Source organism: Prinia subflava, chromosome 10, assembly GCF_021018805.1.
Source record: "Prinia subflava isolate CZ2003 ecotype Zambia chromosome 10, Cam_Psub_1.2, whole genome shotgun sequence".
NCBI lineage: Eukaryota > Metazoa > Chordata > Aves > Passeriformes > Cisticolidae > Prinia > Prinia subflava.
In genome coordinates this window covers 455,035-736,951 of record NC_086256.1, presented here as the reverse complement: position 1 = coordinate 736,951, position 281,917 = coordinate 455,035, and the positions used below count along the sequence as shown (strand labels likewise).

The following is a 281,917-nucleotide window of genomic DNA, read 5'->3' as shown; positions in this document are numbered from 1 at the left end:
TTCTGCTGTCATCCTTGGGTTTCTGTGTTTGTTTCTCCACTCTTCTCTCCTGTGTGAGCTCACAGCCCTTGGGAATGGCTGGGAATGAGCCTGAGTGCACCCAAACTTGAATTCTGATGTCATTTTCCTTTTGTTTCAGCGCCCTTTGTCCCTGGGGGCTGATATTTGTATGTCTTCTGCAGCCAAATACATCAATGGTGAGTAGGGGAGTTGAGCACATACTTAGGGATGTGGGATGGGAGATTGGGAAGGAATTCCTGGCTGGGAGGGTGGGGAGGCCCCTGAATCCCTGGCAGTGTCCAGTGGTGGAGGTGTCCCAGGGATTTTATTGACACTTGGGGGTTTGTGGCAGGACCTGGAGCAGCTGGAGTGGCTGATCCCATTCTTGTCCCTGTCATTTTTAGGGCACGGTGATGTTCTCATGGGCCTGGTCTCTGTAAACAACAAAGAACTCTACGAGAGGCTCAAATCCCTGCAGTCCCGTAAGTCCAGACAGGGAATTCCTGACAGGGAATTCCTGACAGGAATCCTGTTCCCATCCACGGCCCCTGCTGGGGAAGGTGGGCACGCACACAAGTGGGAAATCTGCCTGGGAATGTGACTTCAATGGGCAGAACTGAGAAAAGTTCAATTAAAAAATCTTCCAGTAAAAACTCCAGTACAAGGAGGGACATTGGTCTCCACTCCCAAGTGTTTCAGGACAGGGCTGGGCACACCCTGAAACCACTGAGGTGCCCACCTGCAATTTGAAACTCTCCCATCAGGACGTGCCCAATGCGGAATTTTCCTGTCTCTGATGATTCCAGCAATTTTCCAGCCTCTTCACTGTCAGCAGTAAATTCCTGTCCAGGGCTGTGCCCTCTGCCTACAGCAGGGAAGGTGCACTGTGCCCAATAAATGTAACCTCGAGGCCTGAGCCTGTTAATTGGGCTCATTAATTGGCTCCCCAGTGTGGGAGATGAGGAGCAGAGATTGCCTCGGGTGTGTTCCCACTTGTTCTAACCTCAGAAATGCTGGAGGTGAGGACGTGTTTGGCTGTGCTGGATGCACAACACCAAGGTTGCTGTGGGATTCTGTGGAAATCTGTGGGATTCTGTGGAAATCTGTGGGATTCTGTGGAAATCTGTGGAATTCTGTGGAAATCTGTGGAATTGTGTCCCCACAGCCCTGGGAGCTGTGCCCTCCCCCTTTGACTGCTTCCTCGTCAACCGCGGGCTCAAGACCCTGCACATCCGCATGAAGCTGCACTTCCAGAACGGCCTGGCCGTGGCCGAGTTCCTGGAGAAACACCCGCGGGTGGAGAAGGTGCTGTACCCAGGTGGGTGGGCAGGGACGGGAGGAACCCGGGGAGGGACTGGGGAGAATCCCGGGGAGGGGATTGGGGAGGATCCCGGGGAGGGACTGGGAGAATCCCGGGGAGGGACTGGGGAGAATCCCGGGGAGGGACTGGGGAGAATCCCGGGGAGGGACTGGGGAGAATCCCGGGGAGGGACTGGGGAGAATCCCGGGGAGGGGATTGGGGAGAATCCCGGGGAGGGGATTGGGAGAATCCCGGGGAGGGGATTGGGAAGAATCCCGGGGAGGGATTGGGGACAATCCCGGGGAGGGGATTGGGAGCGTCCCGGGGAGGGGATTGGGAGCGTCCCGGGGAGGGGATTGGGAGCGTCCCGGGGAGGGGATTGGGAGCGTCCCGGGGAGGGTTTGGGAGCTGCGGCGCTCTGTGGCTGGGGCTGGGTCACTCAGGCGAGGCTGGGCTGCCCCAGCTCTGCACTGGAACTCACTGGGGATTCTCCCAACTCTCCCATCCCAGGGCTGCCTTCCCACCCCCAGTATGAGCTGACCAAGCAGCAGTGTGTGGGCGTCTCAGGGGTCATGAGCTTCTACATCAAAGGGAAAAAAGAAAATGCCTTTGCCTTCCTCAGGAACCTGAAGGTAAAGGGCAATAAAATCACCCTCCTAGGGAGCTGAAAGTGCCCTGGGGAGGGGAGGGTGGAAGTGGCTTTTCTTGCCGAGCCCTCTGGGTGTGCCCCACTCCAAATTGGATCGTTTGTCCCTGGGGTTGATGAGAGGGAGCAAAGGGACTCCTCAGCCCTTGGCAGTGTTTGTTTGCTGCCAGGGTGAGGCGTGCCCAGCTCAGCCCAGGAGCTGCTGCCAGCAAAGGCTTTGTGCAGGGCTGGGCAGCCGGGGCTGCTGCAGCTCTGCTGAGCATTGCACAGTGCCCTCGGGAGGGAAAGCCACTGAGGAAGGCCCTTCTAGAGAGAAAAGCTTGGCGAAAATATCCCTAAACTTTCCTTTTTCCTCAGTGTCCTTGGAGAGGTCCCAGCCCCGAGGCTGCCAGAGCTGCAGGAGGGTTTGGCCAGCACTGCCAGGGGTGCTCAGGGTGGGACTGTTGGGGTGTCTGTGCAGGAGCTGGGTCAGTGATCCCTGTGGGCACTGCCAGCTCAGGCTGTTCCTGATTCTGTGAGCTCTCTTTCCATGCATCCATAACCTCCTTCCCTTTCTCCCATAGGTGTTTGCTGTGGGTTTTAGTCTGGGTGGCTACGAGAGCCTGGCAGAGCACCCGTAAGTTCATCCTCCCATCTTCAGAGCCTCAAAAAGGAACTCTGGTGTCAGTGACTGAGCACATGGGGAAATCCTTTCTTGCCTTTACCCTCTGTAGCTGGAGAGAATGAACCCTCCAGAGTCACCTGGGACACTTTGAGGAGGGATCTGAGAAACCAGAAATGAAACCAGGAGCTTTGATACTGGGGGCTGCACCTTGCCCATGTGCAGAGCTTGCAGTGCTTCTGTACAATAAAAAAACAGCTGAGGAAGGAAGAGGAACAAGATTTTCTCCTCTTTCAGGTCCATATTTTTATGTATCCACTTCTTATTAATCATTTGTGTCTCGGAAATACAACGTGGAGATGCAACTCCCTGGCTTGTCAGCATTCCCTTCATTGCCAGGAGCTGCTGCCAGGAGCTCTTTGCATCTGTGGGGTCACACAGGTGGCACAGAGGAGGTGTCAGATCCTGCTGCCATTCCAGGGGTGCTGGCAGGGAACCAGCTGGGATGTGTTTACCAGGAAAAGTCCCCAATTCTTGAGGTAAAGGACATTTTTTATCCCTGCAGGGCCACTATGACCCACGCATCAGTGCCTGAGGACGACAGAATTGCTCAGGGAATCAGCGACACCTTGATCCGCCTCTCGGTGGGGCTGGAGGATGAGGAGGATTTGCTGGCAGACCTGGACCAGGCCCTGGAGGCTGCGGTGAGTGGGGAGTTCCCTTCCAGAATAATCCCAGCCCTTCCCACGGGCTGAGCCTGCAGCTGCTCCCACAGGGAGCCTGGGCTGTGCATGGAAAGCTCTCCCTGCCAGGATTCCCTGCTTGCTGCCCTAGAGGGGCAGAGCACAACGATCCCTCCCTTTCCTTCCTGCAGTTCGCATAAACCTTGGGGGTCAAAAAGGAACTCGGAACTGGACATGGCTGTGGACGAGGACGTGGAAAAGCAAACCCCTCTTGCTTTGCCTTTGGGAATTCCAGCCTGGGCTCCTGGGACTGTCCCGTGCTGCTGCTGGGCTGCTCTCCCTGGCAGTGCAGGGTGTGCTGGGCACAGCCTGGGCTCTCCCTGGCAGTGCCTGGAGCCAGGAGCTGTGTGGGAGCAGCTCTGGGCACCCCGGGAATGTGATCCCAGCATCCCAGCAGAGCTCAGTGTTTCTCCTGCTGCTGCAGAGTTTGGGGCACAAGGGCTGGTTCCTGTTTCTGCTCTCAGATCTTTCTCTTCTCACCCATCAGCTCAGCTCAAAATCTGGATTGACTCAGCTTTCTTTTAATTAGGTTGGAGATTTGCTTAAGAGCTTTTTCTTCTCTGTATTCTTTATGCAACATTTAAGAATGAAGTGAAATCCAACACCTGGCAAAGAATAACTTTCTAAAGAGGAATCTTTGTCATTGGAAAAAATCATGTGCTGTTGGAATTACTGGAATCTTTAGAAGTAAAACACACTTTTCCTTTCCTGCTTATATTCCCATGTGCACATGCTCCTTGTGTTCAAAATGAGGGGATGGAGTGACCCTGGAGCTGTTGGAATTTTCCTGTGGGAAGGCAGGAGAGCTGGAGCTGAGGGGAGAGAGGGGAACGGAGCTGAGGAGGGGAACGGAGCTGAGGAGGGGAACGGAGCTGAGGCAGGACAATTCTGTATTGGCCACACTCAGAATAACCTTCATTGCACAGAGGGATTAAATCCTGACAGAACCAAAGTGAAGGTTTCACCCAAACCTCCTCATTCCACAGCGTCCCGGACTGGTTTGGCCAGGGAGGGACCTCAGAGCCCCCCAAGTGCCACCCCTGCCATGGCAGGGACACCTCCCACTGTCCCAGGCTGCTCCAGCCCCAGTGTCCAGCCTGGCCTTGGGCACTGCCAGGGATCCAGGGACAGCCACAGCTGCTCTGGGAATTCCATCCCAGTCCCTGCCCACCCTGCCAGGGAACAATTCCTGCCCCATATCCCACCCATCCCTGCCCTGTGGCAGTGGGAGCCATTCCCTGTGTCCTGTCCCTCCAGAGGGGGTTCCTGTTTACACCAGGGCAGCTCCTAAAGCCCCTCCATGGGAAGTCCCTCACATCCAGAGGATTTTCCAGCCCGTGCTGCCTGTGGGGAGCAGCAGGGTCTGCTCCGTGTCACAGGAACATTTCCCATGGAATGAAAGGTGCTGTGCTTCCTCAGCCTCCTGCTGCCCTGGATTTCCCTTCTCCCGTTTATTTGGGGAAGGGACAGAGAACTCTGCCAGCAGGGAAATTCTCAGTGAATTGTTCTATGATTTTCTTGACACGTGGAATATCAGCCTGAGGCTGGCTCCGAGCTTGACCTGCCAGGTGCTGCTCTCTTTTCAGGGAGGCTGTGGGAGAATGCAGTGAGAGCTCCTCAAGCTCTGATTCTGCAGAGTTTATCTCATTCCCAGGGCTCAGGGCCTGCCTAGGCAGTGCTCGGGCACAGGGTGGCACCATTGGGGTGTCTGTGCAGGGCCAGGGCTCGGACTGGAGGATCCGTGTGGGATCCAGGGTATTCCAGGACTCCTCCCTCTGAGCAGGAGAGACTCCTTTGGGATCTTTCACTATCCCCTGGTTCCTGACTGCCAGAGCCACCCTCTGCCTGCTCTGAGCTGATCCAGCTCTGGGTTGTGTTTCCCACATTCCGTGGTTCCGAAGCCCAGAGGGTGCAGTTTTCCTTGGATTTGATGGTGCAGATTGGATTCAGATTCACTGCACTTCCAGGGGAGTTCCTTTTCCATGCTGAGGGCCTGATCCCTCGTGTTGTCCCTGGGAAACAAAGAGCCAGCACTAAGCCTTGAGTCCAGCCCAGCTAAGCCCGAGGCGGGGCCTGGCTCCGGGCCCCAGCGTTCTGCGTGCTGGGGTCAGCCCGCTCCCTCCCAGCCTCACATTCCCTGGATTTGAGCTTTCTCTGGCATTTCTCACTGCGTTTGATGAAGGGTTTGTGTCCTCCAGCCAAGGCTGAGCCACATTAGTCACAAGAGTTCTTAGAAACTGCGGCTTTCATTTACAGGAAAGTTCTGTCACCTCCGTGTCACCGGGGGGGAGCACCCAGGGGTGCCAGGCTCACCCTTCCCAACCAGGGCCACCCTGGGAGCCTGGGCACTGCCCCTCGCTGTCCCTCTGCCCGTGGACACCCCCTGGGAATGTGGGGGTGCCTCTGCTGCAGGGCCCAGCGGGGCTGGCAGTGCCATCCCACATATTTATGGACTGAGTGGGCTCCAAGGCACAAACTCCAGATGCCCTCCAGTCCCAGCACAGCTTCCCAACATCCCCATGAATCACTGGAATGAGCCTGAGCCCCAGAAGTGCTCCATCATTATTTTATCTGCTGCTGCTGTGTGCGGTAGCTGACTGACAAATGCAATTTTTATTCCTCCCTTCTATCATCTGACCATTAGGAAAATATTGATTCTCCCCTGCCTTGCTGAAGGATGGGGGGAAATGGAGTTGGAGCCGTGGCTCCCACCCGGGCAGCCTGAGAGGATCCTGGGGTGGCCGGAGCTGGAGGGACCCTCAGGGCTCACCCAGTGCCCTGCACAGACACCCCAGCAGTGCCACCCCGTGTCCCACAGTGTCCCACAGTGTCCCACAGTGTCCCACAGCTGGGCCTGCAGTGCTGGAGCAGGGCAGGAATTGGGAGTTGTTTCTTCCCACGTTTTCAGCCATCATTTCTAACCATCTAAACTGAAAATTCATTTTCCTTCTCTTGCAAACCCCATATTTCACACCCCCCACCCTGATGGATCTTTATCCAGAGCACTGCAGGGCTTGGGAAGGAAAGTTTAACCCTTGGGGTGGTTTTTTTCCCAGTGTTTCCCTGTTTTTTTTGTTTTGCCTGCATTTCCAAGCTGTCTGTGGGGTTCTCCCCAGGACACTGAGATCGTTCCTGCTGCTTTTAATGCCTCGTGTGTTTGACAAGAGCAACGGGAGATCTGTGAGGAACGGAGCAGAATTCCATTTCAGTTGGGAATATTTCCCAAGGGAGTGTGTCACAAAGGCTCTGAGAATGAAGGAATTCTATTTAGATGATGTTCATCATTTATAATCATTTATCTCTTCTTCTCTTCCAGGCTTCCACGAGGACAGATGAACGTAAAAGGAATTCTCTCTCTTGGACACACAGGGAGGAGCAGAGGCAGAGCCACTGCAGCCACAAGCCGTGTGCCCAGTTCCCAGGCCCCGTGTCAGAGCCATGGGCTGATTTTGGGGAGGGATTCCATCCCAGCCAGCTCCCAGCTGATTTTGGGGAGGGATTCCATCCCAGCCAGCTCCCAGCTGATTTTGGGGAGGGATTCCATCCCAGCCAGCTCCCAGCTGATTTTGGGGAGGGATTCCATCCCAGCCAGCTCCCAGCTGATTTTGGGGAGGGATTCCATCCCAGCCAGCTCCCAGCTGATTTTGGGGAGGGATTCCATCCCAGCCAGCTCCCAGCTGATTTTGGGGAGGGATTCCATCCCAGCCAGCTCCCAGCTGCTCTCTGCAGCATCTTGGATCAGGGAAGGGGAAGTTTGGATTCCAAAGCTGGGGACGCCACCACTGGAGACTGCCCAGCAAACACTTGTGTGGAGAGGGAGGTGCCCCAGGGTGTCCCAGGGAGCTGCTCCTGCTCCTTTCCAGACGTTTGGCTCGTTCACCTCGGGCTCCTGTGGTTGTTTTTGGGGTGTGCTGGGCTGTCCTTGGGTCCAGGCTGTGCTTCCCTCGGGGCCCTGTCCTGCCCAGCAGCTCTGCACTGCCCGTGGAGGGGGAGAGCTCCCCTCGTCCTTCCCCCCTTCCCTGAGGAAACAGGAATTACAAGGGACCCTGAATCCCCCCCAGTGCCACCCCTGCCACGGCAGGGACACCTCCCACTGTCCCAGGCTGCTCCCAGTGTCCAGCCTGGCCTGGGGCACTGCCAGGGATCCAGGGGCAGCCACAGCTCCCCCGGCCTCGGCTCCCTGCCCTTCTCCCAGGAGTGTCTGAACTTGGAGGACTGTGCCGCTCTCCTGCTTTTCCAGGTTTTTGTCCGTGCTGCTGCCTTTTCCAAGGGTTGACTTCAGACTCACTTTGGTTCCTAACACCAAATCTCACGTGAGGCACAGGCAGCAATTCCCAGGGGCTGCAGCTGGAGCCTGTGCCAGCAGCCCCAGCTCTGCATTCCCAGAGCTGCTGCCTGCATCCAGCACGGATCCTCTGGGAGCTCTTCCCAGGAGCTCCAGGCACTCTCTGGCAGCAGTCCAGTGCCACCAGAGCCCTCCTCCCCCCTCCAGCCCCTGGTGGAGCACAGCAGAAGGTGCAGGACCACGGGGCACTGGTGGGGCGCAGTTCCAGCTCAGCATTGCTCAGGAGAGAGGAGGAATGTGGAGAAGCAGTTTTGGTGCCCCAGCTCTGGCTGGGCTGCAGGGGAGCTCTGGGACACCTGGCAGGAGGAGCCCCGGTGGGTTTGGGGGTGAGGGGATGATGATGAGGAGGGGATTGAGCCCAGGCCGGGCACTGCCATCCTGCAGGAGCAGCCTGGCCCTGGCCCAGGGGCCTGAAATGCTCAGAGCCCCTTTCCAGTGGCAGAACTCTGATCGCTTCTGATCCTAAATCCTGAATTAAGTTCCTTTCTCCTGCTGTATCTGAAACCCACCCTGCGCCTGTCTGTGACTTGCTCCTTTTCCCTCGGATACAAATTCCTTCCCAGCTGGGCCATGGGGCCCAGGATCATTAATGGAAACTCCCCTGAGACAAGAAACAAATGCCTGCATTTACAGCAAAGGTTCAACTCGATTTACTCCATATTAAATCCATTCCTCAATTCCAAACAAAAGCCCTGGGCTCCGGGGGGATGTGGGGAGGGCCAGGAGCTGATCCCACCATTCCCTGATTTTCTGTGGGAGGGAGGGAGTTTCATTCCCTGGTGAGGAATGGGAATGGGCTCTGATTTTGGGATGGAGGCCCTGGGGATTGTGTTCATGGCAGATAAGGAGGCACCAGCTCTGCCCTCTCAGGGATTCAGGCACCCTGAGTCCTGTTTTGTCCCCGTGTTCCTCTCTGACACCAAATGTCCCTCTCAGAGAAGGCATTGACTCCATCTCCTGCAAGCCCCGCTCCTGCCATTCCCTGAGCTCCCTTCGTGGCTGCTGCAGAGCCTTTCTGCCTTTGAGGCTCCAACCAGAGCCCTTAATTTGACAAGTGCAGAGGGAGGTGATGAAGCTGGAGCCGCATTTACCCTTCCAGGGCTGCTGCCAGAGGTCCCTTTGCAGCTGTGCCTGGAGCTGCTGGGAGCTCGGCATGGGCAGCCAGGCAGGGTTCCTGTCCCTGTTTCCCTCCGAGGTGACAATCCCTGGGTGCAGCCTGTGCCTCTTCCCGTTTTCCTGCTGGTTTTTCCCTCCAGCAGCAGCAGCTCCTGAAGAGATCCCAGGTCCAGGGCCACCTTCTGCTGCCAGGGGGGCACAGGGGTGACCCAGGGGTGGCCCTGGCCCAGGCAGGGACCCCTCCCCTGCTGGCATTGCCCTCATGGGGGCTCTGCAGGGGCAGGTGGCTCTGCCTGCCGAGGGATGATGGACAGTGATGGACAGTGATGGATAATGATGGATAATGATGGATGATGGATAATGATGATGTGTTGCGTTTTACCTTCTTTTGCCAGGGTTGGCAGGGTGGGCAGGCCCTGGCACAGGGTGCCCAGAGCAGCTGTGGCTGCCCCTGGATCCCTGGCAGTGCCCAAGGCCAGGTTGGGCACCCTGGGACAGTGGGAGGTGTCCCTGCCAGGGCAGGGGTGGCACTGGGTGGGATTTGAGGTCACTCCCAACCCGTTCCATGACTCCTCTCAGGTGCCCTGATGCTCCTCTGAACTCCCAAGGAGCTTCCCTGCTCACAAAGCAGCAGGACAATTCCCTTTCCATCCATTCCCGGGGACCCAGCCGTTCCCAGTGCCTGCAGTATCCCTCCCCGGGGTGGGGGCAAATCCTCATCCCGGCAGTTTTACTGCCACGTTTCAGCGGAGCGAGGCCAGGCTCCCACAAACCCCATTTCTCCCAGTCCCTCCCTGCCACTCCCAGCCCTCTCATTCCCTGTTGTGACTCCCAGTTGTTTTCTCCCCGAGGTTGTGCTCACACCAGTCCAAGCCCTCCCAAGTCAGTTTGCAAATATCCCTGCCAGCCCTTAATGACCTGCTAAAAATACCAGGAGTGATTCATCTCCTGATCTATGGAAATGGGAATTATTTGCTCTTGGCAGCTCCTGGCCCTGGGCTGAGCTGCTGGAGGACACAATGAGCAGATCAGGGAATACTGAAGGGATTTTTCTTCTGTTTCAGGGGAATAAAAACATTTTCTACAAACCCAGGTGGGTTTTCCCTGGGGAAGTCTCAGGACTTCTCAAAGCCGCTGTCCCAAATTTGGACAGGGATGTCCAATTTTATTAATGTAATTTTTAGGCAGAAGTATTTAAACAGCAATAATTTTAACCGGGGATATTCCAAACTGTGTTTTTGAGAGCCCTACAAAGGCTCAATATCTTCTAATCTTTTAATAGGGGCTGCTTAAGTGCCCTAATAGGAAAATAAGGGCTGTTGTAATCACTTCTTTTTAATTGAAATAATCCCACTGGGTTTATTAAAGTGGTTTGGGGTTTCATTCCAAACCTCCCCAGCCCTGCAGGATGTTTATTGGGAAGGTTTCCCGGCCCCTGCCACACAATGAGGAGCAAAATTCCCCAAACCCTGCACTTTCCCGGCTCTCCTGGGGCAGATCAGGGTCCCACGGGATCCCAAAGGGAGCTGTGAAACTTCCCTGGGGCTGGGATTTATTTGGGAATGATTTGGCAGCTGCTGGCTGGAAATAAATCGATTTTCAGAAATCTGCAGCAGTTTGTGAGTGTTCCCTTCATGAAAGTCCAATTATTATCCTCAGATATCTCATTTACTCCTGGACTTTCATTGTCCCTGCCAGGGATCCATCCCAGGATTTGGGTCTAGGGACTGCTGGGATTGGAGCAACGTGGATCAAAAAACCCACGGAGCAAGGAATTACAGACTCCTCCTTTTTTACCAGTGGGTGTTTCTGTAGCTGACATCAGGGAGGGTTTGGGAGTCTCCAGAGGGAGCTGGGGGGTCTCTCCCGCAGTTCCTCAGCCAGGAGCTGTTCCAGTGAATGAAAAAGGCTGGAAGAGGAGCCAAACGCAAAACATCCCTTTGAAGCCCTGTTTGTTGAAATGTGCTTTTATCGCCGTGCTGAGGAAGGAGAAAGTGGCTGTGTTTAACCGGGAAGAAAAATATTTATGTAACTGCAGAACTTCCCTGGGTCTGGCTCCAGCGCTTGGCAGGAGGCTCTGGCACCTTCCCTGATCCCAGAGCGGCCGCGGGGATCTCTGAGGGCTGCACGGGGCAGCAGCAGTGCCACTGTCACCTCAGGCCCGTGTCCCCCTGGGCCACCGGGACACGGGCACGGAGGAGAGGCACAAATCCAGCGGGGAAATGGGTTCTGGGACTCGTTCCAACGGGACAGAGGGGCTGGGACACGGCCACAGAGCACAAATCCAGCGGGGAAATGGGCTCTGGGTCTCATTCCCAGCGGGATGGAGGGGCTGGGACACGGGCATGAAATAAAGGCACAAATCCAGCGGGGAAATAATTGTGGGTCTCATTCCCAGTGGGATGGAGGGGCTGGGACACGGGCATGAAATAAAGGCACAAATCCAGTGGGGAAATGGGTTCTGGATGTCATTCCAATGGGATGGAGGGGCTGGGACACGGGCATGAAATAAAGGCACAAATCCAGCGGGGAAATGGGTTCTGGATGTCATTCCAATGGGATGGAGGGGTTGTTCTCAGCTGTTGAGCAGAGCCGGAGGGGCGGGTGTGGAGCCCTGGAAGGAGGTGCTGGATCAGGGGCTGGGTTAGCCCAGGCTGCCGAGGGAAGGGCAGCAGAGCAGGAATCCCGCACTGGGAGGGCTCGGAGCGCTCCATCCTCCCGGGCAGCCCCGGGGATCCGCACCGGGGGGGCCCAGGCGCCGAGTCCGGGTCGGATCCCGCGCTCCGATCCCAGCCCCAGGGTCAGCAGCATCAGGGTAGTGTGGCCGAGCGGTCTAAGGCGCTGGATTAAGGCTCCAGTCCCTGCGGGGGCGTGGGTTCGAATCCCACCGCTGCCAGTTCTGTTTTAGCGCCTCAGGGAACTGGGCAAAGCTCAGGCTGTGATCCGGATCGGGATTGGGATCTGGGGCAGGAATTGTTCCCTGGCAGGGTGGGCAGCCCTGGCACAGGGTGCCCAGAGCAGCTGTGGCTGCCCCTGGATCCCTGGCAGTGCCCAAGGCCAGGCTGGAGCAGCCTGGGACAGTGGGAGGTGTCCCTGCCGTGGCACTGGGTGAGCTCTGAGGTCCCTCCCAGCCATTTTACAGAAAGCCTCAAACCAACCCCTGTTTATTCCCCCTGGTCTGAGGTGGGGTTGTCCCACCCGTGCCCCACGGGTGACTGTTCTGGGGGCTGAGACACAAAATTAATGACCTAAAAATGCGCTTGCAGAGATGGGCAGGAGCCGCCGCCGATCCTGCCGGCACTGATGGAGCCGAACCTGCCAAACCGGGGCAGCAGGCGGGGCGTGGTGGGAGGGCAGAGGTGAAGGAAAGCCCGGCCTAAAACCAGGAGGTCACGGCAGGGAAGGATTCGTTCTGTGGTTTGGGAGGAGGAGGAGGAGGATGGACACGTCTCACACTGAGCCCTGGGCTGGAACCGGGCAGTTTTCATTGCATCACCTCTGCACATGAAAGGAGATTATTTGTGAATTATGGAATGGTTTGGATAGGAAGGGACCTTAAAGTTCATCTTGTTCTCTGAGGCCCTTCCCAACCCACACCATCCTGTGATTTTATGGCATTCTATGTCCCAATTATTTGCTGCTGGATCCAAAACGAAGAAGAAGTTTAGTTCTGAAATCAGGGATCCTCTTTCCCTTGCTGCCATTGCTACAACCAAAACCTGGGGTGATTCTGCTCCAGCCCTGCCCTGGCCTGGGCAGCTGCTCCCTCTCCCTGCCCGAGGGGGATCCCCTCTGCCCGGGGTTTGCCCCTGGGTGCAGCCACTGTCCCGAGCTCCTCCAGCTCCTCCTTTATCCTCCCTTTTTCCAGCCCCTGCGCTGCCCAGGGATCAGCTCTGAGCTCACACTCACGGTCACTGCACAGCAGGGACACACAACAAATCCTTCTCCTGCTGCACACCAAGGACAACTTTCAGCCCCAAAGCACAAACAAGGGTGGCTGGAGGGAGAACAAGAAGGATGGGACCTCACAGCCTGGAGCTGGAATGGGACAATTCAACCCCAAAATGCAAATGGACCAAAACTTATAAAAGTGTGAGACCTCGTGACTGTTTGTCCATTTTGTGTCAATTTTGTGCCCATTTTGGGTACACCTTGGGTGTAGCCCTGGCCAGGCTCTTGTCCTGCCCAAGGTATGGATATTCTTGCCTTTGAAGAAATCTCTATTTTATTCTCCAGCCCTGCCCAGTCTCTGTTCCAGCCCTCCCAAGGCAGCAGCCTCAGCCTTCCCTGCCCCAGTGCCTCATTCCCACCCCGTGCCCACCCCTGAACTGCAGGAAACGCTGTTCCCTCTCTCCGGCCTGGCTGAGAAGCAAGAAGCTCATTTTCAGCACAACTCGCAGAAAAGAGATTAAATGTGGGCACTAATGAGATCAGCCTGGCTCAGAGCAATATTAATATTAATTGGATTAGGTCGAGTTTAAGAGGAAACCATGTTTAACTTAATGCCTGTAATAAATGAGGAGGAAGGGAGGGAAGTTTTCCTCCTCTATTAAAAAAAGCCAGAGCAGGACATAAATAACATTTGAGAAATGCCATCACAGGAGAGTGACTCAGGGAGGCCTTTGAGGGGTCCCTTCCCCCCAAACCACCCCCCGAGGCACATGAGGAAAGTGTCACCTTGTCCCAGCCATGCCCACAGTGCCCCAGGAACCCCGAGATCCCAGCAGGAACCCTGAGATCCTGACAGGAACCCCGAGATCCCAGCAGGAACCCTGAGATCCCAGCAGGAATCCTGAGATCCTGACAGGAACCCCGAGATCCCAGCAGGAACCCTGAGATCCTGACAGGAACCCCGAGATCCCGGCAGGAACCCCGAGATCCCAGCAGGAACCCTGAGATCCCAGCAGGAATCCTGAGATCCCAGCAGGAACCCTGAGATCCCGGCAGGAACCCCGAGATCCTGGCAGGAACCCCGAGATCCTGACAGGAACCCCGAGATCCTGACAGGAACCCCAAGATCCTGACAGGAACCCTGAGATCCCGGCAGGAATCCTGAGATCCCTGCAGGAATTGTGCCTGTTGTGAATTTTATTAACGCTCAGACATGGCTGAAAGGGAAAACCTCTTCATTCCAGTGGGGTTTTTGGGCCAGGCCGGGTCTGTGGTCTGAAGAGATTTAATCCCCCAAACAAACGTGTAGGGCCATAGATAACGAGGCCATAATGATGTCCTGTTTAATGCCATTATTATCTCATAGCAGTGCAAACAGGATGTTCCTGCTCCCCTGGGCACATTTGCCACAGGAGAATGATTTAACTCAGCTTTTCTGCATCTTTTCTCTGTCAAAAGCCTCCAGGGTAATTAATACAAATGTAATTGGAGCACGCTGGGCTGTGGGAGGTGGCCCTGCCACCTGGGTGCCCAAACCTGCCCCATTTGTGTGCCCAAACCCGCCCCACGTGGTCCCCGCTCTGCTGAGGGTCCCCAGAGGTGCCGTGAGGGGCTTTGGGGTCTCAGGGTTGCAGCCGTGGCCCCTCCGTGTGTGGGTCAGTGGGATCACTCCCCTGCCAGCACCGCTGGGCATTCCCAGAGTGTCCCACTCTGCCCTGGGCTGGCACACGGAGTTCCCACACCCTGGAACTCCTGAGCTGGAGAGCCCCAAGGTGAGGAGATTCCAGGATCTGCTTTCGCCAGGCCTTGTTTGGAATCAGAGCAGACCTTGGGATGATGCCCTGATAAGCAAAATCCATGGAATCCCTCTGCCCTGTGCCTCATCCCCCCAGAGCAGCCTGTGCCCCTGCACCTCTCCTTGTGCTGTGCTGGAAACTCCTCTGCTTTCCAACACAAACTCTTGTTTTTGAACGATCCTAAAGATCCTAAAGACCAGGGGAAGGATAAAAGAGATGGAACGAGGGGAGAGACATTCCTGCCGTGCCCCAAATAATTCCCGTGCTCCTCAGGGGGTGGGGGCTCCTCCTGCTGAGGGCCACTGTGTATTCCTGCAGGCATTCCTGTTTTCCACGGAGCAATAATGGATATTTATGGGCTGCCCACTGGTGCTCACGTCTTCCTGCTGGGATGGCGCCGTTTCTTTGGGACGGCGTGTGCCCCAAACCTGGGGAGAGCTCAGGAATTCCGGGGCTGGGGCAGCAAAGGAATGAGCTCCACCCCACCTTGGCCAGGCCTGGCTCACTGGGGGGATCGGGGAGGGGGTTTGGGGGTGTCACCCTGTGCTGGTGAGTGTGGTGGCTCAGGGATCAGGGAATGTCTGGGAGGGACCCCAGGGGTCCCTGCTCCCCTCCTGCCTGCACAGACCCCCCGAATCCCCCGGGCCTGGAGGGGTTCGTGCTGTGCCTTTCCCTGTTTCTCATCCCCCACTGCACCTCCCCTCCACAGGAAAGAATTTCCTCTACCCTGAATTCCTGCTGTTCCACTGCTCCAGGAGCTGTTATTCATCAAATTCCCTGCTTAAAGAGCTGCTCCACGTCTCTAATTTATATCATTTCCATTCCCTTGAAAATCACTCCCTAAACTCATCCCATTCCACTGTGCCATGGCAGGGACACCTCCCACTGTCCCAGGCTGCTCCAAACCCTGTCCAGCCTGGCCTTGGGCACTGCCAGGGATCCAGGGGCAGCCACAGCTGCTCTGGGCACCCTGTGCCAGGGCTGCCCACCCTCACAGGGAACAATTCCTGCCCAATCTCCCATCCAGCCCTGCCCTCTGGCAGTGGGAGCCATTCCCTGTGTCCTGTCCCTCCATCCCTTGTCCCCAGCCCCTCTCCAGCTCTCCTGGAGCCCCTTCAGGCCCTGCCGGGGGCTCTGAGCTCTCCCTGGAGCCTTCTCCTCTCCAGGGGAGCCCCCCCAGCTCTCCCAGCCCGGCTCCAGAGCCTCCTCTGGACTGATTTGGGTTTGGTTTTTTATTTTTTTTTTTAATTAAAACATATCCATCAAGCACTGGCAGTAATGCACTTTCCACTTCAGGGTGTTTCTTTCATCAATATTGAGCAAATCTTGGCACCTCCTCGGCCGAATTTGTTTGACAAATGGGATGAGCCACGGTGGGTGTGGCTCAGGAGCCTCCTTAAGGGTGATCCTCATTAAAGTGATCCTCATTAAGGATGATTCTCAGTAAGGTGATTCTTATTAAGGGTGGATCTTCATCCCGGGTGATTCTCATCACAGGGGATTCTCATTAAGGGTGATTCTCATTAGGGTGATTCTCATTAAGGGTGATTCTCATTAGGGTAATCCTCATCACAGGTGATCCTCATTAAGGGTGATCCTCATCAAGCCGATTCCGGTGTCTGTTAATGAGCAGCACGCGCTGATGAGGGGTTTGGGGGTGGCTCTGAGCCCCCAGCACAGGGACGGGCCCTGGGTGATGCCCCGAGGGTGGCGGGGGTCAGGGCACCCCTGGTGTCCCCTGGCAGGGCTGTCCCTGCCCCTCGGTGCCCCCTGCAGTGCCCGGAGCCTCCTGGGCCCACGCTCGGACCCCTGTCCCGGTGAGTCCCCGCGGTTCGGGGCCGTTCCCCGGTGAGTCCCCGCGGTTCGGGGCCGTTCCCCGGTGAGTCCCCGCGGTTCGGGGCCGTTCCCCGGTGAGTCCCCGCGGTTCGGGGCCGTTCCCCGGTGAGTCCCCGCGGTTCGGGGCCGTTCCCCGGTGAGTCCCCGCGGTTCGGGGCCGTTCCCCGGTGAGTCCCCGCGGTTCGGGGCCGTTCCCCGGTGAGTCCCCGCGGTTCGGGGCCGTTCCCCGGTGAGTCCCCGCGGTTCGGGGCCGTTCCCCGGTGAGTCCCCGCGGTTCGGGGCCGTTCCCCGGTGAGTCCCCGCGGTTCGGGGCCGTTCCCCGGTGAGTCCCCGCGGTTCGGGGCCGTTCCCCGGTGAGTCCCCGCGGTTCGGGGCCGTTCCCCGGTGAGTCCCCGCGGTTCGGGGCCGTTCCCCGGTGAGTCCCCGCGGTTCGGGGCCGTTCCCCGGTGAGTCCCCGCGGTTCGGGGCCGTTCCCCGGTGAGTCCCCGCGGTTCGGGGCCGTTCCCCGGTGAGTCCCCGCGGTTCGGGGCCGTTCCCCGGTCCGTCCCCGCGGTTCGGGGCCGTTCCCCGGTCCGTCCCCGCGGTTCGGGGCCGTTCCCCGGTCCGTCCCCGCGGTTCGGGGCCGTTCCCCGGTCCGTCCCCGCGGTTCGGGGCCGTTCCCCGGTCCGTCCCCGCGGTTTGGGGTCCCTTTGTGTCCCCGCTGTTTTCCCACGGCTCGGAGCCCTCCATCCCCCCGAGCTGGCGCGGGCAGCGCTGCCCGGGGCGCAGCGGGGACAGCCCGGCCTTGGTGGGCCCGGGTTTGGGAAAAGCGGGGCCGGGAAAATCCGCTCGGATCCCGCTCCCGGTCCCTCCCCGCGGGGCAGCCCCGGCGGCGCTGGCGCATCCCGAGCTCCCGGCCGGGCCCTTTGGGGAGCCGGGAAAGGGCACGGAGAGCCCGCGGGCACTGACGGTGGCAGGGGGACAGAGGGGACAGAGCGGCTGTGCGGCTCCTGAATCCTGGCTCCAGAACCCCCGTCCCCATCCCGGATCCAGAATTCCAATTCCAGAACCCCCGTCCCCATCCCGCTGCTTCCCGCTCCCCATCCCGCCGCATCCCAGCGCTCCCGCGGGAGTTTCCGCGGCCGCAGCCGGGTCGGCTCCTCCCGGTGGATGTGAAATGATCCCGAGGCGGTGCCGGCTCCCTGCCACCCTCTCCCAGCTCCGCTCCCCGCCGGGCTGGCAGCTCCCTCCCCGCCTCTTTGCCGCTGAACATCGCTTTTTTCCTTCCAGCTTTTTTTGTGGAACGGTTTTCCCCCAGCCCCGGCAGGGATCTGACGTGCCCGGGATTCATTTTGCACAGGCGGCAGCGCCAACGCTCCTCATCAGCAGAAATGGGTTTGCGGCTGCTAATCAAATCAGATTTGGGGGAAAATCAAATTTGGGATTTCCAGAAGATCTCCAGTTCGTAGGATCGCCAGGAATTCACTCACCGCTGGTGGTCTGGGGGCAGCCAGGGAAGTGAAACTGATGCTAGAAATAGATCCGTGCATACAACAACAATATTTATATATAAAAATGATAAAATAATAAATAATAAGATAAAAAGACAACAAAGAGTTTCTTTTTATTTACGAATGAGAGAAGAACCGAAACATCTTCCCATCATCTTCATCTTGAATTCCTGTAGATCTGGCACTCAGTCACATCCAGGGAAACCCTCCTGGGCAGGGGCAGCACAAACACCGGGGGCAGCCAGGGCTGAGCATCGCCGGTGCCTCCGAAGGGCGGGACTGAAATAATTCACTGAAATAAAAACGGAGGGTGGGAGGTGCCCGGCGGGAGCTCTGTGCCCTCTCTGGGGTGAAAAGGAGGAGGAATAGCGGGCTGTGGGTGCTGGAGCGCCTCTGCAGAGCGCGGGGAGCGCTCGGTGGCCCCGGGCTGGCAGGGAGGGTTTGCCCGGGCTCCGGGGATGGGCTCGGGGTCACCTCGGCACAGAGCCCACCCCGAAGCCCTTTGTGACACAGCCCCGGGCCCGCAGGGTGCGGGGACAGCAAAACCCCCGGGGCACAATTCTGCGGTGCCCACCAGGGGAGGTGACAGCGGAGACAGCGTGGGGACATTCCCCGAGCCTCCCGCAGCCCAGGGAAGGATTTACCCCGGATCAGCTCCAGGGGCTGCCGGGGTTTGACACTTCCCGGGCCGGGCTCGGCCCCTCGGAGCCCCGGGCTGGACACGAGGGAGGCTCCGCTCCGCAGCCCCGCCCTGGCATCGCTGAGCTCCCTGCTCACAGGGGTGGGGGTCTCCTGAGGGCCTTTCCAGCATGGAATACCCTGAACTTCCAGGATTTCAATTTTCCCTGAGGGTATAAAGCAACTGTTTCCATTCAATCCCCAGTTCTTGGTTCCCAAAGGGTTCCTCTGCAGAATTTATGCTTCACAGGATCTGCGCTCAGAGGGGAGATGGAACAGCTGATTCATTTAAAAAAAAAATCAAAAAAAGTTCTTTACGTGTGTCCTCTAATAAAAGTCAAAGTTGTTTTGAAAGCTTTCCCCTGTGAAATACAGCCCCAGAGAGAAGTGACACATGTTAACAAAGCCCTGTCCTTTTTATCTGGAAAACTTGTGCACATGGAAATTCCTTCTCCAGATCCAGGAGCTGTTTTTTCCTTGCTGCTGCGTTCTGAAGGGAATTAATCTCCGTGGCTGCCCAGGGTTTGGGGGCTGAGCTCCCCCCGGCTGGTGCTGTCACCTCAGCTGGGGACACTGAGGGGACCCTGGGAATGTCCATGGCCACTGCCAGGGATGGGGCAGCCCCTCCTGCCAGGGCTGTCCCCTGGCCCTGCTGTGTGCGGGCTCCGTGTGCATCACCCTGGCGGCCCCAGCCCTTCCCTGGCCGGCTCTGCTGGCTTCGCTCCCTCCCCTGCTCCTGGAGCCCCCGGAGCCTCCCAGCCACGGCTTCCAGCTGAACCTGAGCTGGAAAAGCAGAGATTTCACAGCCTGGCAATGAGCTTACATGGATGGGGGTGTGAAACAGAGCTGGGTTTTAGCTCTGAAACACGGGGAAGTTCCTGAGCTGCAGAAAGCACAGAACAAGCAGGGGTTGTGTGCTGTAAGGGGCATGTGCAGAGTTTATTGACTGGCCTGGGCAGACACCTGGAAGCTTTGAGCACCAGCCCATTGGCTAAGAAGCCTTTAAAAGGCCTTGGAACAAAGAGAGCCTTGGCTTCTGCTGTTCTGGCGTGAGTTTTACCATCTTTTGTGTCTCTGCCTTCACTGAGACTGCCAATGGAATAAAAACTCGTGGGACCCCCTAAGGGGTGTCACTATTGGTGACCAGATCAACGTCCCCAGGCTCAGCAGAACACATCCCCTTCCACTCCGAGGCTGGACTCGATGACCCTGGAGATCTTTTCCAACCTTTCCCAGCCTCATTCCACGATCCTGTGGTCCTGCAGAGCCTCCTGTTCAAAGCAGCTTTGTGGGAGAACGCTGCATTTTCTACCAACACCTTCAGCTTTAGCCCCTTGGGCCTCGTGTGCTGAACCCCCAGGAAGGAGCTGGGAATGGAAAATCTGCTGGAAAATCCTGCCCTGCCGGGGAAAGTTGGCACACAGGCTCCAGAGCAGGAACTACCAAACAAACAGAACAATATAAATAAACTGAGGGGAGCCAGGAGGGCTGGTGTGGCTCTGCGCTGTGCCCTGCCCTGGGGACAGTCCCCCTGTGCCCTCCCTGCTGCAGCCAGGGGGGTCTGCAGGCAGAGGGGCTCAGGGCAGGGGGCACCCCCAGGAGCTGGGCTGGTTCCCCCTCTGGCTCCTCGGGCTGGGTCGGGTTGGAGCTGCCCAGAGGGCACAGACAGGCCTGGGGACCTCGGCTCTCCGGGGTCCCACTGGGGCCACCGGGACCTCAGAGACCCCCAGACCCAAGGGCTGCTCCTGCAGCAGCAGGGGCAGGGGCAGGAGCAGGGCAGGAGCTGGGACAGGATCAGGAGCAGGATCAGGAGCAGCAGGATCAGGAAGATCAGAAGCAGGAGCACAGACAGGATCAGCAGGATCAGGATCAGGATCAGGATCAGGATCAGGATCAGGATCAGGGACAGCAGCAGCAGCAGCAGCAGGAGCTGGGCAGTCCCCTCTGCACAGGGACACGGCCCTGGCACCCCCTGGCACCCCGGGGCTTCCCCTGGGCTGGCTCTGGGCACCCGAGCCCAGGATGTGCCACCTGAGCCCCAAACGTGGCAGGGACAGCTCCCAGCTGGGGGGTGTGACACCCCCAAGGCACCCCCAGCAGCTCAGGGGTGTCCCCTGCTCGGGGACACTGAGGCCACCCCGAGCTCAGGGTGCTGCTGCTCCGGGGCTCCTGGGACTGTCACATTTTGTGGATCTTGGCAGGATGTCCGGGAGAACAAAGTCTGGCTCCCTAGCAGGGGGAAAAACTCCTGTTTTCTTTGTATTTATTTATTTTAAACAGCTTCCTCTGCTGCTTTCCATCCCCAGAGCTGCACACAGACCCTGCTGAACCAAACACGCCGTTGTTGATTTGCAGGGACCAGAACAATCCCCAGGTGCTGCAGCCCCAGTGGGATCTGCCCAGAGCCTGGCTCTGGAACAGCTTCTAAAACACTCCCGTGCCCTCTGTCACCTCCACCGTGCTGCAAAATCAGCAGCAAACACCTTTCAGGCTGGCCAGAGGGAATAAACCCCTCGGGACAGCTCAGATTTCTGGGTTTAAATCATTTCCCAGAGGCTGGAGGTGGAAAGGTGCCGGGGGAGTTCTTGGGACGTTGTTGATGGAGACCAAGAGCACTGTGACTCCTGGCTGCTGTTCCGGGCTCACAGGCCATGGACACGGCCCCCTCAGCACATCCCTGTCCTGGGGACCTTGGGACATCCCCTCACACTGAAATTGTCCTTTGGCAGCCCAGGGGACAGGGCCAGGGTCACAACTGTGACAGCCCCAGTGCCAGGGAGTAAAGGAGGCCCTGGCACAGGAATTCCCAGGGAAGCTGTGGCTGTCCCTGGATCCCTGGAGGTGTCCCAGGCCAGGCTGGATGGGTTTGGAGCAGCCTGAGACAGTGGGAGGTGTCCCTGCCGTGGGATGAGATGATTTTAGCGCCTCTCCCAACCCAAACCAGTCTGGGATTCCCTGTTTCTGTTCTGAGACACCCTCTTTGGAAATTGCCAGACTTCCACCCCCGTTCCCTCCCCACACTCCCAGCTTCCCTCCCCAGAAGCCTGAAGGCAGCTCCTGGCTCTGGATCCTGCCGGACACTGACCGTGGCAGGGCCTCACCCCTGCCCAGGGACCGAGAGAAATGGGAATAAAGGAGCTTAAAAAGGCAAATCCTGGTTAGACTGCAAAGAATGCCCATGGAGAGAAGAGGGGGGAGAAAGGGGATGGGATTACCCAGGTGGAGAACCCTGAGCTGCCCTGCCATAGTCGGTATTTCACTGGCACCATGCTCAGTGCCATGGCAACTGCTGGTGCCAAAGGATCAATGAATACACAGACGGAAATAAATAAATGGCAATAAAGGCAGGATGTGAGGAGCAGTGTCTGCTCCTGCTGTCCCAGGTTCAAGCGCTGCTGTGCAGGACAGAAATGAGCTGCAGAAACCCAAGGTGCAGCCGTGGCAGGCAGCTGGCACTGCCTCACACTGCTCATTCATTTTCCATACCTGCGGGAGCTGCAAGGGTGGAGCTCAGGCTGACACACACACAGCACCTCCAGCAGCTGCCTTGGGGCCTTCAGCGTTCCAATTCTGAGTCTGCAGCCAGGAGCAGGAACAGGGGCAGGAACTGAGGAAGGGGCAGGAGCAGGAGCAGGAGCAGCAGCAGGAGCTGGAAGAGGATCAGGAGCAGGAGCAGGAAGAGGAGCAGGAGCAGGAGCAGGAGCAGCATCAGGAGCTGGAAGAGGATCAGGATCAGGATCAGGATCAGGAGCTGGAAGAGGATCAGGAGCAGGATCAGGAGCTGGATCAGGATCAGGATCAGGATCAGGAGCTGGAAGAGGATCAGGATCAGGATCAGGATCAGGATCAGGATCAGGAGCAGGAGCAGCATCAGGATCAGGATCAGGATCAGGATCAGGATCAGGAGCTGGAAGAGGATCAGGATCAGGATCAGGAGCTGGATCAGGATCAGGATCAGGATCAGGATCAGGATCAGGATCAGGATCAGGATCAGGAGCTGGATCAGGATCAGGATCAGGATCAGGATCAGGAGCTGGATCAGGATCAGGATCAGGATCAGGAGCTGGAAGAGGATCAGGATCAGGATCAGGATCAGGAGCTGGATCAGGATCAGGATCAGGATCAGGATCAGGATCAGGAGCTGGAAGAGGATCAGGATTAGGATCAGGATCAGGATCAGGATCAGGATCAGGATCAGGATCAGGATCAGGAGCACTCCCCAGGCACCACAAGAGCTGCCTGGCACGGCTGTTCCGGGAACTTTCACTTCAGAGGGAAGGAAGTGGTTTGAGGGTTGGTTTTACTCAAAGAGCTGTGGTTCCTCTGAAGAAGGGAAGTCATCCTGTTCAAGGGCACTCTGAGTCAGGGCTTCTTGCAAGGAAAGCAGTTTAAAGAGAAGTCAATGACAGGCAAGCCACGAGCATCTCTGCTGGGAAAGGAAAACCAGCCTCCACCCTGCTTTGATCTATTCTGGGGTTGGATTAGAGGAACCCCAAAGGTCCCTTCCAACCCAAACTGTTCTGTGATTCTACAGCCCTGTGGAAGGTTGGAAAAGAAGCCTGACAGATGGAACAACACTCTTTTATTGGTGCTTTTTTTAATGCTGCTGTTCATGCTTTGGTTTAACAATCCAGCCTGGAACAAGAAAACAGCACAACTGGAGCCAAGGGGAATCACAGAATCACAGAATATCCTGAGCTGGAAAGGATCCAGAGGGATCATCTCGCCCAGCCTTCAGCATCCACTGGCAAGTGTGGAAGTGGAGAGATGTGGTTACAAATAAAACCTGTGAGAACAGGAACGGGGCACTCAGTGCTCAGGGCTGTGACAAGGTGGGGGTGGCTCAGAGGCTGGATTTGATGCTCCTGAGAGCTTTTCCCATCTTATTAACTCTGAGAATTAGCAGGTTCTCCTTTTCTTGTGGCTGGTTCTGAGAAGGATGAAGATTTCTCTCCTGTCCCCACCCGCTCCCCCACTGGAGGCTGTGCTGTCCTTTGGGAAGAGAATTTGCCCCTCCAGAATTCAGAATTCCTGCTGAGGGGGCACAGAGCACCCAGAGGGGCACAGGGGGTGAGGCTGGAGGATTCCCCTCTCTCTTCCTGCCCAGCCCAGCCCCAAGGGCAGGAGCAGGGGGGGTTTGGGCTCCGGGAAACGCCAGCCCGGCAGGGCAGGGCTCGGCCAGCCCAGCCCCGAGGGCAGGAGCAGGGGGGGTTTGGGCTCAGCCAGCCCAGCCCCAGCCCCGCGGGCTCGGGGGTTTGTGGGGTCCTGTCCCCCAGGAGCTGCTCCTGTCCCCCTGTGCCCAGAGGGACACTCCAAGCCCAGGTGCAGCAGCTCAGCCCTGAGGAGAGGCACGGGGCACGGAGGAATGAGGCTCTGAGGAGGCAGGAGAGCGGCTCCGGGGAAATCCGGGTGCTGGGGGCTGCTCCCACCCGGGGCCGCTGCTCAGGGTGTGCTCTGGTTAATGCAGGGTCTCACCGAGGCCAACAGAGCTCCTGTGGAGGCTGCTTGGTTCTGCCCCCACAGGAAATGAATTGATGTGCTTGGTAAAATACGCTGCAGTTAATATTTAATGCCATGGTTGAAAGGGAAAATGGAAACAAAAATAAATTACCTTTCTTCGGTGCTTACAGCAGTTTAATTTCACTCTGCAAACACTTAGAATAAAAGAAACACCTTTCAGACTCCAGCCTGTGGAATTATTAATGTCTTTGTAGGGGTAAATGTGCTGTTTGTGTTCTCCAGGCTGCAGAGACCTGCCAGCAGAATAATTCAGAGCAGGGGCTGAATTTCCCTGAACTTCCCTTCCTGCTGGGGAACAGGAACCATTCCAACCCCTGTCCCCTGCAGGGCCACCTGCCCTGTCCCCAGAGCCTGGGGCGGGGCAGCAGGGCAGGGTCCCATGCACAGCCCAGTGCCCACCCCAGCACCGCTGCAGGCCGGAGCTCCAGCGCTGCCTGGAGAGGCTCCAGCCCTCGGCTTTCCCTAAACCCCCGTCCAGAAATCCCCCGAGAAAAATCTGCGTGAAAGATCAGGAAAAGAAGGGACAGACAGAAAATGTCATCGATTGGGTCATGCCCCACAAAATCCGGGGGATGCTCGGATACAGCACGGAAAGGAAACCCAAAGGGAAACCAAACCAAACATGGACCAAACCCAAACGGAAACCAGACTCAAACGGAAACCAAACCCCACATAGAAACCAAACCCAACTAGAGACTAAACCCAAGTGGAGACCAAACCCAAACCAAACCCAACATGGAACCCAAACCCCACAGGGTGTTGGGAAGAGGTGCTGGAGGGGGCACCTGCATTCCACATGGGCAGGTGCTGAAGGAAAAGGCTGTGGTGGCCTTTGCCATGACTCACAGTGACATCACAGTGACAGCACAGTGACATCACAGTGACATCACAGTGACATCACCATGATTCACCCTCTGCCGTGGAATGGCTGCGTCATCCCTTGGCTTCCCTGGAAAACACCCAGGGGCATTTCCCTTTTCCCATGAATGGGTGGATGGATGGAAACCAAAACTTGGAACTGGAAGTAGGGTTGGAAGCTGGACAACACTGTGACAGAAGTTGATTTTCTGCTTTTTTATATTTTATGTTTGTTTTAAAAGTTTTCCCCCTCCTTTTCCAGGCTGTGCTCACCCTTCCCCTCCTCAGCTGAGCCCTGCAGCCTCCTGAGGTGCTGGCACGGGGAGCCAGCCCTGCTTTGGTGCCTCTGAGCCTCAGCCAGGCCCTTGCCAGGTGCTTGAGCTGCCCTCACATGGAGCCTCTGGAGCTGTTTTCCTTCCTGGCTGCCTCTGGGTCATGGGGAGCTGTGGAAGGGATGGAATCCTGCTGCTGCTCCCAGGGAATGCCTGCAGCCCCCAGCAGAGGAGGGGGAACGAGCTCACCCAGCTCTCAGCAGACACTTGAGACTGAGGGGGGAAAAGGAAAAAACAGGTGAGGTTGGGACAAACCCATCCTTTTTCAGAGGTTTTTTCAGCGTGGCCACAGAATATGGCAGAGAAGGGCGTCCTGTGGCTGTTGATCCAGCTGGGAACCTCTGGGCTGCTCTGCCTTGGAAATTAAACGTACTTGGGTATTAAGTAACATTAGGAAACTTAATTAAAAAACCCCATAAATAGTGAGCCAAGCACAAATAAAATCTCTGCAGCCTCGGGCCCAGCCCTCGTGGGCTGGGTTCCCCTCTGCCTTCGGAGGGGGAGGATTTGCAGCGGGGATGTTTTGGAGGAGACAAAAAAGCTTCCCAAAAAAGGAATAAATTGTGGCTCTTGTGCTTAATTTACAGTGCTCCCTGGTCCCGCTGGGAAAGGCAAGGTGCAGCCCTGAGGCTCTGCTGTCCCCTGTCCCTGCCAGGAGCAGCCTCCAGGGCAACGTGTGGGGAATGGCCCTGGAGCTCACAGCGAAAATGGGAATTGCTGCTGAAGTCATGCCTTAAAACGGGACAGGGGCAGGCAGGGACTGGATCCTGTCACCCTCCCAGCCCATTCCCACTGCACTTTCTGGGGTGTCCCCAAGCTCTGCAGGGTCAGGAGCAGGGGAGGCCACGCAAGGGGGGCCCAGCCCTGACCCCTCCCCTGCCCTGGGCATGGACCTGCTCCAGCCCCGGTGGTCCCAGAGATCCTGGTGATCCCAGAGAGAGATCCTGGTGATCCCAGAGATCCTGGTGATCCCAGAGAGAGATCCTGATGATCCCAGAGATCCTGGTGATCCCAGAGATCCTGGTGATCCCAGAGAGAGATCCTGGTGATCCCACCCTCAAAATCCATCTCAAACCCCAACTCCAGAGCCAGCAGGGCCCTCCAGGCAGCCCGAGCCCCTCACAGGGCTCCAGCCATGGAGGGGGATGTGGAAACCCTGGGAATGAGCAGAGAAATCAAAAGGTGGAAGATCCTGGAGTCCTGGAATCCCAGACTGGTCTGGGTTGGGAGGGAGCTTAGATCTCCTCCAGTGTCACCCCTGCCATGGCAGGGACACCTCCCACTGTCCCTGCTCCAGCCCCAGTGTCCAGCCTGGCCTTGGGCACTGCCAGGGGTCCAGGGGCAGCCACAGCTGCTCCCCTGTGGCTCTGGTGAGAGTGAGGGGCTCTCCAGGGGCCGGGGCTGAGGGACGGGATGGGCACAGAGGGGCCAAGCCCTGTCTGCCCCATTCCTGCTGTTCCCAGGGCTGTTCTGGATGCTCCTGAGCGAGGCTCCCTCCCCTGGGCTCAGCCTCCTCCCCTGGGAGGGCCTGGCAGCAGCTCCTGCTCGGGCTGTGGCCATCGTCATTCCTCGGCATTCCCTGCCGGAGGGGAACTCTCCGCTGGGGTTTTTGCCTCTCTGGTTTGTTCTGCTGCTCCCGGAGTGCTCCATCCCCCTCACCCCTGGGTGCTGCCCCTGCCCGGGGCTCTGCCCCTGCCCAAAGTTCTGCCCCTGCTGAAAGCTCTGCCCCTGCCCAGAGCTCCCTCTCCTCCTCCCGGGGCTCTGCCCCTGCCCAGAGCTCTGCCCCTGCCCAAAGCTCTGCCCCTGCCCAAAGCTCTGCTCCTGCCCGGGCTCTGCTCCTGCCCGTGTAAACCCACGGCCAGGAGGGAAAATGCCTCAGATCTGCAGCACGGTGCGGCTCCCGCAGCTGGAGGGAGGCAGGGCTGGAAGGGGGATTCTCCCCGCGGGCTCGGGGTGCTGCTGCAGGGCACGGGGGGCTCAGCTCAGCCCCACCCGCGCCCTCGGCACCTTCACCTGCCCCAGGTGTGACCGCAGGGGCTGCCCGGAGATGGAGAAACCATTGAGACCTTCAGGGATTTGTAATCCCAGAGTCCCAGGGGCAGGACTGCAGAGCCCCCCTGGCCCCGTGTGCCAGGACACCTCACAGACCCCCTGTGCCAGGACACCTCGCAGAGCCCCCCTGTCCCCGTGTGCCAGGACACCTCACAGAGCCCGGGGGTGGCAGGGGCAGCCAGCTGTGCCCTCCCTGTGACACAGACACAGGAGTGATGTCCACATTGCACAACCCGGCCCTGCCGGAGCCTGCCAGCAGCTTGGGAAACCTCCCCAGGGCTTCAGCACGGCTCCCTCTGCCAGAGGCACGGCGTGTCCTGAGGGGAGAGCACCAGCCACCAAGAGCTGCAATTGCACAGCAGCTCTGCCCTGCAAACACCACAGGAAGCTCCACGGGGCCGCTCCTGCAGCTGTGCTGTGCCCTGTGCAAAATCCAGGCACAGAAAATTCACAAAATGTTGTGCGTGTAGGCCCAAACACAGAAATGAACACAGGGTTCCACCTGAGACCCTGGGACAGGTGTCCTGCTTCAGAGACTACAGGCAAGAACGTGGGTTTGTAGTTTGGATAGAAACACATCAAGGTAGGTAGTGGGAAGTTTAAATGTTTTAAAGTGTGGATATAGAAGTTGTTTCAGAAATAGTAAAGGGTTTTAAGGTGTAGTAAGTAGTGTTGTGTGTCATTATATGATTGGTTGAGAAAGTCCACACTACAGGAAAAAGGTGCAAGACAAATTAATGAGCTGCTGGTGTGAAAGTAGAAACGCTCTGTGTGGCAGGAGTTTATTGGCAGATAAACCTTTAATTCACCTTGTAACCGGTGCTCCTGTGAGCACTGACAGGGACACCTGACCTGACTCCTGCAGTGAGGAGGTTCTCACTCCTCTGTGAGGCTGAGGCAATAAATCTCACCTTAAACATCTCCCAGTGGTCACATCCCTCTGGTGTGAGCCCGACAGTGCCCAGCAGGGCTGACGTGCCCAGAGCCCCTGGAGGCGTCACCTGCAGCAGGAAAATCCCTGCTGGGACCAGCCCTGAGCAGAGCAAACACGGAGCTGGCCCCAGAGCAGGGATGGGGCACCCGAGGGACATCCTGGACGGCTCCAGGATGGATCTGACAGCTCCAGGACGGATCTGACGGCTCCAGGACGGATCTGACGGCTCCAGGATGGATCTGACAGCTCCAGCTCTGTGGTGCTGGACACAAAAAGGGAGGAAACCGGGGGGAAGGCCACACGTGGCACTGGTGTCCCCAGAGGGCTGGGTTTGGGAACACATGGTGACAGCCAGCTCCAGCCTTGGCACGGATAAACCCAAGGGCTTTGGGAATGAAGCTGGGCTGTGCTACAGCAGGGCAGTGACAGTGACAGTGACAGTGACAGTGACAGCCCCCAGGGCCAGCCCAGGGACACCTCAGTGCTGGCCGTGGCACACCAGCCCCTGAACAGCAGCCCTTGGGATGCCAGCCCTGGAACATCAGCCCCTGGAACAGCAGCCCTGGAACAGCAGCTGTTGGAGCAGCAGCCCTTGCACTCTCACCGCCCTTTCCCAACAGTGGAGCTCCCATTCTGGGAAGGGTCATGCCTGCTGTGAATCCAGGCTGGGTCTCCAGGGAGGCGGTGCTGGGAGCAGACTGGGAATGTCCCGTGGGCACCCCGTGTCTGCTGCCACCACGAAATCCGGGGTCACGCTTGCACAAACCCCTCTGATGTGGGATGGCAGCTTTCACTCTGGGGGTGTTGCTGGCCCCGGTTATTTTGGGAAGGAAAAGGCCACCAGGGTGCCAGGCGTTGCTAAATGCTTGTTTGGTCAGGAGGGAGTGGTTGGGTTTCCAGAGGCCGTGTGGCTCCCGCCGTGTTTTTCCTTCAGACCTGACAGAGCTGTGGATTTCCAGCACTAAGGAGCAGCAGTGGCTGTGGCAGGACGGAGGTGTGGGTGCAGGCAGGGAGCTCTCCAGGAATGCAGTCCTGGCTGGACACCCCTGGGACACTCCCTGGGGATCCCAGGCTGAGAGCCTGGGGATGGCAAAATGGCACTGTAAACCCAGCTTTAGGTGACAGGGTGATGGTGAGATATTTATTTTAAGATGCTGATTAAAATTATTTTTGAAATTAAAAATATATTGGTCCCTGGTGTTTCTAAATAGGGCCGGAGAAGATGACAGGATCACAGCACGAGATCAGCCAGCAGCACTGAGGGATTTAATTCCAGATTTACTCTCCAGGGTGGCATAGGTGGCACCTGCTCTGAAGTCACCCCTGGGAAACAGCTGGCTGCCAGCCCAGGGGGACACTGGGGACGGTGGGGACACTGGGGACACCAGGGACAGCGGGAACATCAAGGATACTGGGGGCACTGGGGAAACTGAGGACACCGGGAACATCAGGGACACCGGGGGCACCGAGGACACTGAGGACACTGAGGACACCGGGACACCAAGGACATTGGGGACGCCGGGGGCACCGGGGACAGCGGGGACACCGGGACACCAAGGACATTGGGGACGCCGGGGACACGGGCCAGCGGTGTCCTTTGCGGGCGGTGCGCGGTGCGAATGTCCCCGCGGCTCCGCTCAATCATTAACCGGGCCATTGTCGGGAAATGGCTCCGTTGTTGACGGAGCGCTCGGATCGCTCCTTCCCCACCGGGGGCCGTTCTGTGTCAACACGGCCGGCCCGGGCACGGGGCCGTGCCCGCCGGGGGACGGGGCTGTGCCCGCCGGGGGACGGGGCTCTGCCGGGGACGGGGCCGTGCCCGCCGGGGGACGGGGCTCTGCCGGGGACGGGGCTGTGCCGGGGACGGGGCTCTGCCGGGGACGGGGCTCTGCCGGGGACGGGGCTGTCCCCACGCCCCGGGGGCTGCCTTCATTCAGAGCTCCAGGGGGGTTCCCGAGCAGCCCCCTGAACAGGAGAGCTCAGCTTTGCCCGTGGTTCAGTCCTGTCCTGTCCCCTCGCAGCCCCCTGAACAGGAGAGCTCAGCTTTGCCCGCGGCTCAGTCCTGTCCTGTCCCCTCGCAGCCTGGCACAGCTTTGGTGGCTCCCGGCTGCGGGAATCCCGAGTGGGCTGCAGGGCACTTCCATCAGCCGGGACGGGCTTCCCTGGATCCTGGGCTGTGCCTGAGCCTCGGCACTGATTCATCCACTGTGAAGGATGGGAGCTGGGCTGACCTGAAAAAATTCAGGTTTGGCTGGATCTTTATCCTATGGGTTTTTTTCCATTATATATTTAGAGAAAATCCCAGTTTTAACCGTGATTTTAACTGGGTTTGACTCTTGGTTGTTTCTGGAGGTTGCTGTCAGGCTGTCCTGGGGATGCCTTTGTACCCTGACCATGTGCCATGGTCACACTGGGGGTGACATCCCCCCAGAGGGGTGGGACAGAGCCACCTCCAGCAGGAGCCCTGTGAAGGTGGCCCCTGGGTGTCCCTGGAGGGAAGCTGTCCCTTCATCCTCGGGCTGGGCAGCCCTGGCAGCTGGCACTGCCACCACCACGTCCTGCTGCAGGCACCGAGCGTGTCCCCGCCTGTCACCAGCGGCAGGGGACACACAAGGACAGGGCGTTCTTGGCCGTGACAGTGTAAACACCCCTGGAGGTGGAAGCGGGCAGCAGGGGCTGGTTCTGCCCCGAGGAGCCCGGCTGGATTCACTGCTCCACGGGGGATGCCCTGCAGAGATCCTGCCCTGCCCTGGGCACTGCCCTGTGCCACAGCAGAGCGAAGGTTTCAGAGAGCCACAGAACCACAGAGTTACTGAGGCTGGAAAAGACCTCCAGGGTCACCGAGCCCAAGCTTTGGCCGGTCCCCACCGTGTCCCCAAGCTTTGGCCGGTCCCCACCGTGTCCCAGAGCATTCCCTGGGATTTGAATGCCTGAAGCTGTGGCACTGCAGATCCCTCTCGGTGCCTGGGCAGGGAGGGGGGCTGGGATCCAGGGCCTTTGGGGCATTCCCGTGCCGGGGTGATGCCCTGGGCTGGCTGGGCTCTGTGCCAGGGCACTGCCAGCCCAGACCCTGCAGCTGCAGCCCCCTGGCCCGGGGCTGGCCCCGTGAACCCCTCTGGGCTTGGGCTGGCCCCAGGGCTCAGCGCTGGCCCTGGTGCGATGTGCAGCTCCCTCAGGCGGGCCGGGCACAGCTCTCGGTGGCACTGCCAGGCTCTGACCTCCCCGAGGCCAGGACGGGACACAGCCGTGCCCAAATGTGGGCAGAGGGTTTCCAGGCCTGTTTTTGTCTCTGTTCCTTGAGGCCTGTTCACGTTCAGAGCCAGGGAACTGCAAACACGTCAGGCAAAATCCGCCCGACTCCGACCTGTCACATAAACCTGCGGCTGCTGGGAGTGACACCCTGCCCTGAGAACCCCTCCAAGGGAATGAACACTTCCTTCCATCTGCCAGCCCCAGAGCCCTCAGACGTGCTGGATTTATTTGTCCTGATGGATGCATGGCAGAACTGTGGCTCCTCGGAGCAAACAGCCTGCGTGGGGAAGGGGGGCAAGGTCTGTCCAAGCACTGTGTTTACAGAAAGTCAAAATAACTGGGGCTTCTATCCATGGCCACGATGGATTCTTCAAACAAAGCAGCCCCAAACATAAATACATTGTCTTTTACAAAATGCATTTGGGCATATTTGACATATTTCATATTCAGAGCAGCTCTTTCATGTTGTGCCCTGCAGTGCAGGGGGGGCTCAGCTGCTGCACCCCCGTCCCTGCTGGGGCTGCTCTGTCTTGCTGACAAGCCTGGCTGAGCTCAGGATTAATTCTTTTGACTTCATCCCTGAAAAATCCCAACTGCTCCGAGGGAAGGCAGAGCTGGAGGGAGCCAGGGACTGTCCCGGGTGCTGCTGAGGGGTGCAGGGGCATTCCTGCTGCTCCCTGTTCTCACAGGGAGCGCTGGGGAAGGCAGGAGCACCACAGGCAGGGCGCTGCCGTGGGGGGCAGAGCCCTGGGGCGTCCCCAGTGCTGGGGCTGGTTCCCTTCACTGCCCCGGGGTACCCCCAGGTCCCCTCCCACAGCCCCATGGAAACTCCTCCCGAGCTTCCCGGGAATTCCAGACACACGGGGCAAAGGCGCTGCCTAAGGACACCCAGAGTGGGCAGAGACTGGTGCATCTTGAAGGAGCTGTTTGTCCGCAGAACACAATTTTGGGGAGTTTTCTGTCTCTGGGCAACCAAACCTATCAGCTCAGGCTCTTCCTGCTGCTGCTGAAGATCACAGAGATTTGCCTTTTGTGGTCCCAGCTTTGTTTCTCTGCCTTCACAGCTCTCCTGTTTCTGCTCATTTTCAAATCCGGCTTCTGTGCTGCCCTTTGTTCTTTTTTTTTAAATCAAGATCAAACTGATAAAGGGAAACTCAAACCCTGCTCCTCAGTGGGGGCTGGGGCTGGCTCCAAGGTGTTCCTGCCATCACCTGGGAAATTTAATTTGGGATTTCGTGGAGTCCCCACCCCTGGAGGTGTCCAAGGAGAGCCTGAATGTGGCACTCTGCTCTGGGCTGGTGACAAGATGGGGATCAGCCACAGCTCGGTGGTCTGGGGGGCCTTTTCCAACCTCAGGGATTCTGGATTTGCCTGCCTGGAACTCCTGTGTCAGTTCAGACCCGGCAGCAGTCAGGGATTTCCCAGTTCTGCTGGGCTGGGTTGGGGTTGCCCATCCCAGGGCTGCTCCCCTGTGCCAATCTGCAGAGGAGCTCAAACGGCTCCTGTTAAAACTCCAAAATGAAAAAAACAGTGAAATGATGGCAATAATGGGATAAAAACATTGCAACAGCACTGGCAGGGGGCTGCAGAGGATTCACCTCTGCCGGGACACCCCAGAGCCTGAAGTGAACCCCATTGGTTTGGGGTTGGGGTATAGGTCCCAGTCCCAGGGGATACCGGGGCTGGAATTCCCAGCAGAGCAGCTCCCACAGGCAGTCCCTGGATCACCGGGCAGATAAAATCTGCTGTGGCCCCACCCCCAGCAGCTCCTGAAAACGCCAGGAACGCCGGGGCCACCCCGAATTTTCATTCTCACTGCCCCAGCACACACAGGGTTGGGACACACACAGGGTTGGGACACACACAGGCAAATCACGACCCCCAGGTGGGTTTTCCGTACCCTACAGCTCCCAAAACGCCTCCAGCAGAGGGACAACACTGAAAGAACAGGCTGGAAAGGCATCGTGAAAGAAACACGACACAAACACAGCTTCCCATCCCAGGAAAATGGGAATGAAAGCTCCCAGGTGCACTGCAGCTCCTTGGATCAGGTGTGGAAAGTGCAGCCCCTCACACAGCCCTGGCTGGAGGCAGAGCTCCTCCTCCCCTGGAAACACACGGGAAGCTCCCATCCCTTCTCCTTTGGACTGAGCTCCCATCCCTTCTTCCCCTTTGGATTAAGCTCCCATCCCTTCCCCTTTGGACAAAGCTCCCATCCCTTCTCCTTTGGACAAAGCTCCCATCCCTTCTCCTTTGGATTGAGCTCCCATCCCTTCTCCTTTGGATTGAGCTCCCATCCCTTCCCCTTTGGATTGAGCTCCCATCCCTTCCCCTTTGGATTGAGCTCCCATCCCTTCCCCTTTGGATAAAGCTCCAATTCCTCCCCATTTGGATAAAACTCCCATCCCTTTCCCTTTGGATAAAGCTCCCATCCCTTCCCCTTTGGACAAAACTCCCATCCCTTCTTCCCCTTTGGATAAAGCTCCCGTCCCTTTCCCTTTGGATTGAGCTCCCATCCCTTCTCCTTTGGACTGAGCTCCCATCCCTTTCCCTTTGGATAAAGCTCCCGTCCCTTTCCCTTTGGATAAAGCTCCCGTCCCTTTCCCTTTGGATTGAGCTCCCATTCTTTCCCCTTTTGATGAAGTAGCTTCTCCATTTTACCCCAGCACAGAGGGACAGACCTGCCCATCCCAAACACTGAATATCCATGACAAAACCATCATTTTACATGAGCTGGGGTGAAACCACCCCGCATGAAGCATCAGCTGCCCCCTGTGTCCCGCAGGACCCCTCCCAGGGCCGCATTCCCAGTTTTCCAGGCGGGCTCGGTGGTGCTCAGGAGACAGCACCCCGCTCTTCCCGTGAGGGAGCAGACAAGGGTGGGTTCCCTCCTCCTTCCCTCCATCCCAGCCGCGATCCCAGACGAGCCGGGAGCCAGGAATGCGCCGGCCAGGGCTGCTCCGGGCAGCTGAGGTCATCCCGACATATTTCACAAGTGAGCGGCTCTGTGAGCCCTGTCCCAAAGGAAAAGTACACAGAGGGAACAAAGGGGATCCTCTGCACACAGCGGGCTTTTTCCAGCCCCGGATAATCCCAGCAAAGCACAGCCTGACTCCTGCAAGGCACTTTTTAAAGCAGGAGCCCCTTTCCCCTCAAAGCACCTCCCAGTAACTGGAGCACCGATGAACCTGTAGTTGTTACACCCAGGAGTAGCTCAGCACAGAGCAGGGTCCAGCAACTCAAACTGGAAAATTTAATCCACTAAATTTGGGCTGGGTCTGCACTTAAAGCCAAACCTTGGCTTTTAGGCTGGACTCAGACATCACCTGGATAAAATCAGATTTGTGTGGACAAGAATCAGACAATGCAGGACAAAAGTGAAGGCACAGATTCTTTGCTGAGGAGTTACTTTTATAATCAAATTAAAAAGAGTAAAAGTAAAGGGTTTGTGCAAGAAATTCCTCACAGATGCAGGACTTCATTTGTCTGTAAGACCCCTGAATTCCACAGTACCTAGCACATGGAATATCAGCTGTATTTTATTATATTTGCATTTAATTTCACCCCGAAGGCCACAAAACAGGAGACATGAGAGCTGTCAGCCCCAAAAGGGTGAAGAAAATGCATTAAGACACAGCTTTTAAAAAAATAAGCCTCAGATGTGGCACAAATGGATTTGGGCTGAGTTTATAACTTAACCATGGAAAAGACCAGACAAATTCACACACTTCCACCCACTGCTTCCAGTCTGCTGCAGTTTAAAAAGTCCCGTTTGTGTTTTGGAGGAAGAGCTGAACTCTCTGGGATGCTGCTCTGGCCCCTCTGTAGGACACTGGGAACGAGGAGGTCCCGAGTGCCACCCCCATTCCTCACACAGGTGTCACAGAGGTGTCACAGCACCCCTGGGCACGGGCACCTCCCAGGAAAACTGCTCCTTTGCCAGAGTCCCTTCTCCAGCTCACTTCTCCCCTTCTCCATCTGCCCTCAGCAGAAATTCCAGCCTGCCTGGGCACTCCATGCTGCCAGGGAAGCACCAGGGATTCCTCCCCTGCCCCAGTGCCACAGCCCCCACAGGGTCCCAGGGAAACACCAGGGACTCCTGCCCTGCCCCAGTGCCACAGCCTCTGTAGGCTCCCAGGAAAGCACCAGGGATTCCTGCCCTGCCCCAGTGCTCCAGCCCCCGCAGGCCCCTCCAGCTGCCGTGCAGATCAGGGTTTATCAGGACACTTCTGTGCGTCAGGAGCCTCGTGCTGCCCTCAGTTCTCGGAAGAGATGCGTGGTCCATCCCTGCCACAACGCCAGCTCAGCTTTGAGACACTGAAATCCAGTCAGATTTAATGGGTTTTCCTCATTCCTGTGTTTTTCTCCCTTTTTCCTCTTGCCCCTCCAGAAAAACGGAGGAAGGACTCTCTGAAGGAGACAATGTTAGTACTGAACACTCTCAGGAGTGAGTCCCTTCAGCAATTCCATCTGTAGAATCTGCTGGCTGCCAGGAAAACAACTTTTTTCCACCTTAAAGCACGAGAAGCCCCCTCAGACATTTTAGGCCCAGAAGACCTGTGCACCTCAGCCACGAGTGACCATGGAATGTCCCCATCCTGTTGTGTATCTCAGCCACGAGTGACAGTGACCATGGAACGTCCTCATCCTGCCCTGCAGTGACCATGGAATGTCCCCATCCTGCCCTGCAGTGACCACGGAACGTCCCCACCCCGCTGTGCAGCTCAGCCCACAGTGACCATGGCGAGTCCCCTCCTGCTGTATCCCAGCACTCCTGGCACACTGCAGGAGGAATTTGTCACTCTGGGTCCAGCGGTGACACCGGGAGGGGACACGGAGCAGACTCCCAGGAGGGTTTCCAGCTCCCAGAACTGTGGGATGTCCCCTCAGGATGCCGAGGGAATGTTCCCTCAGGCAATGTCCCCGCAGGCCACTGTAGGAATGTCCCTTGGGCCACTGTGGATGTCCCATCAGGTCACCGTGGATGTCCCCCAGGCAATGATGATGTCCCCCAGGTCACCATGGCTGTCCCTCAGGTCACCGTGGCTGTCCCCCAGGTCACCGTGGATGTCCCCTCAGGTCACCGTGGATGTCCCTCAGGCAATGATGTCCCCCAGGTCACCGTGGCTGTCCCCCCGGTCCCCGCGGGTGCCCCTGGGGCGCGGTGCGGCGGATCTCCTCGGACAGGGTGATGGACCTGTCCCTGCACTCGGCGTTGGAGCAGCTGGAGACGGCGCCGGCGGCCTGGCGGCAGCGGCGCAGCAGGATCCTGCGCAGCAGCAGGTACACCCAGGGGTCCAGGATCTGGTTGAGCGAGGCCAGGCGCACGGCGCTCAGCGGCAGCGTGCACTCGCGCCGCGGCTCCGCGCCCCGGCACGGCCCGGCGCGCTCCGACACCCTCCGCAGCATGGTCACCTGTGTGGGGAAGGACACGGGGCACGGGCTGTGTCACTGCAGCTGTGCCACTGCCACCAATGCCCAGGGACCCCTGCCAGTGTCACCACAGCTGTGCCCAGGGACCCCCGCCAGTGCCACCACAGCTGTGCCCAGAGACCCCAGCCCGTGTCACCACAGCTGTGCCCAGGGACCCCTGCCCGTGTCACCACAGCTGTGCCCAGGGACCCCTGCCAGTGTCACCACAGCTGTGCCCAGGGACCCCTGCCCGTGTCACCACAGCTGTGCCCAGAGACCCCTGGAAGTGCCCCAGGCGGGGCTTGGAGCAGCCCGGGATGGGGAATGCTGTCCCTGCCCATGGAACTGGACGGGCTTTGAGGTCCCTCCCAACCCCAGCCAGTCTGGGATTCTGCGGGAGGGCTCCTGAACCCCTCATTTTCCTGAGCAGATCCTTTTCTTTTGCTCGCAAATCTTCCCTGGGCACGACTGGGAGTTCCCACCTGTCCGAGTGTGCTGCCTGGAATCCCTGAGGAACTGGGGCTGCTCCCAGTGCCAGGAGATGGACACACACCCAGCACTGCCCATGGAACTGGGGCTCTCCCAGTGCCAGGACTGGATGCACACCCAGCACTGCCCATGGAACTGGGGCTCTCCCAGTGCCAGGAGATGGACACACACCCAGCACTGCCCATGGAACTGGGGCTGCTCCCAGTGCCAGGAGATGGACACACACCCAGCACTGCCCATGGAACTGGGGCTCTCCCAGTGCCAGGACTGGACGCACACCCAGCACTGCCCATGGAACTGGGGCTCTCCCAGTGCCAGGACTGGACGCACACCCAGCACTGCCCATGGAACTGGGGCTCTCCCAGTGCCAGGAGATGGACACACACCCAGCACTGCCCTGAGGAACTGGGGCTCTCCCAGTGCCAGGACTGGACACACACCCAGCACTGCCCATGGAACTGGGGCTCTCCCAGTGCCAGGACTGGACACACACCCAGCACTGCCCATGGAACTGGGGCTCTCCCAGTGCCAGGACTGGACGCACACCCAGCACACCCAGCACTGCCCTGAGGCCCCTCCAGCTCTGTCCCAGCACAGCTCAGCACTTCCAGCACTTCCAGCACTTCCAGCCCGGGATAAACCAGCAGCCAGTCCCAAAACTGCCGGGAAGGGCCCGAGGGAGCAGAGCCGCAGGGAATCACTGCCAGTGCTGGCCCAGCCCTGGCTCCAGCCTTTGGGAAGAGCCAGGCCAACCTGCAATCCCACGGGAAGCTCCTCAGAGCTGTGTCACCACAGAGGTCACAGCGGGGCCGCCGCTGTCCCCACGGGCTGGGACAGTCGGAGCCACGCTGACCTGGAGCAGGCTCCAGGGAGGATTTTTCCGTTCAGAGGGATATTCTGGGGGCCAGATCAATAACCATGTGCTGACCTTGGACAGCCTGGGCTGGCTCTGGAGGGCAGGGCAGCGTGGACAGCACGGCAGAACTGTTTTTGTTTCTTTAAACAGAAGCAGCTGAGGATTCTACCCACGACATTGCATTGACATCAGTGGCCACGGACAGAGCCTTGTGAAAACACGGATATAGAGCTCTGTGAAAACATGGATACACACCCAGGGCACACCAGGAGCCACTGGGACACCAGACCCACACTGCCACACCACAGCCCTGGCTCTTCACTCCCTGTCCCTGTCCCATCCCTGTCACTGTCCCGACTCTGCCATCTCTTTTTTAGATGGGGCTCCAAAACCACCAGGCTAATAAAATACATTCCCCAAGCACACAATTGCTGCTCTTTTCTGGTTTTATTACGTAATATCCCATTATTGGAGCAGTTGTTGGGCCAACAGCTGCTCTACTGGAAATTTTGTTTGTTTGATATCATTAGAGGTTGTTTATCATGGTCTGTATTGGTCTTGTAAATGGATTAAAAGGCTGCACAAGGCAGAGGAACAACATCAGGTGGAATAAAGTCAACATAATTTATGCCATTAAAAATCTGGCTCAAAATGCATGTAGAAATATGGCTGATGATTGGATTTATTCAACAAGGGCAGCTAAAACTTTACTGTTACCACGAATGTGGTTTTATACGTCTTTAACTTCTGTCTGCCAGGAGGGATAAAGAGCAGAAGTATTTTAACAGGAAAAGCAGCAGAATTCCTGAGCATTTTGACTTTAAATAACTTTGAAACAAGTCTGGGAAGGAATAATTTTGTAGCCCGGAACTCCCAGATTATTAAGGTGAGAACTGCAGTCCGTGCTGCGGCGGGGTTTGGTGTTTCTGTGCAAGCAAGGACAGCTGCCTCCATTTCACCTCAGGGTCATTCATCATCTGCCACCCAGCCCAGGGGTTACCCCACAGTCCAGACTGGTTTGGGAGGGACCTCAAATCCCCTCCAGTGCCACCCCTGCCATGGCAGGGACACCTCCCACTGTCCCAGGCTGCTCCAGCCCCAGTGTCCAGCCTGGCCTTGGGCACTGCCAGGGATCCAGGGGCAGCCACAGCTGCTCTGGGCACCCTGTGCCAGGGCTGCCCACCCTGCCAGGGAACAATTCCTGCTCCAGATCCCATCCCTCCCTGCCCTCTGGGAAGCCATTCCCTGTGTCCTGTCGGTACATGCTCCAAAATAAACCGAAATAAATCACAGGTCAGTGTGAGCTGGAAAGCAGCAATGCCCCACTGCAGCGGGGCTCTCCCAGGTGCTCCCTGCTGGGTCCAACAAGCTCCCGTGTGCTCGGGAAAGGAAACAATTCCTGCACTGCCTGCTCTCCTCCTGCTTCCCAAGCCAGCACAGAGCCAGACGTGCAGGACTCTCCAAGGAGCCCTCCAGAGCACAGCCACGATTGCAGAGCTTTCCCTCCGCTGCTAAATCACATTTGATTTTGTCGTTTGCATCAACAGATCAGCTCTAAAAATACCGTGTGTGGCGAGGGTGTTGTTTACCTCACAGCAGCAGCTGCCAGGATCCATTAGTTCTCAGTTACAAAACTCAGATGTCTTTGAAAAAAACACAGAAACAAAAAAACCTCCCCTGTAAAGCCCTGGATTTCTATTTCAGCTCTGATTCTTACAACTGCTGAGTGCTGCAGCTACAGGTTAAAGGACTGCTACGAGCTGGCTTTCACTGAAAAGGCATTTGCGTTCTCCGTGGTCACTTCTCCAAAAACACGGTCTCGAATTCCTGACCTGCTCTTCAGAGCTGTACAGAACCAGTTGGGTGTATGTATGAAAATTGAGGTTTATGTATAAAAATGGAGGGGTCATTATTTATAAAAACACGCCTGCAGCCTCGAGTCTGGATTTTGAGAACCCCACAGAGGAAGCTCCACACTTCCAAGTGCTGCTGCTGCCCAGGGAAGGGAAGCGCTGATGAATTCCCTTGTGCCTGTGGGTTGACTTCTGCCTCTGAAACCACAGAAATGCCCAGGGCACCAAACCACAGCAGGAATCACTGCCTCCTCAGTGATTTATGTGAGGACCTGGGAATGAGGGAGGAGGGAATGCTTTCTTCATCTCAGGGATCTCCTCACGCTGCAAGGCTGGTGAAACCTCGGACAAGAAGAAAAATCCTCCTCCAGCCAGAAAAACCTTTCACATAACCTCAACATTTCCTCAACCAGCTTCAGCACATCCTGCCCAGAGACCCCAAGTACAAATTTTCCAAGAATCCTACTACTCCTGGACAGAACAACCCAGCCTTTTGGGACAGGATTCCAGAGCCCTGGGTGTGCCCTGATCCCACAGGGTAAAGACGTGGATTCTGTCTCCCCTACTCCCACATCACGAGGAGGGGTTCTTAAGGAAGGAATATAAAAGAGTGGAAAGCAATGCAAAGATCCTTGAGAACCGGCCTGGACAAGCCTGGAAGGCTGCTGTAAATCAAGCACAGCGGCTGCCAGCCACAAGGCACTCACAGTCACGGGTTCTGCGTTTTCTCACAAAACATTAAAGGAGTTTTGCTGCAAGGTGGGAGCAAATAAAAACCCTGAAATCCCATCCGGCTGCAGCGTCGTGCTCCCAGAGCCGCTCCTCACATCCCACTTTTCTCCTCGGCACAAGAACCTTCTCCTCCTCCTTTTAACTCGGTTCCAGCAGCTGATTTCCCTGCACTCGGCTCTCCTCTGGGACCTCTCCCAGCTCCTCTCCTACAACCTCTCCACCCTTGGCACCCCTGTCCCTGCTGTCCTCCCTAGGGGCATCCATGGATGTCCAAACCCCAATGTCCAGCCTGTCCTTGGGCACTGCCAGGGATCCAGAGACACCCACAGCTGCTCTGGGCACCCTGTGCCAGGGCTCCCCACCCTCCCAGGGAACAATTCCTGCCCCAGATCCCATCTTCTCCTCCGGGAAGCCATTCCCTGTGTCCTACCCGTTCGTGCTCCAAAATAAACCCAAATAACCGCACACACAGCAGCTGGGTGTGGAGCAGGTCCCCGGCGCGGGTCCCCCCTCCCAGGGGCGGCGAGCGGAGGCTCCCGGGGCGCACGTACCAGCAGCGGCGCCCAGCAGGCGGACAGCACGCACATGATGCCCAGCAGCTGCAGCAGCGTCTCGGTGGCGATGCGGCCCCAGCGCGGCCCGGGCCGCGCCCCGCCGGCCTTGGCGCGGCAGCGCGACACCAGCGCCTCGATGGTGGCCAGGTTGCAGGCGCCGGTGACCACGAGCGACAGCAGCCCCAGCGCGGCGAAGGCGGCGGCGAAGGCGCTGCCGCCGGCCGTGCTGATGAAGCACCAGGTGCCGGGCCACTGCAGCGCGTAGCGGCCCAGCCCGGCCAGCGGCAGCAGCGCCACGGCCACGCCGGCGGCCCAGATGGCGGCCAGGCCGCGCTCGGTGGCCCGCGGGCTCATGTGGCTCGCGTACCAGTGCGGGGCGCGGATGGCCAGCGCCCGCTCCACCGCCATGGCGCTGGCGATCAGCAGCGGGCACAGCCCGAACACCGTCATGCTGAAGCCGAAGAAGTCGCAGAGGCGGCCCGAGGGGTCCATGGCGGCCCAGGGCCGGCCGGACAGGTAGACGGAGATGACGATGGGGCTGGTGAGCAGCTGGCCCAGCATGTCGGTGAGCGCCAGGGAGCCGATGCACAGCAGGAACGAGCGCTTCCTGCGGCTGCCCTTGGCGCGGTAGCTGCGGGACACGAGCAGCATGGCCAGGGCATTGCCCACGATGCCCGTCAGCATCATGGTCAGCGGGATGGCCACGGACACGGCGCTGCCGCGCTCGGCCGCCCGGCCCGTGCCGTTCCCCGGCGGGCCCGGCCCGCCGGCCGCGCTGGCGTTGGGCGGGCGCTGCTGCCAGGGGCTCATGGCGGAGCCGGGAGAGCCCGCATGGAGCGGGCACCGAGCGGGCACCGAGCGGCACTGACGGCACAGCGAGCGCACAGCGAGCGCACCCAGAGCCGGCTCGGGGCCGGCAGCGCCCCGGCAGCGCCGCGCGGCCGCTTTATGTGAGGGACGGGCAGGACCCGCCCCGGGGCGGGAGCGAGAGCAGAGCCCGAGGGGACGGAGCGGCCCCGCGAACCGGGCCGGGAGCGGCACCGGGAACCGGGCTGAGAGCGGCACCGGGAACCGGGCCGGGAGCGGCACCGCGAACCGGGCCGGGCACGGAACGGGGCCCGTCAGCGGCTGAGGGAGCTGGGGAGGGTCTGGAGACCCAGGAGGGGCTGAGGGAGCTGGGAAGGGGCTCAGCCTGGAGAAAAGGAGGCTCAGGGGGACCTTGTGGCTCTGCACAGCTCCTGACAGGAGGGGACAGCCGGGGGGATTTGGGATCTTATCCCAGGAACAGGAGGAGAGAGAGCGGCTGGGGCTGTGCCAGGAGAGGTTTGGGTTGGATTTTGGGAAAGGTTCGTCCCCCAGAGGTGCTGGCACTGCCCAGGCTCCCCAGGGAACGGGCACGCCCCCGAGGCTGCCAGAGCAGCTCCAGGATGGTTTGGACAGCGCTGCCAGGGATGCACAGGGTGGGAATGTTGGGGTGTCTGGATCAATGATCCTTGTGGGTCCCGTCCAGCCCAAGGTATTCCATGATTCTATGAAAACTGCTTGTTTTGCAAAAGCTCATTTGCTGCTGAAATTAAAAATCACTTTTAAGACTTAGAGGGCTGCAACGATGTGAATACGTGGGCTCCATAGGCCAGGTGAGCTGAGACGCAGGATCAGGGTCAGTGCAGGGGAATAGGGGTCAGTGCAGGGGACAAAGAACCAGGGTCAGTGCAGGGGACAGGAATCGGGGTCAGTGCAGGGGAACCGGGGTCAGTGCAGGGGACAGGAACCGGGGACAGTGCAGGGGACAGGGAAGTCTGAGTGTCCCCAAGACAAAGCACTCGAGCACAGTTGACTCACAGGTTTTATTTACACTTGTCTACAGCATAATTTTGCCCCACACGTTCTCTAAGCCAAATGAACCATCCTCCTCCTTTGCCTGTGGCCTATCAGTTGCTAAATTTAAAACCTCTCATCTGTTAAGTACAGCAACAATTGGAATACAAAGCACAAGAAAACCCAAGGCTAACAACAGAGCGTCTACTTGATCTGGTTTTACAGTTTAGTTGGACGTTGAAGTCAGAGGCACAGTTACAGACTAACCTGCTCTTGTGCAACCTACACACATTTAGCATGGAAATTAGAGAGAAAAGAAAGCATTAAAGAAGAAACTGCATTTTTTCTGCAAAGAGATTTATCAAAATACCTCTACACCAAAAACATTTTGCTTCTAGACCAGTCTGTAAGACATGGCTCAAAAAACAGAAAAAAAAAAAAAAGAGAAAAAAAAGCAGAATGGAGTTTTCCGATTTTGCTCCGTTTGTTTCTGTGCAGTTTATCAAAACTAGCAGCAAATCTGGCAGTTTTATTACTGAAATAAATGAAGGTATATTGCTCTTTGCTTGCTTAAAAAGAAGATTTTTCCTTACCATACTTACCTTGTGATGGCACTGAAGAAACTTAAAACCTTTCTTAACCAAACGGAGCTCAAGAGAGACCAAGTTTTATACTCAAATGGATTCCATAAAGCATTTTAAGCCATAAATTATGTTGAAGGGAAAAAGAATGATCAATGAAGAAGATGTTGAAGATGCCAGAACTCTCTACACAGTTTATTCATTCTCATTTTTAAAGAAAAATAAAGTTAGGATACCTTGAAAATTTTAGTCAGCCCCAAAGGAAATTTTACAGGCGGCCTGCAGAAGCTTCCCTTGATTCCAAGGAGCCAGTCCCACGCTCCTCCAGCCCCAGAGCAGATCCCAACTGATCCGTCTGTACGGAGGGATCCTGGAGTCCGGGCTCTGGGAACCATCACAGCCACAGCACTGCTGGCTGCCAACGTCCTCCCTCGCCAGGAACGAAGCTAATTCCCTCTGGAATCATGATGGACTGGGGCTTGAGCTGCTAGAGAGGGGTGTCCATCTGCACTGGCACTGCTACGTGGCAAATAAAAACTGCTCAGCCCGAGGCCCCACTGCTGGCCCCAGCCCTGGCCCTGCCGTGGTCCCACGGGAGCTCCGTCCTGCTCTGGGAACTCCCGGCTGCCTCCTCACACCAAGAGCTGTGCCAGGACATTCCCACCTGCTCCTCCCCCTGAGGGACCAGGAACGGAGGAACTGATCTGGAAAAATAATGAACCCTCCCCACACCACAGAACGTCCCCCTGCGCCGGGGAGTTTATGGCTTAAAATGCTGCTGCGGGTTTGGGTGACGGATGAACAAAGCTGCAGTTTGCCAGAAAGCCAGGACAGACATGCACCTCTACTAGCAGATTGAGCACTTCTGACCAAGTAAGACACCAACTTCTTAAAAATGTCTCATGCACTGACTGGAATTTTGGTGGGTTTTTGTAAGTGTGAGCTTTTAGACATTATTTCTTTTTAGAACTCGTACGGGAACCAGAATGGGAGGATCCGGAGGAAGATCTGCGGCGTCTGCAAGATACAAATGGAGAAAGCATGCACAGCAATGAGCTCAGGTTCATCCTGGCACCCGCTTTGAGCAGCACCCTACCATAGCTGGAAGCCACGTATATCTCATGGGGGCCTCCTCACAAGAATATACAATAACTTTAAGCCACTAATTTAATACTAAAAGTCTAAGTATAATACTGAGAGTAGAATACAGTTTCTATTTCAATGCAGTATTTACTTAAGAAAGTAATTCAGTAATGAACACATTAAGACTGTCACACACTGAAAGAAGGGTGAGCCAGGTCTTTCTATGGAACATGCTCCTACCAGGAGGAATTCCATTGGAGGGGGGACAATTATTAAACAACAGCAATTACAGAGGGGTTAACAAAAGTAACGAGTAGGGCAAGTGAGGAAACTACTTTTACTATGAGAGTAACTGCTCAGATTGAGTCGTTTCCCAGAGAATCTCAGTCCTTGGATAGCTACAGTAAACCATCACACATGTCAATACAGCCATTCTTATTCTACATAAACCCAAACCTTTCGGGTGACCGTGATCTCGAGCGCCTTTTTTTGCGATCACCAGAGGAAGAGGATCTAGAGCGGCTCCGCTTCTTGCCTCTCTCGGGGGAAGACGAGGAGCGGGAGCTGGAGTAAGATCTTTTCCTTGGGGTGGAAGACCCCCTGTAGGACCTGGAGCTGGATCTTTATTGATTGAGAAATAAATCACATTTAATTCTGGGATCGTGGAGGAGGCACACAGACAGAACAAGCAGAGACACTTTTCATGAACATTCACTACTCCCTTTACTCCAGGGGGTGGGAAGTGAACACGAGGGGCTTCCATACTTACTCTGCCAAGAGCACTGCTCCTGCCAGGGCAGCTTTCCTAAGAAATTCTGCTAAGTAGTGATTTATCTTCCTGATAAATGGACCACCAGCCGTTTGGAAGGCTCTTCCCAGCATTCACAAAATGAGTCATTTTGGCAAAAAAAAGCACGGGGAGACTGCTGGGAAGTTGCCTCTGCAAGGACCTTCCTAAATTCACACATCAGAACAACCTGGGAACCAGAGCTCTAGAGCTGATTTATCATGGTTCACTTTATCCCCATGGACATTTCACACTGACCAAACAGTAACAAATCCAGCTGCTGTATTTACTGATCTCAAACTAAATTTGTGAAGAGACTGAAACCTTCCTCAACCAAAACACTGCAAAAAGCCCCTCAGAATAGAGTCAGAACATTTAAAAGCATCTCCTGGGATACAGTGCCCCTCTGGTGGGGCCCAGGGACACCTTTCCTCTTCCCAAAAGCACGGGCTCCATCCTGTGCTGGCCCCCACGGGATAACCCACAGCAGGACCCTGCCCCCAGGGGTGGTGGCACCATTTGTGATCGTTCCTCCCAACCCAAGGTTCCTTATTTAGAATTTTGGGGTTCTCTGCATGCATGGAGAAGGGACAGCCCTCCATTCCACCACAGAGGGAATGTTCTGCCAATGGAATGCCTGAGCAAGGACACCTCTTTGTCCCTGTGCCCTGCCCGGCTCAGTGATGCTCTACACAAATCACTGGGACTGCTCTCAGCCTCTCCCACCGTTTGCTACCCTGTGACCCCCCAGGTTTACACAGGAACGCTGCCCTGGCTCGTGGAAGATGCAGAACTCTCACTGGACACAAACCCAGAAGTACAGTGGCATTCCTAACGTTCCTCCAGCTCAAGCAGCCCCAGTGGAAACAGGAAAAGCACCCAAATGCCTGCAGCAGGGAACCATGCACTCAAATCCTTCTTCCTCCACTGCAGCTCGGTGGCGTCCACGCCAGACTTAACCTCTTGCACCACCACCTCTGCTCCTCAGTGACACATCTGTGGTGGCAACACGTGGTGCAGAGAGCCAGCAGCTCTGACTTCCAAGATAAAAAGCAGTTAATGTTTGTCTGAGCAGCACAGCTTTGCGGTGGCCTGTGCCCTGTGTCTGTGCAGGGACAGGCTGGTACCTCATTCACCTGGATTTGGACCCACGGGACCGGGACTGCTCCCTGGAGCTGGAGCGGGACCTCGATCTGGAACTGGAGGAACTCCTGGAATGGGACCTGCAACAACATGGGAGATCTTTTTCCAGTGCCTGACTTGCATTTGGCAGAGTTTCTGCTCCTGAGAGCAGCAGACATGAGGCAGCAACACAGGCTGAGTGCTAAATGCCAGTGCCCTCCTGCCCCCCACAGCCTGCTTTAAACCAGACACTTCTACACAGCAAAAATCAAAAACATTACAAAGTCAGCTTTAGATCATGGTTCCTAAAACAAAGCACAACAATTAAACAGGATTGCTGTTACCTGGCAACAAGAAATAACTTCCTATCTATTCATTATATCATGAAATCAATGCTTTAATTTGTGCCTTAACTGGAAACCCATCAGTTTCCTTGAAAGGCAGAGCAGATGAGAGCACTAGGATTGGTCAGCTCAATTTCTCCCCAGCCAGTTCTCACAGGCACTTTGGAATCAGCTTCAAATTTTCATAAAGATTTTCCCTTGCATTATAAATTAAGTGGTTAATTTGGGGCTAAAATGCAGCCCTATCCAACACAACTTGTGACTGACCAAAATTATTTCCCAATTTTTCACTGATGGATTTCCTCTAAAGCACAAACCACAAGAGAAATTTAACAACGGCAGCAGGCTCCAGTAGCCACTGGAAAAAAAAGCATTAAAAACAAATTCTAATAATATTTTCAGGTAAAATATGTTCTACCTGCTGTCAGCCCCTCAGTTTATACTGTTACCACGACTTTCTCATTTTACTGGGCAGGACACAGTAGAGTGAACATTTCCCAGCTAGGAAATACATTTAAATCTTTTAAAAACCCACCAAAAAAGCATCCACAATGGCAACATTTCCAATTATCTGTAGCTAGAAGCAGAAAGTTCGAGGGGAAGTTGGAATCTCAGTTAGGACAAGTTTCTTTCTGCTTCCCTGTCAGTATTTGTGCATCAATGACCAAGGCCAGGGCAGGTGAGGCTGTGGAGTGTCCTTGGAGCCTCCCAGGCAGGCACAGCTCCCACACTGCTCCAGGAGTGGGAGGAGGAGAGGCTGAGCAACAGCAGAGGCAGCAGGAGCAAGATCCAAGGCCAAGGCAGGGACTGAGGCTGGCCCTGGTCACCACGAGGGGGGCAGGATTGGGGCAGTGACAGCACTGAGAGCACAGAGGGGCAGTGATGAAGCTGGGAAGATCAGAGGAAACTTGAACTTTATATCTGTGAATTTCATAAATGACCCTGGGAGCTTGTTCTGATCAATCAGGATCCTCCCTGCACGAGCTGCAGGGCAGCTCAAAAGCTCCAATATTGCTGACATCGCTCAATTTTAAAGCGTTGACTGGATTGTTCATTTACTACTGAATTTAAATAGTAATGAGAGAAGTTAAGACCTTTGTGAGGTCCCACAGAAACCTTCAGTGCTATTGGAGGATTCCAGGCTGGTTTGGCCTGGGAGGGACCGCCGAGCTCCTCTCATTTCACTGTGCCATGGGCAGGGACACCTTGCACCAGACCAGGCTGCTCCGAGCCCTGTCCAGCCTGGCCTAGGACAGTCCCAGGGATGGGAAGGTTCTGACAATGATGGGAATGTTCTGACAACGTTGGCACTGCATTCAAAGCTTTGTCAGTTGCCATTAACTCAAGTTCAAGTTCCTGGTCTTTATTCCCAGGATATTCCCACTGTGTCCTTTCCCTGAATCTGCCTGGTCACTGCCTCTTCTGCCACCTCCTCCCACTGCAGCAGTGCCCCCCTCTGTTCAACAACAGAACCACACACGGAACGAGCCTGAAAACCTGGAAATAAATTACATCATTCAACTGCTTCGAAGGAATTCACCAAACATCAACTTAAATCACTAAAACGTGCCCCAAGCCCCACGGAGCAGAGCATCGGCACCTCTGCAAACAGAGAGTTATTCACATCACCACACAACTGTAAGGCAGTCAAGACAAAGGAAATAAGGAAGTCAGATACTGACATTTTGCCTGGCGTTACCCTGGACCTGTACCCGTTTACCTGGACCTAGACCTTGAGCTCGAGTGAGAGGATGAGCGCGAGGACGAGCGCGAGGAGCGGGACTTGGAGCGGCTGCGCCTCGGGGGCTTCTTCTTCTTGTTGGAGTCCTCCTCCTCGCTGGCGTCCAGGTTGTACTTGGACAGGTCAGCATCATCTTCATCCTCATCCTGGGCAGCACAGCACAGCACACCAGGCAGCGCTTTCAGCTTCCCCTCAGCCCTGCCCTGCCCCAGCGTTCACCTCCTGCTCCTTCCCAGCCTTCCAACACTGAACCGAGTGTAACCAGACCCCACATTTTAAGCAGTAAAGTGACTGAAAACTGGTGTTTAGAACCAAAGTAATAAAACCCCTGCAAACCCCCTACCTCTGCCATTTAATGAAGTTAATAAGCCCACAGACACATTTTTAGCAGTTACTTTTAATGAACTGTCACCCCAAAACCTCTAAGCAGAGGCCAACTCTGCAGAGACAGGTCTCACATGCAAAGTTTGGTGACTGCTCTGTGAAACACACCCATCTGCACATGTCTCTGCAGGGCTGCTGCCCAAAGGTGTGCAAAATCCAGTAAGGGATGCTTATATAGTCCAGAAAAGATGAAAAAAACCCCTCAGAATATTTTATTTCACTATATAAAAATAAACCTGATGTGGTTTTAAAAGCCTAGGAAGATAAATGAAGAGCACTCACTACACCTGGTAACCACACATCCAGGTTCCAAACAAAGACCCTGGAGTTTCGGGTTCTGGTCTCAGATAAGCTTGTAATTTATGGTTTAAGAAAGTGCCCATTTCTGAGTGCAGGCATTTAGAACAAAGCAGAGCTTGTGCACATCTCCAGCAGCTCTGGGCTCTGTTACTGCCAGAGCTCTGCTCTAAAGGCAGCTGAAAACACTGCCCAGCCCTCCCCCTGCTACTGCACAGCACTGAAATCAGGATTAAAAACAACAAACATCCTACCTCATCCAATTTGTACTTGGACAGATCTTCATCCTCATCCTCCTCATCCTCCCCCTCAGACTCCTTATCTTCCACTTCCTTCAGGATGGAGGCAGGACCCACCGGCTTCCCCCGGTACTTTTTCTTTTTGCGCCCAAACTGAGGAATTTTGTGCCAGGATTAGAACAGAATTTCACCAAAACCAATCACCAACTGTATTTTTGACAACACTTCTACAAGAAAATAAATAATCATGCATTTTAAACAAGATCTTTCCCAAGGGAAAGGGGAGCACTACGGAACATCAGTTAGCAACAGGGAACTTTGAAAGGGAAGCTGTCCTGGGGACAAGGAGACTCCACAGGGATGAATGGCAATCTGAGCACTCTGTGTTTCAGTTTTATGGGAGTCCCTGCAGAGCAGTGCCACCCCTCCCTTACCTCATCGTACTCCCCATCAGACTCCTCCCGCTCGATGTACTCCACGTTCTCCCGCTCATTGAATCCTCCTCCGTAGCCTGGAAAGGGCAGAACAACACAGTCCCTTCAGCTGCCCCACACTGGGCTGCTTCCAGCACAGAAACTTCCACAGGGGCTCTGCAAACCCTCACGGAACCATAAACCCGCCACAACGGGATCTCAGGAGGAACACGAGCTGCTCCCACACACGTTTAGTAAATGCAGCTCCTCAGAAATCCCATTAAAATCATGGACTAGGATCACTACAAGTATTTGTTAACTTAATTAATTACCAAACACTTCAATCAATTACTTAAATAATAAATACATGAATATGTTATTTGCAATTGTATTATACGAAACACAATCATACTATTTAATACCCTTCACTATTTTCACAATATTCAATACTAAAATATTGGTTTTCCTTTTGAACAATCAGCTCTGTGCTCTTCTCTAGGCCCCGTTATGTCTGCGGTGTTCCACGCTGTGCTCTGAGTTCCCTGCCTGCTCCCAGGCGCAGAGGGGAGAGTGCAGGAGCTGTAAGGAGATCCTGCCCCAGCTCCCTCTGGGCTCACGTTCCCACAGCAGAGCTGAAACTGAGCCCAGCCCTCCTGGGCAGATAACAGCCTTATCTGCACTGCCCTGTGCACATGGACAGCCCACGGGAGGCCTCTGCACACTGACTGAACACTGCTCCCAAAGTCCTGACACCACAATCCAACACGGGAGCAGCTCAGGCTGGCTGTCCCCTGATCTCCCACACGGAGCCACCGCTTCCCACAGCACCCAACTCGCTGAGGCCAAGATCCTGCCCCCTGTGTGAGCTGTGCCAGCTCTGGGCAAGCAGGGAATGCCCTCTGGAACTCCCAGAGCCCTTGTGCCAGCTCTGAGGCACCCCAGCTCACCTGTCCTCTCCTCCAGCTTGGCGTACTTGGGGGTGTTGCACATGTTACACTCGGAGCGCCGCGCCCAGTTCACATTGCCACAGCTGCAGGGAGAGCAGAGACAGGGAAACCTTATCCTGCTGGGATTAAAACCTTATCCTGCAGCCTGGGAGTAAAACATCATCCTGCTGGGAATAAAACCTTACCCTGCAGCCTGGGAGTAAAACATCATCCTGTAGGCTGGGATTAAAACCTTATCCTGCAGCCTGGGAGTAAAACATCATCCTGTAGGCTGGGATTAAAACCTTATCCTGCAGCCTGGGAATAAAACATATCCTCCAGACTGGGAATAAAACCTTATCCTGCAGCCTGGGAGTAAAACATATCCTCCAGACTGGGAATAAAACCTTATCCTGCAGCCTGGGAATAAAACATCATCCTGCAGGCTGAGAATAAAACCTTATACTGCAGCCTGGGAATAAAATATCATCCTGCTGGGAATAAAACCTTATCCTGCAGGCTGGGAGTAAAACATCATCCTGCTGGGAATAAAACCTTATCCTGCAGGCTGGGAATAAAACATCATCCTGCTGGGAATAAAACCTTATCCTGCAGCCTGGGAGTAAAACATCATCCTGCAGGCTGAGAATAAAACCTTATACTGCAGCCTGGGAATAAAATATCATCCTGCAGGCTGGGATTAGAACATCATCCTGCTGGGAATAAAACCTTTTCCTGCAGACTGGGAATAAAACATCCTACAGCCTGGGATTAAAACATCATCCTCCAGACTGGGAATAAAACCTTATCCCGCAGCCTGGGAATAAAACATATCCTACAGCCTGGGAATAAAACATATCCTACAGCCTGGGAATAAAACATCCTGCAGCCTGGGAATAAAACATCATCCTCCAGACTGGGAATAAAATATATCCTGCAGCCTGGGAATAAAACCTTATCCTGCAGGCTGGGAATAAAACATTATTCTCCAGACTGGGAACAAAACATTACTATCCAGACTAGGAATAAAACGTTATCTTTCAGATTGGAAATAAAACATCATCCTCCAAACTGGGAATAAAAAGGTGGGCACACAGCACTGGACAAATCTGGGGAGGATGTCAAATCAACGGGCAGGAGCAGGGGCAGGAACTGCACAGGAAGGGCCTTTCCCAGCTCCCTCAGCCTCTCCTGGGGCTCCAGCCCTTCCCAGCTCCTTTCCCTTCCCTGCAAGGGGAGAGCTGCTGGTGCCAGGCCAGGGGCTTGCTGGAATTGCCATCTGCAAGAATCACAGAGCCACAGCTGGTCTGGGAGGGAAGGGACCTCAAATCCCCCCCAGTGCCACCCCTGCCCTGGCAGGGACACCCCCACTGTCCCAGGCTGCTCCAGCCTGGCCTTGGGCACTGCCAGGGATGCAGGGGCAGCCACAGCTGCTCTGGGCACCCTGTGCCAGGGCTGCCCACCCTGCCGGGAAGGCAGCACGTCCCCAAGCCCAGGGGTGGCACCTCCATCCCCACGTTCCCTCCAGCCCTGGGAACTGCCCCATCTTATCAGCCCTGGCTTCCTTCCTGGGCCCTGCTGCCGCTTCAAACCTTTCTGCTGCCTCATTAATTAGCGTGCAGCAAACGAGCGCTGACCCCAGAGCACAGCCCAGGCTGTGGCCCAGCCCTGCTGTCCCAGCAGCTCAGGGAATCTCCAGGGAAAGCAGGAGCTGTGTGTGTGTCCTACGTTTTGCACTGCCAGTCGTTGGCGCTGAACAGCCCCCGGCTCTTCTCCGCCAGCGTCTTCCCGATCTCCGTCCCCCCCGCCTTCATCATCTTGGCCTCCGTCGTCTTCTCTGCAGGGAGAGACACAGAGCTCCTGCAACGGCAGCCTCACATCGCGGGGGCATTTAGGGGTCTTTTAAATACAAACAGGGGCTGCTCGAAAGGCTTCGGGTTCGCCACGAGTTTTTACCGCTATAAAAGGAGACGAGGGACAAGGGGCGCGCTGGTGCGAACTCACCTCTGCCACATCTGTTACAGCTCGTCCTCCTGGCGAAGTTCACGTTCCCGCACCTGGGCACGGAGCAGAGCACGGGGGCCGGGATTACCGAGAGCCGGAACGGCCCCGAGCGGGGCTCCAGCGCTGCGGGGCCCCCCGAGCCCGGCCGGACCGGCTGTGCCCCAGCCAGCAGCCAAACCCCGAGCCCGGGCAGGACCGGCTGTGTCCCAGCCAGCAGCCAAACCCCGAGCCCGGACCGGCTGTGCCCCAGCCAGCAGCCAAACCCCCGAGACCAGGCCGGACCGGCTGTGTCCCAGCCAGACCCCCGAGACCGCGCCGGACCGGCTGTGCCCCAGCCAGACCCCCGAGACCGCGCCGGGCACGGGGCGAGGCACCCCCGAGCCGGCCGCGGCTCCCGCCGCCCCTGCGCCTGTCCCGGCCCCGCTCCCGGCCCCGCTCCCGGCCGCGCTCCTGGCCCCGCTCCCGGCCCCGCTCCCGGCCGCGCTCCCGGCCCCGCTCCTGCCCCGCTCCCGGCCGCTCCCGGCCCCTCCCGGCCGAGCCCCTCACTTCTTGTCGGGGCAGATCCAGTCCCCGTCGCTCACGCGGAAGTTCTTGGTCGCCATCTCGGGCCGAGCCGGGCCGGGCCGAGCGCCGCCGCCACACGCAGGACCCGGGCCCTGCGCCGCGCGGGCTGCCCGGAGCGCGCCTGCCCCGCCCGCGCATTCCGCTCAGGCAGCGCCGCGGACACCTCAGGAACGGGGAGAGCGCCCCCTGGCGGAGGGAGGGAGCGTGAGGGGAGAGGGAACGGGAAAAAGGGAATGGGAATGGGAATGGGAATGGGAATGGGAATGGGAATGGGAATGGGAATGGGAATGGGAATGGGAATGGGAACGGGAATGGGAATGGGAAAAGGGAATGGGGGTGGGAATGGGGATGGGAATGGGAATGGGAATGGGAATGGGAATGGGAATGGGAATGGGAATGGGAATGGGAATGGGGATGGGAATGGGAATGGGAATGGGAAAAGGGAATGGGGGTGGGAATGGGAATGGGAATGGGAATGGGAATGGGAATGGGAATGGGAATGGGGGTGGGAATGGGGATGGGAATGGGAATGGGAATGGGAATGGGAATGGGAATGGGAATGGGAAAAGGGAATGGGGATGGGAAAAGGGAACGGGAATGGGAACGGGAACGGGAACGGGAACGGGAACGGGAATGCGAATGCGAATGCGAATGGGGAAAAGGGGAATGGGAACGGGGAAAAGAGAACAGGGAAAAGAGAAAAGGGAATGGGGAAAAGAGAAAAGGGAATGGGGACAAGAGAAGAGGGAATGGGGATGGGGAAAGGTAACGGGGAAAGGTAACAGAAAAAGGGAAAAGAGAAAAAGGAAAAGGGAAAATGGAAAAGGGAATAGGAATAGGGATGGGGAAAGGGAAAAGGGAACGGGGCAGGAATTGTTCCCTGGCAGGGTGGGCAGCCCTGGCACAGGGTGCCCAGAGCAGCTGTGGCTGCCCCTGGATCCCTGGCAGTGCCCAAGGCCAGGCTGGAGCAGCCTGGGACAGTGGGGGTGTCCCTGCCAGGGCAGGGTGGGATGGGTGGGATTCAATCTCCTTTCCCACCCAGCCCATAAATGCTGTTAATTTGGATTAATGCCCCTTGCCGTGGTTTGTGCCAGCACTGGGACGTTCCCCTCTGTTCCCTGGGTGTCCCCCGGGCGCTGTGGCTGTGCCCATCCCCAGTGCTCTCCTTCCAACCCCTCCGATCCCCTCCTGCTCTTTGGGCTGGGATATCTGCCGGGATCTGCAGAGCTGAGGTGCCCCAGCGCCCCGAGTCGCGTCCCTGTGTTCACAGCACGTGTTGCCTTCCTGGCCGCTTTTATTCTCTCCCTCCTTGAAGCCACATCCTGTGGAAAAATCCTCTGGGAAGTGGTTCTGGAGCTGGTTTGTCTCACTCCCGGGGTGACGAGGAGATGACAGCGCTGCTGCTGTTTATTTATGGAAGTGTAAAGCAGCGCTGGGGCAGCCGCGGTGCGCAGGGGCTGAGCGAATCCCGCCCCGGGAATGTCCCCGGGAATCAGGAGGGACAGGGCTGTGTTCTGTGCGAATCCCGCCCCGGGAATGTCCCCGGGAATCAGAGGGGACAGGGCTGTGTTCTGTGCGAATCCCGCCCGGGAATGTCCCCGGGAATCAGAGGGGACAGGGCTGTGTTCTGTGCGAATCCCGCCCGGGAATGTCCCCGGGAATCAGGAGGGACAGGGCTGTGTTCTGTGCCAATCCCGCCCCGGGAATGTCCCCGGGAATCAGAGGGGACAGGGCTGTGTTCTGTGCGAATCCCGCCCCGGGAATGTCCCCGGGAATCAGAGGGGACAGGGCTGTGTTCTGTGCGAATCCCGCCCCGGGAATGTCCCCGGGAATCAGGAAGGACAGACAGGGCTGTGTTCTGTGCGAATCCCGCCCCGGGAATGTCCCCGGGAATCAGGAAGGACAGACAGGGCTGTGTTCTGAGCGAATCCCGCCCGGGAATGTCCCGGGAATGTCCCGGGAATCAGAGGGGACAGGGCTGTGTTCTGTGCCAATCCCGCCCCGGGAATGTCCCAGGAATGTCCCGGGAATCAGGAGGGACAGGGCTGTGTTCTGTGCCGGGGCGGTGCCAATCCCGCCCCAGGAATGTCCCGGGAATGTCCCGGGAATCAGGAGGGACAGGGCTGTGTTCTGTGCCGGGGCAGGGCTGCGCAGGGATTCGGAGTGAGGCTCCCGGAGGATTCCCCGCTGCCGCGTCCTGCCAGTGCAGCAGGTGGCACTGGAGGAACGCGTGTTTTCCATGGAAAAACAGCCCGCTTTTCCAGGGAACGCTTTAAATATCAGCGGAGCGATACGAAATGGCACCGCGTGGGGCTGGCCCTGGGGCCGGAGCAGGGATTGTCCTCGGAGCTGCTGGCGCAGCAGGAGCAGCAGCGGGATATTCCCAGTATTATTCCCAATATCATTCCCAATATTATTCCCAGTATTATTCCCAATATTATTCCCTGCCCGCTCCGGACCGGCAGGCACCACCCCGGGTCTCCAGGGAGGGAACAGCCCGGAGCCCGCTCATTCCCGGGTGCCCTCAGGGAAAAAGCCTTTCACAAAAGTGGGAATATCCATCAGAAAGTGCCGTGTCAGGGAGAGAAAACCAGTGGGGAGTGAATTAACGATGATGGAAGGGATTCTGCTGTGATGTCCTTCTCCGCATCCAAAAATGTTGGCTGGGCAGGAATGTCGGAAGGAAATCTGTGTGCTAAACCCTGCTCGTTTAATATTTAGGAAATTTAAAGGAATCCCATAGCAGTTTGGGTTGGGAAGGACATTAAACCACCCCTGCCATGGCAGGGACAGCTCCCCACTGTCCCAGGCTGCTCCAGCCCCGGTGTCCAACCCGGCCTTGGGCACTGCCAGGGATGGAGGGACAGCCACAGCTCAGATTAAAAGCTGAAAAGCCAACTGGGAACTGAAAAATAGCCCCAAACCTTTAATTTATGACTAAAGCAAATCCCAGGTGGACAAGGGGGGACCTGGAGTCCCCAGACACAACCCAGCATCCAGTCCTGTGACTTTCCAGGATACTCCCCTCACTGAATGAGCAGCTTTGCTCAGGGGTTTCTGTTGTGCTGCTCCTCTTTTCCCGTGTTCCTCCCACAAAGCTCCATTTGAATATCTCCCCTTGCATCCCAACAGCTTGTGAACACTTTTATTGGATTCCTGTTTCCATCACGGCACATTTGGCCTTCAGACGAGGGCGAGGAATTGATAATAACCCGGTAAATGAGAAATACATCAGCCATCATTTTACCGTAATGAAAGCGAGCAGTTGAGAATGAATCAATGTGCAGAAAACTGTTTAATTGGCCCAGCTCTAGACAGCCAGTTCCTACCAGCGAGCCCTGGAAATCAGCTTCCCGAAGAAAAACGGAGTGGTGCCGAGGCCAGGAGGATCAAAGGCAGGTAATTAAAGGCAGGTAATTAAAGGCAGGTTGTGCCTGCAGCCCTGCCCAGCCCTTCCCGGGGCGCTGCCTTCGTGCCACGCTCTTCACTCAGCAGCTCGGGTCTTTAAGCATCACTTTAAAGCACTTAATACATTGTTGATGCCTTCCAAGACACAATAATAATAATAATTTCAGCTCTGGGAGCTAAAGGAGCTCAGTGCTCCCAGCAGGGCGATCTGTGGGCTCTGGTTTGAGCTGCTGGGATTGCAGAGCAGGGGGGGCTCGGCTGCCCCGGGCTCTGTGTGCTGCTCCTGGGACCAGCAGGAACGGGGGATGTGGGGCTGTGCAGGGCAGTGGAGGGGGCACAGCCCCCGGGGCACTGCCAGTGTGGGGCTGGTGTGGAACACAGAGCCACAAACCCCCCGAGGCAGTGCCAGGTGTGGGGTTTGGGTCAGGGTAAGGGTGTAATCCAGAGTTTGGGGGAACCCAGAGTCACCAAACCCCCTGAGGCAGTGCCAGGTGTGGGGTTTGGGTGGAACCCAGAGCCACAAACCCCATAGGCAGTGCCAGGTTTGGGTTAGGGTGAAATCCAGAGTTTGGGTGGAACCCAGAGTCACCAAACCCTCAGAGGCAGTGCCAGGTGTGGGGCTGGTGTGGAACCCAGAGCCACAAACCCCAGAGGCACTGCCAGGTGTAGGGTTTGGGTGGAACCCAGAGCCACAAACCCCCTGAGGCAGTGCCAGGTGTGGGGCTGGTGTGGAACCCAGAGTCACAAACCCCCTGAGGCAGTGCCAGGTGTGGGGTTTGGGTGGAACCCAGAGCCCAGAGGCAGTGCCAGGTGTGGGGTTTGGGTGGAACCCAGAGCCCAGAGGCAGTGCCAGGTGTGGGGCTGGTGTGGAATCCAGAGCCCAGAGGCAGTGCCAGGTGTGGGGCTGGTGTGGAATCCAGAGCCCAGAGGCAGTGCCAGGTGTGGGGTTTGGGTGGAACACAGAGCCACAAACCCCACGAGGCAGTGCCAGGTGTGGGGTTTGGGCGGAACCCAGAGCCCATAGGCAGTGCCAGGTGTGGGGTTTGGGTGGAACCCAGAGCCCAGAGGCAGTGCCAGGTGTGGGGTTTGGGTGGAACCCAGAGCCCATAGGCACTGCCAGGTGTGGGGTTTGGGTGGAACCCAGAGTCACCAAACCCCCTGAGGCAGTGCCAGGTGTGGGGTTTGGGTGCAGTCCAGGCGGTGCTGGCTGTAGGATGCCTATGGACAGTCGGTTTCCCGTGGTTTGTTTTGGTGCCATGCTTGGTTGCAGAGCTTCTCAAGCAAGGGGTGAGGTTTAGAGCAGAGATTGTGCTTGCTTATCACTGTTTTCCTTTCACTTCTCCTTCTGTTCCCCTCCTCTGGGATGTCTTTGAGGAGAGGGCTGCAGGATTCCCCTCAGGAATCAGAGGAGTCTGTCAGACAAGAGAAGAACCACAAACCCTTGTGTTCTGTTCCTTTTGCAGCGCGCTGCTGGTGCAGATCATTCTGTGAGGACACCACAGCCTCCTCCTGCTCCCCCTCTGGATTTTTTTTGTTCCCGTGTCTGTGGGAAGCACAGGAGGCGTTTCCAGCCCTCGGCCCGCAGTGCAGGGGGGCAGGAGCAGGGATGGCCCCGGGGTGTTGGGGATATTGGGGAGTGATGCTGCCGGGCTCTGCGCCCCCGTGGCGCCCCGGGAGAGGCACTCCAGCAGGAAAAGCAGGAACAGCAGGAAAAGCAGGAAAAGCAGGGATCCTCTCCTCTAGGCCTGCTCCTGAAGGGAGGCCATGAGCTCCAGAAAAACAAGACATAGAAAATGCCAATATTTACACATTTCAAAGGCGTGTTTGGACCTCAGAGGTGAGATGCAGGATAAACAATGCCCCCACTGACAACATTAATTGCTGTGTTTCAAAGAACCTGATTTTGATCACTAATTTCTTGGAGCAGAAGCATTTAATGGGCGAGTGTAGGAGTAAAGGTGAGGCAGGTATGAAGAAGATCTAATTTATATATTTGCAAAAACCAGGTTGGAGAAGGTTCATCATTTAGGGAGCGGTTGTCAAGGAAAACAAGATGTGATTAACCTTTGCTGTGTGCTGCTCTCCTCACAAAGGAGGAATTCCTGGAATTCCTGGCTCATCCTCTCCAGGAATGTCCCTCCCTGGAGGCTGCAGCTCCTCCTGGGGAGGTTTCTTTGCTTTCAAACCCTCCTCCCCCTCCTGCCCCTGCAGTGCTCCAGAAAGGCTTTGCAGGTCCAGTCACTCCTGCCAATTTCAAGTTCACTCCCTGAAATTTGGTGTGAAGTTGGCAAAAGTGTAATTTGGGCGCAGAAATAATTAACCCCTTCACAGCAGCCGGGTTGTACCACGATCTTCTGCTCTGTTCTCGTAAATGAAACGCATTTGCCAAAGCATCTCTTCCCCTGGCAATCTGCCTCCATTAACAAGTGCTGCAGTCTGTTCACACGGCTCCCAGTCCATGGGAGTGTGCCAGTGCAACATCTAAAGGGTAAGGAACAATTCCAAAAGAAACCACACCGACAAGTTTTCGCACTAATTTTAACTAAAATATTATTACTCTGAGCCCTCTTCTTGTTGAAGGCCTTGAGTTGCACCGAACTCTGAGGGCAGCACTTGGCTCCTCTGGGTGCTGCAGTGACTCCTCACACCCGCAGTTCACTGCTGCTCTCTGCTTCTTGCATCTCACCAACACGAAACATTTGGCTTCCTCTCCAACTGGTGTTTTACCAAAATAAACCAACAACCAACCAGCCAAACAAAGAGGAGGAGTTTGGCTGAAGGGGCTGAACAGCCCCGAGGACAACCTTGTACCAATGGGACAATGCAGACACGGGGTGAGGTAGAGGAGGGTGCAGGAGCATCCCGGGAGGTGCCCAGGTGAGGCAGAGGTGGGTGCAGGAGGTGCCCAGGTGAGGCAGAGGTGGGTGCAGGAGGTGCCCAGGTGAGGCAGAGGTGGGTGCAGGAGGTGCCCAGGTGAGGCAGTTCTGTCCCCAGAGGGGATCAGGTCACCACGGCTCTGTGTGACCCCCCTCAGCTCACACCCAGGCCATGCCCCCCTCCCTCCCAGAGCCCCCCAGTGCCTCCCCAGCCCGGGCGGGCCGTGGTTCCGATCCCTGTGTGACCCTGTGGTTCCAATCCCTGCCCGTGTCCCGCTGCCTCCCGCAGCCTCAGGGCTCTGGAGCACTCTCAGCACGTTGCCATGGCTATGGCAGCACCGTTCCCGAGCCCCTGGGGATGCAGACAGGTGCAGGGACACTGGAGCTCCTCTCCTCTCCTCTCCTCTCCTCTCCTCTCCTCTCCTCTCCTCTCCTCTCCTCTCCTCTCCTCTCCTCTCCTCTCCTCTCCTCTCCTCTCCTCTCCTCTCCTCTCCTCTCCTCTCCTCTCCTCTCCTCTCCTCTCCTCTCCTCTCCTCTCCTCTCCTCTCCTCTCCTCTCCTCTCCTCTCCTCTCCTCTCCTCTCCTCTCCTCTCCTCTCCTCTCCTCTCCTCTCCTCTCCTCTCCTCTCCTCTCCTCTCCTCTCCTCTCCTCGAATCTCCTCTCCTCGAATCTCCTCTCCTCGAATCTCCTCTCCAGTGTCTCCCATGGGTGCTCCCACCCTCCCTGTTCCTCTGGGGGTGCCCAGCCGGGTGCTGCTGGTGCCAGGCACTGCAGTGACAGTGACAGTGACAGTGACAGTGACAGTGACAGTGACAGTGACAGTGACAGTGACAGTTCCCCCCTCCAGCTGTCCCTCAGGCAGGGCTGTGCCCCTCAGGTGTCCCAGGGACAGGACAGTGACACAGTGACAGCCCCTCACTGACCCAGCACCCCCGGCATTACCACTGCCTCTGAACAGCTCCATTCATTACTCAAAAAAGGGGAAAAAATGACAAAATATATAACTTTTTTTGAATCCCAAAAATCCACCTGGTTTTGCTTCCTGGGTGCCTTCAGGACAGCCTGTCTGGGCTCACTGAGCGCTGCTTTATTTGCTGCCAGTGGAAAGCCAAGCTCGGGCCACTCTGCCAACCAGTGGGAGTCACTTGTTGGCCATGAATGATTCATCGCTCTGATTTTCAATAAAATGCTCCCGTTAAAATTCTGAAATATGCTCAGAAGGCAGAAATAAAAACCTCTGTCTCTATTTCCATTTGAATTTGTAAGAAACAGCCACGTGGGGATTTGTTTTTGGTCGGAGTGGGCTCCCAGCAGAGGCAGGGCTGGCCCCAAACCCCTGCGGGTGCTGCTCCCACACAAACCCTGTGGGGTCACACTGAGCTCTGGTTTCATCTCTTACTAAAGAAAAAAAAATAAAAGAAAATAGAAGAATTCCCAGAATTCCAAGGAGGCGGAGTTCATGAAATCACAGGTTCTGGCTGGTGTGGAAGGCCAGCGCCCTCTCAGCTCCCTGGAGCTGCTCAGAGGACGGGGACGTGGCCGTGTCCCTGTGGCCATGTCCAGTGGCCACAGTGGCGCTCCACAAAAGGCTGGACCGGTGAGCTGGGAGCTCCTTTCCAGCCTGAGCCATTCCAGAACTGTTCCTCCTTCCTTTCCTGGCACTCCTGCTCCAGGGAGGGGTTCCCGTGCCCGGGCAGTGGGGCTGGGTGGGGCTGGGTGGGGCTGGGTGGGGCTGGGTGGAGCTGGGTGGGGCTGGCTGGGGCTGGCTGGGTGGGGCTGGGTGGACTGGGTGGGGCTGGGTGGGGCTGGATGGACTGGGTGAGGCTGGCTGGGCTGGCTGGGCTGGGTGAGGCTGGGTGGGGCTGGGTGGGCTGGGTGGGGCTGGGTGGGGCTGGGCTGGGTGGGGCTGGGTGGAGCTGGGTGGGGCTGGCTGGGCTGGGTGGGCTGGGTGAGGCTGGGTGGGCTGGGTGGGGCTGGGTGGGGCTGGGTGGGGCTGGGTGGGGCTGGGTGAGGCTGGGTGGGGCTGGGTGGGGCTGGGTGGGGCTGGCTGGGCTGGGTGGGGCTGGGTGGGGCTGGGTGGGGCTGGGTGGGGCTGGGCGAGGCTGGGTGAGGCTGGGTGGGGCTGGGTGGGCTGGGGGTGCCCCGTGCTGGGCCAGCCCCCAGCCCCTCCTGGTGAATATTCAGGGTGTAAAGCAGCAGCTGCAGCCAGGCTCTGCCGAGGACCTGCTCAAAGGGAGAGGGACTCCAGCAACTCTCCATGGGAATCCATCTGGAGCTTTTCATGGGATGTTGAGGGGTTTTTTAAATCAAAAGCACGATTTATTTTAGAAAGTACAGATACTCTTGTAAAGGATGGCTTTATACAATTAAATGGCAAAGTGCATTAATGCCGTTGATAGAAATGTAAAGATTTGAGTAATTAAGGTTCCATCTGAGTGTGTTCAGAACAAAACTCTCGTCCTGTGCAGTTCCTCATGTTCCATTTGCAACGGGAATATTCTTGCTCACAATTACTCTCTTTCTTTTGGCCTGTTCTTCCCTTGCTCCCATTTCCCCTCTCTTTCCCCCAGCTCCTGCAGCTCTTTGTGCTTCCCCAGCAGCTCCTGGTGCTCCAGGGTCTCACTGCCCCTCTCCCCAGAGCCAGGGGACCGAGCTCCCAGCAGGGCAGGTCCCTGGGAACCAGTGCCCGCTGTTCCCAGTTATTTCCCCAAAATGCCTTTACACCCCCCAGTGCTCATCCTGTCTCTCACTGATCACTGTTTGTAGAGTCCTGACATTTACACAGGGAAATTCCAATGTTTGGATCAATCTGTGCTCCACAGATCGGATTCATTTACTGAGGGGATCAATGGGGGTCTTCACTCGTGCCAGACACTTCCAGAGCTTCCTCCAGAGGAATCTTCCACAGGAGCTGAGGCTGTCCCTGCATCCCTGGCAGTGCCCCAGGCCAGGCTGGACAGGGTTTGGAGCAGCCTGGGACAGTGGGAGGTGTCCCTGCCATGGCAGGGGTGGCACTGGGTGGGCTCTGAGGTCCCTCCCAGCCCAAACCATTGTGGGAATCTGATTCCACGGGGTCTGGAAAAGCTGGGCTGTTATTTAGGCACTTTTTTTTTTGTAGCAGTGGTGTTACAGGCCCTTCCCATCAATAATTAGAACATGTCCCGGTTGTGGAAGCAATAAATCCCTACCCTGGTGTCACCTGCTGCCATTCTGGGAGGGCAAGGGAGACCCCGAGGGGCTGCAGCGTGTCCAGAGAACAGAGCTGGGGAGGGAATGGAGCCCCAGGAGGGGCTGAGGGAGCTGGGAAGGGTCTGGAGAATCCCTGAGGGAGCTGGGAAGGGGCTCAGCCTGGAGAAAAGGAGGCTCAGGGGGACCTTGTGGCTCTGCACAGCTCCTGACAGGAGGGGACAGCCGGGGGGGTTTGGGATCTGCTCCAGGAACAGGGACAGGAGGAGAGGGAAGGGCCAGGGATGCACAGCCCTTCCCAGGAATTTCCCCAGGTACAGAACCTGACCCTCACCTGGCACAGCTGAGCCCCCGTCCCTGGGGGGTTAAAAGCTGTGTGGAGGTGGCGCTTGGGGACACGGGGCAGCGGTGGCCTTGGCAGTGCTGGGGATGGCTGGGCTGGATGGGCTCGGTGAATTTTCCAGCCTGAATGATTCTGTGATTCTGTAGAGGCCAGCTGATCTCAGTCTCCAGCAGGAACTCCAGTGAAGTTCCTTGCTGGAGCAGAAGTTTTGCCCCACAGCCCGTAATTAGCAGTTACTACACGCACTGACACTCACTGATAATTACTCTTTAGGATGAGCTCACAATCAAAGCCTTGATTTAGACCCACATCTATTTCTCTGCGACCTCTGATCCTCCAAAGCCTGAAGATATTGATGTTCCAGTAATTAGCTGTTCCTGCCCTGCTAATCCATTAACTCCGTGGTTCTGGGCAGGACAGGGATGGGCTGAGTCAGGGCTGAGGGCAGGGAAATAAATTCCATGTGCTGAAGCAGGAGGGCTGAGCTCTGGCTCCTCACCAGCATTTACAGTTGCTGCTGGTGGTGTTAACATTGGGAAATGTTATATTGCCGAGAAGCTGCTAAAAAATGGAAAAAAAAAAAGAAAATAAAATGAAAAAATGAAAACAAACGTTGTTTCCAGCAGGTCCCGAGCATCACTGGGGGGAATGGATAAATAAATTGTGAGGTTTATGGGCTGTGTGGAAGAGGAGCTCTGTGGGAAGAGCCTTAGCACAGTGTGGGGGAATGCACAGAGCAGCAGAGACCTGCACAGCCACAGCTCCTAAATCCCCTAAAACCCGGCAGATCCCTCCTGCCCAGCCCTGCCTCTAACACAGCACAGAAATCCAGTCCCTCCGTGTGAGCTGCTGGCACCAGGCTGCTCGTGCTGGTGGGGGACTGGCTGAGCTCCAGGGGCAGGCAAACTGAGTCACACAGGGAGAGAGGTTTGGTAATTGATTAAAAACGTCCCAGGGATGTGTGGAAAGGAGTTAAAATGAAAAATGAACCTATGGTTTCAATTAATGCATTGGAATTTATCATAAACCAAGGACATCGGGATCCAGGGGTGAGAAATACAAGAGGAAACTTCTTGGAAAGGAATTCCTGGCTGGGAGGGTGGGCAGCCCTGGCACAGGGTGCCCAGAGCAGCTGTGGCTGTCCCTGCATCCCTGGCAGTGCCCAAGGCCAGGCTGGAGCAGCCGGGGACAGTGGGAGGTGTCCCTGCCATGGCAGGGGTGGCACTGGGGGGGATTTGAGGTCCCTCCCAACCCAAACCAGTCTGGGATTCTGGGGTTCTGAGATCTCACCAGTTAAACCAGCTCTGGAGCACACAGTCAGCCCTAAATCCACTTTCTAGCCCGAGCCCTCTGCTTTGGGCATGTATCAGAATGCCCATTAATTCCCTTTGCTCATTGCATCCCTGCTGTTTGATTTTAGCTGTATTTTCCCATGACAATGCACATCATCCCCCTCCCCTCCATTCCAGGATTTTAGCTGTATTTTCCCATGACAATGCACATCATCCCCCTCCCCTCCGTTCCAGGATCAGATCAGATCTGTTTCCATTTCCCCTGCCCAGTGGAGTCTCAGCTCCATTCTGCAGCTCCAGCCAGGGGTGGATTTTGCACACAGCTGCCGGGGTACCTGGGGCAGGGAGACAGGAATGCTTTCCAGCAAAACCCAGAGGTTTCTGCTGGGGCTGGCATTCTCTGTGAGAACGGCTTTCTGGGAAGCGTTTCGTGTTCTTCAGACATAGCCAGACAAAATATTGAAGGTAAAAATCATTTCTCCTCAAGACAGTGTAGCTATTATTCTCCGGGTCTTAGTTAAACTCACATAAATCCTGCCTTGAAGAAATCTCTGTATTTCAAGCTTCATTCTCAGCGACGCCAGGAGAGTGAATCTGAGAGCTGGAGATCCATGGGAAACAAAAATCCTGCTCAGAGGCAGGACACGGAGCCTGGAACAGCTCGGAGCTGGGGGAGCAGGGAGGGGGGAGAGGAAAAGGGATTATTGTCAGCGTGTTTTGATTTCAGGCACTCCTGAGTCACTGCTCTGAGTTCAAGGCTGGTTCCTGCAGTGATGGGCTCTGCGTGGAGACTCCTGGAGATTGAGATCCACATCCAGCAGGACGGGAGGAGTGCAGGGACTGCTCCTCACCTGGAGGAGATGGAGCCTGGGTATGAATCCTGTGGGAAACAGCACCAAATCCTTCTCTGGAAGCCTCAGAGAGGGATGAGAGCCTGGCAGTCCCTGAGGCGGGTGACAAACGGGTCTGGAGGGGCCCAGCCAGGGACCCCAAAGGGCTCAGGCTGGGCCAGGGAGGCTCCAGGTGGATATTTGGGAATATTCCTGCTGGAGAGGGCTGCCCAGGCCTGGCACCCTGCCCAGGGTGGATATTTGGGAATATTCCTGCTGGAGAGGGCTGCCCAGGCCTGGCACCCTGCCCAGGGCGGATATTTGGGAATATTCCTGCTGGAAAGGGCAGCTCAGGGCCGTGCTGAGTCCCCATCCCTGGGGGGATTTCAGGCCCTGTGCAGGTGGCACTTGGGGACACGGGCAGTGTGGCCTTGGCAGTGCTTGGGAATGACTGGACCCCATGGTCTGCCAGGACTTTTTCAGCCCTCCCATCATGTGGGGCTGTGATTCCCGGGTCAGACTGGGGTGATGGAATTGGATCAGCCCTGCAGGGAGCCTCGATGGCCCCTGGACAGCAGAGATCCCCTGGAGGAAGGATGGGTCCTGGAAGGGATAAAGAGCCCTGCCCCAGCTGGGTTTAACAGCTGGGGACAGAGCACACACTGCTGGTTACACCCTGCACTGCAACCCAAGACAATCCCAGGAAGGTTTGGGTCACAGGCAGGAGCTGGCAGCTCTCAGTTTGATGTTTAACCCATGGAACAGATTTTCAGCCAGGCAGGAGCTGAAAGGAATCAATGCAGAGTTTGTGTGTTGCCAAGGCTTCAAAGCTGAGCACAGAGAAAAATCATCTTGGGCCAGGCAGCTCCCAAAATATTCCCAGCCAAGTGGGCAGGCTCGTGTTTCTACAGACACTGGGACTGGCCAGGACAAACATCCCAGTTTAATCTGCATTCCCAGCCACCCCAGGAGAGGGAAATCCCCCTGTCCCCTCCCTGGCTGAGGGCAGGTCCCTGTCCCGCCAGCCTGGCAGCGTCCCCACCCCATTCCTCGGAGCCCTGTGCCCGTGGAGCTGCAGAGCCTCCCTGAGAGCTCCAATTCCCAGGAATGGCAGTGCAGGAGGCACAGGGACAGCGGGGACCCCTGGGAGCCCAGGGACAGCGGGGACCCCCGGGAGCCCAGGGACAGCGGGGACCCCCGGGAGCACAGGGACAGCGGGGACCCCCGGGAGCCCAGGGACAGCGGGGACCCCTGGGAGCCCAGGGACAGCGGGGATCCCTGGGAGCCCAGGGACAGCGGGGACCCCCGGGAGCCCAGGGACAGCGGGGACCCCCGGGAGCCCAGGGACAGCGGGGACCCCGGGAGCCCAGGGACAGCGGGAACCCCCGGGAGCCCAGGGACAGCGGGGACCCCCGGGAGCCCAGGGACAGCGGGGTCCCCTGGGAGCCCAGGGACAGCGGGGACCCCCGGGAGCCCAGCCCTGGCTGCAGCTCCTGCTGCTGGTGATGCCTGGGAAGGCTGGGCTGGGACAGAGACTGGGCAGGGCTGGAGAATAAATTTGATATTTATTGAAAGGACTTTAGGGTACACCTTGGGCAGGACAGGGCCTGGCCAGGGCTACACCCAAGGTGGACCCAAAATGGGCACAAAATGGGCCCAAAATGGGCACAAAATGGTCACAAAATGGCTGGCCAGTCATGAGATCTTACACTTTATAAGTTTTGGTCCATTTTTATATTGGGGTTTAATTGTCCAGTTCCAGCTCCAGGCTGTGAGGTCCCATCCTTCTTGTTCTCCCTCCAGCCACCCCTGTTTGTGCTTTTGGGCTGAAAGTTGTCCCTGGTGTGCAGCAGGAGAAGGATTTGTTTTGTGTCCCTGCTGTGCAGTGACCCTGAGGGTGAGCTCAGAGCTGCACCCTGGGCAGTGCAGGGGCTGGAAAAAGGGAATATAAAACTAAAGGCCTCAGTGATAAGACTCCACTCTTCAAGGCTCCTCTTCTGTCTCCAGGTATTTGGGCTACATTGTTATTCTTAACTAATTTCCTTTATAATGTGGAGTAGGTTGGAATTGAAGACAATCTCCTGCCATTTCCCCCCCTTCTGTTTGTTCTAACTGCTCAAGGCCATTCCCAAATATTTCATTAATTAATTTAGTCTCAGGAGTTGCTATTTTTCGCCATCCAAACCCAATTGTTCGGTGGGTTTCAGTAAATCATCCCTGAAAGCTTTTTTTCCTACTTAGATACTGGTTTTGCACAGCATCAATCATTCTGCTCGTTGACAGGAAAAAATGTTTTCTAAATCTGGGCTGCTTTATTGTTCTGCCTTACATAAACAAAATGATTTATGAAGTAAGAGGAGGAAAGGAGGAAGAGTTGGATGATCTTTTTAGCACTATTTCTTCTTCATCTGGAGTTCTGTGCATTTTTTCCTCCTGGGCTCAGGTTGCTGCTGAGGAATTTCCACCTCCCGTGACCTCCGTGCTGCTGCTCTTGCACAGAAAATCGGAACTGTGGCTGCCCCAGGAGGGGAGGGTGGGCTTTGGGCTTGGACTGGGGGCACTTCTGGGCCCTCAGGACAGGAGAGGTGGAGGGGCTGGAGCTGTCCAGGGCAGGGAATGGAGCTGGGAAGGGTCTGGAGCCCCAGGAGGGGCTGAGGGAGCTGGGAAGGGGCTGAGCCTGGAGCAAAGGAGGAAAATTCCTTCCTGGAAAGGGCAGCCCAGCCCTGGCACGGCTGCCCAGGGCAGTGCTGAGCCCCCGTCCCTGGGGGATTTCAAAGCCCTGTGGATGTGGCACCTGGGGACACGGGGCAGGGCTGGCCCTGGCAGTGCTGGGGATGGATGTGCTCAGTCATCCTGGAGGGCCTTTCCAACCCTGGGAATTCTGTCATTCCACGTGCTTCCACTCCTGGATTTCACGGGTGCATTGCTGGGTGTCCCTGTGCTGTCACTGCTCTGCCAGGAAGATGTGTCACATCTGTGCCACCCCTCACACCTGTGACACCCTTCACACCTGTGCTGTGACACCTCTCACTTCTGTGACACCCTTCAGACCTGTGCCAGCCCTCACCCCTGTCCTGTGCCACCCCTCACCCCTGTGCTGTGTCACCCCTGTGCCACCCCTCACCCCTGTCCTGTGCCACCCCTCATCCCTGTGCTGTGCCACCCCTGTGCCACCCCTCACCCCTGTGCTGTGCCACCCCTGTGCCACCCCTCATCCCTGTGCTGTGCCACCCCTCACCCCTGTCCTGTGTCACCCCTGTGCCACCCCTCACCCCTGTCCTGTGTCACCCCTGTGCCACCCCTCATCCCTGTCCTGTGTCACCCCTGTGCCACCCCTCACCCCTGTCCTGTGCCACCCCTCACCCCTGTCCTGTGCCACCCCTGTGCCACCCCTCACCCCTGTGCTGTGTCACCCCTGTGCCACCCCTCACCCCATCCCGTGGCCGTGCCCAGCCCTGGGCAGTCCCGGGGTCCCAGCAGCTCCTGCTGCTGCATTTCCACCCAGCCCTTCCCTGGATGATCCCACCCCAGGCCCTGCCCTGTCCCCCCCAGCCCTGCCTCACACCCCGGCTGGGAGGAGAACGCTGAGGTTTAACCTGGCACATCCTTCTGGGGCAGGCAGTACCAGCACTTCATTTATCAAAAGTACCTTCCTCTAATATTCAAAGAAACAATTTCTCAGCCCTGTGTTATCTGTTATTGCTCCTTTTATGTTCTTGTTCCTTACTATGAGTTTCTGTTCAGGAGAAAAAAAATAAGTGTATTTCAGAGTACTGGAGTCCTACACGCAGCTCTTGTGTGATATGTTCAATATTTTATGATCCCTTTCTTCTTAAGTATTTCTAAGAAGCAGAACGTCGCCGGCTGCTGAGGGGAAATCGGATTTGTTGTTATTGAACAATCCTCAGAAAAGGAGATGGAGCCACAGAGGTGTGAGGGGAGCTTCAAGGTTGAACTCTTCCCTCTCCAGAGGAGCCCAGGAGGCAGCTGGAAATCAGAGCTGTGGCTTCTGACCTTTGTGTCATCCTGGTTCTGAAGCAGCCTCCGGGATCAGAGGCCAGAGGTGAATTTTGGTCCCAGGGCTGTCACTGCCCGGCGCTGGGGCCTGTCCCTGGCAGCAGCAGGGCACAGGAGCTCCTGTCCATGGGGAGGGGCTGCTCCCTCTGCTCCCCTGCCCTGGGCACAATCCCAGAGCCCCTGAACCAGCCGGGCTGGAAAATCCTCCCAGGATCAGAGTCCAGCTGTGCCCCATCCCCACCCTGTCCCCAGAGCCCTCAGTGCCACCTCCAGGAATTCCTGGGACACCTCCAGGGATGGGCACCCCAAACCTCCCTGGGCAGTGCCAGTCCCTGAGCCCCCTTTCCATGGGGAAATTCCTGCTGCTGCCCACCCTGAGCCTCCCCTGGACCAGCCTGAGGCCGTTCCCTCTCCTCCTGTCCCTGTCCCTGGAGCAGAGCCCGACCCCCCCGGCTGTCCCCTCCTGTCAGGAGCTGTGCAGAGCCACAAGGGCCCCCCGAGCCTCCTTTTCTCCACGCTGAGCCCCTTCCCAGCTCCCTCAGCCCCTCCTGGGGCTCCAGACCCTTCCCAGCTCCCTCAAGGATTCTCCAGCCCCTTCCCAGCTCCCTCAGGGATTCTCCATTCCCTTCCCAGCTCCGTTCCCTGCCCTGGACACGCTGCAGCCCCTCGGGGTCTCCCTTGTCCTGAGGGTCCCCACCCTGCCCCAGGACTGGCGATGTCTCAGCAGTGCCAGCCCTGCCCTGGTCCCTGAATCCCTCAGCAATGGATGAACCTGCTCCAGTGGCTCCTCTGAAGCCAAGCCTTCAGTTTTGGCAGGAGAAGTGTCCCCCCAGCCCGAGGCAGCCCCAGCAGGGTCCTGTCCCTCTCCCAGAGCAGAGGAGGTGGTTGGGACAGTGAGGGGAGCTCCCATTCCCCTGGGACCCTCTGGCTTCTGGAACCTCGGGAAAACAAAAACACCGGTGGGAATTCCTGGTGGCTGGGCCAAAATGAGATGCAGGATATGAAAAACAGCAGGAATTCCATGAGGGCTGAGTAGGGACAATGACGAGGGGCAGGAAGCGCCAGTGAGCAGCTGGGCACACCTGAGCCAAGGGTCAGAGAGTCACAGTGTCACAGCCCGGGGTGGATTTGCTGCCTGGGCTGTCCTGACACGGCACATTCCAGGTGAAATGTGCCTCCCGTGGCACTTCCCAGCTCCAGCCCGGCCTGGGAACCCTCAGAGCCTCCTCTGGCTCTGTACAACATTTCTGACTTGAAGCTGCATTTGTTTAGCTTTAAGCACGACACCACAGGCCCCTCAATTTGCATTTCAAGCTCGGCAGAAGGAGAAGAAATGAAAATACAGAAGGCAAATTCTGCCGCTATCTCTGGTTTCTGTGGGTTTATCGCCTCCACTCCGAGCCCAGCACGCCTAAGCAAGGCTGGGCTGGACAGATAAAAATAGGGATTTCATATTGCCAAAGCAAAGTGTATTGATAGAAGAAGGAAGGAAAAAATAATGGGGGGAAGAGCAGCTGTTCCTGCTCTGAAAGGATGCTCCAAAGTGAGGAACCAGGCGGAAAATGGGAGTTTTTAACTGGGAGGCGTTTGCTGGGGAGAGGCAGTTCAGTCAGAATTCCTGAATTTCCAGAATTCAAAAATTCCAGAATTTTTATTTGGCTGATCCTCGGACAATTTCTGGAGTGTAAAACTTACTCCTCTGCAGGAGGGAGAAGGGACAAAATTCTGGTTGTTTTTTTTCCCCTTGAAGCTCTCAAAGCTGTTTTTAAGCAATGAACTTTTTTCTGGATCACAGAACCCTCGCCCCTCTGCCTGATGCCAGGGGGCAGCCACGTTCCCTGGCTGTCCCTGCTGGGGGACGTGGGGACACCCAAGGGCAGGGCACGGGCTGGGAGCTCCTGGCTGTGCCCGGGGCAAGGTGTGCCCGAGGGGAGGCACCTCTGCCTCAGCCACAGCTGCCCCGGGCTGCTCCCCTCTCCTTGCTCTCCTCAGTTTCCCCGGGGGCTGGGAGAGCTTTCCTGGGTCCTGTCCCCACTGAGGAGTGTCCCGGTGCTCCAGGACAGGCTGGGGATGGCCCTGCTGGGCTGGGGAGGTGAGCACGCAGCCCCCTCGGGCTCCCGGGGCTCCTGGGCAGTGCCCGACTGTCCTGGGGCTGTTTTGGGTTCTGTGCTCCCAGCTCGTGGGGCTGTGGGGTTTGAGGGGTCCAGGTTGTTGTTTGCAGGGTCTGCACTCGCTGTGCTTTGTCAGGGGGGTAAATCAGCTCCAGGCACATCCTGGGAGGGCCTGGCAGGGGGAACAAATGGGATTTACCGGGAAAAGTGAGGGGCAAAGGGCCTGAGGGCTCCAAGGGGAATCCCAGCCATGGCCAAAGCCAGCAGAGCTGCTCCTGTCACTGCAGCCTGGGACAAATGCAGGACTGAGGGAGCTGCAGGAGGAGAGACCTGGGACTGCCTGGGGTCAGCACCTGAGCTGGGTCTGCTCAGGTGAGGGCAGGAACACCCCCAGGGCAGGGCTGGGACACCTCCAGAGCAGGGCAGGGACACCCCCAGGGCAGGGCAAGGACATCCCCAGGGCAGGGCCATTCCCAGGGCAGGGCAGGGACACCCCCAGGGCAGGGCAGGGACATCCCCAGGACAGGGCAGGGACATTCCCAGGGCAGGGCAGGGACACCCCCAGGGCAGGGCAGGGACATTCCCAGGGCAGGGCAGGGACACCCCCAGAGCAGGGCAGGGCCATTCCCAGGGCAGGGCAGGGCCATTCCCAGTGCAGGGTCACCCCCAGGGCAGGGCAGGGCCATTCCCAGGGCAGGGCAGGGACACCCCCAGAGCAGGGCAGGGACACCCCCAGGGCAGGGCAGGGACACCCCCAGGGCAGGGCAAGGACACCCCCAGGGCAGGGCAAGGACACCCCCAGGGCAGGGACATCCCCAGGGCAGGGCCATTCCCAGGGCAGGGCAGGGCCATTCCCAGGGCAAGGGGACAAGGACAAGGCTGGCGTTGTTGGTGTCTGTGCAGGGCCAGGGGATGGATCCGGGATCCCGGCGGGTCCCTGCAGCTCAGGACAGCCAGTGGGGATGAGAGAAGGGCAGAACTGTTCCCACCTGGAGCTGCTGTGGATGAGCTGCCTCCACATCCTTCCCCAGGGCCCCATCTTGTGTTTGTGGCTGTGATCAGTGACACTCCAGAGCCACAAATAACTCTGCATTCAAATGTGTGATGGTTTATGGGTCCCCATCACTGATTAAATCAGATTTTCCTGGTGCACCTTTCCCTGGGCAGGGACACCTCGCAGGGACAGAGCTGCCTGGGTGACCTTGGGCCTGGACTTTGGGGTTTGGGCAAAAAAGGTTTTATTAAAAGTAAGGAAGAGCACAAAGAACGTTCAGGGAGGGCAGGACACGACTGCAGCCAACATGAGGATGCATTTCCTTCTTCCACAGAACAGTTCTGGGCTCCCCCAGCACTCCAGATGTCGCTGGCTTTTCCTTCTCCTGAGGAAAGAGGCAGCAAATAAAGACACCGGGGGTGTTTTTGTGTTGTTTTGGTCCCCTTTTCGAAGTGTAGAAAACAATCTCCCTTCAGAACCTTGGCAAACTGATCCTTTCTGCCAGCAAAGGCAGGATGGGGAGCGTGAGGCGGCAGCAGCAGCAGCAGTGAGTGCTCCTGGGGAAGAAAGGGCAGGGAGGCAGCACAGTGCAAGGTTTGTGCTTATTAAAGGCAGCCCCAGGCCTCCAGGCAGCGTTTATTACACACAGTCACAAAAGTCTGGTGTGGGATTTACCACTGCCTATGGCCAGGAAAATAACAACTAATGAAGGCTGCGTTTGCTCAAGCAAGCCAAACATCCCATTGGAATTCCTGCTGGCGTTTGCAGGTAGGAAAAGCACGGAAATGCATTCTGCAGAGGGGCTGTTTGTGGGGAGTGAAGGGAAACTGGGCCCTGCTGGCCCGGGCAGAGGGAGAGGGAGCTGCTCTGGAGGAGATGGGCTGTGAGGATGCCCCCGTGCCAGCCCCGAGGGGCACGGGCTGGGCTCAGAGCTGGGGCTGGGCTGGGCTTAGTGCTGGGGCTGGGCTGGGCTCAGGCTCGGGCTAGGGTGGGCTGAGAGCTCAGGGTGGGCTCAGAGCTGGGGCTGGGCTGGGCTCAGTGCTCAGGGTGGGCTCAGAGCTGGGGCTGGGCTGGGCTCAGTGCTCAGGGTGGGGTGGGCTCAGTGCTGGGGTGGTCTCAGTGCTCAGGGTGGGCTCAGAGCTGGGGCTGGGGTGGGCTCAGAGCTCAGGGTGGGCTCAGGCTCGGGCTGGGGTGGGCTCAGGCTCGGGTGTTCCAGGCAGGGCTGATGGAACCCAGGTGGTCCAGGCTGGAAAAGCCCCCTCAGCCGCGGAGTCCAACCATTCCCCACCTCCTACAAGGCCACCAGGGCTGGGCAGCCTTTCCAGGAAGGAATATTCCCAAATATCCACCCAAACCTCCCCTGGCCCAGCCTGAGGCCGTTCCCTCTCCTCCTGTCCCTGTTCCTGGAGCAGATCCCAAATCCCCCTGGCTGTCCCCTCCTGTCAGGAGCTGTGCAGAGCCACAAGGTCCCCCCTGAGCCTCCTTTTCTCCAGGCTCAGCCCCTTCCCAGCTCTGTCAGGAATTCTCCAGACCCTTCCCAGCTCCCTCAGCCCCTCCTGGGGCTCCAGACCCTTCCCAGCTGTTCCCTGCCCTGGAAGGGAAGAGCTGCTGGTGCCAGGCCCAGGGGCTCACTGGAATTGTCATTTGCAAGAAGCAAAACCATCTAGAAGTAATTGCAGCCAAAATCTGTTCTAGTTATAATTTATATATATGTGTACAACATCTCTATATGATCCCCATTTAACTCCCTACACACCAAGCTACTCAAACCACATTTTTGTTATCCCCACTGAGGATACAAATTTATATATATATATATTTATATATATGAATTTATAATTATATATATGTGTACAATATCTCTGTATGATCCCCATTTAACTCCCTGCAGACCAAGCTACTCAAAGCACATTTTTGTTATCCCCACTGAGACCCTCAGAGCACCCAACCCCACCCATCTCTTTTTGAAATTCATTTGCAAAGACCTTTGGTGGGAAAAATTGCACAATAAATTGAACTCTTGGTGAGTTTAACCCTAAGTATTTGAGTCTAAGGATAATTATTAGAGAGGATCCTCTTGTGATTAAAGGTGGTGATTAAAGTGCTCTTGGGCACTTTGCACTCCTCCAGAATTAAATGCACAAAGTGCCTTTTTCTTGGGGTGCTTGAACTCAGAGCTGAGGATTCTGTAAGGGACACAGATGGTTAAATGTGTGTGGGACACAGAAACTAATGAACAAACAAATAACCACAAGGAATTCTTTACTCTCTCTTTAAGGCAGCCTCCTTTGCTCTCCCTGTATTAATTAAAGCATGACCTGTGTGCTGAGCTTATCTGTGCAAAGCCAGGACTGTTGATATTCCTCTTTTTCCTGCTCCCTTTCATTGGCTCTGCAGCCCGGGCACAGCAGCACCGCTGCCCCAATTCAGCGGCCGGAGCAGCAGGTTTATTACACACTCAGAAATTGAATTCTTCACCACCAGTAATGAGGGACCTGAAAATGCGAGAGCGGGGGCAGCGCCATCCATCAAATGGAGCCAGCCCGACGCTCTCCTGAAGGGTTTCTGGAGCTGTGGAACCGGGGCAGAGCAGCAGTGAGCAGAACAGAAATCCTGAAATTCCCGGGATTTCCCCTCCCCGGCGTGAGGGAGGCTCCGCTGGGCAGGGGAAGGGAGCTCAGGCTGCGCCCTGGGAAACCACAGGGAATTCCAGTGGGGCTGGGAAAACCACAGGGAATTCCAGTGGGGCTGGGAAAACCACAGGGAATTCCGGGAGGGCTGGGAAAACCACAGGGAATTCCAGTGGGGCTGGGAAAACCACAGGGAATTCTAGTGGGGCTGGGAAACCCACAGAGAATTCCAGGGGGGCTGGGAAAACCACAGGGAATTCCAGGGGGGCTGGGAAAACCACAGGGAATTCCAGTGGGGCTGGGAAACCCACAGGGAATTCCAGGGGGGCACCATCCCACAGGAGCCCGGAGCACGGCGCTGGTGCTGCTCCCTGGCGTGAGCAGCCTGGTGTCCATGGAAAGGGTTAAACAAATCCCGCAGCTGCAGAGGCGCGGAGGTTTGGAGGAACACAAATTTAGAGAACCCGGTTTAGGGGTTTTGAGTTTGCCTGAGACCGCGCGTTTTGGGTTTGCTCTCATGACCCTGAGGAGAGAAAGCAGCGACTCCCCGGGAGTGCTGCCGTGCCTGGGCTGTTCCCGGGAATGCCGAGGCCGGGCAGGAGCTCGCACAGCCCCGGGATCCTCCTGGGCAGGGAACTCGCACAGCCCCGGGATCCCGGGATATTCCCCACCCCACACCCTCCGTGTGCCCCTCCCGGCTCCCACCCGCAGGCGGCCGCGGTTCAGGGCAGGTGAGGCACTTCGGGAGCGCGCAGATGTTCCCGAGGCGTTCCCAGGCCTTTGGAAATGGCAGCCCTGTTCTGAGCCCGTTTTTCCATGATTTTCCCCTGCCACGGGAACGCTCCGAACGCTCCTGGTTCCCGGGGTTGCCGTGGAAACGCGGGGATGCGGAGGGGGCTCGGAGCGGGGTCTTTGTGCCTCGGGGGCGCGGGCGGCCCCTTCCCCGGCTCTGCCTCCCCCTCCGGGCCCTTCCCCGGCTCTGCCCCGCTCCCGGATCTGCCCTGCAGGGATTTATGGATCACCAGGACGCGTTTTCCTCGGAGCTTTTCCTGGCCAGCTTTGCTCGTGCCAGCAAAACTGCCGGGCTCGGGGGGATCCCGGGATCCCGGACTGGGTTGGGAGGATCAAATCCCGCCCTGTGCCACCTCCCTCTGTCCCAAACCCGGCCCAGCCTGGCCTTGGGCACTGCCAGGGATCCAGGGACAGCCACAGCTGCTCTGGGAATTCCGTCCCAGCCCTCCTCGCCCTCCCAGGGAACAATTCCTGCCCAGTACCGCACCCAGCCCTGCCCTCCGGCAGTGGAATTCTCCCCTTTTTGTCCTAAGGCTGAAATGCCACCGCTCCCGGGGATGTCACAGCTCGGTCCCCAGGGTTCCCCTCGCTGAGTCCTCCAGGGCTCTCCCGGAGCTCTGCCCGAGCTGCAGAATTGTTCCTTTCTCACCAGTAAACAGCGAGGTGCGGGAAAATCCATCCCGGAATTCACTGCAGGAGCTGCACCACAAGAGGGATGTTCACCCAGGGCAGCTCCAATTCACTCCGGGAAATTTGGGCATTCCTCTTTCCCCGAATGAAGCCAATTATTGCGGAATAAATGCACGCCCCCCTCAAGAAGGAAAGGTAAGAGTTAGGAACAATACAGCCAAAATGTTTTATTTGGGCAATACAAATACAATCAAATCAAAAATATCACAGATTTTCATACATTAGTAAGAAGTTACTGTACACTTGAACAGTTGCCATTTTTTTTACAGCTAAACAAAGCTTTACCTTTATTAAAATGTATTTTCCTCTCACATAAAATATACACTTTGCACTGACGTATTTTACATGGGACACCTCTCTGGGGAAGAACAGCTCACGAACAACGCACGACAGGGCCACCTTCTCCACCCCACACACGAGCACATCGAAGCGAGACACACGGCTGCTCCCGGGGCTGCGGCACCGCTGCGGGACCCGCCAGGCTCCGCCGCCCGGGCGGGCTCCGGCTCCGGCTCCGGCTGCGGGGCCAGAGGCTGCGGGGCCGGCGGGTTTGGGGGCCAGGGGATTTAGGGACGGGCGGGTTTAGGGCAGGTTTTGGGGCAGGGGCGTTTAGGGACAGGTGGGTTTTGGGTTGGGTGGGTTTAGGGACAGGTGGGTTTAGGGACAGGTGGGTTTAGGGACAGGTGGGTTTTGGGGTGGGCGGGTTTAGGGACAGGTGGGTTTAGGGGTTGGGCGGGTTTTGGGGCAGGGGCGTTTAGGGACAGGTGGGTTTTGGGGTGGGCAGGTTTTGGGGCAGGGGCGTTTAGGGACAGGTGGGTTTTGGGGCAGGGGCGTTTAGGGACAGGTGGGTTTTGGGGTGGGCGGGTTTAGGGACAGGTGGGTTTAGGGGTTGGCCGGTTTTTGGGGTGAGCAGGTTTTTGGGACCGGTAGGTTTTGTGTCCTGCGGGTTTTGGGGCCCGCGGGTTTTGGGGTCAGCGCATTTTTGGGGTGGGTGGGTTTTTTGGGTGGATGGGTTTTAGGGTTAGCGGTTTTTGGGATTGGCGGGTTTTGGGGCCGGCAGAATTTTGGGGTGGGCGGGTTTTGGGGTCGGCAGATTTTCGCGGTCAGAGGAAGGGACTTTGGGGGATGAACGCTGCTCTGGTGGCTCTTGCAGGGGTTCAGCTGCCAGGAATCCCCTCCCGGGATGTTCCTGGTGCCAGGGCGGGGGTTTGGGGGTAACACCCTGGGGGGTTCCTTCCACTGCTGCCCTGATTCCGGTGGAATTCCAGAGCCACGGGAATCAACGGACCCATGGAGCCCTGGCGCAGTGCTGGACCCCCCGGCCATCAGGACAGATCCAGGGAGGGGTAAAAGCGGTAAAATATGGTAAAATGTGGTAAAATGTGGTAAAATCCCGAACGAGCCTGCCTGGATCCCGAGCGGGAACAGCTCCGGTGGGAGCCGCTCGTTTGGGATGGTTTGGGGTTGGATTTGGAGAACAGATCCAGTGAATGCTCTCATCCCACGGCTGCAGTGAGACCTGGGGCGGGCTCGGGCTCTGCCAGCCCCGGGTCAAACGGGATAAAGGAACGGAGGAAAAGGGAACGGCACCGTGGTTCAGTCCTGGGAGAAGTTCTGCTCCTAACCTCAGGAAAAACTTCTGGGAAAGGGACTTTGTACAGCAGTGAGGGTTCAGGGAAGTCAGCGAGTGGCTTTGGAAAAATCTCCGTGTGTTTTGAAGAGGATTTTTATGGAATTGCAGGGAGGGAGATCGGTGGGACACGGACACAGACACTCTGTGTGCTGCAGCATTGGGCTTGCAGTGCTCTGCCTTGGCTTGAGACCCCCAAAAAGGCACCAGCCACTCCCTGAGGGCTTGGAGGGGTCGGGAATGTCAGCCCAAGCCTGGGATCTCAAGGCGCCTCTTGTGGGATTTGTAGAGAATTCCCAAAGCCTGGCAGAAGGCTCACACTGTCCTGTGCATCTGTGTGCCAACTTTGAGATAAAAAATACCGACTTAGGAAGGCCCTGGGACAGGACAGACACTGCTGAGAGAGAAGTTGCCTCTACCAAGACCCACGTGGATTGTTTTTAGATTATTGGCTTAGAAGCACCAGCAGCATCGTCTGACAAAAACTGATAGGCCAAAAAACGCTTACAATGGATTGTAATTAGGAAATAGTTTGGCTTCTGATTGTGATGGCGTGAATTGTAACATCTGCACCCTCTCACCCTTCTCATGGGACCGAAAATGGAATAAGATCTTTTAAAACACCTCTCAAGAGCCCCATCTCCAGGTCAGAGAAAGAGATAATCTGAATAATCTGGCAGCCTCTCAGAGCCCAGCCCCCCTTTCTGGTCCCGTCCTGCTTTCCACAGAAACACCTCCCTGCCCCAGGCATCCCTGCCTGCCAGGACTCCTGCAGGGACCCGGGAACAGAGGCTTGCTCCTCCTCCAAAAACTCCTGCCATCCTCAGGAATAAGGCATCCGTTGAGTTTAGTTACTGTAAACCACGTGTGAAAACCAAAAATCCTCACCGTGTCCTGGCATCCCCAGGGGATTCATTAGAAATGAATAAAAAAGAGTAAAATATATACCTTTATATATATATAATTATCCTTTGCTAATCGTAGCACAATTTACAATCTGCAACCTGATCTGGGAATAAAATACAATCCTGGACAGGAACAGAGGGCATGGAGGGAAAGGGACTCAGCGCCTCCCGTTGTTTGTGCATTTCCTGGGTTAAATGGCTTTGTCCTCCCTGGGCTCGGGGTCCCGCAGGGAGAGGCAGCTCAGGGGTTCTGCACCCCCAGGTTCCTCCCACGGAGCCAAATCCTCACTGGAACGAGGATCACATCCTCACTGGAATGAGGATCAAATCCTCACTGGAATGAGGATCAAATCCTCACTGGAACGAGGATCACATCCTCACTGGAACGAGGATCAAATCCTCATTGGAATGAGGATCAAATCCTCACTGGAACGAGGATCACATCCTCACTGGAACGAGGATCACATCCTCACTGGAACGAGGATCAAATCCTCATTGGAATGAGGATCAAATCCTCACTGGAACGAGGATCACATCCTCACTGGAACGAGGATCACATCCTCACTGGAACGAGGATCAAATCCTCACTGGAACGAGGATCAAATCCTCATTGGAATGAGGATCAAATCCTCACTGGAACGAGGATCACATCCTCACTGGAACGAGGATCAAATCCTCACTGGAGTGAGGATCACATCCTCACTGGAATGAGGATCACATCCTCACTGGAACGAGGATCAAATCCTCACTGGAACGAGGATCACATCCTCACTGGAACGAGGATCAAATCCTCACTGGAACGAGGATCACATCCTCACTGGAACGAGGATCACATCCTCACTGGAACGAGGATCAAATCCTCACTGGAACGAGGATCACATCCTCACTGGAGTGAGGATCAAATCCTCACTGGAACGAGGATCAAATCCTCACTGGAACGAGGATCACATCCTCACTGGAATGAGGATCAAATCCTCACTGGAGTGAGGATCAAATCCTCACTGGAATGAGGATCAAATCCTCACTGGAATGAGGATCACATCCTCACTGGGAATGTGGATCACATCTTTACTGGGAATGAGGATCACATCCTTACTGGGAACAAGTCAGGGGCGTCAACGAGTGGCTTTGGAAAAGCCTCCAAAAAATCTTTGTATTTCAAAGAGGATTTTTATGAAATTGCAAGGAGGCAGATCTGTGGGACATGGACACTCTGTGTACTGCAGCACTGGGCTGCAGCTCAATCCTTATTGGGAACAAGGATCAAATCCTTACTGGGAATAAGGATTTGGTCCTCCCTGGGAGTGAGGATGGAATCTTCCCTGGGAGTGAGGATTTGGTCCTCCCTGGGAGTGAGGATGGAATCATCCCTGGGAGTGAGGATGGAATCTTCCCTGGGAGTGAGGATGGAATCCTCCCTGGGACTGAGGATGGAATCCTCCCTGGGAATGAGGATTTGGTCCTCCCTGGGGATGAGGATGGAATTCTCCCTGGGAGCCAGCCCCGTGCTGGACTGTGGGGCTGGCAGAGGGATGGCCACACGTGGATGAGCTCCAGCCTTGGCTGGGGTGGGTGAGGAGTTCCCGGCTCCAGAGGCACCTGGAGCCGGGGTGGGAGCTGGCCCTGCTCCATCAGCCCTGCCAGCAGCTCTGGGGATGTTTCTGCTGCTGACTGATGGAGTTTAAGTGGAATTTGATGCGGTTGGAGCGGCCCCAGCCGTGGGAATAGATTTCTGCAGCAGTGCAGGGGTGACCAGGGCACTGCCAGGGATTTGATTTCCTTGGATTCGCTCGGCTTGTGCTGCTGGCAGCTGTAAACAAGCCAGGAGACAAATCCAGGAGCTGATCTCTCCAAACAGAAAACAGACCCTGGGCTGGAAGAGGGATTTTGGCAGGGATGGGTGGTGGGCACTGCCTGGAATGGGGTGAAGTGATGGCTCTGGAACTCTGAGAATTGCACATTTTACAGAAACTCTGCCAGGCTGATTACCCAGAGCAGCTGTGGCTGCCCCTGGATCCCTGGCAGTGCCCAGGCCAGGCTGGACAGGGCTTGGAGCAGCCTGGGACAGTGGGAGGAGTAGGGAAGAGGAACTGGATGGGCTGTAAGGTCCCTCCCACCCCAAAGCATTCCATGATTTTATGATTACTCTCGGATTTACTATGAATTCAGGCAAGCATTCACCCGTGAGGAAGCTGCCCGTGCCCCCAGGGCTGGGGCTTGGCTCTGCCCTTCCCTGGTGCTGCAGGCTCGCCTGGGGTAAGCCAGGAGTGTCCGTGGCTCAGCTCAGTGCTCACAGAGCTGCAGCTCAGTACGAGTCAGCTCTCCTGGCTCAGCTTTCTTCAGCACCATCATTAACAAGATCAGAGTAAATTCATTTAACCAAGCTGAGGTTTGGGAAATTCTATAAAAGTGTATTTTTTACAGCTGAGGTGGGTCTGTGGGATATTCTTTAGAGGGGAGCACTTCTCTAGTTTGTTATGTTTGGGACTGAGCATTGCACATTTCCTTCCTTTCCTTGGGTCACTGGCGTGGCTCTCGCTCAGCTTTGGAAGCATTCTGGAATTGTTTGGGATTCCCTGGCCTTTTTCACCGTGGAGCCCAGGGAAACCCCTCCCTTTGCAGGTTGGTTTTACTCTTTCCAACAGTTCACTGAATGGCTCTGCCTCACTTTCTGCAGGAAATGAGAGGGGAAGGCCAATATTTGCCATGAATGAAAGTGGAAATTCATAAGTCAACAGGCAGGGCCAGCCCTCCCTCTCTGTTACACAAACCCAGCAGGGTTTGCTTTGTTTAAATCTCCGAGGTCTGAGCCTCCCTGGCTCGGTGTTTATTTTAATAAGAGCATTTGCTGATTGTGGGCGGCCGGGGCTCACAGCACACGTGTCAAACCTGGCACTTTGCTTTTCCAGAGGATGGTTTCAGGCTGGATTCACCTCAGCCATTTATCCTGCAAGGAAAAGAAGGCTGGGCTTTTGCCAAAGGGCTTTTTTAGCACTTAAGAGACAGAAACAAATGGGAAATAGCAATTTTCGTTCACCATCCTCTGTGGAATGGGCCCTGTTCAGCTCTCCCAAGGCAGTGGGATGGCAGGGGTGGGGCTGCTGGCACTGGGCCCTGCCCAGCCCCGGTGGCTCCTGTGGGACTCGGGGACTCCCAGGGGAGTGCAGGGCTCAGGCTGAGCTGTCCCTCAGGGAACGCTCCCCGGGAATGCTCCCTGGCTCCCTTCTCTCCTCTGAAGCTGGTTCTAGGGACAAACCCTGTCTGAGCTGCCCTCAGAGCCTCGCCCTGGGGGTGTCCCGGGCTGGGCTGCGCCCCCGGGGGTGCAGATCCCTGTGGATTGCCCTGGCAGCTCCAGGGAATGCTGCCCTTGGCCTGCAGGGACACAGGGACACGGGGACATGGGGACATGGGGACATGGGGGACATGGGACATGGGACACAGGGGACACAGGGGACACAGGGGACACAGGGGACACAGGGGACAGAAGAACACAGAGGACACAGGGGACAGAAGAACACAAGGGACATAGGGGACATGGGGGACATGGGGGACACGGAATAGAGGCACACAAGGGACACGGGGGACACAGGGGACTCTGGAGGCTGCAGGGTCTGACAGGGAATGATTGGGAATGCTGGGCTGGATGGGCTGGGCACTGCACCCCAGGGCATCCCAAAAACACCCAACTGCATCCCAGTTCATCCCAGTTCATCCCAGTTCATCTCAGTGCATCCCAGTTCATCCCAGTCCATCCCAGCCCATCCCAGTCCATCCCAGCCGTGCCCCACCCCTCAGCAGTGCTGCCATTCCCAGGTTCTGGGCTGGTTCCCCTGGGACACGAGCAGGGTGTTTGCTCCAGCAGCAAACGGGGATTTGTCCAACAGGCAAACGGGGATTTGTTGCAGCAGCAAACGGGCTCTGTGCTCCTCAAGGCTCCGGGCAGGGGAAGGAGCCCGCACTCCCCCCCTGCCTCCCCTAATGCTCCCCTGACCTTGTTTGCTGTAAGGAGCTTTGCCTCCCGGCTGTAATTCCCAACCTCACTGATCCCGGGATCCTGTTCGGACCTCACAAATGTGCTGGAAATTCTCAAAACGATGGATTTTGCTGTAAAAAAAATAAATTCCTGAACAACTATTCTGCAACCCCCTGTTGGATGATGGTTTAAGAGTTTTTATGGGTCTGTCCAAGGCTGAAGGAGACAAATTCCCCTCCCTGGTCCTTGGCAGCGTCACTGGGAGCTTTGGTGCTGGGTCCTTATCAGTATTTATCAAAGGAATGGTGCAGGAGGGGGCAGTGATGGGATTTGAGTCCCTGGGACGGTGCAGGAGTGGGGCTATGATGGGATTTGAGTCCCTGGGATGGTGCAGGAGGGGGCAGTGATGGGATTTGAGTCCCTGGGATGGTGCAGGAGGGGGCAGTGATGGGATTTGAGTCCCTGGGATGGTGCAGGAGGGGGCAGTGATGGGATTTGAGTCCCTGGGATGGTGCAGGAGGGGGCAGTGATGGGATTTGAGTCCCTGGGATGACACAGAAATCCAGAACTGAGCAGATGTGAACGTTCCCCACTGGCTGCTGGGGGAGCCCGGCACCCATTCCCTTCCACCAGGAAGGGAAAAAGGAAATGAGATCCCTGGGAACGCTGTTTTCCCCTTGTCACAGCGACCAGTGCTCCTAACAGGATTTCTAATGGATGTTTTATTCCCTTCCCTGGAAGTCTGCTGCTAATAAAAGTCACACTTTGTCACAGTTTATGTCTTTACTCGGGGTGTAAAAGGAGCCGCGATCCCGGCGGCGCCGAGCTGGGGAGTGCTGGGGAGAACGGGGGAAAGGAAACCAGGGATCAAACACTGAGGGAAGGGAGCTGATTCCAGAGAGGGGGAAGCAACTCCAGAGAGAGGGAAGAAATTCCAGAGAGGGGGAAGCAATTGCAGAGAGAGGGAGGAAATTCCAGAGAGGGAAGACATTCCAGAGAGAGGGAAGCAATTCCGGAGAGAGGGAAGAAATTGCAGAGAGAGGGAGGAAATTCCAGAGAGGGAAGAAATTACAGAGAGGGGGAAGAAATTCCAGAGGGAAGACATTCTAGAGCATCCCCAGCACCCCTGACCTGGAGCACTGACAGTGACACAGCTCCTGGGCAGTGACACACACAGCTCCTGGGCAGTGACAGTGACACACACAGCTCCTGGGCAGTGACACACACAGCTCCTGGGCAGTGACACACACAGCTCCTGGGCAGTGACAGTGACACACACAGCTCCTGGGCAGTGACAGTGACACACACAGCTCCTGGGCAGTGACACACACAGCTCCTGGGCAGTGACAGTGACACACACAGCTCCTGGGCAGTGACACACACAGCTCCTGGGCAGTGACAGTGACACACACAGCTCCTGGGCAGTGACAGTGACACACACAGCTCCTGGGCAGTGACACACACAGCTCCTGGGCAGTGACACACACAGCTCCTGGGCAGTGACAGTGATACACACAGCTCCTGGGCAGTGACAGTGACACACACAGCTCCTGGGGCAGTGACACACACAGCTCCTGGGCAGTGACACACACAGCTCCTGGGCAGTGACACACACAGCTCCCGGGCAGTGACACACACAGCTCCTGGGGCAGTGACACACACAGCTCCTGGGCAGTGACACACACAGCTCCTGGGCAGTGACAGTGACACACACAGCTCCTGGGCAGTGACACACACAGCTCCTGGGCAGTGACACACACAGCTCCTGGGCAGTGACAGTGACACACACAGCTCCTGGGCAGTGACAGTGACACACACAGCTCCTGGGCAGTGACACACACAGCTCCTGGGGCAGTGACACACACAGCTCCTGGGCAGTGACACACACAGCTCCTGGGCAGTGACAGTGACACACACAGCTCCTGGGGCAGTGACACACACAGCTCCTGGGCAGTGACACACACAGCTCCTGGGCAGTGACACACACAGCTCCTGGGCAGTGACACACACAGCTCCTGGGCAGTGACAGTGACACACACAGCTCCTGGGCAGTGACACACACAGCTCCTGGGCAGTGACACACACAGCTCCTGGGCAGTGACACACACAGCTCCTGGGCAGTGACAGTGACACACACAGCTCCTGGGGCTGCCCTGTGCTCTGTGGCTCTGTCCCTGGGCACGAGGACAGCCCCAGCAGGGTGGGGTTGCCTTCATCCCCCTGCCCACGAGGGGGGAGAGCTCTGCAAGCAGAGGCAAGGCCAGGCTGGGTGAGTTTGGGCAGCCTGGGACAGGGGGGTGTTCCTGCCATGGCAGGGGGCACTGGGTGGGATTTGGGGTCCTTCCAAACCCAGCCCAGCCTGGGATTCTAAAATGAGGAGGGAGCACCTTTGGAATATTGAATTGTTTGGGCATTGGCCACGTGATCTGTGGCATTCCAGCAGCACCTTGGGATCGATGTTGGGCAGAGACAGAGGTTTATTTTATATTTTATTTTATTTTATTTTATTTTATTTTATTTTATTTTATTTTATTTTATTTTATTTTATTTTATTTTATTTTATTTTATTTTATTTTATTTTATTTTATTTTATTTTATTTTATTTTATTTTATTTTATTTTAATGTTTCAAACCTCTGAGCCAGGCCCTGCCATTGGCCCCTGGGGAGCTGCTGGAGCTCCAATTGCCCCTGGTGTGCCAGGCAGGACCAGCCTGGGCACAGGAGGGGGAAGGGGCTCTTTATCCCCTCATTTGTACAAACAGTGCCCATTTTCCTGCCCTGGCTCACAGTTTGTGCCCCGGAGATGCCTCCCGGGCTCCCCAGGAATGCCTTTCCTGATTTCTCCTTTCCCAGCCCTGCCTGGAGGGGTGGAGCTGCCCCTGGAGCAGGGCCAGCGCCTCTGCTTAGATGGAGATTTAAAACAAAACCTCTCCTCTAAATCGTGTCCCTCAGCCGGCAGCCGGGAGCTGGGGGACATCCGGGGGGTTTAGAGCAAGTTATTAGCACAGTGAGATTATTGTGTTTATTCCAATTTCACCGTTCACAGCTCAGCACAAAGCCAGCGCTGCCTCCTAATTCCTAATAAATCACCTCAAAAACACACTTTCATTACTTGTCTGCAAGTATTTTTGTTTTTCTGGGCTATTTTTGGCTCCGGTCTCTGCTGCATCATCCAGGTGTTGTTGTGGTGGTGGCTCCTCAGCGCTGGGCTGGGTGTTCAGGGTTTATTTTTGTTCTGGAATGGTCTGATGGGATGCTGCCCCCCACGCCTCTGCTCTGGCTGGCCCAGGGATGGGATCTGTGCAGGGAGGAGCCGGCTGTGGCGCTCCAGGACTGGGGCTGCTGGGGCTGTGTCCCTCGGCTTCCCGATGGAAAACAGCAGGGAAAATGAATTATGAGGAAAAGCTGCTCCTGGAGGTGTTCAAACCCCATCCCCATCTGGGGTGATTTTTCCTCTTCCCTCGGAATTCCAGCAGCCTTTCCTAGGACGTTGGAAGTTAAAGGAAGCACAAAGAATCTCTCCTCACCAGCCCGGGCTTGGTGAGCAGCCCCAGTGAGCCGTGGCCCTTCGGGGCTGTTCCCTGCAGGAGGGATGGGTCAGCTGGGATGCTCTGCTGGAATTCCAGCCCGGAGAATTCCCAAAGGAATTCCTCTGGAAGCCACAGAAATTCCAGAGAGCCCAGGAAATCTGAATCTTTCAGCCCCTGCTGCAGCCCCCTGGAAGGTCACTGGGATGGTCACATTTTACTGGGCAGCTCCTCCCTGTCCCAGGGTGAGAGATTTCTAAAGTTAATTACGGAATCGTTGCCATTAAATATTCAGCAACACTTATTTTTGAGTAGCTCAGGTTTAATTTAGGTTCCTTGAAATTTTAATATCTGGCTTTAATATTTAATGCTGCCCCGAGATGGGTGTAGGAATTTCAAGTCTCTGCTTTGAATGAAAGGAGTCCTGGATATCTTTGTGGAAAAGGCTGGGATGGAGAGCTGAGGAAATGGTCTGTCTTGAAAGGATCCAACTCTTCTTCTTTCATCCTACCCATGTGTATTTTATGTGAAGGGACACTGTAGGGCTCACTCTGCTCTAATTAAGGCCTCTCATTTATTAAAAGATCTTGAACGTGTTCGCAGCACAGTACCAAAAATGAGAAGTATTATGATAATTTTTAAGGTGTTTTTTTTTCTTCTAGGAGGGGGATTAGCTGCCCAATTAACACACACCATTAATTTGTGAGCTGCCTTTGAAGTGAAATGAGTAACACAGGATTTGTGGAATTATTTAAGAGTCTGCATTAGAGTCAAAATGCACAAAAACACTCGGAAAAGTCTCGTGAGCTGCTGGGGTTTAGTGTTTAAAATCTGCAGGCAAGCCTGGAGCTGGACGAGGCCGCGGATTAAAGGGTTCTTGGTAAGGACGGGGTGTGAGCCCTGCCTGGAGAGCTCTGCCTCAGCCAGGGGGAGAAGGAAAAACCCACTGGGGCTGTGGAACCGGGCTGGGGGCGCTGGTCAAAGAGCCAGGGAACGGTGTGGGCATGGGGACAGCAGCAGGGAACGGGGACAGCAGCAGGGAATGGGGACAGCAGCAGGGAATGGGGACAGCAGCAGGGAATGGTGTGGGCATGGGGACAGCAGCAGGGAACGGTGTGGGCATGGGGACAGCAGCAGGGAATGGGGACAGCAGCAGGGAATGGGGACAGCAGCAGGGAATGGTGTGGGCATGGGGACAGCAGCAGGGCATGGGGACAGCAGCAGGGAATGGGGACAGCAGCAGGGCATGGGGACAGCAGCAGGGAATGGGGACAGCAGCAGGGAATGGTGAGGGGATGGGGACAGCAGAGGGCAGGGGGCACACAGAGGCTGTGGGAGACAGAATAAACATCGGGAAAGGCAAAGCTGGACCCATCCTGCTCTGGCACTTTCCCCATGCCAGGGCTCCTTCAGGTCCATTTCATGCACTCAGGTGTTCCCTCCTGTAGGAGAAGGGAACACAGGTGACCTCGCCCCTGATTAGTAACAGATGTGTTAATTACCCAATACAGCCTTGCCCCTAATGAGTGACAGCAACATCCAATAAGGATGAGTGAGATAAAAGAGCTGATGAAGGAAAGATCATAACGGAGGAGGAACCTTAAACAGCATGAAGGAGAGAGCCATGAAGCTGCAGCTCAAATGTTGCAGATCCCTTCCAAGGAAACATCATCCCATCCCATCCCGCTTTTCCTGAGCGTGCCCATCCTGCAGAACCATCCTGCTGTTTGCCAGGGGCTGTGGATGCTCCTGCACAGGCAGGCTTGAGGTGGGATAAGGGTGAGCTTGGCTCTTACAGCTCAGAAAATGTGATTTTACAGCTGAGCTGGAGGCAAACTCTGCTCCCTCTCCTGTGGCAACTTTGCTAAAGCGATCTTGGATCAGGTTTGTCCCTGTGGGAAGATGCAGCTCAGAAAAGGGAAGTGGGGAGTAGGAGCAATTCAGGCTTGAAGAAGTGACAAAGGAAGGAAGAGTGCCGAGGCCTCCTGATGGAAATTCATTAGCTCCCGGCTGAATAAGGAGCTGTGAATCTCTTTGAGTGTAAGAGCTCTGCCAGCTTGCAAAGGAGCAGATGTGCTCACAAGATGGATAGTTGCAAATAGTCAAAATACTGTTTTTTGCTTTTTTTTGCTTTAGTGATTATCTTTCTTCATCTAAAATAAATCCAGATTGTGCATAGGCTGGAAAACAAAATAACAATATTTGGAGAGTGGGAGTGTTTATTTAACAGGTGGCTTATTTAGCAAATGGTTTACTTCTACAAAAATAATATTCCTGCAGGATCCTGCAGCAGTGATTGGGAACATCTGAGAGCAGGAAGGCGTTTTGGGGGGTGATTGCTTCGTGTGGGCTCGGGGTGGGCTGCTTTAATTAAGAACATCTGCAGGAGCACTTTGCTAAGTGCATTTGCATCTCTAATTGACTGGGAGGGGGTGCTGGGCCGTGTGGAGTCACCCCTTCCCTGGGAGCGGGGCACACCCAGGATGGTTTGTGAGGGACACTGGGATAGTCCCCAGAACACGATGTCATTCCTGTTACTCCCAGGGATTTGTCCCACAGAGGGAAAAAGCAGGAAGGTGCCCTGGAGGAAAAGGGGAAGGGCAGGAGCTGAGCTGGATCCCAGCATTTCCCTAAGGCTGTTTTTTTGTGCAAGTTCCTCCTTGCCCCTCAGTCACCAACTCCAAGCTTGGAGTTTGCAGAAAATTGTGAGGGATTTGGGGAATTTGGGGGTTTGTGTTTGCAGGGATGGTGTCCATGGCCCTGCCCAGCTGCCCCGAGGGCACAGCCAGGTCCTGCCCCAGAGCAGAGCTGTGTCTGATGTTCCCTGCGTGGCTGTGGTCACTGACAGGACCTGAGCTGGGAGGGTGCTGTGACAATATTTGGGGTGGTCAGGGGATAATTACACACAGCTCTGGCTCCCTCCAAGGCCTGGCTTTTGTTTTCAGCTGGTGCCTCCTGACATTTAGCAAATACAAATGACTCCATGCTGTGGGATTTTTTTACCTAAACATTCTTTATTCTCATTAACCCCTCCAAAGGCACTGTCCATCACCACTGGGGGATCCTGAAGGTCCCTCCCAGCCCAAACCACTCCATGATTCTGTGATAAAGTCGCTGGTACTGAGCAGCGCCTGCTTTGGTGTTTTGGGTTTGCTTTTCTGCCTCAGCCCATGGAAAGAATTCTTTTCCAAAATATTTGTAATCTATTGGAATGTTAAAGCACTTGTTAGAACCCCCAGGTTTTTCCAGAGGCGTGAGCACTACATTCAGGTAAAGTGCCTTTGATGGCAGAAGTAATGAACACAGTAAAGTGATTATTAAATTAGAGCTGCCCTAGTTCTTGCCATTCATTTGAGTCTCCCCTCGGTATTTATCTGATTTGTCATTTGCAGCAGTGATGCCATGATTTTGGGTGTGAGAGGATCAGAAATTGAGTAATTTTGGAATGGGGGAAAGGCTGGGTTGTTTTTGCCTGGACTGGACAAACCAACCCTTCTGGAGGAGATCCTGGCGAAAGGGGCCGAGATGCCAAATGGGAGGGGAAGAGCCTGGCAGCAATCCTGGCACCCTCCCAGCATGGCAAACAAATTCCTTTACACCAGCACCAGCTGGGTGAGGCAGCAAGGAAAGGAATTTAATTCAAGATCACAGTTCTCAGAAAAATGATCACATTTGGAAGGCCCGGAGCAAGGGCCCGTGTGCTCGGTGGGGATCTCAGCTGAGAACAAAGCCAAGGCCTGCAGTGACCCCTGTTCCCTCCATCCTCTGGGAATTCCTCCTCTCCTCTCCTCTCCTCTGGGAATTCCTCCTCTCCTCTCCCCTGGGCGTTTGTCCTGGTGCCGAGGGGAGCAGCTCCTGCTGCCAGAGCAGACCTGCCCAGGGCCCTGCGCCCGCTGCATCCCCCTCAGAGGCGTTCAGTGAAAAATCCCCTCCTCCCTCCTCTGGTGCTCATTAACCTTTACTGGAGTGCTAATTCTGTATTCAAACAGAAGGTCAAAGCCCTCAGCTGCTTTTTCCCGAGGAGTGAAGTGTCTGATCCGCAGTCTCGTGAGGGAAATGCCATGGCCCAGCGAGCAGGAGGGCAGCGCCCGCGGGGATTAACCACGGGAAATTCATTCCCTAAATGCTCTCACAGCGTGGCCCTCTGCACAGAGGTGCTAAAGGCGCTGAAATGGAGAGCGAGGAGCTCACCGAGACTGCCGGGACAGCAGGGAGCAGCCTGGCCAGGCTCAGGTGCCCTTCCTGCTGTGGGTGACATCAGCCATGGCAGAGCCGGGTGACATCAGCCATGGCAGAGCCGGGTGACATCAGCCATGGCAGACCCAGGTGACATCAGCCATGGCAGAGCTGTGTGACATCAGCCCCTCCAGCTGTGTCCAGCCCAGGGAGGGGAGCTGGGCTGGGCCCAAAGAACATCCTGGAGCCCCTGGGTTTGTTCAGGTTGGACTGGGAGCCAGAGAGGAAGGTGGGAGCTCAGCCCCCTGTGCACCGGATGGGAAGAGATGGGAACCGAGAGAAAGGGGCCAAGAGAAGGGGAAAAAGAGAAGGGAATGGAAAGAATAGGACCAAGAGAAGGGTAAAAAGACACACGGATCAAGAGGTGGGGGCCAAGAGATGGGGATCAAGAGATGGGGAAGAAGTGACAGGGATCAAGAGATGGGAATGAAGGGACAGGGATAAAACCACAGGGACAAGAGGTGGGGCCAAGAGCCAGAGTCCAAGGCTTCAGGAGCAGCACACAGGGAGGTGTCCTGACCCATCACACACTTTGTATTCTGCCACTCATAACGCAAAGCACTGGGGAGGATACGTGCACCTGTCCTGCTAAAAGTCATTCCTAAACCAGTCACAGGGATTTAGGATCCATAATTTTTGGCAAACAGACATTAAATACTCTTTATACAGAAAACTGTGGCAAGCGAGAGCTGCTGCTCCCTGTCCCAGCCTCCCAGGCTCTGTTTTTAAACGTTCTTGGGGAGAGATTTGCAGTAATTTACTACAAAGTTAATTTTTTTCCCCCTTACGGTAAAAAACGTGGAAAGGTCAAGGATAATGAAAAAGCAATGAATTTGAAATCCGGTGGAAGAACAACTCAGCGCTTTTAGCACCTCACTTAGAGGGGCGAGGAAAAGCAGTTCCTTTAAGGTTTGAAAGCTTTCCCAGCCTAATGAACCGTGCTGCCTCCTGCAGAGCCCAAATTCCTGCAAGGACCAGGCTCATTAGCGGAGTGGAGCAGCTCCTGCCCGGCCCCACCTGAAGGGACACATCACAAATGCTGAGCACCTCTCACAGGCTGCTCCTCCAGGCCAGAATTAGCCACCCTCCCAGGAGGAAAGGCTGGTTTGTATAAAAAACCCTAAAAACAGAGGGAGGGGAGCCTGGCCCTGCCATCCCACCCTCAGCCACCCCCTGGCAAACGAGGCTGGGCTGGGCTGGGAGGGTCGTTCTCACCCGGGGCTCACATCTGAGTCTCTGCCGGGGGGGTTAATGGGAGCAGAGCGCCTCTGGCTGTGCTGGGGCTGGGAGGGGACAAGCTGGTGGCACTGCACAGAAATCACGGCGTGTCCTGGGCCAGCTTTGGGCTGAGAATCCTGAGAGGAGAGATCAGATTTCCCCCTCTGGACACGGAGAAGGATCGCTGCAGTTTGTTAGCTGGGAAAGGGGAGCAGGGGCATCGTGAGTGTCCCAGGACTGGGGTGAGGAGGGGGCTGGAGCAGCTCTGCTGTTCCTTCCCTGTCAGAAGGGGCATTTCTGGTGCTCGTGGGCAGGGGTGGCCCTGCTGTCCCGGTGCTGTCCCCGTGCTGTCCCCGTGCTGTCCCCGTGCTGTCCCCCTGCTGTCCCCCTGCTGTCCCTGTGCTGTCCCCCTGCTGTCCCCCTGCTGTCCCTGTGCTGTCCCCGTGCTGTCCCCATGCTGTCCCTGTGCTCTCCCCCTGCTCTCCTTGTGCTGTCCCCGTGCTGTCCCCCTGCTGTCCCTGTGCTGTCCCCGTGCTGTCCCCCTGCTGTCCCCCTGCTGTCCCTGTGCTGGGGCTCTGCTGGGACCGTGGGCTCCCTGAGCTGGGCTGGTTTCAGTGCTGCTCGTGGCAGGGTTCAGAGCTCGCTGTGGGGCTCTGCTGTGCTCAGATCTGTGCCGGGAGGGTCCCAAGGTGCCTGTCCCCCTCCTCCCACCTCCGGGATGGCTGTGGGATGAATTCCAGCGAGCCTTCGGGGATAACTCTGGCAGGGGGGAGTGATGGAGCTGCACTGGGACTGCTCTGCACCCCCTGAGCCCCAGGGAGAGCCCCCACGGCCTCTCCAGCTCATCCCAGCCAAGGGCAGAGCAGCTGGGGCGGGGGGAGCTGCTCCTCCCTCAGCCCTAATGCGGATTTTCGTCCTGCCGACCGACGGGAACGCGTCACACGCCCTAAAACACCAACGACTGAAAGCAGAGCTTGTGAGAGGTGGCAAATGTGCTGATCTCCGCGTTTTTTACATGAGAATTTTCTAATAAAAAGGAACCTTCATGAATTAGGCATCAGGAGTCGGAACAAACAGCGCTGAAGGTGCCCCAGTAAAGCCCTTGCTCACACAGAACTCCAGAGCAGGATTTGCTGAGAATCCCTTCCCCATCAGCCCGAGACCTCCGTGCCCCTGCCTTGCCCTGGCTGTTTCCAGGTGGATTATGGACTCTCCTGACTGCAGAATAAATCCCTGCCCTGCCCTCAGAGCTCAGTGAAGGAACACAAACAAGGACTGAACCCAACAGTGTCCCTGCCCGCCACATCCCCGCCTGCTCTCGGCCAAATTCAGGGCCAGTTCCTCCCTTCCCTGCCAGCACTGATTCCTCTGCTCTCAGTACTAAGGCTGAACGGAGAATTTTTAACTCCCCTTTTTTACATTCCCTCTTTTTGTCAACATTTCCTCATTTCACAGGGTCTTGCGTTGCCAGCTGCAGCACGGCAGGAGGGTGAGGGTCTGTGGCCCCATTCCCGCAGCCCTGTGGGGCTGGGAAACCCCCCGAGCCCCCACTGTGTCCCACCTCCGAGGGATTTGGGTGTGCAGGGGACACGGAAGAGGATGTGGCAGGTTTTGGTGGCACCACAGCGCTGCCAGCCCCACAGCAAACCCCACACTGCCAGCGCTGGAGTGCCAGGCTCAGCTTCATCCTCTCCCTACTCCCCCTCACACATGGCAGTTCATGCAAGGATTTTAAAATTATTGAAGATTCTTTTAAAAGAAATGCTTTCCTTCCCCTCCCCACCCCCTTTTTTTTTTTCTCCAAAGAAACAACCCCCTCCATGGCAGCTGTGAAATATGGATTATTTACCTCCAGACTGGGCACGAGGCAGATCCAGCCTTAGAAGTAAATGCATATTTAGTCTTTAAGGCATATTTATCCATGTAAATACATATTTTGGTATACACATTCTTCATAACACAGTTCTGTGGACTCAGTGGAGGTTTTGGTAGCAGAACATTTGCCATTGTCTATTTTAAACACTTGCTCAAAATGTGCAAAAAAAGCAGCTGTCACTGGGATGGGTTGAACACTCCCGGGATCTTAAAAACAGCATCGACTCTAAAAAAACCTATTGAAAAGTTTAAAAAAAGCTGTCTGGCTCTGGAGGATCCTGCCAAGCCACAAACCCTGCAGGAGCTGCATTAGTTGCCGAGCTGTGAGACGTCCCCGGGCCGGGTGTCAGCGCAGCTCCAGGGCCAGCAGCCTGTGCCAGCAGTGTCACTGCTCCTTGTGGGGACACACGAGTGACACAGGAGCCCTCCCAGCCCGGGCTCCAGCGTGGGCAGCAGCCCCAAACACTCAGCTGGAGCTTTTCCTGTGCTGTGGGGATGGATGGAGCCGGGCTGGGTGGGTCAGAGCTCTGAGGAAGCACAGACCAAACCTTCAGAGGTTTGTTCTGTGCCCCAAGCACACCCCAGCAGTGACAGCGCTGGCACGGGGCGGGCCCTTCCAAGCCCCAGCTCTGTCCCGTCCTGCAGGCCCTGGGGGGGCTGTGGTCACTCTGCTGCTTTGGGGCACAGATCCCAGCCTGTCCCAGCCCAGCATGGAGCACACCCACCCAGGACCTGCTGTGTCCATCCCCAGCGCAGCCCCAGCCCTGCCCAGCTCCAGCTGCAGAGCCCAGAGCCTGGCAGTGCCTGCCCCTCTCACCCCAGCCCTGCCCAGAGCCCAGAGCCTGGCAGTGCCTGCCCCTCTCACCCCAGCCCTGCCCAGAGCCTGGCAGTGCCTGCCCCTCTCACCCCAGCCCTGCCCAGAGCCCAGAGCCTGGCAGTGCCTGCCCCTCTCACCCCAGCCCTGCCCAGAGCCCAGAGCCTGGCAGTGCCTGCCCCTCTCACCCCAGCCCTGCCCAGAGCCCAGAGCCTGGCAGTGCCTGCCCCTCTCACCCCAGCCCTGCCCAGAGCCTGGCAGTGCCTGCCCCTCTCACCCCAGCCCTGCCCAGAGCCCAGAGCCTGGCAGTGCCTGCCCCTCTCACCCCAGCCCTGCCCAGCACATCCTGCCTCACAAAAACACCCCAGACACGGCTCCCAGTCCCGCTGTCCCTGTGGGTTTGGGTTTTCCTTTTGGGCTTGACAAGAAGGATGTCCCCACCAAGGGAGGATCCAGCGTGGGACAGGGGATCTCCTCCTCGTCACCCAGTGGCTCTCACTGGTGCGAATGCAAACATTCAACACTTCACTGTATATTCTTTTTTTCCATATTTAATAAAGCTGCTGCTCATTCTATTCTGTTGCTGGAAAGATCAGGTTCCAAATATCAGGAATCACTGGAATGCAATGTATCATTGGAATGCAGGGTTTGATCCAGCCACAGCATAGAACCCCCTCCCGATTTTACACATATGGGTTGGGTTATCCACATCCTTATTTTTTCCTTCATAGAACTGCACTGACACAAGACTTCCTGCAGCACCACTGCTTCTAGTGAATGGATTCTAAAATAGAGCACTTTAAAGCTGCAATACAAGAGGCATTGGGATATCAGGACTGGCAAACTCATCTGAGTTGAGTTTGTACCCTTTCCTTGCAGAATGGGTTTGTTCATGTTATTCCAGGTTTTAAAAAATGCCACATTTCTGAAAACAGCAACTGCTTGGCACATGGCTGTACATACAAGAGAGATAATACAGTCTGTCACTGAGCACATGCACAGTGACCCAGGAGTTTTATTGCCGTCTTCTGGAGTGAACATCTCTGTTCCTGCCCTTTCCCAGCAGGGGCAGCAGAGGCACTGCACGTTCTGGCTGCACACTGGCCTGGGACAGTTCGGACTGAGCCCAGAAAACTCAGAGTCCTCCTTGTTCAAAAAATGGGATTGGGGACTGCTGAGCATTCCCAGTGCTCAGCTGGTGCTGCTCACTGCCAAAACCCGCCTGGAGAGGGAAAACGGGGAGCTGGGAATTTGTGTCACCTACCGGAATCTGGGGATGATCACAGTGAAAGTGGTGCTGTCCCACCCACGGCCAGGCTGGACAGGGCTCGGAGCAGCCTGGCAGAGTGGAAGTGTGTCCCTGTCCCTGTCCCTGTCCCTGTCCCTGTCCCTGTCCCTGTCCCTGTCCCATCCCTGGCAGGGGTGGGATGGGCTTTGGGGTCCCGCCCAGCCCAGCCCAGCCTGGGATTCTGTGCTAACAGTTTTGTTTTTCCTGCTGTCAGCAGGAATTTTGTTTGTGGGCGAGCCAGGAGCTGTTGGGGCCCCCAGGGGCTCTGGTGTCCGAGGGCTGCTGGCCAGGCCATGGCAGTGACCCACAGCTCTCGGCCAGGGGGGAGCTGTGAGCAGCCCCTCTCACAGGGCAGGGCAAAGGGAGTGACACCATTTCTGAGTGGGAGGCGTGTGGCAGCGTGTGGCAGCGTGTGGCAGCGTGTGGCAGCGTGTGGCAGCAGTGTCCTCCCGAGGCTGCAGCACGGGGACGCAGTGTCAGGGCTGGCAGTGTCCCCAGGCCCCCCTGCCCGGGTGGCTCTCCCGGGACAGCCCCTCAGGAGGGGCACCCTGGCTGCCACAGGGGTGTGTGGAGTTGGGAAGTTCTGCCTGGTTCTCCAGGGATGTGCAGGTGTCTCGTGGCTCAAAGCATCCTTTATCATCGCTAAGTCGGCCAAACCAGTACAAAACTGAGTGCAAGAAAAACACCGGTTCACGTCGGCCTTGCCAGTGATACAAAAAGGGACGGCCCTGACGTCTCCAGCCAGGTGGGAGTTTGGCTTCAGGGGAACATTCTGACATCCTAAAGACGCCCCAGAATAATTTGGGTTCTGTTTTCTAACGGGAAATGTGGTTTTTACAGAGGTCACCCACTGGTCAGTGGTGGAGGAGGGAGGAACAAGGGGGAGCTGGTGCCACCCTGGAGCTCTGCCCCGGAGAGGAGCCTTTCCTCGGAGCCCGTGGCGCCTCTGTCCTCACCGGGGGTTCCTTATGCTCAAAAGGATGCTTCAGCATTTCCCAAAACACATTCCAGATTGGCTGGAGAGGAAGAGGAAAGTCGTGTTTCATGAAGGCACAACCATGCTGAATTGGCAGGAAAGAGGGAAGAGAACAGAAGCAGTACTGCGCAGTGCAGTTATAGTACAAGGCTCATTCTTGAAACCTGAATATCATGCTAGAAGTAAATCTAGATATGTGTAATATTTTGAGGAAATATTTTGAAGGCAATGTCATTTGATTTTTTTTTTTTTATCTCAAAAAAGAACAAATGTTTCTGTGTAAGTTTGGATAGAATGGTAGTTGAGAAGGGAACTGAATGTTTGTATTGCAGCCTTAAAGAAGCACATTTTTACTGCAATATCCTTTTTTTTTTTTGTAAACTACAGTCTGCGACTCAGCAGACCATGACTGAATGCTTCTGAAAACTTGTCGATTACAAACATGAAATCACAATTAATATCCTCTAAAAGTAATTTCAGAGTTCTCACGTCTTAAAAAAGGACAATGTGTACTGCTCCACAAGGTAATGCAGCTAATCAAAAAAAAAGGAGTCGAATTAAAGTATTTACATAATGAGCAATTCTACAGAAGGCGATCATCCCCGTGTAAGCACTGATTATATCCCACGCTGCTTTTAACAAACTCTACCAGATTGGATCCAGCCATCAGCACTTTCAGAGAATCCTTGAAAGCCTTTTATGGTCTTTACATTTAGTGCAGAAGGATGTTCTTCAGGTAGAATATGCTGCTGAGGGAGGACAGCGTCAACACCAGCGACCAGCAGGAGAACAGCACCTCGGCGTGCCCGGTGATCCCGTACTGGGCTGTGCTGGGAGCTGCAAGACAAGACAGGAGTCACTGCCAGTCCCCACTCCCAGCCCCCACGGTCCTGTTTTCCAGGAATCCTCCCGAGCTGCCCGTGGGGCAGCAGCAGAATTCCTCTGGAAAGCAGAGCCAGCAGCCCGGCCCGCCCAGGGGACACCCCGCTTGCTCCAGGGGAGAAACTGGTTCTAAGGCAAGCACTTAAACATGGGAGGGCTTCACTTTTAAGCAGCTGGATGATTGATCCGTTTTGTGTTCCTGAGCATTAAGATCTGCAGTGCAATCAATGAGAGGCGGCTGGATTAAGCTCTCGTGCAGAACAGCTCATTTTGTGCCCAACTCCACAAGCCAGAGTTGGACAATTGTGCTCAGCCAAAGACATTAATACTTATTTTGAAGAAATTGTATTTATTTGTTTACCACGAAGTCTTTCTCGAATTCCTGGGTGAATGCACACAAAGTGCAAAGAGGGGAAGTGCAAGAACTCAGTGCTGAGGAGCAAGGGAGGAGCTGGTCCCTGGGGCTGGGCTGGGGCAGGAATGTCCTGGCAGAAACCTCGTCCTGAGAGCACAGGGGGAACGGCCTTGAGCTGGATGAGGGCTGGTTTAGATGGATCTGGGGCAGGAATTGTTCCCTGTCAGGGTGGGCAGCCCTGGCACAGGGTGCCCAGAGCAGTTGTGGCTGCCCCTGCATCCCTGGCAGTGCCCAAGGCCAGGCTGGAGCAGCCTGGGACAGTGGGAGGTGTCCCTGCCATGGCAGGGGTGGCAGTGGGTGGGATTTGGGGTCCCTCCCAGCCCAAACCATTCCAGTTCTGTGAAAGGCGTGGGTTTGCTCTTGGAGAGGCACAGGGAGCACGAGGAGCTGTTCCCTCTCCTCACAATCCCTGTCTGCTCCCACAGCCTCCCAGTCCCAAGCCTTGTTCAGCCCAAGTCCTGGAGCAGGAACGTCCCTGTGGTGTCTGTGCAGACCCTGGAGCTCCATTTCCAGTGTGTGACATTAATGTGGCACAGAGGATGTGACACAACCCCAAATCCTCTGCTGTCCCCCCGCGCAGGAAGGTTCAGGTAACAAGCCCAAAACAAAATGAGATCAAACCTGGTTTTGAGGCTTAATTTAGTGACTGATGACTGTGACTAACTGCAGGCCAGGGCACTTCCTCTCCTCTCATCAAAAAGGGACTTTCTGGGCTAAGTCAGGACGGCAAATCAACCTTTAATTCATGACAAGGGCCGGGCGAGGAAGCTGAAGCATAACACAGGTGCTATTTCATTTTATGGTATGAAAAGAGTTTCCCCAACTTAAAGATAATTCGAGCTGCGGTGGCTATAAAAGCGAGCGGAAAATTATGTAAATCTGATTTCCTGCATATGAGCCAGCTCTGTCTTTCCAAGGCTTATTAAATCATACCTGGATTGTTTCTGCACAAAGGCAAGAGGGGAGTTAATGGGGGGAAAATGCACTGACTTGGGGAGATAATAGAAAAGAGTTACAGCTCCCAGAGCTGCCTAAGCAGGAGAATTGGATGGGAAAGAAACCTGGAGGAGAAGCAGACCTGGAGAAGCTTAATTATCAATTATGATGTCACACAAGGCCTACTGAATGCCACACGGCTTAAAATACTGGGCTAGACTCTTAAAATTTCTTCAGAATTAATAATCTCCTGCAGACTTGTTCTTTTCTCCCTCAGAATTTTGATTAACTTTTCCTGTGGCTCCCTGAATTCTTTGCTGCCCAGGCAAAACGCTGTTGCTGGATATTAATAAAATTCCATAGATTTGTGCTGATATACAAACTTTCAAAATAAACACGCCTTTAAAATTTAAAGACTCTTTGCACGGCCTGCTCAGTCCTTGATCTACTCTGGGTAATTATTTTAGTGGGGACTGAGCAGCCCTTGCTTTCCTGAGCGTTTGCTGTGCAAGGCCACGCAAGGTCGCTTTGTTCTTGGACGTGGCAATTTTCAAAGCACTTTTTGGTGGTTCTCTGTGTCAGACGAAGCCCTCAGTTTAGATAAAAATGAAAAGGTTTAAATGTTTGAGGACAGCATGAACCAGATGCCTTTTTCCCCCCACTGAAATATTTCCATGTCATTGTTTCACACACACACACACGAGCTCCCACTCTTAATGTTTATGCAGGGAGGTAATGGTGGAGGAATGTGTGATTAGGCTTTAATAAAAGCTGGAATTATTGAGTCTGTGATTACACCTGCAGCCTCCCTGGGCATTTCCATAGCCCCCTGCACAGAGCTGATTTTGCAGAGGGGTTGGCAGAGCTGTGCCAGGGCAGGGCCAGGCTGGCAGCAGGAATTTCCCCATGGAAGGTTTGGATTCCCCGTCCCTGGGGGATCTCAAAGCCCTGTGGATGTGGCACTTGGGGACGTGGGCAGGGCTGGCCCTGGCAGTGCTGGGGAAGGTTGGACTCGCTGCTCTGGGGGGCTTTTCCAGCCTAAAGGATTCTGTGATTTTATGGTCTGGTGCTGCAAACTCCCTCCAGGGCCCCGGCAGTGATACCTTGAAATGCCTTCAAAGAAAGTGAATTTCCATCCAGAAAAAGATTAAAAGGAGCTCCACGCACAGCCTGGTGTCTGAAGTAGCAAATGACCCAGGATTTAGAAGACGCAGTGAGTTTAAAATGTCAGCTGCAGCCACTGAGGGGTAATAATTTCCTTCCATGCCACTGGGTAAGTCAGATTTTCCTTAGAGCCGGAGGGGCTGCTTGCCTCGGGGTGAGGGAGGGACACACACAGAGCATCACCGGGGCTGGGATGGACTCCCAGAGCCACTGGGGTTGGAAACTGAGCTGGGACAGGACCTCAAACATCCTCCCAGGGGAGGGAGAAATCACCACCCCAGCGCCAGGCACACCCACGTGCCTTCGGAGCTCTGCTTTCTTCCCATTTAGGGATTATTGTGCCTAATCCTAATGTTTTACACCAGCCAGCACTTGTGGAAATATTTAAGACACCCTTAGCACAGATAGGATTATATTCAGACCTCTCTCCCGGTGCTGAATAGAAAAGAACAAAGTCATATTATATCAGTATCTCTAATTAATACAAGAGATTAGGAGAAGTGCTATGCTGGAACACACAAACCAGCATTTCCTAGCACCCAGGGCTGCATTAACCAGAAATAATTATAAGCTTTAATGCTGATGCTGTGTAGACAAAAGCACAGACCCCTTTAGGTTGTCTGAATAAGCAAGACTAATTCTGTTAAATGGATTATGCAGGGAGATGTTAATAAGCATTTCATTTAACTATATTCAGGTTAATCATTTACTAAAGGAAAGCCTTAATAAATTGGATTTTTTGGTGCAACATTTAAAATATACAGAGAAGGAAGGAATAAACTAACTCAAGGTCAAAGCAGTAAGGCGAGAAAAAAGGTATGAAAAAGGCTAGGCTGTCAAATAGTGTTCTTTTAAAAGAAAAGATGGGGAGATAATGGGCCTCAGAAGGCTGGGGCGAGGCCCAGGGATAACATCTCTACATTCTGTTCCACTTGAAGCTGCTGCAGGATTTATGGCAGTGGAGGAGAAGGTCGAGAGTCTGTAAAAGAACTGTAGGGAACTGTAGGGGTGATGGGCAGGGAATGGTGCAGAGCCCCAGAACCTCCGGAGAGGAGAGGAGAGGAGAGGAGAGGAGAGGAGAGGAGAGGAGAGGAGAGGAGAGGAGAGGAGAGGAGAGGAGAGGAGAGGAGAGGAGAGGAGAGGAGAGGAGAGGAGAGGAGAGGAGAGGAGAGGAGAGGAGAGGAGAGGAGAGGAGAGGAGAGGAGAGGAGAGGAGAGGAGAGGAGAGGAGAGGAGAGGAGAGGAGAGGAGAGGAGAGGAGAGGAGAGGAGAGGAGAGGAGAGGAGAGGAGAGGAGAGGAGAGGAGAGGAGAGGAGAGGAGAGGAGAGGAGAGGAGAGGAGAGGAGAGGAGAGAAGGAGCAGAAACCTCTCCTTGGGGGCCAGGAGGGGCTGGGGAAAGGCTTGACCTTGGGAGAACAGACCTTGGAGCGCTGTCTGAGGGGGAATCAGCCTACACGGGGATTTGTTTGGTTTTATGCAAATGCAATCATCCTCGGGCTGAGCAGAGACGGGAAAGGCACAGGGTGGGAGTGCAGGAGTGGGGTCAGACCCAGCAGGCTGAGGGAGCAGGACGGTGCCACAAGGGCCCGGGTTAAACACAGCTCCAGCCACCACAAAAGCACCTGGGAAACGCTGGGAATGCCAGGGAGGTGGAAACGCCTTTGGAGCGTGGTTCTCTGCAGCCTGGGGTTCCTCTGTCCCTGGCAGGGCTTAAAAAATCCCCCCTGGGCTGGTCCTGCCTGGGGCACCTCCAGTCCTGGGGCTGGCTCTGGGGTCAGTCCTGGGGTCAGTCCTGGGGTCAGTCCTGGGGTCAGCTCTGGGGTCAGTCCTGGGGCTGGCTCTGGGGTCAGCTCTGGGGTCAGTCCTGGGGTCAGTCCTGGGGTCAGTCCTGGGCCTCTCAGGAGGAGAGAGGACCCCGAGGGGCTGGAGCGTGTCCAGGGCAGGGAACGGAGCTGGGCAGGGTCTGGAGCCCCAGGAGGGGCTGAGGGAGCTGGGGAGGGTCTGGAGCCCCAGGAGGGGCTGAGGGAGCTGGGAAGGGGCTGAGCCTGGAGAAAAGGAGGCTCAGGGGGACCTTGTGGCTCTGCACAGCTCCTGACAGGAGGGGACAGCCGGGGGGATTTGGGATCTGCTCCCAGGAACAGGGACAGGAGGAGAGGGAACGGCCTCAGGCTGGGCCAGGGGAGGGCAGGGTGGGATTTTAGGGAAAATTCCTCCATGGAAATGCTGCCCAGCCCTGGCACAGCTGCTGGGGACGCAGAAGCTGTAGGGACAAGGATTCTGGCAGGAATGCCCCTGAGCCTGCCCCGTCCCACAGCCCCAGCCAGGAGCTGTTCCAGCCCCGGGCACAGGGGTCTGGCCCAGCCTCCCTCACCCAGCGCTGCAGGCTGGGGCGGATCTGCCTTTGCCATCATCTGCCAGGGGGAGCTCAGCAGTGCCGGGACAAATCTCTCTGAAAACCCTTGAGGAAGGACACGGAATATTGCAGGAGCTGTCCAAGGGCTGCCTCTGCCCGGTGGATAAGCCAGAGCTGCGGAGGATAAAGCTGGAAAGTGCCAGGTGCTCCACAGAGGGGCTTTATCATCCTCTGGGATGGGAGTGCTGGCAGGCAGGCTCAGAGATGAGCCCCAGAAGAGTGATGGGGTTGATAAGAGAGGGCTGTTATCAGCCCCTGTCCATCAGCATTCACACAGGGCTGCTGGCGGGGCAGGAACTAGAAAATGAACTGCTGATTTGTCCTTATTTCAAATGTAAATGAATAAAAAAGCATTTTACCAGTCTTAAAATGGGAAAACAGGGACTAAAATATGATTGCTACAACTGCAGAAGCAAAAATCAGCTGTTTGTTGTGCTGGAATCTGAAAGCTTAGTATTTTAAACACTAGAGACGTGCCACCAGCAATGTCTTAAAGTGAAATATTATCCCAGTCTCTGTTTGTGCATGCACAGAAAATGAGCCAGAAGCGTTTCTTGTTTCAGTCATGGAGACCCCAGTTGGGACGTGCCCTGTGTCTACTGCAAAACTGATCTCGATGCTGACTTTGACTGAGGCAAAATCTAAAATGTGATATTTACACATTGAAAAAAAGAGCCAGGCAATGAACACGTGGTAACCATGGCCACCAAGGTGTAATTCTGAATTGTGGGGAGCTGTGCCTGGGGATTGGGGTGCCCTGGCTATGGGAACCCCGGCCAAGGGGGCAGAAGGAGACCCAGGATCCCTCCCTGCCCTCCACAGTCAATTCCCTGACAAACAACTCCTGCTAAATACTGTAAACACGCACAGACTCATTTCAGACTGCTAAAAATACACGCAGCAATGGAGATTTTAAAGTCAGATCATTTTTCTTGTGAGGGTGGTGGGGCTGCCAGCCCCTGAGGGCAGTGGCTCAAAGCAGAGCTGTTCAATGGGGGCTCACAGGGCACAGAGGGACAGCTGGGATGGGGATTGGGGCTGGGATTGATCCTCAGGCGGGGAAAAGGGGGTTAAGGGTCTCAAAGAACCCTCTGGAACAGAGCAATTCCCAAGCCAGCAATGGCTCAAGAGCACTGGGTGGTTCCTCACTCGGAGGTACCTAAAAATCCCTGCAGTTCCTGGTCCCTCTGTGGGATCCTGCTGTGTCCTGGGGAGGAGAAGGCTCCAGGGAGATCCCAGAGCCCTTCCAGGGCCTGAAGGGGCTCCAGGACAGGGACTGGGACAAGGGACAGAGGGACAGGACACAGGGAATGGCTCCCACTGCCAGAGGGCAGGGATGGGTGGGAGATTGGGCAGGAATTGTTCCCTGGCAGGGTGGGCAGCCCTGGCACAGGTGCCCAGAGCAGCTGTGGCTGCCCCTGGATCCCTGGCAGTGCCCAAGGCCAGGCTGGACACTGGGGCTGGAGCAGCCTGGGACAGTGGGAGGTGTCCCTGCCAGGGCAGGGGTGGCACTGGGTGATCTCTACAGTCCCTGCCAGCCCAGCCGGCTCCAGGATTCTGTGGGTGTCCCTGGGCACCCCAGAATCAGAGCAGTGGGGCAGGACAAGCTTTAGGGACAGCCCCAGGAACAGCCCCCATTTCCAGCCCTCACACACTGCTCAGGTGTATCTTCAGTGGAATCTCATCTGGACAGACAAACCCGATGGCATCAACCAGAAACACCTTCCCTGCACAGGAACAGAATCCCCCTGATGCCTTGATGGGGTGAACGGAGCTGGCACCCAGCACGGAGAGCTCCGAGTGTGGCAGGGTGAAATAGCACAGCCCTGATGGACTCGGGTTCTGCTGAGAGGAATATTTCACAATCCTGAGGAGTATTTATGAGGAGAACTACTGTGAGGGAACAGAGTGAAATTCGGCTTTATATATCATCCTTTATGCTGGAGCCGTGTCCCATTTCTCTGTGTGGCTGCAGAGCGTGGTGGTGTTGGGAAAGTGAAACATCTCCAAGGAATCTCTGAAGAGAGATGGATGGGAGCAGCCCTGAGCTGGCTGGGAGCAGGCAGAGGAGATGGGAGCAGGCAGAGGAGATGGGAGCAGGCCTGAGCTGGCTGGGAGCAGGCAGGGGAAATGGGAGCAGGCAGAGGAGATGGGAGCCCCAGCCCTGGGAGGAACCTGAGCTGAACGGGATCACCACCTCAGCCCCGCCTGTAACCAGCAAAGGAGGGGGCAGAAATCAGCCAGGGGAGCAGGGAATGGATGGCTCTGGGCAGCAGGAGCAGACCCCATCACCCACGGTCCCAGATCATGGCCCCGGGGCCTTCTAGCACTGTCCAAAGGCTCCTGGAGCTGTGGCAGCCTCGGGGCCGTGCCCGTTCCCTGGGGAGCCTGGCAGTGCCAGCCCCTCTGGGGGAAGAGCCTTCCCTGGTCTCCAGCCTGAGAGGATGAGATCCCTGAGTAAGGCTCAGCCTGTCCCTCCCCTTGGGAGGATCCTCCTCATTTACTGCCCTTGGCACAGTCAGGGCAAAGGAAACCACAAATCCAGCTGGGATTGCTGAGTCTGAACCCTGTTTTGTCTGGAAGCAGTGGAGCAGGCACTGGAAGGGATCACTGGTGAATCCTGGGTTATTTCAGGGCCCTGCAGCCTCTGGCCCCACAGCTGGCTTGGGGTGGGACGGGCTCAGGGCTGGGACTCCCTCCTCTCCCACATCTGCCCCGATTTTGGGTTCACCTGCAGCAGCCACCAAACCCAGCCCTGTTTAGCCTGAAGTGAAATAGAAACCCAGCAGTGAACAGAAACCACCCAGTGGGTGCTGCAAGGGAATCCAAAATCAAACAGGAGAGGGCTCAGGATCCTCCACTGGACATGGCAAACACAGCTTTGGTTAAGAGGACACTGAGAATAAACCACGAGAGTGCCAGAGAAAGCATGGGGAGAAGCAAGCTGCTCATTCCCATTCCCATTCCCACTCCCATTCCCATTCCATTCCCATTCCCATTCCCATTCCCATTCCCATTCCCATTCCCATTCCCATTCCCATTCCCATTCCCATTCCCATTCCCATTCCCATTTCCCATTCCATTCCCATTCCCATTCCCATTCCCATTCCCATTCCCATTCCCATTCCATTCCCATTCCCATTCCCATTCCCACTCCCATTCCCATTCCCATTCCCACTCCCATTCCCATTCCCATTCCCACTCCCATTCCCATTCTCATTTCCGTTCCCATTCCCATTCCCATTCCCATTCCCATTCCCATTCCCATTCCCATTCCCATTCCCATTCCCACTCCCATTTCCCATTCCCACTCCCATTCCCATTCCCATTCCCATTCTCACTCCCATTCCCATTCCCATTCCCATTCCCATTCCCACTCCCATTCCCATTCCCATTCCCATTCCCATTCCATTCCCATTCCCATTCCCATTCCCATTCCCATTCCCATTCCCATTCCCCATCCCTGTGCTGCAGGTGTGGCACGGTTCCCATCCCTGTCCCAGCCCCTGGAAGGTTCCCCAGGGAAGGAGACCCGGGAAGAGCCGAGCTCCGGGGCTCTCCATGAGGGACATTCCCCACCAGGCTTTGGGCAGGCGCTGGAGCCACGTGCCAGGGCTCGGGCTGGAGAATTCCCCCTCTCCCACAGCCCCGGAGTGGAAGCCCAGCTCGGGTTGTGTGAGAGCTCCCTGCTCCTGGTGCGGATCATCCTGGCAGCCTGCAATAACTGCTTCCCTGACAATGTGCCTCTCATTTGTACGTGTCACATTGGAGACAAGCAAAAGCGTTTTAATGTGACAGAAAAATTTGACTTGGGAGCTAATTACTTTAATTTGAGAGAATTTTTGGCTCATCTGCATACTTGACAATTATTTACAACTTACATTGGTAATTAGAGGTTGGGTCTTGTGCTGAAATATTGCAAATGGCTTTGGAGACATTTGCTGATCCTCCTAACTTTGAGAGGAAATGAATTTATTAGTAGTTAATATGTAAAATATTTGTACTTCTGACCTTTTGTTAAACATTCTTCCTATATTTTAAATGATTGGTTGTCAGAGCCATTTTTCTCCGAGTGACGTGTGACATTGTAAATAAGCTCTTGAATTAAGCAGCACATTAAATCTCCGTGTTCAGTGGCAACCTTTGATAGTTCTCATATATCAGGAAGACTTTGTTGGTTCTGCTGTGTTGAGGCAATGTCATACAGCAGCGTGAATGATAATTTTTCACACTGAACTTTCCAGTTTCTGCACGGTTTCCACATCATTCTTGCGCTCCTGACAAAGGATGTGGAGCTAAGCAGGATGGAACATGATTTCTCTCCTTTTTTTGGTGTATGAGGAAGGAAGCTTTTGGCTGGAAGTGCTGGTAGCCTTTCAGCAAATCCTCCACTGAGGTGGTTGGCAGATGATTTCTAAGATGTGGGGTTTATTCAGATTTCTGTTGATTTTCCTAAGCACTTCTGGTGGGTTCCTCCTGGTCCTGTTTCTGCATGGTGCATGCATCCCTCTCTTTTTATAGGAATATGAAAAACCCCATAATCCATGGAAATTTATTCCCAAACTGTGCCAATAACCAAAGAATTACTCATCAATAGTGATGATTAGAAGAAGGTGGTGGATGAAATAAACAACCAAGGACAACTGTTTGCCAATTCCAGAAGTTACAGTGGCACCTTGAATCACAGCAGCCTCAGGCTGGGCCAGGGGAGGGGCAGAGGGGACAGCAGCAGGAATTTCCCCATGGAAAGGGAGCTCAGGGACTGGCACTGCCCGGGGAGGGTTGGGGTGCCCATCCCTGCAGATGTCCCAGGAATCCCTGGAGGTGGCTCTGAGGTGGGGACAGGGTGGGGATGGGGCACAGGGGGACTCAGAGACCTGGGGGGGCTTCTCCAGCCTCAGTGGGTTTGGGATTGAGTGACTGAGCTGTGTCACCTCCCAGCTCTGCCCTGTGCATCGGCACTGCTCAGCCCTGTCCTGGAAAAAGTGACATCCTTAGAGGGATCCAGGGAAAGTCACCTGCATAGAGGGGATCCAGGAAAAGTGACATCCATAGAGGGGATCCAGGAAAAGTGACATCCATAGAGGAGATCCAGGGAAAGTCAACTGCATAGAGGGGATCCAGGGAGAGTGATCCCCTGCATAGAGGGGATCCAGGGAAAAGTGACATCCATAGAGGGGATCCAGGGAAAGTCAACTGCATAGAGGGGATCCAGGAAAAGTGACATCCTTAGAGGGATCCAGGGAAAAGTGACATCCTTAGAGGGATCCAGGAAAAGTGACATCCTTAGAGGGATCCAGGGAAAAGTGACATCCATAGAGGGCATCCAGGGAAAGTCACCTGCATAGAGGGGATCCAGGGAAAAGTGACCTGCACAGAGGGGATCCAGGGAAAAGTGACATCCATAGAGGGGATCCAGGGAAAGTCACCTGCATAGAGGGGATCCAGGAAAAGTGACATCCATAGAGGGGATCCAGGGAAAAGTGACATCCATAGAGGGGATCCAGGGAAAAGTGATATCCATAGAGGGGATCCAGGGAAAAGTGACATCCATAGAGGGGACCCAGGGAAAAGTGACATCCATAGAGGGGATCCAGGGAAAAGTGACATCCTGAGAGGGGATCCAGGGAAAGTGACCTGCACAGAGGGGATCCAGGGAAAGTCACCTGCATAGAGGGGATCCAGAGAAAGTCACCTGTATAGAGGGATCCAGGGAAAGTGATCCCCTGCACAGAGGGGATCCAGGGGATCCTGCAATCCCCCAGCCCCCATTTCTGCAGCAGTACCCCCTTGCTGTGCTGGGCAGCAGGGAGAGCAGAGCAGGTTCCCCTGGCACTGCTCCCTTCCAGCGCAGCAGCGGGGCCGTGGCCACCCTTCCTCCCCTGCAGCGGGAGGCTGAGCCCGCTCATGAGGGATGATTGCAATTTCCACGGGGCTGTGTACGCAGGAACAAACATAACTCATCACAGCCTGAGCTATTTGCTCTTCAGATCCCAGAGCGTTTGTCTCCGAGCCCCGACGTGACATTAACTATTCATGGAGCTCCGGAGTGCTCACACACTGCCCCAGTGAAATTGTTGCTACTTTTCAAGTTGATTGAGACCTTCCCCGGGCCAGGCCGTGCTGCAGCCAGCGCGGGGCTGTCCCCAGGAGGGATGAGGAGTGCCCAGGTGTGGGGCATTCCCAGGGCTCCTGCTCCCAGCTGGCCCACAGGGCTGGCGTGGGGCAGAGTTAATGCCTGGACATGGCATTGAGGTGATTTGTCACCCTGAACACTCCGTTTGTCACCCGCATCTCTCACCCCTGACCCCACTGAGGATCCTGCTGTGAGAATGGGCAGCCCTGGCACAGGGTGCCCAGAGCAGCCGTGGCTCCCCTGGATCCCCAGGCCAGGCTGGACACTGGGGCTGGAGCAGCCGGGGACAGTGGGAGGTGTCCCTGCCAGGGCAGGGTGGCACTGGGTGGGATTTATTCGAGGTCCCTCCCAACCCAGGCCATTCTGTGGTTCCATTACCTTCCATCACTGTTCCCTAGGATGAATCATTTGGGATTGCAGCAGGAGCGGATTTGCCATCGGGAGGACTCTGAGCTCCTGCAGCTGCCTGAGGGTGAGAGGGAATGAGCCCCACACTTCCAGAGCCATTTGGGGCTGGATTTCTGCTGGGAACCCCTTTCCAGAGCCCCTCACCCTTCCTGCCTGCTGCTGCTCTGCCGCTTTTCCTGCTGCTGGAGGATTTGGCATCAGGAAGCTTTTCATGCCCCAGCCTTCCCCACTTGCTTTTCAGCTTAATCCTGAGGATTTTGGAGACATTATGGCTCAGCTTTGCATATGTTATTACACAGAAGAGAGGAAAAAACCCCAATAGCTGAGGTTTTTCAAAGCTGACTGGGAGTTTTAGGCATGCAGGTTCTGTTTGAAAACCTCCATCAATCAGTTCAGTATTCTGGTGCTTTGAGACTGAGATGGACGCCTTAAAGCTGCCTCTGACAGCCGCGGAGACACGTGCAGAAAGCCATCCTCTGCCTCAAACCCGGCCTTTTCTGCCTGGTTTGTACCGTGTACAACCCCCGAGCACCAAAATCCTTCGGGTTTCTCCCAGCCCTGATGGGGAAGTGGGCGGTGATGATCTGCACGGGCAGGGTGGGATTTGCACCTCTTTGTGGAGATAAAGACGTGTGAAATACGCTCCTGGCCCTTGTGGGGCCCCAACTCGGATATTCCTGATTCTGGGAGAATGGAGCGCGAACGGGGGGGGCTGTGCCAGGCGGGAGGGAGGGAAGGGCAGGGCTGGGCAGGGCAGGCTGGGCAGGGCAGGGCTGGGCAGGGCAGGACAGGGAGGGCAGGGCAGGGCTGGGCAGGGCAGGACAGGGAGGGCAGGGCAGGGCTGGGCAGGGCAGGGCAGGGCAGGCTGCCCTGCCGGGAGCAGCCGGGACAGGGGGAGGCTCAGCCCTGCTGGTTCTCACCGCACAGGGGTGCAGGGGATACCCGGGAATGAACAGGCTGGGAATGCTGGGAATGTTGGGGATGCAGGGGATGCACAGGCTGGGAATGTTGGGGATGCAGAGGATACCCGGGGATGAACAGGCTGGGAATGTTGGGGTGCAGGGGATACCCGGCGATGCACAGGCTGGGAACGCTGGGGATACCCGGGGATGCACAGGCTGGGAATGCTGGGGATACCCGGGGATGAACAGGCTGGGAATGCTGGGGATACCCGGGGATGCACAGGCTGGGGATGTTGGGGATACCCGGGGATGCACAGGCTGGGGATGTTGGGGATACCCGGGGATGCACAGGCTGGGGATGCAGGGAATACCCGGGGATGCACAGGCTGGGGATGTTGGGGATACCCGGGGATGCACAGGCTGGGGATGTTGGGGATACCCGGGGATGCACAGGCTGGGGATGCAGGGAATACCCGGGGATGCACAGGTTGGGAATGCTGGGGATGCAGGGAATACCCGGGGATGCACAGGCTGGGGATGTTGGGGATGCAGCGCTGCCCCAGGAGCTGAGAGAGGAACACGTAGCTCAGTCATGACCTCGGGACAAACCATGCCGAGGTCAATCCTTTCACCTCGGTGTTTGCAGTGCCAGTGCTGCTGGATGTCCCAGTGCCACCCAGCGCCTCCCAGTGCCACCCAGTGTCACCCAGTGCCTCCCAGTGCCACCCCAGGACGGTTCTGCACCCCAGGAGTGGCAGGCTGCCGCTCACCCACCAAGTTCATCCCCGCTGCCTCCTGCCAGCAGCCTTTTCTCATGGAAATCTCTGACTCAGCAGCTGGGAATGGGGGAAGTGTTTTGCGCAGCTTCCATCTTAATGAAAAGCATCTTTAAAATTTTAATCGGGCGGCTCCACGCTGTTCTGTGGATTCGGAGGCTCAGTTAAAATCTGGGCCTCCTGAAAGTCATGAACAGGAGCAGGTGCCAGTGATAAAGGAATATTTAGAAATATTTATCGAATTGTTCAGAGCTGCTGCTTAAACCTGTCAGGACCCTGCTCCTGGCAGGGTGCAGGCCTGGCTCAGCTGTCGTGTCTCTACCTACAAATTTGGGTGGTTTTCTTTAACTCAGAGAGCCTCTTGAGAAAACCCACACTCCACCCTCCCCGGGCTGCCTGGTGACACGTTAGGAGCTCTCTGGAAAGTTTAAAGAAGGAAAAATCCCAGCTTCAATTCCACCTCAGTGACTGGGCCCTGCCACAGTTTGCAGTGAGGGAAAGGAGAAGGTGCAGCCATGCACGGCAGGTTCAGGGGAAGGAGAGGCTGAGCCTGTGTCATCCTGGCAGGTTGTTTTCCACCCTGGCTGGGAATATCGTTGGCAACTCCATCAAAATGTCCGTGTTGCACAGATACTCTAAATGCAGCTGGCATGGAACTGAAATTTCCATTTGGTGCGAAATTCAGACAGGGAAAAGACAAAAAAAGAAGAAGTGTTGCCTGGAATGAGATGGGGAGCCTGGAAGGAAGCCAACGTATTTTTTTTTCCCCACTCAAAACTCAACAGGCCTTTATTTGAATTTCTTTAAAACTGACATATTCATGGAGTTTTCAAACAGGCTTTTTCTGACAAGTCCCCTAATCCCCCAAGCCTTCCCTCCCTCAGCAACCCGAGTTTGTCAGATCTTCCCTGCCAGCTGTAGCTGTAGGCTCCTGCACATTCCACACAGAGCTGGGCCCTCCCTGCAGTTATGGATACACAGCGCTATATACATCTCAAATCCCTGCACATGGCCACCCATCTCATCGGGATGGATATATGCATATTTATTCCTGTACAATTCCTGTAGTCAGCCAGTTCTGGCTGATCAAACCTTCACTTAAAACATATCCTTCTGTGATAAATAAAAACACGGACTGCTCTCTTCCTGCTGGTGAATCACATTCTGGAATCTCCTGCTTGTCTTCTCTCAGTCAGAACTGGGACTTGTCTCAGTCTCGGGGAAGGTGTAAATGGGTTGTATAAAGAACAAGGGAACAGCTGGGGCTGGGCCAGGGCAGGTTTGGGTTGGATTTTGGGAAAGGTTCTTGCCCCAGAGGTGCTGGGCACTGCCCAGGCTCCCCAGGGAATGGGCACAGTCCCAAGGCAGCCAGGGCAGGTTTGGGTTGGATTTTGGGAAAGGTTCTTGCCCCAGAGGTGCTGGGCACTGCCCAGGCTCCCCAGGGAATGGGCACAGTCCCAAGGCAGCCAGGGCAGGTTTGGGTTGGATTTTGGGAAAGGTTCTTGCCCCAGAGGTGCTGGCACTGCCCAGGCTCCCCAGGGAACGGGCACAGCTGCCAGAGCAGCTCCAGGAGGGTTTGGACAGCGCTGCCAGGGATGCCCAGGGTGGGATTGTTGGGTGTCTGTGCAGGGCCAGGGGCTGGGCTGCTGGTCCTTGGGTCCCTGCCAGCTCAGGAATTCCATGGTTCTGTGGATATCTGTGTTTCACACCCCCTTGGCTGCAGGAAGTCAGAGCCATACTGGGCAGAGCCCCGGCCCTGTCCCCACGCTGCAGTCCCTGCACACACCTGGAAAATGCTGACCCCACCCACAACAACACAAATTCACCTGGATGCCGATAAACCCCAGCCAGGGGGACACTGATCCTGGGGCTGGGAGCCTCCCTGAGGGGGGGCAGCCCCAGGGCTGGGGAGGAACCCCCCAGGCCCATCCACAGCATCAGATGAGAGAAAGCAGCAGCAGCAGGAGGAGGAGGTTGGGCATCCCTCCACCTCCACATCCTCCGCCCCTCCACAGCCCCAGCAGCCGTTTCACACCTGGCCCTGTGTGCTCTCCTGGCATCTCTCAGCAGCGCTCCTTGGTGGAAATGTGAGATTCCAGCCAACTGATCGATGTGTGATACTGTGAAATATTCAGGATTCTCAGAGCAGCTTCTCCTCCTAAGTGGGCTTCTCACATTCGTGGGAAAACTCATTAATATTGAAATCCCCACTGACAGAAGGCTTGTAGGCAGTGCAGTATCAGGAAAGAAACATCCTTGTATTTTACATGCCGGCTTAGAGTGGGAATCAATGGACTAAAAACGACCTAGTTCTAGTCCTATTTTTCAGCTGATAGAAAGCACTCTCTTGATATTAAATAATGCATCTCTTCAGCAAGCAGTGAATAATATGATTTAGTGTGTTCAAACATTCTGCTGGAATGATGATGCAGGCTCTGAACGCGCTGAATGTCACTGAGCACACCCCGAGACGCTCGTTCAGCTTAAGCAGGGATGTTTCCCTAATTCCACGATTCACCGGGAGGATGTGCCCTCTCCGGGTGATTTACGAGCGCAGCGCTCACCCGGCTGCAGCAGCAGGTGACTGCAGCCATTTCCCGCGGGCTGTAATTCCCGGTGCTCCCACAGAAACACGGAATTACCGGTGCAGGTGCGCGGAGCTGCAAATGCAGAACCCAGCTCTGCCTGGCACGGGGAGCCAGGCAGGAATTTCACACCTGCCTGGGCTCTGGGACGCAGCAACGCCCACGGAGTGCTCTGAACATAAAGCTGCCAGCTGATGAGCAAGAAGGTTCAATATATTGCTGTTCTCGAGATGTTCACCTGTTGGATGCCAGATCAGTCACAGCAAGGCCCGACAGCCTCTGTCTGCCTTATTCTGTTAGCTGGGACAGAAGAGCCTCGGGACTGGGAGCTGGAGGGGGTTCCCAGCAGCTGGGGGAGATGGAGACCCTGCCTTCCCTCCCGGGGAGGCAACAGAAGCGGCCACCAAGCATCAAAAGCTCTTAGAGCAAACACACACCTGCTCCTAACAGGGCTGAGGAGGTAAATTTGCAATGACCCAGGACCCGAAATCCCGAAATCTTGAGATCTGGACCACCCTTTCACCCCCTTCAGTGTTTTGGAAGGAATTCCAGGAGCAGGGAGGAGCAATTGGGTGTCCTGGTGAAGCCCAGCTGGCTCTGCCCTGCCCCAGGCTCCTGTCCCAGGCTCTGCCCTGCCCCAGGCTCTGCCCTGTCCCAGGCTCTGCCCTGTCCCAGGCTCTGCCCTGCCCCAGGCTCTGCCCCTGCCCCAGGCTCCTGTCCCAGGCTCCTGTCCCAGGCTCTGCTCTGTCCCAGGCTCTGCTCTGTCCCAGGCTCTGCCCTGTCCCAGGCTCTGCCCTGCCCCAGGCTCCTGTCCCAGGCTCTGCCCTGTCCCTGGCTCTGCCCCTGTCCCAGGCTCCTGTCCCAGGCTCCTGTCCCAGGCTCTGCCCTGGCTCTGCCCTGTCCCAGGCTCTGCCCTGTCCCAGGCTCTGCCCTGCCCCAGGCTCTGCCCCTGTCCCAGGCTCCTGCCCCAGGCTCTGCCCTGTCCCAGGCTCTGCCCTGCCCCAGGCTCTGCCCCTGTCCCAGGCTCTGCCCTGGCCCTGGCTCTGCCCTCCCCGCTGTCTCCTGTGCATGCAGAGCTCTCCAGCTGCAGGGACACGGTGCTCTCCTCACCAGCAAACAGAACCAGTGACTGGAACCCTGTAAATTCCGAAATTCAGAGTCCAACCCTGCAGAGTCCCCTCGCACAAAACCACTGATTGATTTAAATGGGATTTGCAACTGCATAAGAAGAGGAAAACTGGAGGGGTTGGCAGATTTCCCATGAAACAAGCAGAGCCTGCTTGAAATGAGGTATTATTTGGTATCCTGGCATATTAAATGTGTTGGATATGCAGAAAGGCAGAGCAGGCAGAAGGAACTGAAGTTCAAGGAGTTGTCCAACCTGCCCAAGTGCTCATTTAAAGCACGCTTTTGTTCCTGAGAAAATTAAATAACTTAAGGTCCTTCTCTCTCCGGCTCCAATTTTTATAAAAGTGCCTCATAAGATGTGAAATCATTAATTAAAGAAGATTCCTCAATTATTCTCTCTGACCTGTCACAGTTACTTGTTTAGTCAGCGTTAAGAATTCAACAACATCTTCAAAGGCTTCTCAAGACACCACCTGTGAACTAATTATGCTGAAGGAGGAAAGATTTGTAAGGAGCTGCAGCTCCTGGCGCTGGCTGACAACACAGATACCAACCGTGGCCCCAATTCTGGGGCTTTTTGCAGCTAATTCTACATGCTTGAAGCACTGTCGCTTCAAATTAGGAAAGCAAATCCCCAGATGTAGGGAGAGGGCTCCAGCAGAGAGATGTGGCACCAGGGCTCTCAAACACGAATTGAAAATGCCTGAAATGTTTTGTGCCTAGCTGGGGGGGCCCTGAAGGCTCTCCAGGGTTGCTGCACATTCCTCACTTTCTGCAGAGAGGAACTTCCAGGCTTAAGGAAGATCCTGGGGACCTCAAGCAGTGATGACGGAACACCAGATCTGGCCTTTCCCTTGGTTTCTGGGAGAGCCTGGCCCCAGCCCTGCCCCAGCCCTGCAGCTCGGGGGGTTCCCCCTCCCGGGGTTCTCCCAGCCTTGGCTCAGCACTGAGACCCCACAGAGGAGCTGTGCCCTGCCAGCAGCCAGCCCTGCCCAGGGAACATCCCTGCAGGGTGCTGAGGTGGGAAAGGATGGGGGCAATTAGCTAATGAGCCGTGATTGGGCAGCAAGGAGGCTGCTGCTCTGCCTTCTGGCTGGTGAGAGACACGAGGCTGAAATGAGTCCTACAGATTGTCCTGGGTTTGTGTTCCTGCTTGAGGGAAGTGGGGCAGGCAGACAGACCCCGAGGACTCCTGGCCAAAACCCCTGGGGGCACTTCAAACCAAGTCAGAAATGCCCCTGCTCGGGCAGGGGTTGGAACGAGAGGTTTCAAGGTCCCTTCCAGCCCAAACCATCCCGTGGTTTATGATAAATCTCATTTTACTGTGGGAAGCAGCTAAGCACAGATATCCCAGGTTTTCTGCCACCATCTCCCAGCCCAACCTGCTGCCTCCCCTGCTGATGCTGCACTGAGGGACTCAGCTCCCGACACTCTGGGACGATTTTCTTTGCCTCTGCAGCTGAATAACTTGGTAACAATAGTGCTGGCATTATCCAGCTATTTACCAGGCTAAAATTAGCCAAGCAGGGGGACTGTCACAGTGTTATTTAATTATGGAAGGCAAACAGAACCGTTCAGTGCAGTGTCACTGCTGGTACCAGGGCTCATTTCCAGGAGGAAAGACTCAATAATAAATCTGCAACCATTTTGAGAACTGTCTTTAAACCCTCCTCCCCTTTTCTGTTGTTTTTCAGCAGAACAGATGTTGGTTTTCAACTGCAAACTGAGCTCGGAGTACTTTCCTTGGTAATTTAAAGCTGGATTTGCTCATGTGGTTTCATAACTATCGCAGCTTTAATGATTCCCGAATTTTTCTTCTGCTGTGTTCAGGGGTTTTCATATTCTCAATTTCATGTTTGGAAAAAGCCCTCTCTATTTATCAGAAATAAGAGAGAGGTCATTATTAAAGGACTTTCTTCCTTTCCACTCCCCCATCTCCATCCTGCTCCCAAAAATACACAGAATTTTGCTCATGTGGTGCAAACTTCTGCCGAGAAGAATTCGAACACTTCTCAAAGCTACTTGAACAGCAGTTTTGACAGTGAGGAGCGGCCGTGGCTCTGTTGGAACACTCCCTCGTGGGAATTAAACCCAGAAATGTCACTGCAGCCCACTCCAGCTTTACCCCTCCTTCCCCGGGCAGGGCTCGGAGCAGGATCGGGCTGAGGGCACTTTTCTGGGAATTACAGACCCCGGTGTTAAACAGCACACACAGTGAGGGGCTCCTAACACCGCTCTGCAGAACTGACACAGCCACGACTCCTTCCTTCCTCTCAGCTCCTCTAAACCCCAAAAATAACTCCCCAGCTCATTTTCAACTGCTTGGCGGTCCAAAGCCACTGTGCAGAATCCCGAGGACAGAATCCCGAGGACTTTATTGCAAGCACTGTCAGCTCTGAGCAATGCAGCCCCTCCCACGGGGGTTTGGATGGAGGCTCCTGCAGCCACTGCAGAGGTTCTGCTGCAGCTCTGGCTGCAGGCAGGGACAGCCCCTGCCCTGGAGGGGATGGGGACAGGGCACAGCCCCTGCCCTGGAGGGGATGATGGGGACAGGGCACAGCCCCTGCCCTGGAGGGGATGATGGGGACAGGGCACAGCCCCTGCCCTGGAGGGGATGATGGGGACAGGGCACAGTCCCTGCCCTGGAGGAGATGATGGGGACAGGGCACAGTCCCTGCCCTGGAGGGGATGATGGAGACAGGGCACAGTCCCTGCCCTGGAGGGGATGGGGACAGGGCACAGTCCCTGCCCTGGAGGGGATGGAGAGCTTTGTGAAGCTCCCTGGGCCCGGGGAAGGCAGGAGGCAGCACCTCTGCCCCCCAGGTGACAGCGGAGCTTGCCCTCCCTAAGCTCTTTCATTAAAGCACTGGAGATTTAAACACTTGTCTTGCCACTCCTGTAGGTCTGGGGGTATTGGAATCACCCGTGCCTGGTTTTCCCTCTGCAGCCCTTGGTTTAACCTGCCTCCCTTGCTTTAATCACTCACTCTCTGTGGCTTTCTGGCACAGTCCCTCCAATCTTTCAATGGCAGTTAGGAAATAAAAGTACAGATCTGAGGATGGAGGAAAATTCTGCTTGTTTTTGTCTCCTGGATGGGAGATTGGGCAGGAATTGTTCCCTGGCAGGGTGCTCTGGTTCCCAGAGCAGCTGTGGCTGTCCCTGGATCCCTGGAAGTGCCCAAGACCAGGCTGGGGCACCCTGGGACAGTGGGAGGTGTCCCTGCCATGGCAGGGGTGGCACTGGAGGGGCTCTGGGGTCCCTCCCAACCCAAACCATTCCAAGATTCTGTGACCAGCTCCATGAAAACGGGGATGCACCAGGGACACTCAGGACCTGTCAACCCCTGCCAGGCACAAGGAGAGGTCCAGATCCCCCAAACCCCTCCTGGCACTGGCAGTGAGAACCCCCAGAACAGCCCCTGGCTCCTCCCCACAGGCAGGAGACAGAGGAATCTGCAAGCCCTCGAACCAACAGCCCCACTGCACACATGGGCAGGGATTCCAGGGGTGAGGGGGATCCGGAGCAGGGAATTGCCCCGGGAGCAGAGCCCTGCACACCCCACCGGGACAGACCGCGGCAGGGACGGGATGAGGGGGAGGCTGCTCAAAACAGGGAGGAGCAGGACAAGACACAAAGCCTGGAGGGAAGAGACAGCGATGGAAGCACAGAGACACAGGGGACAGTCCAGCACTACCACGACACAGCTGCCAGCCCGGGCCAGCCCCGGCACCGACGGCAGCGAGACCCTGCTGCGGGGATACTGACCTGGGCTGGAGACACCACTAGAGGTAGGAGGCTCAATAATTTCTACAAAAAGGGAAAAGGAAGAAAAAAAAAAAAAAAAAAAAGAACATTTGGGAGTTAATCACACATGGCAGACAGGTACAGAATGAGACAGCAAACAGTCATGCAAGACACAGCACAGTTCAGCCCGGAGTGGGGCTGGGATGAGCTCTGTGCTGGAGCTGCCCCAGCACTGCCCTTCTCCACATTTCGATTTTGTGCACACCACCAGCACCAGCAACTCCCACAGGGCTGAGCCTTCTGCCCCCGGAGCTCTCCAGCTCCGGAGCGTTTCTCTGGGGGCACTGAAACCTGGCTAAGAGCAGGGCTTTGTTCACTCCATCGCAGGCAATTTCCTCCCTGAATATCAGTCAAGGTAACAGTTTTGAACAAAGAATGTTTTAAAGCAATATCTTTGTGCTTGGGTGAACTTTTAAGAAGGCACATCTTTTTAATTATTGAAGTCTTTCCAGAAGAAAACATTTCTCAGAAACATCAAACCCATTTGGAAGTTGTTTACTTCCCCCAGGGCAACCAATACAAACAGGCAAAGTTAAGAGAAGACACAGTTCTCCCGCATCCAGCCTAATGAAACAATCACCTGTGGCTTTTCATTATAATTTGACTTTGGAATTCATTATTCTGGGCCTTTTTATTAGCTTTGAATAGCGCTATGCAAAATGAAATACCGGTCCCAATTAATCTTGCACGGAAGCAAGCTCCCATCTCAATGCAGCAATTCAAAACTCCTCATAAAAAAGGTTTAACAAAATTACCAAGCTCAAAAGATCATTGACCATATCTTGACTATAACAAGAAACTAATGAAAAAAAATGGGCGCCGGTTGACAAGCAGGGCTGTGCAGGGACTGGCTGAGCACACACCAGCTCCCGGGCAATTCTGAGGGCTTTTTTTCCACCCACAATTGCTTTTCAGGTTAATACTGTGCAAACACGAGTCCAAGAGAAGCAGCAGACAAATATTTCCCCCAGTAAAAAGTTAGGAAGTTTCTTGACCCAACTGCTGAACCTCTGCTAATGCAGATGAATGTTCCAACCTTGGAACCAATTATTCAACACCTTGACAAACACTCCGCGGGTGCTGAGGAACCCAGACCACGTTTTAGGAGTGAAATGGAATTTCAGCTGTGCTACACTTTTAATTGGCATTAAAATCCACGAAGCTGGGACACCCTCAGCACAGAAAGGTCTCAGTGCTGAGGTTTAGCCCCTGTGCAGGAGCAGGACAGGGGGGTCCATCCCGGGTGTCCCACACCACTCCCACCGCTGGGAACTGGGAGGGGAGGTGGAGATGGGGCTGCTCTCCGTGCAGGAGCACCCAGGGCTGTGCAGTGGCTCCAGTGAGGAAGAGGAGGGATGGGGAGACCCTCTGGGGGCTGCATTGTGCTCTGCTCAACTGGCCAAGGCACAAACGAGGCTTTTCCCCTGAATATTTAACAGATAGACAGCAAAATTACCCAGAATTTAGTGAGAATTATGTGAGACACCAAATGTGTGAGACACCAGAAATGTGTGGCTCCCTAGGAAAGGAAAAGTTCAGTTCCTCCTGCTGCAGATGAACATCATTCTTTGCAACAATCAGGCAAATTAACACACTCAGCCAGTACGATATTTCATTAAAAAGCAAAATACCCTCCCCAAACCAGCAGGGATTGTGCCGGGATCGTGTCTCCCTGGGAAACATCGGATCTAGACTTAATTATAGGTGGTTAAGGTAGCATAAAGTCACAGACTCCTGGCAGCATTGAGGCTGGAAGCGAAGGCAGTGATTTAATGTATTATTCTTGCAAAAAATCTCATTTTTAAATACATTATTAGATCAAGGCATTGGAGAGACAGATCTATTTCTAGTTTCAAGTTCTAAAACTCTTTGCAAATCTTTATTCATGAAAATGTTCAGGTCTATAGAGAGAAAACAAAACCAGCTGGTTTTGTAGGAGCACACCAGGCTGGTTCATTCAAATTAAAATTTATTAATGACTCCTAGGAGCACTGGGAGCAGGGATGCGTGGGCAGCAGTGGCACTATCGGCACTGCACTTCCCTGGGACCCCAGCCCTGCCGTATCAGGGCTGCTCAGATTTCCAAGGGTGCTTGTGGAAAATGAATCTGCAAGTCTGATGGCAACCCACGAGTTCCTGTGCCGTTCCTGCGGCTGCAGAGGGAATTCTCCCTGAGCAGAGGAAGGGCAGAGGGGGCCCGGCAGCTCCTGGGGTGCCCTTGCCAGGGCTGGGGCTGTGTGTGCAGGAGCCCCCTCAGTGCCACCTCCTCGGGCTGCCAGCACAGCCAAACCCAGCTCGTTCGTTTAAAGCAGAGCCTTGAGCCAGGCTGGGTTCAAAAATATGAAATCAGGAATGTTCTGGGCATAGGGATACTGGCACAACATCCCTGGCTGCCAAACATACCTGGAAATGGGGAATTCTGCCCAGCTCTAAATACACCAATGCCCAATCCCGATTGACCTCCTGGCCTGAACTTGTCAGGAGGGAATTTTCACCCGTATCAAACTAAACCTGCCCAGGGGGATGCCCTGGCAGCGCTGCTGTGCAGCCCAGGTGGGAAGGGGAATGTGGGTGCAGGCACCTCGAGCACGCTGTCCCGGGGAGGAGCAAAGCCTGATGTGGTCCTTACAGTCAGTTTTGGTTGGGGCTGTGAGCAGATCTGGCGCTGGGAATGACCCAGACTGGAGCAGCTGAGGGGGTTTAAATGGAGAGGGAGAATAAACCCCACGGATTTGTAGCTGTGGCTCCAATCCTCAAAAGGGAAACCCTGGGGGATGTAAGCACTGCAGACAGCTGGGCCACGGAGGGGAGGTTCAGTGTCAAGGACGTTTAGTGCTGCCTTTTACCAAAAGCACAGAGATTGTGTCTAGAAATTCCTGTCTGATCCCAGGCAGAAAAGAGATGGCAGAGAAAACCTCTTATCAAAGTGGGAAACCACCCCATGAAAGGCTCCCCAGCACAAGGAGGGAAATTACAGGGAACAAAAGGAACTGTCTGCCAAAAGGGCCTGTTGGGAAAAGCCAGAACGGCAGCTCAGAAGGGGAACCACCAAAGCAAAGCTGGGGGAAGGCACTCCCTGACCCCAGAGAGAGATCACAGAATCACTGAGGCAGGAACAGACCTCCAAAATCATCAAGTCCAAGTTAAACAGCACCATGACCACGAAACCACACAGGGAAGGGATAAAGGTACCTTGAGAGAAACCAGATCCCCTCTGCTCACAGAGAAATTCAGCACGGACCCAAAGCTATTTTTGTCTCAGTTTTATCACAAGCTGAAACCCTGGCATTCTGCATAAAAACATGGAAATGGAAATTGCCAGACCAAAGTTAAAGCAAAATTCAATCAGCTCAGGAGGCTGAGGTCAGAGGGATTTAAATATGTTTGCACATAAAATTGTGAAAACAACAGTAAATTCCTAGGCAGGGGAGGACAGCGGGACTGAGAATTACAGACGTGTTCGGGGAGGGCAGGACCCACAGCTGCAGCTGTCTGACATCCAAGGCTTGGGAAAAATATGAGCTGGAAGCAGCTATTAGAGGATACAGGCAGGTAAAAACAAGCAAGTAAATAAACCCTGACTTTTAGTTCACCAGAGGCCAATTACTTGTAATTATTTGCCCAGCAAATCTCCTTGTACGTGGCTGGAAGGCAGCGATTCATCAGCCCCTGTTTGCCTGAGCAAAGGGAACAAACTGAGGGCAGATTCCTTCCAGAATCCAGTGGGGATCTGCACCTCTCCAGCCTGGCTGTGCCCACTCTGCCCCTCCTCAGAGCTCCAGGAACAAACCCCAGCTCCTGTGAGGAGGAGGTGGATTCATTCGGGCAGGGATTACCCGAGGGATTGGAGCTGACCCCGGAGTGCTCCAGGCCCGGCCTCGCCATGGCAAAGCCCAGCCTTTCATCCCTGAGAACCACGGAGAGCTCAGCAACAGCACAGAGCGACTTCAGTCTGTGCCTGCAGCCCAGAGAGGAGAGCCTCTGCCTCCCAGAGACATCCATCCATCATCCATGGATCCATCCATCCACCCATCCATCCATCCATCATCCATCCATCATCCATCCATCCATCCATCCATCCATCCATCCATCCATCCATCCATCCATCCATCCCTCCATCCATCCATCCATCCATCCCTCCATCCATCCATCCATCCATCCATCCATCCATCCATCCATCCATCATCCATCCATCCATCCATCCATCCATCCATCCATCCATCCATCCATCCCTCCATCCATCCATCCATCCATCCATCCCTCCATCCCTCCCTCCATCCATCCCTCCATCCATCCATCCCTCCATCCATCCATCCATCCATCCATCCATCCATCCATCCATCCATCCATCCATCCCTCCATCCATCCCTCCCTTTACCCATGGCAGGATCCCAGCTCCTGTGCAGCTCCCAGCAGAGCCAGCCGCCGCCCGGGCACTGCCCAAAGGATTTCCATCACTTCCATTTAATCCACCACAGTGCCCACGCTCTTCTCCAGCTCCCTGGAGCCCCTCCCAGCCCAGCCCTGCCACCAGGCCTGGAGTCAGAGCTGTAAATCCCATTTTTTGGTACAATGGTGCCTCATTTTATCACTCTGCAGCTGGCCCAAAACCAAACTGTTGTGTTTGGCACAATCAAAGCTGCTGGAGGGACACCAGGTGTAAAAAACGAAAAACGTGCTTTGTTGTGAGTAAAACCACACCTCATTTCTGGTCTGGGGAATGAAAAGCAAGGCTTTGATGAATTCTCAGTGTTCTTCACTGTCTCAGAGGCAGAAAATCCAACCTGTTTTCCAAGGCATGGGAACTCTGGAATGTTCCATTGCTTCCTGCAGCCCCTCACACGTGACTGTCACTCCTCAGGGGTTTGTCAGGGCAGGCTTGGGGTGGATTTTGGGAAAGGTTCTTCCCCCGGAGGTGCTGGGCTCTGCCCAGGCTCCCCAGGGCATGGGCACATTCCCAGAGCTGCCGGAGCTCCGGGAGCTCTCAGGGATCAGGGGTGGGATGGTTGGGGTTGTCCAAGGAGAATTCCCAGCTGGAGGACACAAAAGCTTCTTCTACTCCCGTCTGCATCAGTACAATTGTTTGACTTTGCTATTTCGACTTGGAGGAATCAATAACTGGACCAAAACACAACTGGCAGTTAAATACCAACTCATTAGTTAATTAAGGAAATGCTCATAACTGCTTCAATTTATGACCTTTGATAATTAACTGGGCTTATTTAAGCTAATCTCCCCCAGGCTTCATCAGCTTTGTAAAAGATTAATGATTTATTGTGAAATCGAGGTCTCTAAGCCTAGGGAAGCCAGAGCCTGTTTGAGTACCCAGACAAATGGAAAAACACTCCATAATAAATCTTTTGGATGGAAACTCTGAGTGGATGGGGCAGAGACGCAACCCTAATTTATTCTGTGTCTTTCTCTCACCCTTAATATTTTGCAATTACAATTAGAGCTTTTCTGCAGGTTTGAGTTATTACACCTTAATTGCCTCGTAATGGTTTATTTTATTTAAATGGTTTATTCTTTTATTACAGCATGATAAATATTTAATAGCTCTATGCCGGTGAGACGTTAAAAAAATAATAATTTTGAACCTGAAGTTTGAGGCCTGAAACTGCCAGGGAGTTTTCTCACTCCATCCTCCAGCAGCTCGACTCCTTCTGATTGTTCTGCTTGATAGCAGGGGCATCTCAATAAATATTCAGATATGTTTAAGGCTGTAGAAAACCACATTGCTGACACCCTTTTGTGCCCTGTTGTAAAAGGAGGGCAATGGAAGGTAATTTTTAAGAGCCTCCAGGTTTGTGGATTCCAGCCCCGAGTCCCAGACTTGTTCTCAGCCGGCAGCACAATGGGATGAATTTCAAATCAGGCTTAAACTCAGATGGAATTTGAGTTCCTTATGGAAAGGCAGAGAAAAACACTAAACACATTGTCTAAATGCCCCAGTCTACTGAAAGCTTTTTTATTTATTTATTTTTAATAAGTTCCAGAGTGAACCATCATGTTTTATGTGGGATGAACGATTTTAGAGTGTGAAAAAATTAATTTAATTTAGTTCAATTTAATTTAATTTAAATGTGAGAGGCGGTGTTATGTGTGTGTCTGAACCAGCCACAGACAAATTTATATTTTCATTAAAAACATCCAAAATAATATTTTAATTAAAGGTCACACATTTGATTCTCTTGGCAATAAAAATATGCACTTTCCATCCTGACTTTCACAACAATTTCACATCTATAAGACTCTGGTATATGCTTAAGGCTTTACCTTTCACAGGACTGCCTGTATTTTGAATAAATGAATAAATCGGGGAACTTTGTCTTCAGCAAATGGATGCTGGCAAAGGCAGCCTTTATTTGCAGCCCACTTTTTGTGCATCATGAAAATATATCCACCAGTGTGAGGGCACGTCTTTGCACCAGTATTTACAGCACTAAACCATTAAAAATGAAGAAGTGCAATACAGGGAGAAAAGGAAAAACTATTAAATGAATCATGGATTTTATCAGAATTGGGAAATGAATGTGAGCAGTGGGATCCTCCCGGGTTCCAGGGGGAGCTCAGCGCTCGCACCCAGCCCGGGTGTGAGGAGAGGCTCCTGCGGGCACAGCTCAGAGGGAACCCCCCGAGCAGGGCAGGGAGGGCAGGGGAGTGTCTGGCACCGGATCCCAAACCCCAAAGAAGTCCCCCCACACTCCAGACCCTGTCACAGGACACTTCCCAGTGTCACCAAAATGAAGGCAACAAAGGGCACGGCCAGCCTGCAGCTCTGTGCAGGGGCTGTGGTTATGAACCGTCCCACACGGTTTGCAGTCCTTCCCCTACAGAAAAGCCCTGCTGGGGATGGGATTCCTGGAATTCCCTTCCCTGCACTCCTGAAGCAGCCCAGCCCCTCAGCCGGGCTGCAGCCAGAGCCCCGTGGCAGAGGGAAATCCATCATTGACCCACCAGAGGGAAATCCATCATTGACCCACCAGAGGGAAATCCATCGTTCACCCACCAGAGGGAAATCCATGGTTCACCCACCAGAGGGAAATCCATCGTTCACCCACCAGAGGGAAATCCACCATTGACCCACCAGAGGGAAATCCATCATTGACCCACCAGAGGGAAATCCACCATTGACCCACCAGAGGGAAATCCATCGTTCACCCACCAGAGGGAAATCCATCATTGACCCACCAGAGGGAAATCCATCATTGACCCACCAGAGGGAAATCCATCACTGACCCACCAGAGGGAAATCCATCGTTCACCCACCAGAGGGAAATCCATCGTTCACCCACCAGAGGGAAATCCATCGTTCACCCACCAGAGGGAAATCCATCATTGACCCACCAGCAGCCGAGGGAAAGGCTGGCAGAGCTCCCTGCTGCACCCCAGAGTCCCGGGCTGCCCAGGCACCCAAATCAGCTCAGATGTGATTTCCCATCAGGAAAAGCATCCACAAAGGGCACCCCGAACTCCAGGGATGAGCCATCAGCAGGGCAGTGAAAGGCCAAGCCCTGGCTGCCCTGCGCCCCAGAGGCCAGCCTGGACACTGGGACAGCAGGAGCTGTCCCTGCCATGGCAGGGGGGCACTGGAAGGGCTCTGAGTCCCTCCCAGTCCCACTCAAAGACAAAATAAAACATGTTTTTAATTCAAATGAGTGGAGGAGAAGGAACGCCGGTGCTCATGGAAGAGAAAAAAAGAACGTTTCAGTAGAGGACAGCTGATCCAAGGAGCCTGGTCCTGAGCCTGCCCCATCCCCGGGCTGTGCCACCCGGTGCTCTCCGTGCCTGGCTGGCAGAGCAGGTGAAGCAAAGACAGAAACCCTCTGAGTGTCACACGTCTGGATATCTCTACATCACCAAAGGGACATGAAAGGCAGAGCTTTGATTTAGTTATTCAAGCTGCAGTGTTCTAAAGGATAAACAATATTTGCTCACTAGTCCTCATTCCCCATTTCAGATTTTTCCAGGGAAAACTGCTGCTTTAATGATTTCTACAGCTGTTGGGACCATAACAGAATGAAGAAAAAGTGACAAAGTTGGCTGTGTCCTTTGAGCTTGGTCTTTCATTCATATGGATAAATGGGAGCTCATGAATAATGCAGACCTGAAAATCTGTTAGCGTTTTCCTGCTCAGAAACATATGATTAGCACTGCTCTGACTGCCAGGAATGGTATTCCTGTTCTCAGGGGTCACTCTCTAAATCTGCACTACCGCCGCTGCATTTCTGGGAATAAATACACCAAAATGCACCCTGGGGTGCAGCAGGGGACACCTGCGAAGGTGCAAGTCTGGGCCACCACAGCCCCTCCTGTCACCGACCCAGGGCTGTGCCATGGGGACACAGGATCAGGACAAGCCCGGCTGCAGCAGGGGAGCCACGACTCACACAAATCCACACGGGGCTGGGAGGGACCCCAAAGCCACCCAGTGCCACCCAGTGCCACCCAGTGCCACCCTTGCCCTGGCAGGGACGCCCCCACTGTCCAGGGTGCTCCAGCCTGGCCTTGGGCACTGCCAGGGATCCAGGGACAGCCACAGCTGCTCTGGGCACCCTGTGCCAGGGCCTGCCCACCCTGCCAGGGAACAATTCCTGATTCCCAATCTCCCATCCAGCCCTGCCCTCAGCAGTGGGAACTCTTCCCTACATTTACCGGACAAGCAGAAGGAGGAACCAGAGGAACCTGCCTGAGCTACATCAGAGCATCAGCTGAGACATGGGGACCTGACTGGGGAGGTCTCAGAAACTTCAGGAACCCAAACTCCCAGAATTTGTGGTGCACTTGTGGCTCAAGAGAAGGTCCCTGTGGGATGGGATGGCCCAAGGGAAGGTCCCTGTGGGATGGGATGGCCCAAGGGAAGGTCCCTGTGGGATGGGGTGGCCCAAGGGATGGTCCCTGTGGGATGGGATGGCCCAAGGGAAGGTCCCTGTGGGATGGGGTGGCCCAAGGGATGGTTCCTGTGGGATGGGATGGCCCAAGGGATGGTTCCTGGGCTCAGTGTGCCTTGGGGCAGCCCAGGGAGACGCTTCCCTGACTGGGGGAACTGGGATTTCTGACCGTCTGGAGGCTGAGGAGGCTGGAGCATGGCACGGAGCCCCCTCCCCTCCCCAGCAGGATCTCCTCTGGTCCATGGACCATCCCCACCCCGCTGGGGCCACCCCAGCCCCGCACTCCTCACACGGGCCCAACACGTGCCCAGAGCTGGATCCTCTTCAAGTGCTCTGCTATTTGCTTTCACTGGCACAGCAATTTGTGAATAACTTATTTAGTAATTACTGTGTAATTATAGCTCTGCTGATCCCTGACGAGCCGAAACCCACAGACAATGCCTATCAAATGAATCATTACAATCTCTATAAATTACACAGGAGATGTGCCCATGTCATGATGAGATTCATGAAATGACTACAATTTCTGTGAAAGGAGATTAATTAAGATGGAGTTGGAGTTTAAGAAGGAGCAGATTATCCTGCCCCTCTGCCCAGCGCTGGAGGCTCCTCTGGAGAGCCGTGTCCAGCTCTGGATCCTCAGCACAGCAGGGACAGGAGCTCCCGGAGCTCAGCAAGGGCCTGGAGCATCTCCGTGCCCAGGAAAGGCTGAGGGAGCTGGGGCTGCTCAGCCTGGAGAGGAGCCCCAGTGAGAGGGGCCCTCAGCCCTGGGTGTCCCTGAGTGTCCCTGGGTGTCCCTGGGTGTCCCTGAGTGTCCCTGGGTGTCCCTGAGTGTCCCCGTGTGTCCTTGTGTGTCCCTGGGTGTCCCTGGGTGTCCCTGAGTGTCCCTGGGTGTCCCTGGGTGTCCCTGAGTGTCCCTGGGTGTCCCTGAGTGTCCCCGTGTGTCCTTGTGTGTCCCTGGGTGTCCCTGGGTGTCCCTGGGTGTCCCTGGGACAATTAGACAATTAGGCCTTTTTTATGCCTTTTTCCTTCTGAAATATTTGGAATCTCTCATCTTTTGTTCGTGTCCTATAGCGACACTTTTGGGAACCAGGCATCCTTCACACAACATTCCGCTCTGGTTTTTTAAACTCAGCACTTGATTAAGATAGATAAATTGAATTACCTTGATAAAGCAGCTGAAGAAATGCACAGAATTAGCTCTATAAAATTACAGTAAAATGTAGTCTGTAAAAAACCCCAGCAGTCCCCTTTGACTGAGATAAGCACAGTTTGACCCCGACTCCGACTTCCCATTCCTGCAGCATTTCCTCCCACACTTGCAGCATCCTGGACAGCTCAGCACCAGCCTTGGAATCACGGGCTGGCGAAAGATGGACAATTTAAAAATTCAAATTAAAGCTGCTACATCGTGCTAGCGTGCAGTCACTCCATGAGATTTGCTCACTTTTTCCTCACATCCCCAGCAATTTAAAATTTTTCTTCCTTCCCTTGGAATATAATTTTAACTGAATAAATTTAAATGATCCAGTTCTCATACTTGTATATTATTTTTGAATAAAGTTAGTAAATCTAAATATTGCCAAGCCTAAAAATCTGAATATCAGGGCAATTTATAAGAAATGTCTCCACAGGAACAGTGCCTTTCCCCACGGTAAAATTCAGGTTATTGCTGTAGGTGCTTCATGGCAGGACATTTCAAAGTCAAGAAATCAGCTTTGTTACTTTAGATATGACGGGGAAAGGAAGTTTCTGAACAATTCATTACAGGCCTTTTTCTGTGAGCAGTTCTGATATCACAAATCAAAGCCTCTGATGCCAGCGCGTTCCACCAGAGGCTTGGAGGAGCCCTGAGAAGAGAAAGCTTTTATGCTCAATTTATTGTTGTAAATCCAGCCCAAATCTCCACATATAAACCCGGAGGAGGAATTAAGGGTAACAGTAATTGAGCTCTTGATTTTCGAGGCACCTCAGCATTTTGTTACCTCTGTGGTTCAGCACAGAGGTTAATTAGTGTGGGCTCACTCAAAACCTCTTGTTTTCAAACCTCTGAAGTTATTTTTAGCTTTCTTGCAGCCAAAAGAGAATAAAAAGAGATTTATTTTTCCCCTTCCTCTTTTCCTTCAGCGCACTGCGTGTCCAGACACTCAGGAGCTCCCAGCAGCTCCCAGGAAGATGCACTGGAAGCTGTGGAATCACCATCTCTCTGTATTTTCTGGTAATCTCTACATTACAAACACTTGACTCGACAGAACCACACAAATTTTACAGGTAAATGTTTGGGTTTAAGCAAATGCTTCTGTCAATTAACCCAGAATTTATCTGGGAAATTATTTCAGTTTTGGCATTCTCCAGCCCGTTAGATTATTTTCCTAAATACCAGTCTTGGGTTTAAAACCCAATTTCTGATCTCTCTGAAAACTCAGGATATCTTTGATCAATACCTAATTCCTTTGCAAAGCCCCCTGAGCTTTGCTCAACATCCTGATATGAAAATAAGTTCTGCACTTAATAATCTTCTAATGAAGAAGTGCTTTGCATTGGGTTTAAAATCCGTCACTGCTCGGTGTAAGTGACTCTCTCCTGGGCCTGTGTTATGAGAAAACTTCCTAATGCACCCTCTCCAGGCTCACCAATATTCCACTAACCCACTTTTCCTGCCCGGGATAGACAGTGATTGTCTTTAATCCCTTCCCTTGGGGATCGTTTCATCCTCTGTTTCCCACCTCCCCTTCTGAGCCCCCTCCCTCCTCCCAAAGTTTCGAGGCCAGGTTGAAGTTCGTGTTGCAGACTGAGCTGTAAAATACATTTATATCATTATTTATAGTGCTATTTATAGCACTTCTTGTCTTTATCCCATCTGTTACACAAGGTATCCTTTGGCTTTTCAATTTTCAAAAATTTTAATTTTTTTTTATAATTTATTTTGAATTTATTTTGCGGTTTTCTACTCTGAGAAGAAACTCGAGTTACAGCGAGCTCTGACCACAGGTGCTTCTCCCCCCGAGGGGGCACAGGCGGGAAATGAAATGCCCTGGATGAGCTGGAATGTTTTAATCACTGTTTGGACAACACTCCCAGGGACAGGCTGGGGTTGTGCAGGGCCAGGGGTTGGGTCAGGGATCACCGTGGGTCCCTCCCACCTCAGGATATTCCAGGATTTTATGGTAATTAACTGATGCTGGAGATGAAGATTTGGGCACGCTTCAACCCCTCTGATTTAACCAGGAGGGTGAGAAGATGAGCCTGAACCCCACGAGCTGTGGGTAACTGCAAAAATTTGTGAATATAAACACCAATGGAACAAACCTGAGCATCGGGGCAACTTCAGCAAGAACCCACAGCAAAGACCCCTGGGCTTTCCTTTGATTTTTGTTTGAATTCTGTTTGATTTTTGTTTGATTTTTTTGTTTGATTTTTTCCCTGATCCACGCTCAGGCCTTTAAATTTCTGCTGAATGTCAAGGAGAAACTCGTGTTCCTGGCCTTGCTCAAACGGGTTATTTCTGCCTCATCCCATCTCAGTCACTTATTGTCATATAATTCATAATAAAGCTCAAGCTGGAAAATGGATTTAGAGAAAATTCCCTCATAACTCTCGGTAATTGTTACCTGGAGCAGCAGTTGGCATCCATATGGAAGGAGCTCAAAGCCACCGTTTAACAGAATTATTGTGGCTTGCACAAACGGGGGATTTGGCCATTTATCTGACTCTCAGTGGATGTATGGATGTTTCCAGCTCTCCTCAGCAACCTGCTCCGGAATGGATCCCCCAGCACCCAGGGAGGCTCTGGCTCAGCCAAGCACAGACACCAGCGAGGTTTTCTTGTACACCTCGGGCAGGACGAGAGCCTGGCCAGGGCTACACACAAGGTGGACCCAAAATGGACCCAAAATCAACACAAAATGGACCCAAAATCAACACAAAATGGACACAAAATGGACCCAAAATGGTCACAAAATTGACACAAAGTGGACAGAAAGTGGACACAAAATCGAACCAAAATGGGTGACTGGTCACGAGGTCTCACACTTCTATAAGTTTTGGTCCATTTGCATTTTGGGGTTTAATTGTCCCATTCCAGCTCCAGGCTGGGAGGTCCCATCCTTCTCGTTCACCCTCCAGCCACCCCTGTTTGTGCTTTTGGGCTGAAAGTTGTCCTTGTGTGCAGCAGGAGAAGGATTTGTTTCGTGTCCCTGCTGTGTGCAGTGAGCCTGACTGTGAGCTCAGAGTCTGGAAAAAGGGAGGATAAAGGAGGAGCTGGAGGAGCTCGGGACAGTGGCTGCTCCCAGGGCAGGGCTGGGGGATGAAGGAAACACTGCAAGGCACCAGATCTCTGCACAGTGATGGCTCCACGAGACCTTGGGCTGGATCCAGACCTCATTAAATCAGTAACTGCCCCCTGACTGACTGCAGCAGGCTTTCAGCAGGCTCCTAATGAGAACAGGAATTTTCATTTAAGTTTATAAATATATATATATACCTACAGACATTTCTTATATTGTATTTTCTGATCAGCCTGCCTGGCTGAGACAGAACTATGCAAATTGAAATTTGATTTGCTTTCCAGGCCGGCATTTGAGAGATAAAATAGCAAAATCTTTCTTAGGTAATTGGACAGCAGCAGAAACTGTGGACACAAAGGGAATTTCCCTGGAGAGTGTATTTCTCTCCAGAAATGTCAGATTTGGGGGGCCAGGCAGAGCTGTCGAGCTAAGGCTGAGCAGGAGCCTGACACATCTCCAAAGGCACTGGGATGTGATTTCCCAGTCAATAAAATGGAGCTGCTGAGTTCAGGGATGACACCGAGCCTGTGAACAGCGCAGGGCTGGCACGGTAATTAATTAAATCCATGTAAATTGCTGATGAGCCTGCCCACCCCCAGCCTGGGATAAGGGTCAGGGATCCCACAGGGGATGCTCCTGTGGGGGATTTGGGCTCCCCACCCGCAGATCCCTGCACACAAAGAGGTTTCCCATGGGATAGGGGATCCCAAGCTCCCCCAGGCCCCAGCACAGGCTCACACCGAGGGGTCAGGGCTCCTCCTGGGGGGATTTGGGCTCCCCCAGGTCCCAGCACAGGCTCACACCGAGGGGTCAGGGCTGCTCCTGGGGGGATTTGGGCTCCCCCAGGCCCCAGCACAGGCTCACACTGAGGGGTCAGGGCTGCTCCTGGGGGGATTTGGGCTCCCCCAGGCCCCAGCACAGGCTCACACTGAGGGGTCAGGGCTGCTCCTGGGGGGATTTGGGCTCCCCCAGGCCCCAGCACAGGCTCACACTGAGGGGTCAGGGCTGCTCCTGGGGGGATTTGGGCTCCCCCAGGTCCCAGCACAGGCTCACACTGAGGGGTCAGGGCTGCTCCTGGGGGGATTTGGGCTCCCCCCAGGCCCCAGCACAGGCTCACACTGAGGGGTCAGGGCTGCTCCTGGGGGGATTTGGGCTCCCCCCAGGTCCCTGCACCCCCCAGGGGTTTCCCAGAAATGGGGCTCCCGAATCGCTGCCCCCTCAGCCCGGGTCCCACCAGGCTGTAGCACACCCCAGACAGGCAGCAGCTCTATTTTAATTTATCACTGCTCCAGCACCAGACGGAGCCTCAGTGAGCCCTGCCCTCGGTGCTGAGCCCTGCAGCCCAGCAGAGCCCGCAGCTCCCTCGCACACACCCCAGGCAGCACCTACAGCCCTCCCTGAGCCCCAGCAAAACGAAATGCAAGAGTTCCACAGGGAGAATCCTCCCTGAAGGGTCAAGGAGCCCGCGCTTTACGAGCTGCCACCCTGAGAATTAGTGTGGGTTGGTTTATGTGGTCATTTCTTTAAAGGGATAATGCTTCTGGATAATATTAATGTAAATTTTAAGCAAAGGAAGAACTTCACCAAACGATCCTCCCTCCCAAGCAAAACCCAGATCACGCCCTTTAGGACAGCTCTCCTTGTTTTGACTGGATTAGAACAATCACAGTATAAAATCACAGTATAAAATCACAGTATAAAATCAGACATTCCAGCTTGGTCTTTGAGTCAACCCTGTGAGCCAACATCCCCCTCTCCCTCCCCAGGCCAGCAGCAGACCCAGATTTCTGTATTTCCTCTCAGACCATTCTGCTTCCCACGTGCCCTCTCTTTCATCATGGAGAACATCTATTTTTGTGATTTGTACCAGTGCACTTGGTATTTCTATGACATTTCCAACCTCTGCATCTCAAAGTGCTTTTCCAGGGTGGCTACGAGGCACCTCACAATTTAAGATGGAAAAAGTCCTGGCAGCAGCTCAGAGACAGATTCAGCTCTGCTCTGTTCAAATGAAGCCAGACCTTCCTTTTACCTGCTCTGAATTGCAAATGCACCAGACTCCAGCTCCTTCTGCCTTAACAGTCCTTTGTTTTCACTTGCATTTCCTGCTTAAAATAAGTGGAACATCGTTCCCACTTTGGCAACGATCCCTCAAATATTAAATAAATGGCAGCGAAGGCTCCCTGTTATTTTGTGCTGTTACATCTCTCCTGCAGGAATTTGGAACCTCCTGACAACACTCATCATATGGGGAGTACATTCAGGAGGAAATTCATGGGAGGAAGGCAATAATTGTGGGATTTAAGGAACTGCAGCTCTGCATTTCCACTCAGTGAGGAATATCTTTATGTGCAGGACACCCCGAGTTTTGTGTCTGTTTTATCACCACCAGAACAGAGCAGCACCAGAGCTCCAGCACGAACACCTCTGGATGCCCCAGCAGACGGCTGAACGCCCAGCACAGTGAAATTCCACCAAGCCACAGCCGAAACCCCCCCAGCAGCCCCTGGAGACCCCCTCTGGGCACCCCCCACGCCGGGCACCCCACGCCGGGCACCCCACGCTGGGCACCCCCTGTGCCGGGCACCCCACACCAGGCACCCCACGCCGGGCACCCCACGCTGGGCACCCCCTGTGCCGGGCACCCCGTGCTGGGCACCCCACGCTGGGCACCCCACGCTGGGCACCCCGTGCTGGGCAACCCCTGTGCCGGGCACCCCACGCTGGGCACCCCACACTGGGCACCCCACGCTGGGCACCCCACGCTGCCCCCCTGACGCTGCTCATTGTCCTTCCAGGAGGTTCCACTGCTCTGCACCAACACCGACAGACCGAGGTGGGACAGAGCCCTGGCACATCCCAGCTCTGCCACATCCCAGCTCTCCATGGGACACAGCTCTGGCAAATCCCAGCTCTCCAAGGGAGGGATCCAGCACACTGGGAGGGATCCAGCACACCGAGAGGGATCCAGCACATCAGGAGGGATCCAGCACACCGAGAGGGATCCAGCACATTGAGAGGGATCCAGCACATTGAGAGGGGATCCAGCACACTGAGAGGGATCCAGCACACCAGCAGGGATCCAGCACACTGAGAGGGATCCAGCATACCGAGAGGGATCCAGGACATTGAGAGGGGATCCAGCACACTGAGAGGGATCCAGCACACCGGGAGGGATCCAGCACACCAGCAGGGATCCAGCACACCAGGAGGGATCCAGCACACCGGGAGGGATCCAGCACACTGAGAGGGATCCAGCACAACAGGAGTGATCCAGCACACTGAGAGGGATCCAGCACACCGGGAGGGATCCAGCACACCAGGAGGGATCCAGCACATTGAGAGAGATCCAGCACATTGAGAGGGATCCAGCACACCAGCAGGGATCCAGCACAACAGGAGGGATCCAGCACACCGGGAGGGATCCAGCACACCGGGAGGGATCCAGCACACCAGCAGGGATCCAGCCCACTGCTGGTCTGTGGCTCTGGAGCCCACGGGGGTGGCAGGGAGCGGCCCTGGCCACGCGTGCCCGTTACTTACGGTTGAGAGGCAGGCTGGCATTGGTCGTCCCTAGCTTGTTGGCAGCGACACAAGTATAGTTGCCAAAGTGCTCTTCTGTCACATTGGTAACAGTAAGAAGGGATCTCGTACTATAATTTTTAATAGTGATTCCTTGTTGACCATTGATCAGTCTAGAAAGCAAAAAGAAAATGTCTATAACTCATATACCACAACCAAGGTTTATTTATTTTTTTTTCTCTTAGCTCTCTGTTCTCTCCTGGTTTTCCAGCCAGCCCTGGGAGCACCGTGAGCTCTTTGCAAGCTGCCAGAGCCTGAGCCGAGCACAATTCCTGGCACTTCGGAGAGGCCCTGGCCAGCCCTGGGGCAGGGGGTGCTGAGGGGAGCGCTGCTGTCTGCGTGTCCTGCAGCCGAGAGAAGAGAACCCCCCAGCCCCTCCTGCCTGGAGGAGCAGGGACAGGAACAGGGACAGGGGCAGGGACAGGAGCAGGGACAGGGGCAGGGGCAGGAACAGGGACAGGGGCAGGGACAGGGGCAGGGACAGGAGCAGGGACAGGAACAGGGACAGGAACAGGGACAGGGGCAGGGACAGGAGAAGGGACAGGAACAGGAGCAGGAGCAGGGACAGGAACAGGGACAGGAGCAGGGACAGGAACAGGGACAGGAGAAGGGACAGGGGCAGGGACAGGAGAAGGGACAGGAACAGGAGCAGGAGCAGGGACAGGAACAGGGACAGGAGCAGGGACAGGAACAGGGACAGGAGAAGGGACAGGGGTAGGGACAGGAACAGGGACAGGAGAAGGGACAGGAGCAGGGACAGGAGCAGGGACAGGAGCAGGGACAGGAACAGGGACAGGAGAAGGGACAGGAACAGGGACAGGAACAGGGACAGGAGCAGGGACAGGAGCAGGGACAGGAACAGGGACAGGGGCAGGGACAGGAACAGGGACAGGAACAGGGACAGGAGCAGGGACAGGAGAAGGGACAGGAACAGGGACAGGAGCAGGGACAGGAGCAGGGACAGGAGAAGGGACAGGGGCAGGGACAGGAGAAGGGACAGGAGCAGGGACAGGAGCAGGGACAGGGGCAGGGACAGGAGAAGGGACAGGAGCAGGGACAGGGGCAGGGACAGGAGCAGGGACAGGGGCAGGGACAGGAGCAGGGACAGGAGCAGGGACAGGAGCAGGAGCAGGAGCAGGGACAGGAGCAGGGACAGGAGCAGGGACAGGGGTAGGGACAGGAGCAGGGACAGGAGCAGGGACAGGAGCAGGGACAGGGGTAGGGACAGGAGCAGGGACAGGAGCTCCTGGATGCAGAGCTGGGGCTGTAAACCGGGCAAAGCCAGCTGGGAATTGCAATCCCCTCCCTGGGGCAGAAAGAGGGGTGGTAAGCCTTTCTAAGGGTTTTTTTTGAGGCTCTGGCGTTTGTTGTGTGCTTTCACAGCTCTGGCTGGTGGCAGGGGAGGATTAGGAGCCAGAAATGTGACTCGATGGGATTGTCACCGTGGCTTCTTCAGCCCCTGGAGTTTGTCGTGCCCTTGCACAGCCCTGGCTGGTGGCAGGGGAGGATTAGGAGCCAGGACTGTGACCATGGCTTCGTTTGTGGGGCTGTGCAGCTGCAAATGAGCCTTGCAATTAGGGACAAAACGCTCCGGCAGCACTGCTGAGGCAGCAGCCTGGGCAGCATCAGGTAATGAAGCACAGGAAAAAGCCAAATCAGGGCTCTTTTCAGCCAGCTTGGAGCTTCCCAGCCCAAATTCATAGGAAAAATGCAGGTGTTTGGATACTGCTCCCAAAGCCACGTCAGGGGCACTGCCGGGCACCAGGACAAAGCAGGAGAACCAAGTTTAATGATGCTGTGGTAGGCAAACCACGTCTGAGCAAACAAGGAGACGAGAAGGGGAACCGTGTTATTAAAAACTCGCTACAGTTATTACTCATAATTCCTTCCATTTCCCATAAGGAGCAGAGTTCTGGATTAAGAATACAATTTTTGCCTGCTGTACTGAAGGATATAATTGTATATCCTGGGAATTAATGCCACCTTCTCCCGTTCTGTCTGAAAGCCTTGGCAAATGTTGAGTGCGCTTGTGCAGGCTGTGGACTGAGCACTGCCCGTGGTTATGGGAGTGCCTCTGCTCCCACCAGACCCTGCAGGTGCTGCCCACACAGGGATTTCTCCTGCCTGGGCAGTCGGTGCTGCTGGAAAGGGCTCTGCTCTTCCAGCCCAGGGCAGAGGCCGTGCCTCGTCCCTTGGGCACGAAAACACAGAGAAATGGAATTGCAGTGCCTGGTTCGGGGTGAGCACTGCTCTTCAAGAGCCTCCTTTTGTCCAGAAAGAGAAAATTCCTGTGCCAGGCTGTCCCTTCAGCCTTTGCACTGGATGTTCTCTCTAAACCCACCAATGGCTGCCCCTCTGTCTCCTGCCTCTCCTGCAGAAATTCCAAAAGAGTTCTTCACTCCCAAAGCCCCTTCAGTGCTGCTCCCATGCTCAGGGTGCCAGAGCAGCTGTGGCTGCCCCTGGGTCCCTGGCACTGCCCGAGGCCGTGGCAGGGGTGGCACTGGGTGGGATTTAGGGTCCTCTCCAACCCAAACCAGTGTGGGGGGCTGTGCTTTGCGCCAGCTCTTGCCAGGCCAGCTCCAGTTTTGGCCCATTGCAGAGTCTGAGCTCCACCATCTCCACTTCACTTGTGAGGGTCATCTCCTCTCTTTCCAGGAAAAATGGAGTTGGGATTTGTGCTGTCGCCATGCCCTGTCACAGGTGACACCTGCCCCAAAACAACGGAGTGTCTGCCTGCTGTGCCTCCTGTCCCTGCTGTCCCTGCTGTCCCTGCTGTGCCTCCTGTATCTCCTGTCTCTGCTGTCCTTGCTGTCCCTGCTGTATCTCCTGTATCTCCTGTCCCTCCTGTCCCTGCCACCCTCCTGTACCTCCCGTCCCTGCTGTCCCTGCTGTCCCTGCTGTCCCTGCTGTCCCTGCTGTCCCTGCCACTCTCCCCAGGTGCCCAGGGGTGCAGCTCAGGGCCCTTCCCCTGCTCCACACCCCTTCTCTCGTGTCCCTGCTGGGAAGGGGCTGGCGCTGAGGGCTCAGGGCTGGAAGTTCTGCAGCAAACGGGGCTGGGCACAGCTGCAAATCCACGAGCACACAATTCCCAGAGCAGGAGCTGCCCGGGGTCCCGGGCTGCCCAGGGTGTGCAGCTGCAGGGAGCAGATGCTGCTCCTCGGGAATTCGCTGCTCAGCCGTGCTCAGGACTGAGCACACATTCATCATTTATCATTTATCATTTATTTTCTGGGCCTCACCCAGTCACTCCCAGGCTGCAACAGCGTTTTGGGGTGTGAGCAGCCACCCTGCAGGTTCCTGCCCCTTGGCTTTGTGCCCTTGGAGAGGGCAGAGCGAGGTCCCTGCTGTTCTGGGGGTGTTTCCCACACAGCCCAGCTCCCCAGAGCCAGCCCCGGGGCCCTGCCTCTGCCTTCATCTCGGGGTGCCTGCAGCTCCTGTAGCTGATGGAGCCACGAGAACGAGTCATTTCACATGTAAGTCTTGTTTGCTTTGAGAAAGAAAAGGGAATTAATATTTTAATGTTTTATTTAGGTGACTTTTGGGCTTCTTCCCCGTGGCTGTTTAATGTCTGAGTTCTAATTTCTGTAACCCCAGAACACAACCTGAGAGCAGAGGTGGGTTCAGAGCTGGGACAGTGAAACTGCTCTGCTCTCCACAGGGACCCCTCAGCAATCTTCAAAGCCACACACATTTCTACACCCCTGCATCCCTGGCAGTGCCCCTGGATCCCTGGCAGTGCCTCTGCATCCCTGGCAGTGCTCCTGCATCCCTGGCAGTGCCCAGACCAGGCTGGAAGGGGCTTGGAGCCCCCTGGGACAGTGGAAGCTGTCCCTGCCCATGGCAGGATGGTTGGAATGGGATAAACTATAAGATATAAACTTGTAAACTTTAAGATCCCTTCCAAGCCACCCGTGTGCTGTTTCTATGGCAATTTTAAGATTCTTTTATTGACTTCTCTCCCAAAGTTTTCTGCAGCTCTCCCCAGCCTGTGCAGCAGCACCTGTGGGAAGTCCCTGAACAGGACTCCTGGAGCCAGGGATTGGGCAGGATTCACCCTCTGCCTCAAAGAGCAATGACTGTAACTCAGAGCAGTCTGCTCCTGCCTCTGTTTAGCTTCAGTGGTTGTTTTATGGCGAGTGATCCCTGGAGTCTGGAATGGTGGTTTGGATTTACAGGAATCTCAGTGACAGGATGCAGTTCCACCCCAAAAGCCTTGTTCAGACCCTGCACACACAGTCAGGGTTTCAGGGCTGGCTCCCACTGCTGGTTCATTGAATAATCCATCCAGATTCCTAAACAAGAGGAGCCCCAGTCTGAGAAAAAGGGGTCCCCTGCACTGTGTCAGCAGGGAGTGCAGTGGGGTGTGCCCCCAGGGGTAAATCCATGGAGCACATGGAGCTGGAATGGTCTCAGGGCACTGGAGGGGCTCCTGTGAGCCCCTGAGAGCTGAACTGCCTCAGCTCTGCTCCACAGCACTGCCTGGGCTGGCCAGGGGCATCCTGAGCTGGCCAAGGTCATCCTGGGCTGGCTGCCCATCATCCAGAGGCAGAGAGGAGACACTGGATCCAAAACCAGCCCCCCAAACCAGCTATGGGTGTTTCCCTCTCTCCTGCACCTTTGTAGTCGTGCACCAACAAGAGCTCACAGCACCCCCTGAGCTGGGAGGGACCCCCAAGGGTCATCAGAGCCCAGCTCCTGAAAGGATGGAGCGTCACATTTAACCAACATTCGAGCAGCAGGAGCCAGCGGGGCAGAGCTGTTCCTGCCGAGGTGGAACAGCTACCAGAGAAGGAGCAGGAGCAGGAGCAGGAGCAGGAGCAGGAGCAGGAGCAGGAGCACAGACCGGGTGTCCTGAAATGCCCTCCCTGCCTTGCCTTTCCCTCCCTGCTGCTGCCGTGGCAGAGCCTGCCCAGCAGGGAGGAGCTCGGTCATGACCAGAAAGGTGATCAGCGGGCTGGGAGCTGCTAATTGAGCCCAGAGTGCCAAAACCTGCTCTGAAATGTCCCCCAGGAGGGGTCTTTGTGCTGCAGCTGCCCCGGGACGGGCACAGCACAGCCACGAGCAGCCGGGGGAATGGGGTGCAGGTGGATTTCACCAAAACAGGGGAACATTCCCGGTCCATACGGGAAAGATCAGCCCAAGAGAGGCTTTGGGATGTGGGGAGATGCCACGGCTCAGCAGAGAGGGAGGAGGAGAGCAGCTCGTGCTGCAGGAGGGAGCAGCTGAGAACGGAGCTGACAGATGGCGTTCTGTGGAGAAGGGTCATTAATATTCTCCTGCCAGCTCCCAGGTTTAATAGGATGCTCGAGCTGACAAACCCAGCACTGGGAAGCTGGGAAATTCCCAAAGCTCCCCAGCTACCAGGGACAACATCCACCTGCTTCTGCACCAGCGTGTGACCCCAGAGGAACGAGCTCCTGCACAAACCCAGAGCTGCACCCCAAATGTCCTGTTCAAGGAGAGCCACCTCCCTGTTTCAGGGGCTGCCTTTGGAATGGGGGCACTCTGCAGAGACGCTGTCACTGTCCCACAGCCCCCAGGGCCCAGAAGGGCGGGGGGCTGCACACAAACCCAGAGCACAGGTCAGGCTTTGGGTTCAGTGCTCCCCTGCCCCGCTGGGCTGCAGGGCCCTGCTGGCCCCAGGGAACACAGCCAGGCACAGCTCACTCCAGCCCAAAGCCTTGCTCTCAGAGGTGAGCAGGACAAATTAAACAAGAGTCCTCTGGCAGGTTTTCCCCTGTGCTTTTCTGGCTCTCCCCCTTCACAGCCTGGAGCTCCTGCAGCACGTTTGAGGTCAGGCTCCTGCAATCTCCACTCGCACAGCACAGGAGCCACGGGGCAGCTCCAGGGCTGGGGAAGCTGCTGGAATGGTCCCCCCGGGGCAGCCCCAGCTGGCAGCAGCCCTGGCACACGAGGGGTGGCGAGCAGTGGCTACTTACTTCCTCTCTCCTTTGAACCACTCAAAGAGCGGGGCAGGCACTCCTGCACCTTCGCACCGGATCAGGCCGTTCCCTCCAAGCATCACACCGCTGGATTTAAGTTCCTGAATTGTGGGGGCAACTGAAAAATAAGAATTGTGAGATGGACATTGGCATCTGGCCATGCAGGTCACCCCACGCTGCCCCTCCGCCGGCCAAGGGGTCTCTCCAGCCTGAGCCTCGCTCCTGGCGCTGCAGCAGGGTGAGGTTATCCCGTAATCCCACAGGTCCTGCTCCCTGTGGGAGCCCAGCTGAGAGGTGAGGGGAGACGATCCAGTCCTGGAGAGCGCTGCTTTTGGCACCCAGCACCAGCGGGTGGTCAACAGCTGTGAGGATTCCAGTCCTGAGCACCCCAGGGTGCACTCAGGGAAAGGCGCAGGAGCTCCCCTGTCACTGCCAGGGCAGGGCAGGCCCCTCTCACCTCCTGCACCCGCTGCAAACACCCCAAACCCACAGCTCAGGGGCCTCAGACTAAAGGAACAAACCTCCACAACTATGAACCAACCACAGACATCAGAGAAAAGCGACTTTCCCGTCATCCCGCTGCACACGGGGTTGTTTCAGTAAGTGCATTTTGTCTTTTTAAATAGCAAACATTGTAAATAGTCATGAACTTTTTGAGCTTAGAACTACAGACACAAATAGAGATGAAAAGGATTGTCAGGTTTTCCGGTTACCAGCTGAAAATAAAACACAGCAAATTCCTCAGGAAAGAGATTATCAAAGGCAACAACTGCCTCCTCCTGGAACTTTTTACGTTCTCTGGTTTTAAACAATAATTTATGTGCATCATCAAAACGCTGTAAAAACCAAACCACATAACTCATAAATAAAAGCCTGTTTATTTTTCCCCAGCAGCTCTCCAGATGTTGCTTTAAGGTGTTTATGGACACGTGAAGCTGTGCCTGCCTCGCTCTGCTCCCCTCACGTCCTGGTGCCCAGCCTGGCCTGCCAGGAGCTCTCGGAGAGGCTGGGGACAAAGCCCAGGAGCTGCTGGCCGGGGGCATGGCCAGGATGGAAACCTGGGGGTGGCCACAGGGAACATCCTGCAGCCCAAAGCAGCAGGGCTGAGGGAGCCCCACACGCCTGCACAGCCCTCCCTGCCGGGGAAGGCAAAGGGGGCGGGTGGGAATGAACCACAGGGAATTTGGACAGGATATTCCCACCCTGCACACGGGTGCACACCTGGCTTTACCTGGCTGTGAATCCACGGTGGGGTGGGGCAGCTGTCTCAGGCCTGGAGCTAAGCATTGCTGTAATTCCAGTAAACCCCATCAAATGGCCTGGTAAACCTTAAATACCCAACGACTGAGAGCTGCTAAACCCTTGTGCAGCCTTATCCCTGCACCCCTGTCCTCTGCGCTGCCTCTTGCATTCCTGTGAGCCTCACCCTGGGCAGTGCCCCAGCAGCCCCGGGCACCCAGCTCTGCAAAGCCTCCTCTCCACAGAGCCAGGGCAAACGCAGCCCTTGCCAGCCCTTGGAGGAGTTTGGGTGACCAGACCCCAGTTTGTGACACAGGTGACAGTGTTTCCTTTAAACCCAGCCCTTGCCAGCCCTTGAGAGGAGTTTGGGTGACCAGACCCCAGTTTGTGACACAGGTGACAGTGTTTCCTGCAAACCCAGCCCTTGCCAGCCCTTGGAAGGAGTTTGGGTGACCCAGCCCTGTTTGTGACACAGGTGACAGTGTTTCCTTCAAACCCAGCCTTTTCCAGCCCTTGGAAGGTGTCTGGGTGACCCAGCCCTGTTTGTGACACAGGTGACAGTGTCCCCAGCCAGCCTGCTGTGCTCCAGCATGGCAGAGCAGTGACAGCCACGTCCCCTCCCTCCCACCAGCAGGAATCTCCCGGGGGTGCAGCAGACACAGCCCCAGCCCACAGCACAGCTCCTGCTTTTAACAACACGGGGGAGGGAGTTTCACCTGGGGTAAACCAGAGCCACTTGTCCCCTTCCGTCCCTCCCACCCTCCCTCAGATCAGACTCAGACTGCCAGACCCTGCCCCCAACTTCCTCACCCAAAGATCACAACAAACCAGTCCATGAACTCGTTAGCTTTCATTAACGTTTGAAGGGAATAATAAATGCATCAGCAATTTGCAAGACATCGTCTCCATAATCTGCGTAACACAAATAAAGATTGTTTCTGTTACTCCATAAAAACGAGAGGGACACGTGAGACATTCCCACTCCTCCCCTCAGGCTGTGTGAAAGGTGCCACCACTGGAAGAGCAAACAGGAGATGAGCAGAGGCCTGAGTCACGTCCCAAGTCCTTGTTTCTGAGAATCACCCCCTCGCTGCTTCCCCTGGGCCTGCTCCCTTCCCCTGGGTGTTTTGGGGCTCTCAGGGTGGTTTTGTTTTGTTGGCTGGCCGTTTTCTACACAAGGGCAGAGCATCCCTGACCATGTGTCTCAGGAGGAGCTGGTGCCCGAGCCCTGCAGCTCCCCGGGCAGGGGAAGGGGATGCCAGCTGCATCCCAGCCCCAAATGCAGCCCAGGCTCTGCTCCCGCTTGGAAACTACTGGAAAACTGAGGGAATTTTCTCAGATCTCCCTTCGAAGAGCATTTCAGCTTCTGCTTGTTCAGAACAAGGGCTGAAATCAATTTTCCCTGCTCCAGGAAATCCCTGGTTGATACAGGCATGGAAACACAAAGCGGGGATTGTTGGAGCCACCATCGCTTGGATTTGTCACTGTCAGGTTGTTTTATGGCTTTTAGTCTAAAGAGAAACCGTGGGATGCAGTCAGTGTTCCTGGAGCACCGAGCAGGGAGCCAAAAATCCACCAGCCCCGGGCGACTGAGCAGCTCCAGGTGAGACCCCCCAGCCCAAACCCGCCGCACAACGGGGCTGCTCCGGAACGGGACAGACAAAACCGGGAGGAGAACCCGGCTAAAAGAAGCTGAGGCTGGAGGGAGGAGTGGGACGAGCGAGACTGGAGCTCCAGCCCTCCCCAGGCTCCCGGAGCTGCAGCTCCCCGGGCAGTCCTGTGGGAGGGGTTCCCGCAGAGCATCCCCGTGTCCGGGGCGTGTGGAGCAGAAATAACAATAAACAGGCAGTGGGAAATAACACCGGCTCAGAGGCACGGAGCAGCGGCAGGGAGGGAGGGAGGGCTGGGGGAGCCGGGCTGGGGGAGGCTGCGGGAGGAGGGAAGGGGTGAGAGCCCCCCCCGGCTCCGGGGCAGGATTATCCACACAAACCAGCGGCTGAATGAGGCACTGCAATGAACCTAGCAGGGGTGTTAACAAGAAAACCGCGTGTAAAACTAATAATTTAAAATGTATTTGTCGTTTCTGGGTCTCCTAAATAACGGTTAAGCAAAATGATGGAGGGGAAATGTGATTATCTGTCAGCAGCGCTGGCTCCTGTGACTCAGATCGGGAGTTTTCTCCCCACAGAGGCTCCTTGTTCCATCTCCTGCCGTGGTTCCTCCCTGCAGAGCAGGGCACTTCAGAGAAATGCCTGATTTCTGCCTTGGGAATGAGTTACAGGAACGGATTTAGCAGCGATTTCCCAGTGCCTGGAAGTGCCTTGCTGGGAAGGGTTGGGGTGGAGCCGAGCCTCAGGTCCTGCAGGTTCGTCCCGTGGGACAGCTGGCCCCGAGCCCAGACACATCCCAAAAACACAGCCTGGGACCCCTCCGGAGGGCCCCGGGCACAGGGCTGGGCCCGGGGCTGACCCGGGGACAGTGCCAGGTGTCCCCAAGGGCTCGGTGCCACCGCGGGACCCGGCAGGTGCCACCCTGCTGGAGCCCCGGGCACTGGGGATTCCAGACTTGCTGTGCTCACGGGCACTGACCCCAAAAACCCTGCATTAACCTGAGGGTGTGGAACAGGCTCCAAAACTGAGTGACAGCACTGGGACTGTGGGGGTGGAGTTTGGGTAGCAGTGTGTGATAGCACAGGGTGCAAAACTCAGAGTTTGAGGGTTTAGAATACAGTAATAGATATAAAGCAGGATGGAGGATTTAGGGCAGAGGCTGAGTCCTTCTTTTTCAGCTTCTCCTCTGTGGGTCTGGGTGGTGTTTTGTAATTGGAGAGAAAAATCCACATTGTGGGCCAGGGGTGGTTGGATATTGGGTTAAAAGTAAAAATAACTTAGGTGTCATCTCAGAATTGGACAATTTATCCTCAAAAGGCCTTGGAAAGAGTTAGAGACAGAGCCACTTTCCACTTTGTTAGCCAGAACTCTCAACTTGTGGACTGTGCTATAGATAAGAATTAATAAACATCTGAGCCCAAACACAAAATGTCTCTCATGCAATTAATCCTGGCTCTAAGAGAAGAAAAGAAGATAAAAACCTCAACCCACCCCACCAGAGCAGAGTCCCAGGCCAGGCTGGAGAAGGCTCCCAAAACTGAGTGATAAAACTAGCATTGTAAGGGTGTAGTTTAAATAAAACTATGTAATATCACATAGTAAGAAAACTTAAAGTTTTAAAATATAGAATATCTATAAAACAAAGTAAAAGTCTTAAAGCAAAAGTTAGTCCTTCTTTTTCACCCTCTTCTCCATAAATCTAAATAGTATTTTGTAACTAAAAACGTCCACACTATAAACCACAAGTGCTTAGTTATTAAGTTAAAAGTAAAAATAATTTAAGTGTCATTTCTTAATTAAACAATTTATCCTTACAAAAACCTTATTAAAAAATACGTCTCCATTTTTAATTTATTAACTAAAACTACTGTAAAACTCACAATGTATAAAACTGTAACATAGATAAAAATTAATAAAGGTCTAAATCCAAACAAAAAATACAATCTCAATCCCAACTCTAACAAAAAAAAACCAAAAAAAACCAAAAAAACAAAAACAACAAAAACCCACACAAAACAACAACAACAACAACAACAACAACAAAAAACACCAAACCAAACCCCAGGACCCCTCCCGTGGCAGGGGTGGGATGAGATGGGGTTTAGGGGATTTGGGTCTCTCCCAACCCAACCCTGTCCTGACTCTGCTCTGAGCCCCCCAACACCTTCCATGGAACCCCAAATTTCAGCTCTGCTCAGAAACAACCCAAAAACGTCTGAGCCCATTCCCCACCCCAAAATTTCCACTTTGCTTCCCAAGGAGGAGTTCACCCACCCCAGGCACAGGGAATGCACCAACGCCAGCTCCAGCAGGTTCCCTCTCTTAACATTTTAATGAGCTTCGGGACTTTTATGCACATTAGTTATGTTGCCCTAATCACTCATTATAATTCTAATGTGCATTTTATATTTAATTACAATGCTTATAAAGATTTGGTATGGACAGTAAATTATTATAACTAGCATGTGCATAATGATTACGAGCTGAATTTATTAACTTTTACACAAGCATTCAGGGCTGGAAACTTTCAATTTCACCTTTGTGAGCCCCCACATTGTCTGATTAAACCAACATTTCTGTGGCATTAATTGTAAATGTCAAGGAAAAAAAAGATCTTTTATTTTCCCTGTTTTCATCAGCTTTTAATTTGGCATCCTAATGTCATCTTTTGTTAGTGAAATTGCTTTCCAGGGTGTTAAGATAAAAAATTCCAGGTAAGAGAACAGGTTTTCTGAGATGTGTTTTGTGCTCGGAAAAACGGATATCAGCAATATTCAAATATATTCTTTTCTCTATATGCAGCCTCCGAGTGTTTTACCAACACAGTAACGAGTCAGACAGCATTACTTGTACTTTATATAATTAAGATGGGCTTTCCATACTCTGGATTATTCAATTTCTCTAATTTATTCAGAGCAGCAGCCCTACCTCTGCCCAGATTAATGGAGAGGTTTAATAACGGCTCCTCCCGTCAGAACCTTCTCTGTCATGCAGAAACATTTCAAACATTTCACACACGGCTGGAACAACCAGCGGGCTCAGCAACACCAGCCTGATTTATTCCAGCATTCTTGATGACTGATCAGAATCCCGGACTGACTGCCAGCCTGACACGCACATTTCCATGAATTTGATATTCCAACATGGGAGATGGCGGTGAGAACCCGGCTCTGGGTGGAACACCGTGTCTCTTTTGAGCTTTCCATGGAATCCCAGAATGGGTTGGGTTGGGATGGACCTCAAACCCACCCAGTGCCACCCCTGCCATGGCAAGGACACCTCCCACTGTCCCAGGGTGCTCCCAGTGTCCAGCCTGGCCTTGGGCACTGCCAGGGATCCAGGGGCAGCCACAGCTGCTCTGGGAATCCCAGCCCAGCCAGGGATCCCTTCCCCACATCCCAAATGTACCTTCCTTCCTTCTCCCTGTCCCACTCGGATTTCCCTTTCCCAGCCCTGTATTTCACTGGGGATTAACTGAACGATGGTGTCAGCCCCTTGGAGAGAGGAGCCTCAGGATCCCTGTGAGGGGTCTGAGATCTCCCAGGGCACAGCTGCTCCCCAAAACTTCACCCTAACCCTAAACAGCTCACGGGTCCCATTGTGTCCCCCTAAATCCCTGTGAGGGATCTGAGATCTCACAGGGCACAGCTGCTCCCCAAAACCTCACCCTAACCCTAAACAGCTCATGGGTTCCATTGTGTCCCCCCAAACCCCTCTGCCCCGTGCACTTCCACTGCCAGGAGCCCCGGGGACAAGGGGACAGGAGCACCCCAGAGCCCGAGGGGACAAGGGGACAGGAGCACCCCAGAGCCAGGGGGCCCTGGCCAGTGGCAGCCCCTCCCCGGGGGGAGGGCGAGCCCCCCGGACTAACACTGACCCAGCGGGGCTGAGCCGGCGTGCCCGGGGCTCCAACGGGGACAGGCAGTCCCAGCACCCCAGGGTGGCACCGAGGGATGGGGAGGGGACAGTGCCACACATCTGTGCCAGCCCAGAGGGGGACAGTGCCACACATCTGTGCCAGCCCAGAGGGGGACAGTGCCACACATCCGTGCCAGCCCAGAGGGGAGGGCTGGCCCCAGCCTGGCCGCGGACACACGGCCGTTCTTGGCCTTTGCTGCTTCCTCCCTCCAAGGAGGAGAAAAGCAACGGACTTCAGCAAATTCCAGGAATTACTGAGTCGATCTTCTGGCAGGAGAGCCGAGGAGAAAATGAATTAAAGCAAGCTGGTAGTTTTCCAAGGAAGGAAAGCTTGGAGCCAGTCCCTGGGGTAGGTGGGGAGTGCAGGCAGAGCCTGCTGCAGCCCCCAGCAGCAGGGGAGGCAGGCAGGGCACACCCCGGGCAGGGAGAAACCACAGGGGCCCCTTCCTGGGACCACCTGGGCAGTGCCAGGCCCCAAACACCCACCCGTGCCCCCACTGCAGCGTGGCCCCCAAACCAGCACAGCCACCACCCAACAGAGCCCTGGCTCTGCCCTGCAGCTCCCTGAGGAATTGCTGCCCCGATCACCTGAGCTCACACCTGGCCAGGAGCCCCTGGTCCAGGGCCAGCACTCCCGGGCTCAGCTGCAGCACCCAAGGGTCGGGGCAGGGGGGTTTGGCTCGGCAGGGCTGCAGGAGGTGACTCACGGGGACACTGCAGCTCTGAACCTGCAGGACAGGAGGGAAGAGCCAGAATCAGCTCCAGCCCAGCCCTGCCAGGGCCAGGCCTGCAAAGCAGCCAGGAGTGCAGCAGGGCAGATTGGGGATGGTGGGACAGAGCTGGACCTCACTGCTTGAGGGGGATGTCACCGTGCTCCTCCTGTTCTCTCATTTTAAAGCTGGCACTGTGACTGCTGACCTGGCAGCAGCACCCAGCTGAGCCCCTGCTCCTCCCCAGGGCGGGATTTCTGTGGTCTCTGAGATAATTCAGCACCAGAACCAATTCCTTCCCTATTTCTGTGGATAAACACGTTGTGTTCAAACTGAAGCCCATTATTCCACACAATGGGGGAAAGGCAGAGATCACACTCTGGTTGGGTTCCAGCAGTGATGAAACCCCCAGAGCCGCACTTGACCACAGAAACGGGGTGAGGACTGACACTGGAATTTAGGGAAAGGACCCAAAAGGCAGAATCAGAACTTCTCTGCAGCTGGGGTTGGGTTTGCTCCGGCACATCCCAGCAGCAGCCAGGTGAGCCCCCAAACGCTGCTGCCAGGCCAGCCCTCATTACTGCTGGATAATAAATGGAAGCATAAGTCAGAGTTAGCACTGAACAGATTGTTTGGGGTTGCAAAGACAGCAGCTGTCACAGCTTGACAGCTTTCTTGTTAGTGAATCAGCTTTCCTGACAGTCTTTTTGATTGAAAACCCCTGTTCCCTGACAGAGCGTTGGAGCTGATGTACATATGTAGCTCATGAAGAAGGAGAGGGAGCCATGGAAGGTCTCGAAGCTCTTGCTCTGTGTTAAAAAGAAGTGAAGTTTCCTGAAGGGGGGGCCTGGCTGCCCCTCCCCAGCCAGCCTGGCAGATGTGAGCAGCTGGGAAGGGCCCAGCTCTGTGGGGAGGTGACAGTGGCACGCCCAGAGCCACGGGGCTCTGCTAAAAGCAATAAAGACACAGAAATCCCGACTGCTTTCAGCCCCTGTGCCATAAGAAATAAAACTGTAATTTAATAATGAACCAGAAAAATCCCTCCTAGCTGTGGCTCTGACAGGGTTTGCCAAGGCCCCCCATGGCCCCGATGGGCACAGAAACAGCCTGGGCTCCCCAGTGTGGCCCCGTTGGTGTCCTGGGCCAGCCCCTCCCTTCCCAGGGGTGTCACACACTCCTCGGGAGGGGACAGCGGTGCCTGGGTGCACACCTGGCTGTACCTGGGACCTCCCCACCCAGGGACTGCTGCCTTGGGAACAATCCCTGATTGTCCCTCCTCAGCTCCCTCTGCTCTGACCCCACCGGGGCAGGGGCAGCAGGGCTCGTGGCTGGGGCACCTCTGATATTCCAGGGCTGTGTCCCACAGCAGGGGACGTGGAGTTTTTGAGGGGTTTTTCCAGGGGGGTGAATCCTCCCAGTCCGGCACCGCCTGTCGCGATTTTGTGTGACAGGAGCCAAAGCCACGGGGCTGTGCTGTCCCCGGCCGTGCCCTGTGCTGTCCCCAGCTCTGAGGTGCAGAAAGGGTCCCTCAGCCTCAAACCAGCTTGGATTTGTTTGAGGAGGGCAGAGGAGGGGAGCAGGAGCAGCTTTCTGGGTTATGATGCCCGAGGAGCTTCTGCTGCCTTTTGCACTGCTTTGTTTTAAACCAGAAGAGCAAAAGGGGCTTCCCAAAGCTCCTGCAGCTCCCCCCTGCTGCCCCCACCACACCCCTGCTGCCACAGGGGGGCTTTGAGCCCCAGCCCTGTCACCAGGAAAAGTCAGGCTGTAAGAATATCTCGTTATTAGCACATCTCTAGTGCAGAACCATTCAAACTGCAGTTACTGGGATAAAAACAAACATGAAAAATAAAACCCAAGGGATGGCGAGTGGCACAAGGCTGACACTGCCCAGACCTGGCCTTTTGTGACCCCAGCTGGTGTCAGCAGCTGACTCCAACCCCTCTGAGCATCACCCCCAGGGCTCTGCAGGGGCCAGGGGGGCTCAGCCTCGGCCCCACGGCAGCCAGGAGTGGTGCAGTGACAGGCAGGAACGTTCTGCTGGCGATTAGGAAATATTGTAAGTAATTGTTTTTGCTGAGGAGCGATCTGGGCAAGGGAACACTCCTGGAAGCTGGAGAGCTCTCCATTAATTTTGGCTCTAGCCCGCAGTCCAACACAGCTCTGCTCCAAATTGCTGCTTCAAAGGCAGCAGCTCTTTAGAGATGACTCATTTCTATTAAAGCTTCGATTTTCCTGCGCTGTTTTCACTGGTGTTTAAAGGGGGATCGCTGGAGGCTGGAGGGGAAAGGGAGCAGCTCCAGGCAGGACTGGCTGCCCTGGGAGCCCTCGGGTGGGGTTTGGCACCAGCCCCAGCAGGGCATTCCAGCTCCTCTGAGGGGAGGGGGCTGCACCCACCCCTGAGGGAGCCAGGTCGTGGAGAGGAGCACGTTCCTGCTGCCCTGAGCCCAGGAGGGGCAGGAAAGGCTTCAGGGATTTGCACAGGGGTCCAGAACATTGCTGGAACCTCCTTTGACTTTAAAATGACAGCAAGAGCAGAGCAGCAGACAAAAACCTCCTAAAAACCCTTTCCTGAATTTTCCTGCGCACAGATTCAGGGGCTGGTCCCACCTTGCACCAGCCACGGCCTGCAGGCTGTGTGTGGTGTCTGTGCAACACCAGCAACACCCCCTGACGGCAGAATGTCCCACCCTGGAGGGCAGCGTGTCCTGGCTGCTCCTGCAGCTCACAGAACCAGCATGGAAAAATCTCCAAGGCCACCCAGACCAACCTGAGCCCCACCCTGTCCCCACCCAGAGCTCTGAGTGCACCTCCAGCCCTGCCCCAGACACCCCCAGGGATGGGGATCCAACCCTCCCTGGGCAGTGCCAAGGCCTGAGCTCCCTTTCCATGGGCAGGGACACCCTGAGGAGAGCAGCCCTGGGGGTCCCTGGGCACAGGGACACTGAGGAGAGCAGCCCTGGCTGTCCCTGGGCTGTGACACCCTGAGGAGAGCAGCCCTGGCTGTCCCTGGGCTGTGACACCCTGAGGAGAGCAGCCCTGGCTGTCCCTGGGCTGTGACACCCTGAGGAGAACAGTCCTGGCTGTCCCTGGGCACAGTGACACTGAGGAGAGCAGCCCTGGCTGTCCCTGGGTAGGGACACTGAGGAGAGCAGCCCTGGCTGTCCCTGGCAGGGACACTGAGGAGAGCAGCCCTGGCTGTCCCTGGGCACAGTGACACTGAGGAGAGCAGCCCTGGCTGTCCCTGGGCACAGTGACACTGAGGAGAGCAGCCCTGGCTGTCCCTGGGCTGTGACACCCTGAGGAGAGCAGCCCTGGCTGTCCCTGGGCTGTGACACCCTGAGGAGAGCAGCCCTGGCTGTCCCTGGGCAGGGACACTGAGGAGAGCAGCCCTGGCTGTCCCTGGCACAGGGACACTGAGGAGAGCAGCCCTGGGGGTCCCTGGGCAGGGACACTGAGGAGAGCAGCCCTGGCTGTCCCTGGGCACAGGGACACTGAGGAGAGCAGCCCTGGCTGTCCCTGGCACACCTGCACACCCCTGGCACACCTGCACACCCCTGCCCCTCTCACTGCCAGCCAGCCCCTCCTGGCAGAGGGAACGAAGATGGAAACCTTCTCTTTGGGAGATGGAAACCTCCTCCTCACTCCTGGAGGGCGATCTCGGGCTCCAGGGCCCAGCTCCTCCTCCAGCAGCTCGTGTGGCGCTGCCCCAGCCCTGGGGATGGGCTGGGTGGCACAAATGCCACCCCCTCCGAGCAGGGACATCACAGCAGCAGCTCTGCCACGCTCCCACAGCAGCAGGGCTTGGCAGGGATCTGCAGCAGCCACGCAGAGTTTGCAGAGCCTCTGCACAAAGCATCCCACCCCCCCAGAAAAATCAATATTCATTTAAGAGCCTAATTGCACTGGGTCTCAAACGGGAACTGTATTGTTTTAATCTGGCTTCTGAGATGTTAATAAAAACACCTGAAGGACATGAAATGACAACCATTACTTTACAAGAGGCTCCTCTCCCCGCCAGTGGAGGGAAATATTTTCTTCAAAGCAGCGACGTTCTTTCCTCACCAGGCAATTGAGGTGGTTTAATTGTCAGAGCAGTTCTGGTGGAGCTGGTGTGAGTTTTGTCATTGCGTTGCTCTGAGATTGGACTTCCCACAACCCAGGTGAGTTCTCAGGGATGAGACCAGCCTGCAAATTAGCTAAAGAACAGCTTAGTCCTAATGGTGACCAAAAATAACAAGACAAAACCCACAAAGCAAAAAACCCAAGAGATGACACTGTGCATGAACAAACCCTCCAATTTACAGGACTGCAGGAATCCTCCAAAGACCTTTATCTCATGTGAGAAACCAGCCACCCAAAGCTCAGATCAGCTCAGTGGCCAGCAGCACGAGGAGCAGGCTGGGCTGAGGGAAGAGCCTGAACACCCACGGCCCCCGGCCTGGCCACGGGGCCAACGTCCAGAACATCCCTGCAGCAGCAGTCCCCTGTCCCCAGCCAGTGCCAGGGGCCATCCCTGTCCCCAGAAAATGTCTCAGGAGTCATCTCCTGTCCCCAGCAAGTGCCAGGGCCATCCCCTGTCTTCAGCAATGTCCCACGAGCCATCCTCTGTCCCCAAAGTATGTCCCACGAGCCATATCCTGAGCCATATCCTGTTCCTAGCAAGTCCCAGGAGCCATCCCCTATCCCCAAAAAATGTCCCAGGAGCCATGCCCCGTCCCCAGGCAGTGCCAGGGAGCAGGACCATTGTCCCCACCCTTCTGGGGACCCCAGCACAGCTCCAGCTGTGGTCTCTTGCAGAGGTTTTGGGTGACAGGGGGTGAAGGGGGCAGGCTCCATCCCCGTGCCCGCAGCAGCCGGAGCTCGGGAGAGGAGCCCCAGCAAAAGGGGAGCAGTGGCTCCCACAGAGTCACAGCCCTGTGGCACTCAGGGCAGGCTGGGGCCGTGCCCTGGGCACAGCTGGCACGGGCAGGGCACGGCTGGGGCTGGGGCTGTGCCCAGCACCACCCACACACCCCGGGCAGGGGGCACACCCCGGGCAGGGGGCACACCCCGGGCAGGGGGCACACCCCGGGCAGGGCACTGAGCCCACTGCTCCTCAGAATGAGCCAAAGGTGAGCCCAGAGCCCCGGGAGCACCCAGTGCCACTCAGGGGCCAAAATCCCCCTGGGAACGGAACCAGGGAGCTGAGCAGGCAGCAAAACCCCCGGCAGAGAGGCCTGGCCCTAAAGCCAGCACTGACCCTAAACCCAAATCCTAAACTTAGCCAGGGATATAAAGATGGGGCTGCAAACCAGCAGCTATTAAACCAGAAAAATCAGAGTTATTGATTTCTGCTTCAAGAGAAGCCCCCTCCCCTCCTCTCTTTTATTAGAGGAAAGTGGAAATTAAAATTAAATTGCTCTGAGCAATTTTATATTCGGTGCCAAAGCAGAGGAGGACTGAGACCTCCAGAAAATATGTGGGCTTTGTCTTCATATTTAATAATTGAACCGAGGCAATTTTCCTTCCTGAATCCAAGCGGAAAAGCTTGCCAAGGAAATGCTGCTCCCCGGTCAGGAGTGGTTCACACACGACATTTCCCGGGAAAACAGAGTCACAGTGCCAGTCCAGGGGCTGGCAGCCCCGGCGAGCCCCGAGCCCTGCCGTGTTTTTCCCCGGGAGGTTTAAGGTTACAGATATAATTAGGCCGGCGTGGCTTGTACAGGATGTCTGATTTCAAAGTAAAATCGGAGTATTATCCGTAATGTTATGCAAAGCACCATAGCAACAGCGAGGAGCCTTCGAAGAAATGCTAATGAGGGGAGAAATGCTAATGAGGGGAGAAATGCTAATGAGGGGAGCTGTTCTGCACAGCCCGGCCTGGCCCAGCGAAAACAAACACCCCACTTAAAATTCCTGGCGAGGAACTCACACATTCGTGCCTCAGAAAAACCCCGCTGCAGAAACTCCTTATCAAAGCACCGGGGAAGGGGCGCAGGACCTGCCTCGGAACAGAGCCCCAAACCCCCCCGGGCTGCTGGAAAGCCACGGAAGGGCTGCAGGTCCATCCAGGGGGACTGGGCAGGGCCATACCCGGGGAATGTGGGACACAGAGCCGGGGTGCAGAGGCACAGGGAAACGATGGAGTTGGGGATAAAGCCCCCGAGCTGAGGTGATGCGCTGAAGAACAGAGAACACGTGCATGGAAAGGGAAGGGTTAAACCACAGACCCTGCTGAGCTGGAGGGGATCCGTCCCTGAGCACCACGGAACCAGCCCCGAGGACACCCCCAGCACCCCAGCCCTGCACAGGACACCCCCAGCACCCCTGAGCCCTGCACAGGACACCCCCAGCACCCCAGCCCTGCACAGGACACCCCCACCAGCCCCAGTCCTGCACAGGACACCCCCAGCACCCCTGAGCCCTGCACAGGACACCCCTGCCAGCCCCAGCCCTGCACAGGACACCCCCAGCACCCCTGAGCCCTGCACAGGACACCCCTGCCAGCCCCAGCCCTGCACAGGACACCCCTGCCAGCCCCAGCCCTGCACAGGACACCCCCAGCACCCCAGCCCTGCACAGGACACCCCTGCCAGCCCCAGCCCTGCACAGGACACCCCCAGCACCCCAGCCCTGCACAGGACACCCCCAGCACCCCTGAGCCCTGCACAGGACACCCCTGCCAGCCCTGAGCCCTGCACAGGACACCCCCAGCACCCCTGAGCCCTGCACAGGACACCCCCAGCACCCCTGAGCCCTGCACAGGACACCCCCAGCACCCCTGAGCCCTGCACAGGACACCCCTGCCAGCCCTGAGCCCTGCACAGGACACCCCTGCCAGCCCCAGCCCTGCACAGGACACCCCCAGCAGCCCCAGCCCTGCACAGGACACCCCCAGCACCCCAGCCCTGCACAGGACACCCCCAGCACCCCTGAGCCCTGCACAGGACACCCCTGCCAGCCCTGAGCCCTGCACAGGACACCCCCAGCAGCCCCAGCCCTGCACAGGACACCCCCAGCACCCCAGCCCTGCACAGGACACCCCCAGCACCCCTGAGCCCTGCACAGGACACCCCTGCCAGCCCTGAGCCCTGCACAGGACACCCCCAGCACCCCTGAGCCCTGCACAGGACACCCCTGCCAGCCCTGAGCCCTGCACAGGACACCCCCAGCACCCCAGCCCTGCACAGGACACCCCCAGCAGCCCCAGCCCTGCACAGGACACCCCCAGCACCCCTGAGCCCTGCACAGGACACCCCTGCCAGCCCTGCACAGGACACCCCCAGCAGCCCCAGCCCTGCACAGGACACCCCCGCCAGCCCCAGCCCTGCACAGGACACCCCTGCCAGCCCTGCACAGGACACCCCCAGCACCCCAGCCCTGCACAGGACACCCCCAGCAGCCCCAGCCCTGCACAGGACACCCCCAGCACCCCTGAGCCCTGCACAGGACACCCCTGCCAGCCCTGCACAGGACACCCCCAGCAGCCCCAGCCCTGCACAGGACACCCCCAGCAGCCCCAGCCCTGCACAGGACACCCCCAGCAGCCCCAGCCCTGCACAGGACACCCCCAGCACCCCTGAGCCCTGCACAGGACACCCCAGCACCCCTGAGCCCTGCACAGGACACCCCTGCCAGCCCCAGCCCTGCACAGGACACCCCCAGCACCCCAGCCCTGCACAGGACACCCCCAGCAGCCCTGAGCCCTGCACAGGACACCCCCAGCACCCCTGAGCCCTGCACAGGACACCCCCAGCAGCCCCAGCCCTGCACAGGACACCCCCAGCAGCCCCAGCCCTGCACAGGACACCCCCAGCACCCCTGAGCCCTGCACAGGACACCCCTGCCAGCCCTGCACAGGACACCCCCAGCACCCCTGAGCCCTGCACAGGACACCCCTGCCAGCCCTGCACAGGACACCCCCAGCACCCCTGAGCCCTGCACAGGACACCCCCAGCACCCCTGAGCCCTGCACAGGACACCCCTGCCAGCCCTGCACAGGACACCCCCAGCACCCCCCTTCTCCTGAGAGCATTTCCAGACTCTTGGGCTTTGCCAGGCTTGGGACAGAATCCTCCAAACACAAGATTTTACCAATTCAGTGCCCCCAGTCCTTTGTTTTGTATTCCAGGTGAAGACAAGGAAAGAATAACGCAGTGAATTCTTGGATAAACCAAACTGGTACAAATGAACTCAGCCTAATGAGCTTCAAAAACTCATTAAAAGGTGAATTAAGCCAATGCAGGGCTGCAGTGTAAGCCCTGAGCAGCTACCCCAGCCCGGGTGAGGCTTTGGCAGGTGAGGAGAGCACGGGGAGTGCCAGGGGGTGCCAGGGGGTGCCAGGGGGTGCCAGGGGGTGCCAGGTCCTGTCCAGGGCCCTGCCGAGGCTGCCCAGGTGAGCACAGGTGAGAGCACCTGGGGCAGGAGGGGCTGGGCCAGCAGGCTCCTCAGGAAGGGACCAGCTCCAGCGGGTCTGAGCACAGCTCCCAGGCACAGACCAGCTGAGCTGGGCTCAAACCTGCCTTCAGCTGGGCACACTGAACCAAAGCTCTGCTAAACCCTGCTCCCACCTGCCCCCCTGGGCACCAGCCCTGGCCTGCTGCCGGGCAGGGCTCGGTGACCCCACAGCCAGAGATAGGAACCCTGAAATCAGCCCAAGAAATGGGAAAAGTGGCCTGAAAACGGGGCAAAACCACCCAGGAACGAGTTCAGAAATGTCTTTTCCCTCCCCAAAGCCACCGGGTCTTGATTCAGTCAAGTCTGAAAGCTGCAGCTCTAACGGAGCTGTCCAAGGTACAATTACAGGCAAACTCACCCTGAACACGGATTATCCTAAGAAAAGGGAATTCAGCAGTGCCACTCCACTTTAAACCCACATTTTCTGCTTGTTTAGACAGCTGACACTTTGAAATAAATGCAAATAAATGCCAGTTTCCCGAGGCACACATCCCATTCCTCATCCCCTCCCTGTGGCCTCAGCTCCACTGGAAATTCTGGGATTTAGCAGCTGCCTTTAATATTTTCCAAGCATGACAGTAACAGAGCAGGAGAGAACGAGCGAAGTGACAGCAGCACATGGAGAGCTTCAGCCCAGCTTTCGGATGACACATTAAATCCAGACACTGCTTCGTTCAAAGCGGGGTTCAATATGATAATCTATAAATCAGTATTTGCTTTACAAAATGTAATGGAAAATGCTAATAGGATTTCCTTGTGAAATGAAATTGGATTATGTCTTATCTATTTTAACTTGATTTGGTGGAGCATTCCTTCAGCACTCAATGGCTTCTCTCCTCTTCTGCCCCCCCTCCCTTTTGGAACTCGGGCAGATTCTCAGGCCAGCGTTTTTCAAAGGGAAATTAGGGAGGACAGGCATAAATTAAGTAGAAAATGTAGATGATGGTGCCTCAGGCAGTGCAATGAACCCCCCGTAAGTCATTAGAGCCCTGACACGTGTGCCTTGTTTGTGCAGGGCGGGAGCTGCCCCGCCAGGACACTCGGATTTCACAGAGGGATTCAAACTGATCCTTTTCCTGTCCCTGCCGGGTGACTGAGCAGGCGCTCCAAGCCACGAACACCGGGATGCCAACACCTCCCTGCACCGGGAACACCTGGGATGGCACCGGGATACAGCCTGGGATGGCACCGGGATACAGCCTGGGATGGCACCGGGATACAGCCTGGGGTGGCACTGGGAACACAATCGTGGGGTGACACTGAGAATACAGCCTGGGATAGCACTGGGAACACAATCGTGGGGTGGCACTGGGATACAGCCTGGGATAGCACTGGGAGTACAGCCTGGGATGGCACCGGGATACAGCCGTAGGGTGGCACCGGGAATACAGCCTGGGATGGCACTGGGATACAGCCATGGGGTGGCACTGGGAATACAGCCTGGGATGGCACTGGGAACACAGCCTGGGGTGGAACCGGGATAGAGCTTGGGGTGGCACCAGGAACACACCCATGGGATGGCACCACAGACAGCCAGCTCCTCCACAAGTGCCACTGCACTGTCCCAGTGCCCAAGGAGCCCTGGTGCCTGTGAACGAGGTCTGGGCAGCAGTGACCCTCCCTGGGGGACAGCAGTGACCCCACAGTGACCCCACAGTGACCCCACAGTGACCCCACAGTGATGGGGATGAGGGGCTGTGCTGCCCACACCAGCTGGGACGAGGTCTCTGGGGGACACACAGCGCTGCCATCTCATATTTGTGACCAATGAAGCCGCCACAGCCACTCCAAAACCAGAACGAATGACACGCTGGGTAACTGAAGTTAACCAAGGAAAATCACCAGAATGAACGAGAGGAATTATTCACATTGTCCTGCCTGTGGTTTCTCATGTGTTGGAGGGACAAAGAACATTCCACATCACCCTGAGTGCTGAATCAGACCCGGACCCAGGCTGACACATCTCCTTGGTGTGGGAATCCCAGCAGTCAGACCTGCTGGTGTCACCCACCCCCAGCAGGGTCCCTGTGCCTGCAGTGGGGCTGCACAGCACCCTGCTGCTCCTCTGGGACAGCTCACACTCCCAACGGAGACTGTTCTGCTCCTCTGGGACAGTCACACTCCCATGGAGACCCTGCTGCTCCTCTGGATCAGTCACACTCCCACGGAGACCCTGCTGCTCCTCTGGGACAGTCACACTCCCATGGAGACCCTGCTGCTCCTCTGGGACAGTCACACTCCCATGGAGACCACTCTGCTCCTCTGGGACAGTCACACTCCCATGGAGACCCTGCTGCTCCTCTGGGACAACTCACACTCCCATGGAGACCCTGCTGCTCCTCTGGATCAGTCACACTCCCATGGAGACCCTGCTGCTCCTCTGGGACAGTCACACTCCCATGGAGACCCTGCTGCTCCTCTGGATCAGTCACACTCCCATGGAGACCATTCCCCAGGCAGGGTTTCTCATCTCATAGCACCCATAGCACCTTCACCACAAGACAAAGCAGGAAGGGCTCAGCCCAACATCCACAGCAGCCACCAGAACTGCTCACATCATCACCCCAAAATGGGAGTCTGCTCCCGGAGCTGGCTGTGGCCTCCTTGGTGACACCCAGCAGGAGCAGAGCCCCTCAGGCACTGTGACAAACACAGCAGCTCCACACTGCTGCTCCAGACTCCTTCTCCACCACACCGAGGGAACAGCAAACAGCAGCACTTACAGTTGACTGTGACTTTGACTTTCCTCACGTCTGGCACGGAGACGTCGTTCTCTGCGCTGCACTCGTACTCCCCTGCCTGGTCCCTGGTGATCCCGTAGATGTCCAGGTACTGCCCGCTCTCAAAGGGCTTGGCTGGAACGAGATCACAGAGAGAGAAATCACTGCAGGCTCAGCACCTGAAATTCAACCTCTGCCCAGCAGCCGGGGGTTTCACACACCCAGGGGATCCCAAGCCCCAAGGTGAGTCAAACCCCCACCAGCTCCTGGAGCTGACCAAAGGTTCTCTCCTGACCCACCTCCATGGCAAAGCTCAGCAATCCGAGATACACAGAGCACTTTGTACCCGGGGGTGCCACAGAGCAGAGCAGCTGTGGCTGCCCTGCAGCCCTGGCAGTGCCCAGGCCAGGCTGGACAGGGCTGGAGCAGCCTGGGGCAGTGGGAGGGGTCCCTGCCATGGCAGGGGTGGACAAGATGAGCTTTAAATCCTTTGTAACCCAAACCAGCCCAGCACTGCCCACTCCTGCCTTCAGTGGTGTCCTGCCCCGGGGGATGGAGCAGAGCCAGGGCTCAGGGTCCAAAGCTGCTCCTGGAGCAGCTGATCCACTGTCCTGGGCCAGTGTCACAGCTGTCCTGGGCCACAGCACCCCAGGAGCGGGACCTCGGTGTCACCCAGCGGTGGGGACAGCCCCTGAGTGACCCCCAGGATGGGCTGGGGTCTGTCAGGGTCTCACAAACAGGAGGGGACAGCCCCTGAGTGACCCCCAGGATGGGCAGGTGGGGTCAGGCAGGGTCTCACAAACAGGAGGGGACAGCCCCTGAGTGACCCCCAGGACAGGCAGGTGGGGTCAGGCAGGGTCTCACAAACAGGAGGGGACAGCCCCTGAGTGACCCCCAGGACAGACTGGGGTCAGTCAGGGTCTCACAAACAGGAGGGGACAGCCCCTGAGTGACCCCCAGGATGGGCAGGTGGGGTCAGTGAGGGTCTCACAAACAGGAGGGGACAGCCCCTGAGTGACCCCCAGGACGGGCAGGTGGGGTCAGGCAGGGTCTCACAAACAGGAGGGGACTCTGCCCAGCAGCACTCAGGATTTCCTATTGGTCTGTATCAAGCAAGCACTAAGCAAGAGACACAGGAGAACAGCAAAATCCATGCAAAGCTACATCAGAGACAAGGGCACAGCTGATGTGAGGCCTTTTTCTAGACATTTTCTCAACCAACAGTTTAGAAGGAGTCATACTATTCTAGCAAATCAGAAAAAGACTCATGTGGGTTTAATACTAACAGAAAGACTTTTGTAAACCCAAGAAACAATACACAATAATTCGTTATTTAAGACTGAAACCTTTTCTATCTTTGCAAAACACATATCTAACACCTTTTACATCCTGAACCAGCCATCACTCTTTGTTCTCGTTCCTTATGATAGATATAAATGTATGCACTTAGTTCCTCATTTCTTTGCTTCCCATGGGGAAGTATTGAGATTCCCAACCTTTCTTCAGTTTTTTGTCTATTTTCTGGGGCCTTTTTGCACATTCTGGAGTCTTCTGCTTTTTAGATTCCCACAGGCAGAGATTTCCCTGCTGGGACACGACAGAACCAGACAGGAGCGTTGGTGTCTGTGCCCTGGGACAGTCAGGGCTTGTTCTCACCTCGAGCTGACCCAGCTCAACACCGACCCTCGTTTGGCAAAACAAAACCAAAACCAACAACAACAACAACAAAACAAATCTCTGAAATCTCTCCTGAGAACCACAGGCTGCTCATTCCAAAGTGCAACATTTCCCAAGGAAAAATGAGCGGATATCTGTGGGTATAAGCTCAGCCTGTGTTAAAACTCTCATTTCCATTGCATTCTATGAGTTATTAACGAGTTCATTTACTTTTATTGAAAAGTAAGAAATGCTTCCTATTAATCATAAAATTGTCAAAAAGAAAAAGAATCCTGCTCCTTTCTGTGCAACGCTTTTGGGCAGTTTCAGTCTGTATCTCACTAAGATTTTGATCTCACTCTTGTTCCTCAGTTCCTTCACAAAGCCCCAATTATTTGACCACCTTAGCTGGAGTATTCTTCTCCTGACAAGTGTATTTTAACGAGAACAATTTTTTAAAGGATTTTAAGAAGGCCTGAGGATTTCTAGGAATACCTTTAATTGTTCCTGAAGGGATGCTCAAACTTCAGTGGCCCTGTTCTGAGGAGTGCTCCTCAGGAGGCCCCAGCGCAGGGCAGTGTCACCTCACCCCAGAGCAATGGCTCGTGGCACTCGGTGTCACTTAATTGGATCCTAACACCAAACCTCCCAAGGCTGGTACCCACAAGCCCTGTTAAAAAGAAAAGGCCAAAATTCCCATAACCTGGACCCAGAAGACATTTTGCCTTTTTCACGGAGCTGTGATTTGGGAGGTCGTTTTGAGAGTGATTTTATTTCTGATCCAAAGGCAGAGGGAGCAATCCCCCCCAGCCGTTCCCATTGGGTGCTGCTGTTTGCTCTGCTGTCTTTAAAGCATTAATTAATGCCCTCATTTACTCCACACCACCCCCCTGGAGCTCCTGGGGAGCCCCAGCCCGAGTTTGCTGCCAGGGATCACTGGTTTAATGACGAGCTATGCCTTGAGCAGCTGAAAAACCCCTCCAGGATAACCAGCGGGCCATTAAACTCTTATCAAATGTTAATAAAATCCTCAACCCCAGAGAGGCTGCAGAAGGACTGAGCCACCCACACCACCAGCAGTGCCCCACAAATGTCACTGTTCTCAGGCACAGGAGCCTGAGGCCACCTGAGCCGTGCATGTCCAGGGAATGCAGGTTTGGGATTGCTCCAGGGAATGCAGGTTTGGGATTGCTCCAGGGAATGCGGGTTTGGGGTATTGTCCAGGGAATGCAGGTTTGGGGTGTGTCCAGGGAATGCAGGTTTGGGGTGTTCCAGGGAATGCAGGTTTGGGGTGTTCCAGGGAATGCAGGTTTGGGGTGTTCCCAGGGAATGCAGGTTTGGGATTGTTCCAGGGAATGCAGGTTTGGGATTGTTCCAGGGAATGCAGGTTTGGGGTGTTCCAGGGAATGCAGGTTTGGGGTGTGTTCAGGGAATGCAGGTTTGGGATTGTTCCAGGGAATGCAGGTTTGGGATGTTCCCAGGGAATGCAGGTTTGGGGTATTGTCCAGGGAATGCAGGTTTGGGGTGTTCCAGGGAATGCAGGTTTGGGGTGATTCCAGGGAATGCAGGTTTGGGGTATTGTCCAGGGAATGCAGGTTTGGGGTGTTCCAGGGAATGCAGGTTTGGGGTGTTTCCAGGGAATGCAGGTTTGGGATTGTTCCAGGGAATGCAGGTTTGGGGTATTGTCCAGGGAATGCAGGTTTGGGGTGTTCCAGGGAATGCAGGTTTGGGGTGTTCCAGGGAATGCAGGTTTGGGGTGTGTCCAGGGAATGCTGCTCATCCATGCTGCCAGCTGAGCAAAGCTTCCTCCAAAGGAATCTGGCACAGAAGCTGTGGCTGTCCCTGGATCCCTGGAGTGTCCCAGGTTGGACACTTGGAGCAGCCTGGGACAGTGGGAGGTGTCCCTGCCACGGCAGGGGTGGCACCGGGTGGGCTCTGAGGTCCCTCCCGGCCCAAACCATTCCAGGATTCCTTGACCCAGGACAAAAGGATCCCTGGGTTTGAGCTCTCTGGGCCAGAGCAGCCTGAGGAAGGAGGTCCCTGTGGAAGCCCTGCTAACTGAAGCTGGAGCTGCAGGGTCAGCAGGGGCAGTTTGCCATGAGGTCCCTCACACAAGGGGATCAGTTCTGGAGCAGCCTCTCCGTGTGAAGGGGAGGGGCAGAGCAGCTCCCCCCAGAGCACATCTGCCCTGCTGTGGGAGGAGAACAGCCTCAACAGCAACATCTGCACCCTGTTCGGGGTTAGCAAGGAAAAACAAACAGGCCACAAACTTCCTTCTAAAACTTCCAGCTCTAAAACCATCTGTAAGCAGGAGATGGAGGGCTTTAGGAGCTCGCCCTTTGTACACACGCAGAGCCCTGGAAATCTGATAATAACTCCTGTCAGTTCAGGACGTGCAGCCTGGAAATCCAGGTCTGAAGCACCTGCACTCCTCCAAAGCCCTTCTCATCCCTGTCCTGCGCTGCTCCATCGGCTCCAGGGCAGGAGGAGCCAAATCTCTGCCTCAGACCCCGCTGGGTTTGCTTCTGGGCATTTAGGGAGGCTGTTCCGAATCCCATTTGGTTCTCCCTCAAACAACAGGAGTGTTCTGCAGTGGTGGAAGGAATGAACGCCGAGTGTCCCCCTGCCAGGACCTGCCTTCCATTCCCCACGGGAAGCTCTGCCTCTGTCCAGGGTCTGGAGCTCTGCTCCCCTGGGTGAGGGTCTGTCCCTGCACCCAGCTCACCCCCCTGCTCTGGGAAAACTGCTGACCAGGAATGGTGGAGATAGACTGGGAGAAAAAGGAAAGAGAGCAGGGAAGAACTGGAAAATACGAAACTGGAAGTAACCAGGGATCCCAGAATCCCAGAATGGTTTGGGTTGGAAGGGGTCTTAAATCCCATCTCATTCCACTGTCCCACGGACAGGGACACCTTCCACTGTCCCAGGCTGCTCCAGCCCCAGTGTCCAGCCTGGCCTTGGGCACTGCCAGGGATCCAGGGGCAGCCACAGCTGCTCTGGGAATTCCATCTCAGGGTCTGATGCAAACTCATCTTCCTTCACCTGAAATCCACTGCCCTGTGTGCTGACACTGCCTCCCCATCCCATCCCATCCCATCCCATCCCATCCCATCCCATCCCATCCCATCCCATCCCATCCCATCCCATCCCATCCCATCCCATCCCATCCCATCCCATCCCATCCCATCCCATCCCATCCCATCCCATCCCATCCCTTCCTCAGCTGGGGAAGGTCCCCTTGGGACACTTTTGTCAGAAGCAAAGAGGAAGAGGATTTTGATGCACAGCACCCGGGTTTTGGCACAGAGGAACATTTCCTCAGAACATTCCCGAGTGCCACTGGCTCTGGTGCCAGCAGAGCTTTGCCCAGGCATGGGTGGGACACAGCAGAGCTGAAGCTGGGGTGGGGTCCCCGGCAGAATTTCATCTTTAACATTCTGCCTTCGTCCTAAACTATCGATGCTGCACTTTGCTGGGAAATGTCAGAACAAAATAAGTAATACCTGCAATTTATTCGGGTGACATTTCAACAATACAGATTCGGAGATTACAACCCGCAGCCCGACGCTGTTGCGCTGAGTGGGGAGATTTGCTGGATTTACATAATGGGGCCGTGTAATGAATATTTATATAATGCATGCATTTACATAATGACTGCAAGTTAAACATGCACAATAAAGATTCCGGGCCAATAATTTACAGACTAAGTTTAAAAATCACCTTGAAATGCGTTTTATTTTTGTTCCTACGAAAGGTTCAATTTATCTCTTGTTCAGAAAAATTGAATCCGACCTCATGCGAGTCGAGGCTGTGTTGATGTAAATCATGATCATATCCTGGAATTAGTCTACATTGAGTCATTTGTATTCAGAGATTTCAGTTCCTTATCTTTTAGCAGCAGCTTTGACAAACAATTTGAGAATATTCTAAATATGCTTCGTTAATATAATTTAGTGCTGGATGGGAGATGCTGCCTGCCTGGGAGCCTCATTAGTGCCGCTGGGAATTAGAGCCAGGACGGCAGAAATTAGCAGTGCAGATGAAGCCGGAGCGTGGCGGGAGGTGAGGGGCTGCACACGGAATACCAACCACGGCTCGGGCCAGGGCCTGGCTCTCTGCATCTGTGGTTTAACTGAGCCAGGCCGTGTCTGCTCTGTGCCTTTGGACCTGTCTGAGCCGAGCACGGAGCTGCTCCTGCTGCTGCCAGGGGACATCCTGCTGCACTGGGCACAGAACATTCCCTGCCAGCAACGGCCTTGTCCCACCACGTTTGGCAGGATTTCTGAGCAAGGAGCCGTTTGGGGCCTGTGTTCCCCTCTCCAGAGCCAGCGGTGCCTGTGAACCCCCAGGGGACACCCAGGGCACAGAATCCCAGGATCACTGGGGGTGGAAGTGTCCAGGGCCGGGCTGGATGGGGCTTGGAGCAAGGAACACATCCAGGGGGTCACTGAGGGCCCTTCTGACTCCTGCATTAATTTCCAAAGATTCATTTGGGTTGGAAAGTCCCTCTGAGCCCCTGGAGCCCAACTGTTCCCCAGCACTGCCAAGGCCACCACTGACCATGTCCCCAAGTGCCACCTCTTCATTTTCCTGAACTCCACATGAGGATGCTCTGCCTCCCCCTCAGCCCCTGCTGCAGCCTGAGTGCAATAATTTCCCTCTGCTCCTTCTCCCTCTCCAGGAACATCACCCCAGCTCCTTTCTGCAGCCACTCAAACGCTTTAAGCCATTAATCCAAAGTACCACCAGGGTTTCCAATAAAATTTTATTTGACATTTAGTTAAAATCCATTTTCTGCTACAACTGAATTTTTCCTCCAGTCCCTTGATGGACACCTCAAGCCGAATTCATTGTCATTGTTTTAAAGGTCAAAAGTGAGGGTTTTTTCCCAGATCTTGCTTTGTAAAGCCAACTGTTCCTCAGGATGATGAGAGGCTGTGGCAGCCCATGGAACCCTTCCTGCCTGTGATTACACAGGCTTTGTACAGCTTGGGGGAGCAAAGAAATCCCTCACTGCAAATCCAGCTCTGGCTGCAACTCCCAGCGACAGAACCAGGGCAGAACAGGTTCCTGTCCTGCCTGGGCCAGAGCTGGGACAGGACAGGAGCACGAGATCCTCGTTCCCAGAGCAGGGATGTCCCCACAGCATTCCCACCTGGATAAACCCTGGCATTCAGAGCCCAGCACAGCCTGTGTGCTCTGCATTCCCACCTGGATAAACCCTGGCATTCAGAGCCCAGCACAGCCTGTGTGCTCTGCATTCCCAATGGATAAACCCTGGGATTCAGAGCCCAGCACAGCCTGTGTGCACTGCATTCCCACCTGGATAAACCCTGGGATTTGTAACACCAGCACAGCCTGTGTGCACCGCATTCCCACCTGGATAAACCCTGGCATTCAGAGCCCAGCACAGCCTGTGTGCACTGCATTCCCAATGGATAAACCCTGGCATTCAGAGCCCAGCACAGCCTGTGTGCTCTGCATTCCCACCTGGATAAACCCTGGCATTCAGAGCCCAGCACAGCCTGTGTGCTCTGCATTCCCACCTGGATAAACCCTGGCATTCAGAGCCCAGCACAGCCTGTGTGCTCTGCATTCCCAATGGATAAACCCTGGCATTCAGAGCCCAGCACAGCCTGTGTGCTCTGCATTCCCAGAGGAACACCAGCCCCATCTCACCCCACGGCACCTCCAGAGGGAGCTGCCCCTGCTCCAGGATCCCCTCTGCTCCCACAGAGCCACAGCTGCACTGCAGGAGGACTGGGCTGGGCTGCAGCGCCCTGAGCAGGTGCCAGGCTGTGTCTGACCCTGGCAGGGGTTTGTTTTTTGTACTACTGCATTTGTATTTTTAATATTCCTAGTAAAGAGCTGTTATTGCTATTCCCATATTTCTGCCTGAAAACCCCTTAATTTCAGAATTACAATAATTCCCAGGGAGGGGTTTTACATTCTCCATTCCAAGGGAGGTTCCTGCCTCCCCTGGCACTCACCTGATTTCCAAACCAAGAGAGATGTCTTTGGAAACTGTATAAACATGAGCTTTATAAACACAGAATGGGCCTTTCCTGCATGAAAAACCTGAGTCTACCCATGACTGCACCACCCCAGGGTTCCCTGGCCTCAGCCCAGAGGTGTGGGTGGGCACAGCCTCGGGTGCTGCTGTCCCCGTGCCCCCCGTGTCCCCGTGTCCCCGTGCCGGGCACTCACCGGAGGGGGAGATGTGTCTCCAGGAGATGGAGGGCTCCGGCTTCCCCGTGGCCAGGCACATCAGGGTGACGTTGGTGCCCTCGTTCACGGTGATGTCGCTGGAGATCCGGAATATGTTGGGAGCGACTGCAACGAGACAGGGACAGAGGAGTCAGGGGAGCTGCTGCCTGGGGATGGCCGGGTCACCATCGGGGTGAGACACAGCAGGAAAACTGCAGGGCCTCGTTTGGGGAGCAGAGCCCTCCCCAGCACACTCCAGGAGCTCAGCCCCGGGTTCCAAACACCACAGCCCACAGCAGCATCCCCTCCGTTAGTGCCAAGCAGGAGCTGCAGGAGAGCTCCCGGGGAGATGGATGCTCCTGCTTGAGGGAATGCTGAGCTTACTCCTGGCAGTTTGCAAAGAAGACAAAAATCGGTTTTTCTGGCACTTTTAAGAATTAATGATGCTGTTCCAGCCACTCCGTGTGCACCTGGAGAGTCTGAGCTGCTCACGGAGAGGACTAAAGCACATTTATTTTGTTTCCTCTTGCTTTGAGGTTCATCCATTCTCCTAACCCGAGTGCTGTCCAGCTGGAGCTTTTCTCTCCCAAATGTCTCCCTGTTTTTGCTGTGTCCTGTCCCTCCATCCCTTGTCCCCAGCCCCTCTCCAGCTCTCCTGGAGCCCCTTCAGGCCCTGCCAGGGGCTCTGAGCTCTCCCTGGAGCCTTCTCCTCTCCAGGGGAGCCCCCCCAGCTCTCCCAGCCCGGCTCCAGAGGGGCTCCAGCCCGGCACAGGCTGTCACACAGGCACAAACCCTCTCCAGGTTTGGCTGGAGCCACCAGGATCTGATCCACAAGAAATTTGCAGGCCTTTGCTGCATTTTGGGGCTCCTGTCAGGAACTTTCCAGTCTTTCTGAGGGAAGATTGTAGCTGTGACATGGTAGAAGGTGGAGAATTTTCCAGACTTAGAGAGTGCAGATTAAGTGATTTCCTGTTAAGTATGAGCTTTGTTCCATTCCTAATTGACTGGGGTCTTCTTTAATCTGGGCTTTACAGCGAGGAAATTAAATCAAACCTCTTTGAAGATGTCTGGAAGTCTCGTTACAATGACACTGAACAGGTCACAGCATTGATGCATTTCCAAAATAGAATTAGAAAAGAAATGAATCTGAGAGGTCCATTAATTAAAATAACCCCCAAATAAGCAGAGAGCTGCAGCCCTGCTGCACAGTGTAACCCTGTCAGATGGCAGCAGTGATGCAGTCTGATCTGGGGCTGCTGGCAAACGGTGGATGTGATTATTGTCAGGGATTTCCTGGAAGATCGTCCTTCCCAGGGTAGAAATTGGCTTCCATAGCATTTCTGGAGCCTCACAGTTTGAGACAAATCAGGATTTCTGCTGTATCAGTACGCTGCTAATTTTTCTGCTATTTACTGGCTGATAGGGATCATTACATTCAGATCACTAAAATCTGTGGAATTTAGTAATTATGACTCAAATGTGTGTGCAGCATCACAATGGAGTGTTAATATTTATTAAGAATTAAAAAAGTGTTTGTTTTGCATCCGTTATTTCTTCCCACACCTCTACAGACTCTGATCCAGGAGCGGATTTGGCATTTAGAATCTGCTCTGCTGAGCCTGGAGTGCACATTAAACCCATCACTACTCCCCACTTCAACAGCTCACGCCTCCCACCCACATCACGTGGAGCTGTGAAGGTCAGGGGAGAAATTAAATAAAGCAGCAAATAAGCATTTATTCAGTAAATGGATTAACGGAAGGAATGATATAATAAACAAGGATGAAAGAGGAATTCATCTCCCAAGTAAATTTGGTGCGGGGCTCCAACATGGAAAGTGCTTTGCAGTCATCTGGCCTTTTCTTTTTTAATGTTTAAATTAAAACATTAATTTAATGTTAATGTTTTAAAGTAAACCCCTCCCTTTTTGCACAATGTTTTTAATTTAATTTAATTTAAACCTTCCCTTTTTGGCCAGGGTGTGTGACCAAAGGTGTGGTTGAACGTTTTGCTTCTTAAGCATCCATCATAAAAAAGAAAATTGTGCTTTTTAGGCTAGTAAAATTATTTATCAACACTTACTGAAAATTGCTCTGGTTTTTATACTTTTAATTTTTTTTCATTTCATACTCAGATGAGCTCACTATTTACAGATCTGCGAAATGCCCCCACCACAAACACCATTTCCAGAGTGTGTGGAGCACAGATTTGAAATCAGGAGAGCTCTTCCAGCAGGAGCCCCCAGCCTGTGCTGGCACCACGCTCCCCTGTGACAATCAGTCACGGGGGAAAGCTCCAGCCCTGTGCTTTGCATTTCCATGATTAGTTCCTCCAGGCACTTTGATTGAAGAGCGTTGCCTAAAGGTCTCCACCTCCTCCTAATTAAACACAATTTGTCTCAAACACAGCGGCTTTGGCAAAGTGGGGCTGAGGAAATAAATGATGGGTGGGCTGGGAAGAGAAATGGTTTGATCTCGAGCCTTCATTTATTTCCAGTTCTTGTCAGCGCCGAGGCGTGACGGGAGGTCTCACACAGCGGCACTTTCCGAAGTTTGGGAGGAATCTTTTCCCTCTTTGATATCCCTGGCAATGCAACCAAAATCTCTGCAAATTAACGGGATATCACTGATGTTCAGAACTCCATTTTCACCTGTTTTCTGTGGTCAGTTTATCTGAGAGCAATTTGAAGATGTTACCAGGGTGGGAGGGGAGCAGGAATGCTCCTGTTTGGGAATTCTGCGCCACCGGGATGAGCTCTGGGTGTGTGGGTCGAGCCTTGGTGCCTCTCCCCCTGCCAGGGGAGTTCAGCTCTCCCGGTGGGACATTCCCAGGTCACGGAGCTCCGGGAGCAGGAGGTGCAGCTCAGCTTTTCCCACTCCCTGGAAAAGCTTTCAGCGCTCCACACGCTGCTCTCAGCCAGCAGCACTCTGCAATCAAAGCTCTGCCAACTGTCTAATCATGGAAACGGAGCCAAAAAGTTACAGAGGGCAAAAATGACATTGAAAAAGGCAACCCCTGGAGGCTGGAGCCAAAGCCCTCCCGGCCGGGCACTGATTGCTGGGCAGGGCTCTGCAGGGGCAGGGGCGGTCCCGGCTCCCATCCACACCAGGAGAGCTGAGCTGCTCCAGCATTCCCTGGACACGGGCACGGGGTGCCCACAGGAGCTGTGGATGCCCACAGGAGCTGTGGATGCCCCTGGAAGCGCCCAAGGCCGGGGTGGATGAGGCTGAAGAATGATCACAAATATGAAAATAGTCAAAGGTTAAAGTAATACAAGATTTTATCTGGTTAAAACCAGTGCTCCCCTGGATTCATTCTATAACAAGCAGAGTGATCACTGAGGGAGGAGAGGAGAAGGAGAAGGAGAAGGAGAAGGAGAAGGAGAAGGAGAAGGAGAAGGAGAAGGAGAAGGAGAAGGAGAAGGAGAAGGAGAAGGAGAAGGAGAAGGAGAAGGAGAAGGAGAAGGAGAAGGAGAAGGAGAAGGAGAAGGAGAAGGAGAAGGAGAAGGAGAAGGAGAAGGAGAAGGAGAAGGAGAAGGAGAAGGAGAAGGAGTTTACCCAGGGTAAGAAAGGGACAGCTGGGTGGGACAGGACGCACATTTGTCGGTTAAAACACATCCTGAATAAATCTGAATAAACCCGTCTGAACATGTCTGAAACCTCCCGGTCCCAGGAGGCTCCTGGAGATCTCTGTGACTGAGGAGCTGCAGAGTGAAAGAGGCCAAGGAAATACCCCATAAATATCCCAGCACAGGGGTCCCTGTGCCATCAGCAGCCCCCTCCACCCTGCCAGGCTGCCCAGGCCATCCCCAGCCCCTCCTCCCTGCCGGGCCATCAGCCCTGCCCCACACCGGCCCCGCTCCTGCAGAAGGTGTTAATGAGCTGCTGCTGTCACACAGGGACACACCCATCATCCCTTAAACCCCGCCGTTCCCCTTCCCACAGCACAGCCTAAACCCTGCAAGGTTCCATTTCCAACCAGCAGCCACAGCACCACCGTTTGCTCAGCCAGAAAAGCAATAAAATGTAATAATCCAAAACAAACTCGGATTTCCCTTTCTTTGTCCTCCCAGACAAAGGAGGAGCTGCACCCAGGGTGTGCAGGCTGCTGACTGCTGAAGGGGCCCTGCAAGTTTAGAGTCAGAAAATCACGGAATTATGGAATTTCCTGAGTTGGACGGGTCCCCAAGGATCCTCAGTCCCACCCCTGGCCCTGCACAGGCCCCCAGTGATCGCACCCTGTGCCCCTGGAGCTCTGGCAGCCTTGGGGAGCCTGCCCAGCACCCTCTGGGGGAGGAACCTTTCCCTAAAACCCAGCCTAAACCTCCTCCCTGTCCCTGTCCCAGAGGCTGCATCTCCCCTGTGCTGCCCCTCAGGAGGAATTTGGACACTCGAAGAGGGAGGTACATCTTTTAAACTCATCTTTTAAACACAAACTCCAACCTAAGTGGGCAAAGCGATTTTCACTGAAGGGTTTCTGCCATGTGGGAAGTGCCAAGAGAAAGATTCTAGACTAGAAAATTAGAGGTAAAACCTCATCATTGCTCCTTACAGGCAAAATGAGAATATTAGAGGGTAGTGACAGGTAAACAGTGATATACCTGTTGCTGCTCGTGCTGTCACAGGAACTAAATAAAAGAGCTGTAATGATTTGAGATGATTTCTTGTAACTCTGTATTTTTCCTTTTGCAGAATTCTACAGGTTCAGTCTCTCTCCAGTGAGCCTGAATGACAGATTTACATCGAATTCCCAAGATAGTTATTAAAATAATTTCCCTTGACAGTTCTCTGGCTGCATCACTCCCCCTTCTCTGTATCCCAACCATATGGCTCTGCTTACTTCCCGTTTTAAGCGTTTTGCTCTGATGTGAAAAGCAATTCCTGGTCCTTTTCTCTCAGCCCCAGCTCTCTCCCACCCACTACAGCGAGCACAGACCCACAGAATATCCGGAGCTGGAAGGGACCCCCGAGGAACACTGACTCCAACTCCCCAGGGAATTCCCCACGGGGCTGCCCCAGGGCTGGAGCCCCTCTGGAGCCGGGCTGGGAGAGGAGAAGGCTCCAGGGAGAGCTCAGAGCCCCTGGCAGGGCCTGGAGGGGCTCCAGGAGAGCTGGAGAGGGGCTGCCCTGCAACCCCTCCTGAGCCCTTCTGGGATCCCCACAGCCCCGCCCGGGCTGTCCCTCCCTCCGGACAGGGAATTCCTGGCAGTCGTTCCCTCGGGAACATTCTGAACCATGTCCTGGGGCTGTGTCCAGTTTCTGGAGAAGAGAGGCAGGGCCAGTTGTGTTTGCACCCCTCCAGCAGGGAGAGGCAGAGCCCGGCCCTTCCCTCCAGGGGTTTCCTTTCTCTTCCCTTCCCAGTTAGGCTGGGCTTTGCTGGGGTCAGCACTAAAAACCCCTGAGGCTCATTCAGCTCCTCCTGCCGTGTCTTGGCTGGCGAGGTCATGGTTGTACTGAGCACAAATAAATCCTCAGAGAGTTCCCAGTGCCTCCACTCAGTCCAGGGGAGCAAAGGATTGTTCCCTGGGTGAAGTCAGTGGACACGAATTTATCCAGTATTTATTTTTGTTCTCACTACAAAGCCTAGAAATTAGTAATGATTATCTAACGCTGAAACCTGGAATTGCTTTCCACGTGATTAATTCCTCCTGTTGAGCTGCTGCAGAGCTGCCCCCATCCCACGGAAATGTGTTGGGAGTGGTGCGATTTAATCTTCCTGACATTGCACTGACGTGGGAACCGCCGCTATTAATGGGGATTAATGGCCTCATTAATATTCATATTCCACAGACAGTTACCGCCGAATTAACGCCAGCCCGCTCCTGCTGCCCGCCCGGGGTTTGGGAGGCCTGGCCAGCAGAACTCCGCTCTCCCCGAGGTTCCTCTGCAGGGAAGTGGGGTGGGATTTCGGGTTCTTCCCAAAAGAAGATTTCGGGTTCTTCCCGAGAGAGTCCAGCCCAGTCCAGCCCAGTCCAGCCCAGTCCAGTCCAGCCCAGCCCAGCCCAGCCCAGCCCAGCCCAGCCCAGCCCAGCCTTGTGCCGAAGGGATGCTCTGCCTCTCCATCGGGGGAAGCGGCACCTTGCACGGGGCATTGTCCCACTGATAGCGGGATTTTAACGGGGTTTAAATGGGATTTTAACGGGGTTTTAGCGGGGTTTCAGTGGGATTTTAACGGGATTTTAGCGGGGTTTCAGCGGGCCCAGCCCTGCGGTGCCGGCACGGGAGCGCTGCGAACGCACAGCAGCTCCTCGCAGGGTCCTGCTCTGCACCGACAGGGGCCAACAGAACCGGAATTCCTGGGATTTCAGCCCTGGAATGGCAGATCCAGGTCCTGCCCCCCTGTGGGGTGCCAGACCCAGCCCCACCGGCGGAAATCAGTGACAAACTCACAGCGTGCACAGACCCTGCACACTGTCCCTGTAAATCACCCTGGGGACGGGGACCCCAACAACGAGGGGTGAATCAAACCTGCAGGGGGACTGAGGCAGGCAGAGCAGAGGGGCTGTGGGGCTGCACTCCAAACCCTGCCTAATTAGGGACCCCTAATGACCCCCTGGTCCTGCAGGGCAGCACTCAGAGGGGACAACCACAGCGGGGGCTCCTCTGTGCCAGGGCACCGTGGCCTGACACCCCGAAATGAGTAAAAAAATTAAACAAATAAACAAATAGAGGTCCAGCCTGGCCTTGGGCACTGCCAGGGGCCCAGGGGCAGCCACAGCTGCTCTGGGCACCCTGTGCCAGGGCTGCCCACCCTGCCAGGGAAGTGATGTCACAGTCATATTGTTCCCAAAAAATGCCCCCGAATAATAAAGGCAATGAAAGCACGTCCATGAGGAAGGGAGAGCCATGCGGCACATAACTGATCATCTCCAGCAGCTCTCACGGATGTCAGGATGTGCTGGAGATTGTTTCCCATCCTGAGAGTGAGCAGGAGCAGCTTGTTTCCATAAATCAATGGGAGCTTTGAACAAGGAACGATTTCTTGTTCCTGAAGGGCTCTGGGTATCCATGCTGAGCAGAGTTATGAAGGAAATAATTTGCCATAGCTTCCAAACCCCAAGCCTGGGCCGAGGAAAGCTCCACTCACAGATTGCTGTTATCACATCCAGGGATTTGGGAATATTCACGGGCAAAATATTTGGGCGTGCTACCCACATCCAGTTCAGTGGGAACACAGAACAAAGCCTCTGCTTTGAAGTGTTCAGAGCAGAAGGACTTTTCCTCCAGACCAACCCTTCCGCTGTGCAATGGAAGCTTGAGTTAATTGTAATTGTAATTTCGCCAGGATCTGCTTTACACAACAAAGCTAAGCTGCCAACTCTTAAGGAAATTTCCCTGTTTCCTCTTACAGATGATAGAAGGGGAAATAATATCATATTTTAAATGCAAAGTGGGGATGATTAAAATTTCAGTCTACATAAAATAAGAACATTTCTGAATCCTAGAGACAACAAAACAAGTAATCCACGGGGGTCAACAGAATAACTCACAATTCTCTACTTGAGCCTTTGGTATCACAAAGCTTTTTGTAAGCAATTTTTGGCTGTTTATTCTGCTCCCTGTAATGTCTTCAGCACGGCCTTGAGGCAGGTTTGGAATCAGAGGCTTAGGAGCGCTCTGGCTTTATCCAGCTCCTCAAGTGCCTCTTTATCCATTCAAATCTGCACACTCACATTCCCGTCCACGGCTCTCTCAGGAGAGTTTTGTTTAATCCTTTCCTTATAAATGAACGCATTAACCTGAAGGGAGAAACGTTCAAAACATCGGGTGGGGAAAAAAAAAAAAAAAAAAACAAAAGAAAGAAAAAGATGCCAAACTCTGCAGTAAAAGAGGAGATTCTGTGTGTGCCTCTCCTTGAGCACAGCACCCAGGATCCACCCATGGGGCTGTGCTGTGCTGCCTGCACAAACTCCTGAGCTTTCATCTGAATAGCTGGGATAAAAACCTGTGATAAGTGGGTATAACAGGAGCTGGAGTCATATGATGGGATTGTATTGCGAGTCAATGCCGTGTGGTTTGATTCTGCTGTCGTTCCCTCGTCTGGAGCTGAAGACCTTGTGCTATTTATTATCCTCGTTCCTGCCTCACAAATTAGGACATGCAGGAGATGGAGCCCCGGTAATTCCAGCCACGGGGTTTGCACTGTGTGGCTCCTGCAGGGAAACTCCTGGGAAATCTCTTGAAGATCTCCCAGAAACAGCACGGAGCGCTCGGGGCCAGCTCCAAGGAAACAACTCCAGCCCAAACAAAGGGAGGGAAAATCAGGGAATCACAGAGCCCTGCAGGCTGGAAAAGCCCTCCCGGACCATGGAGCCCGACTGCTCCAGCACTGCCAGGGCCACCCCTGAGCGTGTCCCCAAGTGCCACATGCACAGAGCTCTGAAACCCCTCCAGGGACAGGGCTCAGCCCTGCCCTGGGCAGCCGTGCAGGGATGGACAATCCCCTTCCAGGGAAAACATCTCCTGATCTCCATCCCAACCCCGCCCTGGACAGCTGTGCAGGGATGGACAATCCCCATCCAGGAGAAACTTCTCCTGATCTCCAACTGAACCCTGGGTACCTGTGCAGGGATGGACAATCCCCTTCCAGGGAAAACTTCTCCTGATCTCCATCCCAACCCCGCCCTGGACAGCTGTGCAGGGATGGACAATCCCCTTCCAGGGAAAACTTCTCCTGATCTCCAACTGAACCCTGGACAGCTGTGCAGGGATGGACAATCCCCTTCCAGGAGAAACTTCTCCTGATCTCCAACTGAACCCTGGGCAGCCGTGCAGGGATGGACAATCCCCATCCAGGGAAAACTTCTCCTGATCTCCAGCCCAGCCTTTGCCCAGCCTGGGGCCGTTCCCTCTCCTCCTGTCCCTGTCCCCTGGGATCAGAGCCTGTCCCCCCAGCTGTCCCCTCCTGTGTCCCTGCACCCCTGCCAGGTAAGGAAACCACAGATTTGCTGCCCTGGAATCTTTTGATGGACAGCTGAAAAGTTTTCTTCGCACCTCCAGGAAAGCTGTACAATCAAAGATCCACTCCTTCAAATGGAGATTTTCCAGGCAGGAAACATTCAATCCCCATCCTTTAAAGCTGCCTTTCAAACCCCTCACAATTCAGTCCTGCAGGATGGATCTGCCACGTTACTTCTCAGTTGTTTTTTCAGTCGTATCCAGAAATTTTCCTGAATTAGCTCCACACGTTCTTTTTAAAGACAGGCATTTGGTTCTGCTCTTTCCAACTGGTGGATTTGGCTGCTTGCAAATATCAGATATTGTCATCATCCTCCCTTTACCCTTTCTTAGGCTGTAAAATCGAAATTAAGCTGTGGGGGGTTGGAAATGAAGGAGAAATGTGCAGAGCACGGGAGGAAATGCTCCTCGAGTGTGGAGCATGGGGAGGAGCTGCTGTGCCAGGGCCATCCCACCCTCGGTGCCTCTCCCAGAGCTGCAAACCCAGCACAGCTCAGAGCACAGAACATTTTCCCTCTCCAAGTTCCCAGCTCATAAATCCAAGCCATGGAATAAATTCCAGCGGAATAATCACATCCCCGCACCCTGGAGGTGGGGTTTGGAGAAGAACTGCTCTGTTACTGTTTCCAATTTCACAAATCACCTTTGCTTGGCCCCAGCCCCGTTCCCTGCCCTCACAGGCCCCAGCCCCCTGTCCCAGCTGGTGAATCCTGAGGGACTGGGCTGAGGGTGCTGTGCAGCCCCAGGACCCCCCCAGGACACTGCTCCTGTGCTCCAGCACAGCCCCCGGGGCCAAGGCAGCTCCTCCTCTGAGCCCAAACATTGATTTACCCAGCACAGTCCAGGCTGTTAAAGAGCTGCAGGTCTGTGCATTTCTCCTCTTTCTGCTTTTCTCCTCTTTCTGCCTTTCCCAATGAGCTCCTTCCCCCAGTGCTGTTTGTGGCATTTATCGGGGTGGGATATTCCTGCCCCATAACCCAGGCAGCTTTAGGGGGAGCCTGGCACACCGAGAGCTGGAGCAGCAGCGTTTGCTGGGCAGGGCTGGCACCAGGGACATCAATCCTGCACCAGGGACATCAATCAGGGCCTGCAGGTGCCCGGGGGAACAGCCCCATCTCTCAGGCTGACAGGAATTTAAAGCAGGAATAGACAAACTCCCTGCACAGTCCCTTCCCTGCTGCCCGGGAGAGGAGCAGCAGCACACCCTGCAGCTGCCAGGACCTGGCCACGGGGAGAGGGCAAAGCCAAGGGAGCCTCAGCAGTGACTGGAGAAGGAGCGGGGGGTGAGCAGCTCCTGTCACTGCTCACATCCCACCACAGCCCTGCAGAGCCACTGCTGCTCCTGCCTGCTCCAGTGCAGCTGCACTGCTGCTCCTGCCTGCCCCAGTGCCGCTGCACTGCTGCTCCTGCCTGCCCCAGTGCCCCTGCACTGCTGCTCCTGCCTGCCCCAGTGCCGCTGCACTGCTGCTCCTGCCTGCCCCAGTGCAGCTGCACTGCTGCTCCTGCCTGCTCCAGTGCAGCTGCACTGCTGCCCCTGCCTGCCCCAGTGCCCCTGCACTGCTGCCTGGCCCGGGTCACTCCTGCACGGGAGCCTCTGCAGAGAGAGAGGGATGTGTGGGAAGAGGCTGGCACCAAAAAATGAACAGCGGGGCATTTAAAACCCCCCCAAAAGGAACTGCTCTGTATTAGTGGCATTTTTTACCTTGTTATTGTAGAATCATGGAATGGTTTGGGCTGGGAGGGACCTGAAACCTACCCAGTGCCACCCCTGCCATGGCAGGGACACCTCCACTGTCCCAGGCTGCTCCAGCCTGGCCTTGGGCACTGCCAGGGATGCAGGGGCAGACACAGCTGCTCTGGCACCCTGTGCCAGGGCTGCCCACCCTGCCAGGGAACAATTTCTGATTCCCTGTCTCCCACCTAACCCTGCCTCTTTCAGTTTTAAATCATTCCCTGTGTCCTGTCCCTCCATCCCTTGTCCCCAGCCCCTCTCCAGCTCTCCTGGAGCCCCTTCAGGCCCTGCCAGGGGCTCTGAGCTCTCCCTGGAGCTTCTCCTCCCCAGGACTGAGCAACCTCACAGAACAAATTTTGATGCTGATGCTTTTAACTGCAAATATGGCAAAATTAGGAATCCTTGGAGCCCTGGAGCCTGGAATAAGGTATCTGTTCCTTTGAAGCAGTGCTGGATTCTGGAATTGCTCAGGACCTCGCTCCGGTGTCGTGGCCACAGCGGCACCCGCAGAGCAGGGAGGCTGAGGGCAGCTCTCACTCCTCAGGAAACCTGGGAATTCAGCCCAATTTCCACTTGTCTCACTTCTTCAACACTGACTGGACTTGACAAAAGGTTTTTATCCGATTATGGTGTCTCCAGGAGGGCGTTTGGTGTGTCAGAAGCCATTAGGTGCAGGCAGGCTGGGAGGGAGCTGCTGCCCTCGCTCCTCCCCGCGGCCACAGCGCTCAGCTGGGACCCAGGGGTGTCCCCAGAGTCCCCTGGATAGTCCCCCTTCCTTCCCCAGCTGCTTTTGCAGGAATGGTTCACACCTGGATCCCTCTGAGCTCCTGGCAGGTTTAACTCCTCTGAGCCCTGCCGTGCCAAAGCTGGACCCCAAAAATGGAGTTTTAGTGTCTTCTCCTCAGTTTCACAGGAACAGAAGGGAAGGACGCGTGACAATTATGGAACCACATTTGGGGGAAATCAGTGGGCCTGCTCCTCCTTAGCAGGACGTCATTAAATATTGAATATTTAGATTTAGATCCAGAATATTCCAGGCCATCAGCTGGGATGGTTTTCAGATGCTCTTTGCAGTCTGGGTGGTGAGGAAGAGGATGCTCCGAGGAAGAGCTGCAGAGGTTGTCTCAGTGTCCTCCAGAGCTGTTTCATTTCCTTTGTTATCAACTGTCCCAGCAAAAGCTGCACTTTCAAACAGGGGCTGCCTTTATGTCCCCTGACAACCATGGGCTGAAGCCAAAGAAGAGGAAATGGCACAAATCCAATGGAAAAATGGGATAAATCCCAGCGATCCCAGAGCTCAGGGAGGTCTCACACTGCTGCCGGGGTGCAGAGCTGCAGGAGCAGTGGTGGTGAGGAAATGATGGGATGGATGACGGGATAATCCCTGCCTCAGTTTACCCAGGCAGCCCAAGTGCCCCTCATGGCACAGGGACGTTCCCAGAGGGGTAACGGGGGCAGCCAGGACAGGGGGGCTCCAATGGAGCCAAGCCCTGCAGAGGGCCATAAACCAAATAAATGTTCCTGCGTCAATGCTCCAGCAGCCCGTTCCAAAACAGAGTTCTGGAAATTCAGCCCCAATTTCCACTTGTTCCCACAGAGTTCTGGGGAAGTGCTCACACGAGTGTGTTCACCTTGGATGGAGCCAGTGTCCTTTAAAACAGGAATAACAATTCCAAATACCCGGCAGGATTTGGTCACGTCAGCCCCTTCTGGTGTAACACCATTCCAAATTAACCCCAAAATCGTTCAAAGCAGCAGAGTCCACCTGTGTTTGCCCCGATCCCATAGCCCCAGAGAGCCCCAGGGCACGGAGCAGCCCAGCCACAGCTCTGCCTCATTCCCGGGCTGCATTCCCATCCCTCCAATCTCCATAACCCCTCTGCAGCCCTGATTTCACGCCTGAGAAGTTTTGGTTTGTGAAATATCTATGCCAGGCCATTTGCTGTAAACAAAGAGTTGTTTTGTTAACTGTATCTTTGTTATTCATTCCTTTTAGAGGAGGCACCCCTTGATGGCCCTCTGGTCTAACCAGTGTGGCTGAAGAGGTGTTAACTTTGCCATCCAATCACGTTGGTCTGTGTAAATATAAAGAAATCACATATTGAATAAATCTCTTTTTCTTGCCTTCTGAAAGTTCACGGAGTCAGTGAGGTTTATTTCGTGTCCTATGGTGACTCCTGTCCTTCAGGATGGTTTGGGATCCTTTGGCAGCCCGGGGCTCCCAGGACATTCCCAGCTGGGTGATTTGTTTCATTGACAGAGGTCAATTATTATTTTCTTTAACCCAAGCATTTTTTTGGGGGGGATAGTTTATTTTTTAGCTTTATCCCATATTTTTTCCTCCTCCTGCACCTGACACTGCCTGTAACACAAGAAGTTCCTGGAGACCCTTTGGGCTGTGCTGGAGGCGCCTTCAGCAGGACTCTCAGGGGTCACCAACCATCCCAGTCCCCTGAATTCAGTGGAACAGGAATCACTCCCCAGGCCCGGGGGGAAATGGTAATTTTGTGTGCATTGTCCCGTGCCTGCAGACTCCCCAGAATGGAGATTTCGGGCTCATAGTGGAAACTCGTTCGCAGCCGTGACTAAAGCACCTCCACCCCGGCAGAATTTCGAGTTTCAGATGAGAGCAGCCCTGCTGCACTCCAGATAAAATATCCCCATTTCCACCCCTGAGAATGAGATCACCTCCCAAGGAAAATGTTTCCTACGCCTGCAGCCCGGCAGAGCAGGGAAAAACCACTCAGGCTTGGTTTAGAGTGAGAGATCCCCCGCAGCTCCCGGGAGGGACAAGTGTGGGAGGAATTTAATGAATGGTAAAGTCCCCAAATCCTGAGAGAGCCCTGGGATCAGCCACCGGGGGCACAGCAGCGAGGGTGGGAGCAGCGAGGTGATGGCAAGGACAAGGACACTGCCTGTGGGACAGCAGGGACCCTTGGGGGGTCCCAGGCACCCAGCAAACCTCAGTTCTCCCCCCAGAGCTGCTTTCCCTCTTCTCCCTGTGCGGAGCAGGGACAGGATGATAACGGCGGCTGGCACCAGCAAGTTAATTTTGTAAAGAAAACTGACACCCTGCTCGAGTGCTGGCAATTTAAAAGAGTAATGGATTGTCACTTTTCACTGGGAAGTGGTTGTTAGATGATTTTAAAGTCTTTTGCATATTTATTTTGTCCCACTTTAAATAAATTTGGGGAAGATTTATCTCGTTAGCTTCAAATGCAAGTCCCTCTTGGCCTGGCTGAGGAAACAAATTAGACTTTGCAAACATTGCAAAGACTAAATCAATACATTAATATTTAGGGGACATTAAGGGGGTTTATTAAACAGAAAAAGGGCCTAGAGTATTACTTTGGGAACATTCTACATGTTTAAATAAAAACCCGAGGTTGTGGTTCCTGACTGAATCTCTGAAAGGCGTTTCCAGGGATAACTGAATTATTTACAGCTCCCTGCAGGGTGAGGGGAGCGGGGGCAGCGCAGGGCAGGGGTGGCAGCCACACACGGCTGTGCCCCTGCCCTGGGCGGGATGGGCACAGAGGGGATGCCCAGGCACTGCTGGCAGCAGTTCTGTGTCCCTGCCCCCTGCTCGGGGCGTGGGGAGCGCGGGAGCTGGGCTGGGCTGGGCTGGGAGGGCACAGAGGACACTGGGGACACTGGGGACACTGGGGACACTGGGGACACCTGGGGAGAGGGGGGGTCAAGGGCTGGGAGCTGCACCTGAGGGCCAGAGCTGTGCTCACCTGTGCCAGCTATGCCCTTCTGTGCCAGCTGTGCTCACCTGTGCCAGCTGTGCTCACTGTGCCAGCTGTGCCCTCCTGTGCCAGCTGTGCCCTCCTGTGCCAGCTGTGCTCACTGTGCCAGCTGTGCCCTCCTGTGCCAGCTGTGCCCTCCTGTGCCAGCTGTGCTCACTGTGCCAGCTGTGCCCTCCTGTGCCAGCTGTGCTCACTGTGCCAGCTGTGCCCTCCTGTGCCAGCTGTGCCCTCCTGTGCCAGCTGTGCTCACTGTGCCAGCTGTGCCCTCCTGTGCCAGCTGTGCTCACCTGTGCCCTCCTGTGCCAGCTGTGCTCACCTGTGCCAGCTGTGCCAGCTGTGCTCACTGTGCCAGCTGTGCTCACTGTGCCAGCTGTGCTCACTGTGCTCACTGTGCCAGCTGTGCCCTCCTGTGCCAGCTGTGCTCACCTGTGCCAGCTGTGCCCACTGTGCCCTCCTGTGCCAGCTGTGCCAGCTGTGCTCACTGTGCCCTCCTGTGCCAGCTGTGCCAGCCTGTGCCAGCTGTGCTCACCTGTGCCAGCTGTGCCCACCTGTGCCAGCTGTGCCCACCTGTGCCAGCTGTGCTCACCTGTGCCAGCTGTGCCAGCTGTGCCCTCCTGTGCCAGCTGTGCTCACTGTGCCCTCCTGTGCCAGCTGTGCCCACCTGTGCCAGCTGTGCCCTCCTGTGCCAGCTGTGCTCACTGTGCCAGCTGTGCTCACTGTGCCAGCTGTGCCCACTGTGCCAGCTGTGCCCACCTGTGCCAGCTGTGCCCTCCTGTGCCAGCTGTGCTCACTGTGCCAGCTGTGCTCACTGTGCCAGCTGTGCTCACCTGTGCCAGCTGTGCCCCCAGCACTCCCAAAGCCCCGATCCAGCTGTGCCAGGGTGTCCTGGCACTGGGCACTGCCCCTGCCCACCCGAGGGACCCGACCTGGCTGTCACCGCCCTGCCCCTCCCCAGGACGCTGCCAGACTCCTGCACACCGAGGGGAAAACAGCTTGGAGGAGGCAATTTCCACTTCGGTGGAATAAATGTCAGACCACAAATGGCAGAAAGTGCAACCTTTCACAGAAAAATTACGAGCAACAGAGTGTGGCAAAAGGAAATTCAGGTTTTTGCATTGCTGTGACAAACATCTGGGGTTTAAATCATCTGCAGCTCATGAGTTTGCAGATCCAGCACCTGGCACTGAGGCAGATTGAGCTGATTACAAACTGCTGCCATCAAAACTTTCAATTGATTATTTCATAATTCTCACTTCTTTTTAATAAGGTCACTGAAATTAGGTTAACTGGATTATCTTCCTCTCTTTCGTGTGGTTTTTCCTTCACAGATGTAAATGTGGCCGTCCCCTCTCCTCCTGTCCCTGTGTCCCTGCACACCCCACAGCGAGCGCTGCCGGGCCCCGGGGCTCTCACAGCGATAAAACCCTCGGGGATATCGGGATAAAGCAGAGCTATGGCCCAGCGCTCCTGCAGCATTCCAGGGGTCAGCGCCACTGGCTCACCCCGACATTCCCGAGGGATTTCCACGTGCCACACGGATTAATAGGGATTGCCAGTTCAATCCTGCCCTTCTGTGTTCATCGCTTTATTACTCATAAAAATGCAAAAGAAAATGTTAATGATGATTGCACCAAAGACTAATAAGTTAAAGCCTTAGGTTATACTTTGCATTTCTGAAGATTTAAATGCAATTGCTTAATAATTATGCATATTTTTAACTATTGAGTTATTATTTCTCTATATGCTTGTAGTTAGCCTAATTAATTTTAAGCTCCTGTTGATATATTTTATACATGCAATTAATTTCCAGCCTGTTTTTTTTTTTTTTAGTCCTTGCATGAGGGCATTAATTATTAGGAAGACAATCAAAACCAAGAATTGTTCATCCTGGAACAATACAATAAATATTAAATCCACGTGAAAACTGACAGCAGTGCTGAGAGCAGGGAACTGTCTGGGGGAAATACATGGACCAGAAAATTGGGGAAGGGAAGGGAAGGGAAGGGAAGGGAAGGGAAGGGAAGGGAAGGGAAGGGAAGGGAAGGGAAGGGAAGGGAAGGGAAGGGAAGGGAAGGGAAGGGAAGGGAAGGGAAGGGAAGGGAAGGGAAGGGAAGGGAAGGGAAGGGAAGGGAAGGGAAGGGAAGGGAAGGGAAGGGAAGGGAAGGGAAGGGAAGGGAAGGGAAGGGAAGGGAAGGGAAGGGAAGGGAAGGGAAGGGAAGGATCTCTGGCGTTTCCCTGGCGCTCCCGGCCCTACCTTGCACAGTGAGGTGCACCTGCATGGTCCTGGGGGTGTGCTGAGTCTGCACGGAGCAGGTGTAGGGCCCGTCGTCCGTCACGTCCACGTCCTGGATCTGCAGGCTGTACTCCCTGCGGTTGGCCGTGGCGATGGACACGCGGGGGTCCACGGACCACTTGTCACTGCCCGCGAAGATGATGCTGGAGCGGTTCAGCCAGGCCCCCTTGGACGCTCCATCCTCCAAGTAACACCTGGGGAGAGGGGAAGCGTCAGCACCGAGAGGCAGGAGCTGCAACCGCCCCTCACTGCTGCCAGCCTTGGGCTGAGCTGTGCTTTGTCAGGGTTAACCCACACCAGGAGTCACTTGTTAGCTCAGAACCACCCTGCAGCCCAAAGCCCAGCTCACAAACACTCCAACCACAGCTATCTCCGTCTGCTCTGCTCCTCCTGCCCGCTTTTCCTGCCGGCAGGGGCTGCTGGGGCAGTGGGAGGAAAGCCTCACAGTATCACAGTACCACAAGGTTGGAAGAGACCTTCAAGTTCATCGAGTCCAACCTGTTCCCTGACCCCGACTAAGCCATGGCACTGAGTGCCTCAGTGACTCCTGACTGGGCTGGCCCAGCCCTGGGCATCAGCAGCAACGTGTGCTCCGTGGAGAATTCCTGCCCTGCTCCTGGGGCACAGCCACCTTCTGCTGCTGAGCTCGGGAACAGAGGGACTTATCCCGGGAAAACCTCTCCAGACATCAGAGAATCCAATCAGGGGGCCCACAGAGCCCCAGAATCTCCCAAGGGTGTGGGTGGGAAGGGACCTGACAGCCCAGCCCACCCCATCCCATCCCATCCTATCCCATCCCATCCCATCCCATCCCATCCCATCCCATCCCATCCCATCCCATCCCATCCCATCCCATCCCATCCCATCCCATCCCATCCCATCCCATCCCATCCCAGCCCACCCCATCCCAGCCCAGCCCAGCCCAGCCCGGGGTGTCCTGGAGGCACAAGGGCGCTCCTCTCCCCTGGGGGCTGGAACTGGGGGGGATCCCGGGATGGGAGGAGAGGCAGGAGCAGCTTTTGTTCCACCGCTGCGGGAGGAGCCTGAGCCTGCCCGAGGGGCTGGAGGGGGTTTAAGCCTGGCCCAAGCCCTCCGTGCCCCAGCTCTGCACATCCAGCTCGAGGGAAAGGCAGAGCAGCCATGGAACCAGGGCAGAGGAAAACCTCAGGGCTGAGAGCAGGAAAGTGCAGACCCCGGAGCCGCTGGGAAGCGGTGCTGTGGCTCTGGGAAATCTGCATTTCCTCCCGTAAATTAACCACTCTTCAGGAGACGTGGAGAACGAATTAGGCAAATTTTAGACTCACCCCCATGCCCACCTTGGAATTTAAGGCTTTGAAACAATTTTAAAGGCTGAAGGAAGATAATAAGGAGGATAATACAAAGTGCAACAGACTAATGGGACATTTTTATTTTATAAAGAGCTTTTCACATGAAGGAAATCCAGGGGAAGAAGGGAATGCAATAGAGCTCATCCCTTTGATGAAACATTAAAATAGCACAACCATAGAAACTGGAGGGAGGAAATGGTGATTTGGTGGCTTAAGCATCTGGCAGTATTGTTTAAGTGGAAAATGACATTCCATTCAGGAATGAGAAACTGGAAACATCAGCCTGAAATGGTTCAGAAACAAAGCATGAGAATAAGCATTCATTTAATTAATGACCTCAACATTAAATCTGAAAGGGCTCTGAGAGGAGCTGCGAGGAGGGATAAAAAAATCGCCGTTTGCAGAGCAGAGAATTGGGAGGGATAAAAAATCCCCGTTTGCAGAGCAGAGAATTGGGAGGGATAAAACATCCCCGTTTGCAGAGCAGAGAATTGGGAGGGATAAAACATCCCCGTTTGCAGAGCAGAGAGTTGGGATGTCACCGGGAAGGGGCACTCCGAGGCTGGGATCCCTGCGGGAGGGGTTCTGCAGGGTCCGCTCCCACCCAGGGAAGGCGAGGAGCCTCTTCCAAAGCGCTGTGAGCGTTCTGAACCCGATTCTGCTGAACAGCGGGGTGGGAGAGGTGGGAAAGCTCCAATTCACGGAGGTTTTTCTGCCACGTGCTTCTTTCCCAGTGTATTTGTGCAGCAGCTGGAGCCAGCCCATCCCACCGAGCTGAGGGAGCTGTCCCTGCCCTGCTGGGCTGGAACCAGACCAGATTTGAGGTCTCTCCCAGCCCAAACCACTCCGGCACTGCACGAGGTACAAAGGAGCATTTCTGCAGGTGGCTGTGGCTGCGGTGGGCAGTCACCACCTCACCGAGTTCACTCTCCCACTGTTCATTCATCCAAACCCTGAAGGGAGCGTCAGCTCTGCGAGTCCTTCCGCAGGGGAGGAAATCAGCCTGTCCCTCCTCCTCTTCCTCCTCCTCCTCCCCCTCCTCTTCCTCCTCCTCCTCCTCCTCTCCCAGCACACAAACCCAACTTCACCAACTCCCTGCTCTGGTGTGGCTCGCCAGGAAAAACCAAACCCAACCTTCCTTAAGAACGAATTCACAGAATCCCTGAGGCTGGAAAAGTCCTCCGGGATCACGGGGTGGGCTGGGCTGGACTTTGAGGTCCTTCCAAGCCCACCCATCCTGGGACACCCCCAGATGAGCTCCCTCAGCACCCAAAGCTCCTCGGCACCCACAGCTCTCCCCTGCCCCTCAGCCCAACTCTGGAACTGCTGCACAGTTTGCCTGGAACCCTTGCTCGGGCTGTTTCCAGCTCCAGCAGCAGCCAGTATTGTGTATTTTCCTGTATTTATCCTGTATTTTCCTGTATTTATCCTGTATTTATCCTGTCTTTCCCTGTGTTTTCCTGTCTTTTCCTGTGTTTACTCTGCATTTATCCTGTATTTTCCTGTATTTACCTGTGTTTTCCTGTCTTTTCCTGTGTTTACGCTGTATTTATCCTGTATTTATCCTGTATTTATCCTGTATTTATCCTGCCCCACGAGCATCACAGAAATAACAATAAACCCCTTCCCACCCTCCCCAAAACCCCAAAACCCTTCCAGAGCAATCCCCAGGAAATCACCCATTGAAATGATGACCAAAAGTAAAAACTGCAAACATCAGAGGCCTTCCCTCGCTTTTCCCTCCCCTCTTCCCCTTTCCTCTCTTTCCCTAAATTCTCTTTATATTAAACTCCCTGCACATTGCAGCAGCACTTCCTGCAATGGAATTTTAAAAATCTGTGCATAGAACCAATTATTTTTAGCAATTAATAATAACACTGCAGCACAACTAAAGCAAGCATAACAGCCATTAAATAAAAGTGGCTTCTGCTCTTTTAACCTTCCCGTGGCTTGGAAAAGTATTGATGAAACCATAGCTGAACTCAGCAGAGATTTCTTCTATATTTAAATTTGGAAGATTGGAAAAAAGCACAATTTCTTTTTTAACTGATGATTGTAATCAGAAATTCCCCACACAACAAGCATAAAAAATAGATTTTAATGTTAACTGTCATACATGGCTGAGGGCACTTTATTATTTTTCCAATCATTATTAATGGGGATGATCTTCTGTAATTTGTAAGTACAGAAAAATATAGTCTCACCCAGCTTCCCTCAAGTTTTTAATCCTCTTTTTTTTAATGCCTCCCACTTTCCCAGCTCTCTAGTCTATTATTCCACCATAATTAAAACAGAGATCCATTAATCTTTGTAAAAAACTGCTCTTCCAGCTGCTTAATTAAAACTGCACGGGGGCTCTGCTCCAGGAGCCTCCACGGATCCCACCTGAAGGACATGGCCTGGAATGCCCCAAAAATGCACCCCTGCTCCATAAATCCCAGGAATTTGGGATTATCCAAAGGGCCTGGGCGCTCCCTGGGGCTGCAGTCCTGGGGGCAGCCTTGGCCTCCGCAGCACCAAAACCATTTCTCAGTCAGAGATGCAAACGTCACCCTTTCCTGCTGTTATAAATATATATTATATGATATGATTGGCTTTTCTCAAATGTTAAAGTGAATACTATCTGTGTAAAAGTTGTGCTCTATTTTAGTAGTGTGATAAATATAGTTTTCAGGCTATAGCATAATATTAAAATAGGAACTATGTAATGTAAAGGGCTTTTTGTAACCAGCTCAAGGAATGAAGGAGACAATGAAGAAATTCTTCACATCACCCTGCCTGGATAGAGAGAACAGCAAAGACACCAAAATCCCCAAAGGAGGATTTATTGCCTCCAAATTTATTCCTCCAAAAGGAAGAATTTATTATCAGGGAATCTGAGACTTTGTGGAGCCACAGGAAAAAGTGATTTACAGGATGGAATGATGGGGGAGAAAAGCTGAAATTGGGCAGAAACACCCAAAGTCAGAAGGAACGTTCGAATCGTGTACAGGATTTATGAATATGCCATAACCTATTGTCCTTAAGGGAAGATCCTTTGTTAGCAGGGGGAGCCTCATGGTAGGATGCCAGGCACTCAGACATCTGCAAACTTTGCTTTTTAAATGTCTCTTATCATTATTTCTATTATTAAATTTTAAAATTTTAACAAAAGCGAACCTTGTTTTTCACACTGGTGACCAAAAAGATCTAACAGGGTTTAAAGCCCTCAGTCCCAGGAGGCCAGCCCTGGCTCTCTGCTGCTCCCAGAAATCCCAAATCTGGGAATTCTGCCTCCCCTGCCCTCTGCTGCTCCCAGAAATCCCAAATCTGGGAATTCTGCCTCCCCTGCCCTCTGCTGCTCCCAGAAATCCCAAACCCTGCAGGAATTCTGCCTGTCCCTGCCCTCTGCTGCTCCCAGAAATCCCAAATCTGGGAATTCTGCCTCCCCTGCCCTCTGCTGCTCCCACAGATCCCAAATCTGGGAATTCCGCCTCCCCTGCCCTCTGCTGCTCCCACAGATCCCAAACCCTGTGGGAATTCTGCCTCCCCTGCCCTCTGCTGCTCCCAGAAATCCCAAATCTGGGAATTCTGCCTCCCCTGCCCTCTGCTGCTCCCAGAAATCCCAAATCTGGGAATTCTGCCTCCCCTGCCCTCTGCTGCTCCCACAGATCCCAAATCTGGGAATTCTGCCTCCCCTGCCCTCTGCTGCTCCCAGAAATCCCAAATCTGGGAATTCTGCATGGGGAGAGGGGGTGTGGAGGAGAGACAGCTCCAGTGCATCCCACGGGGATTTCAGTCCTGCCCACAGCAAACTCTGCATCTCCTGCAGGTCCTGCACACACCCCGGGCTGTGCTTGGTGCCCTGAGCCCTGTCCTGGTGTCCTGCTGTCCCCTGCCCTGTCCTGCTGTCCCCTGCCCTGTCCTGCTGTCCCCTGCTCTGTCCTGCTGTCCCCTGCCCTGTCCTGCTGTCCCCTGCTCTGTCCTGCTGTCCCCTGCCCTGTCCTGCTGTCCCCCAGCCCTGCCAGCCCATCCAGACCAGGGGAAAGTCTGTTTTCCCAGGGGTTCCAATTCCCAGGGGTTCCCACATTCCCAGGGGTTCCCACATTCCCAGGGGGTCCCACATTCCCGGGGGGTCCCACATTCCCAGGGGGTCCCACATTCCCAGGGGGTCCCACATTCCCAGGGGTTTCCTGGCACTCCCAGCCCTGCCCTTGGTGGGTGTTTCCCTCCTGCCACCAAGAAATGGATTTTTCCCCATGGCAAGGATGCAGAGGCTGCTGCTGCCACAACTGCAATAAATTCATCTGTTGTTTTGAATTATACAAAAATATTCCCCCCTCCCTTCACAGATGCATTTCCATACTAAAATGGACAAAACTCTGCATTATAAAGCTCAGAATTTTTAGCCATTAATCACTTCCTTCTTGTGTTATTTTCTCTTTGAAGGCTCAGAAGTAATCTCCCACCCCACTGTTGGTGAGAGAGCCTTGGTTTCAGAGAGTAACTCCCAAATCCACCACATTATCTGAAATATTAAAAAGGGTCTGGCTGCTGCATTTGATATTTATTAATTCCTGGAGATTTATGATAGAGAAACACTGACTTCCAGAAATTACAAAGAAGACATTACCACTGCAGAAAAATAAGGAAACAATTGATCACATGGCTTTGCCTTCATAGTTCTGCACTTTTCCTAAGGGAAAGGGGTCTTGGAAAGTCTGTGTTTATGTTATAGGCCATCCAAAGTCAGAGGGTTTTTCTGACTCTTTTTTACCACACAACACTGACACACAAATTAAAGGGATAAAAAGCACCATAAGCTCTGAGACCAGGCAAGGCAAAGGTCTGGAGGATGAGCAAACATTTCCTGTTGTCCCCAGATTCCCACTGTCCCAGCGAGTTACTGAGGGTTTACATCCAGAAATACCAGCTGGACTAGAACAGCCATTGAGTGCCTTCAGTTTTGGAGCACTCACACTGCTCCTTATTTATATAAAGAAACACGGGTTCCCCACCCAGCCAGGGGTGCCCCAGAGCCTGGGAAACCCTGCCTGGCACGGCTCAGACCCGTTCAGGAGCACCCCGAGCCTGTCCTTGGGCACTCCTGAGCTCTGCTGCTCTGCCTTGGGGCCAGCAGGGACAGCACAGGACAGGGACAGCACAGGACAGGGACAGCACAGGACAGGGACAGCAGAGCTGCTTCAGGTGAGGCACAAACAATGCAGTGCCACCTCACTGGGCACCTCCAGGGATGGGCAGCCCAAACCTCCCTGGGCAGTGCCAGTCCCTGAGCTCCCTTTCCATGGGGAAATTCCTGCTGCTGCCCACCCTGAGCCTCCCCTGGCCAAGCCTGAGGCCGTTCCCTCTCCTCCTGTCCCTGTTCCTGGAGCAGATCCCAAATCCCCCCGGCTGTCCCCTCCTGTCAGGAGCTGTGCAGAGACACAAGGTCCCCCCTGAGCCTCCTTTTCTCCAGGCTCAGCCCCTTCCCAGCTCCCTCAGCCCCTCCTGGGGCTCCAGACCCTCCCCAGCTCTCTCAGCCCCTTCTGGGGCTCCAGACCCTCCCCAGCTCCCTCAGGGATTCTCCAGCCCCTTTCCAGCTCCGTTCCCTGCCCTGGACACGCTGCAGCCCCTCGGGGTCAGTTTTGTCCTGAGAACTGGACCCAGGATTTGAGGTGGGGTCTCAGCCCTGGGGAGAACAGAGGCAGGAGGAGCTGTGGGCAGGGCTGTGGCTGCTCCTGCTCCTCTGCAGGGCTGGGGCCCATTCACCTCCTCCTGCCCAGGCTCCAGGGATTTCTCAATATTCCTGCTCTTCCCCATGTTCTCCCTGAAAAGGCTTTTATCACTTAATGAGAAAAGACCTTTCCCGGTGCAGACAGGTTGGGGTTTACAATCTCCTCATAACAATAACTGCAGTGTGATGGGGAGGACAGACAGGAGGAGATAATTTTGTGCTGGGCCCCGTCCTTTATCGGCTCAGCCTTGACCTGGGACCCTTCCCTGAGCAGGTGATGCCAACCCTGCCCCACAGCCCCTCCAGGCTGGTTTAAATAAAATAATAGAGTTAATGACAGAAGCAAAACTACCTGGAGAGGTGTAATTCATCACGGTGTGTTCCGTGCCATTATCTTAAAAACATCCAGTGTAGTAATCACTTGAAGGAGTGATAACACATAATTGTGTGTTCTCCGAAATTATAGGTGAATGGGAGTTGCAACTAATGAGAGCCAAATAGCAGCTCAGGAGCTGCCGTGATTACAGCAGATGCGGTGATGAATGCATTTATTATCGGGCTATTGCAAAGCTTTTTATAGCAGAGACAGCACCTTTATAAATGAATAACCAGCCCCACACGTCTGACCAAGCAGCTCCTGGAGCAGAAACGCTCCAAAGCTGGCTCAAAATAAAACCAAGGGAGTCCAAACCCCACCCAAACACTTCCACCCACGGGGCCCACGCACGGCTCCGTCACCGCTCACAGAGGATGCGCTGCCGGGGCAGAGGAAGGCAAAAGAAAACTCCTGGCACCATGTGAGGCCTTGAGTGATTTACAGAGCCTGCAGCAGCTTCTCCCCAGCAGTGTGAGCTGTGGGACCTCTGCTGCCCCTGCAGGGTGTGAGAACCAGCCACAACGAGGCACAGCACGAGCAGCTCCTGTCCCCACGGCTCTGCCACCACCTCGGACCACACTCAGCTCCTGATCTGTGGCACAGCAGGAGCAGCTCCTGTCCCCAGGGCTCTGCCACCACCTCACACCACACTCAGCTCCTGATCTGTGGCATAGCACGAGCAGCTCCTGTCCCCACGGCTCTGCCACCACCCACACCAGAGTCAGTCCCCGATATTTGGCAGAGCAGGAGCAGCTCCTGTCCCCAAGGCTCTGCCACCACCTCGGACCACACTCAGCTCCTGATCTGTGGCACAGCACGAGCAGCTCCTGTCCCCAAGTCACTGCCACCACCTCGGACCACACTCAGTCCCCGATCTGTGGCACAGCAGGAGCAGCTCCTGTCCCCAGGGCACTGTCACCACCCACACCAGCCCCCCTGCTGCCCAGCCAGGACGGTCCGTGGCAGGGCTGTGCTCTCTGCCAGCAGAGCAGACTGCCCAGAAGTGTCCCCAGCAGGTCACTGGGTAACAATCTGTGTCACAGAGTGCTGCTGGCACACACGGCCCTTCCTGCAATTCCATTTCTGTCAGAATATTTCAGGAGCAATCTGCAACCCCCGAGGAATGAAAACAAAGTTTCAAAATACCAGAGGCTCTCACGAAATAGAATTGCCTGCCCAAACTCATGAGTGAAGGACTTGATCTGTCTCCCTCCTAGCAGGGCTGATCCATGATTTCATCTGGGCTTATCTCCCGGAACATTTACTTTGTTGATATACCACTGGTTGGAATATTAGTGATAAATAATAAAAGAAGGCAAATTTAATTGTGCTGCAGTCTCTCACCACAATGAATCTTTCAGGAGGATCACAATGATCTCTTGATTTACAAGAGCAGGAACTGGTTGTGGATGGATGATGTAAATAGCGGGACTTGGCACAGATGGCTCGGGCTGTGTTTGCCAGCAACAGTCACATTTTTGGATGAACCCCCCAGCTGCTCGCTCCAGACTGATGCATTATTAATAACAGGATGGAACAGCTCCTGGGGCACATCCCGCAGGGAGGCAGCCCCTCCAGACAGCCTGGCAGGGCAGCACCGGGAGGGGACACGGGGATGGAGAGGGAGGGGACACAGGGATGGGTGCGGAGGGGACACGGGGATGGGTGGGGAGGGGACACAGGGATAGATGGAGAGGGGACACAGGGGTGGATGGGGAGGGGTCCCAGGGATGGATGGGGAGGGGTCCCAGGGATGGATGGGGAGGGGTCCCAGGGATGGATGGGGAGGGGTCCCAGGGATGGATGGGGAGAGGTCCCAGGGATGGATAGGGAGGGGACACGGGGATGGGTGGGGAGGGGACACGGGGATGGGTGGGGAGAGGACACGGGGATGGGTGGGGAGGGGACACGGGGATGGGTGGGGAGAGGTCAGAGGGATGGATGGGGAGGGGACACAGGGATGGATGGATGGGGAGGGGACACGGGGATGGGTGGGGAGGGGACACGGGGATGGGTGGGGAAGGGACACGGGGATGGGACACGGGGATGGGTGGGGAGGGGTCCCAGGGATGGATGGGGAGGGGTCCCAGGGATGGGTGGGGAGGGGTCCCGGGGATGGGTGGGGAGGGGACACGGGGATGGGTGGGGAGGGGTCCCGGGGATGGATGGGGAGGGGTCCCAGGGATGGATGGGGAGGGGACACGGGGATGGGTGGGGAGGGGTCCCAGAGGCTGGACTGGGAAGGATCCCAGGGCAGTCAGAGGAAGGAGGAACAGCCTTCCTAAACAACATCCCACAACCAAACAAACACCCCCAGAATCATTCCTGGACTACCCGAAGAAACCTTCAGCAAGTGCGTTCCTAAAGGACCAGTCCTGACTGACCGAACAAACAGAGGGACTTAAACATTGAGCACCTAAACAAACATTGAGCATTTAAAAAATCCTTGAGAGCCTAAGCAAACATTGAGCACTTAAGCAATCATTGAACACCCAAACACTGAGGATTAAGCAAGCACTTAAACAATAAGCACTTAAACAGCTATTGATCGCCCAAACAACCATTGAACACCCAAACTAACACTGAGCACTTAAACAATTATTGAGAACTTAAACAATCATTGAATGCCCAAACAAACATTGAGCGCTCAAACAATCGTTGAGCACCCAGCGAGCACCTAAACATTGAGCACTGAAATAGTAAGGGCTTAAGCAATCATTGAGCACCTAAAAATACATTGAGCACCTAAAAAAAAATTGAGCACCTAAAAAAAACCATTGAGCACCTAAAAAACCCTGAACACCTAAAAAAACATTGAGCACCCAAACAAACACTGTTCACTTAAACAAACCCTGAGCACCCAAACATTCAGCACTTAAACATGGAACACCTAAACAAACACTGAGCACTTAAATGTTAAGCACTTAACAAATCCTAGAGCACCTAAACAAACACTGAGTACCTAAATATTGAGTACCTAAATACTGAGCACCTAAACATTAAGTATTTAAACATTGAACACCTAAACAAACACTGAGCACCCAAACATTGAGTACCTCGACACTGAGTCCATAAACACTGAGCACCTACACAACCACTCAGCACCTGAACAATCCCAGAGCACCCAACCATCCCTCACTGATGCCAGAACTTCCCCTGTCTGTCTGTCTGTCTGTAACCAGTTTTATCATTCCTGGGAACCCCCTGGTGCCCCCGGAGCCCCCTCCCCGCTGATTCCCCTCCTGCTCTCGGGCACTGACGGTGTTTGCACAGCCCCGTGCACCACGGGGCTGCTCTGGAGCCCTTTGCTTTGGCACTTCACCTCTAAACTGCTTTTTAATAGCAACAACCGCTGGGAATTCTCCTTTCTCTTTATGTTTTTCCTATGAAGAAAGCATGGCCAGTCTCCTTATTCACGTCCAAAATAAGCTGGGTGTTCATTTTACTTGCAGAAGAAAGGGGAAGACAGAACCACGTCTCTTGGAATGTAATCATTTCCCATCAGAACAGACTTTCATAAACGGTGTCAGTCATTGATTATTGATAATCTCTGTGTGAGGTGTGGCAGGATGCTGAGTGTGTTGGCAGGTGGGAACAATGCACTGAAATCACACGGAAAACCACACAAATACACATGAAAATTCATATTTACATTAAATATCTGCAAATTTTGTATTGTTTTAGAATAAATCATGGAATGGTTTGGGTGAAAAGGATCTTAAAGCTCATCCCATTCCCATGGCAGGGACACCTCCCACTGTCCCAGGCTGCTCCAGCCTGGCCTTGGGCACTGTCAGGGATCCAGGGGCAGCCACAGCTGCTCTGGGCACCCTGTGCCAGTCCTGATATTTTACTTTTACTTAAAGATAAGTGTCAAAGACCCTCCTGTAACAACTGCAACAGAGAAGCTCCAGGGTGACCTAACTGTGCCCTTCCAGGACCTGAAGGAGCTACAGGAAAGATGGAGAGAGGCTGTTCCCAAGGGACAGCACACAGGGAATGGCTCCAGGTGCCACAGAGCAGGGCTGGATGGGATCTCGGGAATCAGGAATTGTTCCCTGGCAGGGTGGGCAGCCCTGGCACAGGGTGCCCAGAGCAGCTGTGGCTGCCCCTGGATCCCTGGCAGTGCCCAAGGCCAGGCTGGATGGATTTGGAACAGCCTGGGACAGTGGGAGGTGTCCCTGCCAGGGCAGGGGTGGCACTGGGGGGGGTTGAGGTCCCTCCCAGCCCAAACCAGTCTGGGATTCTGTGAAAATGGCCCAAAATCAGCTCAAGAGCTCACAGGCTGAGAATCCCTGCACGAACACCCCCCACGCTTTCCCAAGCAGCCTTGTCTTAATTGTGCTCATATTTCCTGTCCAGAAATTTAATTTCATGCGGTTCTTTAGTCGTGTGTCAACACATCTCAAATTCCTGTAATATTTGTTCTCCTGCTCTGGATAACCTTGTCAATCTTCATTAGAGCCGAGGGGATGCAAACAGAATTGGCTGCGTGGCTCCAGATGAGATTCCCATTGTTCAAGATGCTGCTGGAACATTTTCCAGCCCCCTCATGCTCCCAGGCATTTGAAGTGCTGCTGCCCACTGTGCAGACATTCATTTGAGCTCTCAGCCTCATTCATTTATTTCGATTGCAACCTACCAAACATGAAGTAACACATTTCTAAGATCCTGGCTGCCCTTGACAAATAATTAAAATTGCAATTCCCCGAATTCTCAGAGAGCACCAGCACATCCCAAACTTTCCTCTCAAAAAACCTCACGAATGACACAGAATTGGAGTGGGAGAGAGGAGAAAACACAGAAATCAGAGGAGCCATTTTCAAACCTCTGCAGTGTTTTATGGTGCTTAACCATTGTCTGTGGTTTTCTTTCATTAAAGGACATTCAGGATTCATAATTAAGAGTCAAATTCTGTGCTCCAGGAGTGCCACACTAAGAATCCTTACCCACATCCGTACCAAGCCTCCCCACAGCCCCGGTGCTGCCCATCCCTCCCCGATGGGCCTGGAGGTTCCTGCAGCTCTCCGGGCACCATTCCCCCCTGGAAGCACAGCTAACCACCTAAAAAATCCCCATTTTCAGCACCAAAGCCTTTCTCCTCACCAGCAACCCGCCGCAGCCCCTGCACCCCTCGGGGAGAGGGATCAGCAGGATTTGCACATCCCAGGGGCTCCGGGAGTGAAAAATCCCCAGGAGGAGGCTCCCGAGGGAACAGGGCACAGCCCTGAGTGTTTAGCGGGGTTTGGAGTGCTCTGAATTGGCAGCGAGTGTTTTACAGCTGCAAACAAACTTTGTGGAGGTTAATCAAGGGAATTAGGGAAACATCGGCGGCGCCTGCCGTGGTGGATCCAGGTGAGGGCAGGGCTGGAAGAGCCGAGGGCTGGGGAGGCTGCGGGGGCTTCAGAGGCTTTGGGGACTCGGCTCCCCAGGGAATGGTTCTGTACAAATCGTATTCGCATAATGCAGCTGGGAAGTGGCTGCAGCGCTTTCATCTCACTTTCATGAGGTAACCTGGAGGAGCAGGAAGCTCCCATCCCTTGAAAAGAGACGTTTCAGAAAAATTAAGAAAATAACTGTCCTCGTTGAATCTTCCCCAAGGCAGCTTCAAGCGGAGGAATCCGGACTTATTTAGCAAATGGTGAAGGTTGAATTTCACACGCAGACATTGTGGTGCTAGTAATTATTGGGGATTTGCTCAGGGGCCGGGCTCTCCCTGTCCCTTTAAACCCTGGCACACGGATGGGGGTAGAAGCACATTTCCCCAGCAATTAACCCTTTCCCACATGGACAGGAAAGGGATGAGCTGCTGCCCCTGCAATTCCCAGCCTGCTGTCTCCCTCCATCTCTGCAGTGAATTATCCCCTTTGTGGGACCCCACTGCTGGGACCAGTCACCATGAGCCCTGTGGGAATGGCCGGGCAGCCAGAGCACGGAGTCACCAACTCCAGAGCGCTGTGGCTTGGGAAGGACCTCAAAGGCCACCCAGAGCCTGCCCTCCCCTGCCCTGTCCTGTCCTGTCCTGTTCTGCTCCTGCTCCATCGATTTGAGCCCCGCAAACATGGATATTTTTGTACTGGGGGCTGCTGGTGAAACAGCCCCACACCGGCTGCACAGAGCCAGAGCAGCTCAGGGAGAGCAGGGCAGGAAAAGGAGCCCGGGAGGAGAAAATCAGCAAGGGAGGAGAGGAGAGGGGAGGTGGGAGAGGCAGGAGCTGCTCACACCCTCTGGGAGCTGGATGGAGCAGGGAGAGGCAGGCAGGAGCTGCTCACACCCTCTGGGAGCTGAATGGAGCAGGGAGAGGCAGGCAGGAGCTGCTCACACCCTCCGGGGCCATGGCAAGGAGAGCAGGGCCCGGCAGGGACCGGCACAGGATGGGGCACACCCGTGGTTTTCATTTTGGGGCGGTTTTCACCAAACCCTGCTCGCCTGGCCGTGACAGAGAGCCCGTGCTGGGCTGGCCTGGGGACAGTGTGGGACTGTGGGATCGCAAAGCCCCGCAGGAGGCAGAACCAGCACCGTGCGTGGTTTGTGTCCTGCTCCCTTCTCTGCTCTGCCCTCAGAACCCCGAGAGGAGCGCTCCTCACAGCTGCATCCTCAATAATCCCCTCCCCAATGGCTGTAACCCACAGTATTTATATAAAACCACATTTCAGCGTTGTTTCCTCACGCCAAACATCACCCAACCCAGCAGATACTGAGCAGCTGAATGCAGGGAGCCTTGAGGCACCACTGCTCCCCGTGTGCTTCCCATTTCGTTTATGTTTTTGGGTAGGCTGCTCAGCAAACTTCTCATGAACTGGCAGTTCAGGTGCACAAAGCTGTGCAGTGCCAGATTCTGAAGGTTTCCAGTGATTTTTTACCAAGCTGCAGAATTAAACAGATTTTCTCTGGGGGGCTGTTTCTTCTTCAGAGGAACTGAGTCCAAGAACACCCCAATCCTGCCCAGTGAAGCCCCCCTGCCTTTCCGAGGCTCAGATTGCCCCAGGCCCCCTCCTCCAGCTCTCCCTCCCCTGAAGACAGACTCTGGATCTTTCTAATTTTCTTTTAAAAATAAATTTCATGTGCCAAAAATGATGTGACTTAAGAGCTCTAAAATAAAAACCCGGCAGTCTGCCAACGTGAGCTGAAAAAGCTCCTTTTATAGAAGCAAACACACCTCAGCCAGGTGTGCCATTAATAGCTCTGCCATTAATTATGCCATTTTTAAAATTTAAGCCTTTTCCCAACTACCTCACACGTATCTGAGATAAAATATTCAAATGCATTCAGTGTCTCTGAAAGGGTAAATTCAGCTGTGAAACAGATTTCCATTTTCCTAATGCTTTCTGGCACTTGCTGCTGTCCAGTTACATTAGCCTGTAAAAATATTTCCAGATTTATCAGGCCCAAGTCCGAGCCAAACCAAATGACAATTTATAATTCCGAGTAAATAAGTCCTGCACAAAACCTCCCCCAATAATTTGGAAATAGAGTGTTGATACGTTTTAAACGCCTACAATCACAACACTGCACCCAAAAATGAGACGGAGCAAGAAAAAAGAAATCTTTTCAGGTGAGTTCTTGACAAGAGTAATAGCTCTGATTCGTTCCCTGTTGCACGCAGGATCCTGACAGAGAAGGCGAGGACATTTCAGACACATTATGCATTTTGACACTTAGTAACTGGCAATTAGCTGAAGTACATAATTGCATCTTAATGCAGCAAAGGAGAAAATAACAAAAAAAGCCTGGGAAAAGGGTTATACAACTGAGGGGTTGATGACAGCTAAAACCAACAACAAACCCAAACAAAATCTGGGAGAAAATGAAAGATAAAAACACAGCCCCGAGGCTGTGGAGTGACTCGTTCCAGGCTCAGGAGGAGGGCGGGTGCCGGCACCTGCAGCCTCCTCCAGCCACCAGCCCGGGAGGGGCTGCCAGGTGGGCTCGGGACGCTTCCTCCAGCTCCCGAGGTTTGGAACAGCAATTACGATAATTAATATAATTACAAACAGGGTGCCCAGAGCAGCTGTGGCTGCCCCTGCATCCCTGGCAGTGCCCAAGGCCAGGCTGGACACTTGGAGCAGCCTGGGACAGTGGGAGGTGTCCCTGCCAGGGCAGGGGTGGCACTGGGGGGATTGAGGTCCCCACTGGGGATTTTAGGAAATCACATCCTGAGGTGCAGCAGCAGAAGTGTTGCCTGGAGAGACGTGTGGAAGAAAACAGCTCGAGAAGCTCCTGTGGCCTGGAGAAATCAAAGACTGGGTGGAAAGAGGAGCAGACCAAGGGTGTTCTGAGCTGTAAATGCACACCCAGCTCCCGGGGCTGCTGGGACCCGGTGCCACCAAGGAGGGGCCAAAGCCCTCCCAGCCCCGCCGGGCTGGCGCAGCTTTAGGAAAGCTCTGCCCTCGGGCTGCTAACGGGGTGCCAGTACACCCCAGCACCTTGTCTCCGATTTCGGTGTAATTACCCCGTGTTTGGGAAGATGCTAATTGGGATGCCCGCTTGGAGCAGGACCCGTTGGTGCCACTGCTGGAATTCAGCAGCCCGAGGCAGTGTCCAACAGGCACAGCCTCGGTTTGGGATCATCAAAGCCACTGCAAAGGGAATCTCTTTTCAAAAGCCCTGCCCTGAACCAGCTCTGTTCGTGGTGAGTCAGGGGCTGCTGGGGACTCGGAGCCCCCTGCCTCAGTTTCCCCTCTGCAGTGGCTCCCTGGCCCTGCCACGCCCGGGGTTGTGCCCTGGCTGCAGCCAGAGCTGGGGTGGGGCTTTGGCACAGGGCAAACACGAGATTGTCCAGGCTTGATCCAACCTGCCAGCACGGAAACTCAGCCCAGACCACCCCAAAGGATCCAAGGGGACAGGAGAGGCCAAGGGACACCCCTGGCACAGCGATGGCACCGCTGGCAGGGCAGCCCAGGGACGGGCAGGGCCCCTGCTCCACACGGGATCAGGGCTGGGTGTGGAACCCAGCCCCACACGGGATCAGGGGAGGGTGGGAATGAGGAACCCAGCTCCACACGGGATCAGGGGAGGATGAGGAGGAGGATCCCAGCTCCACAGGGTGGAGAGCACAGCTGGGAGAGGCTCCTGTGGGGCTGGCAGAGCCTGGAGGGTGGGTGTGGGAAATCCATGTTCCCCGTTATCCCTCCAGGACAGGGACACCAATGTCCCAGCCTCGACTGCGCTCCTGGATTTCAGAATCAAACCCAGAATATTTTCATCTGGCCCCAGAGCCTTCTGTATTTAAGTTTACCCAGGAATTCTGGGATTTGTGTCTATCCCCAGCCAAAGCCTTGCACATCCCTCCTTCCTCTGCCCCCGAATTTTGCACCTCAGGAATCCTGGTTGCTGCACAGATTTGCCTTGGTGGGAGGCTGTGGGTTGGCCACTGGCAACAGCAGCAGATGCTGCAGTATTAGAACTCTCATTTGAGTGGTAATTGTGCTCAATAGTCACAGCTTGCTCCTTATAGACCATTTGTTAAAAACACATTAATAATGCAAATGGAGCCCTGGCCAGGGCCCCAGCAGCTGTGGGGCCAGCCCAGGCAGGGCAGAGCTTCTCGCTACAAAACGGTCAGGAGAGAGCAGATTCCTAAAATAATCCTCTAAATCAGCTCCAATCGTGTGTGCCTGGAAAATCCGTGAGCCTCCCGCCGCCAGCTCTGCCAGTTTTCCAGGGATGGGGAGGGATGGGAAGGGCAGGGATGTCCCCGCATGAGGAGACCCCTGGTGAGCCATTGCCACCCCTGGGAGCGGGGCTGGGACACCAGGAGCAGGAGGAAATGTTGGGATGAGGTTCCTCCGTGTCCTTCTAGCGCTGCTTGCAGAGGCAGCTGCTGCTTGTTACTGAGATCCAAACTAGAGTAACGTTTTTAATTGTAAAAGTGATAAAGACAATGAATTATAAATGCTTTTAGAGGAATATATTAATGAATGTGGGGCATGATACAAAATTTAATTAGAATTTTAAGCCTTTAAGGATAAAGTGAATTAACTAAAAGGCTTTATAATGAACTAATATCATACACAAGCCAGAATTTAAATAGATTTTGAAGGTATTTCAGACAGTTCTTGTATGGAAAAGCAGCCACACATGTGTCTAACTTTTTAATTGGTTTGGAACACTGGGAAGGAATCGTTGCTGGCTTCATTTTATTTGAACATAACTTTTATTTATGCATATTTATTCTCTTATTCTAATGCAAATAGAACGCTGGAAATCAGGTAGTTATGCAAATAACTTGATTGGATTAGGAAGAATCATGGAATATCCTGAAGGCAGGCACAGGGATGAGGGGCCCAGCCCCTGGCCCTGCACAGACCCCCAGCCCCAGCCCGTGGGGACCAAACTGACCCCAAGGTGCCCCTGTGTCCCCCCAGCCACGGCCCTCAGGGGCTGCCCCCAGCTCCAGGGAGAGCTGGGAACACCCGGACCCAGCAGCTCCCGGTGCCCGGGGCTCCCTGCCCCTGCCTGCCCTGCCCCTGCCTGCTCTGCCCCTCCTCATCCTCCCCTGCCCCTGCCTGCCCTGCCCCTGCCTGCTCTGCCCACTCCTCATCCTCCCCTGCCCCTGCCTGCCCTGCCCCTGCCTGCTCTGCCCACTCCTCATCCTCCCCTGCCTGCTCTGCCCCTGCCTGCCCTGCCCCTGCCTGCTCTGCCCCCTCCTCATCCTCCCCTGCCTGCCCTGCCCCTGCCTGCTCTGCCCCTGCCTGCTCTGTCCCCTCCTCATCCTCCCCTGCCCCTGCCACCCCTGTGGCCCCCGGGGAAATCATCCTTAGCAGCTTTTCAGCACAGCTGCCGAGGCTAAAATCCCTTTTAAAATCCCTTTTAAAGAGAGGCAATAGTCGGAGTGAAGTGAAGCCGGGGCAGGACAACAGCCCAGGTAAGAGAGGAGATGGGAGCTGAGCCAGAGTAAAGTTTGTTTCCTGGAGAAAAGAAATAAATAAATGAGGGAAGTAGAGACAATTACAGAATGTGCATGGAAAGCTTTTCACTGTGACTGGAGGAGGGAAGAGGCTGCGATGGTTTTCTCCTCTGCAACAAGAAAGCAAAATCAAGTCACCCTCAAATGCCCAGAGGAGCTTTCCTGGCTGTAAAAGCACTGATCAAAGGGGAAATGGCAATTCCACGGTCCCAGAAGAACGGCAGGAGAGGAGAAAAGCCCGTTCCTGTGAAGGTGTGGCGCTGCTGATCCCCAGGAGCTGTGAGGGCTCAGCCTGCCTGGCACCACCCCTGGGCACTGAAGCCTGAAAATTCCCCTTCCAAATCGGTGGCACTCTTTGGTGACAGAGTCCTGGCCTGCTGCTGCCTCTGCCCACCGAGCAGCCCTGGCCCTACCCCGGGGGCATCCGGAGCCTCTCTCATCCCTGAGGAGCAGATCCTGCTGCCCTTGCCCCTGCCCCTGCCCCTGCCCCTGCCCCTGTGCCTACCCCTGCCCCTGCCCCTGCTCCTTCCCCTGCTCCTTCCCCTGCCCCTGCCCCTGCCCCTGCCCCTGCTCCTTCCCCTGCTCCTTCCCCTGCTCCTTCCCCTGCCCCTGCCCAGCACTGCAGCTGCACCCCGGGCTGGCAGCAACCCCAGCTCTGCACAGAGCCCAGGGCTGTCCTGGGGGTGCCCTGAGCTCCATCACTGACCTGAGCTCCATCACTGACCTGAGCTCCATCACTGACCTGAGCTCCATCACTGACCTGAGCTCCTCCATCCTCACTGACCTGAGCTCCTCCATCCCTGACCTGAGCTCCATCACTGACCTGAGCTCCTCATCCTCACTGACCTGAGCTCCTCATCCTCAGTGCCCACAGACCTTGGGGTCACAGCCCCTGCAGAGCTGTCCTGGGGGTGACCCCAGACCTTGGGGTCACAGCCCCAGCTGAGGGGCTCCTCTCACGGGGGGCACAGAGCTGCTGCCGTGGGGCTGGGGAGGGTCTGTGGCTCTGTCCAGGTTCCCCCCCAGGTTTGGGGTGAACAGACAGATCCAGGCTCATCCAGGCACACACACCCATCCCTGCTGGCTCCTGTGAACAGGAGCTGCTGCTCTGTGAACAGCAGGAAGGAAACCATGGTTACAGAGCCGGGCCGGAGTCACACAGGGCAGCACCGCACGCCTGGCAGGCTCTAATCTCGTTAGGATCAAACCCCGGTGAAGGATTAAAGCCCAGATTAGGAGCAGTGCAGGAGGAAACCCCATCCCTCTGCAGGCACAGGGCAGAGAGGTCTTGGTATTGATGTGAATTACTTCACTAATTATTTTTCACTAAATGAGCCCTAACAATACCAGTTTCCATCTGAAACCACGGATTTCAAGGCACAGAGCTGGAAATGACCAGCACATCTGTCACCTGCTCTGAGAGGAGGGAGGGTGGGAAGGAGGATGGGGGAAAGGAGGGGAGAAAAGGATGGGGAGCGCTATTGCCTCATCCTGCCTCCTCTCCTGAAGAATGAGCTTGACTGGGATGGGAAGGAAGGGTGGAAAGCAGAAGCGGGGCCGGGGGAGCCCAGACGAAGCTGTGCTGGCAGAGGTGCCGTGTCCCGGGTGCCGTGTCCCGGGTGCCGTGTCCCGGGTGCCGTGTCCCGGGTGCCGTGTCCCGGATGTTTCCCAGCCCGGACCCCGGGCAGGATTCCCGGGGCTGTGGGGAGCGGCAGGAGCAGCCCAGGCTCCACCCCGGGCACAGCCAGCCCTGCAGCGGCCCCTGCCCTGCCAGGGGAGCTTTATCACCTCGGGAATAAAACACAATCACCCTCTAACGCAGCCTCTCATCTCCGCGAGGTGAGCCCACCTCTCTGCCTGCCTGGGAACACTTAATGAGATATTTGCATTATTTACAGCCAGCTTTCCTAACCGTGTTATTTACAGCTGCCTGCTCAGCAACAGGAGTGAGCCCAGTTAACCCTTTGCCCTCCAGGCTGTCACCTCCGTGCAGCTGAGGCAGCTCCAGCCCAGGGCAGAGGCAGAAATGGGACAGAGGGGGCTGTGCACGCCCCTCACACCCCCAGGGGCTGCAGCCTCCAGCCGGTGCCCACGGGACCAGGAGGAGGCACAGGGACAGGGACAGGCACTGCCCGTTCCACCCCTCTGCAGTGCAAGGCACAGAAATCGGGGATCTCCGTGGCTTCTCAGTGTCAGGGGCACAGGGGAGAGGTTCCCGTGTTCTCATGACTGCTTGTGTAATCATAAGTAATCCTAAATTAACCCGAACTTAAGAACCCTGACCGTGTTCTTAAGATTACTCACGAAAGGTCATAAAAATCAGGGAATCATCAGAACTGATGGACACCCTCAGGATCCCCCAGCCCAGCTTTGACAGAACTGCACCACGTGCATTAACCACATCCCAAAGTGCCTCACCTGCTCCTTTTGAACACCCCAGAGCTCCATCACTGCCCTGGGCAGCCCCTGCCAGTGAGGAGAGGTTCCCAAGCTGAACTCTCCTGGCACAGCCCTCCCTGGGGCAGAGCCTGGCCCTGCCAGGGGCTCCCCCGAGCCTCCTTCCCCCCGTGCCCAGCTGGGTAAGAGCAGGGGTGGGAGCAGGTCAGCCAGAAGGGCTCCTGGGGTGAAACAAGAGACTCTGGGCTCTCCTGGGGTGATCTGTCCTTGCTGCTGACCCCTCAGGCTGGGAACTTCCAACCACACCCAAAGCCATCATCGTGCAGAGAGCTCATCACGTTGGAAAGGGAGCTTGGTTTCAGAATATAACAAAATGGTGACTATTAAAAAAACCCTAAAGAAACACTCTCAATCCATCGTGCTGAGGTGTCTGATCTGTGTGGCTTTGAGGCTCCGGGGTCCCTGGTCCCACCCTGAGCCACAGGAAGCAGACTTTTTACCTCAGCAGGGCTGGGAAGGAATAAAACTGCAATTCTTTCATTGTGGATCTCACTGCAGTAATCTAACCCTTCCCAGCCCCATGAGGCACCTCTTCCCTCTGTGCTCTCCCTGCCCCAGAGCCCCTGTGACCCGGGCAGGGACAATCCCTGCATGGAAAGGGCTTTGGGATGCCTTGGATTTACCTGAGCCGGGTTCCTTTGCCCTGTAAGGGGTTAACTGCTGTCAGAGCTCTCACAGGCTGTGTTCACCTGCGGGGTACCCGTGTTTGCACAGGCTGAGCCCGGCCCTGCTCTGGAGGGACAGTCCCCCTGACCAGCCCTTCCCGGGAGAGCAGGTGGCGTTTCCTGCACACAAACCCGGGAGTGCCACCCCCTGCCCAAGGGCAGCAGGGCTGGGACCTCACCCAGCAGGGCTGGACCTGGAGCCAAGCCTGCATCTCGGGCAACCTGTCCCAAAAAAGGCACAGGACACCCGCAGAAGGTGTGGGAGATGTGATGGGAACGGTGGAGTGATGGGATCCCAGAATGCCACAGAGGTTTGGGATTAAATCCCACCCATCCCACCCTGCCATGGCAGGGACACCCCCACTGCCCCGGGGTGCCCCAGCCTGGCCTCGGGCACTGCCAGGGGACAGGGACAGCCCCAGCTGCTCTGGGCACCCCGTGCCAGGGCCTGCCCGCCCCAGGGAAGAGGAGGCAGAGGTTCTGCCCAAAGGAACTCCAAACCCAGCTCAGCTCCGGGGGAGCAGCAGGGAAAAGCAGCAAAAGTGTGAAGTGGCCAACAATTATTTGTTGTTTCTCAAAACGCAAGAACAAAGGGCTGTCAGAAAATAATTAGAGAGTGGGTGCAAAACAAAGGAAAGAAAGCAATTTTTCGCATAGTGCGTAATTAAAGTGTGGGACTCATTACCCCAGGATGCCGTGGGAGCCAGACACATAAATGGATTTGAAAGGCAATTAGACAAATTAATGGAAGAAAAGTCCATCAGAGCCTATTAAACACAAAGCCAGGGATAGGAGACTATTGACAAACCCACAGCAGCAGCGTCACCTCTCTGCTCCTGGGGGATCCTGGAAATGCCAAATCCCTGAGCCAGGGCCTGGGCCAGGGCAGGGAATGGGCTGGGAATGGCTGGGAATGGATGGGATGGGATGGGATGGGGTGGACATGAGCAAAGGATAACCACAGGCAGCATTGGGCAGGTCCAGTGCAGGTCTGTGCCCCTGAGGGGGCTCTGTAACGCTGTGCCTGGGGATGGACACAGAGCTGCAGTCATACACGGAGCTGGAGCCTCCTGGAGGTTCCCAAGAACTTTTTAATTACAGCTTAATGCCGCTTCCTAGCCCTGGCAAGATTGGAATGTCCCTGGCAATGGCTGTGTTTCCCCTTCCCCTTTCCCAGAGGAGCTGCAGCCCTTCAGGCAGGTTTGGGGCAGAAACAGGAATTCCTGCCCCTCTGCCAAGAGCTCCGAGCTGAGGGATGTGCCCGGAGCCAAGGCTCCTGCAGGCTGTGCCAGGCTGGCACCATGGGCAGGGCTCTGGGGACAGGCAGGGCACTGTGCCAGGGCTGCACTGCTGCCACCAGCCCTGCCCCGGCAGATCCAGGGGGTGGAGGGCTGGGAAGAGGGGCCAGGCTCCGCAGGGAGCGGCAGGGCTGGGAGGGGAGGGGGCTGCTGGTCTGGGGGCACCTCGGGGACTGGGGCCTTGCAGGGACAGGAGGGGAAAAATGGCCCCAAAATCAGGAGAGCTCTTTGGAGCTCAGAGACAAATCCTGCCCTGGAGGGTGGGCAGGCCCTGGCACAGGGTGCCCAGAGCAGCTGGGGCTGCCCCTGGATCCCTGGCAGTGCCCAAGGCCAGGCTGGAGCAGCCTGGGACAGTGGGAGGTGTCCCTGCCAGGGCAGGGGTGGCACTGGGCGGGTTTGGGGTCCCTCCCAGCCCAGCCCAGTCCGGGGTTCTGTGGCTCCCTCGTGCTGGGGCTGCAGCTCTCCCTCCCCAGCGCTCCCTGCCCGGACTCTGCAGCAGTGGCTCAGCCACGCTCCTTCTGCCACTCACAAATCAATAATTTACAACCCTCATAATGCCCAGAATCTGCTCTCAGACTGAAGGAATTAATCCTGATTGTAATTACCAGGAACATCAAATGAAATATTAATTCAGCCCTTTCATGTTTCCCCCTCAGTCCGGCGCGGGCGCACAAAGGGTGACATTTGGGGAGGACAATGTACAATGTTCCATGGCAAAGTCCTGATGTGCAGCAACTCTCTGGCTCTGAAGGGCTGTGCTGGCTGTATTACAAGCTCACAATATAGGGCTTTAAGAGATATAAAAGATGACATTTCATTCTTGTTCTCTGGAACATTTCTGTTTGAATGGAATTCTTTCCTAAAGAAAATACCAGAAAAGAGGAGATTCGAGTGACATTTCTAGCACTGCAAGGCTTTGATTTCAGATGCACAGATCCCAGCAGCCTGAGCTCCAGAGCCTGGGGGGCCAACAGGCTCACTCCCAGCCAGTCCTGCAAGATCTGGGGTGAATTATTATCATCGCCTTTGGGAATTATCATCACCTTTGGGAATTGTCTTGGTGCAATTTAACCCGGACACACCATCAGTGACCAGTCAGGTAGGGAGAAATTGGCAAACCATTCCAAAAGACTGGCAAAAGTCTTTCCAGATTGTGAGCAGAAGTTTCAGGCAGTCAATAAAGGCTGAAATATTCTCCAGATGTAGGAATGTGACACCCAAACCTGAACCCCTGTTCTGAGGGATTCCCAGAGGAATCCAGGGGAGTTCTGCTCGGAGATGCCACGGCAGGAATGAAAGAGCTTGGATTGATCCTGTGCTTCCAAAACAGAGCCTGTGCTCCCAGGACTCCTGCTGGAATGTTCAGCATCGTGCTGGGCTTCACCAGGGAGAGCAGGAAAGGTTCATCCCCCCACAGGGTGCTGGCACTGCCCAGGCTCCCCAGGGAACGGGCACGGCCCCGGGGCTGCCAGAGCTCCAGGGGGATTTGGACAGTGCTCCAGGGTGGGAATGTTTGGTGTTTGGGCAGGGACAGGGTGGGACTGGTGACCCCTGTGGTCCCTCCCAGCTCAGGATTTAAGGATGGCCAAGACTCAGCACAGGCAGTGATGGTGATGTGAGCTGGGCACGGCCTCGGGCCCAGGTGGGTAACAAAGGCTCTTTCTGCTCCAGCAGCCTCTGGAATTCTCGTGGATAACAAGGGCTCTTTCTGCTCCAGCAGCCTCTGGAACTGGCGTGGTCCCAGGTGGGGCTGAGCCCCCTCAGCCCTGGGCTCGGGGTGGTGCCTGCCCTGAGGGTCCGTGTGCGCTGGGACTGCACAGGTCTGCCAGGGAAACCCACCCCGAGCAGTTTCTGCCTGGCTGAGGCTCTGCACTAATTAGCCCATTGTCTGTCCTGCAATTACAATTATTAGCAAAAAGCCCCCAATACAATGCTAACAGCCCAAACAATGCAGCGCGGTGGACTCGGTGCTCTCAGCTCGGGACCAACAAAGCCCTGGGGAGGCTGCGCTGACACTCCCGGCATGAACGGGCTGCTCCTCCCCGGGACCAGCTCATTACCGCCCGCTAATTGAGCCCGCATTTCCCCGCTGGCACCGCGGGGACCCTGATTCCTGATTCCTGGGAACAGGGATCTCTGCACCCAGCACAGCGGGGCTCCATCCATCCCGGATTCCTGGGAACAGGGATCCCTGCACCCAGCACAGCAGGGCTCCATCCATCCCTGATTCCTGGGAACAGGGATCTCTGCACCCAGCACAGCGAGGCTCGATCCACCCCTGATTCCTGGGAACCAAGGATCCCTGCACCCAGCACAGCGAGGCTCCATCCACCCCTGATTCCTGGGAACCAAGGATCCCTGCACCCAGCACAGCGAGGTTCCATCCACCCCTGATTCCTGGGAACAGGGATCACTGCACCCAGCACAGCGAGGCTCCATCCATCCCGGATTCCTGGGAACAAGGATCACACCGCTCCATTTCCAAACTTTGCACTCTGCACCCAGTGAAAGGTCCAGTGGGCACTGACCCGCCCTGTCCTGGCAGAGCAAAGCCCCTCCAGGGCCTCCTCAGGAGCACCCAAGGGATCCTCTCCTTCAGAGCAGGGAATTTGTGGGGATCAGCAAATGCCGAGTGAGGAGGGAGCATTCACTTCAGATCACGAGAAAACTCACAGAAAACGCCACGGTACAGCCCAAAAAAACCTTTACACTCAGCAGAACCGTGGTGAGGGTGTGTGCACACACCTTGTGGCTAGTAAAGATGGAATTCCTGCATGGAAAAGAAACATTTGCACAGTCCAGAGCAAATAATTTCCATTTTCCAAGCACTGAGCACGCATTCCCTGGTCAGTTCTGTTGATTCCCCCTGGGCACAGCCCTGGGCACAGCCCCACAGGACAGGATCAGCCCCAGCTCCCCACAGGACAGGATCAGCCCCAGCTCCCTGGGCACAGCCCCGCAGGACAGGGATCTCCATGGGTGTTCCAGGACCTGGCTCAGGTCCTTTCCTGGGGAAGGAGGGGTGGACATGGCTGGAGCTGGGGCTGGCAGCTCTTTGCAGTCCTTTGCAGAACCTCAGCCAGGGCAGAGGCATTTGTCCAGAGCTTTATCTCCCTCCAGTTCCCGTGGGGCTGGCCCTGACTCTGGCAGAGCCCAGGGTCCCAAGGGAACCCGAATTGTTCCCTCCACAGGCCTGATGTGCCTCAGCAGCAAGGAGATGAGGAACGAATCAAATGGAAGCTTGAGGGAAATCTCATGGTCAATAATACATTATTTATGTCTGAAATTAGTTTCTCCCGTCCATCATTAGCATAATTGCCCCGGTCTGGGCCAGGTCTGAGCGTGTTCCTGCCGGAGATGGACCTGAGGCCCTCACGGGAATTCACCTGGCAGGGAATGAGTGCCCGGGTGACAGCCCAGGGCCGGGGGATCTGCCCAGCCCCACGAACAGCCCCAGCCCTGCTCCCCTGCTCCTCTGCCTCCCCACTGCCCCTCCTCCCGAGGCGTCCCTGACTGCCCCGGCTCTGCTTTTACCTTTTTCCTTTTCTCCCTGGAAAGAATACTCCTCACACAACATTTAATGTACAAACTGCCTCCCCGCTATTTCCCAGCTGGCTCTGAGCCCTGCCAGTGTCCCACAGCCACCCCTGCCGGGGTCTGGGCTCTCACACTTCCATCCCTTCTCCTGTCAGTCCTGGACTCCCATCCCAGGGATTTCTCCACCCCCTCAGCCCCTCTGTGTGCTCCCCCTTTGAGGCTGAGGTTTTTACATCTGTGTAAAATCAAACCCGCTCTTTGCTTTTCCAGAGGGCCGTGCACGTCCAGGAGCAGCTCATTTATTTCTTCCTGCCCTTCTGCTCCCTCTGAAGTTCGCTCCCAGAGCGAGCCCCACTGCCCGGCTGCCCCTCCGCGAGGTGGGGATGGCGCCTCCACAGGGACCGGCCCAGGACATCAAACACCAGCAGCCTCTGTGGGGAAGGGATTTCCGCTATTTGTGAGCGTCAGATCTCCCTAAAAGCACTTCAGAGACAAAAGGGAAGGGTTTGGCCCCGCTTTGAGGAGAGGGGAATAAAGATGAACTTGTTAAGTGATCTCCCTCCAGCACCAGGAGCTCCCCACTTCAAAGGTCAGCACTGCCAGCCGTGGGGACACAGGGACACTTCTGTCCTCCGGAATGCCAGAACCAGGAATTCCAGAAGGAATGGCTTTGATGGCCTCAAAATGCTCTCCCCATTAGTCAGGCTCACGCAGTTCCTTGTTATTTAGTGTAGCACACCAAAAAAGGGCATATTTTCAATCAAGAATAATTAATCTAAAAATCAGCACTTTGAAACACTGAATGCAGCATTTGACCCCATGAAACACTGAAGAAAAGCCATTTAGCCAATTATATCAAAGATTGGCCTGGCAAAACAAATGCCATTTCTCGTATTTGGATTAAACATTTAACTCTTCCATGTGGTTTCATCTGAAGTACCGAACTTCCGTGGTTATCCAGCATGTTTTCTCTCCAGAGATGCTTTCCACAGCCACCCTGTGCTTGCGAGCAGCCCAGCTGCAAAGTTTGAGATCCTCCAGCCTGCTCAGGCTGTGCCACAGGGATTTAAATGCAGATGGACCTCCCATTCCTCGAGGAATGTGTCCAAGGCAGGCCTGGACATGGCACTCGGAGCTCTGGGCTGGTGACAAGGTGGGGACCAGGCACAGCTCAGCCCTCATGCTGCTTTTCCAGCCCCAGGGATTCTGTGATTTCACCAAATCAGGTTTTATCTGGCCAGGACAGGATGGCTTAACCCAAACAGTGCATGTCCAGCCCTAGCCAGCACTCCCTGTGCCCCTGTCACACGAGTGGCATGCAGGTGTCACACGGGTGGCACACAGGTGGCACTGCAGGGCTGGCTCTGACCCTCCAGCATCCACCTTTGATTCCAGGGCTGCCCTGAGCCCAACGAATCAAACTCTCCTCTCCTCTCTGGAGTGCCTGGCTGGCTCCCAGAGCTGTTCCAGGTTTTTCCAGAGGCCTTCCATACAAAAACTGTCTTTTTATTACAAACACTGTCAAAGGTTTGAGTTGCTGCTCTGCACCCCCTCATTTATCATCTGCTGAATCCATACCCATCACTGAGCTCACAGCTCTGCCCTCGTGTCCATCCCTCCCGACACAACAACAGCTTCATCCTGGAACTGCTGGAAAGGAGAATTCCAGCCCTGCACATTCCTCACTGCTGACAGATCAGCACCTCGCCAAAACAGCCCCAAGCAGACACTCCAGCACTTTCAATGCACAGGATAAATATAATTATTAACCTCAGATCCCTCTCTGAAGGCGTTGGCATCGCTGTGTGATTCATCCCAGGGACCACAGACAGTCTGTGCCACAACTCCAGGGCCAGAGGCAGCTCTGGGAGCAGTGACTGCAGCACCCGGGGCAGCTCAGGGGAGCACCCCAGGAGGGGCCAGGGCTCCCCCAGCTCTGCAGCAGCACAAACCCCCTGCTCCAGGAGGAGCCTGGCCCCAGGGGAAACACGGCTGTTCCCTGTTTGCAGGGATGGAGGAGGGTCCTGATCCCAGCCCCCCTGATCCCAGCATCTCCTGATCCCAGCCCCCCCTGATCCCAGCCCCTCCTGATCCCATCTCCTGATCCCAGCCCCTCCTGATCCCAGCCCCTCCTGATCCCAGCATCTCCTGATCCCAGCCTCTCCTGATCCCAGCATCTCCTGATCCCAGCATCTCCTGATCCCAGCCTCTCTTGATCCCAGCCCCTCCTGATCCCATCCCCTCCTGATCCCAGCATTCCCAGACTAAAGCATCTCTTCCCAATGGGAAAATCCCATGGAAAAGAGGGTGTTAATAAACTGAGGATGTTCCAAAGGGTGGGAAAGAGGAGCAGAGGGCACAGGACTGAAATGGGCCTTTCCTGGTGAGCTGCAGCCCTGACACAGGATGGAGATGGCCCGGCCCCTTGGGGGGCTCAGCACAAACCCAGGCTCAGGAAATCTCTTCTCCCATGGGAATGGAGGTGGCCTGGCCCCTCTGGGGGCTCAGCACAAACCCAGGCTCAGGAAATCTCTTCTCCCATGGGAATGGAGGTGGCCTGGCCCCTCTGGGGGCTCAGCACAAACCCAGGCTCAGGAAATCTCTTCTCCCATGGGAATGGAGGGATGGAGGTGGCCCGGCCCCTTGGGGGGCTCAGCACAAACCCAGGCTCAGGAAATCTCTTCCCCCCTCCTCAGCAGCCCGAGGGCAGCGAGCTGGGCTCAGCGCAGGCCCAGCCCTGCACAGCAGAGGCTCCCCACGGGGAGGAAGGATGGCTCTCCAAGCCCTGAGACCACCAGCAGAATTCCCAAAAATACGTGGAACTCCAGGTAACCAATTTCAGCCAGGAGCCAAGAACACTGACTCCTGCAAGGCCTGCACCTGTTTGTTGTTCCTTTAAAATGCCACGGAAATTGGCAGCAACATGAGGTGAATGTGCTGAAATTGTTCCTTAATAGGAGTGAAGTGAGAATTAGAACAAAAATAACACAAATACTGTGTTTGCAGCAGAGAGAACAAAGTGTTCACACTTCCAAGCTGATGTCTGAATGTTCTTATTTTTCCAGTGGTAGTTTACTGCCAATTTCCAAGGAAAAGAGGCAGTGGAGGGGTATGCTTGGGTTTAATAGGAAACAGATTAACACAGGCGATAGTAAAGGAGAAAAATAAAATACTCAGAACAAACCCTCCAGGGTGAGGGTGACCTTGGGGTAATCCACCTCCAGGAGAAAAATCCAGTTCCAAGGGGAGTGTAGCAATCACCGTGGTGACAAACAGCTCTGGAGGTGGCTCAGCCCCGGCTGCAGGGGACACTCCGTGCCCAGGACAGCAGGAATTGTCACACCCCAGAGAGGGGAAGGAAATCAGAGCCTGATTGAGCTCACTGTGCTCGGTGACCTGGCAGGGACAGCCCTGTCCCCAGCAGGGACCCTGAGAGTGCTCCTGCCTCTGGGGACATCCCTCATCCCCCTCTGCTCCTTGGGGCTGATCAAACTCCCCCTGCCCTGAGAGGCAGAGCTGCTCTCACTGCTTCCCTCTCCAAGGAGCCCAGAGCTGCTAATCAAAAGCTTAGAAGTGGCTTGAAAATGTCAAAGGAAAACCGAAAATTGCTGAGGAGGAACCAGGGCACAATCTGGTTTTAGGTACTCACAATCCCTTCTTAACTTTTCTCCCAGATTTCATACAAAATGTTACCAGTTTGGATAAGATTTGCCTTTGCCCATAACCTGAGTATATCACAGGAAATAGCCATCCTTCCTGTGGGTTCCCTCCTGGCACTGCTGCCCAGGGCCTTATTTCCAGTGCCTCCCTCACCACCACAGACTCCTCTTTATGTCAATACTCTTCTTTTTCTGCCACAAACACTCGTGAAGAAATCCTTGTTCTTGGGCAGCCCCTTGGACACCAGGCCCCTGCTCCCCTCCCCGGAGCCCCGTGGCCAGCTCAGAACAAGCCCAGCCCATTCCTCGGTGCAATAAACCCGGGAGAGCTGGAGAGGATTCCAGGGAACAGCTGAGCGGGCATATGGCACTCCATCCACACTGACAGCCGTCCAAACTGTTCCTGCAACAGTCACTGCTAACTGCTTTATCCACATTTGTGTGGGACTTGGGGAAAATAAATCTTAAAAAATTGAGAATGGATAAACCACCACCATTCACTGTTAACGAACCCCTTCTTCGATAGTTAATTAGTTCCAACTGTTGAAATATTTTGCTGTGCCTAACAACTCCTACCAGCAATTCTGCAGCTTCACAGAGCTCAACAGAACCCAGGCAGGAAAGTTTGTGGGCTGAGATCAGCCCTCGGTACTCGGGCAAAGAGCAAAGACAGAGCACACAGGGCAGCAGGAAACACAACCTGTGCATCTGCCCCTGTACCTGCACACACACGTGTGCACACACACACACGTGTGCACATACACACACACACGTGTGCACACACACACACACACACACGTGTGCGCACACACACACACACGTGCACACACACACACACATGTGCACACACACACACGTGTGCACACACACACGTGTGCACACAGCTTCTACAGCCTCTGGGTGGAGCCTGTAACCAAATCCTTCTGTGAACCCCTAGCGAGGGAATACAGAATTTAGATTGACTCCAGCCCCAGAGCTCCCCCTGAGCCCCCTCACCACCGGCTCCTGCACTGAGCTCCAACATCGATTCGTCTGAGGACCTTTAGAAATTGACATTTTACCGAATAGTTAATCCTTTCTTTTCCTTTGTCTCCTGCAAAAATAATTGTTTTAACATTTTAGGTAAAGTCTTTTGTCATGGACTGGGTTTTTCGTGGGTGTTTTGTGAGGCTGGGATGAGATGTGGCATTTGAGACCACTGCAAGGGATGGAGGGAGAGGACAGGGGAATGGATCCCACTGCCAGAGGGCAGGGAGGGATGGGATTTTGGGCAGGAATTGTTCCCTGGCAGGGTGGGCAGGCCCTGGCACAGGGTGCCCAGAGCAGCTGTGGCTGCCCCTGGATCCCTGGCAGTGCCCAAGGCCAGGCTGGACACTGGGGCTGGAGCAGCCTGGGACAGTGGGGGTGTCCCTGCCAGGGCAGGGGTGGCACTGGGTGGGATTTGAGGTCCCTCCCAGCCCAAACCAGTCTGGGATTCTCTGGTTCTTCCAGCACAAGGCAGATCTTTCCCCAGTTTATACATTTAATTAAAACTTTTCGGATCACTATCATTCAGAGGCGCCAGCACAATTCACTTTCAGTTTTCACGAGGACTCAAATCACTCACTGAAACTTCTGATTTCTCTCTCCCACATTCAAACCTACACAACCCCTCAAACCTACACAACCCCTAAAATACATCCAAACTCTTCAAATACCCAACTCCTTAAACACATCCAACCCGTCAAACGCACCCAACCCCTCAAACATGCAACCCCTCAAATACCCAACCCCTCAAACACAACCAAGCCATTCAAACACACCCAAGCCATTCAACGACACCCAACCCCTCAAACCCCCAAGTCCCAACCCCAGCCCCAGCCCCAGCCCCCAGGCCCTGCGGGTGCAGCTGCCCTGCTGTGGGAGCTGCTGCCCATGGCCGGGCAGTGTTCCTGCCCCCTGCACACACACAGGACCTTCCTTCCCCTGCACACACACGGGACCTTCCCCCCTGCACACACACAGGACCTTCCCTCCCCCTGCACACACACAGGACCTTCCTTCCCCTGCACACACACAGGACCTTCCCCCCTGCACACACACAGGACCTTCCCCCTGCACACACACAGGACCTTCCTTCCCCCCTGCACACACACAGGACCTTCCTTCCCCCCTGCACACACACAGGACCTTCCTTCCCCCCTGCACACACACAGGACCTTCCCCCCTGCACACACACAGGACCTTCCTTCCCCTGCACACACACAGGACCTTCCCCCCTGCACACACACAGGACCTTCCTTCCCCCCTGCACACACACAGGACCTTCCTTCCCCCCTGCACACACACAGGACCTTCCCCCCTGCACACACACAGGACCTTCCTTCCCCTGCACACACACAGGACCTTCCCCCCTGCACACACACAGGACCTTCCCTCCCCCTGCACACACACAGGACCTTCCCCCCTGCACACACACAGGACCTTCCTTCCCCCCTGCACACACACAGGACCTTCCTTCCCCCCTGCACACACACAGGACCTTCCCCCCTGCACACACACAGGACCTTCCTTCCCCTGCACACACACAGGACCTTCCCCCCTGCACACACACAGGACCTTCCTTCCCCCCTGCACACACACAGGACCTTCCTTCCCCCCTGCACACACACAGGACCTTCCCCCCTGCACACACACAGGACCTTCCTTCCCCTGCACACACACAGGACCTTCCCCCCTGCACACACACAGGACCTTCCTTCCCCTGCACACACACAGGGCCTTCCCTCCCCCTGCACACACACAGGACCTTCCCTTCCCCCCTGCACACACACAGGACCTTCCTTCCCCTGCACACACACAGGACCTTCCCCCCTGCACACACACAGGACCTTCCTTCCCCTGCACACACACAGGACCTTCCTTCCCCCCTGCACACACACAGGACCTTCCCTTCCCCCCTGCACACACACAGGACCTTCCTTCCCCTGCACACACACAGGACCTTCCCCCCTGCACACACACAGGACCTTCCCCCCTGCACACACACAGGACCTTCCCCCCTGCACACACACAGGACCTTCCCCTGCACACACACAGGACCTTCCCTCCCCCTGCACACACACAGGACCTTCCTTCCCCCCTGCACACACACAGGACCTTCCCCCCTGCACACACACAGGGCCGGGCAGGCGCGGGCTGGGGGGAGCTGGCAGCACGAGGGGCTGCAGGATGTCCCCCCTGAGCCCTGCAGGCTGGTCTGAGCCACCAGCCCTGCCAGCAGGGCACAGTGCCCAGGACACGGCGATTACACAAAGGTGACACGGGAATAAAACCTCCAGGCAGGAGGAGCTGCCTGCTCGTGTTAACACTGAAATCATTCCCAGCTCAGGCCTGCGCTCCTGTGAGCGCTGTCACAGCAATTAGAGGTTTTAAGGAAACCAAAGTCATAGATAATGTATTGAAATAATAAAGTGACATTTTGGTACGCAAGCAGCAGACATTAGGGAAATGACAACTGACTCCAAAACGTCCAGAAAGATATTTAAATCAGTAATGCTGAATAAATGAAATGAGCAATTACTGGTGTGTTTGACAAAGCATGATACAACAATATATTAGGCATACATTAGCTCAGCCTTTACTCACTGATCTTTATCTGCTTTTAATTAATGAATTTAATTGACTGTAAGGGAGATTTCAGAATGGCTTGTTACAAGTCAAGGAGAAGAAACATTTCCTATTTTGGAGAGCAGAAGCAAAGGGAGACACCGGGGTGGAGCCACTCCTGGGCTGTGTCTGTGCCCAAGGCTGGCAAGGGACAGGAGAGGCTGTATTTTATCACAAAATAATTGTGATTTTCATTGTGATTTTCATTGTGATTATCTCATGTGTTCTCTGTGCTCTCCTGTGCTCTTCTCTGTTTGCACTTGTCTGTGTCAGTCCAAGACATGTGCTATTCCAAAAAAGCATCAATAATATTAAGTCAGAAAATAAGAGCAAACTCCCTAAAATTGAAGATTTATTGTGCTATTATGCACATAATCCTTACAAAGACTGATTATTATTATTATTATTATTATTATTATTATTGCTTTGTTTTCAATTACATTTTAAATAACAACTGTTTGTAGTTTTCTCTCTTTGCCACACTTGGGGATTAAAATAGATGCTTAAACTATTTGAAACCAGTTGAAATTAGTTCTGTTTTCCATATCTGGGGAACAGAACAGAGGCTTAAACTGTTTGCAGTGAGTTAAGCCTGGGACTGTCAGATGGAGCGCACTCCTGGAGTCTCTCAGTCAGTGATATTTAAATGTCTCGAGGCTTTGCCCCTTCCAGGGTGGAAGCCTTTTGTCTCCCCCAAACATGAACCAACAGGGGCAGGAAGGTGCTGCAGTGCTGGGGGTGCTTTTATTGGGTGGTTTTTAACAAGTCCAGCAGGATCGATCCCTCCCAACTCCTGCAGCCCCCAAACAGAGCAGGAGGAAGGAGCAGGAGCCAAGGGACAGCCAGGACAGGAGCGGGGGGAAATGCTCTGGGGAAGGGGTGAAACCCCAGGAGCGTGCAGGGGGTTTCGTGGATGTGTAACTCCTCTCATCCCTGAGTTTGCCACCACAAGACCCCGGCAGCTGCAGAGCAGAGCCAAGAGCAGCCCTGGCTCCACAGACACCCGAGTGACCCGGCCATGAAGTACCGATAATTCACTCATTGTGTGAGCTCCGTGTGCAGGGAGCGAGCACAGCTCAGGAAATGCTGGGAGAGCAGCTCCCCATCCTTCCTGCAGGGGGAACGGATCCCAGTGCTGAGGGCAGGGATGGAGGGGATCTGGGGCAGGAATTGTTCCCTGGCAGGGTGGGCAGCCCTGGCACAGGGTGCCCAGAGCAGCTGTGGCTGCCCCTGCATCCCTGGCAGTGCCCAAGGCCAGGCTGGATGGGTTTGGAGCAGCCTGGGACAGTGGGAGGTGTCCCTGCCAGGACAGGGGTGGCACTGGGGGGGTTTGAGGTCCCTCCCCACCCAGCCCAGCCTGGGGTTCTCCGGTTTTCCAGACAGGAATGTCCCCACACACCTCTCGTTCCCCAGGAGCACTGGGGGTTGTTTTTTCACTGCCCTGTGATCAGCCAGGACGGAGGAGCCCCGTTTCTGTTTACACCTCTTGTCAGAAGCCTGAGCTGTCAGGGGGAGGCTGAGGAGGGAGCTGTGGGAGGCAGGAGCCCCCCGTGGGCTCTGCTCCCTCAGTTCCAGCCCAGCACAGCCCATCAGGCACTCTAACAATGCCATTAGCTGGGCATCCTCAGCGCAGCCCCAGAGCTGCCAAACAGCTCCACTTCCATTAAATATTAAAATATTGTTAAATATTAAAACAAAACTTCTACAAGATAAAAGCCAAGCAAAAGTCACCACCCATTCTAGTATTTTTCACAGTTCTGTCTCAAAGCGTTTTGTAACAGGAGCGGCCTGGGCACTGGGGAAAAACCAAAGGATCAGAACAGCTCTGAATTACAGCATGAAACCATCGAGCTCCTGTGGACTGAGAACACAGAACACAATAATCCAGATTTGCCTGACAAATTCATCTTCCTTGTCTCTGTTCCTGGCTGTAACACGCGCAGGAGGAAGAGGAGGAGTCACCAAAGGGAGCAGCTCCTTTGAAATCCTGCCCTAACCTGCTCCTGTACAATGAATTAAATTTTTTTTCTCTTTCAGGAAAAAAGCTCTTTTTATTTCTCTCTGTGCAGTGACCCTGATCAAACCCATTCTACTGAAGGTGGGTGCAAGACAAGGGAAGGGTAAATTCTGTGCAGCCTTTGCCCAAAAGGAGGGCTCTGTGCTCATGGCAGAGTCACCCAGGAGAGCGTTCAGGGATCACTGCACCCTCTGAGCCCCTCTCAGAGCTGGCTCTGCCCCTCCCCAGAGCCCAGGCAGGGGCTGCAGTGGCTCTGCCGTGGGAATGGCACAGGGAACAGGAAGGGGCAGAAATTCCAGGCTGCCACGGGGCTGGAGGTGTGAGGAACAGGACCTGCTCTTCAGGGAGCACAGCAGGATCCCGTGTGGAGGGCTGGGCACACACAGCAGCTGCTGCTGGGGGCTCCCAGCCCCACAATCACCTGAGGAGGAGTCCCCAGAGCAGACCCAGAGTGACAGAACCTTTCAGGGTGGAACAGCCCTCGCAGAGCACCGAGCTCAGCCTCCCCCAGCACTGCCCCACCCTGGCCCTGCTCTCCCCGGTGCTGGGGTCCCATCCCAAGGAGCTGCCCCTCATCCAAGCATTCCCTGCAGAACCCCCAAAGCTGCCCCACCTCTGAAACACCCACAGCTTCGGGGGGAACAAATGTGTGCAGACCACCAAGAGAACAAACCCTGGGGTGCAGGATTTATGGGATCCCTGCATTTATGGGACACACGGGGCCAGAGCAGACCCTCCTGCAGGTCTGGGAAGCACTGGGACAGGAGCACTGGGATGGGAGCGCTGGGATGGGAGCACTGGGATGGGAGCACTGGGATGGGAGTGCTGGGATGGGAGCACTGGGATGGGAGCACTGGGATGGGAGGACTGGGATGGGAAGGCTGGGATGGGAGCGCTGGGATGGGAGCACTGGGATGGGAGGACTGGGACTGGAGCACTGGGATGGGAGCACTGGGATGGGAGTGCTGGGATGGGAGCGCTGGGATGGGAGCACTGGGATGGGAGCAGTGGGATGGGAGCACTGGGATGGGAGCAGTGGGTTGGGAGCGCTGGGATGGGAGCACTGGGATTTTCCATGCCAGCCACCAGCACCTCCTGGCACCCCCTCACCCCCAGCCCGGGCCAGCAGCAAACTCTCTAATTACGAACACTGTGCTCTAAAATTGGATAAATGCACCTAATTGGCTTTTTGGTGGTTTGCACAAAGGAGTGGGAAAAGCAAGCAGGATCTCCAGCACCTCTCGAATAATTGTCCCTTCATTCAGGGCCGGGGTAACCATGGCAAATAACTGCTCTGTGCTCAGCCTCCTCTGCTGAGGCTGAATTACCTCTTCACTAACAACCACTTGGAGAGCAATTAATCCGGCCTAAAAATCGGATTTTCTTCTCCTCAGAAAGCTCAGGGATGTCTTTTGACCACGTTTTTAATTTTTTTTGCCGGGAATGTTTGCTTGTGCAGCCAATACCAGTGGTCACCACTACTCACACAAACTTTATTTATTGACATTGCATCCCTGAGCAGAAGGGGAAGCACTGGCAGACAAGGAGGGGTGGCTTTCAAACTGGCAGCGGGGTTAGGTGGGGCACGGGGCAGGAATGGTTCCTGGGAGGGAGGGGAGGCCCTGGCACAGGTGCCCGGAGGGGCGGGCACTGCCCTGCCTCCAGGACAGGCCTCGGGCATTCCTTCATTCCCAGATTTGCTGACCTCAGTGGGTGTGAGGAGGCTTTGGGAAGAGCTGTGCCCTGCACCTTCTCTTAAAACCCTCAAACTGGCCCTGAACCCCCAAAATTTGCATTAAAATCCCCAAAATACCCCCAAATTCCCTCCTCTTCTTCTTTGGAGAGCCTTGGAATGCAGCACAGCACGGGAGAATCCTCCCTGCGCCCTCTGCAGAGCCCACAAAGCTGGCTGGAAGTGAAACAGCATTCCAAGGGACTCGTGCTTGCAGCTGTGAGGTACAGCAGCTTCTGCAGATGGCAGAAAGGAAACCAGTACCAGTACCAGTTTGTGACTGGAATGGTTTGGGAGCCTGCCCTGTTGTGGAGGTTCACTGGCACTGAGGCACTGCTGCTCCTATGGGCATCCCCTCCCAGCCCCGGCTCACTGTGGCCACACAACTGAGTATTAACCTGAATATTCAAAACCTGATGCACAACAACACCTGCAGGACACAGACTTCTGTTAACTCCTTTCCTTTCCTTTCCTTTCCTTTCCTTTCCTTTCCTTTCCTTTCCTTTCCTTTCCTTTCTTTCCTTTCCTTTCCTTTCCTTTCCTTTCCTTTCCTTTCCTTTCCTTTCCTTTCCTTTCCTTTCCTTTCCTTTCCTTTCCTTTCCTTTCCTTTCCTTTCCTTTCCTTTCCTTTCCTTTCCTTTCCTTTCCTTTCCATGTCTCCCCTATTTTAATATCTCTCAGTGCAGATCAGTTATAACCTCATTAGTTACCTGGCCTCCCCACTGAGATTTGGTGAATTTGGTTACAAACTGGGTGTTTGATATCCTTTATAAACACGGATATGAAGTGGCGTTGCCCATTTTGGCGGAGCTGTGGGCGGTCCCTGTGCCCCTTTCCAGCTCTCCTGCCCTGTGCTGCCGTTCCGCAGAGTCCTGACCGGAATTCCGATGGGAGAGGGAGGCGCTGCCTCCCCGCACTCCGGTGTTCCCCAGGCCGGTGCCAGCGCAGGCTGCTGGCCTCAGCTGCTCCGGGAAATTCCTATTCAGCTCACACTGCTCCCTCACAGCCCCACATCCGCGTTTCACAGCCTCGCTGCGTGGCTGGAAAATCAAAGACACATTTAACTCCACGGCGCCGGTTTCCTAAGCCTGGAAAGAGGAATTTTCTCGGAATGTCGGTGTGCATTGTGGCATTTCCCTCAGGCACTGCAGCTCCTTTCCTTCCCACTGCCCACGGAGCCTCCCAAAGGGCCAGGAGCCCAGCAGCCTCATCCAGAGACAGCAGCTGGCCTCCAGTTAAATCCAGTTTGGTTCCCAGTTGCCAAGGGGCATCCTTGAACTGTGCCACGAGCTGCCCACGGGTCTGTGCAGAGCCTCCGGTGCTGTGAAATGAGGCTCAGAGGGTCCCAGCCTGAATTAACCCAGCCCATCCCCACGGCTCCCTCTGGAGAGGAGCAGGAGGGGCTGCACCTCCTCCTGACAGCGCCCCCGGGAGCCTTCTCTGTCTCCCTGCCTTTATTTCTTGTTGGTGTGGAGGGTTTGATATTGTTTGTTTGTTTCTCTGTTTGTTGGGGGTTTTTGTGTGTTTGTGGGGTTTTCTGTTATATCTGTGTTTTTATGGAATAACCAGGGACCTGTTTTGTCTGCCAGTGAACAACTGTGCTACAGACCCACACCTCTGCCAGCCCCAGACACTCCGAGGTGGGGAAACACAGAATGGGAGCAGTATCCCCATTTCCAGAACTTCCTCTCCATTCAGGGAATGAGAGTGATATCCCCATTTCCAGAACTTCCTCTCCAGTCAGAGAATGAGAGCAATATCCCCATTTCCAGAGCTTCCTCTCCAGCCAGGGAATGAGAGCAATACTCCCATTTTCAGAACTTTCTCCCCAGCCAGGCAGAGGCTGCTGCTGTGCACAGGGTGTTTTCCTTTGGGAACCTCCTGCAGGTGCCACCAGCCCTGGAGAAGTGTTTAGCACTGAACACCAAGGAGTTTGATCCAGAGCACACCCAGCCCGAGCCCGTCCCTCCCCAGAGCCCTGCCCTGGCCTCCGGGAACCCGGGGCAGCTCCTCTGTGCCCAGCCTCGGGAAGAGAGCAGGAACTGAGGGATTCTCCCTGCATGGAGGCTGTGTCACGTTTGCCACCGGCCTGCTCTCAGACATCACAGCGAATTCACCAGGAAAAGCCACCTGAGCTGCTCCCAGGCTCGGGGAGCCGAGCTCGGGCTGTTCCAGCCCTGGGGCAGAGCCTGCGGGGAGTCCCCGGCCCTGCGGAGCACTCGGTGCCTCCACCCCGAGCGAGGATCCCGGGATGCTGTTCCAGCCCTGCGGAGCACTCGGTGCCTCCACCCCGAGCGAGGATCCCGGGATGCTGTTCCAGCCCTGCGGAGCACTCGGTGCCTCCATCCCGAGCTCGGATCCCGGGATGCTGCTCCAGCCCCGCGGAGCACACAGCGCCTCCATTCCGAGCGAGGATCCCGGGATGCTGCTCCCAGGGAATGCCGCGCACCCGGCCCTCCAGCAAACTCCAAAATCGCCTCTGTAGAGCCGGCCTGACGGGCCGGGCTGTGCCTCCCGCCGGGATAATCCCCGCTCAGTCACCCCCGGTTCCCCGGGGCAGCAGCCCTGAGCAGCCGCTGGCCCCGACACGAAGCGCCAGCCCCGCCCGTGCGCAATTAAACCCCGGGAAAAGCTCCTCTTACAAGTTTAATGCACGAGTCAGTTCCAATCTGCCGCAACAAGATTGTTTGCACATGATATTGCTCCCCTCTCCTCTGAGATAAAGGAATAATCCCTCACTCGGGAGGCGCGGGGCACTCCCCGAGCCGGAGTTAACCGCCACAGCCAGGGATGCACACAATCCGCGAGGCTGAACCCGCTCATCTGAACTGCCTGAAGCAAGATATTGCTTTTTAATTCATTTCATATTATTTGCATTTCTGTATCATTACTGCGTATGTATGTAGGCAAACAATAAGTAATATAATTTCTATTACTGAGAGATAAGGAGATGAACTAAGAAACCACAGACAAGGAGAGAAATTTTCCTCTCTTTTTCAGATTTACTGGAAACCCTCATAAATGAGAGACTTTGCTCACACATCCTGCCCCAAGAACCGCACACATCCCGGATTCCAGAGAGATCCAGAGCGAGCCCCATCCCGCCGTGGTGCCAGTGCAAGTGTAATTAACGCCACGGCTAATTGCCTGCAAGCAGAGGGAGCTCCGGCTCTTCCGAGAGCAGCTCCGCTCCTGGGGCCGTGCTCGACGCTCTGCGCTTCTCCCTGTTTGCCCCAAAATCCGCCCCGGCAGCGCCCGGGAATGCTCTGCCCGCTCCTGGCAGGAGCCAAACCCGGCCGAGAAACGATCCCAGAGGAAATACAATGGTAACAATCCCAAAGGAAATACTGACAATGGGAACGATCCCAGAGGAAATACTGACAATAGGAACGATCCTAAAGGAAATAATGACAATGGGAATGATCCTGAAGGAAATACTGACAATGGTAGCAATCCCAAAGGAAACACCTGCCCATAGGAACGATCCCAAAGGAAATACTGACAATAGGAACGGTCCCAAAGGAAACACCTGCCCATAGGAACGCCGCTAAAGGAAATACCTGACCAGAATGAGGGGACTTTACCCCATACCTGAGGAAACCCCCTTGTTACACATGGAATGCTGTCCCTGCCATTTGTTGCCCAGTGGAAAATGCAATTTTTTAATGTGCAGATTTCCAGCAGAAATGGGCCTGAAATCTGCATTTGAGCCCATTCCCCCAAAGGTGGGTGAAGCCAGCATTGCCTCAAGGCCAAACACTGCTGAGGAGAGCTGAGGCTCAGCCCTAATCCCTCCCCACCACCCCAATCCCCTGTCCAGGATGGGACCCCACAGAAATGGACCCCAAAGTGGAGCAGCCCCTGCCTGCCCTGCTGCTGCACAGAGACACAAAACTGGCTGCAAATCCTCTTTGCTCTTTTACAGACTGCATGGCTGAAAATAATTAACGTTACTGTTATAAAGTCATGAAGAGATAACGTCACCTAAATCCCAGGATGAAGGCTTGGGACCTTTAGGATCACCTTGTCCCAGTCCTCCCGTCCTCCGTGGAACCCAAACACCAAATCCTTACACAGTTACTGCAGCCTGGGACATTGGAGAATCCTCATTGTGAAATAGATTCTTGTCTTTTGTTGCATAAAGTCCCTGTCCTGAAAAAACCCCACCCTGGCGTCACAGGGACAAATAACAGAAGGGCCCTGGAGAAAACTCAATCAGCTTTTTGATCAGCAGAGCCCCTGACATGTGCCGTTAGTCTGATGCCATGTTTGCACTGAAGGCACAAATTAGACGTTTCATTGTCCATGAACTAACGCAATCAGAATTATGAAACACTTGGAGAGGGAAAAAAAACTTCCTCTTGTGAAGAATCTCCTTGAGAATGTCACGGGCTGAATCGGGATGAAGAGCTAAAGGCACAGTCCAGTTTTGGAGCTGTACCCCAAATAAAGTCGATGCACTCTAACAAAGGGATCTCCCCAGTGGCTTTGAGGTCCCAGCCCAGCCCGGGGTTCCCTGGCCCTGCAGAGCCGCTGCTCCCTGCACACTCTGATAATGCTGATTTTGATCTCACCGTGCTCAGTGAGAGCCTGCCCTGCTGCCCCAGCCCAGCCTGGGGATCCCTGGCCCTGCAGAGCCGCTGCTCCCTGTCCCTGCACACTCTGATAATGCTGATTTTGATCTCACTGTGCTCAGTGGGAGCCTGCCCTGCCGTCCCACCCAGCAGAGCAGCAGCCCTCCCTTGCAGTTTGCAGGGGGCTGCACTCGCAGGAGAGCCCGGGGAGATTTCCAGGGATGATCACAGAGCCAGCGTCATCAGCGGGATTACAGAGACAAATTGCATTAGAGCTCCAGCAGCACGGCCCCAACCCTCCCAAAGCCAGACACGCTCCAGGAACAGCTGGGGAACAGGTGGAGGCTCAAGACAAAAAGTCTGGAAGCACAGCAATAAATCATGGAACCTGCCCGAGTGACACCCTGGCTCCATCAGGCAAAATGAATTGCCGAGCACAAAGTGTAATAAAGAGAGATGCCAAGGCATGGTCGTGTCTGCCAGTAATAATTTGAAGTTGAAATATAATCACACACAATATATATGATAAATAACACCAGACAAGGTCTCCAGCGACAAAGGTAAATAATAAATTTGTGTGGAAGTAAGGATTTACACTGGAGCTGTGAAATAGAACCAGGGAGATACTGTAAATATTGTCCTTTCCAGGTGATGACTTTAATTTCTCAGACAAGCACCTTCAAAGTTTTCCCAAGGATTTCCTGGACCTGGAACCACACATTTCCCAGCTCCAAAGCTCCAGGACAATATCCATGCTGCCAGCACTCAGGTCTGAGGGGAGGAATGCATTTGAGAATGAGAGGGTAAGAAAAAGATGAATTCTGGAAACTTGTCTGGAAGGGCCAGGTTGTTCCATGCCAGACCTCAGAGGAGAAAAGAGCAGGCAGAGGAAAGCACTGGCAGGAGCAGAGGCAGCTCCTGCCCGGGGACAGCCCTGCCAGGACCATGGGAACCACGGGCCCACAGCCCCCCTGACCCAGCAGAGACCACCCCTCACAGCCAGAGCCCCACAGCCTCCCTGACCCAGCACAGAGCACCCCTCACAGCCAGAGCCCAGCACAGACCACCCCTCACAGCCAAAGCCCCAGCACAGACCACCCCTCACAGCCAGAGCCCAGCACAGAGCACCCCTCACACCCAGAGCCCCCCAGCCCCTGTGCTGAAGGGGTTGGGATCATTGTTGGCTCCTGTAGGGCCAGGACAGCCCCACAGCCCCTGTGCTGAAGGGGTTGGGATCATTGTTGGCTCCTGTAGGGCCAGGACAGCCCCCCAGCCCCTGTGCTGAAGGGGTTGGGATCATTGTTGGCTCCTGTAGGGCCAGGGCAGCCCCAGCCCCTGCTGAAGCCCACGGGGGGTTGGGATCCCACCACTGGCTGCAGCACTGGATGTGCCGCAGTGCTGGGGAGCAAAAGGAGCTCCTGCCGTGGACAGTCCCACCCCACAGCCCCACCACTGTCCCTGAGCCCCCCTGGCGGGTCTGAGCTCCCCCAGCCCTGACCCCAGCGTGGTGGTGAGGGCCAGAAGCCTTGGGGTGACAGGAACAGCCCCGGCTCCAGAGCAGCCCCGCAGGGAGGGACAGGAGCGCTGCCCCAGCCCAGCCCTAACGAGGCAGCCTCGAAGGGAGCCCTCGTTAAACCCGCACCGAGCTGGGCTGATTGCCATCTGCTAATTGGGTCTATGGCAAACAGCAGGGACTGCAGAGGGAGAAGGTTTAGGGTGAGCAAGTGGCCCAGAAAAGCCCGGGGCTCCGGTGAAAATGAGCTCCAGAGGTGTTCAGGAATGGATCCTTTGTCCACAGCAGGACAGAACTGGGCACTTTGGGGGGTGGGTGAGGTCCTGGGAGCCCAGGGGGGAGCCAGGGTCCCACTGCTGCAGGAGAACTTCCCCTGTGGTAATAAAATGTTCCTGCATCGTTTCTAAAATCCCGAACTGTGACATCATCACAGTTCACTCTTCGCTCGCTCGCAGGGCCTGATTACATTGAAGGGATTATCTCTGCTGCCTGCTCTGTTCAGAGCAATAAATGGCTGCCAACTTTGGTTAATGGCCAAGAGGAACCTCAGGCATTTAATCAATTTCAAAGCTTTTTATTGCAAATATTCTACCAAGAGCTGATTCCCATTATAAACAAACTATGGAGTGAAAATAAAGAGAGCTGTTCCGCCCTCCCCCGGGAAATTGCAATCCCTCACAGCCCTGCTCCTCCAAGGGAGGGGAGGCTTTGTATGTGAAAAAAGGCATTAAAAGAAATAAATGAGCGGCAGGCGTGGCACACGAGGCGCACCTGAGCCCGGTGTGCAGCGCCACCCGTGCGAGGCTGCGACTGCCCGCTAATCACCGGCTGCATTTGCATATGCTAATCACCCGATTTGCATAAACGACGTAATCTGGGGCCAGGATTGCGGGCTCACCCCGAGGGGCTGCAACATTCCTGCTGCAGGAAGGGCAGCACCGCCAGGCTTCCCAAGGTCTGCAGGAGCTGCGTGCTGGGAAAAGGGCCCGGGAGAGGGCAGGGGGAGCCAGGCTGTCCTGGCAGCACAGCCCGGGGCATTTCTGTCCTGCTGGCACTGCGGGGATATCGGGCAGGGGGAGCCAGGCTGTCCTGGCAGCACAGCCCGGGGGATCTCTGTCCTCCTGGCACTGCAGGGATATTGGGCAGGGATATCGTGGGGATATCGGGCAGGGATATCGTGGGGATATCGGGCAGGCTCTGCTCAACCCCTCAGCTCCCCCATCCACATCCCCACGCAGAAGGATGAGCCGACAGCCCCTGGTGTGCCAGGCCAGGGGACGAGGGCTCAGACTGAAGGGTTCCGTGGGGACGGTGGCACTGACCAAAGCTGGGCTGAATGATCCTGGAAGGCTTTTCCAGCCCCAAGAGTTCTGTGATGCTTTTGGAACCTTCCCGAGCACCTCCCTGCCTGCCCTGTGGGTCTCACACACTCCAAGCACACTTCCCAAGCCCTGGGGTGTTCCACAGACCAGGCTGGCCCGAGCAGGAGAAGGGATCCTGGAATCCAGAACCGTGAGGGCTGGGGAAGATCTCTGGGATCGTCAAGTCCAGACTTTGTCCACTGCGACACCTCAGAGTGCCACTGCCACACGTCCCCTGCACACCTGCAGGGACAGCGCCTCCCCACCGCTCTGGGCAGCCCCTGCCAATGGAGGCAGCAACAACTTTATTTTTATTTATTTCTAAACCCTCGGGATTGATCGAGCACATGTTCCTGTTGAACTTCCAACGAACCAAAGCAGGCCCCTTGGGGAGGTCTGATTTTCTATTCCATTAGATTTCCCTTGATTTGATTTTGCCTCTCTGAACAGATCGCTGTGACAAACACGTGCTCATGCTGCATTCCAAGGGCGTTTTCCCCAGCTATAACTGATTCACTCCATGACATATAAAAGATGACCAGCACTGAGAAGGGGGTGTTGCTGACCAGAAGCAAATCAAGAGTTACACCTAAAAATACAACTGAAAATGTATCAGGAAAAAACAGATCAGGGAAAGCTACACAGGACACTCAGGGAATGCCATGTGAAACTGGCTTCTTGCAAATTGATCTCTTCTGGAGAACAGGAGCAGAAGGTTCTGCCTCAGTGTAATATTCTGTTCCAGCCCCGGTGGGAAGCTGGGGCAGGGAGCTGGTGTGGGAATAGCCACGGACAGCTCCAGGGCCTGGCAGTGGGCAGGGCCCTTTCCTGTTATTTATTATTAATTGGTTATTATTTACTGGTCTCCTGCACACAGCGTGGAATGAAAACTCTCCCGTGTGCTAACTCTGGACCTATGGATTTTGCAAGTGCCCAGGGCTCTCAATTAAACAAATCCCTGCACTGCTCCAGGTTCCATCCCAGCATTTCCTCGTTAGCAACCAGGAACGCGCCTGCCCAAGGAGGAGCTGGCCTTTAATCGATACAGGCTGAGCTGTCAATAAATTCATTTTCTGTAAGCAAGAGCAGCGTTGTCCCCAGCACGAGGGCTGGGGTGACAAAGCTCTGTCCCTGCCCAGCTCCAGGGTCGGTGATGGATGAGGGCTGCAGCCTCCAGCCCCATCATGGATGCATTTATTGATCCGGAAAAATTACTCAGCCTAAATTTTCCTGTGCTGCTCTCCAGTCCTGAATTTTATAGCACAACGTACCACAGGACTCCAGCAGAGGTAAATCTTTACAACCAATACTCTGACAACTGCAGCTTCTCCCAGGGACACTGGAGCAATAATTAAAAATTCACAGTAAAAAAGGGAGGGTGGACGTGACCGTGCCTCCCCTGGCACAACAGGAGGCTGTTTCCTCTCACAAACAGGGGAGGCTGATATTTGTGAAATCATTTAGCTGTGAAGAGCAGCAAGCAATAGCTGAGTGATAATGACAGAAATTTGGTTTCCTGCACTGAACTCCCCGAGTGCCAGCAGTGCTGGGGGCTCTGTCTGGCCAGGTGAAATGCCAGGTTTGCCCTCTGAAGTTTTGCTTTGTGCCTGTGCCTGTCAGGGGATCTGCTCGTTCCCCTCACAGAAAGCTCTGAATCCCCAGCAATTTGCCCACTTGCAATTCATATTTTCCTGCATTAAAAATCTACACCTGAATGTCTTGGGCTGAGAAGATATTCAAGATTTCCTCTGTCATTCATTTGTTGTCCTTTCATATTAATTTGCATGCCCAGTGAAGCTGACAGCTGTCAGGAGGAACAAACCTTTCCACCTGCAACCATCCCATGAATCTGGAGCTGACACCCTTGGACTCAGGAGGAAAAGCTCTTTAGTTGTGGGTTTGGGGGTTGTTTTTGTAGGGAATGCATAATGAGAAAAGAATTCTGACTGAGCTTTCTCCATTAATGCTGGAGGGGTGATTGGAATAGGAAATCTTTGCACTGCCCAGGTTTCTGGGAATTGCGCAGAAAAGGACCTGGATTCAAAGGATAACATTTTCTGAGCCCGTATCAGGAAAACTTCAGGTCACATATGAGTGAGGAGCCTTTCCACGAGCATTTCCCTGTGCCTGCAGGTGCTGGGTTGCTCTGATCCCTCACAGCTCCTCCCAGCAGAACTGATCCGTGCTGATCATGGCTCAGTAAAACAGGAAATCCTTTCCACCACAGAGCAATCACAGCCAATTCTCACACTCTGTGTCTCAAACCAACGTTTCGTTTGCACCAGTGTTTTATTTTTTAATGGAGTAGGAGCAAAACAACTCAATCTTCTCAGAGCAAGCTGTAAAAGGAACAGGCCAATTGCTGATAACTCTGCTGGCTACAGCACCACATCGAAAATGCTTCTAAATTCCTCAAAGTGTTCAGATGGGAAACAAAATTAAACAACAACAACAAATTGTATTTTGAGGAGAAGAGGAGAGAAAGAATTTTTTTCTTGCTTGCCTTCATTCCACAATCCACAATCTTTTTTAAAAGAAACATGCTTCAAGCAAAGGCGAAAATAAAAGATACAGAGAAAAGATGACTTTTGATTTCTTCTAAAACATACGGAAATACTTGTTAGTTGAGAAAAACACTTCCAGAGAGTTGATTAACGAGTGCTTTGTAATCCCAAACCTCAGTGCATTAGAACTCACTACACCCAACACTCCCCTGCAGCCAGATTTGTGCAGAGCTCCTCCCCGGGCCGGTGGTTTTGAAGAAAAAGCCGATTTCAGTGTGCGCTGGAACCAAGGGCAGCTGCTGATGTGGAAACCCTTGTGGGGTTTGGAGTGTCCTGCCAGGAAAGCGATGATCGGGGGTAACCAGGGCAGGGTCACACAGAGGGTGGGACAGGCTGGAGCTCTCTGTGACTAACACTTCTGGAAATGCCACCACAGCCCGCCTCTTCCCGGGAACGCCGCTCCCTGTCCCGGTATCGCCTCCGGGAGCAGCCCCGGCCCGGCCTTCACTCGCCCTGTTCCCACCCCTGCGAGCCCCGCGCCGGGGCGGCTCCGGGCACCGGGGCTGTGCCTCTGTAGGATGTTTTTGTGCCTCCATTGGATGTGTTTGTGCCTCTGTGGGATGTTTTTGTGCCTCTGTGGGATGTTTTTGTGCCTCTACGGGATGTTTTGGTGTCTCCATCAGATGTTTTGGTGCCTCTCCGGAGCTCCCACGGCCGGCACCGCCCCAGGGCGGGGAGGCTCTCCGGACCCCCAGGGGTGGCGGGAGCTGTCCCCGGAGCTGTCCCTGGAGCTGTCCCCGGAGCTGTCCCCGGAGCTGTCCCCAGAGCTGTCTGTCCCCGGAGCTGTCCCTGGAGCTGTCCCCGGAGCTGTCCCCGGAGCTGTCCCCGGAGCTGTCCCCGGAGCTGCTGCCAGCACCAGCCACCAGAGACGTGTCCGAGCTGCAGCTGTGGGTGCAGAAGCGCCCGTGTCCCACGGGAACGGGGCTGGCAGCAGCTCCGGGGTGCTCCGAGCGCTCCCAGCACCCGGGCCGCGCCCCCGGCCGCGGGCACAGCGTCCTCACCGCCCTCACCCCTTCCCCGCTGCCCGGTGCTCACGGCATTCACCGAGCCACGGAGAGGGAACTCCCCCGAGCCTGCCCCGGCAGCGATGCCGGCGCTGGAGAGGCCGGGGGTGGCAGCTAAAGGTCACATCTGTGCCCCTGTACACGTGTACACCTGTACCTCTGTACACCTGTACCTCTGTACCCCTGTACCCCTGTACCCCTGTACCCCTGTACCTCTGTACCTCTGTACCTCTGTACCTCTGTACACCTGTACCCCTGTACCCCTGTACCTCTGTACACCTGTACCTCTGCACACCTGTATCTTTGTATCAAACGCGTGTCCCCAGCCGCAGGGGAGGCTTTCCCCTTCTGTTTTCCCGGGGATTTGCCCTTCCTGAGCGGGCAGCTCGGGAGTGCTGACCCCGACAGCGAGAGAGGAGGGGGCCAAGCCCTGAGAGCCCCTGGGGAGTGTCCCCTGCCTGTCCCCTGTCCCCTGCCCAGGCTGTGCTGTCACCACACCCAGCCTCCCCTGCCCCCCTGCGCTGCCCCGCGGTTTCTCCTTCAGGGACTCCCAGGCTCCCCAAGTTTGGAGAGGCCCAGCGAGTCCCAGCTGTGCCAAATGCCCACCTTGTCCCCAGCCCTGAGTGCCACCCCCAGGGAGGGGGACCCAGCAAGCGCCGAGCAAATCTTATTAACAGGGAAAAAAGTCTGCCATAAAGGAAAGATTCCCAATTACAAACTCATCTTAAGTTTGCTGTAATGGTTCAAAGCTAAGGAGGGCTCCTGCTGCGAGCAGGGAGATAACACACACGGATTTCTGTTGTCATCTCTTAATCATGATCAGGCGTAAGAAAAAACCTGCATCAAAGTAGGAGGTAGGGAAAATAATGCTGGCAATCAGAGAATGAAAAACAATACCAACCATGCTGATAATCGGAAAGGCTCTGGGAAATTACAAAATGTTCTCATGAAGAAAAGGAACAGGAGGCAATGATGGAGTGGGAAAAGAGAGACTCGGGCTGGGAGAGGCAGAGAGCAAAGGTGGAGGGAAGCCTGTGTTCCCTAAAAGCAGAAATGCCATCCAGAGCAGCACAGAGTGGCCTGGCTTGGAAGGGACTGTAAGATCCCCTTGTTCCCAAGGGACTAGGCAGGGATGGGCAGGGATTCATCCACGCTCCAACATTCCCCACGCACGCCCTTCACACGGGTCGAGCCCGGCTGCGTTCTCCCTTCAGAGCTCTGTCAGGACTCAAACCCCCGGGTGTCTGTAGGGAGGGTCCCTCCGCCCCTCTGCTGTCACTGCACCCTCATACAAAACTTCCAGCAGCAAAACTTCCTCATTAACGCCCTCATTAGCGCCTGCCTGCCCATTTCCTCATCACAGGGGTTTGTGACTGAGGGGGCAGGAACTGAAGAAAACAGATGAAGACTTCCCAAAGCCCTCAGGGGAAACCTCGGTGCAGAAATGCATCCCTGGAGGGTTCACGGGTGTGCAAGGGCAGCTCCTCACCCCAAACCAACAGCTCCTGCTCAGCTCTGGGCTGCCTGGTGAGACAGCCCCGGTGCTGGGGGGAAACTCGAGGTTTTCCTGTCCCCATGGGCTGCTGCTGAGGAAGGAGCTGGGTGTGCAGGGCAGGAGGCTCCACGCTGCCCCGGGAGCCGGGAGGGAGTCCTTGGAGCACCCCCAGCCCTCCCAGGAGCTGTGCCCAGGGGAGCCGCTGCTGGCACGGGGAGGGCAGCAGGAGCTCCTGAGAATTTTGGAGCCTTTCAGAGTCACAGGGAAAGGCCCAGGGATCCCCAGTGCTCTCTGATAGCTGATAAACTCAGAAGAACCTAAATTATTAAACCCATAAATTCCTCTCCAGATTCAATTGAGAGGCGCATAAAGGTGATAAAAGTGTCTGGTGCTGCTTCACTGATAAATTCCACAATTAAGCACAGGAGGCCCAGCTCAGGCTGGAGCTGCCTGGAAATTGCTGCCAGGAGCAGTTTGGAGCTCCTCAGCAGGACGGTGGGGCTGGGGAGGCACAGCCCCGGGGGCAGTGGGCCTAGATCCTGCTCCTGGGGCAGCCAGCCCCTCATCCTCATCCTCATCATCATCCTCATCCTCCTCCTCACCGAGGGTGTGCCCTGCCCCAGCCCCTCCAGCCCGGGCAGGCTCCTCTCAGTGACCGCAGAGGTTTCCTCAGCCACAGAGAGCTGTTCCCATTCAAAGGGAGCTGGAGCAGGCGCTGACAGCCACCCTGCAATGCCAGGGGGGAAATTAAACCCCACTCTGCTTTTCCCATGGATCCTGTTCACTCCAGGAGAGGAGGAATTTGATTTCCAAACGCCTCAGACAGGGTGGTGTGAGATTCTCTGGAAACCCCACCGGGAGCTGCCCCTGACACCCTGACCCACAGAGCAGCTAAAACAGGGCACAAACCTCGGGATTGCAATCACACGGGACAGGGGATGGGAGGGCAGGGCTGGATGGGATCCTGGGCAGGAATTGTTCCCTGGCAGGGTGGGCAGGCCCTGGCACAGGGTGCCCAGAGCAGCTGTGGCTGCCCCTGGATCCCTGGCAGTGCCCAAGGCCAGGCTGGACACTGGGGCTGGAGCAGCCTGGGACAGGGGAGGTGTCCCTGCCAGGGCAGGGGTGGCACTGGGTGAGCTTCAAGGACCCTCCCAGCCCAAACCATCCTGGGATTCTGTAACACTAACAGAATCTGTTACACTAACAAATAATGTAACAAATATAACAAATAACAGATCTGTCTCTCTCCAGATTCACAAACATCTCTGAGGGCTCTCAGCCACAGCCCAGGCGTTTCTGTGCAGACACTGCAGTTCAAAACGCAGGCAGGTCCAAATGCTGGTATTAAAAACACATTATACGAAAATAAATGAGCGTGTGGGTGGAGAATTTGGGATGCCAGCCCCCCGAGCTCAGCGCACATCCATCTCAGCCTGCAGCCTGTCCCACGCTGGCAGCAGAGCCTGCATTTCATATTTTACACTAATTCTCCTTCGAAACCACCGGAATTGCACTGGCTGCGTTGACAGCGGTGGGGCTTTATTAAAAGCTGCCTCAAAGTCTTGCTCTTCATATTTATTCTCTGCCTGTTGCTCACACAAGCAATCAGCAGGCTGGGCGAGAGCTTTGGGAGTGTTTATGGGCACGCCAGCAGCGCCCACCTTAAATAAAAACGCACTTACTTCAGATTGCTGGGATTGCCTGGGAGATTGATGCAGGGAAGTGGGAGCTCGATGTACAGAGCCTGCTTCTGGGCTTAGATGAGAAGAGTCAGATGAATCTATTCTCTAATTCTGACAGAAGTCAAAACTCCCACTTGTGTTACCAAACTTCACTCTCATTTGTGGGAAGGAAATGGAAAATTCAGGTGGTGAGGAAAACACAGACACGGTTCAGAGCCAGTCTCAGTGCTGGCAGTTTTTTCTATACAGACAACATTCATGGACTAAAAATGACACCTGAAGAGTCCAAAGAAACAAAAATAAAGATTTAAGGCATGGCTACTCTGCAATATTGACTAATTTATCACTGAAATAGCACAAATTTGTCACTCAGACAACTCTTAGAAAGAGAAAAGGTGTCTGCCTTCCTCTGCAACCAGCCCTGGAGTAAACCAGAGTAAACCCAAATTGTGCAGGGCACAGAGAGGAGAGTCGGGGGGAGGCAGGGCTGGGACAGCCACAGCTCGAGGGCTTTGAAATGAGCCCCAAAGGAGGGAAGGTCGCTCACAGCACAGGCTCCCTCCCTGTCTGGTTCTCCTGATAATGCACTGGATGAGTGAAACCGCAGCAGGAAAAGGTGAGAGCGACCTCAGAGCTGTTTGCCCATTCAGGATCAGACCAGGAGGAAGCACTCTGGAAAGCTGGACCAGCTCTCTGAAGCCTTCCAGGACTGAACTTCCAGGCTCCTGAATAATTTATTGCTGTGTTTTGGCCGTGGGTACAAAACAAGTTTTCCTTCCTGCTCTTGACACGATTCACATTTCCCTGACAGTGGCTGGGAGCAGCAGATCCTGCCTCTGCTGGCCCCAGCTGGAGCTCTGCCCCTGCCCATGGCAAGGTCTGGCCCTTCCCAGCAAGGCTGCAGCTCTTTATCCTCCTGAGGATATTTATTTTCCTGAGGAAGGCAGGACCGAGCTCTGGATCCTGCTGGGTCCTGTCCAGCTCAGGGGCTGGGATGGTTCCTGACTCCAGGTTTGGCAGTTTTGTTGTATCCTGCCCGTTCATGAGGTAGATCCAGCTCCTGGATCCTGGGCATTCCCAGATGACAAGGGGGAGGGAAAAAATTCATTTTCCTTTTGCTTTAAGGACTGAAAGCCCTTGGATTTCTAATCTGAGGAACAAAGAATTCCACTGCTTACAAAATCTGATGGCAGAGTCCTGTGCCCTTGGATTTCTGAGGCACCAAGATTCCACCATTGCAGACTTCAGAAAGGGAGAAGACTTTGATTATGGAACACCGATTTTAAATCACTGTGAGAGAAATTAATTAGTTCATGAACACCAAGACATTGAAGTGTATTTGATTTACAGCAAGAGAACCATTTAAGACCAGTAAGAGATGAGCCCTCCGATGGTTCTGTGACCTTCTCAAATTTCAGTTACCCAATGGGAAAGCCAAGGTTCGTTACTAAACAAAATACAAATGTTGTAAAAGCAAAAGCACAGCAAGCATTCCACCCTTTGGAAGGCAAAGCCCAGAGGCCCCGGCTTCTCCAGCCTCCACCTGATTAAAAACCCCGGCAGCCTTGGGAGCCTGGTGAGCAGAGCCCAGTCCAATCCAGCCCGGCCCGGCCCGGCCCAGCCCAGTCCAGTCCAGTCCAGTCCAGCCCAGTCCAGTCCAGTCCAGTCCAGTCCAGTCCAGTCCAGTCCAGCCCAGCCCAGCCCAGTCCAGCCCTCCTGCCTGAGGCCCCCTCAGCCTCCCCAGCCTCCTCCCTTCCCTGGGCTGGGGGGGGATTTCTGCAGCAGCACCTCCGTGTCCCTCTGTGCCTGCCCCGTCCTGGGGAGCAGGGACAGCTCCAAAGGGCTGGAAATTCCCTTTCCTACCCTGCTGGGAGTGCCCCCGCTCCTGACACGAGCGCTCTCACCTTTCCTTCCAACAACTTCCAGGGAAGAGACTTTTTCAAATGACTTCTTCTACCCCTAAGTGGATTTCTCATGCTGTGAGGAGGCCCAGGTGTCTCCCAGAACTTTTATCATCAAGGCTGGGAAATTATTTTCCAATTCACTAACCAGCAAAATAACTCAGTTACTCAGAATCCTTGGAGGAGCAACCTCAAACAGCAAGAGAAGCTTTCAAAAGAGGCAAGAGAAGACAAATTGCACAGGGATGCTTTGAAGATGTATTACATTTAGTGTGGCTTTAATTACTCACACCCATCATCTCTTTTAATCAAGGGTCAGTGCTTTATTTGTCAAGAATAGTGATTTAAATCATTTTCAATGCAAGATGCAATAATTACACTTTCTGCTAATGAGTCCTTGTGCAGATTATTTGTCTTTGCATCTAACGAGGAAGCTTCACTTTCCTGTTCAGATGCTGCAAACCCCAGCCAGGCTGCTGGAGCAGGAGGGCTGCCAGCAGCTCCCCTGGCACAAGGACACCCCAGGACGGCCCCAGGACAGCCCAGGACATCCCAGGACAGCCTCAAGACAGCCCAGGACGGCCCCAGGACACCCCAGGACACCCCAGGACAGCCCCAGGAGAGCCCAGGACAGCCCCAGGACACCCCAGGACAGCCCAGGACATCCCAGGACAGCCTCAAGACAGCCCAGGACAGCCCCAGGACACCCCAGGACAGCCCAGGACATCCCAGGACAGCCCCAGGACACCCCAGGACAGCCCCAGGACACCCCAGGACAGCCCCAGGACACCCCAGGACAGCCCCAAGACACCCCAGGACAGCCCAGGACAGCCTCAAGACAGCCCAGGACAGCCCCAGGACACCCCAGGACAGCCCAGGACAGCCCCATGTCCCAGTGCACCCAGAGCTGCAGTGGATCTGGCTCCAGGGCGTTTCCCAGAGCTGTCTGGAGCACACCACGATTTCCCCTCAGCGTTCAGAGCCCGTTACCCTGAGGAGCACCGAGGAATCTCCATGTGCCACTCAAAGCTCGGCCCCCGAATAAACAGAAAATCCAACAAGGGTGAGCAGAGTTCTCTGTTCTGGCCACCGTGCCCTGGGTGATGCTTGGCTTTTACCCTCCCTGGAAATGGGCACGGAGAGCAGAGACTCCTCCCCACCCTTCCGAGGGGGGAGCAGAGGAGCCCAGGAGTGTCTGAACCAAGGCAGAGGCAGGAGCAGAGCGGGGATGCAGGTGAACCCTGCAGTCACAGCCATTCTCCCGGGGATGCAGCTTTACCCTGCACACACAGCCATTCTCCCAGGGATGCAGGTTAACCCTGCACACACAGCCATTCTCCCGGGGGTGCAGGTTAACCCTGCACACACAGCCATTCTCCCAGGGATGCAGGTTAACCCTGCACACACAGCCATTCTCCCAGGGATGCAGGTTAACCCTGCACACACAGCCATTCTCCCGGAGATGCAGCTTTACCCTGCACACACAGCCATTCTCCCGGGGATGCAGCTTTACCCTGCACACACAGCCATTCTCCCGGGGAGCCGGGGGTGCAGGTTAACCCTGCACACACAGCCATTCTCCGGGGGAGCCGGGGGTGCAGGTTAACCCTCAGTCACAGCCATTCTCCCGGGGATGCAGTTTTACCCTGCAGTCACAGCCGTTCTCCCGGGGGGAATGAGGACACCGCCTGTGCCCGTTCTGAGGCGCTGCTGCCTGACCGAGGGCAGCCTGTGACCCAACACGGCCAAAATCCCGGGACCAGCAGGAGGAGCAGAGAGAAGATCCCACATTCACCCGTGCAGAGGCAGCGGCAGCACCTGCAGTGGGGCTGTGCCCAGCTCCCCTTCACACGGGTGGGGCAGTGTTAATATTTCCCCATCTCCACAGGAAAGCAGCTGCTCCAGACCTCCCCCAGGGCTTCTCACCCTCCTCACACCCTCCTGTCCCGGGCTCGGGAGGCTCTGCTGCACACATTTCTATGGGAGATATTTTATTTAATGAGATAAAGTGCTTAAAGTCAGCTGATTTTGTCTGAGCAGCAAGCTGCAATTTGTACATTGAAAATAATCATTAAAAGTGTATTTTTATCCCCCTCCATGTCCCCACACACATCTCTGGATATCTCATTCCCAGCCAGAAGAAAACACATTTGAATGTGTTGCAAAATCACAAATTTCCGTGCAGTGAGCCAGCCTGACAGCACAAACAACACAAAGGCAATTTTGTGTACTCTGCACACAAGATCCAGTTTCTACATCTCACGCTGTAGAGGCAAACACCAGAAATATTCATTTCTACCACCCCAAGCTGTTGCCATTTTTCACTCCCTGAGGCCCTTGCCCGCACCCAGTGCACACCCAGACCCCCTCACAGGTCACCAGGGTTTGCTGTAACCTGTAAATCCGGAGCTGGAACAGAGGAGTTATTTTAGCAGCACATTTCTCCATAAAAGTGTCTAGTAAAACCCACATAGATTTATTACTTCTGCTTTCCATATGTAATAAAAATGTGAAATATTGCACTGTTTCTCATCTCCACATGTTTGGATGATCACTCAGGACCCATCTTGGTGCCACAGGTGCTTCCTGCTCCTCTCAGCACCCCTGGGGTTGGAAAAGCCCCTCCAGACCAGGGAGTCTCAGCTGTGCCCCATCCCCACCCTGTCCCCAGAGCCCTCAGTGCCACCTCCAGCCCTGCCCTGGGCACCTCCAGGGATGGGCACCCCAAACCTCCCTGGGCAGTGCCAGTCCCTGAGCTCCCTTTCCATGGGGAAATTCCTGCTGCTGCCCACCCTGAGCCTCCCCTGGCCCAGCCTGAGGCCGTTCCCTCTCCTCCTGTCCCTGTTCCTGGAGCAGATCCCAAATCCCCCCGGCTGTCCCCTCCTGTCAGGAGCTGTGCAGAGCGATCCAATCCTTGCTGGAACCAGTGTGAATTCCCCAGCGCCCCCTCGCCCTCCCGTGAACACCGACAATAAAACTTCGTGCGTGCAAGTTCCTCTGCATTGTTGGAGGACTTGTCTCGCATCTCATTAGGAGCTTCCCTTCATCCTGCAACTTTAATTAGCAGCTCCAGTGTGGGATTTACCTACGAATGCCATGGGTGAGGAGTGCGAGCTAATGAATTATTCAAAGTAAATTAAGAGACCGAGGGAGCTCTCCTCCCGCCTCACACTAATGCACAGTTCATTAGCAGGATCCTCACCTGTGACAGGCGCAGGAACCTCGCGGGCTGAGCTCCTGCGCTCACCTGAAATGGGCTCTGCCTCTGTCCGTGGCAATGTCAAAGCCCGGCTTTACTCGGAGAGGTTTCATTAACAGTGACAGTCAGGAAATTGGATCCCCCAGGCGTGGGATACCTTCATTAACCCTGGGCAGGCAGATTCCCATGGGAACACCCCCGGGAGCCTGGCAGGACCCACACGGGTCTGTCACCCACCCCAGAGCCCCGGGCATTGTCTGAAACCTGAAAACTTTCAGCAACCGAGAAAATATGGAGAAAGCTCATCCAGCTCCAGCACCTCGCACCGTCCCGGGCTGCTCCAAGCCCACCCAGCCTGGCCTCGGGCACTGCCAGGGGTGCAGGGGCAGCTCCAGCTGCTCTGGGCTGCTTGAGCCATCAAGGCAGTTCATTGCATGAACTGTACTCATTTTGGATGTTCCTGCTTGCAGTGCCTGCTGTATGAACTCCGGGGTACTCAGAACTTCGGGAAGTTGGAGCCGATGGATGCCCTGGGCACGGGCTGCATGCCCGACGTGTGAGCCAGCGACCCTGCTCGGGCACGGCTCCCCAAGGACAGCCCGCTGCTCTCGGGATATCGACCTTCTCCTCTCCTCTCCTCTCCTCTCCTCTCCTCTCCTCTCCTCTCCTCTCCTCTCCTCTCCTCTCCTCTCCTCTCCTCTCCTCTCCTCTCCTCTCCTCTCCTCTCCTCTCCTCTCCTCTCCTCTCCTCTCCTCTCCTCTCCTCTCCTCTCCTCTCCTCTCCTCTCCTCTCCTCTCCTCTCCTCTCCTCTCCTCTCCTCGCTAATTACCACCGGCGCAGTCCCCTGCAATTAGCAGGGCCCCGCCCCGCTGCCGGCTCCTCGGGAGGGGGACAGGGACATCGCCACGAGCACAGGGACATCGCCACGAGCACAGGGACATCACCACGAGCACAGGGCATCGCTCTGCTGCTGCTGACAGAAACCACTGCTCCCCCAAAGTCCCAGCTTCGGCAATCCGCGGGTAAAACTGACTCTTGAACTGGACTGGTCACTCACAGGTAAAACTGACTCTTGAATTGGACTGGTCACTCACAGGTAGAGCTGGGCTTGAGCAGAGCTCTGCACCCCCCTGGCCTGGGAAAAAGGAATTTCTCCCCTGCCTCTGTCCAAGAAACCCTTCCTGGCCTGGGAAAAAGGAATTTCTCCCCTGCCTCTGTCCAAGAAGCCCTTCCTGCCCTCACTCGAGGCACCTCTGCAGAGCCCAGCAGCCTCGAGAGAGGAGGAGCCCTGCGTGCCTTTGAGAGCTGATCTCGGCAGGTGATTGCCTCTAACCCCCTCTCTCCACAGTTCGGTTGGAATTGTTCAGTTTCAGCTTTTAGTCATTAGTTTGCATTATGGGTTTTCTGCAAGGATTGGATTTTTGGAGTTTTCTGACATTAAAACATTCTCAGCACAATGAGGGTGCCTAACGCCGTTCTGCCAAACCAATTAGCCAGAGCTCCTGAAGCTTCTCCCTGTAAACAGTTTTTATTTCCCATACAATATTTCCTCCCTCCTCAGCCCCTTTCTGCTCTGCCAGCAGCTTTGGGAAAGCAGGTCCCAGCACGTTTCCATGGCAGCAGAGCTTTGGATTCTCCCCGTGCCCAGCTGTGCACACCTCTGGATCCTGGCCCCGGGGGCTTTGCCTGGGCTCGAGCTAGGGCCCAACAAAGTCTGGTTTTAAATGGACCCAGCTCGTTGGGATGAACCTTTGAGCAGCCTCCTCTCAGCTGTCTCCTGCTCAGGAGGAATTTCCACACGGAAAGGGGGTTTGGGGTCCCCATCCCCGGGGGTGCCCAAGGAAGGATCCTTTACTGGCACTGGCAGAAACGAGACAGGAGGGATTTTATTTCCTTTTAAGGGAAGGCTTGAGCTCCTTGGTAGGTGTCCACAAGGGCAAGGCAGCAGATAAAGGGAACATTTCAGTTTGCAAATCTGAAATAGAAAAACATCTCTGTGCCATCCTCATGGAGACAGCAAGGAAGTGCCCAACAGCAGAGAGAGGAAATGAGGGAGTAACCAAGGGCATCCAGAAGGATCCAGAACCTGCCTGCAGGGCAGAAGGGTGGAATAATGGGAATCTTCAAAACGGAACAAAAAAATTGAAAAAAAAGATGAGCTTTACCTAAAAAATGCGTTCACAGCCACATTCATGAAACCATCCTTTGAGAACAGATGGTCGATAACCTAAATAATTTTCAGTTTAGGCTCCAGTTTTGAAAGAAATCTGAAATATTCTGTTTCTGTACAAGCCTTGCCCTGGAAGGAGGAGCTGATGAGATCAGTGTGGAAATCAGTTCCAGAGGCTCCTGCCTGGACCCTTTTCTGCAGCGCTTGGCACCGACGTGAGGGGAGCAGAGCTGTGGCCCCTTTCTGTGACACATCCACTGCAAGAGGGACCTGCCACGGCTCCACCTGAGCCTCCTTCTCCTGAAAATGTCACTTCCCGGGGAAATGGAGCCCTGGGGAGGATGCACCCTTCAGTGCTGCCTTTTGGGTCCCTCACACTTGGAACAGACACAGCAATGTGGGGCCACGTTTGAGCCCAGGCTCTGCTGAATCAAAGATGAACATTAAACCACCTAAATCTTCACTTCCTTCTGCATCACACCACCAGATCCAACAGATCTTCATGTGGAGCAAAGGCTTTTGTTATTTATAACCCCTTTCAGGCCATTTTTCAGTATGGATCTGAACTTACACCAACGAAGATGATAAAATTACCTGCCTTCTTAAATAATCAAACCAGGCTAGTAATGTAAAATTAATGGCATGGAATGAAAATGTTGGGCAGTTTCAAAATAAATTAAGTGTGGAAGCAGGTTACGTTTAATCAAGCTGTCATGCAAATTAGCAGCCTCGCTCGGCGAGGACTATTTAAAGATCTTCTTAGCTGGTGAAAATGTTTTTGGAACCGCTACAGGAACAGCCTCCGTTTTGTTGAGGCACAGGAATGTTAAAAAGCTCCCCCAGAACAGGGTCAGAGTGTGGATCCCACAGAGAGGGAAGCGCCACCCCAGGGGCAGCCTGAGCCAATATTCCCAGAAAACCCGGGAGTCTGGGATGCTGCACACAGCTGCCAGAACAAAACACACAACCCGAAACAAAACAAAAGGAAAAAGTGAAAGCAAACAATGCTACGAAAAATACCAAACCAAAACAAAACCAACCCAAACAAACAAAACAATTATCTAAACACAGAATTCTTACAGGGAGGAATTCACAGACTCCCAGACTGGTTCAGCTTGGCAGGGACTCTAAAGCTCCTCTCCTTCTGAACCCCTGCCAGGGCAGGGGCACCTCCCCCTGCCCCAGGCTGCCCCCAGCCCTGGGCACTGCCCCCAGCCACAGCTGCCCTGGGAATTCCAGCCCAGCCCCTCCCCATGCCCCCAGGGAGGGATTTCTCTTCCACACCCAAACTCTTTCCCAGCAGAGCTGCCTTGGGTCTGGTAATTTATCTGCTTTTCCCTGAATTTATGAGATCTGAATTGTATCTGAATGTTATGAATTTATGAATAATGTGTTTCCTCCCTAAATCTGGGGGTGATGACTCTGTGGTTTGGCCCCGGTGACGAGTCCCTGGTGCTGTCTCCAGGTGCTGGCTGCAAAATGCCCCATGCCTGGGAAGGAGGGAAGAGCTTCCTGCAAGGCTCCTATATGGAGCACAGCAGTTCCACGGGGACATTCCCAGTTCCACGGGGACATTCCCAGTCCCCCGGGGCCGTTCCCAGTGCCCTGCAGGCTTGGCTGAGCTCCAGCACAGCTCGGTGCTGACATAGCCCATGGCAGCACAGGGCCCGGGGCTCTCTGAACACAGATCCTGTGCTGGGGAGCTCGGCCACCTGCACCCCTGTCCCTGTGCCCCTGTCCCTGTGCCCCATCCCCAGCCCTGTCTCTGTGCCCCTGTCCCTGTGCCCCTGTCCCTGTGCCCTGTCCCTGTGCCCCTGTCCTGTCCCCCTGTCCTGTCCCTGTGTCCCCAGCCCTGTCCCTGTGCCCCTGTCCCTGTCCCCCTGTCCCTGTGCCCCATCCCCATCCCCAGCCCTGTCCCTGTGCCCCTGTCCCTGTGCCCTGTCCTCTGTCCCCAGCCCTGTCCCTGTGCCCCTGTCCTTGTCCCTGTGCCCCTGTCCCTCTGTCCTGTCCCTGTGTCCCCAGCCCTGTCCCTGTCCCCCTGTCCCTGTGCCCCTGTCCTTGTCCCTGTGCCCCTGTCCCTCTGTCCTGTCCCTGTGTCCCCAGCCCTGTCCCTGTGTCCCCCTCCCCCAGCAGGGCTGCAGGGAGCTCTCCCTGCCCCAGGCCAGGCTCCTCCGGGAGCTCAGCCCGGCCCTGAGCGCTGCCGTGTGCTGGGACCCCACCCCGGGGCTGCTGCAGCCCCCCTGCCCCGGGCTGCGCTGCCTCCTGCCCTCCTTGGGATCAGCCCGGCAAAGGGAACAGCACAGGAGGTGATTTCCTGTAACCAAATTTATTTTTAATCCCAGTGAGATGGTTCTGGGCTGACTGCCTTGAAAATCTTGATTTCTGTGAATTTCATCCACTTTTTTGATTCTGTGGCTTTTCGTGTTTTATGCACATCCAAATCCATTTTCCTTTTACAAGATTAGCTGAGCCAGGGCTCAGAAGGAATATTGTTTATATTGTTTTGAGGTATTAATGCAAGTAAAGAAGTGGAGTAGGTTAAGGATGACTCAGTGCATTTCTTTGTCTGTGTGGGTTGAGGAGGTTGTGACAGGGCAGAGGCAGGCCAGGAGCCAAGAACCCAGAGCTGGCTGTGGGAGGGGGATGCTCAGGGGCTGTCCCTGGAGCCGAAAAGGTGTTTGGGCTCAGTAAATCACAGTTTGGATCCAGCACCCCACTAGAGCAGCTCAGGGTGAATATCCTGGGGTGGTGCTGGGAGCTGTGGGTGCAGAAACCAAACCCACACAAACGAGGCAAAGCTGGAGGAGCTCACTGAACCCGAGTGTGTGTGAAATCCAGAGAATCAGGGACCGGCTCCTCCTTGAGTTGAAGGATTTCTGCTGAATCCAGCCCCAGCCTGCCTCCCTTCAGCCCCAAGGCTGCTGCAGGGCTCGGGCTGTGCTGGGATCCCCCTGCCCACCCTGGGCCTGCCCACCCCGCACAGCACTGCCCTCCCCTCACCCGGGACAGCCAAACTGCCCCTGCTCAGCCCCAGCCCCTCTCCCAGCCCGCTGCAAGAGGCACTCACATTCTCACATTCTCACATTTTCACACTCTCACATTTTCACACTCTCACTTTCTCACATTCTCGCTCCCGGGCTCAGCCCAGCGTGTCCCCCAGCCTGGGGCCGCCCCCAGCTGCAGTCCCCCCAGATGACCTCATTATCCACATTTCATGTGTGGTTTCTGTTCAGTGCTTGCACCTTCACACTACCAGAAATGTAACACGCAGGGGGTTTATGCAGGTTTTAAAAAAATCACAAACTAAATACCATAATTAAATTAATTTGAAACCAATTTCTGACCATGTGCAGTGACCATGTGACTCTATACAAAAAAAAAAAAAAAAAAAAAAAAAAAAAAAAAAGGAAATAAAAAGAGCTGTGACAAAAGCTATATTTTGTTCTCTCTTTCCCTGCTCTTTAATAGTCTCTGAATGAAAAGTCTAGTACAATTTTCTAGTCCACTTGTTCCAGCCAGGGGGAAAACTGCTCGTTATAATTAGGCCACTTTCATAACAGGTTTCCTGGCGCCCCTCCTCCCGTGGATGTGGCCAAGGCTCTGCACCTGGGAGCTGCTGCTCTCTCCCCTCAGCACCATCACTGCCCCTCCCCGGCTTCCCTCCCTCCCCTCCCCTGTCCACAGCCACGGACAGAACGGAGTCTGCAGAGAACCTGCAGGGAAGAACCTCTCACGAGAGATTTGGGTTGGAAAGAGCCCCGAGCACCCAACCACCACCTTGCCGAGCCCAGTGCAGCCATGAACCAGGACTTCACTGTCCACCTCACCCACCCCTCTCTGGAAGCCCCCCTGAGCCGTGTGAGCCCAGCTCAGGGCAGAGGAAGGACACCTGGCCAGGCTGGGCCAGTGCCACAGACACAGGAGATGCCAGGGCACCAGGAATCTCAGTGGAGACCCAGGGGATGGCCCATGGACACCAGGGATCTCAATGGAGATCCAGGAGATCCCTTTGGGATCAGGGACAGCCCTAGACCTGCCCCATTCCCTTTGGGATCAGGGCCAGCCCCAGCCCTGCCCCATTCCCACTGGGATCAGGGCCAGCCCCTGGAGTGCCCCATTCCCGGGGCTGTGCCCAGCTGCCCTCCCTGCCCTGCCTCAGGTGAGGGTTGCAGCTGCCCAGCAGAGCCCATGGGATCACTGTGGGTCCCCAGAGCTCCCCAGAGGAGCAGCAGCCCCGTTCCAGCCCCACTGTCCAACCCCGTGGGCTGCCTGGCCCGGGGGAGCAGCGCCCCAAACCCCGGGACCCTCCCCTGGGACATCAGCTGCACTCAGCGCTCACACACCGAGACAGGGAGAGTCATTAAGTCTCTGTTTTCTCCTCAGCAGAACAGCCCTTTGGAACAAATCCCAGTTTTTATCCCTTACTGACTCCTTGTTTTGTTAGCTTCTCTGCAGAACAGCTGAAACATTCACCATCATTTAAAATGATAAATTATTTTAATTTGCGCTGAATTTATTTATTATTGCCGCACAGACAAGAAGCAAGTGCCATAATGTGCTTGTTTAATAATTGGCAGGGATTGGGAAGGGAAATTCTTGTGCAAACAACAACTTCATTTACTGGGGGTGTGCACAGGAGCCTGCACATCCCACGGACACGCTTCAGGATGAAACTCCACGGAGCTGAAGGGTTTATGGCCCCAAACTGCACCAGAACATAAAGAGTATGGAAGTCGAGAAATGGACCTTGTGACATCATAAAGGAAAGAAGGGAACTTTTATATTTGTGACACTGCACAGACAGCAGTGCCTGTGCTCACTGCCAGCAGCAGCAGGCACTGGGGGCACTGGGATTCACAGAGTGTCCCAAAATTCCAATTGCTGCATGAACTCATTGCCCACCCGCTCTCCTCCCGCTGCAGAACTTCCTTGCCAAGAGCTCAGTTCTCAGTGACACAAATGACACGGGTGGATGTCTGACAGACGTGCCACAGCTTTCCCAGGACACCATCACTCCCAGCTGTAAAGGATGGCTCTCCTTGGAAAAGAAGGCCAAACTGGTAAATCCCAGTCTCCAAAAGTCACAGGCCCCTCGGTAATTTAAATATTAATTAGGCACCCACATCCTCCTGAGGAGCTGCTCAGTTTTGGATGCAAAGTTTGCAGCTGGGTGTTCTCAGGACCGCTGCCCTGGCAATCCATGGATTGCACAGCTCAGGAGGCACAGCCAGGGAGCCCCAGGACAAATCCACGGTGATGGCCACAACGATGGAGTTTTGTTTGGAGCCCCTGAGCGAGGGAGGTGAAGCAGGGGCTGGTCCCAGGCAGGTTTTGTCTGGCCAGGCCCACCCTGACCCACGACAAGGCTCTGCTGGGAATGGGGAAGGGCAGTGTGGAAATGGGAATGTTTGACAGCCAGAGGAGCTGCAGGGAATGGGGAAGGGCAGTATGGAAATGGGAATGTTTGACAGCCAGAGGAGCAGCAGGGAATGGGGAAGGGCAGTGTGGAAATGGGAATGTTTGACAGCCACAGGGGCTGCAGGGATGGGTTTGGCTGCTGCTCCCAGCTCCTGCCAGAGCAGGGCTCACCCCACAGCTTTAGAAAACCCACACTGGGTGGGCATCTCCCCCGAACCACCAACTCTCCCTGGGGCAGAGCCACCAAGCAGAACAAGGAGACTGCCCTGAGTTCCCAGCTGGCAAAGTCGAGTTCAGTGGGCAAGGAGAGATCCCGGAAATTCCAGGGAGTCACACAGAACCCTGAGGCAGCAGCCAGAATGCAGGGCACAGCAGGGCCTGGCACTGCCCCAGGGCACTGCAGGCACTGTGGGGCACAGGACACCCTGCCTGCATGGGGACACAGGGACACTCTGGGGCACAGGGTCACCCTGGCTGCATGGGGACACAGGGACACTCTGGGGCACAGGGTCACCCTGCCTGCATGGGGACACAGGGTCACACTCCCCACATTTGGGGCAGAGGAGCTCCCAGGAGCTGCTCCTCCCATTCCTCAGACAGGAACCTTTTCCACAAGCAGCAGTGCTTAGGAAGGGAAGAGGTTGGGAAAATCCAAGAGCAGGCAGCAAACAAGGCGGGTCATTTCGGATCAGCTCCTTCCCATGTGCCCAAACCTTTGCAGAGCAGCAAAGCCCAGCCTGGGCAGTGCTGGGCTGAGGCACAGCCCCCTCAGCCTCCCCAGGCTGAGCCTGGGTGCCCACGGCAGGGGACAGTGCCACTGCCCAGTGCCACTGCCCAGGACATGGGCCCAGAACTCTCCGAGGTGAAGAAAAGCAACCAGGCTGCACACGAAGCATTTCCAGTCCAGCAAACAAGCCCAAGAGCCCCAAAGCTCCTGATCTGTGACCAAACCAAGGCGTTTTCCTGTGATCACCCTCAGGGGAGCACGGCTGCCCCAGCCCCAGCAGCTCTGAGTCAAACACGCGGGGCTGGCCGGGGCTCCAGCGCTGTGACCAGGCAGGACACGGAGCCCTGCTGGACACGGGGCCCTGCTGGACACGGGGCCCTGCTGGACACCGAGCCCTGCTGGACACAGAGCCCTGCTGGACACACACCGAGCCCTGCTGGACACGGAGCCCTGCTGGACACGGGGCCCTGCTGGACACGGGGCCCTGCTGGACACGGGGCCCTGCTGGACACGGGGCCCTGCTGGACACCGAGCCCTGCTGGACATGGAGCCCTGCTGGACACACACGGAGCCCTGCTGGACACCGAGCCCTGTGGGACACAGAGCCCTGCTGGACACAGAGCCCTCTGCTCCTCCCTTCGGCCCAGCCCCAGCTTTAACTCTGCATGAAGAGCCCACAGTATTGCACCGAGCACGTTCCCTGAACTCCTCTACAACCACACACTGCCAAAATGATCTCCTGCTTTTGTAAAAGCCACGGCAGCTCCTAAAGCCCAATTTGCTGCACTGACACAACGTAAAGGTACTACAAAGGTACTACAAAGGTACTATCAAGGTACTCCCACTTAGATTTGTTTTCATTACCCGGGAGCTTTGAGGAAAGCAAAGGCACGATGAAACCCTCTATGTGCTAGAAGAACCCTTTTGATCATCCTCAGCCCCGCACACTCCGATCTCCAGGGGGGCTGCAGGCGCTGCTACCGTGTCCCCCCTCCCCGGGCTGTGCAAAGGAGAGCCCCAGGCACACCCCGGAGCAGCCCCAGCAGGGAAAAGGGAATTCCTGCTTTTCCCAGGGCACAGGAATGCCTCCCACTGCCATCCTGAGCTGGGCTGCCCCCTGTCCCCCCCACAGCCCCTAACACACCCCGGGAATGGGAGCAGCCAGGTGGGGGTGGCCCCTGTTCCCCCTGAGCACCCAGGCCTGCTCCCGGGCCAGGGAGGGGGGTGGCACAGGGGGGTGACACGGGGTGGGGGGGGTGGCACAGAGGGTGGCACCGGCTGCCCCTGCCAAGGTCTCTGCATTTGTCACCTCTCCCAAAGCACTCCTCTCCCCAAGTGCCACCTGTGCTGTCAGGAGATGGATGTGCTGGAGCACGGGGTGATCCCTCCCCCAAGGGGATCTTGCTGAGGGTCAGGACATGCCCGGCTCTGGAAACACAGCCTGGTTCCTGAATTTCTACCACTCTGCACAGCAGCAATTTATTCTTTTAATAAAACCATGCTTTCAGAACTTGCTCTCTCCTTCCTCGTGTATTCTCATAAAATCTTAACCGGCTGCCTGGGAAGAATACAGAAAGGATGCAGGATGGAATTCAGCTACTGAAAATCAACTGCTTCCCAAAATTATTCTGCCATGCCATGCAAAACAACTGTTACTGACAGAATTTCTTATAACTTCAACAAACAAACAGCGCTGGGACTGCGGGGATCCATCACCCACTGAAACCAAACACGGGGACCAGGCTTCAATCAGTGAGGCTGCAGAAACAGCTCAGCACAGACACAGCTCCTGGCTAGGGAGGGATCTCTTTAAACCCCCCTGCTGAGGAGTTCCTGCACCAAAACTGGTGCCCAGTGCATCCCGGGCAAAGCTTCTCCCCCATCTGTCCCTCGGGAAGGGACACATGGGCACGGTGACTGCTGGTGTTGGGGGTGCTGGCCTGGGCACCTGGGGACAGTCCCAGCACCCCTGTGCCACCTGGGCACCACAGGACAATCCCCCACACTCCTGTGCCACCTGAGGACCAGGGGACAATCCCCCACTCCTGTGTCACCAGGGGACAGTCCCAGCGCCCCTGTGCCACCTGGGGACCACAGGACAATCCCCCACACTCCTGTGCCACCTGAGGACCAGGGGACAATCCCCCACTCCTGTGTCACCAGGGGACAGTCCCAGCGCCCCTGTGCCACCTGGGGACCACAGGACAATCCCCCACACCCCTGTGCCACTTGGGCAGCAGCAAAGCAGCATCCTGCCCTGCCATGGGCCTGGCACGAGGGGAGGGGAAGGGCACCCACCCCCACACACACACCGGGGGTCCCGGGGTGAGGGGCGGGTGTGGCTGAGCAGCAGCACCGGGAGTGCTCTGGGAGTGCTGGGACGGGAGGGAACAACGCTCAGGTGCTCCCCTGCAGCACACACAGGGTCCCGATGCTCAGGTGCTCCCCTGCAGCACACACAGGGTCCCGATGCTCAGGTGCTCCCCTGCAGCACACACAGGGTCCCGATGCTCAGGTGCTCCCCTGCAGCACACACAGGGTCCCGATGCTCAGGTGCTCCCCTGCAGCACACACAGGGTCCCGATGCTCAGGTGCTCCCCTGCAGCACACACAGAGTCCCGTGTGTCTGATCCGAACCAGACTGATGACACTGATACAGGAATTAACAGGTAAAACAAGGGAGCCGCCGCTTGTTTTACTTTGTGTGAGCACACAGAGACTTGTCCTGGGAAACCTCAGCGGCCCACGAGCCTCCACTCCTCCTCTTCAGGTGAGACAACGACACCTCGGTGTGAGAGCTGGGACCTGGCTCACGCCGGCCCTGCACTCATCGGGGGGCTCTGTCCTTCTCCCCTGGCACACCAGCACAAAACAAGGCTCGGGACTGAGGGTTTGAGCTCATTCCAGGTGCAGCCCATCAATCCCCTCTGCTGTGACCCTCAGGGCACAGGCAGAGGTGCCCAGCGGCAGCCAGAGCCCGGCCAGGGCACCCCCGGGCCCGGCTCCAGCCCAGCCCCGGCCCAGAAACCCCCCGAGCTCCCTGCAGCCCGGGAAATGCTGACTCAAAGCGGCGGCAGTGCCGCCCAGGCTCCGGCGGGGACTGGAACCGGGAGCGGCTGCGGTGCTGCCCTCGCTCCCCCGGGCCGGGATTCTGGAGCCCTCGCTGGCACAGAGGCTGAGCCCGGAGCAGGGAGGGGGAATCCACACGGGGAGCCCCGGCCGTCCTGCCGGGAGGGGCCAGGAGCTACAGCAGGGCTGGGCTCAGAGCCCCCTGAGCCGGGGGAACAAACTCCTCCTTCAGCACCCGAACGGCTTCGCCCCCTCGCTGGAGTCTGCACTTAAACAAAGCCCATTTCCAGCACCTCCAATACCCACAGCAATTACTTTAGTGCTTATTAGACATATTTACAGTACAAGTGCAGCAGGGACAGCCTCAGAGGAGCAGGGGTGATGGGCAGTGAGAGGCTCGGACAAGGAGCCTGGGGCTGCTGCTCACTCTGTGATCCTGCACTTCCCCTTTCCAGGTACCAGCTGCAAACAGAATAACCCGGGGGTTAAAGCAGCCCTGCCGAGGGCTCGGGAAATGAAAGGAGCTGATCAGAGGGCACGAGGAGTGAGACCCAGGTGCAGCTCACAACATTCCAGCGTCCCACGGCTCCACACCGGGGCCGGGCAGCGCTGCCAGCGCCTCCTGGAGCAGCCTCTCCTCCCAAAGCACACCCTGGCCCTCCCAGGGAGGCTCCCAGCCCAGAGCCCCCGTTCGGTCTGTGTAACCCACCCAGCTGCACCGGCCCCAGCTCCGGACACAGCTGAGGCCTGTGCTCCAGCCGAACCCCACGGGGCTGCCTTGGGAGCAGTCACACCGATCTTTAATGAGGTCGTTTTGGACGTATTTGGGTACTAATAGTGCTTAAGAGTGGCTGGGTATGTCTTAACAGCCTGCGAACCCATCAAGTAATTTCTCTGCAACAGCACAAATAAACCACTTTTTAATTATGGTTTCCTTTGGTTCTCCATTTGTGCCACAGAGAGCACGAGGACCTGAGCACGTCTCAAAATACAGAGGATAATTGAGGTACACATAAAAACCACTTGTCAGCTGCCCTACATAGACATCTACTGTATTTTCAGGAGCTACTACAACAGCAGCAGCCTAAAAACGCTTCCAGAGCCCTCCCGAAATGCCTCGTGCAGCATTTTACAGCACTGCTGGATCATTAAAAACGCTTCTGGATAAAACACATCGTAACCTGGAGATCCCCGTGACAGCCCAACAAGAAATAACGCAGCCAGAGACCCCATAGCTGGGAACTGCTGCTAATTAAACCAGAGATTTCAGCCAGGAGCTTCAACCGGATTCCAGGGGAGGAGAAAATGGGGTTTGAGCTGTGGTAGGATCGAGGCAGAAGTACAACACAGGGGTAAAAGTTAGAGTGGGGGCCGGGGGAGTGATGAAATCAGGGCAGAGGATTGTGAACACGAACCAGAACGAAAGGCTCGAGTGGATTGTGGCGCCTGAGCGCTGGCAAACAGATTTTGCTCCAGTCAAAGCCGAGGAGATCCGGGAGCACAGGGTCCATTAGGAGAGGCAGGAACGGAGCCACGGGAAGCACAAAATCTCCCGGGGCACGGAGCCAGCGTTCCGATCGTTGGGAAATACAGAACCATGTATCAAAATAAATGGCACCCATGGTAATGCTCCGGCAGGGTTTCACCGTCCTCCCCCTGCCACAGCCCCGCGCCGCTTGCTCTGCAGAGCCCCCGCAAGCCAAAACTGCATCATTTCACCCCAACAGCCCATTTCCGAACTTCTAGCAACAGCCGGGGCTTCTTAAATGGGGTGGAAAAGGGCAAAGCGCGGAACAGACCCGGCCTGGGAGCCGGCGAGCGGCCCGGGGCTGCAGGGCTGCGGGTGCCGGGTGGCGCTGGGGACAGGGTCCCGCATCACCGGGGCAGCCCCGGGCCGAGCGCAGCATCCCCGCCAGGGCTTCGCCGGAGCCTCGGGCAGCTCGGGGATGCCGCAGCGGCGGCCGCGCTCCGTCCTCGCCTCCCTCCCTCCCTCCCGCGACCGCCTCCTACCTCAGCACGGCCGTGTCCCCTTTCCTGACCACCAGATTGTCCACGGCGGAGCCCGGGAAGTCTCCTCCCGGCGCGGCGAATCTCCCGGAGGGAAGGAACCAGCACAGGCCGAGGAAAACGATCGCCAGCCACTGGTGGGAGCCCCCGGCGCCCCGCACCAGCGGCACCATCTCCGCTCCGCGCCGGCCCCGGCGGCGAAGAGCGAGCGAGCGCTGCGGCTCCCGGGAGCGGCGGCCGCGGCTGTGCGGGCGGGGGGCGGCGGAGCGCGGCTGCTCCCGGGCGGCCCCGCAGCATCCAGCGCGGAGGGCAGCGCTCGGCTCTGCCGTGCCCGCTCGGCGCCGCCGTGCCCGGAGCTGCGCCCGGCGCTGCGCGGCTCCGCGGCGGGCGGTCCCCGCTGCCAGCCCGTTGCCACGCAGCCGTCGCCCTGGCAACCGGCCCGGCGGCGGAGGATGCTCGGCCCTCTTGCGCCGCCCTCCCGCCCCGCCTTCCCCGGCCCGGCCCCCCCGCCCGCGGCACCCCCAGACCCCCGCCCGCTCCCCGCACCGAGCGCGGAACCAGAACCGAGCGCGGTGCCAGGAGGCGGCGAGAGGCTGCGGCGGCAGCGCCGGGAACGGCACCGGCAGCTCCAGCCAGGGGCCCTGGGAGCTGCTGGAGGCTCCAGACCTTTCTGGAACGCAGGGCTGCCCACTCCGGTACTTCCATTTCCTAACATTCTACCTAGAAAAGGAGACTCTGGGCTAGAGACCTTCACCGGCGAGCAAATGAACCACTGACAGGCTATTTCCCCAAATTCTGCCAGGAAAGACAGAGACCTTCGCCACGGAGAAAGAAAAATCACCAACAGATGATTTCCTAAAATTACCCCAAGGCACTCAGAGATCTCAGCAAGGAGCTCAAACCCACTGATCTGTTACTTCCCAGAATTCTGCCAGGGCATCTGGAGACCTTTGCCAAAGACCTAAAATCCACTGAAAGATTCTTCCAGGATATTTAAAGGCCTTCACCAAGGAGCAGAAATCCATTGACAGATTATTTCCCAAAATTCTACCAGGACAGCCAGAGACCTTCACACCAAGGATGAGCCACCAGCGTTTCTCCCCGAGGTTCCAGCAGGGCATCTGGAGATGATGATCTGCCTGACAGACTCCACCAGGGCACCAAGAGCCTTCCACCAAGGAACACAAACCCACTGACAGATTATTTCCCAAATTTCCACTGGGACACCTAAAGACCTTCAAAAAAAGCCAGGAATCCCCTGACAGCCGAACTCCCTGCAGACAGCCGGGAATGAGCAGCCTCCTTCCCCCGGGGCCTTCTCCAACACACACAAACCCCTGCCTGAGCCAAACACACGAGCGGGGAGCGCTGTTTGCTGCCTCTGTTTACCCGGGCTGCCCCTGCCAGGTTAAACATTCCGGGCTGAACATTCCGGGATGAACCCTTCCCGGGATGAACATTTCCTGGGATGAACATTTCCCAGGATGAACATTCCAGGATGAACCCTTCCCGGGATGAACCCTTCCCAGGCTGAACCCTTCCCAGGTGCAGCATTCAGCAGCAGCCCCTCGGCTGCACCTCGCCCGGCTCAATTCCCGGCTGGAGTTCCTCTCCTCTGGTTCCAGAGAAGTTGCATAAGGGATCAGGAATTGCAGGAGAGCCCCACCGGGGCTGCCCCGAACGCTCCCAGGCACATGTGGCGCACACAATGTCCCGATTGTCCCTCCCGCAGCGCCCCGCCCGTGCCGCTGTCCCTGTGGCATCTCCCTTCCATCCCCGCCGGGCCCCGCGCCCCCGCCCCTGCCCACGGCTTGCATCATAGCCATTTGGGAGTGCAGCGTTCCAATTAAAGCCCCGCGATAATCAGGAGGCCTCTGCCGCTCTCTCTTTCAGTAAAGGCAGATCCTGGTTCCTGGAAGCTTCTCCCTTCATTACCACATCCCATTAGACCTTCCCAGCTGCCAGAAGAAATTCGAGTGTACACAAAAGGGAATTCTTCCCCTTCTCCCGCGGCACACGACGCTGCAGCGTTTCCGTGGTAGGGAAGGAGAGGGGAGGGCAGGGCTGGGTTCCCCGGGGTGGCAGCAGTGCCCGGAGCTGCCCTTCAGCACAAGGGCACAGTGACACAGCCCCGCAGTGCCCAGCGCTCGGAACGAGCTGCTCACAGGCACGGGCTGGGCATGAGGTGTCCGGAATGTGGTTAGGAACGATTCCGTGCAATGGGGAGCGGGACACAGGACACTGGGTGCTCTCAGCGGCACCAGCTGTTGGTGGAGGTGGAGCTGTCCCAGCACCGCACACTCAGAGATGCACAGACAGCTCCCCCAGGGCCCCTCCACGCCCGGGAGCTTCTCCAGGAACAACCAGACATGTCCCACACCACACAGCTGGAGCTGGAAGGGTCCTGAAGGACCCACCCTGAGGGATGTGGCCTCAAGGACCCAGACACGGGCTGGGACAAGAGGAGGGGACCAGCAAAACCCTCACACCCGTTCCTCGAGGCGTTCTGCTCCTCCTCCCACTGTGGGATGGACCCAACCCGGGAAATTGCATTTACATAACAACTCTTGAACAAAAGGAGAGCTCTGACCCATCGGGGTGGGCTCGGTCTCGCAGAGCTGCAGTCCAGAGGAAACAGTTCCTCCACTGGCAGACCTGCAAAGCTGGAACAGCTCCCCAGAGACGGCCAAACGCAATCACCTCTGGGGCAGAGCACTCACTCTGTGCTCCTCAGAGCTCCTCCACGCTCTGGGGGAACAGCCCTGGGCAGCCCCTGCAAACTCCCCCTAGAGCAGGACCTGCACGGGGTTTGGGGCTTGGACGTGACAAATTTCACACTGTGAGGGCCCTTGGGGTGTTGTGGCACACCCAGGGCCCAGATCATCCAGAGAGAGTCAGGATGGAACAGTCCAGACCCAGCTTCAGGGACAGCTCTGTAACCTTCAATGAGTCCAGTGATCCTTGTGCTTGACCTTAACAAACAATCAAATAATTTGCTTCTCTTTGAATGAGCAGGACAAAGGGCATGTCCCCAGCACCATTTATTCACGTTGCAAAAGATCCTATAAATCTCAATCAACAATAGCAAAGATGAGGCTTTTTATTTTGTTTTGTTCATTTTTAGACTGGTATCTTGCCTTTCCTGCATTTGCAGATCAGTGGGAAAATGGGCAGGTCGGGGCAAGAGCAGTTGTGCCAATCCGGGCTGGTCTGGAGGATGAACTCTTCCACCTGGGTCTGCCCCACCTCCTCCCTAAGCCCAGGAAGAATTTCAGGGGAAAAAAAGAACAAAAGAGGGAAAATCTCACACCAGATGTGTGCACACATGGAAGAAGTATTTCAGAGAATGCCTGAGGTGGGAAAAGCCCTCCCAGCCCATGGAGTCCAGCCTGGGCCCAAGGCACTGCAGGTGTCCCAGCAGTGCCAGCACAGGGGGACAGTCCCCGGGCTGGCAGGTGAACCCTGGAGGGCACGCAGGAACCTTCCCCACCAGGCACCTCCAGCTCCCTCTGACTGCACTCGGCTGTTCCAGCACCAGGCCCCTCTAACCCAGCCCCTCTAGCACCATATGATAATTCCCTGTAATTCAGCTGCATGTTTTTGTTTAGAACCATTTGAAAAGCTAAATTTAGTTGTTGTTTGCAAGTATTCGTTCAACAGTTTGCACAAATACTCAAGACTGATTCCCAGACTTCACACTTGGCTTTTTGCTTCCTTTCCTTCTGTGTGTTTAACTCCCCTGCACCCGTTCCCTCCCGCCGGCGACGCAAGGCGGGACTGGTGACTGAGATAAGCCCGGGAGGGTCGGTGCCTTTGGTCCTGCCCCAGAGCCAGCATTCCCCACGGGAACACACCACAGGCCTGGAGACAGCGTGTCCCTGGGCTGGCACCTGCTGTGGGCAGAGCACTGCTCACACAGCCCTTCCAGGGGGCAGGACAGAGCGCTGGGACAGTGTCCACCCCCCAGGACAGTGTCCACCCCGTCAGGGGACAGCACAGAGTGCTGGGACAGTGTCCACCCTGCCAGGACACAGTCTCCACCCTGCCAGGACACAGTCTCCACCCCACCAGGGGACAGCACAGAGCTCTGGGACAGTGTCCATCCTGCCAGGATATAATGCCCATCTCACCAGGACACAGTGTCCATCCCACCTGGGTCCAGCACAGAGCACTGGTACAGTGTCCATCCCACCAGGACACCATGTCCACCCTGCCAGGACAATGTCCACCCCACCAGGACACCGTGTCCACCCTGCCAGGATCCAGCAGCTGCCCCTGGATCCCTGGCAGTGTCCCAGGCTGGACACTTGGAGCAGCCTGGGACAGTGGGAGGTGTCCCTGCCAGGGGAGGGGTGGCACTGGGTGGGCTCTGAGGTCCCTCCCAGCACAGATGAGGTGACAGGACAAGGAGGGGACACAGCAACACCACCAACAAAAAAAATCCAAAAACCCACCCACACGACACTGAATTTTAAGAGTTGTGGCTTATGTCCAAATTCACAGAAACTTTGGAAGGTTTAAATAGTTCCACAATGACTTAGGAACAGTAGAATCTTAGAGGAAATCAAGAAAGTGCTCCCAGAGGTAAAAGTTTTCCAGTATTATTTTAATATCTTTGTGGAAGACAAAAAGGTAATAATTCCAATTAGCCTAGGAATTCTCAGGTAATAATCTCTAATACAGCTGCATTTTGTTTTTTCTCCTGTAGCAAAAATACCACAGAAATGAGGACAGCACTTCCCTCCTGTGCTGCAGCACAAACCCTTCCAAGGAGCACCCGGCCATTGCTCAGCGTCCTTCAAAAGAGTCCCAAGCTGCCTAAATTTAACCAAACACCCCAGGGCACCCTGATAATTCATCAGCTTTAGTTCCCAAAGAGCAGCTCCTGATGGTTCTGCAGAAGGTTTGGGAAAGAGCCCGGGCAGCCCAATCCCACCGGATCACCACTCACAGCCTGAAAAGGCACTCCAAGAAAATTCCATTTGGAAAAGGGGTGGAAGGTGCAGATAGGTCAACGGGTAAACCTCAGAAAGCACAGACACAGCACCCTGACACTTTAAAGGAAAAGTGTTTGTCTGTCTCCTTTTTATGATACTTTATTATTATTTCAATCTCTTACATATAAAAAAATTTTAGAAGTGGTTTTGTCAAGCGTTGGAATCAACTGAAATTTCCTTTTAAGTGTCTCTGTCACCAAAGACTTCAGCATTCCTGACACAAAGGTGGGGTTTTGTTAATAGGATTGAAAGCAAATGCCAGAATCTCCATAAAATGCATTTCCCATTCTGTGCATCCGACACAGACACGAACAGAGGTGTGTGGTAAGAGCTGGAATAGTTCCCCATGCTCCAAACCTGGGAGAGCCCCGCTGTGCCCCCTCCCAGGCCGGCACCTCCGGCTGCGAGCCCGGAGCTCCCTCGGCACCGGCACCGGCCCCTCGCCGGCACAGGCTGAGTGTCGGACCCAGGGCTGCAGAACACGCTCAGCCCGGGTCAGGCAGCAGCAAACACGGATAACGAGGAGCTCTCGGAGCAGGAGCAGTTCCAGGGGTGCCTATTTATAAAGCACAGGCTCTAATTACTCTGCTCTCAGCGCCGGGAATGTCACCGTGCTGGGATCTGTCCTGCCTGTGAGGATTTCACTGGTGCCACAACCCCCTGCAGGGAGAGGCGCAGGAGAACCGCGGGCGGAGCTGCCTTCCCCTGGTGCCCATCACTCCCAGCCCTCCGAGAGCACGGCTGGCACATCCCAGCCCTGCCCCGTGTCCCCAGGGCCACCTGCACGTGGCTTTTGGATCCCTCCGGGGCTGGGGCCTCCCCCCTGCCCCGGGCAGACAGCTCCTCCTGAGCAGGAGGGCTCAGCACCTCCAGAGAAAACCAAAATCACGGCACCACTGAGGCTGGGAAAGACCTCCAGGGTGAGATCTGACCTCGGGTGGTCCCCAGCCTGTCACCTGCCCAGGGTGCCACATCCAGACGTTCCAGCAGTCACTCCAGCACTGCCCTGGGCAGCCCCTCCAACGTTTAACAACCCTGTCCTTGAGGAAACGGGGAATAATTCCCTCTTTAGCCTCGACAGAGGCCTCAGGAGCAGCAGTGCTGCCCCAGCACCTCCTAGAGCAGCTTTTCCAAGCCTGGAGCAGCACAGAAACGCTGCCCTCACCCCAAACCTCCCCCAGACCAGCCCTGCTGCCTGGCAGGAGCACAGAGCGGGACAATCCTGCACAGGGCTCGCAGCAAAACTTCCCTTCTACGTGGGGGAATGAAAACATTTTCCTCACCATATGGTGCAGGATGAAAATAATTGCCAAACGCCAGCAGCTCTCTAATAGTGGTGCCAAGGCAGGGATAATGCTGTCAGCTCCCTCAGCCCACTGCTCCCTATTTTAGGAGGTGCGAGCGCAGTTTGGAAACATCCACCGGGAGTTCCAGGCTGAGCTCTGCAGTCACAGATCCCCTCTCACGGGGGGCTGCTGGGGAGTTTCACTGCTCGGGAGGCTCTGATGCACAAAGGTAAAGGATGGAGTTTGCTGAGCAAACAATCACAGAATTGTGTCCCCCGGGAAAGCCCTCCAAGGTCAGCGAGTCCAGCTGAGCCCCATCCCCACCCAGAGCCCTGAGTGCCACCTCCAGGGATGGGCACCCCAAACCTCCCTGGGCAGTGCCAGTCCCTGAGCTCCCTTTCCATGGGGAAATTCCTGCTGCTGCCCACCCTGAGCCTCCCCTGGCCCAGCCTGAGGCCGTTCCCTCTCCTCCTGTCCCTGTCCCTGGAGCAGATCCCAAATCCCCCCGGCTGTCCCCTCCTGTCAGGAGCTGTGCAGAGACACAGGGTCCCCCTGAGCCTCCTTTTCTCCAGGCTCAGCCCCTTCCCAGCTCCGTCAGGGATTCTCCATTCCCTTCCCAGCTCCCTCAGGGATTCTCCATTCCCTTCCCAGCTCCGTTCCCTGCCCTGGACACGCTCCAGCCCCTCGGGGTCTGTTTTGGCAGGAGGGGCCCAGGAGTGACCCCAGCACTGGAGGTGCCCCAGCAGCACCAGCACAGGGGGACAATCCCTGCCCTGGTCAAGAGCTGAGTTTTAGAAAATCTCGGGGAAAATGTCAGGGAAAGAAGCAGGGAGTGACCGCAGAGGAGCCTCCTGCTGCCCCAGAAATAACATTTCTGGAGGTGACTGCTGAGGTGGGGGAACCTCCTCCCTGCTGGGGCTGCAGGGGAGCAGAGGAGGGAGCTGCAGCCGTTTGCAACTCTCCACCCTTTAGCCAAGCCAAAACACTTCCTTTATGAGGGTGGTGAATTACCAAAAAAACCACTTTCCAAACCTTAGGAAAGGGCACAAGCAGCTTTCCAAGGGCCCCTGCAGCACACAGGAGCCCGAGGGCTTCACATGCAGCGTATCCCAAACTAACAAACCAACCACAGGTGCTCCTCCAGTGGTGTTCAGCCCAGAGAGGTGCAAAACAATCCCCACCAAAACCGACGGATTTCATTAAATCATTTCCTAACCAAGACATTCCACACTTACAGTGTCTTGATGGGGATCCCTCTCTGCAGTCAGCTCCTGACTCGGACCAGGCAGGACGTGCTGCATCAGAGCTCAGCGAGTGTGAACAACCCGAGAGCCCCGCTCAGCAGCCCGGCTCATCCCTTCCCGGCAGGATTTCCTCCATTCCCCAGGGATATTCCCGCAGTGTGTGCGAGCAGCCTCCGACATCTCACACCCGTGTTTGGAGGGGCACGAGGCAAAGCCGGGACCAGCAGCAAAGCCGTGACCAGCAAAGCCCAGGGACCAGCAAAGCCCGGGGACCAGCAGCTCGTTCTGCTGGGAGGTGGGGACAGCCTCCCCTGCCCCTGCCTCCACAAGAACCCTCCCTCGTTACTGCCATGAGGGAATCCCACCCCATTTCGCAGCCCAGAACACAGACGAAGGAAGGGAGAAGGGTTTTCTGTCCTGGGGTGTGACACACTCGTGCCTTTGGGACAACGTCACCTCCTGCCCACTGTCACAGCACCCCTCGGTTATTTCCTCCCCAAGCACCCCAAAGAGAACACGATTCTTCTGGAAAATTGAGGCCTTGCCCCAACCCAATCCCAGTCCCAGGACAGGTGAGGCTGGAATGCCCGCAGTGATCCCAGCTCAGGCTCATCTCCAGATGGTTCTGGAATATCTGCATGATGTGCAGGGAGATCTGAGAGCAGGGTGAGGGGTTCTGCTGTTTATTTTTGGTATGCAGCAGAGTGGTTGGAGGATACCAAGATCGCTGATCACAGCACATCAAACAAACCGAGCTGATAAATTGATTAATGTGCTGACTTCATATTATCCCGTTCTGTTTTCTGTTTGATTTACATGTATAATTTACTTACTCATTTAATCTCATTAATAAAATATCAGATGGGGAGGCTGTGTGGACTGCATGTTTTCTCCTAGGGTGCTGAGATTAAAAACCTGAGGAATCTCCAGACAGCGCCTTTGGAACTCTCAGAGCGATGCTACAAAGCCGTGCCTTATAGCACTTCCATAATTGATGCTGCAGCCACGGCACTGCTGGAGTTTACAGGAAACAACATTTGCATATCAGTCACTTTTCTGACTAACAACAGGGGCTGGGGAAGCTGGGAGTGGTGGGGAGAGAGCAGCACCAGAGAGGTTCATCACCGCTCCCAAAAATCAGAGCTGGAAGGGAAAAGGCACCTGCACCTCTGAGCCAAAAATGAGGATGGAGTCAGAATCCCAGGAGCAGTGAGGCTGGAAAATCCTCCCAGGATCGCTGAGTGCAGCCTCTGCCCCATCCCTACCCTGTCCCCAGAGCCCTCAGTGCCACCTCCAGCCCTGCCCTGGGCACCTCCAGGGATGGGCACCCCAAACCTCCCTGGGCAGTGCCAATCCCTGAGCTCCCTTTCCATGGGGAAATTCCTGCTGCTATCCACCCTGAGCCTCCCCTGGCCCAGCCTGAGGCGGTTCCCTCTCCTCCTGTCCCTGTTCCCTGGGATAAGATCCCAAATCCCCCCGGCTGTCCCCTCCTGTCAGGAGCTGTGCAGAGCCACAAGGGCCCCCCAAGCTTGGCCATTGTCACTGAAAAAGGGAGAATAAATGAAAATAAAGCCAACTCTAGGCATGTTGCTGGTCAAGAACAGAAATGGATTTTCAGAGTCACATTATCAGAGACCAATTATCCTTCCAGTCACAGAAAGGTTTGTGTGAGAGGAGGCAAAACAGCAGAAAAAACCACAAACTAACCACTGCAAAATGTGACTCATCTCCCCCATCTCAGAGCAACACCACGCAGCTCAGGGCTTGAGTATTCCCACTCCATCCTCAGAGTGGCATTTAAAAAAGAACCTGTCCCTGTCAAATAAATTGAATAACCACAAGAGATGACCCCCAGTCCACTGGGAGATGCTAGACTGCTAAAATAAGCTCCATGGCTCCCAGAAGCACTCCCTGCTGCTGCACTCCCTGCTGCTTCCTGGGACAGGGATTATCTGTGCATGCAACAATGCAAAAAGTGTTATTTGAAATAATCTGGGACATAATTCCAGTCCTTAATGGAGATCCCAGAACCAATTGTGGTTTCTCTGTGCACAAGAAAAGCCTACAAAGGAATGAGCAGCTACAACAACTGCTGGCAGTGTTTGACCCCTCCAGGAAACAGAGCACAGGAGAGGGATGGGCAGGGGCTCGCCCAGAGCACAAACTGGGAGCTGATGCTCAGACTCTGATCCTCTGCTGGTGATGAGTCACAGCAGTGTGAAACAGGAGTCCCCTGCAAGGATGTGCCACTCCCCCTGCCCAGAGGTTCCGCACACCTCGGTGCAGGAGCCTGAGGGTGTTTGTGTGTGGGACTGACACAGCAGCCCCTGGGAGAGCCACGAAGCCTCGAGGTGGCACAGAAGACCATGGGAGGCAGTGCAGGGGATGTAGCAGCCCTGGGGTCACTGCCATGCCTGGGCTGGGCACTCCCAGATCCCACCTTGCTGCAGCAGAGACACCCAGGGGTTACCCAGGGGTTACCGTGGCACCCAGAGCACCCGAGGCTGGGTCCCCTCCAGAGGGCTCCTCCAGGGCAGGAGCAGCTCTGGGGGCAGGGCCAGGCGGGCACCGAGCTGTGGCCCCTCGCTGAGGGGCTCTGTCCCCCAGCCGTGGCCCCTCGCTGAGGGGCTCTGTCCCCCGGCCGTGGCCCCTCGCTGAGGGGCTCTGTCCCCCGGCCGTGGCCCCTCGCTGAGGGGCTCTGTCCCCCGGCCGTGGCCCCTCGCTGAGGGGCTCTGTCCCCCGGCCGTGGCCCCTCGCTGAGGGGCTCTGTCCCCCGGCCGTGGCCCCTCGCTGAGGGGCTCTGTCCCCCGGCCGTGGCCCCTCGCTGAGGGGCTCTGTCCCCCGGCCGTGGCCCCTCGCTGAGGGGCTCTGTCCCCCGGCCGTGGCCCCTCGCTGAGGGGCTCTGTCCCCCGGCCGTGGCCCCTCGCTGAGGGGCTCTGTCCCCCGGCCGTGGCCCCTCGCTGAGGGGCTCTGTCCCCCGGCCGTGGCCCCTCGCTGAGGGGCTCTGTCCCCCGGCCGTGGCCCCTCGCTGAGGGGCTCTGTCCCCCGGCCGTGGCCCCTCGCTGAGGGGCTCTGTCCCCCGGCCGTGGCCCCTCGCTGAGGGGCTCTGTCCCCCAGCCGTGGCCCTGCCACGCTCGGGGGGCTCGGGAGCCCCTCCTGTTAACCCCAGAGGTCCCAGGCTGGGATTTAGGAGAGGCAGGGCTGGTCTGGGTCTCACCTTGGGCTCGATGCCCCTGGAGGGCTTCTCCCACCCAAAGGTGCCGTGGTGGCCCCCAGGGTCCTGCAGGAGCCCCTGCAGCTCCTCCCCAGCAGCAAACACAGAACCGAGCAATGTTTGCCATTTGCATTCTGCTAACAACTCACTCAAAATAAGCAGATCAATCACATATAATTAAGTTGTCAACCCTTAATATAGGGTGCTGCACTACTTTAAAAAAAGCAAATATAAATACCAAAGCAAAGCAACAGGAAAGGAGAAGAAAAGGTCTCACTGATGTTTATGGCCAGCCAAACCCAGGCCTCTGATTTTCCCCATTAATTCCAGTTAAAAGCTGAAACGTAGCTGTTTAATATTTCAGCCGGATAAATCTCAACCACATTGGAGACATTTAAATCTGCCATTTGTGGATGTGCAGCTGACCCTTAGCCCAATATAATCCCTGCAATATATTTATGAAACATAAACCAGCCACGCTGCCCAGCAGTCGGGGTTACAGAGACTCCAGAAATAAAATCTCTGCTCCAAGGAGCGCAGAGGGTGAATCAATGGGAACGATTTACACCAGCACAAGGCAGCTCCAACATCAAACAGAGGTGGCTTGGCCTTTTAGGGAAAATGATTTCTAACAAAAATTGACATTTGGATGAAGATCGTTCCAAATTTTCATGGCACGTACAGAAAAAACAAATAATAATTTAAATAAAGCATGTCTGGAGCAGCTGGGAGGGAGAGGCCACATGCTCTGTGTGTCACCCTGGGGTCACAGAGGGGCCCTGGCCAGGGACACAGCCCCAGCGTGGTCAGTGCTGTACAATCCCCACTGCCCAGTTGCATTTTTGGAGGTTGCCAGCCTCCAGCATGAGCGTGGGTTTATTTATTTTATTTAGTTCAGCACCTGGATGAGGGGTTTTGGCTGCAGTCTCATTTACAGGGCTGCATTATGAACCTGTGAATTGGGTTTTCTTCCACACAGCCAACACCATCTTCTGCTGCCTTTATGCTCCAGCAGTCCTTTCTCTTGTCTCGCTTCAGGCATCCAAAGAGAATAAAAACCCACTTCAAAAAAATAGAAATTATTGCTGAAATTATCCTCTCACTTTGATTAGCCTGGGGCTGACATCAAGGAAATGTTTTGCTGTTGCAGAGGAGGTGAAGCTGTTCCCTGCCTGAAACTCAGCAACCTCCCCCCTGCACATCCATCCCTGGAGCACCAAGACAGGATCCCAGGAAAACCCCGGGCTCTGCCAGGATCCATCCCCGGAGGGGCCAGGGGAGGCTGCTCCTGCCTCTCCAGGTGCCACTCAGGTTAATAGCAAATTAAAATTTCATAAGCCTCCCAGATCCCCCAAGGTAGGAGTGTTTGACAGGTGAAGTTCAAAATGGATTATTTCCCCCCTCACACTCCAGGAAGATTTTGATCTTTGACATCGACATGTACTTCAAACATGATTAAGTGGCAAAAAATAAATCCATCCTTTATTAAGCTAAATGACAAGTTATTTCCTTTCTTTTGAGGCAGAACTCATACAGGAAAAGAAGTTTCACAAAAAGAAAAAGGCAATAAAGAATCTGATCCAGTGATGTTGGTTATTTCAGGAGCAGCTGGGAAGGGATGGAGTGGCTCTTCAGTACAGCTCTGAACCATCTCACCCAGGAATTATCACAGTGAAGGGAAACTAAAACCTGGGGAATCAAGCCCAAATCCATATCCAGTTCAGCATTTTGATTGATGGTGTTTTCATTGCAGGAAAATCCAATAAATAAAGTGAAAGGACCTGTAATTATATAGTTTTTGTAATTCTATCTGAAATATGGACCTGTACTTTTATCTCTGACCCCCCCAAACAATCCCTGGGGATCAGGGATCCCTCCTGGCTCCTCCCTAACACAAATCTGGGCTGCTCTGGGCAAACCCCCTCCCTGTACCTGAGCACCTGCACCAGGAACACCACAGGGATCCCTTGGGGAATGCAGTCAGTCTTTGCAGAAACCACGCAAAGAGAGAAATTCTGCAGCCACCCCAGGGAAAACAAAGGAGAAGAGAAGAGATTGAAAAGAACCATTAACAGCATACAGATAAATGAAATCACCACTGCCCATTCTGCCCTGCACAGAGCTGCCAGAGGAGCCAGGCTGGGCCCTGAGCTGTGGCACAGCCCAGAACGGCTGCTGGAAATGAATTCCACAACTCCCAGTGGTTTGTTGGGTTTTACAGACCAGCACAGAGTCGGGGGGTTCACACTGCACTGCCATCCCTCAGAGGGAACAGGGCAGGAAACTCCTCCCCACCTGTCCCAGAGCCCCAGGAAAGAGTCCTGCCTGTGCCACACCGTTCTGGGCTGGCAGCACCCCTCTGAAGGGGAATGAATTAACAATTAATTAATTTTAATTAAATTAACGATGGCTGGTTCTGGGACAGGAGGGTGCCACTGCCCTGGGGACACGGCTGACATCCAGCCCACAGAGGGACCTGCCCGGGGAGCAGGGGGAGCCAGAGGAGCTCAGGGTCCCTCCCAGAGCCCCCCCCGGGGGCAGCGTTTGGGGGCTGGGACCCTCCCCGGGGGCAGCGTTTGGGGGCTGGGACCCTCCCCGGGGGCAGCGTTTGGGGGCTGGGACCCTCCCCGGGGGCAGCGTTTGGGGGCTGCAGCCCTCCCCGGGGGCAGCGTTTGGGGGCTGCAGCCCTCCCCGGGGGCAGCGTTTGGGGGCTGCAGCCCTCCCCGGGGGCAGCGTTTGGGGGCTGCAGCCCTCCCCGGGGGCAGCGTTTTCCCCAGGCCCACTCTGGGGATGATAAATGCTTACCCTGACCAAATCCAGATGCAGAGTCTGGGTCAGCCAAAACTAAAACTCTTTCCAAACCAGCTCTGAGTCATCAAATCCATCACCTTATTAAAAACATATTCAGCTGACAGATATTTTAGCGAGCAGGTGGAGTCCTTTCTGGTGAGCTAGGTTTGATTTTTTATTGGCAATCACACTGTAAAAGCTGCTTATTTTTGCTACAGACATCATTTCTTTGTCTGCATGCCTGTTAGTGACTGGCAGGAGAGTTTTCCTTTAAACGATTTTGCTGGAAGTGCGCTGTGAATAATTGATTGGTTGTAGCCAGATTGACTCGCAGCCTCGCTACCTGCTTAAAATATTACAAACCCCGCAAACATTTGCTAGCCAGAGGCAATGCAATATGTGCAGATCCCATTCTGCCTGCAGCCATAACACTGTAACCAGACACTTAAAAGACATTTTAGGGGGGAAAAAAAACCCTCCTAATAAGCAGCTGTGTTTCTGCCTACTAGATGTGGATGATTTTGCCCGTATCTCCAAAAATCATCTCGACTTTGTTTTTCCTTCAGGACTGACACAAAGAGCTGTGACACAGCGTCAAGAGTTGACAACAGGCTTTTCTAGGGAGCCTTTGATCATTTAAAGCCCCGAGAGTTGTTGCACTCCTCCTGTGACATTTATCTTTCAACTCCTTCTCAGCAGATGAACTCTGATCGCAACGAGACTTAGCGGATCAGGACGTGTCCCTTCTCGAGCAGCCTTCATTCATGATCCACTGGAGAGAGATTTTTACACTTGGATTTATTTCCATGTGTGTCGCTTGTGGCTGTCCCTGTCCCCTGGCAGTGCCCAAGGCCAGGCTGGGGCAGCCTGGGGCAGTGGGAGGTGTCCCTGCCAGGGCAGGGGTGGCACTGCAGGGGCTCTGAGGCCCTCCCAAACCATCCCATGACTGATTCGTGGTGGAAGGGATGGGGGAAATCCAATACCAGCTCCATTTCTCAGCCAAACACAAACACACACCAGCAAACCACAGCAAAGGTCACCAGAGCTCCATCAATAACCTTTAAATGCATCTTGGCTGAAGAGGTGCTCTGAGAGCAGCAGAAAGCAGCAGCACAGGTGCAGCAAATGTGGAATAAGCATCCAAAACCCCGAGCCTTGGGCTCCTGGAGAGCAGACAAGCCACAGGAATTCAGTGCCAGAACTTTTTCAGGAGGAACAGCCAATCAACCAGGGAGATAAAAACCTAGAATTGTCATTTTCCTGCTTCCTGCAAAGAATTTGGACAGCCTACATGCAAAACTGTCTTTGTCTCTAACCCTGACTCCATCATTTAAGCTATTCTTAATTCCAGCAGACTTGCTGGGAGTCCTCAGCTCCTTCTGAGCCTCCAGCAGGTGCTTCAGCCTCATCTTTTCAAAACACAATGTGAGTCCTGAAAAACCCCGATCCTTTAAAAAGGAGATCAAACACTGTCCCTGCCTTCCCCTTCATCCACAGTTGCAAGCTGAGAGAGCAGGAGGGGAGCTGTGAGGGAAGGGGTGGGAGCTGCCCCGGGGCCAAAGGATCTCCCCTGAGAGCACAGGAACACCAGGGCTCTGCAGAGGGGCCGGGGCTGCTCCCAGCACAGCTGCAGGAGGGGACACCCAGCAGGGTGAGCCCCGGGTAACCCCTGCAGCTCTGGGGCCAGGGCAGAGGCACTGGGGTGCGCCCCAGGGCACCGGGAAATCGCCCCCGTTTGCTCCTTCTCAGCGACTGCCTCTGCTCAGCACTGGAATGCAGCAGCCAGGGCTGCTCCTGCTACACAGGGTGGAAACAAATGTGATAATCCAAATAAATCACTTAATGAGATGGAACAAAGACTCGACGAAGGCTTACAATTAAATACCATTTAATTATTTTAATTAGGGAGGAAAAGAAACCAAATCCCTTGGAAAAGAAATTGCTGTGTCCCTCCTTGGTGCCTGCAGCACCTGCAGAGCAGCTGGTGAGCTCAGCAGGTCTGGTCACACCGGGGCTGCCACAGCAGCTCTGCCGTGCTGGCAGCCTTGGGGGTGACTTCACACACATTTCATCCCAATGTTTGTTACCTCCTGACAAAAATCCACACAGGCTCCCAGGGAGCCCGGCATAGACCTGACAAACCCCAAACTGGTCACCCCTGAGGGACTCCAGGAGGGGTTACAGACCCAAAGCAGCCCAGGAAAAGATCCCCGAGAACATAAACTGGGCCTTTGGCCACCACGAATTGCCACAGCAGATAAATGAAAGCGTTTGAATACGTGACAGTCTGAGCAGCACTTTCAGCTGAGGACACTCTGCCTTCCTGCAGAGCAGAGCAAGAGCACAGCTGCTGATTCTCCTCACCCAGTTCCTGTGGGGGCTGAGGGCTGCCCCACAGCACAGCTGAAATAAACCCCCAGGGCTTCACACAAAGCCTTTGAAAAGAAGGCAGGAACGGCTCATGATGGCCTGCAGGAGGGAGCAGGGTGAGCTCGTCCCCAGGGTGCTCTCAGGAACACTGCCCAAGGAAGGACACAGAGCACGGGATCCTGCTCCCCTCAGGGTTCCTTCAGCCAGTGGAGGCAGCAGCTTGGCTTGCAGCAAGGTAAGTATTGGACAGAAAACACAAGCTACAAAGGACTTCCCCCTTCCCTGTGCCCTCTAAATTTGGATTTTGAGCAGTAGACATAATATACAGCTACCAGTAGATTATGGTATAATATCAAAAGCAAGATTAAAAGCCATTTTTAATAAAACTGTTCCTAAGAGGAGTAAATGAATGATTTCCCCTGATTTGTTGCCCTGCATTCTGGGTTGTCTCGTGCTGTCTTGTTTTTCCCCACGAGGATGAGGAACAGCACATTTGTGATGCCCTACATTTGCCTGGGCAGGTACAAACCTGCTCCTGTGTTCTCCTGATCCCACTCGGGTTTGCTCAACGAGCAGACACAGATCTCTGGGAGGGATCCCACCCTCGCTGTGCCAGTCCCTGTGCCAGGGACCCCTCCCCAGCCGGGCTGGGAGAGCCCCCAGGGCCAGGAGCTGCAGAAAGGCACAAGCAGAGGGTGATGTCCCCATGTCACCAGGGCAAAACCCGGGGCACAACGCCCACCTGGGCTGGAGCCTGGCCAGCGGAGGCTCTGCAGGAGCCCAGCAGGGTGAGGGACAAAGGGACAGGACAACCTCAGCTCCTGGTTTGGAACCAAAGAGCTGAAAAGGAGCAATTCCTCAAACACCAGAAGTTCTCTCTTCTACTGTTTTGGGGAGTTATGTATAATTTCAGTAAAATGCCAGATACTCCCCTTCCCCATTACTGTGTTTGCAATATTAACTTCATTTTCACTTTTGTGAAACCAAAAGCTTTTAACAAGAGTGTTTAACATCAGGAGAATCAGCTGAGCATCCTCCAGAATTTTTAGGGAAAACATCTAAAAAGCAGCAAACTGGGATGTCTGCTTGGGAAAAAAGTACCTAGGAACAGATAAGTATTATTTATTTCCCAAAATTGATTTAAAGAGAAAAATGATTTTATCTGGATCACCGAATGTAATTTAGCCTTAGACAGCTAAAGTAGGCTTTTAGTTCACATCAGCTTTGGAGGGAAAAGCTTCAGCAACCTGAAATGGATTTGAACAAACCCATACAAATGATGAACACACAAGGAAGGAAAGGATTGCAATTATCATCCAAGAGATAAAACAAAGATACCCCAGAAGGCACAATGAGGGGCAGTCAGGGAATACAGTAAAATTATCCTGGCACCTTGAGGCACCAGTTTGAATCTCGGCCCGTTTCCATCAGTTGTTAGAAAAAGGTGATCCAGTCCCACCACAGGCACAGCTGGGAATCCACAGGTAAAGACAAATTTGGGGAAACTTGTAAAGCTCTCCACTGCTCCTGGTTTTCCTTGCAATGAAACATGCAATTTTTTATTTATTTTTTTTAACCTAAAGGGTTGGGATAAGCACAGATGGGAACGCCAACTGGAATTTGATTAGCCAGAGATGAAATGGAGATCACGGGCACAAATCCTTTCCCCTGCACACAGGCAAAGGCAGCTCTCCTGCCTGCACGGGAGCAGCAGCCTGCCCTGGGAACGCTCTGCACGTGCAGGGAGGACTCAGGGGCTGAAATCAGCAGGATGGCTCAGAGGTCCTGACAATAAAAACAGAAGAACCTCGAAGCCAGGCTCACAGCTTGGATCGGCAGCCCAAACAAATTAAATTTAATTCCATGAGATCTTAAAATTGCCACATAAAAAGCCCATTTCATGCCTTCCTCTCCCCCAGTGCCCGTTTTTTGGGTAATGGTCACAGCCAGAGCCAGCAGGGCTGCACTGCCACGGTCCATGGACAAGGCTGTGCCTGGCAGAGCCCTGCACCCAGACAGGGACTGAAAGGGCAAATCCAGCCCCTGGATCAGGGCTGCGTGGGACATCTGTACAGCCACAGCTGATTTAAAGTCAGCTGGGAAAGGGGAACCACAGACACGGCAAGTACACAACTGAAAACACTGCCTGGATTAAAAAAAAAAAAAAGTTTCGCATCTTCATTTCTCTATGTCAAAGATGCAAATTATCCTGATTACTACCAAGTCATTAAATCGAAGATATTATCACTCAGTTATGTGGCAAACTTTGACACAAGGAGGTGGCTGAACAAGTTCATACTCTCCACACCACAGAGTTACCTCATGGAGCTTCTGCAAACACCAGGGGCCCCTTGTGAAAGGCACCCACGGCTGGTTTGGAGTCTGCAGCTGCATGCAAAACCCTCATTATCATTCTGGATCTCCTTTTGTCACACAGCTGCTGTGCCCGACCTTCAGGTGCAAGTGTGGGCTTATCATTTAACACAAATGAGATCCAAAGTAAACACACAGCAAAGAGGGACTCGGGCCTGCAGGTATTTCACACCACTTCTACCTGAAAATTGAACGGAACCCGAGCACAGATGGGAGCTGCTTGCTGCACACGGAGCAGACCTCACACCATCCTCCCAACAGCTGGGAAATAGCGAGATTTAATCACAGCTGGTGCATGAGGGTAGAAGAAAAGGTGTAGCAAGAAAAAATTATGCTTTTGGCCTATTAAATAATGATTTTGTGGTGGTTTATTTTCATACTTGGATTTCAAATGAAGTTGGTTGACCATTAAAAAATAAATCAAATCAAAGCCCCAATCCTGGTCCCTTTCCCCGGCTCTGGCAGCAATCCCTGGCCCAGCAGAACATCGAGTCCCTCACCTGTGGCCTCTCCCAGCACCTGGAACAGCTCCAATGAGGGAGGCAGATCTTTCTGACCAGTGATGTTGGGATAACCAGAAACCATCCCCGGTCCCCAATTGCTTTTTTAAACCCCCCCTGTTTTATCTCCCCCTGCACTGAGCAAACCCCAAGGCACAGAGTGGAGGAGGGTGAGATCACTCGGGCTCCTCTTGCACACATTTCTGCAGGATGAAAAGCTTTCCACAGAAACTGTACTGAAACACCAGCAGGCACAGGAGTGCTTTATCAGGTAAATGCTGCAATGGCAGAGGTGTTTTGTTCCCTTTCCCGTCTGTGGAGAGGCGGGATCAGCACCGCTCACGCCCCGGGCAGCGCTGGGGGCTCGGAGCCGCGGGGTTCATCAGGAGCAGCTCCTGCGGGCAGGGCTGGGCTCTGACCCCACAAACGAGAGGATTCTTTTCATGACCTGCCAGGAAAACAGACCAAACCCTCTGGCACAGCCCCTTCCGCACCCTCAAAGGGCTCCAGACACCAGGGGACAGGCGACAGCTCATCTCCTTTGGGTCATTCTGGCGGCAAGAGGAGCCTGAAGCTGCCCTGAGTGAGGAGGAAAGGGAAGGAGTCCAAACCCCACTGATCGCCCCCGAGGTCCCGAATCACCGGGATTTACACCCGGGGGCACACCCAGGCTCCCACACCCTGCCGGGGTCCCTGCTCCTGTGTGGGCACAGCGCTGCCCCAGGGCAGAGCGGGGCAATGCCGCGCTCCCCCGGCCCTGCTGCTTCGGGAATTGCCGTGCTGCATCCGCAGGATTACGTTTTTTAAGGAGTTGTCAAGTTTAATTGGAGAGTTCACACAGTCCCAGCTCTGGTGCTATCATTCATCCAGCAAGTGTTTCTCTCTCATGGCTTTGCACTAACTCCCAGAGCTAAATAAAACCATGTGTGAACAAAGGCACAGGAATTCTGCAAACAGGAGCACCAGTCTGCCCAAGGTTTGTCCGAACCTTTGGCTGTGTTCTAAACTTTCCTGCAGTGTCAGAGTTCAGTGCTGCAGGTGGAGAAGGGAACCCGCCAGCCACGCTGTGCTCTCTGTTTTGGGCACACGAAGGGTATTTACACCTCTGGCAGAGAGCCCCCCGCCCTGCCAGGCTCTGCAGCAGCCCCAGAGGAGCAGGCCCAGTCTGGGTTGTTTATTCATCATCCTTTGGACTGGTAGGTGCAAGAGATTTGTGCAAGAGCCTTTTCTGCCTGGCTGAAGGCCAAGAGGACTAAACATAAAGAGTGCCAAAGCCCCACCTTACAATATAAGCAATGATGATTGCTGCAATTATTCCCTGGAACTGATTTGAATAAGTTTCTGTTATCACCAGATGGAGAAAAAAACAAAACAAAACAACCAAAAAAAAATCCTGAGTTGGGAGGGACATGCAAGGATCCTCAAACCAGCCCCTGGCCCTGCACAGAGACCCAAAAATCCTGGCAGCACCCACCCTGTGCATCCCTGACAGCGCTGTCCAAACCCTCCTGGAGCTGCTCTGGCAGCCTCAGGGCCGTGCCCATTCCCTGGGGAGCCTGGGCAGTGCCAGCACCTCTGGGGAAGGATCTGTCACTAAATCCAACCCAAACCCCTCCCGGCACAGCTCCCTGAGCCCTGTCCCAGAGCTGGAAATGGGAGCTGTCCCTGGGGCTGCAGCACCCTGAGCTCTCTCTCCCCTCATCTCCTTTTCCCCAGAGGAACAAACCAAGTGCCCTCCTGAGCCACTGCCTGTGCAGCTGCCCCTCCAGAGCCTCCATCCTGAATTCATTTACAGAAGGGAGGCTCCCACTTCGCCCAGGAACACTGCTCGTGTCCCATGGGCACTCAGGAACACTGCTCATGTCCCCACAGGCTGTGCCCATCCCTGTCAGGGCACTCAGGAACACTGCTCGTGTCCCACGGGCTGTGCCAGGGCACTCAGGAACACTGCTTGTGTCCCCACAGGCTGTGCCCATCCCTGCAAGGCACTCAGAAACACTGCTCGTGTCCCCACGGGCTGTGCCCATCCCTGCCAGGGCACTCAGGAACACTGCTCGTGTCCCCACGGGCTGTGCCAGGGCACTCAGGAACACTGCTCGTGTCCCCACGGGCTGTGCCAGGGCACTCAGGAACACTGCTCGTGTCCCCACGGGCTGTGCCCATCCCTGTCAGGGCACTCAGGAACACTGCTCGTGTCCTAGGGACTGTGCCAGGGCACTCAGGAACACTGCTCGTGTCCCACGGGCTGTGCCCATCCCTGCCAGGGCACTCAGGAACACTGCTCATGTCCCCATGGGCTGTGCCCATGCTGTGCCAGGACACTCAGGAACACTGCTCGTGTCCCACGGGCTGTGCCCATCCCTGCCAGGGCACTCCTGCAGAATTCCCGGGGGTGTCTCTGGCCCTGCTCCCTACCTCTGCCCACGCAGCTCCTTTTGCCCCAGCCCTGGCTGCCTGCAGCCTGTAAACTCTCACAAAGCGCAGGTGAAGTGCCCGAGATGGGGATTGAGTCATAAAAGGCTTTTGCCTTTCCCTTGGAGAAATCCCCAAGGTGCCCTAAGTGATGTCCCCGGTGCGTTCTGCAGCAGCGTCTCAGGGCGTTAACCCCTCTGCTCCCGTGCCACAGCCGGGAGAGCTGCGGGCTCCAAATGCACTCACACAGCAGAAACTGCACTCACACGAGTCAGATACTTCAGCCTTTCAAAGTATTTAGAGCTCCCATCTGTACATATTTATTCTACTGCCATAAAAACAGACGGCTGGAAAGCCATATACCAAACCATAAACATAAAAATGGGAATTGGAGCCCTCAGCTCCCTGCAGCAGTGTGGGAATTACCCCGGCAGAGATGAATAGCAGATATGGATTTACAGAGAACACTGATAATGGGTGCAAATTCTGAGTGTTTTATACCAAAGAAATGTTTACAAAACCAGCCCTGAGAGTACATAAAAGTGCCCAATCACATCCCTGCCTTTGCAAAGTCCCCTCAAAAAGCATAAACTGCGAGGATCAGGACTGAAGGGTTTTCTAGAGTGTCTGGAGATCTTTAAAGAGATATCACAACAGCTTCATTATATTTGAATGTGCCTTAGGGCAAGACTAGATGACTTCAGGCTCATGTTCGCTGTTTATTATGCAAAGTTTATGCAATCCAATGTAATTCCCTCTCATTAACGTGAGCAGAAATTTAGGAGACCTGACCCACTCCTGGTCAAGTGCTCAGCTTGCGAGAGGAGGGATTATAAACACACATTTCACGAAGAGAAAAACCCAAATTACATTAAAAGTTCAGACTGGCAAGCTCCCACCCCTGGCAGTGTCCCGGGGCAGGGCATGTCCTGCAGAGGGGACTGTCACTGTGCCATCACACACCGCTGTCACTGGGGTTCAGAACAGACAGAAGGTTGAGAAGGGACCTTTGGATTTTAGATCATGTTGTGGACTACCTGATCAACAAGATTTTTTCCTTTATTTTGGATAGTTGTCCTATCCCTGCCCATGGCAGGGTGTGGGGTGGGCTTGGAGGTCCCTTCCAACCCAGACCAGTCTGGGGTTGTGTGAGCTGCCCCTGAGCAGCACCTCCATCACCCAGACACTGCTCTGGGGAGCCTTTCCCTGGGTGAGGAGCTGGGCACAGCACAGCCGTGCCACTGCCTGCCCCAGGGGAGCACAGCCAGCAGCCCAGGAGAGCAGAACCAGCCCTCATCCCCTGCAGCCCCGGAGAGCACAACCACAGCCCTCATCCCCTGCAGCCCCGGAGAGCACAACCACAGCCCTCATCCCCTGCAGCCCCAGGAGGGCAGAACCACAGCCCTCATCCCCTGCAGCCCCAGCCCTCATCCCCTGCAGCCCAGGAGAACAGAACCAGCCCTCATCCCCTGCAGCCCCGGAGAGCAGAACCAGCCCTCATCCCCTGCAGCCCCGGAGAGCAGAACCAGCCCTCATCCCCTGCAGCCCCGGAGAACAGAGCCAGCCCTCATCCCCTGCAGCCCAGGAGAACAGAACCAGCCCTCATCCCCTGCAGCCCAGGAGAACAGAACCACAGCCCTCATCCCCTGCAGCCCCAGCCCTCATCCCCTGCAGCCCAGGAGAACAGAACCAGCTCTCATCCCCTGCAGCACGGGAGAGCAGAACGAGCCCTCATCCCCTGCAGCCCAGGAGAGCAGAGCCAGCCCTCATCCCCTGCAGCCCCACAGAGCACAACCACAGCCCTCATCCCCTGCAGCCCCAGAGAGCAGAGCCACAGCCCTCATCCCCTGCAGCCCAGGAGAGCAGAACCAACCCTCATCCCCTGCAGCCCAGGCAGGGACCCTCCCACCCCAGTGTCTGCTCCACAGCAGTGCCCAAATGCTGCCAAGGATAATAAAGGGTTAGCTCACGCTGAGGATAAGATCCCCCTGTAACTTTAAAAACTCTTCCCTAGATTCCACTCTAACCTGAAAACCGATTGACCAGAGGAAAACCTCCACACAAAAGAATCAAAGTGTCCCCATCAGGAGCCCGTCAGACTCCCCAGCCTCAGCAACTGTGCCCATGGAGAACCAGGGGGAGAATCCACACCTGCCCATAGGCTCAGCTTGTGCCATTCCCATTCAATCCAACACAATATTTTTGTGCCTTCCTGCAGCCATTCTTTCAAGAGGGTTTTTGGTGGCCATTCCTGCATCAGGGAATTTCTGCACTTGATGAAGCCACTCATCCCATCCTGGCATCCAGGTTTTTGTTATTGGCTTCAGCCACAAACCTTCACCTATTTTTCCTTAAGGCAAAGCATTAAGGAATAATTTTCTTAGCCAAAATGATGACTTAGAAACACACACATTCTATATGAGATGTGTACAAGGAAGAGCTCTTTTCCTGTGACACAATCTCATTTCTCCACATAATTTTGACACTCTTATTCCTGAGTGTAACAGTCTGAAGATGTCGATGTGAAGCAGAGCTATAATTAGCCCGTAATTTACTCAAAATTTCCTCTTGTAAAATAATGAGATAGAGAGATGAAAAAAACTGCTGGATTAAGAGAAAGGACAGCAAAGAGCTCCTGAATCACCTCGGGCAGGCTGCTGCCCATGGAGCAGGTCTCCTCCAGCACCCATGAGCAGGAATTTGGGAGTCACAGTGAAGCAGGAGGCTCCAGCAGGGCTTTCTCCCAAGGGTGCCTGCAGTGGCTCAGTCCAAGCCTGCCAGGGCCACCAGCCCAGGCTGGCTCCAAGCAGAGGGATCAGCACTGCTGCTCCCCTCAGGATGCAACGCAGAGAGGCCTGGGAGCAGCACAAACAGCAGCCCTGCACGGAGCCCGTGCCAGCCCCAGGAACTGAGCACAGGACCCTGACCCTGTCACCTTCTCTGTCCAACACCTCCTCGGGAGGGGACACCCAAGCAGAGCTGCTGGGGCACTGCCAGCCAGTGCAGTCCCATGAGAGATGAAGGGAGGCACTGCCCCAGCAGCCCCTGGCACTCGGGGTGTCACACATAGGGACCCCTCTCCCTGTCACACCAGTGCCACTGGGGAACTGCACTCTGTGTCACACACAGGGACCCCTCACTCCCTGCCACACCAGTGCCACTGGGGAACTGCACTCTGTGTCACACACAGGGACCCCTCACTCCCTGCCACACCAATCCCAGTGCCACCAAGTCACCCAGGTACTGGGGAACTGTATTTGGCATGTCACAAACCAGGATCCCTCTCTCCCTGTCACACCAGTGCCACTGGGTTACTGCTCTCAGTGTGTCACAAGCCAGGACCCCTCTGTCCCTGTCACACCAGTGCCACGGGGTCACCCAGGCACTGGGGAGCTGCAGGGGTGGCCGGGGGAGCAGATTTGGGCACCCCTGCAGAGGCTGAGCCCCTCTCCCCTTGCTCAGCCCACAGCACAGGGGTTTGGGAGCTGCTGGAACGGCTGCTGACAGCTCAGCCAGCTTTAAAAGCACTCTCTGTGCTGGATAATGGCCTGCTGAAATCCCCAGGCTTTTGACTCAGACCGGTTGTTTACATCTAAATTACTTTTCCTCATTAAGCTCAAACTTCAATTCCCAATACATTAAACTTGTGTTGTTCAAAACAATGACAAGTCCTTTTTTATTGGCTTTGTTCCTGCAATTATTAGATTGAGGGTGTCATTACAAACCTGTCAGGACTCTTTTGCAGCTGTAGTTTGGTAGTTATGGACCGACCAGATTTTCACATCAGTTTAGAAAGGAAAGAAAGACACACTCAGCATTAGGTGGCCCTGCACCAGCCCCGTGCCTCTTATTAAAACTGCTGCTTTTTCAGGCTGGAGGAGGCACAGGGGAAGGGCCTGGTGCCACCCAGGGGCTTTGGGCTCTGTTCTCTCCATCCTCAGTGCAGGGGGCACAGCACTAAACCCCCGGGCAGAGCCCTGAGCCTCCTGTGCTCACAGCCAGCTGGGTTTGCTCCTGCTGAGCACCACGGGGAACACAGGACCCATCTGCCACCAAACAAGGGTGGGAAGGGCCCTCAAAGCCACCCAGTGCCACCCCTGCCATGGCAGGGACACCTCCCACTGTCCCAGGCTGCTCCAGCCTGGCCTTGGGCACTGCCAGGGATCCAGGGGCAGCCACAGCTGCTCTGGGCACCCTGTGCCAGGGCTGCCCACCCTGCCAGGGAACAATTCCCAGTCCCAGTCTCCCACCCATCCCTGTCCCTGGCAGTGGGATCCATTCCTCCCCATCAAAAACATCTCTCCATCTTCCCAACCAGCATTCCACAACTGTACATACAAAGTTTTGCTCAACAACTCATGTAAAACACAATAAAAGCGCGTGTAAGGCAGGATGCAGCAGGAACTGGCTTGTGTTTTATCTCTAAGTGGAGAAAGTCTTGCTAAATATTTATACTGGAATTCCCACATGCCTGAAAAGCTTCAGGGCCATGATTTTAATGCACACACACACGGGATGCACATCACACACACACACTCGCAGACTTTCAGAAGCTGAGTGCCTGCATTGCTCCTTTGCTGCAGAGCTGTGTTTATAACAAGTTTTGTTATATATAACCCAGCCCCCAGAGGCTCTCCCGGGCACGGCAGGAGCTGCAGGAACATTCTCACCCTAAACCCAGGGCCAGCAGAGCTCCCTGCCTCTGACCACCCTGCGAGGTCTCCAACCTCTCTGCACATCAGGGCCCACAACACGGCGGGTTTCCAGCAGAAAGGGGGAATGAACCAGGGTAAGGCAGCTCCTGCTGCAGGGAGCCCCAGCAGGGACCCCAAAGAGCAGCGTGGGAGCAGGGCCCGTCCAGAGCCAGCCCAGCCCCGAGGAGAGCCCTCCAGGGGAGGAGGGAGCTGACCGGAGCTCCAAAAGGTCCCAACCAGAGCCCCTCAGGGGAAGGGGGAGCTCACCGGAGGCCATCGGAGCCCGCGGGGAGGCAGAGCCCATCTCCCGGGTGCGAACACAGCGCTCATTTGCGGAGCCACCTGCTGAGGAACGAGTCCCGCCGTGCTCGGGGTTTCCCCAGCGGGACGGGCTCATTCGGCTGCTCTTGGGCTGGGGGCTGCTGCATCCCCCGCAAGGGCTCGGCAGGGCCGGGGCATCCCCGCCCGGAGTCCATCCCTGCCCGGCCCATCCCGGAGCCCTGCGCATCCCAGGGCAGACCCCCAGCCCTGCTCATCCCAGCCCATGTCAGCACAGCTTGGGAGCCCTGCTCATCCCAGGGCAGCGCCGCCCAGAGCCCTGCTCATCCCAGGGCAGCCCCGCCCGGCCCACCCCGGCCCGTCCCCGCCCGCAGCCGCCGAGCTCCGGCTCACCTCGGGAGCCGAGCCGGGAAAATCCCCGTCCAGCAGGGCTGGCTCTGAGAGCATCCCCGGCCTCACCCCCACACCCTCAGGAGAGCCCGGGGGATTTTCAGAACAAGGAACATTTTAAAAGCCACCAGCAAAGGCTTTTTTGCCAAAGCACGTAAAGAAATCTGATCTGGCTTGAGGCAATGGCGATTTAAGCACAACATCAGTGCGCGGCCTCTGCTTTAATCCCCGCAGCCCCGGCTCCCCCGAGCCCTCAGCCCCTGATCACAGCAGGCTGAAGCTCTGTTTGTGCTCGGTGCCCCTCCGTGTGCTCCACACTCGGGTTTATCCTCTGGGACACCAGCAAAGACTGAACTGGGATCACAGCGAGTCCCCGGCCCTGCAGCACCTGAACTCAAACCAGCCCGTCCCTCCCAGGGCAGGCCAGGAGAGGAGCACACACCCTTCTACAAACATCCAGCAAAGAGCACAACCAGCACACACAGCCCCACGCGTGCCTATAACACAATTATATTCCAAAACAAAACCGCAAGCCCAGATAACAGCCTCCATTTTACCGGCACCTTTCGTGCACATGCAGTGGCAAAGGTTTCTTTTAAGCAAGGAAAACACAATTCAAACATCATTCAGAATCCTTCTGAGCCCACAGGCTAGTCTGGGAAGCCA

At 55.2% G+C, this 281,917-nt stretch overlaps 4 protein-coding genes and 1 non-coding gene across 7 annotated transcripts in view; 2 read left to right on the top strand and 3 right to left on the bottom strand.

The window, feature by feature from the left end:
• LOC134555346 (uncharacterized) overlaps positions 1-10,357 on the top strand; it is a 13,106-nt gene extending 2,749 nt beyond the window's left edge. The window contains exons 4-10 of the mRNA XM_063406848.1: positions 140-197; positions 405-482; positions 1,166-1,318; positions 1,811-1,932; positions 2,510-2,562; positions 3,113-3,251; positions 6,607-10,357. Of these exons, the coding sequence (XP_063262918.1) occupies positions 140-197; positions 405-482; positions 1,166-1,318; positions 1,811-1,932; positions 2,510-2,562; positions 3,113-3,251; positions 6,607-7,566 (1,563 nt within the window). The 3' untranslated portion in view covers positions 7,567-10,357. The remainder of the gene's footprint in view (positions 1-139; positions 198-404; positions 483-1,165; positions 1,319-1,810; positions 1,933-2,509; positions 2,563-3,112; positions 3,252-6,606) is intronic.
• Positions 10,358-11,565: 1,208 nt separating this feature from the next.
• TRNAL-AAG (transfer RNA leucine (anticodon AAG)) lies at positions 11,566-11,647 on the top strand. The gene has a single exon. It is a non-coding gene; the product is annotated as a tRNA-Leu (tRNA).
• A 24,822-nt stretch (positions 11,648-36,469) lies between these two features.
• On the bottom strand, positions 36,470-42,228 carry PTGER3 (prostaglandin E receptor 3). Of its 2 annotated transcripts, none has more exons than XM_063406846.1 (2): positions 41,163-42,228; positions 36,470-36,805 (listed from the first exon to the last, which is right to left on the bottom strand). In XM_063406846.1, the coding sequence occupies exons 1-2, from the start codon at positions 42,094-42,096 to the stop codon at positions 36,471-36,473; spliced, it is 1,269 nt and encodes a 422-aa protein (XP_063262916.1). In that variant the 5' UTR covers positions 42,097-42,228; the 3' UTR covers position 36,470. The 2 variants fall into 2 exon arrangements, with proteins under 2 accessions (XP_063262916.1, XP_063262917.1); XM_063406847.1 differs by having other exon boundaries at positions 41,284-42,225.
• Positions 42,229-43,114: 886 nt separating this feature from the next.
• ZRANB2 (zinc finger RANBP2-type containing 2) lies at positions 43,115-53,725 on the bottom strand. The gene is made up of 10 exons (XM_063406845.1): positions 53,572-53,725; positions 53,026-53,078; positions 52,750-52,858; positions 51,043-51,125; positions 50,117-50,193; positions 49,698-49,835; positions 48,742-48,908; positions 46,692-46,778; positions 45,225-45,389; positions 43,115-44,702 (listed from the first exon to the last, which is right to left on the bottom strand). Exons 1-10 carry the CDS (start codon positions 53,625-53,627, stop codon positions 44,639-44,641), a joined length of 999 nt encoding a protein of 332 aa, XP_063262915.1. The 5' UTR covers positions 53,628-53,725; the 3' UTR covers positions 43,115-44,638.
• Positions 53,726-95,244: 41,519 nt separating this feature from the next.
• On the bottom strand, positions 95,245-255,137 carry NEGR1 (neuronal growth regulator 1). Of its 2 annotated transcripts, XM_063406841.1 has the most exons (7): positions 254,706-255,137; positions 184,642-184,874; positions 167,947-168,072; positions 160,087-160,218; positions 141,448-141,568; positions 135,470-135,621; positions 95,247-98,038 (listed from the first exon to the last, which is right to left on the bottom strand). In XM_063406841.1, exons 1-7 carry the CDS (start codon positions 254,873-254,875, stop codon positions 97,914-97,916), a joined length of 1,059 nt encoding a protein of 352 aa, XP_063262911.1. In that variant the 5' UTR covers positions 254,876-255,137; the 3' UTR covers positions 95,247-97,913. The 2 variants fall into 2 exon arrangements, with proteins under 2 accessions (XP_063262912.1, XP_063262911.1); XM_063406842.1 differs by lacking the exons at positions 135,470-135,621; positions 141,448-141,568 and having other exon boundaries at positions 95,245-98,038.
• Between the last annotated feature and the right edge of the window lie 26,780 nt (positions 255,138-281,917).

What these genes read in the sequence shown, in the direction of transcription:
- PTGER3 (XM_063406846.1), bottom strand. Translation starts at nt 42,096, where the DNA reads ATGAGCCCCTGGCAGCAGCGCCCGCCCAACGCCAGCGCGGCCGGCGGG. An exon ending in TTATTTTGGAGCACGAACGG is followed by an intron (nt 36,806 to 41,162) that starts GTAGGACACAGG and finishes TTCCCCACACAG; the next exon opens with GTGACCATGCTGCGGAGGGT.
- ZRANB2 (XM_063406845.1), bottom strand. Translation starts at nt 53,627, where the DNA reads ATGGCGACCAAGAACTTCCGCGTGAGCGACGGGGACTGGATCTGCCCC. An exon ending in CTGTAACAGATGTGGCAGAG is followed by an intron (nt 52,859 to 53,025) that starts GTGAGTTCGCAC and finishes CTCTCCCTGCAG; the next exon opens with AGAAGACGACGGAGGCCAAG. An exon ending in AGATCACGGTCACCCGAAAG is followed by an intron (nt 44,703 to 45,224) that starts GTTTGGGTTTAT and finishes TGTATCTTGCAG; the next exon opens with ACGCCGCAGATCTTCCTCCG.
- NEGR1 (XM_063406841.1), bottom strand. Translation starts at nt 254,875, where the DNA reads ATGGTGCCGCTGGTGCGGGGCGCCGGGGGCTCCCACCAGTGGCTGGCG. An exon ending in AGTCAAAGTCACAGTCAACT is followed by an intron (nt 141,569 to 160,086) that starts GTAAGTGCTGCT and finishes CTTATTTTTCAG; the next exon opens with TTGCCCCCACAATTCAGGAA. An exon ending in TGCCAGCCTGCCTCTCAACC is followed by an intron (nt 98,039 to 135,469) that starts GTAAGTAACGGG and finishes CTTGTCTTGCAG; the next exon opens with CTCCCAGCACAGCCCAGTAC.